The sequence below is a fragment of the Budorcas taxicolor genome, chromosome 15 (genome assembly GCF_023091745.1).
Source record: "Budorcas taxicolor isolate Tak-1 chromosome 15, Takin1.1, whole genome shotgun sequence".
Taxonomy (NCBI): Eukaryota; Metazoa; Chordata; class Mammalia; order Artiodactyla; family Bovidae; genus Budorcas; species Budorcas taxicolor.
Window position 1 is genome coordinate 51,565,024 of NC_068924.1, and position 271,806 is coordinate 51,836,829.

Consider the following 271,806-nt stretch of genomic DNA (forward strand, 5'->3'; position numbering starts at 1 on the left):
GACAGGACTGAAGCGGCTGAACACTCATGAACACACTGACTTTATTGGTAGAAGATGTGACTATTCCTCCGATTTCAAAACGAAGTAATGATCTACATTGATTCAGAATACCAATGAACTATTATCTTTTTATGCCAAGAAAACAAACTGTCAGTCCTAGTTAAAATGGGCAATGAAGTATAACTGTTTTTTGGGGGGTCACACCATTTGACTTGTGGGATCTCAGTTCTGTGACCAGAGATTGAACCTGGGCCTCAGCAGTGAACACCCGGAATTCTAGCCACTAGGCCACCAGGGAACTCCTAAAGCATAACTTTTCACATTGTTCATAATGTCCTTTATAATCTCAGTATACTATGATAATGGTGTTAACCTCAGGCCCTTTACCCTAATACTCAATAAATGGTAAAATGCACAGCCTGAAATCATCTTTACTGTTAAATAGTTCCTCAGAGCACTTGCATTCATCTTTATTGACATGTTGAAGTTATCTTTCTGTATCATAACTGACTGTGGGTATGCAGAGGACAATCAGCTTTGCATATTTCCTCTGTGAAGTTCCCTATCACGTGTTGGCGGGGAGCTGGCTCTGTGAGTGGCTGTGCTTGATGTGCAACTTCCTGTCTAGGAAGGCCCTGGGACAGCTGGTGGGGAGCCTGCTGGAGGCCTGGTGCTTTACAGTTTAGAGTTCCCTGGGCTGCCGCACAGTGAGGGCTCTGGACAGCTCACCATGGCAGGGGACAGTGTCAGGGATGCATCCGAGATCTCAGTTTCTTCATTAAATTATACTTGAAGGAAGTCATCATTCTTGTAAATAATTCTGCAGGTTCACTACTCTCACATGTGACTATTCCTCAAATTTCAATGAAAGCATGGAGAATGCTTTCATTTTGCTTCTCTCCATTTCAAAATCCTTGCCTATGTGACTCTATTTTATTTTCAGGTTTACCATAGCCTTTCCAGAGTGATCCCTCCCACCTGTACCCGTTATTCTATGCTTCTCTGTTTTCTAGGACTTTTCCCCCTATCTTCAGTCTTTGCTTTCTTCTACTGTGTGTGTTTGTGTGTAAAAGATATTCTTAGGACTTTCCTACCCCTTTACAGTGGCTATTTTTTCTCCGCCAAACTTTCTGAACAATTGGCTGTCCTCTGGCTTAGCTTCTGGCACAGCTCTTACATATCTGATGGATGAATAAATGAATGATCTCACATTCATCTCTTCATTCACTGTATGCCAGCCACACAGGCCTTTTTTTCTGTTTGAACATGCCAAGCTCCTTCCTGTAGGGCCTGTGGACTGCTTGTTCCCTTCTCCTGGAACACTTTGCCTCAGATCTTTACCTGGCTAGCACCTCTCATCATCCGTACACACACACAGATACACTCACAGACACATAGACACACACATACACTTTAGAGATCACCAGGGATCCCAAGTTAAGTGCAATTTTAAATAATTTTTTTTGTAGAAGTGTAACATATGTATTAAACAGTGCACAGTCTGGATACACTTTCAGAAAGTGAATGTCTCTATATAATTTGCACACATTAAGGAGCGTTATTAACATTATTTAATATATAATTAACATTATATATACTTAATAATAATTAACATTATTTAATTATATATTATGTCAATTATACTTCAACAAAATTAAAATACTTTAAACAGAAACATTATTAATAGCCCAGAAACAAACTCTTATGTTCTTTCTCAGTCACTATTTACCCAAAGAGTAACTACTATAATAATTTCTAATACCAAATATTTGTTTTGCCTGTTAGTTCAGTTCAGTTCAGTTCACTTGCTCCGTCATGTCTGAGTATTTTCAACCCCATGGACTACAGCATGCCAGGCCTCCCTGTCCATTACCAACTCCCAGAGCTTACTCAGACTCATGTCCGTTGAGTAGGTGATACCATCCAACCATCTCACCCTGTGTCGTCCCCTTCTCCTCCTGCCTTCAATCTTTCCCAGTATCAGGGTCTTTTCCAATGAGTCAGTTCTTCCCATCAGGTGGCCAAAGTATTGGAGTTTCAGCTTCAGCATCAGTCCTCCCAATGAATATTCAGGACTGATTTCATTTAGGATGGACTAGTTGGATCTCTTTGCAGTCCAAGGGACTCACAAGAGTCTTCTCCAATACCACAGTTCAAAAGCATCAATTCTTTGGTGTTCAGTTTTCTTTATAGTCCAACTCTCACATCCATACATGACGACTGGAAAAACCATAGCTTTGACCAGACAGACCTTTGTTGGCAAAGTAATGTCTCTACTTCTTAATATACTGTCTAGGTTGGTCATAACTTCTCTTCCAAGGAGCAAGTGTCTTTTAATTTCATGGCTGCAGTCACCATCTGCAGTGATTTTGGGGCCCCAAAATAAAGTCTCTTACTGTTTCCATTGTTTCCCCACCTATTTGCCATGACATGATGGAACCAAATGCCATGATCTTAGTTTTCTGAATGTTGAGCTTTAAGCCAACTTTTTCACTCTCCTCTTTCACTTTTCACTTTCATGCATTGGAGAAGGAAATGGCAACCCACTCCAGTATTCTTGCCTGGAGAATCCCAGGGACGGGGGAGCCTGGTGGGCTGCTGTCTCTGGGGTTGCACAGAGTCAGACACGGTTAATGCGACTTAGCAGCAGCAGCTTTCACTTTCATTAAGAGGCTCTTTAGTTCTTTGCTTTCTGCCATAAGGATGGTGTCATCTGCATATCTGAGGTTATTGATATTTCTCCTGGCAATCTTGATTTCAGCTTGTGCTTCATCCAGCCCAGCGTTTCTCGTGATGTTCTCTGCATATAAGTTAAATAAGCAGGGTGACAATATGCAGCCTCGACGTACTCCTTTCCCTATTTGGAACCAGTCTGTTGTTCCATGTCCAGTTCTAACTGTTGCTTCCTGACCTGCATACAGGTTTCTCAAGAGGCAGGTCAGGTGGTCTGGTATTCCCATCTCTTTAAGAATTTTCCACAGTTTATTGTGATCCACACAGTCAAAGGCTTTGGCATAGTTAATAAAGCAGAAGTAGATGTTTTTCTGGACTCTCTCGCTTTTTAAAAAAAAACCAACAACAACTCTTAGAAGAAAACAAAGGATAAAAGCTTCACATTACATTTGTCAATAATTTCTTAAATATGATACCAAAGGTGCAGGAAATAAAAGAAAACATAGACAAATTGGGGCTCATGAAAATTAAAAACTTTTGTCAATCAAAGGATACAATCACAGAGTAAAAAGACAACCTACAGAATGGTAGAAAATATCTGCAAATCACATATCTCATGAAAGGTTAATGTCCAGAATATGTAGAGAACTAAAACTCAAAACCCACAAAAATCCAGTTCAAAGATGAGCGAAAAACTTGAATTGACATTTCTCCAAAGAAGATATACAGATAGCAAATAAGCACATGAAAAGATGCTCAATACCACTAATCACAGGGAAATCCAAATCAAATCCGCAATGACATACCACTTCACACTCATTAGGATGGTTATTATTTTTTAAAATGGGAAGTGTTGGTGAGGATGGGACAAATTGGAACACTGTGTACTGTTGGTGGGAATGTAGAATGGTACAGCTGCCATGGAAAGCAGTATGGAAGTCCCTCAAAAATCGAAAAGTAGAACGCTTTAGCAATTGATCCAGAAATTCCACTTCTGGATTTATACCCCAAAGCATGGAAAGCAGGATCTTACTACCCCTTCCAAATGGAATCTTTTATTGATTTTATTACTATTCTGTTCACTTAATTACCACTTCCAGTACTCTTGCTTGGGTTACAACAGTTTCATCTTCCTATGACCAGAGTCCACTCTGCTAATTCATTCTCTGCCCTGCAGTCTGTCATTCCTACCTAAAACACTTTAGTGGTTCCACACTACCCTCAAAATAAACCAGACTTCTTAATGTGGTGTCTTAGCTCAGGCTACCATAACAAAATACCACAGACCTGGTGGCTTCAACAACAGTCGTTTATTTCTCATCGGTCTGGAAGCTGGGAAGTCTAAGATCAAGGTGCCCGTCCTTTAGGCTCCCTGGTTGTGGGGGGGGTCCTTTTCCTGACTTGCAGGCAGTCGGCTTTACATGTCCTCATGTGGCAGAGAGAGAGCAAACTCTGATCTCTCTTTCTCTTCGTATAAGGACCCTAATCCCATCATGGGGGCCCCACCCTCATGACCTCATCTGAACCTAATTATCTTCCAAAGGCCCAAACTCCAAATTCTATCACATTGGGTGTTAGGGCTTCAACATATGAATTTTGGGGGTACAAATATTCAGTCCATAATACGTGGCTTCTCTAGACTTTCAGGGCCCCTGTTTTTCTCTTCACGCTCATCTCCCTCACTGCTTCCTTTTAGTTCTGCAAACTAGCCATACTGGCAGCTGGCAATACTTGATTGCCCCTAGTTCTTGCTTCTTTCTGGGCCTTTGTATGTATGAGTCATTCCCTCTTCCTAGCATGACTTACCCCTCCTTTACTTGGATAACTCCTATTTGTCCTTTAGGTATCTTCTCCAAAGAAGATTCCTGGCTCCTAAACCGGGTTAGGTATTCTTCATGTGTGTTCCTGCTCTTGAGTGCCTTTTGCATTTCTGTACAGAGGCTTTCATCCTGCTGTATCGTTTGTCTCTTCTGCTTGATCATCCACCACCCCAGTGAACTCCCTGAAGGCAGCGCTGGCCTCGTTCACCTCAACACCTAGTCCAATGTGTGGCTAACAGTGTAGGCACGATGAATACTTTCATTGCATAGCACTCTGTAGTTTCCAAAGTGTCCTGACACAGATGAACTCATCTATAGAGGTATAATTATATTTCTGTACTTAACATCCATTCTTCCTGAATACAATATTCCTTTAAAAATATTACTTTTACTGATAAGACTTCTTTCTATGAAGTCAGTAATCCACTATGTCACTAATCTGACTGAGTCAGGGGCCAGACTATCTCATTTTTCCTAATATACTAGAAGAGTTTGTGAGAAAGCAGATTTTTTTTTAACCCAGTGAGACCCCATGGGGCTTTCCTGGGACAGACCTCTCCCCTATACAATCTGCTTTCAATCCTCTCTGAAGTACCTAGATAATATTACCTAGTAATAGTATCTGATGCACATTTCTTGAGTTGTTTTATAGATGTGGAAACCCCCCACCGAATGGAAGGAATATACTTGATGAGCATGCTACCCCCAGGCCTCCTGGTGCCTAAGGATTGATAATGTTAACACCAGAGACACAGCCCTGTTCCTCACCATCAGTCAATCAGAGAATTGCGCACAAGCTGATCACGGACCCTGGGATGCCCCTCCCTCACATTGCCTTTCAAAATGCTCTGCTGAAGTCCATTGGGGAGTTTGAGCTTTTTGAGCACTAGCTGTTTTGGACTCGTTGATGGTACCTGCAAGCAAGTGCTGCGCTTTCCCTCACCACATCCTGATGTCAGTATATCAGCTTTACTGCTCAGGCAAGAGGACCCATTCGGTTCGGTAAACCTTTTTTTAAAAAATTGTTGTTAATGTTGTTTACTTATTTTTGGCTGCTCTAGGTCTTCATTCCTGCATGCCAGCTTTCTCTAGTTATGTTGAGAGGGACTGCTGTCTAGTTGCAGCGCGCGGGCTTCTCATTGCAGTGGTTTTTCTTGTTGCCCGGAGCACGGGCTCTAGGGCGCTTGCAGGATCAGCAGTTGTGGCACATGGCTTAGTTGCCCCGAAGCATGTGGAATCTTCATGGACCAGGGACTGAACCCATGTCCTCTGCATTGGCAAGAGGATTCTTAACCGCTGGGCCACCAGGGAAGTCCAAGTTCGGTAAGCTTTCGAATGACTTGATGGAGGCAGGTGTTTGTGAGTGTGCAGTGAGGGGAATGAGTGTGGGCCTCAGCTGATGATCTGACCTTGTGAGTCTGCATCCATGGCTTCCTGGTGGCAGAGACAGCGGGCAGTGGCTTGGCGGAAGCTGTCTTTTTGTTCTTAAAATCACAGAACTTTATTCTGAGGTCACTTGGTTCCACTTCTGCCTTTAAGAAATGGGGAAAGAAATCTAGTATTTTGCCCAGAAAACCTTAGATGACCTCCTTAGTCTTGTTTTCCCTTTCCCAGAAATCTGAAAGTCACTGGGTTTCTGATCTCAATCAAAACGTTGCTCAGAAGCATTTATCCTGTTTCAGCAGCATCATCTAAATAGTATGCTCTGGTAGATGATGGGTTAATATTGCCAGATAGAAATTCACGGAAGGCATAGTCCTTGGTCTCTAGCAACTTACAAATCAAGAGCAAGTGTTTAGAAATGATTTGTACTTGCTGTCAAGTGAAAAGAAAAAGTTTTAAATGTGGTTTTTATTTGAAAGCCAAACCAGACATTAAATCAAAATAATTTTTACTTTTTTGCTTTTGCTTGGACTTTCCAGTTTGTATATGTAAATGATCTCAAATTATGATATAGATTTAGAAAAGTGCTCAGGGTAAGTGGATGTTCATTTTTCCCCAGGATGCAGAGGAGTCAGAGTGGGGAGGAAGGGTGACATCACTGAGCCCTTCCTGTGAGGTGTAGATTGTCCTTCCCACTTCTCTGTAGGACTCTATGATGCAAGGATTCCCCATGGTTAGGTTGCTAGTAACTGTGTGTGTGGGTGAGTGAGGTTGGAACCCAGTTCTGACATCAGAGCCACATAAGCTGCTAAGAACCAGAAAAAGACTGATCTTCTGGATCCCAATTATCAACATGAAATATATTCAGTTAAGTTTAGGAGAAGGTCATCTGGTTCAAGCCTGCCTTTTATAAATGGAAGAGTCAAACCTTTAAAATGCTGAGCAGCCGGGCTGCAGAAGCGCAGAAGGCAGTGTATGTGTGAGGGGCCAGGCATGGCCCTGCGCTGATGAACAGGATGCCTGAAATGAGAAAGGGAAATTCCATCTAAGAAAGAGAAGGCGGAAAAGTGGCTGTTTTCATTCCCACACTCAAGGTGTGAATTCCTTTATTGAGTCATGATAATTTTCAAAAATTCTGAGTCCTGATACTTTAGCCCAGCTTTTACCTCTTTGTCCCCAGACTCTACACCCTTCAAGGTGCCTCACAGTCCAGTGGGGCAGTGGGGGCTGCCTGGGAGTGGGGCTCCGGCAGCTGTACACCATTCTCTGTCACCCCTGGCCCCCGAGTTCCTGGTTCCTTTGGTTTCACCTCTAGGCAATTGTGTCTTTCAAAAACTTCTTCCCTGGCACTTCCTCACTAATCGACAAAATCTTTTCCGAGGCATTGTCCTTTTATGCACACTTGTCCAGAGCTTTTGCTTTTATAATGTGCTTTTCTGCCCAGCTTCTCACTTGATCCTCATAAACACCCCAAGTGAGATAGGAGGAAAAGGATTATTACTCCCATTTTACAGGAAAGGAAACTGAGGCTGCCCTTTTGATTCTCCAGTGTTGTCAGCGAATATTTACGGGTCTCAGCCTCACACTGGCCCAGCCGTGCTCCTTTGACACAGTTTCTAGGTTTTCTCTTTTTTTCCTCTCTCACATTTCCCACAATCCCAGTGGATTCTACACGCAGACACATAACAAATACAGCTGATCATCTGTGGCTAACCGAAGGCTGCAATCAAAAGTCTTTGCGTTGCTTTGGTGGTGTCTCACTAGATTCCTTAGCTGATTTCCAAGGGAAATGCGGGACACTCTTGTTCCATGCTTGCAGTCATTCCTGTTTATAATTCATCATCTAATTAGATCTTCCAGGGGATATAAGTATGCAAACTTCTGTTTTACCCAAATAGATCTGTTTTGGTTTATTTTTCCTTGCCTAAATGTTAGGCATCCAACCTGATGGATTTCACAAATTAATATAATTTATTTTCCACCTTGTCAGTGCAAAACAAAGGTGTTCTTAAGACAAAGCACTGAAGACCACAGTCCTTCCTATTCTTCTGTCTCTTGAGTCAGCATCAAGTAAACAGTTCTGTAAACAAACATGTACGGGTCTGTGTCCCTGTGGCGTGGACCCACTGCTTTATTCCAACCTGAACTGGTTTTGTCCTAGTTAAATACTAAGTAGCCTTGTCTTAGTCAAAATGGAGAGTCTCGTAGCATCTGGACTTTCATCAAGGCCCGTTTCATCTGCTCGTAGGTGACGAACATCACCACATTCCAGGATCCCAAACGCAGAAAAGAGGGTGTAAATCTGATGAGAGAGACAACCATTGGTCAGGTGGGTGGACTGGAGTCCCGCATAGATCTGTGTGCCCTCCCCACTCGGTGCTGCTGCTGAACTTCCGTTAGTCAAGAGCACTTCTGAGATTGTTCTGTCATTTCCTTCCTACTGAAGGAATTTAGGCAGAAGTCGGAGTCAGGCAAGGAAAGAAAACTAGCACTTTGAGCAGAGTTACTGTGTTAGGCAGTTAATTCTCACCGTTTTGTCAGGTAGCTATGATTGCTGCCAGTTTCTCTTTAGAGACCTGGGTGAGATAGCTCAGTTGAAACCCCTGACTCCGCTCCACCGCTGAGTGTTTCTGGGCTCGTTTACAACCTGAGCAGCCACCCCTGAGGAGGCCCCTGCCCCCAGCTGGAGGCATCGCAAGGCGAAAACAACTTGATGCCAAATTTAGCTAATCTCCCAAGAGCCAGCCTGTCCTGTGACCACCTCACCTCAGCTATGGTTCACCGACTCCGGGAGAACTGGCTCCTGCTCTCCTCTTCAGCCTGTCTCTCCGCTAATCCCCTCCTGGTTCTCTCAGCTCCTGTCAGACCCTTCCTCCCACACCTTTGCCCATGTTGGTCCTTCTGCTTGTTCTTCTCCTTGCTGGGCTGGTTGTTCCTGTCTCTGTGGGACTTGGCTTGCGCACCAGAATCTCACACCAGGGCCTCTCCTGAACCCTCAGCCTGGGCCTCTCACAGGGAAGATGGCACGGGGGCAGCAAATGTGAACTCTGGGCATGGTCCTGAGTTCAAACCCCAGCTTGACCAGCTTCTTAATCTTTCTCAGCCTCAGTTTGCTTACCTGTAACTGGAGGACATTGTCGAGAGGATTCAGTGATAATGGACAGGGTTCGGTATTAGTAAATCCTTAATAAATGTCCCCTGCTTGTTAGCTGCTCTTCAAAAGAAGCACAGCACGGGGCCCAGCACCCATGAAGTGCTCAGGGAATGTTTCCCAGGTGAAAGTACAAACTGAGACAAGTGGGATGAAGAGCCTTCTGATGGTGGCACTTACGGGAAAAGAACTGTCAGCTGAAACTGTTTCATGACATCATCCCGGGGTTGAGGACATGTGTGCTTGTTGGGCCTAATCCAACGGTGGGTGTCAGAAAACCATCCTCAGTGGTGGAGGTACGAGGGCCAAGCAAAGAGCTCAGTGTGGGATGGAGTGGGTGGTGTCTAAAGGTCAGGGTTTGAGCCGTGGCTCTTCCATTTAAACTTTGTGAGCTGGAACAAGTTTAGTGACCTTTCTGACTTTCATTCTCCTTCTCAGTAAATGTGGAGAACTGGCCCAGTTCAGGGGGAGTGTGGAGATAATATATGTGAAGTGTTAACCCAACTCCTCATGCTCAGTGACTTGCTGGTCACGGTGACTGTTCATAACTTGATTATAGAGAGCTGATTTTGTGCTGGGGACTCTGAGAAGTGGAAGATGTATACAGCTGACCCTTGAACAACACAGGTTTGAACTGTGTGGGTCCACTTATAGAGTTTCTTTAATATTAAATACTGATGATCTGAGATTGGTTGAATCTGTGGGTGTGGGACGAGGGATGTGCAGAAACCATGGCAACAGAGGAACCACGTGTATGGAGGGCCGACTATAAGTTGTAACTGCATGGGGTGTGTGTCTGTAACCCTGGCATTTGTTCAAGGGTCAGCTGTATAAGCCACAGTCCTTAGCTGCAAGGAGCTTGCACTCTAGCATGCGGGATCATTTAAACTTACAAATACTATCCTACAAAGTAGGAAGTGGTGGGTACCATAAAAATGGTATCAGGGAAGTATTGCTGAAGTTCACAGAGGGGGAGAATTTGTATCTGTGAGTGTTAGGGAAAAGGTGGTATTTGAACTAGTCTTGAAGGACAGTTAAGGTGTAGGGCACGTGGATGGCACAGGAATGGCTTCCATGCAGAGGGAATGGTAAATGCCAGGAACATGTGAAGCGCATGGGCTGTTGGCAGTGGTGATCCATAGTGATAGCGGTGGGTCAGGGAAAAGCCTCAGGATTACCAAGCACCTTTCCCTCCTCCTCCCCTTCCTGTGTGTTTGGGGGATGCACTTGGATCTATGCCTAGACTCCTTTTTTTTTTTTCTCAGATAGGCCTCCCTGATCTTCAATTCAGATTTGGTCCCCTCTTTTCAAAGAAACATTTCCTTAGGTCTTTATATTGTGATTTTCCTTTGTGGCATTTACATCTGTGCTGTTCAACACTGCGTTTCTAGGTGATCCCATGGCAGACATGCTGTACATGGAGGGGAGGAAGGGAGACGGGGAGGGAGGCCTGGTTCTCTAGGAAGGGGTGCTGGTGGCAGGAGGGGAGCTCACCCCTTGTAGAAGGCTGTGGGGCCCTCCTGGGTCACCATCTTCAGCATACAGTCGAAGGGACTGTGGTACTGGCCTGGGGGCGAGTTCATATACCGTGTCTTCACCACGTCCACTGGGGAGGCCACCAGGGTGGCACAGAAGCCAGCTCCAAAGGCAGAGACAAAGTGGCAGGGGAAGTTGTCTGTCGCAGGGTGGGGAAGAGCAGATATTGGGCTGTGAGATGAAGAGGGCCCTTGTTTTCTGTTTCACGTGTGTTCGTCGTTGGTCCCTAATGAAGCTGAGCTCCTTGAGCATGAGGTTGGCATAGTCTAGTTCCTGTGCTCAGGCATATCTGACTCTCTGCGAGCCCCTGGACAGTAGCCCACCAGCCTCCTCTGCCCATGGGACTTCCCGAGGCAAGAATACTGGAGTGGGTTCCATTTCCTCTTCCAGGGGATGTTCCTGACCCAGGGATAGAACCTGTATCTCCTGCATTGCAGGCAGATTCTTTACCGTCTGAGTCACCAGGGAAGCCCAAGTATGAGGATAGTGTTTTCCAAATCTCTTGCAGTGCCAAGGTGGGGCTCTTGATAAGGACTCACAAAGCTGGGCTGTCCCAGAGTTGGAAGCTAATCCGGCCCAATCACCGCATTAGAGGAAACTGGTCAGAGAAGGTGACCCTTGCTTGAAGGTGCACAGGGAGAAACGGTGCTGGGCTGGAGCCCAGGTCTCTGGCCTCCCGTCTAGGGTTCTTCCTTACTCATCCCAACAATGCTGGGCACCGTGCCCCCCTCCACTCCTTCTAAAGCCCGGTTGCCTGTGGGTGGTACTCTGTGGAGTCCCAGTCCCCTCCAGGCTGGGAGGGCTATCTGCCTGGAGCCCAGGGCCTCACCGGTGAGCAGGCGGTAGTCTAGCAGCTTTTCCTTGATGATGTCATAGGTCACCATCTCACCACAGTTGACAATGGCATTCCTCGTGATGTTGGGCAGAACTCCTGTCAGGAAGGGGGTGGGGCTGATGAGTGAGAGACAGAAGAAGTGGACCCGCTGGCTGCAAGGCCACAGGCCCAGTGCGGGGATATGGTGCCTCGTTCCAGTGGTCTAGAGGAGCCCATCCTAGACGGGCTGATTCCACACTCTCCTTTCTGATGTTAAAAGCTCTCAGATTACCCATGTCCATTTTAGAGACAAAAAGCAGAGAGACCCTCTTGTGTGTGTTTGGGCCACATTTCAGAGGATAAACTGCAATACCCATCAAAATTAAAATATGCCTCCCTGAGACCTGGCTAGACCCAGAAAAGGAAGCCTTTCTTGGGAGAGGAATGGTAGGCTTTTGAAACAGTGACAGGTTGCAGCCATGGCAGGGCCCTTGGAGAGGGTCGAGACCGCCTGCTGGTTTCACAGATGAGGGCTGGGCTCCAGGAAGGCACGCAGCAAGCAAGGCTGTGACTCAGGCGTCCTGCCTTTAACCGTCACTGGGCCATTGTTTTCTTCTGCAAGATTCATGTGAGCCCTGGCCACATGTGGGAGAGACAACATTATTTGTCAAGGTGGTCACCACTTAAACACACAGGGAACCTTAAAGGTTTGTTCCCAAGGAAGCCCCCTCCTCATGACTGCTTCCCTCAGTGGCCACTGTTTCTTCTCCATGCACAGCAGTCACCCCTCATAGGGGAGGCCCTTCCTTCCCTTTAAACACACCAGGAGCTCACTGGAACTTTGAGGCCCAACTTTCACATCGCCTCTGCCCCGCAACCCCCTAAAGCCCTCATGGCCTGCACCTCTGTGTGAACTCAGCACATCCTGCCCTGTGGAATGGCTGCTCCTTGATATGGCCCCCTCCTCTGTGACTGTGAGCCCTGAGGGTATCCTCTGTTCATTTCTATCTCCCTCACAGCCCTGCCCGTGGTGAAGGGTTGGTAAACTGAACTGAATTTGGGGCAGTATGGCTGGTCAGCTGGCACATTGGGATATGTTAGGATATTCCTTTAGAACTGCTGGAATACTCGTGATGGGAGCTCCCTGCTTGCTCAGTTCCCTGTCCCAGCCCTAGGGTGGAGAAGACGCTGCCCAAGCCCCCCAAGCCTGGAGTCCAGACCTACCTTTCCACAGGCCCCGAACCCCTTCCTCCCTGGCGATGGTCCTGTAGGCATCCATTGTCCCACTGTACTTCCTGTTGCTCCCCGGCCCAGTGTGCATGCTGGCCTGAAAGCGGATCTTCACCACGTCCGTGGGCTGGGCACAGGTCACGGCCATGGCCCCCGTGGTGCAGCCCGCCAAAATCCGGGTAACGATGCTGGAGTCTGGAGAGGAGGAGAGCAAGCGGGCCAGCGTTGTACTACCCCGCACCTCTGCGGGCCTGATGCTGGTCTCTGGGGGCTGCCCCTGCCCCAAGCCCACCTCTCCCAGGCCAGGGTTCTGGATCCACGACAGAGGCTCAGTCTCCTCACGAGCCCCTGTTACCAGCTTCCCAAGCCTCAGCTCTGCCTCTGAGTCTGCACTGCCCTGATCTCCTGACCCACAGCCTAGATCCTGCTTTGACCCACCCCTCAGCACTCACGGTCTGATCCCTTGGGGGTGTAGAACTGCTTGACAGAGTCGTAGAGGCCGATGCGGATGGAGGCGAAGCTCATCTGGCGCTGCAGGCCGGCGACCAGCCCGCTGTAGAGGCTGCAGGGGCCCTCAGTGCGCACCATGGTCAGGATGGTGCCCAGCACCCCTCGGTACTGGGCACTCCGGGACGCCTGGGCCACCTGGTTCTCCCCCTGGATCTGAGGGACACCCCGCAGAGCATGAGGACTTGGGTGGGGCTGTGTGCAGGGGTCCCTGCCTGGGGCTGGACCTCGGAACAAGCCTGGTCACAGTGTCACGTCTCAGTAAAAATGACAGTTCTGTGTAGCAGTTGCCAGCTCACAAACTGTTGTACATAGTGTGGTAAAACGGAGGGTGATGATTTTTCTGATTACAAGTTGGCTGTGACTTGCCCAAGCTCACACGGTAATTCCTTACTTCTCACTTTATGGCTTCCAAAGTAGGGCAAGGCCATATAAGGACCCTGGCATGTCCTGCCAAGGAATTAAGATCTTGGGTGATGGTGATGAGAGGATGGTGAGGTAGGGTCATGGATAGTGAGTGACCTGCTCAGGGTTCTCTGTGAGGAAGGGCAGGTGGGCAGACGCTGTAGGTGCCCTGGTGGAGAACTCAGCCCCTCCATTGTTGGGAACAATGACCCTTGGCCAAAGGGCACTTACCTGCAGGCGGACCTTGGCTGTGTCCAGTGGAAAGGTGAGGAGGTCAGCAAAGCAGGCCGCCGTGCCCGCCCCCAGGAACTTCACAGCCGTTGTGGGGGGCCTCTCTGAAGGTTGCAGTCCAACCATGGTCCCAGAGGCCCTGCCCGGTCCCTCCAGGGCCCAGTGGAGGTCCAAGGAGAGAGGCTGCAGCCCAGCCTTGGGCTTCAGTGCATGGAGAAGGCTGCAGGGGACAGGCCAGGGGAGGGGATGGGACATGTGCCCTCCAGACCCATCCCCAGGTTCAGGTTCCCCTCAGCACCAGGATTGGGTTTCTAAGTGAAAGGCCTGAGCAGGGCTGTCTTAGTTGTGTGGATTTGACTTATAAGAACAGGCCGCTTTCCTCCCTAATCTCTTGCCATCCTCACCCTGCCCTTTCCCTTCCCCGTTGGAAGCGGTCTTCATTGCATAAAGGCTCAGGCAGAGACAGACCTGGTTCTGACTCCGCACCACAACCCTCTTCTCCTTCCCCAGCCTCAAGCTGCTTCCTGGGGAACGCCTGCTCCCTGGGGTATGGTTGTTGTCTGGTTGCTCAGTCATGTCCCACTCTTTGTGACCCCATGGACTGCAGCACACCAGGCTTCTCTGTCCTTCACTATCTCCCAGAATTTGTTCAAACTCATGTCCATCAAGTCGGTGATGCCATCCTAACATCTCATCCTCTATCGTCCCCTTCTCCTCCTGCCTTCAATCTTTCCCAGCATCAGGATCTTTTCCAATGAGTCAGCTCTTCACATCGGGTGGCGAAAGTATTGGAGTTTCAGCTTCAGCATCAGTCCTTCCAATGAATATTCAGGGTTGATTTCCTTTAGGATGGACTGGTTTGATCTTGTTGTCCAAGGGACTCTCAAGAGTTGTCTCCAGCACCACAGCTCAAAAACATCAATTCTTCGGAGCTCAGCCTTCTTTATAGTTCAACTCACACATCTGTACATGGCTACTGGAACAACTATAGCTTTGACTATATGGACCTTTGTACTCAAAGTGATGTTTCTATTTTTTTAATATGCTGGTATATGGAGAGCTTACCCAGCCTTATCACTTTAGGTCCTGCCATCCCAAGTCAACATGGTAGGGGTGGGAGGAGAGCCTGGGAAGGTGGGCAAGACTGCAGCAGCTGGAGAAGTGGGAGGGTGCTCCAGGTTGCTCTGTGAGACAGTCCAGGGCAGGTTTAGAGGAGGAGGAGGGAATGGCTGGGGCATGAGGCTCTTGGGGCGGACCTCTACACACTGTCTCACTGAATTCTCACAGCTTGGCTGTGGGGTAGCTTCTCTCTTCTCCCCACTTTGGGCTGATTCAGTGGGGGCTCAGAGATGTTGGCCTACTCAGAGTCACCAGTGTCAGAGCGTGGGTTGCTCTGCTCTGCTAGGCTTGAAACAGTGCTGGAAAGAGGGCAGGATGGCATTTAAATCTATTTTACAGGTGGGAAAAGAGAGGCTTAAGATGGAGAGAGACTTCCTCAAATTCACAGAACTGCAGCTAGGGTCTTGTGGTGGCAATAAGACCCCTTTCGCTGTTCATTCCACTCAGCGGCCCCAATGGATGTGGTAGAATGGATGTCCACCATCTTGCCTTTTTGTTGCGGATATTCAAAGCCCTTTGAATTACATGCAACCCCCCTCTCTGGGGACTTAAGTGATAAGCATGTGCAACAGCAGCTTGGTGAGGAGGTCTGGTGGGCACGGCTGTCCAGGCTGGCAGAGGAAGACAACGCGCCCGGGGAGGCCAAGACCAGCACCTGTCACAGTCAGGGCTTGGGCTCCCCCCGCAGTGCTCGCCCCACAGCCTATCTGCCTGCCTTTCTGCGTTGCTCCCTGAGGGCTGATGTGGAGCTGAGTCTGGTTGAGGGGACAGCATGGCGGGCCAGCCGAGGGAACACCGTCCTCCTTCCCATTCGCCCAACAGAAGCCCAGCAACTTCCAGGAGGCTTGGTCCCTGGTGGGGAGGCTCTGGCTCCTCTTTTGGGGTTGGAATGCATGTGTCTGAGGGAGTGCAGGAGCAGCTCCCAGTGCCCACATCCCGTCAGCCTCTCTTCCCTCGGGCCCTGGCCTTTCCCCTGTCCAGCTCCTCCTCTGACAGGAGCAGGGCTGCCGAGATCCTCAGCTTCAGGAATCTGAGAGCCTGACTCCTAGGGCAGGAGAGGCCCGGGGCGCTGTGTTCTCTAGTGTCTCTTATTGGTTGTACGAGTATCCCTTTTCCAAAATGTTTGGTGGCCACCCAGGCTCTAATAGAAGAACTCTGCCAAGTTAGGTATTTTCACTCCACTCTCAAGAGTTAGGAACTGAGGTGCAGAGGTGGGGCCCCTAGAGCCGTGTGACTGCACGTTCCTTGCCCTTGGCCCCTGGTATGGAGTGTTTGTGATGGGCCAGGCCCGACTGGGTGGCTTTGAGCGCTTCATGAACTGTGCCTTCTGGGCTGGGTCTGTCTCCCTGGGGAGCCTGTGTCCCCAGCCAGGGGGCTGAACCATCAGATATGGCTTACCTTCTGAACCTCCTTTGTCCTTGGCTGCCTCTGTCCCAGACCTTTAGAATTGGCTCACTTTTTTTTCCCCCCTTGGCTGCACAGCATGTGGGATCTTAGTTCCCTGACCAGGGATCGAACCTGTGGCCCCTGCAGTGGAAGCATGGAATCTTAACCACTGGACAGTCAGGGAAGTCCCTAGAATTAGTTCATTAACTGCCGTGATTTTTCCCTAGATGGGGGCCCCAAAGCAAGGACAGGAGCTATTTATCCCGCTTCTCTGTGCAGCCTGGTATCCAGATGGCCCAGGGCCAGAGGGGCCCAGGGAGGACCAGTTGACCAAGGGACCCCATTGGCTGACGTGGGGAAATGGGGAAGAAGCTGAGATAGATGCCCACAGTGTTCTTTGATGGAGGGCCTCAAATGCCCTATCTGTACTTAATCTAGCAAGAATGGGGACTGGCTGGTGTTTTCAAGTTGAGGGATGACACCATCAGACCTGTGTTTAGGTCAGGCTGGTGTAGGCGTCGGGGCTGGACAGGGAGGGAGCCAGTGGAGGCTCTGAGACCAGTGAGGTTGAAGGGATGGTGCACCAGAGGTGTTGGAGCCTGGCCTTGGTCAAGAGCAGCGGCCAGGAGGCAAGCCAGAACTTGTTCCAGAGGCTGTCTTGAGCCCCCCACGGGGGCAGAGTGGATGGGCATGGACTCAGGCGGGGTGGGCTCTAGACTTTCACTGGTCACGTGGGGGCAGGACGGGGGGTGCCACCAGGGTGGGCAGAGGTACGGGTCCTGAGGCTGGTGCTCCCCAACCTCTTCCTTTATTCTAGCCTCCTGAAAGGGTACTTGGGAAGCCCTAGCGGCCAGCAGCCTGGTAGGCTACAGTCCATGGGGTTGCAAAGAGTTGGACATGACTGAGCGATTTCACTTTCACTTTTCACTTTCATGCATTGGAGAAGGAAATGGCAACTGACAGGGGAGCCTAGTGGGCTGCCTTCTATGGGGTTGCACAGAGTCGGACACGACTGAAGTGACTTGGCAGCAGCAACAGCAGCAGCAGCCCGCAGACCTATCCCACTGACATAGGTGAAGGGTAGAGCAGAAGTTTCTCTCTGTGCTCTGCTGGAGCATGAGGAACGAGTCATTCCAGCCTTGCACACCCAGAGTAGTGGTGCCCCGTTAACATCTGCTGAGCACTTTTCGCACCAGACACTGCGCTGAGGGCTTTAGAAGCAGTGACTAATTCAACCCCTTTACAAGGCTACGAGATAGTTGCTGTGACTGTCTGGGTCCAAGGGCCCCGAGGCTTTGAGGGCTTCAGCTAGTCACAAGGCTAGAGGGATGGAGAGGGATTCGAGCCCAGTGTATGGCACCTGCTCCAGGCCCACCTCCCAGTCTCAGACTTCAGAGCAAGCTCAGGGTACCTGGAGCCGCTTATTTACAGACCAGATTCTTGGCCCTCAGCCCGAGATTCAGGTCTGAGCCAGGGCCCTGGAAATCTGCATTAGAAACAAGTTCTCCGTGGTGGCTCTGGAGCAGGGATCAGAGTTCCTGTTCTGAGATGCCCTTGACCCCACCTTCCCGGCAAAGCCTCTCCTGCACGCCTGCTGAGTCAGGGAGGAGGGCCTCCTGGGGAAAAGGCTTTATGCTCTGGAGGAATTGCGGGTACTCTGGGCCAGACTAAGGAGAAAACCACATCTTCTCTTTGGGGATTTGCAAAGTCACAGCAGAGGCCGCCAGCAGAGCAAAAGGGAAGCGAGTCCCTGGTGAGAGACAGGAGTGGGGGTGGAGTCCCGGCGCCAGCAGCGCCCTCCTCAGGGCTGCCTTTCCCTCCTCTTGACTCAGGCTCTACCTGCTGTGTGCTACCAGCTCTGGCTGCCAGCTGCCTTTGGGAGAACATGGAGGAGGAAGATGGGCTGGAGGGTGGGGTCTTACCTGTAGGGGCAGCCAGGGTGGCGGAAGCATGGGGCCTCTTTAAGGCTCTTCAGGGCTCCATCCCAGGAGGCGGCAGCAGGGATCTGATCGCCCCTTTGCCATTTGCTGGTGTCTCCGCAGCCTCTGGCTTGGCACCTGTCTTTATACACTCTGGCTGACCTGAAACCTTACCCTGGAGTAGCTACTTGACAGCCTGGTCACTTGACCAGAGGCGGCTGGTGCAGGGCAGGGATGCGAGGGGGGAGGTCAGAGTTCCAGACCTGCTTCAGTTCCTTTGACTTGGGCTTCTTTAAAACACCCCATTGCATTTGATGAGAGAAGAGCTCCTTTGGGTGATGAGGGTGTATATGGAGTGGTGGGGGTTGGACTTGTCACTCTTGAGAGTCCAAAGGCCAAGGCTGCCACGATGGTCTCGTCAGGGCTCCCCTGGGCCTTCTCTTAATAGTGACAATGGATGCTAACTCATTTCTTGGTGCCTACCACGTGCTAGAAACTTTACATACATTATTTCTTTCACAACTCTGACGAGGTAGGTATGATTAGGAGTCTTTTTTCCCAAAGCTTTATTAAGACATAATTCCCGTGCAATTTACCTGTTTAACTGGTACAGTTCAGTGGTTTTTAGCGTATTCACAGTTACACAGCCATCAGTCATCACAGTTTTAGAACATTTTCGTTACCTCCCTCCCCACACATCTCCGAACACAACAGTGTCATTTCTGTTTTCCCTTCCCTCCAAAGCCACCCAGGCAATCATTAATCTACTTTGTCTCTATAGATTTGCTTATCCTGAACATTTCATACAAATAGAATCACACAATATGTGATGTGACCTTTTGTGACTGGCTTCTTTTACTTACCATAGTGATTTCCAAGTTCATCCTTGTTGGCTCATGTGTCAGCACTTCATGCCTTTTTATGACTGAGGATTCATGCATTTTAATGCTTAGTTTACAGAGGAAAGAACTGATAGGGAGGGACAGGGACGTGCCCAGGTCATAGTTATGTGGCAGGGCCTGACTTCCAGCCTGTAAATGATAATGTACTTTGGACCTATCTGCTGTGAATACTACTCTCTGTGACATGACACTTGGAGGCTTCAGCATGGACACCACTGGAGCTAAGGGGATCTGGGGAGGGTCCCTTGCAGCAGCCAGTGATAGGCACTGAGGGTAAAGGTTGGGCAAGTCTGAACCTGGGAACCTGGTGACCAAGAGGGAGGGGAAGGGGAAGGGGAGGAGAGAGGAAGAGGTGGAGAGGGATGGGAGTTAATTTGGTGGGGCAGAGGCCACTTCTAGACTTGGGCGTAGAGCCGTGGCCACAGAACAAGTAGTTATGGGTCCAGATCAAGTACCAAGGTCCTCCTCCTTGGGCCAGGCCCTGCTCTAATGTCAACAGAACAGGCAGCTGGGTTAGTCCTATAAGGGGAGCTGCTCAGGTCGCCGAGGTGAGGAGGGCTCTGGAAGGGGGTTTTTGGCTCCACCTGAGAATGGCAGTCTGGAAGTGGTGGGGGAATTGCAGCCAGGAGGTGTGGAGGGGTAAATAGGGGCAGTGGGCCCTGGAGAAACCCAGAGTGTGGGCAGCTGAGCTCACGTGGGCCTGGGTGCTCTCTGAGGGCAGGGCCAGCCCTGTCTGCTTTGGCTCCGTTTCCCCAGAATCCAGCCTGTGCTAGAAGTTCCAAAGTTGGCTGCTATGGGTTGAAATCAACCAGCCTCTGGGAGATCAGCAGCACCCATTTGCGGGGCTCTGTGGTGGGGGTGCTGAGGGCAGTGGGGAGACAGCGGCTGGTTCTACTGGCTGTGGCGGGAACAAGCATGCTCCTTCTGGCCTCACCCTGCGCTGCATGCTCGGCAGGGTGCTTCTGAGCTGTTGTTGGGAAAGACAACCACCTTCTGGGGAGAAGATGCTGGTAGAGTATCTGTAGGAGTAGAGGGGGGTTCAGACCCTCAGGGTGCCTGTGTTACTGGAGGCTGCCCTCCGCCTGGGTAGGAGTCCTTATCCTAACTCGACCCAATCGAGTTATTTACAGGAGTTGGAGCAGGATTTATGAATATTCATCACCTGAGGCTAAAGCCCTCAGGCCTGGACTTCTGATGGCCCCTCTGTGGGTTGTGTGTAGCTTCAAGGCAGGTGGAGACCTGGGCCTTGAAATCTCCTGGCAGGCAGGCAGCTGGTGAGCTGAGAGGGAGACGCTGGGGAGGGGGTGAGCTGGCAGCCTGGTTAGGGGCCCAGATGAACAGATGAAGGGGACACGCTGGTCTGACGGCACTTGACCGACGAGGAAGGCAGCCTGTTTCCTCTGGGTCCCCTCTGGGGCCTGTCCTGCCTGTCTCACGGTTAGTGGTGAATTCGCCTGTCTACTGACTTGCTCTGCTCAGTGGGGGAGGAGTGGGTGGGGCTGGCATTTCCTTAGCTTCCGCCAAGGGCCAAGTGCAGGCGAAGCACTTTCACAAATGTCATCATTTAAGCTTAGCAGCAACCCACTGAAGTGGGGCTTGTTATCTTGCTTTACAGATGAGGTGACAGAGGCTCAGACAGAGGCGTAGTCAGGCCTGAAGGCACCTATCAGGAAGCAGCAGAACCAGCCGCTCTCTGCTCTCCCCTCCACAGCAGGTGGCCCCAGATGCCCTGCTGGCTTACCCCCAGACTTCCAGTGAGCCTTCTCTCACTGTTCCAGTCCACATGGTTCCCCCCCCTACAACCTCCCCAAACTCTCTGAATTCACAACACTTAACTGACCGTACCCTGGGCACAGAAGCCTTCTGATGTGTCTGGAGGTGTCTCATGTGGTGACTTACTTCCTAGGTACATGAACAGAGGCAAGTCACTTAACTCTGTTGAGCTTCAGATTAATTATAAGATGCGAACCACAGTATGTGGGTTGTAGAGCTGCTCTGAGGATTGAGATGACCTGTGCTTGGGGTGGAAAGCGCGGCTCTTCATGTTCCCTCCTCTCCCCTCCCCTCTGCCCCCTTCTAATCCTCTCCACACAGGGCCTGTCTGTGGTAGCTGCTCAAATGTGTGGCGTCTGACAGTCTAAGCCAGAACTATGTACTCATCCCAGAGATGGGGGATTCAAGCAGGCCTGTAGCATGCGACCCCTTTACTTGGCTGACAGACTTGAGGAACCAGCAGAGGAAATACTAGGTGTCACTCCAATCTGGACCAACCTAATCTCTGGGGGAGTCAGAAGTCTCATGGTGACCCTAGCCCCCTGGTTCCAGATGAGCTTCTCCAAGGGCCGGTATGGTTGTCAAGCTTTCCCTGTGGCTGTTAGAGCACAAATTCCTAACACTCCAGAGGCCAACCCAGTAAACACTTGTGCACAGAATACAAATACCAATATCATTTTATTCAAACACAGGCAGGAACAATGACCTTCAGAGCTGGGTAAAAACAATAAGTTAAAAGCATGGTTAGAATTTCAGACAAACAGATAAAAAGTTCGAAGGAGGTAATTTCCCCCTCCTTTCCTACTGATTAATTCAACACAGCATAAAAATAATTTTATCTATAAAATACCCTTATTCCCAAGCAAATAAACTGGAAGTGGTCCTTGGATTTCCCTGGCTATGCCCGATGCCCAAACTCTCCACCCACCTTCCCCAACCCTTAAAGGCAAAAGGGCCCATCATATTCAGGGAGAGGGTAGGCTTGTGTCAGCAGCAGGCTCTGTTGAGGACACTGGGAGGAGCTTCCCAGCTGAAGGATGTCTGCTTGGGTCCCCTCGTCAAAAGATGGTGGGCCACTTGGGCATTGGAATCCACTGTGTCCCGCCTTTGCCTCACCATCGGAGGAAGCTTAAGTCCTGGCAGGTGGACACAGCCCCAGTTTGGGATGCTCCTCTAGTCTGGGGTGACTGGTGTCCAGGGACTAGGCTGGTGGTGGTCTTAGGGCTCTCACAGCCCTGAAGAAAGCCGGACAAGGCTGAGGGTGAGTGGGCGGGTCGTCCTTCCCTCAGTCTTTTGGGCTGTATTAGTCCTTCTGGGAGAACTGGGAAGAAAATATCCGTGCAATCCTGCGAGTTTCTTCCTCAGGCAGGGTGGGCGGCAGCGAGCTGGGTCTGGGGCGACAAGGCCTTTGGGACAGGGATCCTCTGGTGGCCTTGCTCTTGTCCTGGAGAGAAAGAGGTCAGCAAGGTTAGCACTGCGCACATGGCACAGCCTAGAGATGACTTTGACTCCTCTCTTCTTTCGCTCCTTCGGCTAATACTGGTATAGAGCTGACTGATTCACAAGGCACCTTACACACCTGAGTGTGTTTAAGCCTCACCTTGACCCTGCAGGCTGGTATGTGGTTCATGGATGGATGAGGAAACGACAGTTCAGGTGAGATAAACTCAGGATATACACACCCTCACAGAGTAGCAGAGCTAAGATGTGAACCGCTGCTCAGACTCCTCCTGTGCCTCTGGAGGAGGGGTGGTCTATCTCTTGCTGCATGAGTCTAGGCAAGTCATTTGTCCTCTGAAATGTGGGTGTCTTGTGTGTGACCTGCCAGGTAATGTGAAGCACATACCCACAGCCCTGCTACCAAACATTTCCCTGTCTCGGGCTGATGGCTATCACTAATCCCCTCACCTCTAATATTTACTTATTTGGCTAAACTGGGTCTTAGTTGCAGCATGTGGGATCTTCAATTTTCTTTGCTGCAGCATGCAGGATCTTTTTTTCTTTTTTTTAGTTGCAGCATGTGGGGTCTAGTTCCCCGACCAGGGATTGAACCTGGGCCCCTGCACTGGAGCACAGTCTTAGCCGCTGGACCACCAGGGAAGTCCCATTAATTCCTCCTTTAAGGTGAGTGCTTTTGGCTTATGGGATTGTGGTCCTTTGGATTCTTTTATGCTTCATCTATTTGTTTAACCAATCCTTTATTTCTGTGCTGGGTTCCTGCCCTGAAGGAGCTTGAAGGATACAGGAAAGCCACCCCAGGCTGGTGGTGGAGACCAAGGCCCTCGGGCGGAGGTGGAGGCCTGGCAGAGGAAGAGGCAGGTGAACTTGGCTGACCTCACAGCATGCAGTCTATCCCGTGGATGGGTATCTCCTCCCTGCCCCCACATGCTGGACGCACACTACCACTCCCTAGGCACCTAGAACCAGCTTGGTGGAGATCCTGGAGGTGGAGACTTTCCCTGCTCCTTAGTAGCTCTGCTGATGGGAAGCTGAGGCCCAGCTCCAGCTGCTTCTGGGATCAGTATACTGAGCGGCCCTTCTTTCCTTCATTTCCCCACCTTGTTGTCTACTGTGAGAGGGAGAGACCAACCGTTCCTGACCTCCACAGCTCAGAGTTGAGCTGGGAAGACAGAGAACTATTTCAAGAATTAAAACAGCAGCTTGGATATGACAGGGGGAATGGCAGTCAGGCAATCCTGAGGGTCTCCACCAATCTGGAATTCTAGATGCCAAGGGAGGGCACACACCCTAACAAGCTCTCAGCACCGAGAGGCCACAGGTAGGTTCTCTGCTGGAGAACTGAGAGCAGAACGGAGTGTGTGGCTGGGCATGCTCAGCAGAGGTGAGAGCAGACTGCTCCCAATCTCCCAGATAGGCCGAGGCTAAAAGGGGAGAAAGGAAACCCACCCTGTGCTGGTGGTACCTGCAACCCCTGATGCCTCAGGCCGGGGAGACCAGCCACCCAGCCACTGCCTGAGGCCCTCTCCCTCCGGACTGAGTGCTCCTGCAGGGCATGGCCGGAGTCTGGTGCTGTCTCCCCCACTGGGACAGGCCTGAGACGGGAGGCTGAGAGCTTCTGGACCGGTGAATGGGCCCAGCCACGGTGGCCAGAGACTTCCGTTACCTGGGGAGGAGACTGCCTCTTGCAGCGAATCTCCTTCATTTGTTCATTCCAGGGCCAGTGATGGCTCAAGCTGGAGGGGAGACAGATGCTGATGCACCCCTCAGCCACAGAGATGAAGCTCAGAGCCTGGGAGCAGAGAGAAATTCATGACAGTGGGAAGGACGGGGCAGCTTCAGACAGAGGTGGTACCTGAGACACACAGGGTTTCAGCCCAGCTGGGGTGGGGGTGAGGTCATGCCATTGGAGGGAGCAGCGTGAGCGGGGCCTGTACCTGCCAGCTGGGCCCACATCTGTGAACCAGCCACAGGCAACCTCCCAGTACCCACACCCGGGCCCAGCAACCTGCAGGGGCCGGGGGGCTTATCTGCAAGGCCCAGACCCAGGGACGGACAGGACGGGGCTTGGCTCTGTGTCCTGGGCAGAGCAGAGCTATGGAAGGTCAGCAGCATTTGGCTTATGTTGATCTCCAAAGGGTCTAAAATCATCCTAACAGTAAAGTTTCCTTATCAGGGCTGCTACCCCAGGACATACAATGTTAGAGGGGCTGGGCAAGCTCCTAGGCTCTGAGCTTCATCTCTGTGGTTGTCGGGTACATCAGCATCTGTCTCCCCTCCAGCTTGAGTCATCATTGGTTCTGGAATGAATGAAAAAATGAATGAGGTATTTGCCGCAAGAGGCAGTCTCCTCTCCAGATAATTGAAGCTGCCTAGAGTAGGACCGGAGAAGGCAATGGCACCCCACTCCAGTACTCTTGCCTGGAAAATCCCATGGACGGAGGAGCCTGGTAGGCTGCAGTCCATGGGGTTGCGAAGAGTCAGACACGACTGAGCGACTTCACTTTCACTTCTCACTTTCATGCGTTGGAGAAGGAACTGGCAACCCACTCCAGTGTTCTTGCCTGGAGAATCCCAGGGACAGGGGAGCCTGGTGGGCTGCTGTCCATGGGATCGCATAGAGTTGGACACGACTGAAGTGACTTAGCAGCAGAGTAGGACACCCCTAACTATTCCTCACTGGAGCTCTGGGGGCACTGGGAAATTGTCACTATGGCTGTGCTTTGAGGAGTCTCAGCCTTCCTGGGGAGGCAGGAGGAGCCCACATGGAAGCAGGATTATCAGACTGAGGATGTCATATGGGGGGTGAAGTCCCTGCAAGGGTCCTTTCCAGAAGAGGGACTTAAAACAACATGAAGGTGGAATCTGAACAAAGCCTGTGAGAAAAGATGTTCCAGGTGGAGGCTCAACTTGAGCAAAGGTGTGGAATGTCTTTGCTGGGAAAACAGTGGGGACGGGCCTGGCTGACTGCAGAAATGGAGGGCAGAAGACAAGCCCAGAGCGGGGGCTACTGAATGTCTGGGGAGCAACTGACCATACTGCCCTTGGACTTCCCAGTGGTCTGTGTGTTAAGCCTGGCACTACATCAGGGGTGTGACTGTCCCACCCAGTCTATGCAGGTCTGCCATTAACTTCTTCCACTTCCAAATATGGAGACCTGCTCTTTTCTGGGCACCTCGACACCCAGGCCATGAACATGGATAGGCCTTTCAGTCTGTTGTTTGAGACCGAAGTCTCAAAGGAGTTTCAGTGTAGGCAGAATTGCACCGGGAGAAAATAAAGCATCAGGGAACAAGTAAGGAACAGTGGTGGCAGGAAAACATGGGGCCTCCTGGGGCTCCTCAAAGTGAGGAGCTGGGGTTCTCCAACCTTGGCCAGGGAGCTGGTTCTAGTCCTGGCTCTACCACTTCTTAGCCAAGTGGCTCTGGGCAAGTCACTTCTCTGGGCCTTGGTTTCCTCATCTGAGAACAGATCAAGATGAGCAGATAATACAAGAGGAGCTGCCCTGTAACCCAGGGACTTCTCTCGGTCCGTGGTTTCCTGTTCGGCCAACTCCCTGTGATGCAATGCCTTCTCAGAATGCTCTAGCCCTCTTCTTTGGTCTGACATGTGATCTGATCGAAGCCCCTGTGGTCTAGGTTCCCTCCATCCAGTCCCCAGATGGATGTCCCTAAATAGGCCACATGTTCCCTGGAGGGTGGTGGGTGCAGGTGCCCCCATTTACCCCTGCTTCAGGGTGTCCCTGGACCTTCTCAGAGGGGAGGTGGTGGGGTGGAGTGGAAGGGGCACTGGACTACAGCCAGTTCAACTGCCTCACTTGCTTGAGGCCAAAATGCTCTCTCTCTGGGTCCTGGTACCTTCATTACCAAGAGAACTCCCCTTCCTTGCCCCACGTCTACTGTGAAGCTGAAATACAATTCAGACATGACCAAGGCTCTGGTCCAATATGCCATCCTCTCAAGGGAAGGGCTAAGTGGCACCAGAGTGGAGAGCAGAACAAAGACTTGCTGCTCTCACTGCACTTAAGGTGCAGTGCGAGTGGCTGCAGCGCCTCCCAAGGCAAGCCCAGCGCTGGCCACGCTCCCCTCCTACCGCCCCCCACCAGTGAGCTCCTGGGCCTGGCAATGGGGCTGAAGTCGCTTTTTACTCCAGAGCAGATCCCTTATATGACATAAACACTGACTCAGGAGCCAGAAGTAAAACTTTCCAAAGAGCTGAAAACTGAAAGTAAACAGCGCTCGGTTCTGGCTTGGATGGCACTGCTGAGAGTTGAGCGAGGCTCAGCACTGCCGCCGCCTGTTCACCTTTCACCCCCTTGGCTGGCTGCCTCTCCTGGGGCGGCACCCAGAGTCCCGTCTGAAGGCTGAGACTAGGACTTCCTTGTGCTGCAGGAAGTAGCAGACTCAGCAGCTGCAACTTGGAGCAGGGGGTAAGTTAGGACAAGATGCGCAGGCCGGGGGCCCAGCCCTGACAAGCAAGTCCTAAGTCTGACCGGGCCTGGCTGCAGCATGGCGGGGCTCCATGCTCCACGGGCCCCCTGTAATCCTGCTATAGAGCTCTGGTTATGTGGCTCTCACTACCTATACACTCCCACCTTTCCTCACGCCCTGATGCCTCCCTCCCCTCCTCCGAGAAGGCTTCCCTGAAAACAGACCTACTCCACAGGCCCTGAGTTACCCCTCAGCCCAGACCTCAGTCTCCTAATCTGCACAACAAGGAAGCTGGGCTACATCAAGACGCCTTAGCCTTCTGAACCCATGCCCTGCCTGGGGAGAGGGCTCAAAAGTCCTGGTTCCTGGGCAGGAAAATGTAAAGTGACACTCCCGGAAGACTCTGGCCGCAGAGCTGCTCAGGCAACTCGAGCCGAGCACCTGTCTGCAGCCCTGCAGGCCCTCCCCCTCTCGGTGCCTGCTGAACGCCTGTGGGCCAGGGCGGCCACCAGCCAACTGTGGCTGTGTCCCCTGACTTCTGTACACCCTTGGCCAGTGAGCTCTTCTCCTCCCTAAAGCTTTGTGCGGCCTTAATCAGAAATGCTTTGACCTTTGGGTCTCCTCCTGGGGCTCTGCAGAGGGCTAGGGACTCGGCAGCTGAAAGAGGGAGGCAATAGGTCAGGCTTCTTGCCCCAAGAGAGGCAGGTCAGCCAGGAACTTCCCTTGGATTCCAACCATCTGGTCTGGTGATCTTGTGATAGGCTGGGTTCCTCCAGCAAGACTGTGTTTCTCTTAAATGGCTCTAGGCTGAGGAAGGAAAACCAAGGGACAGAAAAATTATTTGAGCTCCTGGGAGAAAAGCAGCTGCCTCAGGACTCAGATAAAGGCACTGAAGCACAGAAAAGTTAGGTAGCTTGTGCTGGGTGACACAGCTAGAAAGTGGCAAAGCTGACTGGACTTAGGCTGTCTTTAGGAGGCCATGCACTTAAATGCGATACAGAACTGTGTGGGAGTCTTTGAGGGAGGCACGGCTACAAACTAGGTCCATACTGGCCCCCCCGACTGTGTGTGGGACCTCAGAAGGTCAGCAGCAGAGCCAGGAGCCCTCAGCTCCCCAGCTGGCCTGGAGCACCTCGATCCCTGTGATGTCTGAAACTGCTGGGTGGGAGGGGGCTGGGCAACTGAAGGCTTTCAAGGGGACACTTATGCCTGGCCTTGTCTTCCGCCTCCTACAGGACCCCTCATGATCAACAGCACCTGGCCCCAGGCCTGCGGTACTCCAGAGACTCAGATGACAGCTTGATTCTTGCTCTTCTCTTTTTCTCTCCTGACTGCTTCAACCCAGGCCAGGCCGATCTCGCCCCATCTCTGGCCTCTTCTCTAGCACATACTGTTTGTACCTCCCGGTTACCACCTTCTGTTGATTCTGAGAGGTTACTTTTCTCCATATCCACAGCCTGCAAAGCCTTTCCTTCATCTTTGCTGACTTCTGCTCATGCCGCCCTACATGGCTTTGTCAGCCTTTCCCTGTACTCATTCCCTTTGTTTTGTTCAGTACTAATATAGGCTAAATGGCATTTGAGAAAGTCAGTTGAGTAGTTTGGTGGCCAGTGACCTCCCTGAAGACAGGGTCCATGGCACCAGGTCCACCATTTCTACATCAGATAAATGAACTTGATGGAGCTGGTGGAACTTAACATATACAGATAAGTCCCCTGGGGAACCGTAAGCTTTGGCGGGTGTTGGGGTGTGTGGAAGCGTGGGGGTGAGGAAGGGGCCACAGCTCCTTCTCTACTTGTGTACAGAGTTCAGGACTCTGAAATTTGCTGAAAGATGTACATTTCAAGTTTGAGGCCCTAACTACTTTCCTACTCTCTGGCCTGCCTGTCCCCCGGTCACTTTGGGCTCTCCTAGTCATCAATGGTAAGTTACTGGAGGGTTCTGAGTGGAGAAGTCACATGACTCATCCCATGAGTTACTTAACATCTTAAAAACTTAACAGGATACTGTACGGGGAGTGGGCTGCAAGGGGCAAGGGCAGGAGCAGAAAGGCAAGTTAGGAGGCTCCCAGGTGGGAGATGACGGCAGTTTAGACCAGGTAATGCTGGGAGTGTGAGCAGTGGCTGGGTCTGAATTTAAAGGCAGAGCAGCCAGAATTTCCTGGTGGATTAGAAATCAAGGCATCAGGGAGGATTCCATGGGTTTTGGCAGGAACAACTAAACCAGAAAGAGAGAATAGCTATTAACTGAGATGGAAAAGACTGAAGAACAGATTTGAGGAATACTCTGGAGCTGAGTTTTAGGTATGCTGAACTTCAGATACCTATTAGATATCCAAGTTGAGATGCTACATAGGCAGTCAGACATATGAGCCTAGAGTCAGAGGACAGGTCTGGGCTAAGATGGTCATTATGAGTCTTCAATGTATAAATGGGATTCAAAGCCTTGAGATCAGACAAGGTCATCTAGAAAGTAAGTGTAAATAGAGAAGTTTAAGACCACATCCTGGGTCACCCCTGTATTCACAAGTAGAAGAAATGAGGAAAACCAGCAAAGGTGGCTGAGCAGGAGCTGCCAACAAGGGAGGAGAAGAACCGAAAAGCACTGATGCCTTAGAAACAAGTGAAGAAACTGTTTAAAGGAGAGAGATCAAGTGTATCGTATGCTGCTGAGAGGTCAAATAAACTGGGCACTCGGACTGAGTAACTGGTTTAGGAATACGGAAGTTTTTTTTTTTGGACAACCTTGAAGAATCCTTCCATCCTCTGGAGGTAGAGTGTGGTAAAAGTCAATTACAGCGGGCAAGCCCGGTGGAGACGCAGTATGGGGAGGCACAGTAGTGGGAGGGTGTGGGTATGAGTAGACTAGCTAGAAACAGCTATGGAGGAGAGGACTGGGATGCGATAATGGAATGGTGAGAAGTGAGTGGATTCAACGATACTTAGGGGACAGAATTAACAGGCCTCGGTGACAGACTGGCTGTAGGTGTGGGGGATAAAGAGTAGGAGGAGGGGGGGAGGCCGGGAAGATGACACATATACTCTGGCAGGGTAACTACAGGATGGTGGTCGCATCTACTGAGATAAGGGATGCACGCAGTAGGGGCAGGTGTGCAAAGGAAGATAACAGGCTCAAGTTCTGGATGTGTTGAACTGTTTGTAACATCAACTAAAAGACTTCAGGATGCTGCTGGACCCACATGTGTCTACAGCATGGCAGAGAAGTCTAGGCTGAAAGTAAGGATTCGAGAGTCAAACAGTAATACTAACTGAAATAACTGAAGTGGTTGAGACTTTCCCAAAGAAACATGTGCAAGAGCAGAAGACGTAAGCCTGGGGCAAACAACACATACATTAATGCTGTTGCATCCTCTACCTCCTTTTTAGGGAATTTGATAAAATCAGTTTGCCCCTGGCAACTAAGCAAACATAATCAGATGTAACTATAAATAAAACCCAGGAGCTGTCCTGGTGAAGAGTTACTTTATCATAAAGAAGGAAGAGAAAGCATAAATAGCAGAACCTGACTGACTCATAAGTATCGGGTGGGCGAAAAGGTTTGTTTGGATTTTTTCTGCATGTTATGGAAAAACCCAAACAAACGTTTTTGCCAACCCAATAATTTCTAATGTGCCACTGGAGTGTTCCTGCCAGACCCGCCATCATTCTCCCTCTTTTGCTTCTTGAAGAGGTGAAAACCAGAAGATCAAACAGTCACGAGGAAGGAGGGCTGAGGGCTCCCCTTACCCTCTCTGTGTGACACCTGGTTCTGTTCAGTACAACCAGGCTTTCAGGCCTTATAATCCCATCTGACAGATGACACCGACTCAGATCAGAAGATCTGCCGAAGGTCACACAGAGTCGTATCCACTGTACTGTGGGGGACAGAGGGGAAACGCCAGCCTCACAAACGCTGGAGTGGAGACTGTCTGGGAAGCTCCTGGGTTCAGGTGCTCGGTTTCAGTGTAGAAGGACTAGGCCTTCCCTTAGATCTTGTGAAGCCAGGTGAGCTACTGTACAGCTGTCCCAGGACACTGCTTGAGAAAAGTCCAGCTTCTCAAAGGCTCCTCTTCAGCCTTCAGGGCCTTAGGAAGAGGCAGAATAGATGGAGTCCTCAAGCAGGGGACACATGACAAGGCTCCTGCCCTCCCCTGCCTACCTCTCACTTTGAGCTGTTGACTGGGCCTGAACCCTAACCAAACACAGAAGACAAGAAAACAGAAGCTTTCATCAAACGGGAAACTCTATTACCACATCTAACCCCATCTGCTTTAGTACCCACCTTCTCTGCCTGCATGGATGCTGCAGGGTGAGTTTTCTTTTTTGGCTAACCCACACGTGCTCTGGATCCCATGTGATCTCTACAACCCAGGGCGTAGTTTCTCTATTCTCTTTCCCTCTCCAGCATCTTCCTCTTCTCTCTTTCTCTGCTGGTCACTGTACTCGGCACTCAGGGAAAGCTGTAGCCTTCTGTATGAAAACAAAACCAAACTCCCCACCTCAGACGCTGCTCCACCCGCTGCTCTACACTTCCGACCCACAGTCATGGCCAAATCTATGGGGGCTGGTATCTCCATTTGGCCACTATTCAACCATTCTTAAAATTTAAGTTACATGTGATCTTGTATTTTCACTGTGCAACATACCAGAGAATATGTAACATATGTAAATTATGAAGCATAATAAAAATGAACAGCTATAAATCCGCAACCCAACCTAAGAACTAAAGCATCGTCAATACTGTTGAATAGACTATGCACTCTTCTTCCTCATCCAATCCCCTGCCTCTACAAACTATGAACGGTTGTAGTCAAACTTAAAAACCAGAGATGAAAATATTAAAAGCAGCCAAAGAACAGAGGTCATATAACATTTGAGGGAACAGCAATGAGAATTATAGTTGTTTCTCATCAGAAACATTGGACGTCAGTAGAATGTGGAGGGATAGTTCTAAATGTGGAGGGACAGTTCTAAATGGAATTACCTGGTGATCCCGTGGTTAGGATGCAGAGCTTTCATTGCTGAGGGCCTGGGTTCAATCTCTAGTCAGGGAACTAAGATCCTTCGAGTGGCCAAAAATAAATAAGTAAAATGCTAAAACAAACACAATTCAAGTTTGAATTCTATATCCAGTGGAAAAAAATGTTTGAAGAATGAAGGTAAAATATATTTTCAGCCAACTGAAGCTGAAAGCATCAGTTCCCCATAGGTCTGCACTACATGAAATTCTGAAGGAAGTTCTTCATGCTGAAGGGAAACGGTAATAGGCTGAGACCAGGGTGTAAAGGAGGAATGAAGCCAAGAGCATAGGACGGAGAAAATATACTGCTACCAACACATCAAGTAGTGAGAGGCTCACAACCAGTGAGGATGGCCAACATCCTGATGTTGCCTGGGTCCTGGGGACTTTCAATGCTGAATGAGACAATTCTGGGTGAACTGTGACGACTGGCTATCCTAACTAGGACCCAAGATGAGGTCCTGAGGAGACAGGTGTTCTGAGAGCAGCAAACAATGGAGTTTTGTTGTGGCAAAGAAAGAAAAAAGGCCAACTTCCCTGGTCATCCAGTGGTTAAGAGTCTGCTTGCCAATTCAGGGATCCCTGGTCTGGGAAGATTCCACATGCCTCAGGACAACTTAAGCCTTTGTGCCACGACTACTGAGCCCATGTGCACTAGAGTTTTTCTGCAACAGGAGAAGCCACGGCAATGAGAAACCTGCGCATCACAACCAGAGAAAGACCGCGCAGCAACAGGGACCCAGTGCAACCCAAAATAAATAACAATGAAACAAGGCTGAAAAGCGTGTGAGACTTATCTTTCTCAGAACTAGACGTGCCCTTTAACTGACGTAAACATTCTTATATCTTCCCCTCCCATCCTTTGTATTTATCTTTAATAGATTAAAGACAATGAGTCACCAAGGAGCTGGCACATCATGAAGGCAGAAACACAAAAGCAGGAAGAGCAGTTCTGTTTGGCTTGGACACAGTGATTCGAAGGCTTCCCTTCCTACAGGGCACAACTCACTGACATTTCACCCACTTGGCTGGGAGGGGAAGAGGGAAAGGAAACTAACAGGGTCTGCTTTTTTCTCTAGGCTAATTCTTATCATTCTCTTATTAGGTAAGAATCATATTAGCCTGATGTTACTTCAGAAAAAAAAAAGAGAGAGAGAAAGGCCAAGTCACCTGCCCAAGATCACTAAGCTACATGAGATTATTTCACTTCACAGGTGGTCTTGCTCTAAAGCTTGTGCTTGGTGCTGGACACGGCCCTGCTACGCTGGCGTTTAAGTGCTGATGTGTATACAAAGGACATGCAAGGGGGGATGCAGAGCAGATGATGAACCAGTGACCTGAGCCTGGGTAGAAATAAGGCCCCAGAAGTGCAGAGTTCCTGGTGGGGACTGGCACCTCTCCTCCTCTAGGACAGGAATACATATCTGATAAAAACTGAGACGTGTGGGAACTTAAGACTGATCCATGTGCCAAATAAATGAGGTGTCCTTAAAATGGTGCTGGGGTAGATGAGGGAAAGGAAACCAGTGAAAGAACAGACATCTCTGTAGGACTACACCCCAGGTTTCCAGGATACTTCTGGACTGATTCCATCTGTCATCAAAGTAGGCTCTGGAAGAGCACAAAGAATGTTCAAATGTTAACTGCAACAGAAGACCTACAGAAAGAAGGTAAATTAGGTAGGAAAATATACTGTAAGCCAAACATCATGATTTTAAAATGGTGCAATGGAAAGCACAGTTTGGAGTCATACGTTTTTCTTTACTGGTTAGGAGACCCTGGGCAGGTGAGAACATACTTCACCTTATATGTGTCTCAGTTTCTACAGAATAAAAACTACAATACCTTGTAGGTCTGTATGGGGAGTTCTGTATTAGTCTTAGTTTTCTCATCTATTAAGTGGAGATAACAATAGTACCTCTCTTGTTGGGTTCTTGGGAGAATTAAATTGGCTTATATATGTAAAGTGCTTAGAATAATGTCTAGTGCATAGTAAGCATTAAACAGGAGTTAGCTATTATAATTAACAAATAAGCTAATACATTTTGCTCACAGCATGTATTATTCTCTAAAATGGTTTTCAAAGCTCTACTATCCACCTCCTAGAGTAATGAAAATAAAATATAAACAAATGAGACCTAATTAAGCTTCAAAGATTTTGCACATCAAAGAAAACCATAAACAATGTGAAAAGACAACCCACAGAATGGGAGAAAATATTTGCAGATGAAGCAACTGACAAGGGATTAATCTCCAAAACATACAAAGACCTCAATCAAAAAATGCAGAGGACCTAAACAGACATTTCTCCAGAGGGTACATATAGAAGGCCAAAAAGTACGTGAAAAGATGCTCAACACTTCTAATTACCAGAGAAATGAAAATCAAATCCACAATGAGGTATCTCCTCACAATGGTCAGAATGTCCATCATCAGTTCAGTTCAGTCGCTTAGTCATGTCCAACTCTTTGCAACCCCATGGACTGCAGTACTCCAGGCCTCCCTGTCCACCAGCAACTCCCGGAGTTTACTCAAACTCATGTCCATCGAGTTGGTGATGCCATCCAACCATATCAGACTTTGTTATCCCCTTCTCCTCCTGCCTTCAATCTTTCCCAGCATCAGGGTGTTTTCAAATGAGTCAGTTCTTCGCATCAGGTGGCCAAAGTATTGGAGTTTCAGCTTCAGCATCAGTCCTTCCAATGAATATTCAGGACTGATTTCCTTTAGGATGGACTGATTGGATCTCAAAAAGTCTACAAATAATAAATACTGGTGAGGGTGTGGAGAAAAGGGAATGTAAATTGGTACAACCACTAAGGAGAACAGTATGGAGGTTCCTCAAAAACTAAAAACAGAGCTACCAAATGATCCAGCAATCCCACTCCTGGGCTTATATCAAGGGAAAAACCATAATCCAAAAGGATACATGCACCCCAGTGTTCCCTACAAAATAGACAAGACATGGAAGCAACCTAAATGTCCAATGGCAGAAAAATGGATAAAGAAGATATGGTAGACATATACAATGGAATATTACTCAGCCATAGAAGACAATGAAATAATGCCATTAGCAGCAACATGGGTGTACCTAAAGCTGATCATACTAAGTGAATTAAGTCAGACAAATATCATATGATATCACTTATATGTGGAATCTAAAAAATGATACAAATGAACTTGTTTACCAAACAGAAGTAGATTCACAGACTTCAAACTTATGATTCCCAAAGACAAAGGTGTGTGTGTGGGAGGGGTAAACTGGAAGTATGGGATATTAACATATAGACACCACTGTTAATAAATATAAAACAGATAATCAACAAGGATCTACAGTATAACACAGGGAACTCTACTCAATGTTCTCTAATAACCTATATGGGAAAAGAATCAGAAAAAGAACGTGTGCGTGTGTGTGTGTGTATATATATAACTGAATCAATTTGCTGTATACCTGAAACATTTTAAATCAATTATTCTCCAATATAAAATAAAAATTAAAAACATCTTTACTGGACTATAGGTGAGATGACCTTAACCATTGTGACTGTATAACCAATAGAAATTTACTCCAAAATTTCATCTATAAATTGGGTGCCCAAATAATAAAAAGGGGAATTAAAAATAAAAGCTGCCCGAGGGGGTGGTTTTGTGTCTCCTCAGCAGAGTACAGTAGTTGGAAACACAGAATTTGAAACCAGAATGCCTGGGTTCCGATTCTGTTTCTACCACTTCACTACTTGTGTGAAGCAAGTTATTTTACTTCTTTGTGCCTCGGTTTTCTCCTCTTAAAACAGAGATACAAGGATGTACTTCATAATAAGGTTGCTGAAGTAAAGAGCTAACTAAGTGCTTCAGTGTGGGGAACCTGGCCAGCACTGCCACGCTCATTTTCAGCTCAAACACTGCCTCTTCAGACAGCTGTTCTTTCTCAGAGCATCCAGTACTCGTCACAATTGGTAAATACTTTTTCTTTACGATTTGTACTCCATTAAGACAGGGAATTTGCCTTATTTACTACTGTACACTCAGCACCTGGCACAATGCCTGATACAGCACAGGTACAGTAAATATATGCTGAATGATTTCGAGAAGTAGATATTAGAAAGGTGAGGTGCTGTGCCAAGGCAGAAAAGACAGCTAGGATTTGTGCCAAGGTTCTAAGCACCTAACTTGGCTGCATGATGAATAATCTGTCTTTGCATCTCCTGCTTGAAGCTTCCAAAGCACTCAGTATGCATATCTTAGCTGAGTCCTGTTTTTATGCTTCTGTGCTAATTCTCTTATCTGTCATCTTAGTGAACAATGCCTTGCTCTTTACACATGTGCACTTCCTCACTTTTCCTGAGCTCCTTCACTGTTGTGCCCACGGGATAAGCTCAGCGCAAGAGAGTGACCACCGTGACCACCACACAGGAGTGTGGCCGGGGCCACTCTGCATTCTGTACACTTTCACTGAAGAGATGACTCTACAGGAAACAGGTCGGCTGGGTATCCTCTTACCTGATCTGTTGTGGCGGGTGGTGGCAAAGCTGCGGAAATGGAGAGCATCCGCAGGGAGGCCTCCAACTCCTGGGGAGGTAGAAAGAAGTTGGGGACCACAACGGGCTCTGGGCTGTAAAGGTAGTTAAGGGACACAAATACCTGGAAACCGTCTCCTGACCAGTATCCTTTGACCTCAACCACTCCTTTATTCCCCCAGCCCCACCCAACTTACTCCTGTCCATGAATCCTTTGCTCAAGTGGTTCCCTCTGCTGAGAAGGCCCCGTGAACTCCGTCAGGAGTACAGATACAGATATAGTATAGACATACATCAGTTTACACTTTATAGGTCAGTTCAAATCTCACCTTCTCCAGGAAGCCTTCTCTAAATTATAGCCCACAATGATCCCTCCTTCCTAGTCCAGAGCAGAGTCTGAAACAAAAGCTAATGCTTATTTAATCTCATATGATTCTCCACTTGTTTCCCTCAATATTTACTAAGTTTCTCAAAGGCAGAGGCACTGTACTTCCTTCAGTCACCTCACTAACTCCCTGGAGCCTGCATGAGGCTGACAGGTAGCAAGCACTGGGTCATTCTTGCTGAGGGCCTGCTGGTCAGAACCTGACAGACAGGGTCGGGGTGGGAAGGCAGCTCCAGGGCAGTGCCTGAGGCTGGAAGGTGGTGCCGGGCACTGAAGGAGGGCCTGTCCTACGGGGTGTTCTGTGCTCACATCCAGAAATGGCTCTGATTGGGCACAGCTGACCCACCATCACGACGTGAGCTCTAGAAGGCAGGTACTGCACTTGCACTTCTCTGTATGCTCTGGGGATACCCAGTACTATTGGTTCAAAGTGCTGATTGAGTTTGGGAGGGGACTATTTTGATGGTCTACATTTTTGTTTCTGTTAAGTAAGCTAAGTATGGTTCTGATGCAAGCTGGTCTAATGCTGTTCTAATGCTAGACTTTGAACCTGGGGAGGGCAAATATGAGCTCTTTTTCATACTACATTCCTGTCACCTAGTACAGTACCTGGGACACAATAAATGTTTAATAAATACCTACAGAATGAGTGGGAGTAGAGTTGGAGACCATGAAGAAAAGAACCCTTTAAACTCAGACATCCTCAGAGGCCTCAGTGAGGTAGGGCCTAGCTGTTGTTGCTGCTCTCACTGCTGGGGACTCTGCCTGAGAGTCGGTTGATACTGTGGGGAGAACAGCTCTGCCGTGAGGTGTTCTGAAACACTAAGCTCCCCTTGTCAGCCCGGCAACCACCTGCCTTTCTAAGGGTCCTGCTGCTGCTGCTGCTGAGTCGCTTCAGTCGTGTCCGACTCTGTGTGACCCCATGGATTGCAGCCCACCAGGCTCCCCCGTCCATGGGATTCTCCAGGCAAGAGTACTGGAGTGGGTTGCCATTTCCTTCTTCAGTGCATGAAAGTGACAAGTGAAAGTGAAGTTACTCAGTCGTGTCCGACTCTTAGCAACCCCATGGACTGCAGCCTACCAGGTTCCTCTGTCCATGGGATTCTCCAGGCAAGAGTACTGGAGTGGGGTGCCATTGCCTTCTCCTCTAAGGGTCCTACGCTAGCAGTAATCTGTCTCACATTAGATGGTAACTTCAGGCAAGTTCACATTTTGGGCTTGTTCCTTCACCTATTAGATGGATATACTAATTATACCTTTTAAGGATTAAATGATGTTATACATGCAGAGTGCTTAGAATGGCGCCCGATACAGAGCATGTACTCAATGTCAGCTGTTCCTGTCTCCTCAGTTGAGAGGGAAAAGTTACCACTGGTTCCCTCCCCCACTGAAACCTGCTTTCCATTCCCACCTCTGCACTGTCCTCCTAACACAAAAGCCAGAGAATACACGTCAGCCCACTTTCTGCTGGATCCGCCTTACGCATCCGGGTGCTGACCACCACTCCCTGAAACTGCTGCCCTCATCTCTTGACCAGCCCTCCTCTGCCTCCTCTGTGCTGGTCTCTGCTCCCCCTGCCCTCACGTGCTGGTGATCCTCCGGGCTCTGTCTCACGTGGTTCTCCCTGCCAACCTCGTCTGTTTCTAGAGACACTGACCTTTATAGCAGAGTTCCAAGCTGGCATGTCCTCTTCTCTTGGCAAAATGCAAATATGCAAAATGGAAATCTGCCTCTTCCCTCCAGATTAACTGTGCGCTGTTCCCTACCTGGTAAATGAGCTACTTGTGACAGAAATCTCTAAGTCATATCTTTCTGTTTTTGTCTTTCTCATCCCCTGCCCCTATTTAATCCTATCAAATCCCTCCCCTTCTTCCTCATCATAAAGCAGTTTATGCTTTAGGTCAGACTTTCTTTATTTGTTGTTATTACTCCCAAGTTTCCTACCTGTTCTCTCCTGACCTACTGCACCCTCTACAAGCCACCGGGAGAATTCTCTAATGTGTAAATCTGACCAACCATGCACTTGCTTACCACTAACATTTGCTGAACACTGTTTGCCTATCAGCACTATACTAAGTAGTTTACATTGTTAATTTTCACAAAGCCCCCATAAGGAAAGTACTGTTTTAATCTGCTACTGTCATTACCTGTCTCCTACCTCATATGGGAACTTCTTGAGGGAGGGTTTGATTCAAACCTCTGTCCGTATTATATAGTTCAGTTCAGTTCAGTTGCTCAGTCATGTCTGACTCTTTGCAACCCCATGGACTACAGCACACCAGGCTTTCCTGTCCATCACCAACTCCCAGAGCTTGCTCAAACTCATGTCCATCGAGTCGGTGATGCCATCCAACCATCTCATCCTCTGTCGTCCCCTTCTCCTCCTGTCTTCAATCTTTCCCAGTATCAGGGTCTTTTCCAATGAGTCAGTTCTTCGCATCAGGTGGCCAAAGTATTGGAGTTTCAGCTTCAGCATCAATCCTCTCAATGAATATTCGGGACTGATTCCTTTAGGACTGACTGGTTGGATCTCCTTGCAGTCCAAGGGACTCTCAAGAGTCTTCTCCAACACCACAGTTTAAAAGCATCAATTCTTTGGCGCTCAGCCTTCTTTATAGTCCAACTCTCACATCCATACATAACTACTGGAAAAACCATAGCTTTGACTAGATGGACCTTTGTTGGCCAAGCTTTTCAATATGCTGTCTAGGTTGGTCATAGCTTTTCTTCCAAGAAGCAAGCATCTTTTAATTTCATGGCTGCAGTCACCATCTGCAGTGATTTTGGAGCCCCCCCAAATAAGTCTCTCACTGTTTCCATTGTTTCCCCATCTATTTGCCATGAAGTGATGGGACCAGATGCCATGATCTTCGTTTTCTGAATGTTGAGATTTAAGCCTACTTTTTCCACTCTCTTCTTTCACTTGCGTCAAGAGTCTCTTTAGTTCTTCGCTTTCTGCCATAAGGGTAGTTTATCTGTGTATCTGAGGTTATTGATATTTCTCCCGGCAATCTTGATTCCAACTTTTGCTTCTTCATCCAGTCCAGCATTTCTCATGATGTACTCTGCATAAAGTTAAATAAGCAGGGTGACAATATACAGCCTTGATGTATTCTTCTCCCTATTTGGAACCAGTCTATTGTTCCATGTCCAGTTTTAACTGTTGCTTCCTGACCTGGATATAGGTTTCTCAAGAGGCAGGTCAGGTGGTCTGGTATTCCCATCTCTTTAAGAATTTTCCACAGTCTGTTGTGATCCACACAGTCAAAGGCTTTGGAATAGTCAATAAAGCAGAAAGAGATGTTTTTCTGGAACTCTCTTACTTTTTCTTTGATCCAGTGGATATTGGCAATTTGATCTCTGGTTCCTCTCCCTTTTCTAAATCCAGTTTGAACATCTGGAATTTCATGGTTTATATACTGTTGAAGCCTGGCTTGGGAGAATTTTCAGCATTACTTTGCTAGTGTGTGAGTATAGTTGTGCAGGAGTTTGAGCATTCTTTGGCATTGCCTTTCTTTGGGACTGCAATGAAAACTGACCTTTTCCAGTCCCGTGGCCACTGCTGAGTTTTCCAAATTTGCTGGCATATTGAGTGCAGCACTTTAACAATTGTGCTTTTAGGCCTGCAATTACACAGCACAGGGCCTGGCTATCCTTACTTTTTGGAAGAATGAGTAGTTTGGAAGGCCCTTAGGACCTGGGCACATGTGACTGCTCCTCCACTGATCTCAAATTCTGAGCACACAAAAACTGACTGCAGAGGCAGAAGTGTTAGAAGCCAGGTGAATGAGGCAGGAAAGAACCTCGAGCAGAATTCTCTCAGTGCTCAGCCTCCAGCCATTTCCTGCTTACGTCTCTCCTGAGCCCATATTCCCCAACCCTCAGGTTTCTGTCTTGCATCCAGAATCATATCTGTGTGGTATGTCCAAATGTTCCCACCCATTTGATTTTCTCCAGAATCCTGCAAAACTGGTAGTTCACTTCAGTCTATATCACTGACCTTTTTTGTGTGCAATGTCTAGGGACACAGAGAATGACAAGGCCCTTGACTTCCCTGGAGCATATAGTCTGATAAGGGATTATTACCTCCATCTTATAAGTGAAGAAATTGAGGCTCAGAAGCGTTAAACTATATACCTAAAGTTATAAAAGTAGCAAGAGCTGGGTCTCGAAGGGTCGAAGCCAGGTCCCTGACTTCTAGTAGAGAAATCACTGCAAAGCACCACAAAGGCAGCCTGCTTCCCCACTGGCCACGCGACAACCCGTCTGTCACTGTGACATCATGTGAGCTGATCAATCAGCTGTTTAGGCTATGGATGAGAGGGTTACTGATGGTCCTAAGTGGTTTCCTTTCCCCATAACATGCCCATCTGCATTTCAAAGGAGGAAGAGAGGGAGTGTTAGATACACTTCTCCTGACAAACACTGCCATCCTGGGGGGAGTGGGCAAAGACCATTTCAGAGGTATCCACTTCCCCTCTATCTGGCTACATCCCTTGCCTAAAAAAAAAATTAAACAGTAGACGTCACTATAATTCTTAGTCTGTTTCGTTACATGCAAAACAGAAACGATACTGACTTTAAGGACTTCCCTGTTGGTCCAGTGGCTAAGACTTCAAGCTCCCAATGCATGGGGCCTGGGTTCAATCCCCGGTCAGGGAACTAGATTCCACATGTCACAATTAAAGACCCTTCATGCTGCAACTAAAACCCAGTGCAGCCAAAATAAACAAATATTAAAAACAAACAAACAAAAGAAAAACACGATACCGACTTTAAAGACTTGTGGTAACTGAACTTGGAATGTATGTAAAGCAGCCAGCACATGGTAAATGCTCAATCACTGGTAGGACTCTTCTTCCCCTTTCTCTATACCCTCCCCTGAAACTTCAACTGAGGGATTAGTGGTCTCATACCTCAGATGCAGAGCTATGCCTTCAGGTGTAAAATACCTGAAATTAATCAGATAAATCAGGCTAGGATAGGCTAATGAAGGTGCTGTGCTTAGTCACTCCGACTCTTTGTGACCCTATGGACTGTACAGCCCACTAGGCTCCTCTGTCCACAGGATTCTCCAGCCAAGAATACTGGAGTGGATTGCCATGTTCTCTTCCAGGGGATCGTCCCAACCCAGGAATCAAACCCTATCTCCTGTACTACAGGTGGATTCTTTACCGACTGAGCCATGAGGGAAGCCCAATGACTGTGCTGCCAACAGCTAAACCCAGTGCAAAGCATTACGCTCCAGAGGTCTGATGATAATGGTAGAATCACAGCACCTGGTCATTGCAGGTGAGTTGGAAGGGGATATTCCTATGCCTCTGAGTGCATTTGATTGCGATGGGGGGCACTGGTCACTCAAGTGGCTGGTCTAAATACCAGTATCCAAAATGCCTAAAGATGGCTTAAGGGGCTACTTGGGGGAAACACCAAAGGATACAGGAGGAGGCTCTGCCTCGTGGACACCTCTGACCCAGAGGTTGTCTGCTTCTGCCTGATGTCAGGGCAGGTGACGGGTGGTTCCTTATGGTTTTCCCTTCTGCTTTGGGATGCTGGCTGCAGAGCGAGTTTCTCGGAGCTATCAGCACAGTCACTTAGCTCATCGGAGGCCACTTCCTTCTTAGCCTGGGACTGTGGCTTGGGGCCCTGGTCCTGGTTTGCCTTTGGTGAGTGCCACCCAACACAAGTGTCACTCTGCTGGCCTCCTAAGAGGGTCATGTGGGAGGTGAACTGTGGGTCTGCTGAGGCAGGTTCTCCAACCCTGGCCTTAGACACCACACCCTCACAAGACACAGTACTTTGGCTCGGAGAACCTTGCCTATGGAAGTGGGCATCGACATTCCTTTCCGGGCTGGACAGAAAGCTACTTCTGACCCTGAGCTCCTCTCTGGGGAAAGACTCTGAAGGACAAGAGAAGCCTTCCCTCTGGGCCTCATCAGGCTGAGGGCTCCTGCCCTCACTTGCATCTGACATGAAACTGGACCACGGGCTAGTTTTGTCTGTCGCAGTGGTGATCTCATTGAGGGTCCTGGGCTCAATGATGTCTTCCTCATAGTCCTCGTCACTGAAGGCCAGGCCTGCCTCGGTGTCCTCAGTGCTCTGTATTTTTGTGATGGGTATCCTGTGTTCCAGGGCCTCATGAAGCTTTCCTCTTCCACTTGAAGTCTCTTTAAGAGCAGAGGGAGGTGGGGAGTTCCTGCTCTCATCTGGAGCTCTTGCCAATGGCAGGTCTGGGCTTGTGCTTCGTTCTTGCATGGTCCCTCTGTCCAGAGCATCTGGGAGGGCGGTGACTTCTCTGCTTCTACTCCTGGCTTGGTGAGAACTCACAGATCCTTGAGAATTTCTGGTGAGAGTCTGCAGATCTGAACAGTAACAGATATCACTCTTACTACAAGGTATGGCCACAGACCACTTAACTCTCCCATACCAGCTTCCAGTTTCAGATGGAGTCTTGCAATCAGACTTCGAACAAACCTCAAAGATAATAATTCACTCCCAAGAATCAGTGAAACTATATTCAAGGCAATACAATTTCTAGCACTTTATTCTAATACCGGAGGACCAAAATCTAATCTATTTATAGCTGTGGTTACATCTGTGGAAACGCTTTCAGAGACTATCTGCTCATGCTCAGGAATTCTTGGGAGCTGGGAGTCCTGGTGGGCATGTTCAAGCTTCCATTTACTTCAGTAATTACCTATATCAAAAACCAAAATGAGAATCCACTTATTTACCTATTTGATGACAATTACTAGAACTATTTACCTGGAAAATAAAAGCAAGGAAATACCCATCACCCAAATGGTAAGGCAAGGGAGATACACAGAGAGAATGGAGGCAGCGTGAAAGGAGCACAGGCTTTGGAGCCAATCTTGGGTTCAAATCTCTACTGTCACTTGTCAACTTTGTGGTTACGAGCAAATTATCATGAGTCTGCTTATCTTTACAACGTGATAAAACACCACCTTTTTCACAGGGTTATGGTGAAAAAATACATGAGATGAATGAACATAAATGAGCCCATACATAGACAGTCTGTAGCTCCTTTCAACATTCATTTTCTCCTTGTGAAAATCAGTTTTCCTTCATCATTCCTTGCTTTAGAACTTCCCATTTTCTTCCAGAATAAAGATTAAACCCCCAAGCTTGTCTTTAAGGCCCTTTGGATTTAAGCCTTTGATTCTCCTTGCTCTCTTTACCTCTAACCTTTAAAGGGATTCCCCTAATCCACCCTCACCTCCACCTCAAACAAGCCTCCCTCTGTTGTGTTCTTATGCTTTCTTTCTGGGGACTATAGAATGTATGCTTGATGAAAGCACAGGCAATGCCTGTCGTCCACCACTGTATACTGCTGAAACTAGGAAACACAATAATGTCTGGCATAGTTGGTGATCAATAAAGAGCTGACTGATTATTTCCAAGCAAGTGGAAGCCAAATACAGAGTACACTTCTGTGGTCCTGGCTACCAACAGGTTGTATCTGGGAGAAGATTAGATTTGTGTCTAATAGCAACCATGGTGGCTTTTTCCCTCCTTTTAAAGGGAAAAAACTGGACTTACTCATCCCTCTGTAGAATCCACACATGTTGCTTGAGCAAAAGTGATACCAAGTGAGGGCTAAAGATGCTGATCTAGTTAATTTCTCAGTATTCACTCGAGTGCGCTTCGTACAGTTTTCCAGACCTTAACAACCCTAGATTCTGATTCAGAGGAGCAGAGCAGGACCCGGGAATTCCTATTTCAAAACAAGTGTCCCAGGTGATTCTTATGCTCAGGCAAGTTGGAAATACTCATTCTAGAGCAGTGTCTGTCTGGGCTGCACAAAAGAATTACCCAGAGAGTTTTGAAAAATCCTGATGCCCGGGCCCCACCCTCAGAGATTCTGCTACACTTGACCTGTAGTGCAGCCTGGGATCTGGAGTTTTTAAAGTTCTCTCAATAATTTAAATGCAGTTAAGCAAGAATTACCATTTTAAGGGGTTTTTGAAAGGATGGACTGTGGACCACCAATATCCAGAATCATCTGGGATGCTTGCTAAAAATGCAGTCTTCTGGCCTTTGAGAATTAAAATTTTTAATATTTGTAGTTGAGTTTTTCAGAAAATACAGTGGCATGTATTCAGAAACTGCCACTGCAGAAATCATCTAACCCACTCCCCAGCAACCCTTTTTCTGGTTGGGGAAACTGAAGCTTAAGAAGGGAAAGTATATACTCAGAGTCAAATAGTATGTCCATGCCAGAAACCCATCAAGGACTCAACTTGGGTCTCATGCCTCTTAGTCCAATGCTCTTTCCATTGCACACATTTTCTCTTTCCAAAAGGAAGATGACAAGTAAGTAAGATGGTGACAGTTGTTGGTCTGTATCTGTCATAAGGGCTTGTCTGCACACATTTAAATGCTTTCTGAATAAGCACCCAGTGACAGTAACTCAACAAGAGCCATACCCGTGATTAAGGAGCTGACTTGCAACACAAGGTTATTGGATTTCTCCAGGATGCACTGGCTCTCGGGGTCTAGGCTGCTGGCTGCTGGCCGAAGACGGTCCGTCTGACTCTCCTGGCACTGCAAGATGGCAGTGTGCATCTGAGGGCTGAGGGGAAGCAAAGGCTTGGTGAGCTTCTGATTGAAGTACCGCTGCATTTGATCTAGCTCACTCAGATTCCTCCTGCAAAAGAAGAGAGGGAGAAGACAAAAGGGTCATTTACTAGGACTATGAGCATCTTTTATGTTCCCTTGACATTCTATTGCTTGAGCTAGGAACTTACTCTCACTTGATCTATTAACAGCAGGGCCCCTCTCTCTCCAATCCACCAATTCATCCTTCACTGACTACAATCCCACTGCCAAGGACATTTTTTCCCTTCTGTCTGGCTAATGTAATTCCTCTTCTCATGTCTAGCAAATAGTCTACCTCCTTACAGGGAACCATTCTTATCGTTCCAGTCCTCACTTTCCCTAACTCTGGGCTAGAACTGATCCGTACTATCTTAAAACCATTTCTGGCATTCTTCAGTCCATAGGGTTGAAAAGAGCTGGACACACCTTAGCGACTGAACAACAACCACCACCAGCATTCTTGACCCTTCAAGCAAGTGACCTCTTAGCCTTCCCTGACCCTCTAAGTTGGTTTAAGGGCCATTCCTCTGTGCTCTACAGTTCTTTCTGTACTCTTCAACCACATGATTCGTTTCACATCAATTTCCCCTAATGTGAACTGTGCTGACTCCTTGGTATCTACTGCATCTAGGACATGCTTGGCACAAAAAATGAATGCTGAATGGATAAACAGACATGAATAAATGACTTAAATCTTTATTCAAAAGTCTTTAATGGGGCCCCATTCATTCTTACTATTCCAATGAGAAATCACACCAACCACGATCACCTTCACTTGCATAGGACTTTATGTTTTATGCTTTCAAATACATTATCTTGTTTAATACTCATCCAACCAGATGAGGCCAGCAATTACTGTTTTACAAATAAGGAATGTGAGGTTCAGAGAATTTAAATGATTTGACACACAGTAGCACACAGTTACTCATGCTTTTTCCATTACAGTAAAGGCTCTGTTCCAACTTGGTTCATTTCTGCCTCTTACCTCTGCATGCCAGAACGTGAGTTCAAGCTGCTCTCATCTCTGTCCCTATCCTATTCACTTTTTTAAGGTATAGGTCATATCTCTCCCTTTCAGAGTCCACTGCCCCAAATCAGTGGACCACCTCTCCCTTCAATTCCTTCACTCTTGGCATCTAACCTTCTGCCTTAAAATTTCCCTTAGTTTTTTCATTATGTGTTAGTTTAGCTTCCCTAATTAGGCCATGAGCATCTGCTAACAGAAGACAGTATATCAAACTTTTTTATTTCTCTAGGTTTCTCAATGTGCCTGGCACAACTGGCACAACACAGACATTAAACTCCTGTTAAGTAAACAGAAAGTCTTTCTATCCTTTTGTTAAGAACAGTCTGCATATCTTAGAGTCGAATCTAAATTAAATGAGAGGACAAAGCTGATCCTTCTATCACTAGAAGCCACAACTCTATCAAATCACAGTGGATTTACTTAGGTGTTTACATCTGGGTTTATGCCACACAGATTAAATACCTGCAGTAGGAGCATGCAGCCACATGTAAACGTGGTGAAGCTTTAGAAAAGATGCCAACCCAACTGCCCTTGTTTGAGGTTCTGGGTACGGAACCTATTGACACCAAGCTGCAATTTTCTTATCTGCGAAAAAAGTTTGGTAATACTCACCCTGCAGGCCTCACAGGATTGCTGTGACTCAAATGAAACACTTGTTTTAGGGCTTCGTGAACCCAAAGAAGTAATGCAAAATTGACAGTATCTTGTTTCATCTCTATTTTGTAGAGAATTTGTCTACGGCAGTGGTTCTCAAAACCTGGCTATAGGACTAGCGGCAGCGTCACCTGAGTGATGCAAATTCTCAGGCCCCATCCTAGACTTACTGAATTAGGAACTTATGGGTGGGTTCCAGCAATCATTGTTTTAACAAGCCCTTCATATGATTCTGATACACACTAAATTTTGAGAACCACTCCTCTAGGGCAGTGGCTTATAGCCTGATGGTTGTAGTCCAAAGGGGACATCTGGAGACATTTTTGGTTGTCACAAATGGGGGAGGAGTGCTACTAGTATTTGGTGGACAGAGACCAGGGATGCCGCTAAATATCCTACAATGCGCAGGACAGGCCCCCACAGACAAAATACATGCTCAGATGTCAAAGGTGCTGAGGCTGAGAGAAACTGCTCTAGGGCAAAGCAGAGTTCCTTTTTTTCTTTCTTCACTGGGTTCCAGCGTGTCATGTGAATGATCTAATAACATGCAGCCAAATTGTTGATGGTTTTACTTGGCCTGCAGTCTCCAGCACCTTACTAACCTGAGAAACTGAACATATTGCTTCCTTATAAGTTTGAGCAGTTCCCCAGTCTATAGCGCAACTGCTCAGTCCATTCTAACCCATGTCCCACCAAAAAAGATTCTGCTAATCTTTTATTTTGTTTTATGAAATCAAACAATAGGTTATTAATTTTTTCAAAAAAAAATCCTTTTTTATATTTGTTTTGTCAAATTTCACACATTCTCTTCCTCCCAGCCCCATACCTTTCCATTTGAGAATCAAGTCCAAACTCAGCCTGACGCTCAATGCCCTTCAAGATCTGCCTCCCACAGAACTTGCCCTGCTCCTTACATCTTATGCTCAGCTTCACTCTAACTTCACTGCTTTCCCAAACTGGGCTTATTGTTTCATGCTCCTTACAACAGTTTTTTCCTGAACAGAATGCCCTTCTCATTTGTTTACTTGTTCCTTTAAAGACCAGTTCAAATGTGACTTCTTTATATCTTTCCATGACCAACCTAGAATGTTACACATTCCTCCATGTACTCTTGGCCAGGAAATCTGGAACTCTTATCATATATACATGATTATAACTATAATGGCAACATGGCTGTCTCCTCTGGGAATGGCAGAGCCATGATTGGAAATCAAGTCTATCTGACTCTGAAGCCAAATCATTCCCCCTGCACAACTGTTCTTACTAGGTAATCCAGGGGCTGGTCCAGATGATCTATAAAGATCCTTTCAACTCTCACAGTGCTTTTCTGGCTCAGATGCTGACTGAGCTAAGAAAGAGACAGGGAAGCATTAACAGAGCAGATGCTGGTCTGGAAGAACCCAGTGGTTGAGGATAAAGACAGTAGGCAGGACGAGGCTTTGTAAATTGTAGAGTAGATGTGAGGGTGGTTATTTGGTGACTCATCTAAAGTTTCTGTATTTATAGGTTGGCCAGTACTATAGCCCCCTGAAGGAATGGAAGGACCCAAGCTGAGACAGATTCATCTGTGAAGAATCCTGCGCGGTTCCAGGTCCACCTTGACACTAACATACAACGAAAGCCCCTGCAAAACATCCCAGAGCAGCGGCAGCTGATGGAAAACACACCGCAGGCTGCCTCTGCCCATCCACCTGGTGCTCCACCATGGTTCTCTGCGTCCCGTCTCAGTGGAGAGTCTCACCTGAGAGAAGTCAGAATGGAGGTGCGCGAGGACAAGGGCGATGCGGCCAGTCTGTCGGCATCTGGCAAGACTGCCTCTGCCTGCTGCAGGGATTCATGGAATCGGCGGATGTTCTGCACATGCTCTTCATGGCGCGATGCCTGGCTTCTTGTGGAACCGCTTCTGCTGAGAATAAGTGGGGGCAAAATATATGCCCAACCGATGAGAAAACAATAACTTCGTGTCAACAAACAACTCACCCTCCTGCCATGGCACTGCCGATGCATCCCCACCACCACAGTCCTGGCTTCCCTGGCTCAAGTGCTTGCATTACAATTACCTCCTGAGTAATTCTGCCTACAGTTTTATTCATTCTCCTTTGATAAATTCTCTACCTTATAGCCTCAGTGATTTTTAAAATACACAGATCTGAAATAACAGTAACCACAATATTTATAGAGGACTAGCTTGCCCATTTCCATAAGGAATCCAGCAAGGACTTGTGATATAGGGAGTATGTTGAATCTGTAGATCAATTTGGGAAATACTGTCATTTTTACAATATTAAGTCTTCCAATCCATGAACACAGATATCTTTCCATTTATTTAGAACTTTAATTTCTTTCAACAATGGTTTATAGTTTTCAGAGAATACGTTCTGCACTTTTCTGGTTAAATTTATTCTTAAGTATTTTATTCTTTTTGATGGTATTGTAAATGTACTCATTTTTTCAATTTCATTTTGGATCATTCATGGCTGATGTATAGAAACACAACTGATTTTATATATTATGTTTTAAAAGTTTCTCAATTTGGGGTAGTGCTGGAAGGATAAATTAGAAGGTTGAGATTAGCATACTAATATATATAAAACTTCTATATATATATACATATATAACTAGCATACTAATATATATACGCACTACTATATATAAAATAGATAACTGGGAATTCGCTGGTGGTCCAGCAGTTAGGACTCTGCACTTCCAATGCAGAGGGGAACAGGTTTGATCCCTTGCTGGGAAACTAAGATCCCATGTGCTACATGTTAATGTTAATAAATGTTAATGTTAATAAAAACAAACAAAAAAAAAAGATAGGGCCTCCCTGGTGATCCAGTGGTTAAGAATCCACCTTGCAATGTAAGACACCAGTTCAATCCCTAGTAGCCAGGAGGATCCCACATGCTGAGGAGCAGCTGAGCCCATGCACCACAACCACTGGAGCCAGGGCACTTGCAGCCTGTGCTCCGCAACAAGAGCAGCCACCTCGACGGGCAGCCCACACACCGCAGCAAAGAGCAGGCCCCGCTTACGGCTTCCCCGGGGGCTCAGAGGTTAAGGCGCCTGCCTGCAGTGCGGGAGACCTGGGTTCGATCCCTGGGTCGGGAGGATCCCCTGGAGGAGGAAATGGCAACCCACTCCAGTGTTCTGGCCTGGAGAATCCCATGGACGGGGCAGCCTGGTGGGCTACAGTCCACGGGGTTGCAAAGAGTTGGACACGACTGAGCGACTTCACTTCACTTTACTTCATGGCAACTACAGAAAGCCCATGTGCAGCAATGAAGACTTATCACAGCCAATAAATAAAAAAAAAAGTGAGAATCTACTGTAGAGCACAGGGAACTGTACTCAACGGTTTGTGATAATTTGTAGAGAAAAGAATCTGCAAAGGAATAACTGAATCACTGTGCCGTACACCTGAAACTGACATGGTATTTTAAATCAACTATATTTCAATAAAATTGTATACTGTAAATCAATTATATTTCAATAAAAATTAAAAGAATTGTAAGACATTAAAGTTTCTCAGTTTAAATTTATAATACAGTAAAAACTGATAGTTAAAACCTACAGAAACAAACCTCTCTGAGGTCACCAGTAATTTTTAGGAGTATAAAAGGATTTTGAAGTGGAAATGTCTGAGAACCACTGCTAGGGCCTGAGGAGAGTGGGGTGGAAAGAAGCAATCTTAAATCTTAGATTCTATCCTTTGACAGGATGGAATGTACTCTAGCCCTAATATCCATAAGCATATACCGTTAGTTTGGTGAAATGAGAATGCCAGGTGCTTTTTACAAAATAACCTGGCACGTAGGTTTGGGAGGGGAAAGGTCATGATATGTTTTTCACATAGCTGATGATTGACTTTAGGCATGAAGGTTCAAGGCCTCTGAGGAGAAACGAGTCCCTTGCACTGAAGCTACCTTTTTAATAGCAGTAAAACTTCTAGTACATAATTTTATAAAAATTGTTTTCATATGATCTTGGGATTCCCTGGGCTTATAAAAGAAGGTCACTAGTCTTTGCCTGTTTCTCATTTCTCCCTCTAATAAAGGAGAGAGAAATGACAAGCTAGTTTGCACACTTTCGTTCCGGACTCCATCTCTTCCTGTCATTAAGAAATCACTCACGTCCCAGGAGAGGAGAAATCAGCCTCCTTTGATGAGGGGTGAGCAGGCAGTTCTGGAGTCTGTCCCACAGTGCGGCCAGGGAATGCAGCATACACAGCAGAGGCAGGGAAGGAGAAGGCCCTGTACACTGGGATCTGCAGAAGCAATGAGGAAAACGGCACACTTGTTGTCACAAATCCTTTTGGAATAAAGCAGTATAAATAAATTTGTAAAATTTATTGTATATGTAGAACTTACTATTTTCTGTTGAACACTGTACCAAGCAATTTATATGTATTTTCTCATTTAAATATCACACTTTTGTAAGGGAGGTACTATCATCATCCCCATTTTACAAACTACAATGTCAGACTGCTTTTTAAAAGTTGCTTTATTTTTATTTATGCTCTTGTTTCCTCCATCTAGTTTGTGAACCCCTGGTTGGACATCTTACATTTTCTTTACATGTGAGGATAATCTGGCTGTGATAGTTCTTATCTCATGATTACTCAGGTTGATGTAAAGAAAAGGCCCTCCTACAAAGGGGATTATTTAAACTATCATTTTCTCATCCATGCATTTATTCACTCAGTAACTCATCTGATATTTACTGAATCCCACTCTGCCAAACCCTGGATCAGGCATGCGTGACACAGTCTTCCCTTGACAGAGCTCCCCTATCTGGGACAGTCTGGAAAATTCTCTTTTCCTTTACAGTAAAACTCCCTCAAAGAGTTGTCTATACTTACTGTCATCAATTTCCCCCTTCCCATTTTCTCTTAATTTTTTTTAAGAGACCAAAGATGTTAATGTAACTTTTTATTTTTAAAGTTTATTTAATGTGGTTTCAGATTCCACACTGTATCTAACCTTATTTTATTTAAAAAATTGAGATTTAATTCATGTGTTATAAAATTCACCCTTTGAAAGTAAGTGTTCAATTCAGTGGTTTTTCAATAGCATCCCTCACCACCATATAATTTCAGAACATTTTACACTCCAAAAGGTCATGAAGTCAATATAAAACAGAAATGCATTCTGTACAATGGAAAGTACCAAACACATGTAAATTATCTTTTCATAGGTTTTGCTCAGTAGAACCTTACTGGCTAAGGATGTGAATAAAGATACATACCAGTGATCCTGGGTTCTCCACCTCACGTCTTGCTTGCCTTTCTTCTTTGAAATGCATCAAACTCTCCAAAGGGGAGATAGCAACTTTTATCTGCCCTTGGCACTCTCCACTGAAGTCTGTAATGTTGTACCAGCCACAAACAAACTGGAAGCCAGAGAGAAGTGGGGAGAGGTCCACAGAAGCAAAGCCAATCACCCTCTCCTCATCTGTGGGAGAGAAAGAAGAGCTGGGCAGTGTGGCCAGGCACGTCTTGCCAATGGGCTTCGAGGTGGCACACAGAGGTGATTCAGGGGGTGGGAGGGTTCAGTGATTCCACAATCAACAGAGAATACCGATAATGAGGATAAGAGACTGGCAACCACAGCCTGTTTTCGAGCTACTGTATATTTTTTTGTATGGTAGGGAAAAGCTGGCAGGGTTGAGCTCTGTCCTCTTGATACAGGCAATTGGAAAACATCCCTTAAACATAAGAGACACTTGTTCTTCTCCCTAGGGCACCAGGTCTCACTGATTTTCCTTAGGGAAGTGGGTCTTGAAAAAAATCACTTGAAAGACCATCACTCTTAGAATTATGAATGATTTGCATTTTCTTACTTATAGTTGTCTGTATTTTTCAAATTTTCTAAAACATACACATGTATTATATTTAATTAAGAACACATACACACACACGACAAACAACCCCCTAAAAAACCAGTACAGGGTACAAAATAAGTTTGGGCTCAGGCTGCTCTTAATGACAGAGAAGACCCCTTCTTGGTTGGACGAGCTACCATGCAATGACCTTTATTTTCAGATTCACTGCTTCGCACTTCTGACATGAAAGTAGCTGAGGACAAACAGACCCCTGTCCTTTTACATGCTCCTGTTTTGTATAGGCTCCACTCCCTACAATGAATCAAGGACTGATTCTTCCCAACACGGACACAATTCTCAGTTTTCAATTTGCTGAATAAATCAAGGAACGCGAATTTTCAAGAAGAGTGGTCATGAGTTTTCCGATTTCTTTGACACTGGACTCATCACACACTGTCTAACATTTGTTTACCCAGTTTGCTCTTCTCTAGACTGGGACCTACCTAAAAGCTGAGACCAAGTATAACTCACTTTACGTTCCCTGAACTTTCCATACCTGGCATAATATCTTCCTACCCTACAGGAACTTGATAAGACATCCACTGAGTGCATGCGTGAGCCAGCCACTGTAGAGTGAGACTAAGAAGCAGTGCACTACAACAGCAAATCCAAATGTGGCTTTGACTTGAAAACACATTATTCTAATTTCCTGGGCCTCAAGTTTCATACATAGGAGAAGTGCTGAACCAGATTTAAGATTCTCTTTAACTTGGACAGTCTTAGATTATAGGAACACTTGAAGTCGTGTTTCCCAGAGTAGGGGTCATGTAATTCTTACCCACTGGGTGTGAAGAATGATGGAGAGCCATTGATTTGTTCTCCAAAGATATTCTTGTTTTTCAAAGAAAGCTAATCTTGCTCTCTTTGGTTATCAAAGATGGAACCTGTTCTTGTTATATAATAACTTTGGGCAATCCCACTTGAAGGTGCTGCCTAACATGAAAGCACTTCATCCTAAACATAGTGGAGGAGAAATCTGGCTAAACTGATCATCAAGAAAAAAAATCAGGAGTTCCCTGGTTGCTTAAGGACTAGGATTTTGGGCTTTCACTGCTGTGGCCCAGGTTCAATCCCTCGTCAGTGAACTGAAACACCACAAGCTTCAACTTAAATTTATTTATTATTAAAAAATTTTTTATTTGGCTGTGCCACAAAGCACGTGGTTATCCTAGGTTAAATCCACACCCTCTGCAGTATAAGTGCAAAGTCTTAAACACTGGATAGCCAGGGAAGTCCCCTGTAAGTTAAATTTAATATCAGATTTAGCAGTCAACCCCCCATTCTCCCTTTGCAGTTTTATGTTCCAGTGATCCTGAACTTCCCTTGTATTCTTTCTTTACTCTAGGCTTTTGTATTTGCTATCCCTTCTAACCATACAATGTCAAGTCCCTTCATTTCTCATCAGAGGTATGCCCCTCAAAGCCTTTTCTAACATCCTAAGTCTGGGTTAGATGTCTGCTACCAGAGCACCCTGTATGTCTTGTTTTACTTTTGTATCCCCATCACTTAGCACAGTTCCTGGCATAGAGTAGGAACTCAAATATTTATTGAACACAGCTTGGTCTGGTCTGAGTACCTTTTACAATAGGTTCCTTCAATCTGTGTGGAAAGGATGGAGTTAAGAAAAGGATGGAGTTAAGTCTACACTGAGAGACAGAGCTGGATGAGCTCTGTCCCCCACACCGGGGTTCTACACGATTGTCTAGGGGTCCTGAAAGGCAGGGAATGTATTTTCTTCATCTCCATACCTAACAGCCCTAGCACTGTACTTTACACACAGTAGGCATAATAAAAATAGCTCCATTTATTAAGTGCCAATTTGTCCCAAATACTTTATATAATTATCTTTAACCCTTACAAAAACTGTTGTCATTATTGTTCAGTTGCTAAATCATGTCCAACTCTTAGCAACCCCATGGACTGTAGCCTGCCAAGCTCCTCTGTTCATTGAGTTTTCAGGCAATAATACTGGAGTGGGTTGCTATTTCCTTCTCCATCAAAAACCCTGCATTGCAGGTTCTATTAATCTTAATTTTATAAATAAGGAAACAAAGAATCAAACAGGTAAAACAATTTTCTCAGGTCACACAGTCTGTAAATAGCAGAGCCAAGATTTGAATACAGATCTGCATAAGACTGAAGTTTATTCTTTTTTCCTGCTGAAGTAACTGTTGAATTGAGGCCAAGTCTGGTCTGCTTGATAACTTCTGGAATACTTTAGACAGAAGACAGGAATAGAACACTAGAGAGGAGTGTTGTGCTGAGCTGAATATAGCAGGAATTCCTTGTAATGATTCAGAGAAGACTGAATTACGGTCAGTTCCTGACCCACTAATGAGGCTGGGCGGCGTTGGGAATCCTTGGCAGCAGCATGGAACCAATCATCAAAACCAGATCCGAGGCATCACTCCCAAAGAGGAGCACAAGAAGGGAGCCTGGTGAGTCGATCTCCTTTACCCGCAGACTACCCTCAGGTCTTTACTAGATTTTACGGTTACCCATTATGGGCAAGCAAACACTATGATGCTATAGATAACTCAAAATCACTGAAGGTCTGGAAAGCAAGATCCAGCAGGAATTTTAAAGGAGCTAGGTTTGTAAGGAGGGATTCAGTGAGACAAAATTTTCTAAAAGCTGTGAGATAGTTGAATGTCCTAATCACCTTATTTTTCTGAATTATTCAATCTTACTAGTCTGGTGAAGTACAAACGGTAAAGGCTAAACAGCTAGTCAGAACTGGGTTTGAGGAGAATGCCCTATTTGTCCAGTGGTTAGGACTTGGCACTTTTCCTGCCAGGACCTGGGTTAATCCCTGATTGGGGAACTAAGATTCTGCAAACCTTGTGTGCGGCCAAAAAAAAAAAAAAAAGTGAGTTTGAATCCTAGCTCCATCAGTTAATAGATATATGACCTTAGTCAAGCCACTAAACTTTCTTGGGCCTCAGTTTTTATATATATAAAACCTAACTAGCTGTATTTTTACCTTACAAGATTAGAGATATTTCTGAAGGTATAAAAGTATACTGCCATTCACTAATAAAAACAAAGCAAGCAGTCAAACAAAATGATATGGTTTCTAAGGATTTAAATTCCACCAGAGAATGACATGCCATTCTATGAGATCACCTCTAACACACTCATGTGTTCCCAGCACCATGTCATGGTTTTACTTGGTTAAAAAAAGAAAAAGATTGGTAAATTAATATGATGTGGACTTATTTTATAACCAAAGAAACAGTTCATACCTCCTTTATGCCAAACTTTGAAGACCAGAGTTTGTTGTGGGTCCAAAAGAAGCTCTTTCGAAAGCCTAGTAAGTAAAACAAGCACCATAAATTAACTGTGTAGGAAGCTTCTCTAGTATGAAACCCAGACTTGAAGGGTATCTTAAAGTTTGCAAATCACTTTCCCTTCATGCTCATGACCATCTTCTAGGATATATTTTTATCCTCTAAAAGCAGGGGATGGAAGTTCAGAGAGGTGATGTAATGAGTAACTTGTCAAGAACTGAAAACATGCAACCCGGATGTGGTATTCTTTCCCCTAACACTCGTGGCCCCCATTTTATTGGAACAGGTAAGGATTGTTTTCATGTCTCGTGGTGGTAGGAGGAGGCAGTGAGAAGAGAGGAAAAGAATGTTTATTGAGCACCTACGCTGGGCTTAGCCCTCTGATTGCCTACCTTTGGAGGCAAATTTGGTATTTTAGATAAAGTACTGGCCACTATGGCCAGAATTTCTGTAATTTCCAGTAGTTCACCACAGACAGTACTGAACTGTCACTGCAGTTATAGCTCCTGACTCAGGTCAACCTCTCAAATTTCAAAAACACTGAACATGTGAGCAACTGCTGAGACTCAACTAGGTACATAAAACACTGTGAGAAAATAGCAGATCAGATACCATGTGTGTGGCTAGTGTTGGTGGACAAGAATTAAATTTTACAAAAAGTGATGCAGTGTAAAGATAATCTTAACAATAATTAGTAACAGAACTCACACTTTTAATAATGATGAAACAGGTAACAGCAGAAAAGGGAGGAGAGCCCTGTGCAGCAGGCCTCTGTGCCAGCCCCCAACCTCTGAGCTGCAGGCCACATGGTTGACAGGACTCCTCCACCTCCTCTGTTTTTGAGCTTTCAAATCAGATCTGACATTTGTTATGTACCTACCATGTACCATGAGGTAATATTCCTAAATTTCATGTAATTTGGACCTCACAATAACTCTGTAAAAATTACCTCAACTTTACACATGATGAATCTGAGGCTCAGAAATGTTATGTAACTTGTTCACATAGTTAGTGAATGACAGAGATGGGGTTGGAGGCCACGTCTCTCTAGTTTCAAAGCCCAGGCTCTTCCTACTGCACCAGAAATCTTTCCCAAAGATGCATAATCCACAGCCTTTCCGGAGATCTCCACCTTCTTCACTTAGATAACTTGTATACATTCTTTCACACTTAGCTGAGGTGTCTACAGGGACTGTCTTAATCCACTGTCTTTAATTCCCACTGCCCAAGAACATAGCAGAGCAAATAAGAGGACTCCATTGAATAATTTTTGAGTTGTACTGAATAGAGTTAAAAAATACCACAACAAAACCTTTAAACCACCACTAGCTGTGAATTCATAAGCACTAGGATTAAATAATTGTTAAGGAAAGCATTCTCCAAGTCTGCTCAGTATTGTAGTGTGTTACATTCCTCGGTTTGAGTCTGTCTCTTGGAATAGAAAGCAGATTCTGGAAGGCTGATGGTACATCATAAAATACAAACCTTGATTGCTGTTGAAAATTCCAGATGGGGGAATCTGTGTTTTCAACCACTTGGGTGTAGACAGGAGATGGCTCATCAGCTGTTACAAAGGATACACAACAGCTGGGTACTGATACTTTCCGCTGTGTCAAGGGGCTCCCTGAAACAGGAAACAGTGAAGTGACTAAACTTTAGGCGACCAAAAAAGAATGTGCTGGAAGCCTCTCATTATACAGGTACAAGAAGAACCATTCCTATCTTCTACCTTTGGGTCTTTGTTTGAGCTATTCCCTGTGTCTGAAATGTTTCTGCTATTGAAACTGTTCTTTCAAGGCTCAGTTCATAAATACCACCCAGCAAGAAACAACTTCTCCCATCTCCTTGTACTCTGTGGGATGATGGAAAACACTGGATTAAGAGGAAAAAGATAGAACTGAAAAGAACCTGGACTTAAAAGTCTAATGATCAGTGACAGCTCTGCCACACACATTCTGTGTGACTTTGGCAATGTGTGACCTCAGGCAAGGCCTATCTTGGCCACTCCCTCTTCAAATGATGTGTATGATATTTACATCTCCTTGGATGTTGTAAAGATTAAAAATAAATAACAGGGCTTCCCTGGTGGCTCAGTGGTGAAGAATCTGCCTGCCAATGAAGGAGACATGGGTTCAATCCCTGGTCTGGAAAGATCCCTCATGCTGTGGAGCAAGTAAGCCCATGTGCCGTAACTACTGAGCCCAGGAGCCGCAGTTACTGAAGTCTGTGTGCTCTAAAGCCTACACTCTGCAACAAGAGAAGCCACTGCAATGAGAAGCCTGCGCACTGCAGCTAGAGGAGGCCCTGCTCACCGCAACTACAGGAAAGCCCATGAAGCAACGAGGCTTAGCCAAAAATAGATAAAAACAAAATGATAAAAAAATTATCACATAGATGGAGTCACATAGTATATAACCTTAAAAATAATAATAGTAGATAACATATATCACTTGCTGTGTGCCAGCATTTTTCTAAGAACTATACATGTATTAACTCATTTAATCCTTTCAACAAACCTATGAGGAAGATATTATTCTCATTATATAGATGAAAAAAACTGGGGTACAGACAGACTGGCTACAACCTGGTAAAACCAGTTTACAAGCATATTTTTGAAAGAGCAGGAAAAAAATTGATTCTAATAAAATGGCAGTAATCAAATAATAGCTAATAGAAATTAAAAAAAACAGCTCTCATCATTAGTAATGTGAACTGTACAGAATAACACTAATATTACCTTATCTACTGAGCTATCGTCTTAAAAGTGAATTTTAGTGAAACTTAACAGTATTACACGGACTGACTTGCTCAGCATCCACCCTCACTTACTTTTACTGTTTTGTATTCCTTTACTGTAGAGACTGAAAGGGTCACCACTCTGCTGTGCTACAGTATGGATGGATACATACTGGTCTCTATATATTAGATGCCATTACAACAGATTTGGAAGGCAGACGGGAGGCAGAGGACATGTTCCTTTTCCATTTGCTACTAGCATGGATGACACTGAGTTTCCTGCTCAGGGGTTGTGTCTCTGGGTCCCCAGAGGCCCAATGGTAATAGAGATGATTTCCTGATCCCTGGACTGCACTGTTGGCACTGTTATTTCTAACTTAAAAGATCTACTGGTTCTTTCCTAAAAGCTTAGCCTAGAGCCAACTCCCTGAGCCCTTCCAGTAACTTGAATACCTTAACATTCTACATTAAACTTCTCTCTGTTTAAAACAGCTGGGGTGAGTTGTTTCCGGCAACTAGACTCTCCCTGACGTAGCTTCCATTTCTCTCTTTCTCAGTCTCAGCCCCCCTCTCTCTGTCTCCCATTTTTTTTAGTAGGTCTCAAGTTTCTCAACTGATTTCTTCCAATAAAATGTCACAAATCCTCACAGCAAGGGAGATTCTACAATAATCTGTGTCTATGTTTCCCTCACTAAACTAAGAGTCTCTTAAATGCACAGAGGAGGCCCACAGCTCTTATGAATGGTTTGCAGACTCCCTGCTGCCCTTGGTCTGAGAGGCTTGCCAGGGTTGAAGGAGAGAGAGCTACTAAGAATGGGAGACACAGAGAGAGGAGGAGAGAGAGAAGCTGCCTCGTGTGTGTGCAGCATGTCCCTGCGGAGAGCAGCATCTGCTCAGGTCAGTACTGAGAGGCCAGCAGAGAGACACCTGGGGTTCTGGGAGACAGGACTCCTCGGTTCCGGTGTACTCTGCACTGATTTAGCATGATATATTGGGTGCTTCACTCTGACCCTCTGGGTCAAGTTTCTTCATGAGAAACATATACTCTCAAATTACTTCAATAATTACCTATGATAAATTCTATGATGCTAGATACCTACTAATACTGCCCAGATCTCTCTCATACCTCAACCCTCTCTTTTTAGGTTACTATTTTTGAGGCTGCTATTTGCTAGAGGCCGTGAAACAGAAGTACTATTTCTACTTTGGAAAAAATTGTTCCTTATTCAGTCTTGAACAGAAACACTCCTTTCAGCCAAACAGGCGGGTGATAGAGAAATCAGCTTGGGAGAGCAAGTCTCCCCTTGCAGTTGGAAATCCGGCTGGGCCTGTTTCCCTTCCTGAAAAAGGTCAAGTTCTGAAATACTCTGGGAGGCAGCCAAGATGAAAACCGCTATACCTCCTACTGAATTGGGACACACACTGAGAGCAGTTAAGAGGACTTGAGATGAGCCACCTTTATCATTTATGAGTTTTCACTGAATTTTCTGTGTTTCACCTAAGTGTGGAAAGTAGTTTCATGCATCAAAAATGGCATAATTTCTCCAATGAGATTAAAACAATAACTCCTTATTTTTTTAATTTTTAAAATCTTTTGGCTGTACCACACAGCATGTGGGATCTAGTTCCCTGACTAGGGATCATACCAGTGCCTCCTGCATTGGCAGCTCAGAATCTTAACCACCAGGGAAGTCCCATAACTCCTTATTTTAGTGTTGATAAGTTTTCTTATAAACACTAAATTTGTGCTGATAACATCCCTGATAATCACATAAGATGGTGTCTCTATCTCTAGTTTACAAACAAGGCAACCAAGGAACGGAGAGGTAAAGTGGCTTGCTCGTCACATATCTGGTCAACTGGAAGGTTTCCTAACTCCTAGTCCAGGGATATTCCATTGCAATAGTTCTAATTGGTTCTACCTGGTTGAAAGAAAAGCTCTCCTTCTGGCCTGGAGTAAGTAGATGGAAACTTTCCCTCAAGCAATGCCCAGATTTGTACAGTAGTAAAAACTTGGCTCAGTTTTGCTAAGCTCTCATTAACTGACCCCTGCTCTGTGGCTTACATGCACGGATGAGTCAGGTCTGATTCTTGACCTGGAGGCAGACACACACAGATCGTTATAATGCAGTACGATAAAGACTACACCAGAAACACAGGGGGCTGTGGGAACGTGAAAGGACCCCTAACCCTGCCTGGGTAGTTGAAAGAGAGCCTCTAAAGGCTGATGATACTGGAGACGGTTTTGGTTTTCACTGGGTATAATTTAGATGACCTCAAATCACGTTCCCTCTCTGTTCCTTGATGGCTTCATCTGTAAGACAGGGCTAGAGATACTGGTCACGTCTAGTGTACGTACACAAATCTTATGACACAAATCTTATGAGTACTGAAGCCGATTCTTGAAGGTTCCTCAGAGTTTTTTCTAACAAAAGTATCCAAGAAACTCTTGTATTTCAGAACCAGGACCACAGTGGGGACTACACTGTCTCAGGTGTAAGGCATAATTCAGGGCTGTTTATGAAGACTCTGCATTCAGCTTTGCACTAAAGAGTCATTTGTTTCCTTCATCAATGAAGATGCTTCTAAGGCATGAGAGGGACGGACACACTGAGAACACTGCTGAAGGCAGGACGGTCAATTTGGATATTAAAGAAGCATCTACCCAGAACTTTCATAAGAACTTGGCAATTTATAGCTGACTCACAGCGCGGGATATGCTGCCCTCAGCACCATATGCTTAGAGATGATCTTATAAGACTATTACGTTTTACAGTCAAAGAAAAGAGAAATGGGTTGCCCAAAGTCATTATACAAGTTAATGGCTTAGCTAGGGCCAGAAGCCAGTCTTCTGAATCCCATTCCAGAAGTCTTCCTATTACATCATCATTTGGAAGCACATTTCATAGAGATGATGTGCAGGTCTGTACACTAAGGGCCCAGCACAGGGCCTGAGTGAACCATCAATATTTGCGGGGGAAGGACTATATGGGCCTATCACTGTGAGCGTAGGACTTGGGAGACAAGAGACCTCTGAAAGTGTCCACTCTGATGCTTAATCTGCCCTGGCTAAACAGAAAGAGGCAAAAGAACAAGTGATTTACAGAGTTGTAACTCATGCCAGAAATACAAGAGGCAGTGAGTATCATATTCACAAACAAAAGGACATTATGGCTGCTTAGCTGCATCATGAAGACACAGGTATTGAGACACAGAAATAAACACACAGTCCCTGTCCCCAATGAACAGGCAGCCTAAGGAGAGACATGTTAAGAAACATTTTCAGTACAGAATAATAAGTGATATGAAGGAGGGAACCTGTGTAGGGATGGTGGTGGAATAAGAAAGTTTTGGGAACAGAGAGGAAAGTATTCTACTAATAGAGGTGGTCAGTAGGCTGCAAAGTGTTAGTATCATCCAGTTTACTCTTGAAGGATGAGAAGCAAGTTCACTGAATAAGAGAGAAGCCATACCAGGTAGATGAAAGACCATGATCCAGGGTAACATGATAGAGGATGGGGCACTGGCAAAAAGCAAATTGCCTAATATAAGAAACAGTGAGAGATGAGGCTGGAAAGACTAATTAGGCCACACGGCAGTACTCTGTGTGCTAGGCCACTGTGACTGCAGTGACATGAAGTCAACAAAGTATTTTAAGTGGAGAGATAAGGTCACATTTGTTGACCAGACATAAGATAATCTCAGTAGTAGAATGAAGATACTGAAAGAGAATACTGTTCACACCAATCATTGAGAGGGCAATCCCATTAATCTAAATTCCTGAAGCCTGAACATGCAAGGAAGCAGTGAGGATAGAGAAAAGGTGATATAAAACTTTCTGGGTAAGAGTATACCCTGTACCGGATACAGCAGGCACTTAATACCTATTTGTTGAATGAATCTACTAATCCCTACTATCCTCTGTTAAATTCCACATAAGCAACCTTCCTGCAGAAGCAAAGTAGAAAATCAGAGAACATATTAAAAGGAGAGAAAGGGCATTTGAACAAGGTCTCTGCTTCCTCATTTAATATTTTCTGCTTATATTATGTGTTAGACACAGTTTGAGGTGTTGAGGATTTGGCAGTCAATAAATCAAAAAACTGCTGTCTCTGTAGGACTTAATCTTTTTCTAGAAAGACGGAAGATAAACAAAATACACTATTTAAAGGCCTTTATGTTTAGACAAACATAAAGCAGGAAAAAGGGATAGGTATTGTTGGGGGAAGCTGTAAGTTTAGACGGGTGACCAAGGAAGGTCTGGCTGAGCTAGTGATTTCAGTAAAGCCAGGCCAAAAGTGAAGAATGTTCCAGGCATACAGTGAACATCAGATTCAAAAGGCTCAAAGCAGGAGTCTGCCTATACATTCAGGAAAAAAGCAAAGAGACCAGCATGGCTGGAACAAGGTGACAGAGAGAAAGAGCAGGATGCTGGGGAAAATTTGGTAACTGGTACCTGGGGAAGGGAGAAAGGAATCTAGGCTAAGAAAGGTGCATGAGCCAGGGACTGGCTTGCTATATATTATGACTAGAAGGGAAACTAAGTCAGCATGGTGCCAACACTGTGTCCACGGCCCCTCTAAAATCACGTCAATTCATCATATCCCCTTATCTGGGTTATCAGCTCTTAGGGGACAGAAACTGTGTGCCATTTGCTCTGCACTTTCTGTACCTGGCACTGGCCTAGCATTTACTACTTGCTGAACTGAACTACCATTCTTGCAACATAAGCACAGGACTGGACACACAGTACATAATTACCGTGGTAATACAGAGTGTAAGCAGGACTACATGATAAACACAGATAAACTGATAAATACATCCTGAGAGGCAAGGTAAAGACTCTGTGTACTAGACCAAAGAGCACAGGCTTTAGGTGAAATTCTTTTAGGTCAGGCTTTAGGATTAAAATTCCAGCTCTATAGAGCTTATCAACTGTGTAACTCAAGTCATTTCAGTTTTGTGAGCTTCACTTTCCTCATTTATAAAATGGTTATATACCGTAATCTGCTCATAAAATAATCCTCTGTGGTAAGGATTAAAGTGAAAGTCACTCAGTCTTGTCCGACTTTGTGACCCCATGGACTATATAGTCCATGGAATTCTCTAGGCCAGACTACTGGAGTGGGTGAAAGTGAAGTTGCTCAGTCGTGTCCGACTCTTTGTGATCTCATGGACTGTAGCCTACCACACTTCTCCATCCATGGGATTTTCCAGGCGAGAGTACTGGAGTGGGTTGCCATTTCCTTTCCCAAAGGATCTTCCCAACCCAGGGATCGAACCTGGGTCTCCTGCATTGTAGGCGGACGCTTTACCATCTGAGCCACCAGGGAAATCAGGGTATCTTCCCAACCCAGGGATTGAACCCAGGTCTCCTGCACTGCAGGCAAATTCTTTACCAGCTGAGCCACAAGGGAAGCCCAAGAGTACTGGATAGTGGTAAGGAATAAGTGAGATAATTAATGTTCAACAGTGAGAATAGAACTTGGTACAAAGAGATGTTCAATAAATTACTGCTAATTGTCAAGCCATATTTAAATATACAATCTGCTGTCTAACTGAGAAGTTATAAGCATATTTTGCTCTTTGCAACATGGAGGCAACCCCTAAAATGGAACATAAGCATGTTTTTGCAAATTAAGTTTTATTTTCAACGCAAAAACAAAAAACCAAAACAATTTTTGCAAAAATCAAAGCTTTTTTGTGCTTTCCTTAAATTCATTCCTTATCAGACTTGTCACAGATGGGCTGCATTGGTAGGGCAGCCAAAAAGTGAAAACTGTTTCCTAATTTTGTGACTCATGCAGCACCTCAGTACCTCTAATACAGCACAGCAAGGCTGTATGTGGAGAAGACTCTGTCCTGAGACAGAACGCTTCAAGGTCTCTGACACACAAAGGTGATGAGAAGGTTGAGAACCTCAGGGTCTTTGTAGAAGCTTATAATTCTGGATGTAACATTTGTTGGTAGTATGTATATGGAGAAATAGAAATAAAAGACAGACAACAGTTACTGTGAACATGAATTTTGTTTCTGTTCCAAAGTAATAAGGATACACAGCAAAAACTGAGAGGCAACACAGAATCTGTAGGAGCCAAGTAGGAAGGCCAAATCAAAAGATATATTTTGAAATCTTCTGGACTTACAAAGCTATGGATTTTTAGTTCTCAGAATAATCACACATCTCAGAACTGATAATCAAAGCCATTTACAGATGAGAAATTCAAGACAAAGAGAGACAATAACTGCTCAAAGTCACAAACATACATGACTTATTGCCTGGAAATACAGGGTTGAATATATTCCTACTAGAATGTAAGCTTCATAAGGGCACTATTATTGTCATTTTGTTCACTGCTTTATCCCCAGCACCATGGACAGTGCTCAAACAGCAAACAGGATATGTTTTGTTGCTGAATGAATGAAATGAATGAGATAAGGTCTCTGGTCTTAAAACAGCTCCTACCTAGCAGAGAAGAAAATCATGCAAATGTTAGCATTAATGTATGCAATATATGCTATGATAAAAAGGGCAAATAGGTGGTGGCCCACATCAAGGAAACTCTGGTAAATGGTGATTGTGCTGAGTCTTGAGAGAGGAATTGGAATTAAGTAGGCAAAAGAGTAAGGTGATGGCAAAAGGGAAAATTTTAGGAGAGATTACAAGGCTGAATACAAGTAGGGCAAGGGCGAAAAAAATGTAGGGCAGGGGTTCTTTGTGCCATCGATTACTTTGGCCATCTGGGGAAGTCTATGGGCCTCTTCTAGTAGTAGTTTTTTTTTTTTTTTTTTTAATGAATAATGCAAATACATAAGATAACAAAGAAATCAAAGTTAACAAAACATTAAAAAACTGTGACACAGCAATATATGTGTTTTATTAATATATAACAAGATTAAGTTTTAGGTTTAATAATTACTTTGGTTTTGGACACTACTGAGCAACTGAACTGAACTGAACTGAATAACTACTGAAATCTTGAAGTAATGACAGGAATAAACGGCATGCCAAGATATCTGCAGTAACTAAAATGGGATATGAAAATACCTGTGATTTCTATAGTTGACAGCTTCATGCTGCTGCTGCTAAGTCACTTCAGTCATGTCCAACTCTGTGTGACCCCACAGACGGCAGCCCACTAGGCTCCCGTCCCTGGGATTCTCCAGGCAAGAACACTGGAGTGGGTTGCCATTTCCTTCTCCAATGCATGAAAGTGGAAAGTGAAAGTGAAGTTGCTCAGTCATGTCTGACTCTTCGCGACTGACCCCATGGACTGCAGCCCACCATGCTCCTCCGTCCACGGGACTTTCCAGGCAAGAGTACTGGAGTGGGGCGCCATTGCTTTCTCCTACTAGGCTCTATTGCCTACACTCACAATTGGAAGAAATGTTCAATTTTAGTTGCTGCTGTGCTACTGTTTAGTTGCTGAGTCATGTCCAACTCTGCGACCCCATGGACTGTGGCCCGCCAGACTCCTCTGTCCATGGGATTTCCCAGGCAAGAATACTGGAGTGGGTTTCTATTTCCTCCTCCAGGGGATCTTCCTGATCCAGGAATTAAACCCGTGTCTCCTGCTTGGCAGGCAGATTCTTTACCACTGTGCTACCTGGAAAGCCTCAATTTTAGTTAGAGGTTAATAAAAATACAGATGTAATTATTTTCCTATCCAAGATCACCTACCCTGACTTTAGTCCTTGGATTCCCGAGGGCTTATGGATCCAGTGCTAAGAATCCTTGGCCCTAGGTGTATGATGAAGAGGGATAAAGTTGGTATGAATAGAGACCAAGGTAGGGATCTAACAGAAATTTCGGAGACACAGTAATTTAATGAATGGTGAAAAAGGAAAAGAGGTGCATCTAAATTGATACTCTGGTTTCTGGACTGAGGAATTTATGATATACAAAATCAAGATAACTGACAAGGCCCACTTAAGTTCAGAAAGGCTTTCACACTGCTTAAACCTTTAGGCTTGAAAAATATAATTATTATTGATTAAGATGATTAGCAATTCCTCCAGACTCAGTCATGATTAGAAAGATTTATGAAGACAGGACTCTAGCCTGCAAAGTCAGATACCTGTTTATAGATAAGTGAGAAGAACATACCTTTCAAGCTTAAGTGCATTGCTCTCTCTACCAGAATGCTGACTGTGAAAGTTCCATCTGACTCAGGAGGTCCCTCCTGGGCTGCGCAGACTTCAGCTGTGGTGTTGTTGCAGGGGACCTGGGTGGAGGCTGAAGACTTCCGGTGGCCATGTGGTGGAGAGAGCTGGATCTCATCAATTCCTCTGGGGACCTGCTCAGACTCACTGTGGCTGCTGCAGTCCATGGAGTCCAGCTCATGAGTGGGCCCAGGGTGTGGAGAAAGAGAGGAAAGAACCACATGAACTCTCAAGGCAGCTCCCGAGAGGTTGGAAGCGTTTCGTCCAAATAGGGGATAAATACCTGCAAGAGGATGGAGGAGAATAAACTGAGGCAAGCAGGGACACTTTCTAAGCCTGGAGATGTTCACTGAGGGTGCTCGTGGTCTACTCTTGTTTGGTAGGGCCACAGGCCCTAACATACTAATTTGCAAAAGAAACTGTTAGGTTAATATACACTGTGAGAGACTTTACTGTCTCCCCCGCAACCCCCCAACTCTATCTGAAATAATGGAAAGCAATGAGAGGCTGGATTTTCAGCCAAAGCTGAATGACTACCAGGCACAGCTGCTATAGAAGGAATCCATGAGCTGAGGGGGTAGCTAGACTTAAATGACTTCTGGAGTCTCTTAAAAGTTTTAACATTTGATGAAATCAAGAGTAGCCTGTCTTTTCTTCCATAAGTCCTACTGGTTCCTCTTCTTAGGCCTCTTATTAGGAATCTGACTTGATGCTCAATTTAGCCTGTTTCACCAAATAAATAGGTTTTAGCAGTAGCCCTGAAGATCATTTGGAAGGGAAAGAAGAGGCGGTGGCAGGAGGCAAAAAGAAAAGAGAGTATCTGTTGAGTATTTTTTATGTCCTAGAATCTCAGAGCAGTTAAGTAACCTGGCGAGATGACTTTTCCAGTAAGTGGCAGATTTAAACCCCGGGATATAACTGTTCTGGTTTGCTGGGTATTAACATAAGATTTTATTTATAGAGCAGAGGGCACTAATAGTTTCTTCAGAATCTCAAAGTTTGCTTCGTAAGACTCATTCCAATTAACAGGGCAGCAGAGGATGAGATGGTTAGATAGCATCAGACTCAGTGGACATGAATCTGAGCAAACTGCAGGAAACAGTGAAAGACAGGGAAGCCTGATGTACTACTGCAGTCCATGGGGTCACAAAGAGCTAGAAATGGTTTAGCAACTGAACAACAACAAACAATTCAGGAAAATGGACTTTACTGATTCAGACTGCAATAAGAGGGAGTTTTTCCTGTCTTTTTCTGTTTTTAGGCAACCTGGTTTTTTTCCCATGCAATGTGTAGATTATTATGATTATCACAGGCACAAAATAAGGGCAAGTCATAGAAAGTAAGATACCAAAAGCAACACTGTTACATCCTTATCCTCAAGAAATTTAATAGTACTTGGAAAGACGGTTGGATGGATGATTAGATGAACTGATTGCAACCCATTCAATAAACATAAAATGCTACACTTTGTATAAGGCCCTTTTACAAGTGGATAAAAAGCTGACAGGAGTGAGGGGGGGAGAAGAGTTATTTATGTTCAAGTTCTGATCCTTAAATCTATATTCAGTTTTCCAAACCTACCTGCTTCAGCAGAGTAAAGTTATAAATAAGCCTATTTTTATGAACTTTAGTTCCAGTGAGCTCTGCATACCTCAAGGATTCTTTCTGTAGTCTCTCTGAAGTGACTCTAGGCCAGCCCAGACAGAACAGGACACACAGCATTTGATGAGGTGCTCACCAGAGTCAGAATTATACCTGCTGGGTCCAGAGAGAATCAGAGAATCTAGGATGATCACCCTGATACTCAGTCCTCCTTTAGCTTGGGCTACCTGCTCAGTAACAGGGTAGGGGCACAAGGCTAACAGAGCTACGATAGCGTTGTGACTCAGTTTCTTCAACTGTGTAGTGAGGAAAATTACCTTATAGGAATGTTACGGTACATAAATATGACATTTGTAAAGAGTATAAGGTCCGTCTAGTCAAGGCTATGTTTTTTCCAGTGGTCATGTATGGATGTGAGAGTTGGACTATAAAGAAAGCTGAGCGCCGAAGAATTGATGCTTTTGAACTGTGGTGTTGGAGAAGACTCTTGAGAATCCCTTGGACTGCAATGAAATCCAACCAGTCCATCCTAAAGGAGATCAGTCCTGGGTGTTCATTGGAAGGACTGATGTTGAAGTGGAAACTCCAATACTTTGGCCACCTGATGCAAAGAGCTGACTCATTGGAAAAGACCCTGATGCTGAGAAAGATTGAGGGCAGGAGGAGAAGGGGACAACAGAGGATGAGATGGTTGCATGGCATCACCGACTCAATGGACATGGGTTTAGGTAAGCGGGAGTTGGTGATGGACAAGGAGGCTTGGCGTGTTGCAGTCCAGGGGGTCGCAAAGAGGCAGACACGACTGAGAGAGTGAACTGAACTGACCTGGAAGAGTCTAGTCTGGTCATCTTCAATTCATTCTGTAGCATAGCTGCCAGACTTATTGTTCTAGAAAGTAAAGCTATGTCACTCTTCTATTCAGAACTCATTAAAATAGCTTTCCATAGCTCTCAGAAAAAAGCCTAAACTCTCCTGCTTAGAAGAGGCTTCCCACACAATCCTCCTGCTCACCTCTCTAGCTTCATTCTCCACCATTTCCCAACCTGTATATCCGGTGATCCAACAGCACCAAATTACTTACAACACCTAAAATGTATCAGGCTGCTTCCTGACTCTATGCCTTCACCCATGCTATTCCCATTTAGAAAACCGTTTCCCCCTCCTTTTCTTGACTTATTTCTAAATCCTTTGAAACTCACGTGAAGCATCACTTCCACTGACGTGTCATCCTTGGACCAAAGACCTGTTGTGTCCCTGTGCTCCCACAGCGCCACTGAGAATACCTTTTCATAGTTCTTACACTTTACTGTATGTGTTTACTACTCCACCCCCCCATTAAACAACAAACCCATTAACTATTTTTGACTCATCTTTTGAATTCCCAGGGTCATGTACATAGAGCGAATACTGAACAAACGCTTGAAAGAAAAGCACTCATAATGCCACTTGCAAAATACTACCTTTTCTCCTTTCTGTCTTGTGAACCAGTTAATTATCATGTAGATTTTCTGATTCCAAGATGTGTTGACCAGAGAGAAAGGACATCCTAATCTCATTAGCAGGTACACTTCTCAGTGTACTTAAAAACTAACATTTTAGATTATCATATAGGCTCTTACACATGGGATTAAAGGCAGACCCTAAATTCACTCATTCTTATTTTACATGTATTAACTGAGGACTTACAGTGTTCTAGGCACTGTGTTAGGTGCAACAGTCTGATGAATTTGGATGTACTTTAAGGCTACAAAGTTCAGAGCCAGTTCTTAGATCTTAGACCGTATACCTTAGATTCCACTAAGGTATACTGTCACTAGATAATGCCCTTCTTAAAGCAGCCAGCAGACCTCTTTCGGAAATCTCTTTACTTTCAAGAAGCATTACTAAATTATTATTAATCTTTCAACATGCAATAATGGCCAGAATACTTACTAATATGTGACCCTGGGCAGTTACCCAACCTACCTGAGACTCCATTTTCATGACTGAAAAGTGAGTTTGATATCTATCTTATAGATTTCTGGGAGGACCAAATAAAATAATGTCAGAGAGGGTATCTCACATGGTGCTTGTCACAGGGCAGAGGTGCTCAAACCACAAGAGCTAAGGCTGTTCATCACTTACCACTGACAGTGAGTGTCCTTGCTGACCTCTCCCCAAGTCTGGTCAAGTCCACATAGGCTGAGCCAATCCAGCTGTCTGTCTGGTGGGGCCTCTCCACACTCTCATTGCCGTAAGCCCGCCACACCTGGATCTCTAACCTCTCCTCTCTGAAGTACCAAAGCAGTGATGGGCTCCTGGTGACTTCTGCTCTTTTGGATGCCTTGAAAGTAACCAAGACCTGCTTTTTGTTTGTAGATTCCTTAGGCTTCTTGAGAGGGGTCCAAAAGCCTTCGTGATCATATAGCTTGTAGCGGAGGTAGCAATATGTACTCTTGTGAATGTGGTTGTGGCCGGCAAGCAGCACACAATGGATGGGCAGCCAGAGCCTCGGGGTGGAGATGGTAACAGTGGCTGGCTCCTCTTCATCCATCTTGACAAAATCCTTCAGATTATTCTCAAAGCTCCAGCCCAATAGCTTAGCAGCTTCCAATACCCGCTCTCTGTCTCCAGGATGGGTGAAGGAGACTGAAAGCTCCAGACCACCAACAATCTTCTGCATGAGTTCCAAGCCATGAGGCAGGACCCCCTCTTCTGGGAAAACGATAGGATACCATCCTGTGATCCCTTATGAGAGAAAAGAAAGTTTTTCAATTATTGTTTTATAAGTAAAAAGACTTTCTGCCATCACCCTGGTCCAATATAGAAAAGAAAACATAAACCCACAGTGCGCTGAAGTTTGTTTCATCTGACCGCTGAAAGACAATGAAATCAGGTGGAAGAACAAAGGTTAGGAGCCGGAAGATCTCAATTTTCTCCTTGGCTCAGCTCAAAATTAGTGGTTCAGTCTGGGTAAGCCATTAATTTCTTTTAGCCTTATTTCATTACCTGACAAATGGGAAAAACAGTGCCAATCTTGTTTATCAGACAAAGTTATTATGATTGTCAAATGAAATAATGGTTCTGGAAGAGCTTTGAAAGAGAATTAAAAATGTGAAATATTATTATGATACGATGAGTACAATGGAGAAGGCATGGGACAGGATTAGGAGATCTGAGAGATGTCTAGCCATGGGTCTTTTACCAAGGGAACTGCCACTTACTGAACACATAGGAAGGACCAGGCACTAGACTTCAAAATAAAAATTTTAAATATTAGCTACTTGTTACTGGGTATCTACTATATGTCAGAAATTCTCTTCTGCTTTATACATATTGCGTTCTAAATTGCTTCAGTTGTGTCCAACTCTTTGTGACCCTAAACTGTAGCCCGCCAGGCTCCACTGTCCATGGGATTTTCCAGGTAAGACTACTTCAGGGGTTGCCATGCCACTCTCCAGGGGATCTTCCTGACATCAAACTCATGTCTCATATTTCCTGCACTGGCAGACGGGATCTTTATTACTAGCGCCACCTGGGAAGCCCTTATACATATTACATCATTTAATTTTCTTGGTAACCCTGTCATGTTCTGAGGATTAAACAGGACAATAATCCATATTTTACAGATGAGCAAATGAAAGCTCAGAGACCTTCCCAAGTTGTTACAGCTACCAGGCAGTAAAGCTAGGATTTGAATCCAGGTATAGCTGGCTTTAAAGTCTACAGTCCACCTATTATAAGTTCATAATATCTTATCTAGAATCTTCAGGATCAGATTTGTTTACACTTTTAAAAATGTTCAGATCTTAGAAAGGTAATATGGTACATAAATTGAATACTATGTACTAGTCAGTAGTCACGGAGGTCAGGGGTTGGTAAACTTATTCTGTAAAAGGGTAGATGGTAAGTATTTTTGGCTTTTCAGCCATATAGTCTCTGTTGCAGCTATTCAATTGTATTGTAGAGAGAAAGCAGACATAGACAATATGTCAATGAATGGGCACAATGTGCTCCAATAAAACTTTATATAATCAGGAAGTGGCCCAAGTCAGAAATGAAGCCTAAACAGTCTCATGTCAGTTGGCGTCAGGTTTGGCTGCTTATCTAATTTAAAAAAACTTGTAATTTTCTGAGTTTTTTGGATTTCATAATTATGTCAAGCAGTTTTAGACTGGTATAATATTCACAGCAATTATCTGAGATTTTATAAATTAAAATTATAGATTAGAAGATTCAGACTTATTTTGCCAAAGGTCACTTACGGTGTTATGATTTAACGCATTTAATTTTGGGGGGCCTTCCAAGTTTTCCTTTATAAAATGAGGATGCTGAAATGAGAATGTAGATCTCCAAGACTCCTTTTAACTTTAGTCTAAAAACCTACAGCTTTGGTTTAGTAATTTCTCATCACTGGGTATTAATTTCCTCACAACAAAGTGGTTCTTAACATTATTTGGTCACAGATCCCTTTGGCGGTAATGAAAGTTGGCCCAGAAAAATGCTCAAATATAAATCCACAAAGCATTTCACACCATTTTAGCACTTAAGAACTGCTGCATAGGATTGTTCCTCTGGCTCTGTGATTCTATAATTGAGATTACTGGCAGGAGGAAACAAAACACAATGTTCACTTTAGAATAACTGACTATAAAGACAAATGCTGCATTCCAAATTGTCAAAAGGTTTATTTCCAAGTGGTTAAATTTAATTTGTGAAGCTGGGATTTCTCAGATGGTGCTTATTTGCTGACAAACTCTGTAGTAAGTTTCAGAAGGAAAGAAACCATGTGGCCCACCCTGTGCAGAGATCTTTTTATATGTATAACTTCATCGACTGCTTCACTAATCCTGCAAGATCCTATTACTTCCATTTTCAGAGATTCCATTTAGAGAGCTGGGAGATGAAGTGACTTGTCCTAGATTACAAAAAGTGACAGACAGAAGTGAGATTTGAATGCTTTATCAAGCTTTAGAGATTCTTTCTGGCAGGCACATAGTATCTGCTTATTGAGTATTGCTCAAATTTCAATTCACAGTTAAAACTGGGAGATGTGTGCTAAATTTTGGAAAACAGATCATATAATCCTAGGGAGGAAGATGGGCAAAAGAAGGAAACGATGTTTACTGAGTGCCTACTAAGTGTCAGGTACTTTACACATCCTATCTCACTGAGTCCTACCTCACAGACTTGTTACCATTAACAGTCTCCATCTATAAGCTAAGTGGGACTCAGAGAGGTCAAGGTCACTGAGCTAGTAAAAAGCAGGATGGGACCAGTATTTCCAGACTGCTGTCTTGGTGGTTGTACTTTCTTTCTGGTCTCTATCTCACAGCCTCATTCCTTCTTCAGTGAGACAGAAGAGTATAGTGAAAAAGAATGGGCAAAGCTGAATTTGATTTCCAGGACTCTACTATGTGGCTGTGTTGTTCTGACTAATCACTTAAACTCTGTGAGCCTAAATTTTCTCATCTGTCAAATGAAGATTATCTTAGTATCCCTGACAGTAAGAGTTACCCTGAGGTTCAAATGAGATCTGAGAAAATATTTTACAGAGTGCTATATTATGCAATAGGTATTGCCATATTTATTATAAGTAGTATCATCATCATTCTCTTTCCTGGAGGAAGATGACAGTACACTGTTTTGAGCTTCTCTGCTTTATTAGAAGACTTCTGAAATAACTAGCAAAGGACTTAACAATATTTTTGAGAAAACTTCTGAGGTATTTGGCAGAATTGAGAAGTATGTGCTAAGGTGTCTCCCCCCTTCCCCTCTGCCCACCCAATATCTTGCAAGTGAGCCAAACAAGATGATCTCAAGCAGGGAGGTGAACAGGAAAGGACAGGATCAGAAACTGATAATCCAGGATCCCTACCAGATCTCTTCATCAGCAGATCTTTTGTTGGAATCTTTACTACTCCAAGCAGGTAATCTCTGAATGAGTGGATACTGGTTATATCACTGGCTGTTAAACAAAAAAAAGGGAAATTAGTTGCTGGTCTACTGACTAAAGGGCTTGTGTTACAATATAGCCATATCAGAATCCATTTATACTCAGTGAATTTCAGTGTTGGAAGGTGCATTAGAGATCATCTTGCTCCAGTCAAATCTTGAATGCCTTCTAAATCATTTAAATTAAATCATTAAGTATGTGTATACCCACACTTAAGTAATTTTACTTTGAAAAATTCAGACATACAGAAAAGTTACAAGAATATTTATGAACTCCTATATATCCTTCACCTAGATTCACTTGCTAACAACTTGACACATTTGCCTTACTTCTCTACATTCTCTTAAACACACTCAATACATATTCTACATATTTTTGCTATACCCTTTAGAAGTAAGTTGGAAGCACTATACCATTCAAAACAGAACTCTTTTTAATTGTGACTGTGAGCCATTTGTCCTCACCTGACTTGGTATCTTCATGATAAACAGCAAAAGTAACTTCTGCAAACTCTAACAGCTCTGCCAGGAAACAGGCTTCTCCACTGCAGTGCTGAGTTACCAAGTTACATGAGAACTCACTGTGATGGGAGAACTCGGGGCAGAAGGAACAGGCCACAGGGCGGGTTTGGCGCTGTTCTCCCTTGGGCAGGAAGGACAGATGAGTGGTGACAAAGGCATTGACCCCGACTGTGGCACTAAACTGCAGAGCAGGTTCCTGCTCAGCCAAAGCCCTGTAGGGGAGAAGGGTAGGAATATCAGAAATGAGAAGGATTCAGTATCAGAAATCAGTAGACTGCCTAAGGAACATCACCATTCCCATGAGGCCACCAAGAACACTCACAGACCATGTGTTTCTTATCTAGGCTTTGGCAGGGCCACAGCGTTTTTTCTTAGTAATAGAGATGTCATAGCATACGTGTGTATGAAGAAGACAATATTCATCTGCCTACTAGAGTGATACTACAAGGACATTCCACTGCCCTGGTCTGGCTTCTTGCCCTTTTTGCTTGAAAGTACAACACAGACCAGATGCAGGACTTAAAAAAAGCTGCCTGCCATCTAATCTGACTTTCCCCATGAGTTCCCAGAGAAACTACTGAATTTCTTACCTATTACTCAGTCTCTCTGAGATCTGAGTACTGAAATTCTGAGTCCTTTTCTGTCAGTTCAGTTCAGTTCAGTCACTCAGTCGTGTCTGCCTCTTTGCAACCCCACGGACTGCAGCACACCAGGCTCTCCTGTCCATCACCAACTCCCACTTACTCAAACTCATGTCCATTGAGTCGGTGACACCATCCAACCCTCTTATCCTCTGTTGTCCCCTTCTCCTCCCACCTTCAATCTTTCCCAGCATCAGGGTCTTTTCAAATGAGTCAGCTCTTCACATCACGTGGCCAAAGTATTGGAGTTTCCGCTTCAACATCAGTCCTTCTAATGAACACCCAGGACTGATCTCCTTTAGGATGGGACTGGTTGGATTTCATTGCAGTCCAAGGGACTCTCACGAGTCTTCTCCAACACCACAGTTCAAAAGCATCAATTTTTCGGCACTCAACTTTGTTTATAGCCCAACTCTCACATCCATATATGACTACTGGAAAAACCATAGCTTTGACAAGACTGACCTTTGTTGGCAAAGTAATGTTTCTGCTTTTTAATATGTCGGTTACATAGTAACCAATTTATTTAACACTATGTTTATGATTGTGACATGGGCTGGGTCTTACCCAGAATGGGTACTCCATTATATATAAGTTTCATGCCTCCACAGCTTTTGCACATGTTCTTCTCTTTGACTGGAATAATTTTCAGCTTTCTTGGGCATTTTGATTAACTCTTACTCTTCTTTCAAGACTCAGATTATTTTGAAGGGTTCTGAATGCCATGTTGAACAAGCAGGTTGGACCTTATCCTGTGGACTACCACCCTAGAACGCAGTGAGTACCATCTAGGGGGTTCAGAGGGTAAACTATTTGGGCATAGGAAAAAAAATATTAAAATTTCTAGAGTTGTTATTTCATATATTAAAGTTTTACTACTCTTAACAATATATGTATTAGTACAGTAGTACATGAAGATGACTCATACATGAATAAGTATCCATATATTTAGAGAGTATGCTAATTTTTTTAAAATGATAGGAATGTAGAATTAAAATTAGGAGATCACTGTTACTGACTATGAGAAACCATTAGAAGTTTGACTATATGGTAGAACATGATTAAAAAACCTCCGTGGTATCTCACTAAGATGTTCTTGAGTGGTTACTGGAAAAGTCTATTTGGAGAATTCAGTAAGGAAAAGTATTATTTAGACTGAACATATTATCAGCTACTTTCACGTAAGATCTCACATGGCAGTAATCCCAATAGTTATTTTGTGACCATGAAGTTAAAGGTAAATATTCTGACTCTTAAGTTGTAACAGGGACCAAATTAAGCAGCATTTGCCTCTTTCTTGAATTCATGTCCAAAGTGAGCTAGCTTGTTTCAGGATCATGATCTAGTTATCCTTTTTTTAAAAAAATATATTTATATTTATTTATTTGGCATGAAAAACTATGGACAGAGGTTCGTGACATTGTACAGGAGGCAGGGATCAAGACATCTCCAAGAAAAAGAAATGAAAAAGGCAAAATGATTGTCTGAGGAGGCCTTACATATAGCTGTGAAAAGAAGAGAAGTGAAAGGCAAAGGAGAAAAGGAAAGATATACCCATTTGAATGCAGAGTTCCAAAGCATAGCAAGCAAAGATAAGAAAGCCTTCCTCAGTGATGAGTGCAAAGAGATAGAGGAAAACAATAGACTGGGAAAGACTAGAGATCTCTTCAAGAAAATTAGAGATACCAAGGAAACATTTCATGCAAAGATGGGCTCAATAAAGGACAGAAATGGTATGGATCTAACAGAAGTAGAAGATATGAAGAAGAGGTGGCAATAATATACAGAAGAACAATACAAAAAGATCTTCGTGACCCAGATAATCATGGAGTGATCACTCATCTAGAGCCAGACATTCTGGAATGTGAAGTTAAGTGGGCCTTAGGAATTATCACTACAAACAAAGCTAGTGGAGGTGATGGAATTCCAGTTGAGCTATTTCAAATCCTAAAAGATGATGCTGTGAAAGTGCTACACTCAATACGCCAGCAAATTTGGAAAACTTAGCAGTGACCACAGGACTGGAAAGGTTGTTTTCATTCCAGTCGCAAAGAAAGGCAATGCCAAAGAATGTTCAGTCTACCACACAACTGCACTCATCTCACACGCTAGCAAAATAATACTCAAAATTCTCCAAGCCAGGCTTCAATAGTACGTGAACCATGAAATTCCAGATGTTCAAGCTGGATTTAGAAAAGGGAGAGGAACCAGAGATCAAATTGCCAACATCCATTGGATCATGGAAAAGGCAAGAGAGGTCCAGAAAAACATCTTTCTGCTTTATTGACTATGCCAAAGCCTTTGACTGTGTGGATCACAACAAACTGTGGAAAATTCTGAAAGAAATGGGAATACCAGACTACCTGACCTGCCTCTTGAGAAATCTGTATGCAGGTCAGGAAGCAACAGCTAGAACTGGACATGGAACAACAGACTGGTTCCAAATCAGGAAAGGAGTACATCAAGGCTGAATACTGTCAATCTGCTAATTTAACTTCAATGCAGAGTACATCATGAGAAACACTGGGCTGGAGGAAGCATAAGCTGGAATCAAGATTGCTGGAAGAAATATCAATAACCTGAGATATGCAGATGACACCACCCTATGGCATAAAGCAAAGAACTAAAAAGCCTCTTGATGCAAGTGAAAGAGGAGAGTGAAAAAGCTGGCTTAAAGCTCAACATTCAGAAAATGAAGATCATGGCATCTGGTCCCATCGCTTCATGGCAAATAGATGGGGAAACAATGGAAACAGTGGCAGACTTTATTTTTTTTGGGTTCCAAAATCACTGCAGATGGTGATTGAAGCCATGAAATTAAAAGATGCTTACTCCTTGGAAGGAAAGTTATGACCAACCTAGATAGTATATTCAAAAGCAGAGACATTCCTTTGCCAACAAAGGTCCATCTAGTCAAAGTTGTGGTTTTTCCTGTGGTCATGTTTGGATGTGAGAGTTGGACTATTAAGAAAGTTGAGCATCAAAGAATTGATGCTTTTAAACTGTGGCGTTGGTGAAGACTCTTGAGAGTCCCTTGGACTGCAAGGAGATCCAACCAGTCCTTCCTAAAGGAAATCAATCCTGAATATTCACTGGAAGGACTGATGCTGAAGCTGAAACTCCAATACTTTGGCTACCTGATATGAAGAATTGACTCACTGGAAAAGACCCCGATGCTGGGAAAGATTGAAGGTGGGAGGAGAAGGGTATGACAGGGGATGAGATGGTTGGATGGCATCACTGACTCAATGTCCATGAGTTTGAGTAAACTCCAGAAGTTGGTGATGGAACGGGAGGCCTGGAATGCTGTAGTCCATGGGGTCACAGAGTCGGACACCACTGAGTGTCTACACTGAACTGATTTATTTGGCTCTACTGGGTCTTAGTCACGGCATATGGGCCCTTTAGTTGCAGCATATGAACTCTTACTTGTGGTATACAGGATCCAGATCCCTGACCAGGGACTGAACCTGGGCCCCCTGGATCAGAAGCATGGAGTCTTAGCCACTGGACCACCAGGGAAGTCCCAAATTCTCCTTCTTAGCTGAGCACTTGTTATGTGCTGGAACAATGCTCTGTGGTGGGGGTACAGAGAAGAGTTCAGGCAGTGTGTGCATGCAGAGGAATTCACAGCCTACTGGAGGAAAACTCATGTCTGCAAGTAATGGAAACAGACTGCTATGTGCTGCAACATGGAGCTAGCAGACAAAGGACAAAGCACCACTTCTATCAACATGTAGGGAGAGATGGAGGAAGGCTGCAAAGCCTTGATGAAAACAGAAGTTTGTTTAGAGGACAAAATAAGGAAGAACATCCAAAGTAGAGAGAGGAATGAGCAATGGAGGCAAGCGAAGCCATGCTGTTTATACAAACAGTATTTCAGGCAGAGAAAACAGCAAGGCAAAGGCCCTGAGGGGAAGAAGAGCATGTGTGCAGAAGCAATAAAAAAGCCAGTGGCTGGAGTGGAGTGAGCAGAGCAGCAACTTCCAGGAGAGGAGGTCATAAAGATAATGGAGTCAGATCATGTGGGGCCTTACAACCATTTAAAAGGCTCTGGTTTTTACTTTAAATGAGATGGAAAGGCATTGGTGGGTTTTAAGTAGATGTGTGTCAAGATCTATTTAAGTTTTCATAAGCTCACTGGCTTCTGTACTGACAACAGACTAAAGGGGAATGAGACAGAAAAACAGAAGGTGGTACTCAGACTGAACATGATACTATAAGAGGATCTGTAATAGTGATTGGTCTTGGCATGGTGGAGGGCATAGGGTCTGACCTTGGGTTAAGGGGTGAGTAGGGTAGAGGGCTTCCCTAGTGGCTCACATGGTAATCTGCCTACCACGGGGGAGGTCTAGGTTCAGTCCCCGGGTCGGGAGGATCTCCTGCAGAAGGGAACGGCAACCCACTCCAGTATTCTTGCCTGGAGAATCCCATGGACAGAGGAGCCTGGTGGGCTACAGTCTTTGGGGTTGTAAAGAGCCGGGCATGACTTATGAGACTCAACATTAGCAGCAACAGGGTAGAGAATAAACTGCTAGACAAGGTCAAGGAACTAAGTTGCTAATAACAGTTAAAACAGCAACATTTGCAAGTGATTTATTCACTTATATTCCTATGTGCTTTCTTAAGAGAAAAAGAAAAGAGCAGAATTGTGGTTAATAAACTGAAGATTGTACCCAAGGAAGTTTTATGTTATCTGAGCATCACAAATTATGTGGACTGCAGTGGAGAAAGGTTTGGTTTGAGAATTGCTTTTCTAAGGTGAACTTACTTGGCTGCTGCTTGTAAACCACAGGCTCTGATAATCTGGACTGAGATGGAGACAGTTCGGGCAGCGAGAACTCCCTCTGCTGTCCTTGGAGTACGCCTGTACCTTAGGCCCACATCCAGTAAACCTGAAGAATGAGGGTGAAAGGAAAAATCAAATGGTTGGCTGAAATAATCTTCTGTTCTACCAAATCCTAAATCCTAGTCAGGAAGGAAGGAAGAGGTTAAACACTATAATCCTAATGAACAGTAAGGGGCCTCAGCAGTGAAACAATCTGTCTATGGTCAGAATCACATTATATTTTTGTACTTTAGGATTAATAAAGCAGAACAGAAGTCACAATTTTCACTTTATATCTATGAAAACTATGGCTCAGAGATTCAACTGCTTGTAAAAATCACATAACTAACAGAGGCAGAACGTAATCCCAGTTATTTTTATAGAATCGAGATGGACTCTAACCTTTGTTTTTTACAATCTTGAAAAGGTTTTCACACGCACACATTTCTATCACTCTCCTACTACCACCACCTGAAACACCTTCACATGCCATCTTTTAATAAGAATTCTCCTGGACTTCCCCGGTATTCCAGTGGTTGGGAATCTGCTTGTCAATGCAGGGGACATGAGTTTGATCCCTGGTCCAGGAAGATTTCATGTGCTGCAGGGCAACTAAGCCCAAGTACTATAACCACTGAGCCCATGTGCCCTAGAGCCTATGCTCTGCAACAAGAGGGCCCACACACCTTAACAAAGAGTAGCCCCCACTTGCTGAAACTAGAGAAAAAGTCCACATAGTAATGAAGACCCAGTGCAGCCAAAAATAAAAATAAACATTGTTTTAAAATTACTTATTTTTGATTGCACTGGTCTCAGCTGCTGCATGTGGACTTTCTCTAGTGGTAGAGAGTGCGGGCTCCTCTTAGTTATCTTAGTTATGGTGTGCACGCTTCTCATTGCAGAGGCTTCCCTTGTTGCGGAGCACAGGCTCTAGGTTCACGGGCTTCAGTAGTTGCAGCAGGTGGGCTCAGCAGTCCCGGCTCTTGGGCTCTACTTGCTCTACAGCATGTGGAATCTTCCTGGACTAGGGATCAAACCCATATCCCCTGCACTGGCAGGTGGATTCTTATCTCTTGTGCCACCAGAGAAGTCCCCAGGGAAAGCTTTAAGGAACAGAACAAGCTGATCAGTGAGGGTAAGGAGGAACAACTCAATCTAACAAGATAAAGCCTTTGTCTGGGCAGATACTCTCCAGTAAGAGGGAAGAGTAACTTGATTTATGAGGCTCTTTCTAGTTATTCATGATGTACTAGAAGGATAGGTCATCTTGCTGGAACCATTAGGATAGAATCCAAAACTCCAATTCTAATTAATCCCTTCTAACTTTAAATCCTGACTCTCTCCTCCCTCACAGTGAATTTCCACTTCATGCTATTTTCTTCCAATCCTACATCATGTTGCCTTAGAATAATAATTTTCTGAGTATACCTACATAATACTTCGGATTTGTGTCTTGAGGGCTTGTCAAATGCTACTGAAGTTAAAGGTGAGATAAGACAAGCAACATTTATGTACACAATCTACATAACTATGAATTTTCTAAAATTATATTCAAAATTTGCAGTATGTATTCTATTCACTTTCTAAGAGAAGGTACCTCAGTTTTAATCAAATTCTGAAAAGGTAAGTACCACAAAATGTGAAGAATCACTAATTTAGAGGGAAAAGGGATATTCACATATAATACCTTTGAAAGCGAAAGGTAAACATCTTCAATTACCTGATGACTGGTTCCTCAGTTCTTTCCTATTCTCAAGCCTGGGGGTTAAAGGGAGATTAAAGGTCTGTATGCCCCCATCCTCACGGTGCTGCATGGTTACCAAGGCACAGATCCTCGATAATGGCAAGGTTCCTTTGGCGACCATCTGGTCTCTCACATTAGGATAATAGTATCTGTAAGCCACAAAAGCACAAGCTGTCAGCTCAAAGAATTAGGTGGACGAATGATTCAGTCTGTTCCAGGGATAAGCTTTCAGTATCTAGTTTTCTTTGGAGGCTGACTGTTCTGTATTTGTGGTATGCAGCTGTGGTTGTGTCTGGCTGGATTTACTGCCCATAACCTGCAGGAAGAACCCCATAAATTATACTGTGTTCAAGACAAAGCCCAGCTTCTCACAGGTTTTCGGTTGAGGACTCAGCATCTGGCTTTGCCCTTTGGGAGTAGCCGCTCCTGACAACATCCATCCTGCAGAACAAGTGGTTCTGTGCCATGAGTGGGATTATTATTTCACAAAGGTTAGTCTTCTGGTGGTGGGAAGAACAGATTACAAGAAATGAGTCTAGAAGTGAAGAGACCAGTTAGGAGAGTATTAGAGTAATTGAGGCATGATATAGCAAGGGCCTGAACAACGTAAGGCAAAAAGAGAAGCAGAAGAAAGGTGACTAATACATGTTAAGTGACAGTAGGAGATAAAAATGAAAACTTCTCTTCCAAATGTAAGTAGTGGTTAGAAGCAAGAGATACAAAGTGCTCCCAAAAGCCTAATAATTTAACAGATTATGGTAAAAGCTGGATAAGAGTCACTACCAAACTCCTAAATAATATTAAACAGGGCAGAAGGGGTCACTTTGCTTACAGTTCAACCAGGGCTAATTAAGGGAAGGATGCTCTATGACTGTGCACTTATTTCCCAGGCACAGGAATGGATTATCCATACTGTACCTGCACCAGATTTCAAACTGGACTCCACCTCCAGGGACAAGCCCATGTGCAGAGAAGGCGCTAAGCAGGAGCCTTTGCACTGGAACCTCAGCTGGCAACAGGAGAGAGTGATGGTGTCCACTGTTAAAGACGGGGTCTGGAACACAGAGCGTGGCTGCAGATCTAAAAGGCTTCAGGGTGATTCCTTTGGAAAAGAAAAGAAGTTCAGAATAATTCAACATATCATTTAGTGCCTTAAATGTAATAAGAGAGAATGTTAATATCCAGTATTATTCAATTGTATCCTCATAATAGACTGTAGCCCCCCAGGCTTCTTTGTCCACGGAATTCTCCAGCCAAGAATACTGGAGTGGGTAGCCATTCCCTTCTCCAGGGGAAAAGAAAGCAGGTATTTCTCCTGCTACACAGATGAGGATATGGCTACCTTGAAGTTACACAGTCAATCCAAAGGTCTTAGAGCTAGTACGTCACAGACTTGGAACCAGAATCTGTACCTTCTGACTGCATTACTCCTACCAAGGTCCACTTCCTTAGTAGCTGTGGTCGCCTAAGGTGCCATGATAATACAGAAGAGATTCCTTTGCTGCTGGACAGTGTGTGAGAGCTCCAGCACTTTATTTTCTTTACTTTCTTACCAGCACTTATTAATCTATTTTAAAAAAATATATATAGCCATCTCAGCGAGTATGAAGTGGTACCTTGAGATTGTTTTGATCTTTATCTCCCAAGTGACTAATCATTTTAACCATCTTTTCATGTGCTTATTAGCCATTTCTATATAGAGGAGTGTCTATTCAGATCCTTTGCCCATTTTTAAATTGGGTTGTGTTTTTATCACTGATTTGTTAAGAGTGCTTTATATATCCTGGGTACAAGACCATTATTTGAACCTCAAAACCAATCCTGGCAGCACTTTCACAGTTACTTAAGGACATGCTTAGAATGACAGAAAATTTGAGTCACCCAACTTGCTCATTCCCAGCTGCAATCAAACAAGGGAACACTTTGTCCTCTTGTTCGAGCTTTCAGAGATGACCCGAGGATAGAGATAGTAAGGGACAGTACAATGTAGTGCAGGAACTCGACATTAAGGCCAGTTGGACAGGGTTTAAAGGCCAACCTTGGGACTTGTTAGTGGGGTGGCTGCAGTCACTAACACTCTGAACTTTGCTTTCTCTTCTGTAAAATAAAGACACTAGAATCTACCAGGGTAAGTTGCTTTAGGATTTAAGATTATGATCTACGTGAGATATATATGTATGTATTTCCCCTAGTAACAATGGTTCAGTATTCTCTTAATTTAGCGCTCTTGATGACCCTACAGAATATAATTATGATGGATAATAAGAATCAACTGTATGTTAATAGATAAGAGTGAATAGGCTTGTAAATGATGTTAAATGAGACAAAATGTAAATGATTGATGGATTTAGGTAAAGGGTATACAGGAATACTTAGTACTATTTTTGCAACTTTTTCATAAATTTGAAATCAAATCAAAATAAAATGTTACGAAAAACAATTTAAGAAAAGCAAAAACTCAGGGTATCTCCTGCATTGCTCAGGTTAAGACTAGAAATACTGAGGAACACAAGACTCACTCAGGAAGAAAAATCTCTTAAGTATATTCAATAAAAGAGCCACAGAAGACTAAGAAGGCCTAATCTCCCAAACCTACCATTTTCAAGGAACTCAGGTCCTTTCAGCACACTGGACTGTGAGTCTTGAACTGGAAAGTAGTACTGGACATAACAATCTGCTTCTCCCCAGACTGTGGCCTGAAGAGGGGCGAGCCCTTTAACCTTGTCTACAAGGAGTTCAAAGTGGTGCTCCATCAATCCATTTCCATGGTCCCCTGCCTATGAAACAAAACAGAGATGCTGGTGAGCTTTAAAGAATAATTTGTATAGAGTGTTCATGCTTATTATCTGTATAGTCTGAGAAGAGATGAAGAAATAAGCAGATAGTTAATATTCATTGTGTATAAATCTCACAACTGCTCACTGTAATCAGATCAGGGAGCATTTACTCTAGACTGTGAGACTTGGGTCAACATTAGCAAATCCATAAATGTAATCCAATGCACTAATAGAGGAAGGAAAAAAGTGACTACCTCAATAAAGGCTGAAAAGGTATCTGATAAAATTTAATCAGATGTTTCTGATTCTTTGTATGCTAAGAATAGAAGGCTACTTCCTTAACAAGATAAAGAACACATATTTGAAGCAGCTAAGTATCCGGTCCCATCACTTCATGGGAAATAGATGGGGAAACAGTGGAAACAGTGTCAGACTTTATTTTTTGGGGCTCCAAAATCACTGCAGATGGTGACTGCAGCCATGAAATTAAAAGACGCTTACTCCTTGGAAGAAAAGTTATGATCAACCTAGACAGCATATTCAAAAGCAGAGACATTACTTTGCCGACTAAGGTCCGTCTAGTCAAGGCTATGGTTTTTCCAGTAGTCATATGTGGATGTGAGAGTTGGACTGTGAAGAAGGCTGAGTGCTGAAGAATTGATGCTTTTGAACTGTGGTGGTGGAGAAGACTCTTGAGAGTCCCTTGGACTGCAAGGAGATCCAACCAGTCCATTCTGAAGATCAGCCCTGGGATTTTTTTGGAAGGAATGACGCTAAAGCTGAAACTCCAGTACTTTGGCCACCTCATGCGAAGAGTCGACTCATTGGAAAAGACTCTGATGCTGGGAGGGATTGGGGGCAGGAGGAGAAGGGGACGACAGAGGATGAGATGGCTGGATGGCATCACTGACTCGATGGACGTTGAGTCTGAGTGAACTCCAGGAGTTGGTGATGGACAGGGAGGCCTGGTGTGCTGCGATTCATGGGGTTGCAAAGAGTCGGACATGACTGAGCAACTGAACTGAACTGAACTGAATAGATATTTTCCTAACAGTTCTTTCACTGCTAGAGGCAATCAATTTGTCATTTAGATTCAGATTTAAAAATATAACGTACAGTGGAGACTAAGATTTGACTATTCTAGTAAAGACATCAAATGTAAGATACAGGAGGACATGATATAGTGGACTTAAGAGTCAGAAGATCTGCATCTGAACAGCACTTCTCCCATTCTCAGCTACGTGACCCTGGATGAGTAACATAAACTCTAATTATATTTCATTACTTAAAAAAGAGAATGACAATGACCTACCTCATGTATAAGGGAATAAACACAATGAAGTATGTCAATGCTCTTTCTTAACTGAACAACTGTACAAAACAAATTACTTTTAAGTTATGAGTAGAAAAGTTAAGAATGTCACTTGAAAACTTTGCAACATGGATTTGGTCAAGAAACAGAATATTTTGCTGGTTTACATTTAGGATCACTCTTCACCCCATCCCCATTTTCTCCCCCAGATTACCTTTTCTTTTTTTCACTGAGACTATTTTTTTTTTTTTAGGGCAGATTTAGGTTCACTCCAATTATCAAAGCATCACCTTATAATCCTTAAAATAAGATTATGTTTTTTGTAAACAATCAAGTGTTTGGTCACTACCATAGCAACAGATGCTATAGACGGCTGGTCCAGGAAATGGGCTGGCCTGGGGTTGAAGGGAGTAAGTGTTCCTTCTTCATTCTTTAATCTTTGTAGTGCTATTATCTGATCTGAAGAGCCCATAGCTAAAAAGACCCGAAGACTCCCATTTTGGTGGCCTGAGAACACGTCAATCACAGGCATGTAGCTGTCGACAGCAACAACTGGATACCGAGCATCAAGCAGCAGGCGAGAAACCTTGGGATCTCTAAAGAGAGAGAAATTGTGCATGAGCAAACAACAATCATCAATCATGTCATAGAGTTGCTCCATTTCTTATTTGTTTTCTCACTTTGTTAAAAACAGACCTACAAACAGAAAAGTAATGGTGGTTTGAAAAAAATAGGATTCTACCTGTAATCCATCAAGTAAAAATGACAGGCAGATAAGTTCCAAATGCAGCAATCTGAGGGGGAAGGGATGTGTCTAACTTATCTCTGTATCATCATGGCCCCAAGGGTTGCTGAAGAGCATATTTTAGAGATAGGCAGTGTGGCCAAGTAGAAAAAGCATATAAATTTTGGAGTCCAGCAGATAAGTTTTGAGTCATATTACAAATAATATCTGTTAATTACTGAGTACTTACTATGTCATAAGCACTTTAGTTTCTTTAATCTTTCTAACATGGCAAAGGTTGCTATTCTTCACTATTCACAGATGAGAAAAAAGTCTAAATGCTCTTCATTACCATGCTGAATCTTACATCTGCATCTTACTTACTGTATGATTAAATAATCAGTATAACTTTTGAAAGTGTTTCCACCTCTGTAAACTGTAGGTAAGAAAACCTGCATCAAAGGGCTGTTGTTAGGACTAAACTGAGATAACCGATATAAAATGCCAACATGATAGGTGCTTAGTAATTGATAGCTATTACTGTTCTACACACTCAGCAATGAAATGAAAGGGGTCTAAGGAAATGAAAAACAAAGGGGAATATCAGACCAGTCTAACACCACAACAAAAAAGGGGAAAAAGCCAAACGCCTACAGCTGACAACGACATCCATGATTCCAGCAGAACTCCTTAGCCTGACCAGGCTTCCCACTGTTACCATCATGTAAGTACTAAACTGTTCACTAGAGGCTTATTCCTTTATTTTCTCACTGGATCCTCACAATTGCTCCAAGAAGGAGGTAGGATATCTCTAATCACCCTCATTTTACAGATGATAAAAAGAAAGCCAGAGAGGCTGATGAGCTTCTCTGGTGGCTTAGATGGTAAAGCGTCTGCCTACAATGCGGGACACCTGGGTTCAATCCCTGGGTCAGGAAGATCTCCTGGAGAAGGAAATGGCAACCCACTCCAGTATTCTTGCCTGGAAAATCCCATGGATGGAGGAACCTGGTAGGCTACAGTCCATGGGGTCACAAAGAGTTGGACACGACTGAGCGACTTCACACACACACAGAGGCTGACATCTCCAAGTTAAATGATAAGCTTCCTCATTTGTAAAATGGGGATAATGATAACATTTCCTGGAGTTATAGAAAGGCTCCTGTCAGACACTGCCCACAATAGTGCTCTTTGCAAAGTGCAAGGTGCAGCATTTAAAACACAGAACCATGAAAAGGTGGTTAGGAAAGAGTTCAGTTCTAGAATAATTAAAAATCAGTACCTTGAAACAAAAACTGAACAGTTTGTACTGAGGATGGAAATGATTTTCAGATAAATCAATATCCCCTCTAACTTTGAACAGTGATAAATGAGGTACAGCAATCAAATCTGAAGGTCTAAAAGACAATGCTCAGTATAGAAATCTTACAAATGGTTGATGTGAACAATACTAACTAAAGTTTGTGACAGAGATAAACCACCAGTTCTGTGAGGTGATAAACTTTGGCAACTGAGCTTCTTGGTGAGGGGAGTGGACTAGAGAGCCAGATTCTTTGGGTTCTAATCCTGGTTCCACTACTTTAATACATATTACAAATTAATATTTAACTTTCCTGTGCCTGTTACCTCATTTGTAAACAGGGGAAATAAAATTTACCTGCCTCAGAGGATTGTTGTGAGGATTAAAGGACTTGATGTATGTAAGGTTCTTAGCATAGGGCCTGAAACATGGAAAGCAGTATCTGTATGACTGCTATAACCTAGGAGAAAGAGCAGCAAATGTAGTGAAATTGAGAAAAGTCCTCCAAGGAATTATTGGGCTGGATATGTTTGCAAACTGCAAATACTCCTATTCAAGTTCATACAAAGTTAAAAATGTAAAAAAAGAATACTTCAAAAGGTCCTATTTACTTGAATGACATGTAAAACTGATGGAGGGGGAGTTTCACCAGCCCGAGAAGCTTGTCCTGTCCTGGGCTCCGCACCTTGTTCCAAGTTTCAATTATCATCACATTGTTCTTAAGCCTTTCCAGACATTTGGAAGACAGAGAGACAGGAATCACCTGGGGAGAGGGACAACCAAAAAACAAAACCAAACCCCACATCTGAGACAAAGTATTAACTTATACTTTTATTTAACAAGCATTTACTAAAAGCCTATTTGCTATGCACAGTGGTAGGAGCTGAAGACATCAAAATAAAACCCACTCTGTATCCTCAGTCTCAAGCCATAGCCTTGTTTAGAGACAAACACATAAAGGCCAAGTTCATAAAGGCATGAATTCTCTGATGACAAAGCTCATCTAGACAGGGCTTCTGGGGCACAGGTGGGAAAAGAGGATGTTTAGAAAACTGCAAGCAGTTGAGCACAGCTGGACTATCTAGCGTGCAGAGAAGAGGACACTGGAGAAGCACAGGCAGGGTCTTATAGTCCAAATTAGGATCCGAATTCTAGCCTGAAGGCTACGGGGAATCACTGAAATGTTTTAAGTAGGGGAGTAAAATATTCAGGTTAGTGTTTTAGAAAGACCATTGCCGTTGGTACACAGAAGAAGGAAGGGGCAGCGAGAGACAAACAGGTAGGACAGTCGGCGAGCCATCTGGAACAGGAATGGGGGCCTGGATGAAAGCAGTGGCAATGGAGTAGAGATAAGACCATTTATTCCAGAGATAATTAAGTTTGTAGCATCTACTGGATTTGGTAAGTTATTACGTAAAGAAAGACTCAAAGTCAACTTCTAGGTTCTGCTTGGGTTTCTCAGTGAATTATAATATGAATTAGGGCAGATTGGAGGAAGAGGAACAGATTTGGAAGGAATAATAAATTCAGATTTGAATACATCTTAATTAATTTTCCATTTACACAACTTTATTGAATACCTGCAATTTGCCAGGGGACATGTTAGGTGCCAAGAGGAAAGGGCTCTTGAGAGATTTAGGTGGTGACGACCAGAAGGCAGCTAGACACAGAGATCTGGAACCAGAAGGAAATGCCTGGCCTACAAAGAGTGTGGATCTGGAAGTCATCTTCACACATATGAAGCTATGGGAGTAGATGACGTGACTATGGGGAAAAGAGGGTTAGTCTGGAGAATGCTACGCATAAAGTAATGAACAGGGATACTAACAATTAGAAGTAGGAGACACAGAGAAGTGCTGGGGTCACAGTCCTTTTCCTAGGGTTCCTACTAGCTCAACGACTGGAGAAGAACAGCTGTTGAGTCAGAAGGAAAATGAGAGGAGAGAACCACAAAAATCGAGGGAGGAAACAATTTAAGCAATAGCAACAAAATCTATTGAGAAATCAAGTAAGATGAGTATTTAAATCAGCGGAGGAATAAATGAGTCTAAGGAAAAATAAATGAGAGACTGGAAACAGAAAAGAAAAAAGTTTAACTGATCTAAGTCCTAGAGGAAACAGAAAGAAATAGAACTCAGAATTCAGGCAAAAGAAATAGCAGGAAACCACATAAACAGAACAGAAAGAAAGACACAAAATGTTTCAAAATGTTGGCAATGTCTTTTCTTCCTCCTATCCAATAGTGGGACTGGATCTGCACACCAGATAATGATAAAAGTGCCGCGCCCCCCCCCCCCCCCCCCAAGTCTGAACATTCTCTGTTTCCTTTACAGTGTAATTGTGATCTGGGAAACATAACTTCTCTTCCTCCCCAACTCCCACCTTCATCCTTAGTGCATATGGAACATTAAGACATGTACAAAGTTACCTGAGAAAAGTTAAAGACTGGTTTTGTTGTGCCCCATGCAATGACAGATCTGGTGACTTCTTCTGTGCTGAAGAGTTTGCAATTTAAATAAACATTGCTTGATGGTTGTTTCTCAGATTCTCCACTAACGAAATCTTTTCCATCTGGCACCATCAATAGCACATGCAATAGCAAAGCACTCTCTTCTGTTGACCCATTCATCTCATTTACCAAATCATGAGAGGCTGGCGCTGCCATGACGGTTGAAGAATTTGGTATAAAATGGCTAGGTGACTTTGGGGTGGGGAGCATCAAATTCTGCATTTTCTTTACAGTTTCTTCATAAGTTTGATTTAGGGTCTGTGGATTTTTGGTACAAGTAACATCTTGAACAGTTTCTGGCAGTGTCTTATCTGGATTTGCAAAAGCACTAAGTGGGGTGTGTTGGGTGTTGCTACTCAACTCTGTATTGACACCAGTGAAATCCTTGTTATCTAAAACAAGCTCCACAGTTACCTAGAAAACATAAAAGGAAGAAAGTTAATAGGGGTATCTTCTAGAATCGGAATCAGAATTTTGGAGCTAGAAGCAGCATCAGATTGTTAGGATATAAATTAATTCATACTCAAATATCACAACAGTAGGAACACTAATAGACTGCCTTACCCTACCAGGATTAAGAAAATCAGATAATTCATCAATAACACAAGATGAGCCTACAACATCATCTTGTGCCAGAAAATAAGGGAAATGCTCAGAAAAGAATGGAGACATACTGTAAGGACAGAATTCAGTTGAAGGGGCTCCCATTGGACAAAAATATGGGACAATTTGAGTTTCAAAATGAATAATAATAGTAGTGGGTTATAAGCTTTTGAATAATGTCAGAATCCATGAGTCCATATGACTATCAACAAATAAGGGAGAAGGGACAACTCTTCTGTATAGAATGCCAATTAATACATGCACAGGGGGGGTGGAGTTAATGGTGAAGTTAGAAAATCACATCCTTTCAGTTATCACAGTATTAAGTCATTCAGATAAACCCCAAATGGAGGACACTGTACAAAGTAACTGGCTTTACTTTTTTTTTAACACAATTCAGATTTATACAATTTTCACATAACAGTAGGATACAAATTCTTTTCAAGTTCCCATAGACTATAAATTAGGAGACACTGGAACATATCCAGGGACATAAAACAAGGTACAAGAATGTCATGGTTTAAAGGTACTGAAATCAAACAGAGTCTGTTCTCTTAGCACTGTGGAATTATATTAGAAATCAATATTAAAAGATATCTGAGAATAATCCACATATTTTCAAGTGTAATGTGACATTTACCAAGAGAGATCTTTTGACTTAGGCATCAAAAGTCTCATCAAAGGTAATAAAGTATCTTTATTATTGGGAAAAAAAAAACCCAAAAACTTTTCAGAGAGTGATTGCAGAAAAGAAAGCATTTAAATGAGAAATTAATAATAAAATGATAAATTATTATTAACAATACTTTAAACAAAAGCCCATGTATTTGGAAATGAAATGTCCACTTTTAAATGCTGGGTGTTTCTAACAAGCCATAACAAGGAAAATGAGATGGCCTTGCTTTCAGAAACAGTACAGTACTGAAAGACAAAGAAGGGCAGCACAACTGTTCCAGACGAAAGGAGATGAGACAGATACAACATTTAAATGCAACAGAGTTTTGGTTCTTGAGTCTGAAATACAAACCCAAGTAGTATTTCTAACACAGTTTCACTTATTAATGACTGTTAATGGCCTATAATCAAACCCTCCCTATTTGCTATGCAAATAAGACCATTATGTAAATTGAGGTTAATTAACTGTTTCAAGGTTCTTCCCTTTTTCAGAATCAGCTACCCTATTATCTTATGTTACATGTAAGACATGCAAGCTCTCTTACTTATCATATGAATAAAGGTAATAAGCAAAATTTAATTCATTATAAATAAATAAATGTAACAGATGATCCTGGACTGGAAAAAAATGCTACAAAGGGAAGTATTGGTACAGTTGGTGAAATCGCAGTATGACCTATAGATAGAATATAGTATTGCTGTTAAATTGATCTTCATCACTGTACAGTATTATGTATGATGCTGCCATTGTTATTAGGAAGTGAAGTGAAGGTCGCTCAGTTGTGTCTGACTCCTTACAACTCCACGCACTATATATACAGTCCATAGAATTCTCTAGCCCAGAATACCGGAGTGGGTAGCCATTCCCTTCTCTAAGGGATCTTCCCAACCCAGGGGATCTCACTGCAGGAGGATTCTTTACCAGCTGAACCACCAGGGAAACCCAAGAATAACAATTTTCCTAATTGTTATGAGGAAAAACAACACAGAATTCAAGGAGAAAGGTTTAATGTCTGTAACATAGTCTCAAACAGTTCAGAAAGAAATTGTGTATGTGTACCGAAACAGAGACTGGGGAAGGAGACAAAAAAAGAGAGAGAAGAGGTGGATAATTATAAAGCAAATATGAAGAATAATTGCTGAGTTCAGGTAATAAGGGTATATGAATTCCCTGTACTATTTTTTGCAATTTTTGTCTAAGTTTGAAGTTATTTTTCAAAGTTTAAAAATGTTAAAAAGTAAAAAAGGATGTGGGATAAATGCTGAATGAAAATGGTCACTATTTTATGAGACTGAATTACTAGAGATAATGGGGACTTGTACCTTTTATTTGAAATCCACAGCAAAATTCTTTTGCTCTATTGAATATAGACTGCAATCTATCTAGAACAGTACTTCTCTCAACAAACAGAAACAATTTCTAGTCCATCAACTCTATTTATTACTCCTTTCTGATTACAAACCTTAGAGTCCAGAATGGACTAGGAAAGCAAAAAAAATAAGACTTTGGTAGGGGAAGAATAAAGTGATATTCATTTTTTCCAATAATAAGTGAAACAAGTCTCTAAACGGTATTTATTACTAAGAAGGCCAGAAAGAGGTCAGAGAGGGCTTCCAAGAAGCAGCAGCACGAAAATCAAGAACAAAAGCATGAATGCATAAACCAGCATGAACACCTTGGCAATTCTTTACATAGTTTGACATGGCTATTAGTAGGGAAGCTGCAAGAGAGATAGCTGCAGTGGTCTGGGGTCATACGATGGGCCCTTTTATCCTTTGGGTGATAAGGAGTCATGGAAATGTTTTAAGCATGGCTGTGATGATTTCAAAAGCCCACCAGGACAATAGGACAGAGCTATACTGAAGCCACATGTTCAAATTCTTCCACCTAATGGGAATGTAAATTGGTGTAGCCACTGTGGAAAACTGTATGAAGGTGTCTCAAAAAACTAAAAATAGAACTATCATATGATCCAGCAATTTCCCTCATGGATACACAGATGAAAGAAACAAAAACACTAATTTGAAAAAATACACCCACCTCAGTGATACAAGCATTATTTACAATTACCAAGATACGAATGAAGCCTAAGTATCCAACACAGATGAATGAATAATGAAGATGTTGTATATACAATGGAATACTACTCAATCATAAAAAAGAACAAAAATCTTGCCATTTGCAAAAACATGGGTGGTCCTGGAGGGTATTATGCTAAGGGAAATAAGTCAGACAGAGAAAGAGAAATACTGTATCACTTATATGTGGACTCTAAAAATGCAACAAACTTGTGAATATAACAAAAAAAAAAACCAAACTCACAGATGCAGAGAACAAATTAATGGTGGGGAAAGAGATGGGGCAAGAACAAAACAGAGGCAGCAGATTAAGAGGCACAAACTATTATGTACAATGTAAAATAAGCAACAAGGATATATTGTGCAGTTCAGGGAATATAGTCAATATTTTACAGTCACTATAAATGGAATATAACTTTTAAAAAGCATGAATCACTATACTGTACACCCATAACTTATATTGCACATCAACTATATTTCAATTAAAGAAATGATTAGGGTAAGCTCTAAAAAAATTTCTTTCACCTAAGAAACTGATGCTTCTGAATAAAAGGAAAGAACTTTCGCTCTAATGAATTACATTCAGCATCCAGGCACAAACTCAGTCACTTCTCTCCTTGTTCACTGCCACTTCTCTAATCCTAACCATCAATCATTTCTTCTCTGGATGCAATCGATTCACTATTTTCTGCTCCTGTACCCTACAATATTCTCCACAGGGCCATCTTTTAAAATGTAAATCAGGTATTACTTTCATGTTTGTTTCAATGTTCTTCTTGGCTCTTAGGATAAAATTAAGACCTTTACTCTTACTACAAAGCTCTGAACAATATGACTCCTGCCTGTCTAGCCAATCTCCCATTTGGATCACTGTCCTGTGGCAACATTCTGTCTCCTGATGAAGTCAGCCCATTCTCACTTTAGGGTCTTCGCATGTGCCATTCTTTTCTCTGGAATGATCTTCCTCATGCGTTTAACTTGGTGGTCTCTTCCTCTCATTCTTCAATTACCACCTAAATGTCACCTCCTTGGAGACATCTTTCCATCTCCTATTTCCTCCCAGGTACTTACAATCATATGTGTGTGCATGCTAAGTTGCTTCAGTTGTGTTCGACTCTGCAACCCCATGGATTGTGGTCTGCCAGGCTCCTCTGTCCATGAGATTCTCCAGGCAAGAATACTGGAGGGGGCTGCCATGCCCTCCTCCAAGGTATCACACAGCACACCCTTTAGCTTCTTCACAGAACTTGTGTTATCCTATTTTAACATAAGCTGCAAAAGTTAAGATGCTGATCTTCTCGTTCACTGCTACATTCTCAGGCCAGGCCAGTAACACATGCTCCATAAATGCCTGACTACCTGAATGTGTATCAACCTACCTTGATGGGGCCAAGAGGAGTCTGACCATTCTCCTGTTGTACTGGAAGCTGGTCACTGAAAGAAAGCAGCTCAGACTGAATGACAGTTCGTAAAGGAAGTGATGCAGAACCAATGACTTCTGGCTGAGAAAAGAGGGAAAGAAAAAGTTTAGGTTAAATTAAAGAGGAGCCACAGGGACTAAAAAAGACAACATATGATGACTTATAGAGGAATCCATCCGTTATGAAGTCAATCAGTTCAGTTCAGTTCAGTCACTCAGTCGTGTCCGACTCTTTGTGACCCCATGAACCGCAGCACGCCAGGCCTCCCTGTCCATCACCAACTCCCGGAGTTCATTCAAACTCAAGTCCATTGAGTTGGTGATGCCATCCAACCATCTCATTCTGTATCGTCCCCTTCTCCCTCTGCCCTCAATCTTTCCCAGCATCAGGGTCTTTTCAAATGAGTCAGCTCTTCGCATCAGGTAGCCAAAGTGTTGGGAGTTTCAGCTTCGACATCAGTCCTTCCAATGAACATCCAGGACTGATCTCCTTTAGGATGGACTGGTTGGATCCCCTTGTTGTCCAAGGGACTCTCAAGAGTCTTCTCCAACACCACAGTTCAAAAGCATCAATTCTTCAGCACTCAGCTTTCTTTATGGTCCAACTCTCACATCCATACATGACCAGTGAAACCATAGCCTTGACTAGACAGACCTTTATTGACAAAGTAATGTCTCTGCTTTTCAATATGCTGTCTAGGTTGGTCATAACTTTACTTCCAAGGAGTAAGTGTCTTTTAATTTCATGGCTGCAATCACCATCTGCAGTGATTTTGGAGCCCCCCAAAATAAAGTCTGACACTGTTTTCATTGTTTCCCCACCTATTTGTGATGAAGTGATGGGACCAGATCCATGATCTTCGTTTTCTGAATGTTGAGCTTTTAAGTCAACTTTTTCACTCTCCTCTTTCACTTTCATCAAAAGGTTCTTTAGTTTCTCTTCACTTTCTGCCATAAGGGTGGTGTCATCTGCCTATCTGAGGTGATTGATATTTCTCCCGGCAATCTTGATTCCAGCTTGTGTTTCTTCCAACCCAGTGTTTCTCATGATCTACTCTGCATGTAAGTTAAATAAGCAGGGTGACAACAGACAGCCTTGACATACTCCTTTCCCTATTTGGAACCAGTCTGTTGTTCCATGTCCAGTTCTAACTGTTGCTTCCTGATCTGCATATAGGTTTCTCAAGAGGCAGATCAGGTGGTCTGGTATTTCCATCCCTTGAAGAATTTTCCAGTTTATTGTGGTCCACACAGTCAAGGCTTTGGCATAGTCAATAAAGCAGAAGTAGACGTTTTTCTGGAACTCTCTTGCTTTTTCAATGATCCAGCAGATGTTGGCAATTTGATCTCTGGTTCCTCTGCCTTTTCTAAAACCAGCTTGAACATCTGGAAGTTCACGGTTCATGTACTGCTGAAGCCTGGCTTGGAGAATTATAAGCATTACTAGCATGTGAGATGAGTGCAACTGAGCGGTAGTTTGAGCATTCCTTGGCATTGCCTTTCTTTGGGATTGGAATGAAAACTGACCTTTTCCAGTCCTGTGGCCACTGCTGATTTCCAAATCTGCTGGCATATTGAGTGCAGCACTTTCACATCATCATCTTTCAGGATTTGAAATAGCTCAACCGGAATAGCATCACCTCCACTAGCTTTTGTAGTGATGCTTCCTAAGGCCCACTTGACTTCACATTCCAGGATGTCCGGCTCTAGGTGAGTGATCACACCATCATGATTATCTGGGTTGTGAAGTTCTTTTTTGTGCAGTTCTTCTGTGTATTTTTGCCACCCCTTCTTAATATCTTCTGCTTCTGTTAGGTCCCTACCATTTCTGTTCTTTATTGAGCCCATCTTTGCATGAAATGTTCCCTTAGTATCTCTAATTTTCTTGAAGAGATCTCTTAAGTCTTTCCCATTCTATCGTCTTCCTCTATTTCTTTGCATTGATTGCGGAGGCAGGCTTTCTTATCTTTCCTTGCTATGGTTTGGAATTCTGCATTCAAATGGGTATATCTTTCCTTTTCTCCTTTGCTTTGCACGTCCCTCCTTTTCACAGCTATTTGTAAGGCCTCTTCGGACAGCCATTTTGCTTTTTTGCATTTCTTTTTCTTGGGGATGGTCTTGATCCCTGTCTCCTGTACAATGTCACGAACTTCCATCCATAGTTCATCAGGCACTCTATCAGATCTAGTCCCTTAAATCTATTTCTCACTTCCACTGTAGAGTCATAAGACATTTGATTTAGGTCATACCTGAATGGTCTAGTGGTTTTCTCCACTTTCTTCAATTTCAGTCTGAATTTGGCAATGAGGAGTTCATGGTCTGAGCCATAGTCAGCTCCCGGTCTTGTTTTTGCTGACTGTATAGAGCTTCTCCATCTTTGGCTGCAAAGAATATAATCAATCTGATTTCGGTGTCGACCATCTGGTGATGTCCATGTGTAGTCTTCTCTTGTGTTGTTGGAATAGGGTGTTTGTTATGAACAGTGCGTTCTCTTGGCAGAACTCTATTAGCCTTTGCCCTGCTTCATTCTGTACTCCAAGGCCATATTTGCCTATTACTCCAAGTGTTTCTTGACTTCCTACTTTTGCATTCCAGTCCTCAATAGCTTAATTATTTGACTGAAGCAGCTCTTAAGTGGGAGCCCATATTCTGCCATTGTGGTCTCCCTTTCGGGTTTCACCACTTCTCCGTGAAAGATTAGAGAGCATTTCAGGAGTCAGAAAGAAGTTAGATTTTTTTTTTCTGTTTTTAAGAGTTAGTTCTTACAAAAAATGTTTAACTTCAGTCTTAAAAATAAAAAGTGCAATTAAGATGATACAAATGTTTGCCATTAAAACTAGGAAAACTATTAAAAATATACCCAATACTGTCAAGGTTATGGAGAAACAGAGGCTGTCATCTGTCTGAAGTTGGGAATATAAACTGGCAGCATTACTTCTGAAAGGAAATTTAGCAAAAAATTTAAAAAGCTTTTAATATTCATATTCTTTGGCCCAGTTACTTCACTTCTGGAAATTTATACTGAAGAAATAACAATACTTGGTAATTTTATATGCAATGTATATTTTAAAAGTTACAATGAGAAATGATTAAATGTTCAATAATCAGGAATTATTCATTATACCACATTCCTAGAATGGAATACATAGCTGTTAAATGATTTTTACTAAAATTTGAAATAATATGAACAATTTTTGTTATGTTTAAGAGAAATAGGGTATTAAGTTATATACATATAGTAAAACCTCCACATATTTATAAAATTATGTGGAAGAGTAAATATGTATTTTTGAAAAAAATGAATAAAAATGCTTAAGACAATGTTAAATTAAAAAAAGGATAAAAGTTACATATAAAATTATCCTAATACTGTCAAAGATTTATACATATATTGTATTCATTTGAAGAAGATAAAAATGACATACATAAACATTAACAACAGCTATTTCTTGGTGATGAAATTATAGGTGATTTTTGTGTTTTAAAAATATTTTTCTATTAAAAACATAATTCTTTATAATTAGAAAAAGCTATTAACTACTGATTCAATGCAAATATACTGAAATGCTTATAGAGGCTGTCTTGAGGTTAAATTACGTTTTTCCCTCTCCTCCTATTTTGGTGTATTTTCCAAAATGAACCTATATTATTTAAATCCCCTGAAAATACAAACAAAAAGAAAATAAGGTGCATTCTTCATGCTAACCATACCAAAGAGGTCAAATGTTATAAAAACTACTCTTTTAATTGAAGGAAGTAAAAACTGCTCATAATTATTGATTTTTGTTGTACCAGCTGCAAGTGGATTTTATAGAGCTGGAATTAGCTGATAAAACTGCTACCCACAATATATTATTTTGGATGTGGGGTGGATATCTTATATATTCTGTCTGAAAAAAGAAAGCAGAGCCTCAGATTAAGGCTACTATTCTGTATCAATCCAAATAGTCAACTCTCCACAGCAGGGAGCACAGCAAAGAGCTTAAGAACTTAGGATCTATAAAGACTTGGAATAGAGTCCTGGCTTTGTCTTTTATTAGCTTTATTATTCGGGTGATCTTAGACCTAAGTTATTTCACTAAAGATGATGATGAAAGTTGCTCAGTTGTGTCCGACTCTTTGCGACCCCATGGACTATAGCTATATAGTCCGTGGAATTCTCCAGGCCAGAATATTGGAGTGGGTAGCCTTTCTCTTCTCTAGGGGATATTCCCAAGCCAGGGATCGAACCCAGGTCTCCTACATTGTAGGCGGATTCTTTACCAGCTGAGCCACAAGGGAAGCCCAAATTGAAGATAACAGGTACCTAATTCAGACTTGTTTTAATGATTAAATTTGATAGTATCCATGCAGAGTCTTTAGCATAATATCTAGCTTATTTAAACAAATTTAAAATTATAATAGACAATAATTCATAAGTATTACTATTGTTTGAGCCTGGAAGAATTTCTAGTTTAAGATACGAGCGCAATTTTAAGTATGCTCCAAATCCTGGTGTGACTAAATGGTAAGGCAAAAGTCATAATCACTTGAAGTACCTTTTTCTGTGGGGCTTTCTTTGTGTAAATTTGGAAAGTAAGATTGGAATTCCACCAGTGTTTGATCATTGGGCCACCAAACTGTACTGGAAACACAGATCTCTGCTGGAATTTCACCACTGTAAGAAGAACCAGACACATAAGCACATGTCATACCATCCAACTAGAGCCATTTCATCAATTCATGCCTTGATACCACCCACCTCTCTTTCAAATCTAACTAAAATCTCTTTTAGGAATCCAGTCAGTGTAATTTCCCTGAAGTGTTAGGGTTATAGGACTTTGTTCCTCCCACTGTGATGAGTCACTTCAAGCAGTCAGCCGAGAGGCTGAGTAGAGGGAGCCGTGGAAGCCCTGGCAGCAGTGCTGGCCCACGTTTCAGGGCCCTATTGGTAGACCAGTGCTCCTTAATTGAGATGCGGGCTTTGTGACCATGATCTTGCGGTGCTCAACGGAAATGCCAAACATTAGTTATGCTTGGAAAGGACTTAAAGAGCAACTGGGTGAAGATATTGATTCCAAAGTGAAGGGAAAGGTCTTTCTCAAAGGAAAGCAGGGTGTTTGGTTTGATATCCCTACTGCATCAGGAACAGAAGTACAGGAAAAGTGGCATGATTCACGGTGCTGGCAGCTTTCTGTGGCCATGGAGCAACCAGAGCTGGAAGGACCATGGGAAGGATATTACAACTTCTGAGGACAGAGGGAAGGCAATTGAGGCTTCAGGGGACAGCATGAGGCTAACCAGGGTGTCAGGGAACAGGGGAAAAGAAGTAGAAGCTTCAGAGGACAGCGAGCAGGAGGTGGCTACACAAGTAACAGATTCCAAAACAAAGCCGGAAGCAGAGTTTTAATAAAGCATTCAGACAGTACTTGGAAGTAGAGGATTTATTTGGCAAAAACAGAACAATGTTCAGAAACATGGAACTGAACATTATTTTTCATACAAAGTTAAAAGCAATTGTATTTCCTTCCTGACCACTTTCCCAGTCCCCATCTCTTCAAGAGAGATAAGCTTCATCTAAATTATTTCATATGATTGATGACAGCCATTTGTAACTTTATTGCTATTTCTATCTCGGGTATTACTTTGGAAAAGGGGTAGAGACTCATTACATATTCTAATGTATTGTCTACAGATTATAAAGTCAAGTCAAGGATATATTGGAAAAGGAAATGGCAACCCACTCCAGTACTCTTGCCTTGAAAATCCCATGGATGGAGGAGCCTGGTAGGCTATAGTCCATGAGGTCACTAAGAGTCAAGACACGACTCAGCAGCTTCACTTTCACTTTTCACTTTCATGCACTGGAGAAGGAAATGGCAACCCACTCCAGTATTCTTTCCTGGAGAATCCCAGGGACGGAGAAGCCTGATGGGCTGCCGTCCATGGGGTCGCACAGAGTTGGACAAGACTGACGTGACTTAGCAGCAGCAGCATCAATGCTCTATCTGCTGATACTTAGACAAAAATTTTTTATTGAAGGTAATTGTTTTACAGAATTTTGTTGTTTTCTATCAAATCTCAATGTGAATCAGCCATTTTAAGTTGACCTGTCTTTATACTTAGAAATGTCTCTTAATAGTAGACTTCCCTGGTGCCTCAGATGGTAAAGAAACCTGCCTGCAATGCAGTAGATCCATGTTTGATCCCCGGATTGGGAATATTCCCTGGAGAAGGAAATGGCAACCCACTCCAGTATTCTTGCCTGGAGAATTCCATGGATAGAGGAGCCTGGCGGGCTAAGTCCATGGGGTCACAAAGACTTGGACACAACAGAGCGACTATCCCTATAAGACTGAAATAACAAAGACAAAGAGAAAACCCTGGGTACAGTACAGAGAGGATAAGGAGGGCTACGCTGTTCTGCTTTGCTATGAGAAATAATCAGTGTCATGCATATGAGCACTGGATGTGTAAAGAGACATACCATACACTTCACTGGGTGTAAGGTATGGCTTAGTGTTTTAAAAGACAGGTTGATAGGTAGTATAATGAAAGAAGGGAGATGGCTGGACAATGAGGGATAAATGAAGAGAAGAACTGAATCAAAAGCTATGATAATGAAAATGAGTTTATTTTCTGACTGAAGCCTAGGGGACTCCTCTTGTCACAATTGGACAAGTGTGATGTTCATTTGCAGTGTTGGGCAGAATGGAGTCTGTTTTTTACACAGAAAGGAAAAGGTTTCTGCTGTAATAGCAAGTGTGAATGGGATAAATGATGGTAGTATCTGAGTCTGTGCTCCCTGCTATGGGGCTTTAATAGGTTTTTAAAAACAGGAATGTGGGGTAGAATCATTTGATATATGACTAAGTTCTGTTATTTACTAAAGAACCGCTTCAGCCACAATTTATCACCTGTAAAATGATCTTCCAGTTCATTCACTTCTAGACCCTTAAAATGGATCTGAAGAACCCACACAAAAATGCCCAGATACAGGGAATCCACTATCTCTAATATTCATTCAAACAGCCCACTTGATCTACTGATCTCATCCTTGCCATTTTAATTCTTGACTCTATTTATTTCTCTTGGTACTCATGGACAGAATCTGGGCCTTGTTATTTGGATCCATCCACAGGAACTGTTAACAAAAGGTCTGGTCCCAGCAAGCCCACACTCACTAGAGCAGTTTCCCTGCTTCTCCCACCATGGAAAGAGAAGTAAGACAACACCGAAACCTCACTGGTGTGCTGAGATCAACTGAGGTAACAGATAAAAGAGCACTTTAAAACTTTAAAACACTATGAAACATTTAAAACACTATAAAATCTCTTTTACAAAAACAACTCTATATCAACCTGGTGCTACTTGGATTTCTCCTTACTACTTAAGTATGTCTTGGCACTGTTATTTTATTTCTTATATAATTCTGTTTCATAAGCTCATTATTTTTTTAAACTAAAAGTGACTTAAGGCAATAATGGAAGAAGAAATTCATATAAACAAATTGCTAGCAATATCCCTAAAAGACTTTTTTTTAAAAGAGCTGAAGCAGATACTGAAAATATCTTGTCCATTGCATGTCATTATTGAGAGGGGCCCACAGATGGAAAGGCCATTGTGTTCAGGGCCACAGAATTAAGTGTCTGGTATAACCAGAGCTAGAACTCTTCCAATTCTTGACTTGATGCTTATTCCATATGTCCCATATTATCCTTCTCAGAATGACAAAAGGAAAACTCAGTCTCTGTGGCCAACAATAACAATGCATGAGAAACAATACAGATTAAGTGAACACAATTTGGAATCAAAAAAGTTCTAGGTGCAAATTCTAGTTCAACCATAAATCAGCTGTATTATCTTAGCCAAGTTATTTAATTGATTTATGTCTTAGCTTCCTTTTTCCTCATCTATCTTTATGTGTTTTAAAGGATCACATGATGAACGTACGTATAACACTGATAATATATCGCCCCCCAAATGTAAACTACTATTCAGTTCAGTCGCTCAGTCGTGTCCGACTCTTTGCGACCCCACGAATCACAGCATGCCAGGCCTCCCTGTCCATCACCAACTCCCAGAGTTCACTCAGACTCACGTCCATCGAGTCGGTGATACCATCCAGCCATCTCTTCCTCTGTCATCCCCTTCTCCTCCTGCTCCCAACCCCTCCCAGCATCAGGGTCTTGTGAATGAGTCTACTCTTTGCATAAGGTAGAAAAATATTGGTGTTTCAGCTTCAGCATCAGTCCTTCCAACAAACACCCAGGAGTGATCTCCTTTAGGATGGACTGGTTGGATCTCCTTGCAGTCCAAGGGACTCTCAAGAGTCTTCTCCAACACCACAGTTCAAAGCATCAACTCTTTGGTGCTCAGCTTTCTTCACAGTCCAACTCTCACATCCATACATGACTACTGGAAAAACCATAGCCTTGACTAGATGGACCTTTGTGGGCAAAGTAATGTCTCTGCTTTTCAACATGCTATCTAGGTTGGTCATAACTTTCCTTCCAAGGAGTAAGCGTCTTTTAATTTCATGGCTGCAATCACCACCTGCAGTGATTTTGGAGGCCCCCAAAATAGTCTAACACTGTTTCCACCATTTCCCCATCTATTTCCCATGAAGTGATGGGACCAGATGCCATGATCTTCGTTTTCTGAATGTTGAGCTTTAAGCCAACTTTTTTACTCTCCTCTTTCACTTGCATCAAGAGGCTTTTTAGTTCTTTGCTTTCTGCCATAGGGTGGTGTCATCTGCATATCTCAGGTTATTGATATTTCTTCCAGCAATCTTGATTCCAGCTTGTGCTTCTTCCAGCCCAACATTTCTCATGATGTACTCTGCATATAAGTTAAATAAGCAGGGTGACAATATACAGCCTTGACATACTCCTTTTCCTATTTGGAACCAGTCTGTTGTTCCATATCCAATTCTAACTGTTGCGTCCTGACCTGCATATAGGTTTCTCAGGAGGCAGGTCAGGTGGTCTGGTATTCCCATCTCTTGAAGAATTTTCCACAGTTTATTGTGGTCCATGCAGTCAAAGGCTTTGGCATAGTCAATAAAGCAGAAATAGATGTTTTTCTGGACCTCTCTTGCCTTTTCCATGATCCAGCGGATGCTGGCAACTTGATCTCTGGTTCCTCTGCCTTTTCTAAAACCAGCTTGAACATCAGGAAGTTCACGGTTCACGTATTGCTGAAGCCTGGCTTGGGAGAATTTTGAGCATTACTTTACTAGCATGTGAGATGAGTGCAATTGTGTGGTAGTTTGAGCATTCTTTGGCATTGCCTTTCTTTGAGATTGGAACGAAAACTGACCTTTTCCAGTCCTGTGGTCACTGCTAAGTTTTCCAAATTTGCTGGCATATTGAGTGCAGCACTTTCACAGCATCATCTTTCAGGATTTGACATAGCTCAACTGGAATTCCATCACCTCCACTAGCTTTGTTCATTGTGATGCTTTCTCAGGCCCACTTGACTTCGCATTCCAGGATGTTTGCCTCTAGGTGAGTGCTCACACCATCGTGATTATCTGGGTCATGAAGCTCTTTTTTGTACAGTTCTTCTGTGTATTCTTGCCACCTCTTCTTAATATCTTCTACTTCTGTTAGGTCCAGACCATTTCTCTCCTTTATCGAGCCCATCTTTGCATGAAATGTTCCCTTGGTATCTCTAATTTTCTTGAAGAGATCTCTAGTCTTTCCCATTCTGTTCTTTTCCTCTATTTCTTTGCATTGATCTCTGAAGAAGGCTTTCTTATCTCTCCTTGCCATTTTTTGGAACTCTGCATTCAGATGCTTATATCTTTCCTTTTCTCCTTTGCTTTTTCGCTCCTCTTCTTTTCATAGCTATTTGTAAGGCCTCCTCAGACAGCCATTTTGCTTTTTTGCATTTCTTTTCCATGGGGATGGTCTTCATCCCTGTTTCCTGTAGAATGTCACGAACCTCTGTCCATAGTTCATCAGGCACTCTGTCTATCAGATCTAGTCCCTTAAATCTATTTCTCACTTCCACTGTATAATCATAAGAGATTTGATTTAGGTCATACCTGAATGGTCTAGTGGGAAAACTACTATTAGTTATATGCTATTTTAGAGTTTAATGCTTTTATATTCATTATCCTATCTGACTGTACATTAAGCTCTTGTGTAGTACAGGCAGTGCTTGCTTTGGAGATGCTATGTTAACTGAAACTCGTGCATATCAGAACCATGTCCTTGCTGTATTTCAATTTTATAGATGGGGAACGTGAGGCTCAGAGAAGTTTTAAGGAGCTCATCAAATATCATATGGACAGGAGGTAGAAGAGGGAAGACCTGAGAAAAGAATCCAACATTTTTGTTTGCATTGGGGTTTGATAAAAACAGATTAATTGTGTTAAAGCTTCTCAAACATACTTCAGCCAGCAGAATCAATTATACACTCTCAAATGCTTTGAACAAACCTATACAGTATCTTTTGTTGCTATCAGTAACTTGCTGCTGCTGCTAAGTCGCTTCAGTCGTGTTCGACTCTGTGCAACCCCAGAGACAGCAGCCCACCAGGCTCCCCCATCCCTGGGATTCTCCAGGCAAGAACACTGGAGTGGGTTGCCATTTCCTTCTCCAATGCGTGAAAGTGAAAAGTGAAAGTGACGTCGCTCAGTTGTGTCCGACTCTTAGCGACCCCATGGACTGCAGCCTACTAGACTCCTCCGTCCATGGGATTTTCCAGGCAAGAGTACTAGAGTGGGCTGCCATTGCACCCCACTCCAGTGGGGTAATTTACAGAGTATTTTAGTAAGTAATTAAAAGAGTAATTATTAAGTAATTTAAAGAGTATTTTAAATTACTTTAGGTGCTGTTTTTAAGGGCAAATAAGGATTTATTTAAGGGTATTTATTTTTAATATTTGGGCTGGAAATATATCAAATAAGAAATGATGTATGTGCAATACTATTCACTGAAGCACTGTTTTTAATAGCAATGTATAGAAAGCAACTTAAATACTGAAAGTTGAAGTATTATTGCAAGTCAAAAAAACCAGTCAGTAAAATCACATATTGTATGATTCCACTTAAATCAAATGTCCAGGATGGGAAAATTGAGACAAAGTAGGACAGGAGTTGCTTAGTGAAAGAGGGTTAAGAGGGAACTGAAGAATGAATGCCAGTAAGTATGGGATTTCTTTTAGTTGAGATAAAAATGCTCTAAAATTAAGATTGTGGTAATGGTTATACAACTTGTGAATATATTAAAAATCACTGTGTTGTATACTTCAAACGGGTGAATGACATGGTATGTGAATTGTTATCTTGATAAAGATATTTTAAAAAGGGAAGCAGAGAAAAACCGTAATAGCTATAAGAACGTGATTTAAGAGTCAAGTTCTGAGTTACAGTATCAGCTATGTCACTGCCCTGTATGAGGCCAGCCGGAGGACAGGATAAACCTCTGGGCCAGTTTCCTCACTTGAAAAGGAGTAAGATAAAGTCACCTCAAAATTCTTTCTACCTTTAAGATTCTAAGATAATACACGAATATATGAGTAATTACAGATTCACAAATCCTCCCAAAGTCAAAATGTCTAAGGAGCAGAAATCATATTCTCTCTTACCTCCATCTATAATTTTACTGGATGCAAGTCGAACCACCTCAGTGATCAAAGTGGTCTTTGTCAATCCATTTTTGGAAAAGCCCACAGGAAAGTGATATTCCACAAAGAAGGTGCTAAAAAAATCAAAACAATTAAAAAACCAAACAACAAACTTATTTTCTGAAAAAGCCTACATATCTTTCAAGGCCTTGTTTTTAGAACCCCAGGTCCTCAGAGGACTTCCTCTTTTCAAAGCCTTCACCAATCTTGTGTTCCTACAAGCACTTTTCATATAAAACATCTCTTTTGGCCCCTAAAGCCCTATTACAGCAGCCATTCAAATGTTTCTCTCTCCTGCTGACTGTAAGGCATGGAAGAACAGAGCCTGGCTCCTAAGTTTCTTTATTCTCAAGAGTTTTAGTGCTTGGGACATAGTGGGAGATTTAGTACATTTCATTGATTGATGAAGCATATGAAAACACTAAGTACAATATAATTATTTCTTCTCATCACAAATACTTTCCAGAAATGTCACATTTAGTTCTCCCATGTGAGAGACATACCGCTTTTTTGATGTCAGCTTAGGTGGTCTCCCAGGAAAAGTTTTTTTGCCAGAGGTATCCTGAGGACCATCTGGAGGAACTCCCATTGTTTCAATGATGATTCTGGCTGAATGTGTTCTACCCAGAAGGGCCAGTTTATCCACACTTAATGTCATCACTTGGGCATCTTCTGGAGTTTTTGATAGCATCTGCTGTTCAACAAGATTTCTGAAAGGAGTTCATACAGGTAGTGAGGCAGACTGTCAGAAGCCAAATATGAAATGATCTAGTTTGTACAGGCAACAGGAGGAAAGAAGGGCAGCAGGCATCTTAATGCACAAGTTATCAAGGACTGAGAAACGGCTTTAGTCCTAATTTACAGTGAAAAAAATCTCAAAAACTATAAAAACATTCTTGTAATCCAAAGGCTTATCTATCTCCACACAAGTATAGAAACTGATATTATAGAATCAGGTTTCCAACAAGACTTTACTTGAGTTACTACTTTAATATAAACTACTATCATCATTTTCGTGTACTCCTTTTCATTTGCTTTCTTTATGTATACTTTCTACATTAAGTGTAACAGAGTACAAATACAACCCAGAATTCTGCTTTCTCTCTTAATCATTTTACTAAATCCATCTTTTCGTGTTATTACATGTTTAAGGATTGCAATACTTAATGCATTACTGTAATTCACTTAACCAGTCTGACAGCGTTGGCAAACACAGGTCATTTCACATGAGGAGATCTTATGAAAATAATCTTTCCTTGTTTTTGCCTCTAAACAAGCATTCATAAAGAGGCTTACCTATTTTTCTTACCCATCTCCTTCTTCGACTTATGATCATTTGACTCTAGAACCTTAGGAGATCTGGCAAGAGCTTTTGACTGGCTCATTGTTTTAGAAGGGACATCATCATCTTCACTGAAGATATCACTGACGCTGGTATCAGATTTCTATTGAGGGAGAGAAAAGAGAAGAGAGGCACTAAAAGATAACTGCTTTGGGAACAGAGGTAATGAAAACATTTCTCTGAAAGTAGCAATCAAGAACAAACTGATACTAGGGAGACAATCCCATGTTTCTCTTGGCTACACAAAAATAGCCAGAAGTTCATAAAAATAACCTACAAGTTCAGTTCAAAGAAAATAAACAAAATTAGATTCTTCTTTCAAATACTCTATAACAATAACAATGACTATTTACTGATTGCCTGCTATGTATCTGGTACTATGTTAAATGCTGCATGTGTATTTTTAGTACTTATTACATTCCTATAAGGCATCCTCATCTTAATTTTTACAAATGAGAAAATGAATGCTGAGAGAAGTTAGGAGCCTTTAAGACTCACAGCTGCTGCCACTGCTGCTAAGTCATGTCAGTCGGGTTCGACTCTGTGCGACCCCATAGACGGCAGCCCACCAGGCTCCTCTGTCCCTGGGATTCTCCAGGCAAGAATAATGGAGTGGGTTGCCATTTCCTTCTCCAATGCATGCATGCATGCTAAGTCACTTCAGTCATGCCCGACTCTGTGCGACGCCATAGACGGCAGCCCACCAGGCTCTGCTGTCCACAGGATTCTCTAGGCAAGAATCCTGGACCGGGTAGCCATTTCTTTCTCCAAGGTTTACAGCTGTCAGTAGTAGAGGTAGATCTTGCTCTCCGTGGGTTCCAAAGCCTCTATTTTTACCACAGTTTGGGGCAAAATGATTGTACAGTATCACCTAACTATATGGGAGTAAAGACTTAATTTTTTTCACCACTCTAATGCAGTGCTCAAGGCTTAGGAGGTAATATGTTCTAGGGGGAAAAACATGGGCTTTTTGCCAGACTATGGTAAGAATTCTAGTTCTGCCACCTATAAATAATTACTAGCAATTAACGTCTCTTAAGTCTTTATTTCATGACATGTAAAAGAGATGACATTATCTCATGGGGCTAGCAAAAGAATTAAGTGAAACAATCCATTTAAAACATTTTGGACAGCTCTTAATAACAGGTAACATAAATTCTCTGACACACAGAAAATGTGTAATCAATGTAAGTTCTCATAGCTAGTATGAAGTTGCTGTAAAACACAGGAAGCTCTGTCTGGTGCTATGTGACAATCTAGAGGGGTGGGACAGGGTGGGTTGGAGGGAGCCTCAAGAGAGAGGAGATACATTTATATTTAGGGCTGATTCATGTTGTTGTATAGCAGAAACCAACACAACGTTATAAAGCAATTATCCTCCAATTGAAGAACAAAGTAAGCTCCCTTTCTCTTCTCCTACGGTAACAGTATCAGTGATGACTTTTATTGTAGAAAGTCTTGAAATCCTAACAATTCACAATGTCTTTTAAATCCATCTCCTCTTTTCCAACCCCACTGGTAGCTACCACTCTCATTCTGGCTCTTTCTGACTCTGTCTTTCACTCTGTCTCATGCTTCCAATACCAAAAATGGCTTTCTATCTGCTCCTGTTATTCTCCTCTCAGCCGGCCTCCTACATAATTGCTAGGTTAACATTGCTAGAACACTATTTAGGTCATGTCGTTTCCCCCTCACATAATATTCAAATACTTTCACAGACTGGTTGCAGTGTGCTAGCTCACCTTGTTGATATCCCCTCCACATGAACTCTTACCTAATCAAACTAGATGCCTGGTAGTACATAAACTGCTTCTCTAAACAGGTCATTCTTTCTATTCCTATTTCACATCCTTTATTGCTCTGAAACTATTTTTCAAGTCTCAGTTAAAATCCCTTATCCCTCATGATGCTCCTTCCTGACAATCTCATGTAAAAGTTCTCCCTGCTTCTTCTGTACCCCGCTAGCTCTCAGTCTTTCCACTGAGCTGATATAAACTACGTTGTATTTCAGGTATCTGTGCTGACCTGGAGAAACAGAAAATGGGGAATATGATAGCGATCTTCACAAATATAAAGTATTATTTGTGGAACAGTAAATGAACTTATTTTGTATATACTCTGTGCGGCTCAGTCGTGTCCAACTCTTTGTGACTCCATGGACTGTAGCCCGCCAGGCTCCTCCATCCATGGAATTTTCCAGGCAAGAATACTGGAGCAGGTGGCCATTTCCTAGTTCAAGGGATCCTCCCAATCCAGGGATCAAACCCTAGTCTCTTGCATCTCTTGTACAGGCAGGCGGATTCTTTACCACTGTGACACCTGGGAAGCCCCATATACTCTACAAGATGCTAAACCAAGCAATGGAACATATAGCTTGATATAAGAAAGAACTTGGAAAATGCTAAAACTGCCTGAAAAGAGAATGTTCTTTCTTAAGGATCAGTAGGGATATTCGTTTCCCATAAGTAAAGGTACTTCTGGAACATCTGTATCTGAAAAGATACCAGTCAAGGGTGGTTGTGAGAGTATACTTACATTAGCTCTTCCTTCAAAGATCTCTAAGGAAGCCATACAATATATTAAGACCATAGGCTTTGGACTCAGGCAAACCTGAATTTGAATCTTGGTTCTAATACTTATTTGTATGTGTACTTGGATAAAATAATTAATCTTACTAGTCTTATCTCCTCATCTGTAGAATGAAGGTAACACCCTCCTTTTCAGACTGTTGTTATAATTAAAGTATGTAAAATGAATAGCTTTCTGTCTGGCAAGTGGTAATGTGCCTATACCCTTAATATTATTAATAACTCTATGATTAACACAAGAGAAGTAATTATTTAATTTCTCCAATTCCTAAGCTTTCAGATTCAGTAACTTACAGGTGCTGTATAAAATAAGTTCTCCAGGAGACTCTGGTCATACTGAGGGTCGCTGGGCTCACTGCTGCAATACACATCACTCCCAGGAGATGGGGAATCTGGAGGAGAGCCTAGGCCATCCCAATAGCGACCTTGGGACAATTCAGCACTGCAGAAATAAGAAAAATAAAACAGAGCTTTAAAAGAAGTTTCATCTTAGTTATTCTTTTTTTGGGGGGTAAAAACACATGAAACAGAAGACTTACATTATATAGAAGACTATCTAATACTTTTATATCATATTCCTCCTCTTCTGGGATGTCAACAACTAGCACTCAAAAAATAGATTACAGACACTGATTGTGATCTCATTCATTTACTGAACAAACATTTTACTGGGCACCTATTATGTGCCAGGCATGATGTTAAGTCCTGAATGGTACAGAGATGGCTAAGCTAACTTGTTCTACTCTTGTGCTGCTCATGGTCTAGTAGGGAGGGGAAAAAAAGTAAAGAACTGACTATAATTCAATGGAGTTAAATGTTATATAGTTTTTATGAAGAATGACTAATTCATAAACATGTCTTCTTCTATTTAGCAAAAATATATGTATTTAGGTTATTTATGGAAAGATCAGCTCTACGTGGAATAGAGAAATAAGTAAAATAGATACTTATAAAGAGTTGGTAAACTAATAAGAAAGAGAATCATACAAATGCATGTATATTTAATTTTAGTTTCTCTTATAGTAATTAGCATTTAATAAATACTCTATAAATGAACTTATTGATTCTTAATGAACATGTTAATTACTGAATATGTGCCAAACACTGCGCTAAGCATTGCAATTAATTCTTTCAACTCTGCTTCCCTTTCAAGGCAGCTGCTATACTTTTTTCCCCCTTCTTTCTCAAGAAAATAATACACAATCACTATCTTCAGATTATAAGCATCTGCTTACAATTTGGGAGACCTGGGTTCGATCCCTGGGTCAGGAAGATCCCCTGGAGAAGGAAATGGCAACCCACTCCAATACTCTTGCCTGGAAAATTCCATGGACTGAGGAGCCTGGTGGGCTACAGTCCACAGGGTTGCAAAGAGTAGGACACGACTGAGCAACTTCACTTTTCAACATCATATCAGAGCCAAGTATAATTTACTACACTTTCTTTACAACATCTAGCTTTTCTTGTTTTAATAACTGCCTTAATTTTTGTTTAAAGTAGCTTTCTATGTGACAATTATTATTTCATTATTGAACTCTCCAAGAGAATAGAACATTTCCTCTCGATCTGGTCAAACACGGGAGAAATGTGTTTCCACCTATCCTTTCCTCTCCTAGGAAGTATCACTACAGAAGCCCTGTCCTGCTTCCACAAGCAGTGTCTGCTCTCTATATATGGACACAGACCATAAAGCTCCTTTTCTCTTTTTTCTCTATTACATCCCCTGCTTCTTGGACTCCAAGCCTTGCTCTTTATTCCTAGATTCTCTTTGTGGCAGAGAGTAGCCTGTGGTTTCCTGAGAACTAGTGCAAGAGAGGCAGTGTTTTGAGTCCTTGGATGTATGAAAATATTTTTACCCTGCCTTCACAAGATTGATAGTTTGACTGGAAATGGAATTTGAGATTGATAATTAAGAGTTTTCAGAATCCTGAAAGTAACACTCCACTGCCTTCCATGGAGCTGGTAGAAAAGTCTTTTTAAAAAATATATATCAACATTTATTTATTTTTGGCTCCACTGGGTCTTAGTTGTGGCACTCAGGTTGCAGCATGTGGGATCTTTAATTGCAGCATGCAAACTCTTAGCTGTGGCATGTGGGATCTATTTCCCCAAGTAAGGATCAAACTCTGGCTTCCTGCATTGGGAGTGTGGATTCCTAGCCACTGGACCATCAGGGAAGTCCCTGTGCTGGATTCTTGATCTTTATGTCCTCTTTTGTGATTGGCTTCTTTCATTTAGCATGATTTTTCAAGGTTCACCCATGCTGCAGCATGTTACCAGTATTTTTTCCCTTTTTCTGGCCAAATAATACTCCATTAAAAAAATCTACTAATCAGTTGATGAACGTTTTTTACTGTTATGACTATTGAAATTCATGTACATGTTTTTGTGTGGACTTCTGTTTTCATTTTCCTTGGATATATACTTAGTGAGTTGAACTGCTGGGTCACACGATAACTTGATGTGCAACAATCTGAGGAACTGACAGATTATCTTCCAAAGTGGCTGCATCATTTTACACTGCTACCAGCCATCTATGAAGATTTCAAATTTTCCACAGCCTCACCAACACTTAATCTGATTTTTTGATTCTAACCATCCCTGGTGGCTCAGAGGTTAAAGCGTCTGCCTCTGACGCAGGAGACCTGGGTTCGATCCCTGGGTCGGGAAGATCCCCTGGAGAAGGAAATGGTAACCCACTCCAGTATTCTTGCCTAGAGAATCCCATGGACAGAGAAGCCTGGTAGGCTACAGTCCACGGGGTCGCAAAGAGTCGGACACGACTGAGAGACTTCACTTTCACTTTCACCCATCCTAGTGGGAAACCAGCCCTGAATATTCATTGGAAGGACTGATGCTGAAGCTGAAACTCTAATACTTTGGCCACCTTGATACGAAGAACTGACTCATTGGAAAAGACCCTGATGCTGGAAAAGACAGAAGGCGGGAGGAGAAGGGGATGACAGAGGATGAGATGGTTGGATGGCATCACCAACTTGATGGACATGAGTTTGAGCAAGCTCCGGGAGTTGGTGATGGATAGGGAAGCCTGGTGTGCTGCAGTCCACAGGGTTGCAGAGTTAGACACTGAGCGACTGAACTGAACTGATCCTAGTGGGTATGAAGTAGTATCTTGTTTACAGTTTTGATTTGCATTTCCCTGATAACTAACGGTGCTGACAACTTTTATATGCATATTAGCCACCTAACTATCTTCTTTGGAGAAATCTCTATGTAGAAACTTTGCCTATCTTTTAAATTGTATTATTTATGCCTTAGTTATTAAGTTGTTGAGTTCCTTACATATTCTAATATGTCTTTTATCAGATGTAAGATTTATAAATATTTTCTTCCATTCTGTGATTATCTTTTCACTTAATAGTATCTTTTGAAGCCCAAACATTTTTAATTTTCTTAAGTTTAACTTATCTATTTTTTGTTGTTGTTGGTTGTACTTCCGATGCATATCTAAGGATCCTTTTCCAAATTCAAGATTACATAGACTTACTCTGTTTTAAGAGTTTTACAGTTTTAGCTCTTCTATTTAGCTATCTAATTCATAGTGAATTAATTTTTTTAATATGGTTTGAGGGTCCAACTTCATTTTTTGCATGTGGCTAGCCAGCAGTCCCAGTACCATTTATTGAAAAGGCGATTCTTTCTTCCACTTAATGGTCTTGACACCATTGTTGAATATTAGTTGATATGGCTTTATTTGTAGACTACCAATTCTATTCCATTTATTTACATGTCTATCCTTATGCCAGTACCAAACTGACTTGCTTACTCTGGCTTTGTAGTAAGTTTTAAAATAGCAAATGTAAATTCTTCTATGTTTTTCTTTTTTAAGATTCTTTTGGTTATTTTGGGTACCCTGTAATTTCACAGTAATTATAATCAGCTTGTCAATATCTATGAAGAAGTCAGCTATGAATTTGACAGGGATTTGTATTGAATCATGAACATGAGATTTTCCCCATTTATTTAGGTCTCCTTTAATTTCTTTCAACAATTTGCAGTTATGTTTTAAACTTCTTCAGTTAAATTTATTTGTATTTTATTCTTGTCAATGCTATTATAAATGAATTGTTTCTTAATTTTATTTATTTACTGCATGGCTTGTAGGATCTTAGTTCCCTGACCAGGGATCAAACCCTAGCCCTGGCAGTGAAAGCCCTGAGTCCTAACTGATGGATCGCCAGGGAATTCCCTTAATTTTATTTTTTGATTGGTCACTGCAAGTAAATAGAAGTATAACTGACTTATCATGTTATCCTACAATCTGTCTCACAGTGGATTCTTTAGGATTTTTTACATAACAGATCATGTCATTTGTGAATACAGTCTTACTTCTTCCTTCCCAATTTGGAACCCTTTTATTTTTTTTCCTGCCTAATTGTACAGGCCATATAGGTAATAAGAGATCCCAAATTGCAACTGTGTCTATTTAAAATCCATGTTCTTTTCATTATACACTGCTGACACTGGAGTTAAGTCAACAGGTAAGAAATAAGAATGGAAAGGTAGACTGGAGCCCATTCTATAAGTGAGGCTAAGAATAAAAGGCTAAAGATTGGATTTTTATTTAGTAGATAATGAATAATGATTTAATATATAATGAATAACAAGGGAATGACTTAGTTATTCAAAAGAAGTGTTGTTGCTTTAGGAGGATAAATCTGTTAACAATATACACAATAAATTGGAGGAAAATTTTAAAGAAAAGAGAGTTAAGAGCTCTCACCTGCCCAACAGCAGCTGTATGGCTCTGGTATCAGCCTTTGTGTCATGTTTCTCAGTTGGAGGGAGGAGGTGATCTTCAATGTGGTCTTTATCTTGATTCCTAGATAAGGCTTTGATTCTAAGGAAGGAAAAAAATGTTTTCAGTGGCTAACATATGGGAAAATCTAAATCAGAATTTAATGAGCTGAGAAGTACACATGGAGACAGTTCAACATGGAAGACTTGAAATGTTTTAGACTTTACCTTAAATATATATAAAACTTCACAATTTACAAAGCCTTTTCCTACATTAGAATCTCATTTCATTTATGTAAGAGAGGGAGGAAAAAATATACCCATTTTATATATAAGCATGCTGGTTGAGAAAGATCAAGAATTTAGCTATTTACATATTTAGCAAGTGTCAGTCCTAGGTCTAGATTTTGAGTATCTTAACTCCTAGTTTAGGCTTCTTTCCCACCACATTAAAAAATTACTTGCTGAACATTTCCAAGACTATTTAGTCCATATCTTGACAAAAAAGACACATTAACAACTATTAAGAAATGAACTATTGGAATTCATGTTTATCCCATAACTTACTGTGATGATGCTCTAAGAAAATCTTCCTTTATAGAAGGATGAACTTCTTCCAACAACATGCTAGTATCTGGACTTGATTTCATTGCAGAAATCACCATGGCATTACGCAGTTTATTGCCTTGTTCTAACAGAGCTGAAGAGGGCAAAAGCAGAACACAAGAAATCTAAATCCAGCAGAAATATTTGCAATATTTAGCCCCCATTCTTCTATCACACAACTTACTATAGTGTACTATAATTGCTAATTTGTGCCCCACTAGGTTGAGAATCCCTTGAGGACATTCACTTTACAACAAATTTTTACTGAGCTTCTATTATGTGAACTGTTTTAGATGTTGGCTTTACAGCAGTGAATGGAGTCTCTCTATTCCACAGAGACTGACCTCCTTATTGCAGTTGTTATATACATACATTGACTCTTCCAACTGGTAGTTGTACATAATAAATTTAGTAAAATAATTTTCCCATCCTTAAGTAACAACAATTATAGTGGATAACATTTACTGAACCCTTACCACTTCCTGGGCACTTCTCTATGTATGTTATATACAAGAATTGATTTAACCCTCCCAACAATCCTCTGAAATGGGTACTATTATTTCCTTCATTTTCCAGATGAAAAAGTTGAGGCACAGAGAATGTGTAACTTGCCCAATATATCATGCAGTATAACCAGGATGACTCTACATCACTATACATATATGACCCCACCTTTTCTTAGACTTTTTAAAAGCTTAGGACCACTGGCATTATTTCAAGGAATACTGAGAAGAATTATTATTTTCTTGAGGTTCCCCAGTTGTTTAGGAGGTAAAGTAAGTCTAGATACCAAGTGCTTGTCTATCTTGATCTAGAGGTTTTATAGCTTCTAAAAATAAAAAAGATACGGTAGTCAGGCCAAAAAAACCCCAAACAGATCCATAAACATTCAACATTTTTTAGTATAAAGAATTCAACATATAGCTTAAAAACTCAAAACTCAAACCCCCCAAAACCTTGAAATGTCATATGTTCAATGTGTTATGCGAAAATGTAAGTAAAAGAAAAAGAAAGGTTTCCAATTATGGTATGCAGAATTCTTCACTTGATCTTAGCCAAAAGGCTGAGAAATGATGTACGCAGAATTCTAAAACAGTTCCTCTCAGATTTCCAGCCACTGGTAATACAAATGCCTTTTCCTAGTGATTTACTCATCTAGACAATGTTGTAAAGGGATTTTATGGAAGTAATTATGGCTCCAAATCAATCTATCTTAAGATTGGGAGATTATCTTGGTCGTCCCAAACCATTATAAAGCAGAGTTTTCTCTGGCTGTTTGCAGGATATGAAGTCAGAGATTTAAAGCATGAGAGGGATGCAATGTATCGCTGCTGTCTTAAAGATGGAGATGGCCACATGGCAGGAAATGCACATGGCCTTTAGGAGCTTAGAGTGGACCCCAGCTGACCACCAGCAAGGATATGGGAACTTAGTCCTATTATAACAAGGAACTGGATTCTGTCAACAAGAATGAACTTGGAAGTGAATTCCCCCCGCAGAGCTTTCAGGTGAGAATTTAGCTGGGCTGACAACTTGATTTTAGCCTTTGTTGGACTTCAGATCCACAGGACTGTGACTAATAAATGGGTATTATTTTTAAGACATTAAGTTTGTGGTAACTTGTTATATAGCAATAGAAAATTAATATTCCCATTAACGGCACTACCTATGAATACTGATTTACATTTTGATATATTCTGTAGTTTTTAATCTATGCATACATATTCCTGTACAGGTATGTGTATGTGTGTGTGTGTGTATATATATTATATATATATATATATATATATAAACTTTTTCTTTTGCAAAAATGGCATATTATGTATACTGTTTTATAATTGCCTTTTCACTTAACAATATGCATTAACTTTTTTTCTATATAAATAATGGCTCTATAATATTCCATTCAGAAATCACTGTATGCATTTTTATTTTTTAAAAAAACCTCTTTGGGATTCAGCCAGAAAATGGTTATCTTGTTTATTCAATGAGAAAGGATGAGGAAAACATGGTCTGCTAGCACTGAAAATCTGGTTAAAGAAGTTTGCTATACAAAGACAGAAATATAGATCAATGGAACAAAACAGAAAGCCCAGAGATGAATCGATGCACCTATGGACACCTTACCTTTGACAAAGGAGGCAAAAAGATACAATGGAGAAAAGACAATCTCTTTAACAAGTGGTGCTGGGAAAACTGGTCAACCACTTGTAAAAGAATGAAACTAGAACACTTTCTAATACCATACACAAAAATAAACTCAAAATGGGTTAAAGATCTAAATGTAAGACCAGAAACTATAAAACTCCTAGAGGAAAACATAGGCAGAATACTCTCTGACATAAATCACAGCAGGATCCTCTATGACCCACCTCCCAGAGTAATGGAAATAAAAGCAAAAATAAACAAATGGGACTTAATTAAACTTAAAAGCTTTTGCACAATGAAGGAAAGTATAAGCAAGGTGAAAAGACAGCTTTCAGAATGGGAGAAAATAATAGCAAATGAAACAACTGACAAAGAATATATCTTCAAAATATACAAGCAGCTCAATACCAGAAAAACAAATGACCCAATCAAAAAATGGGCCAAAGAATTAAACAGACATTTCTCCAAAGACATACAGATGGCTAACAAACACATGAAAAGTTGCTCAACATCACTCATTATCAGAGAAATGCAAATCAAAACCACAATGAAATGCCATTTCACGTTGGTCAGAATGGCTGCATCAAAAAGTCTACAAACAATAATAAATGCTGGAGAGGTGTGGAAAAAAGGTAACTCTCTTACACTGTTGGTGGGAATGCAAACTATTACAGGCGCTACGGAGAACAGTGTGGAGGTTCCTTCAGTGCAGTTCAGTTCAGTCGCTCAGTCGTGTCCGAGTCTTCGCGACCCCATGAATCACAGCACGCCAGGCCTCCCTGTCTATCATCAACTCCCAGAGTTCACTCAGACTCAGGTCCATCGAGTCAGTGATGCCATCCAGCCATCTCATCCTCTGTCATCCCCTTCTCCTCCTGCCCCCAATCCCTCCCAGCATTAGTCTTTTCCAATGAGTCAACTCTTCACGTGAGGTGGCCAAAGTACTGGAGTTTCAGCTTCAGCATCATTCCCTCCAAAGAAATCGTCCTTAAAAAACTGGAAATCGAACTGCCATATGACCTAGCAATCCCACCGCTGGGCAAAAACACTGAGGAAATCAGAACTGAAAGAGACATGTGTACCCCAGTGTTCACTGCAGCACTGTTTACAATAGCCAGGACATGGAAGCAACCTAGATGTCCACTGGCAGATGAATGGATAAGAAAGTTGTGGTACATATACACAATGGAGTATTAGTCAGCTATTAAAAAGAACACATTTAAGTCAGTTCTAAAGAGGTGAATGAAACCAGAGCCTATTATACAGAGTGAAGTCAGTCAGAAAGAAAAACACCAATACAGTATACTAACACATATACATGGAATTTAGAAAGATGGTAACAATGACCTTATATGCAAGAGAACAAAAGAGGCAGAACAGACTTTTGGACTCTGGGAGAAGGCGAGGGTGGGATGATTCGAGAGAACAGCACTGAAACATGTATATTACCATATGTGAAACAGATGACCAGTCCAAGTTTGATGCATGAAACAAGGCACTCCAAGCCAGTACACTGGGATGACCCAGAGGGATGGGATGGGGAGGGAAGAAGGAGGGGGGGTTCGGGGTAGGGTGGGGGGGACACATGTACATCTGTGGCTTATTCATGTCAATGTATGGCAAAAACCACCACAATATTGTGAAGTAATTAGTCTCCAATTAAAATAAATTAATTAGAAAAAAAGAAAAAGAAGCTTGCTATATGACATGAAGTCCTCCTTGTTTTTAGTTTCCAGTTAATACTTGGCTTAATTTGATATGGTTTAAAGATCTTTAATGAGGTAGGCACACTCAATAAATGCTTTATGAATAAAGTTGTTAATGAAAAGCAGTGTCAATAAAAAACTTCATTTGACTTTAGGGCCATGTAGAAAAATAGTTTTTCTACTGACATGGAAAACTGACATGGACTATTGTCCAGAGACAAAGAGTCTTGGTACTTTATGATCTACTCATACACAACTATTTTTAATTCCTTAAACACAATACTTCCTTTGTACTCTCAAAGTTCTAGGTATTCCATTCCATCAAAGAATTATCATGCAATATTAAAATTGTTTATCTCACCCAATCAACTTTGAGGTGATGGACTGGCTTTTGTGAGTCTCTGTATCCTTGTTGCCTGGTACGTATCAGGAATTTGATTAAAAATTTTTCTTTTTTTTGGCTTCCCTTGTGGCTCAGCTAGTAAAGAAACCGCCCGCAATGCAGGAGACCTGGGTTCGATCACTGGGTTGGGAAAGGCTACCCACTCCAGTATTCTGGCCTAGAGAATTCCATGGACTGTATAGTACATGGGGTCACAAAGAGTTGGACATGACTGAGTGACTTTCACTTCATTCATTTTTTAATTGAAGGATAACTTCAATTTTGTTGAAGTTATCCTTTACAGAATTTTGTTGTTTTCTGTTAAACCTCAACATGAATCTGTCATAGGTATACATATGTCCCCTCCCTCTTGAACCTTCTTTCCATTTCCCTCCCTGATTAAATGTTTTAATAAATACTTCCACTGTTGTAATATATCACACATGATTATATGTGCTCATTAAATGTTTTAATAAATACTTTCACTGTTGTATATATCATATATAATTATACCGTATCTGCTTTAGAGTCTATTTCTCTTACTAGAATGAATTCATTAAGGTCAGGGACTCATTTCTCACTGTAACCCCAATACTCAAAACAATGGCTGACACAAAATAGGCACTCAAAAGCTTTCTGTTGAATTGCATTTTTTTGCTAAATAAAAATTTCCCTGGAATGGTAATATTTTAAGAGTGATTTAATTAGTTATTAACATCTGAAAAAGAACAGGCACTGAAGATTCTTTCCAATAGCATATTTTAAAAAAGAAACACTGATGGCAACAAGTCAACAAATCCGAGCAAGGATGGTTCATTGATTGGCTTTCACTGATTGGTTTCTTCCTTGAAACAAGCACTCTTCGAAAAGTTTCTCTAAAGTCTAAGGCATGGCAACAAAAACACCTTATCTCCTCTTCATAAGAGGAAGCTGGTTTCCACACTAAGAAAGCTGTCATAGGATCTTCCTGCACCTCAACTCAATAATCATTTTCTGAACACAAAGGAAAGGCACTTGTGAGTTTAGGACTAATGTTTCCCTTGTTTATTTCTTACATGTCAGGGGCACAGCCCTTGCTCAACAGGGAGGTATAAAGCTTCTGGTTTTTGCTCCTACTCCTTGCTATCTATTCTAAATCCCAACTCTTGTAAGTAGGATGTATAGTTGGAAAGTGAAAGTGAAGTCGCTCAGTCGTCTCCGACTTCTTGCGACCCCATAGACTGGGGCCTACCAGGCTCCTCTGTCCATGGGATTTTCCAGGTAATAGTACTGGATTGGATTGCCATTTCCTTCTCCAGGGGATCTTCCCAACCCAGCGCTCAAACCCTGGTCTTCTGCATTGTAGACAGACACTTTACCGTCTGAGCCACCAGGGAAGTATAGTTAGTGTTTTATAAATACTAGCTTGATGACTAATTTAGCTCTGTATCCCCTTTTATGAGGTCATTTTAATAAAGACCAGGAAGGTGGTTAGGTTTATGTATTATAATCCTCCATGACCTTAGCTCTAGACCTTCTTACTAAAGTGGTCCACTTATATCTTCATTCTCCACAGTCTTGTGGTTGGAAGGGATCTTAAAGATAGACGTCTACTTGGTGATTTAATCCCATCTGTAAGAGTCCCATCACAAAGTTATCCAGCCCACACTTGACCATTATCAGCGATAAAGAATTCACTGTCTCTTGAAGCTATCCTTTCCCATTTTTGCACAGGTAGAATACTGGACTATTAACTTAGACTTAGTCACAATCTGTCATGTTTTCTGTTTAAACCCAATGATCCCAGTAACCCTTATGGAAGAGATTTGCACACTGGCAGCCCATGGGTTGCACCTGGCACACTGTGTTTGGCTTGAACAGTTGGCCAGCAGAGTTCTTGATTTTTTTTTTTTTTAAAGCAGGTCTAAGAAAACAATGAACGTACAACAGGACTGAAGCAAAGGACTTTGCCTTACAGTCTAAGATAACAATGAACTGGAGCCAAGAAGCAGCTGTCCCCCTTGATAGAACAGAAACTCCCTGTGAGCCCACGTCTTCATTTTAAAATAGGGATAACAATCCCATTAAAAGGGATAACAATCCGATTAGAGGACGCTTACTCCTTGAAAGAAAAGTTATGACCAACCTAGACAGCATATTAAAAAGCAGAGACATTACTTTGCCAACAAAGGTCTGTCTAGTCAAGGCTATTGTTTTTCCAGTAGTCATGTATGGATGTGAGAGTTGGACTATAAAGGAAGCTGAGTGCTGAGGAATTGATGCTTTTGAACTGTGGTGTTGGAGAAGATTCTTGAGAGTCCCTTGGACTGCGAGGAGATCCAACCAGTCCACCCTAAAGGAGATCAGTCCTGAATATTCATTGGAAGGACTGATGTTGAAGCTGAAACTCCAATACTTTGGCCACCTGATTTGAAGAGCTGACTCATCTGAAAAGACCCTGATGCTGGGAAAGACTGAAGGTGGGAACAAAAGGGAACGACAGAGAATGAGATGGTTGGATGGCATCATCGACTCAACAGACATGAGTCTGAGTGAACTCCGGGAGTTGGTGACGGACAGGGAGGCCTGGCGTGCTGCAGTCCATGGGGTTGAAAGGAGTCAGACACAACTGAGTGACTGAACAGAACAATCCCAATCTCACTTGGTTTTTGTTAAGTGTATATGTATAAGGCACCTGGCATAGTAGCTAGCAATAATGGATACTCAATAAATGGTAGCTGTTTAGCTGTTTTCTTAATGCTAAATATCTTGTGGTGGTTCCTTCCCTAGTCTAGGTTGTTGTTCATTCAGTCATGTCCAACTCTTTGGGACCCTATGGACTGCTGCACACCAGGCTCCTTGTCCTTCACTATCTTCTGGAGTCTGCTCAAACTCATGTCCATTGTGTTAGTGATGCCATCCAACTACCTCATCCTCTGTTGCCCCCTCCTCCTCCTGCCCTCAATCTTTCCCAGTATCAGGGTCTTCTCCAATGAATCAGCTCTTTGCATCAAGTAGCCAAACTATTGGAGCTTCAGCTTCAGTATCAGTCCTTCCAGTGAATATTCCAGACTGATTTCCTTTAGGATTGACTGGTTTGATCTCTCTGTTACCCAAGGGACTCTCAAGAGTCTTCTCCAGCACCACAGTTTGAAAGCATCCATTCTTCAGTGCTCAGCCTTCTTTACGGTCCAACTCTTACAACTGTACATGACAACTGGAAAAACAATAGCTTTGACTAGACAGACCTTTGTTGGCAAAGTAATGCCTCTGCTAATTAATACTCTCTATAGGTTTATTATAGCTTTTGTTCCAAGGATCAAGTGTCTTTTAATATCATGGCTGCAGTCACCGTCCACAGTGATTTTGGAGCACAAGAAAATAAAGTCTCTCACTGTCCATTTTTTTCCCATCTATTTGCCATGAAGTGACAGGACCAGAAGCCATGATCTTAGTTTTTTGAATGTTGAGTTTTAAGGCAGCTTTTCACTCTCCTCTTTGACTTTCATCAAGAGGCTCTTAGGTTCCTCTTTGCATTCTGCCATTAGGATGGTTTCATGTGCATATCTAAGGTTATTGACATTTCCCCTGGCGATCTTGATTCCAGCTTGTGCTTCTTCCAGCCCAACATTTCTCATGATGTACTCTGCATAGAAGTTAAATAAGCAGGGTGACAAGATACAGCCTTGACACACTCCTATCCTAATATGGAACCAGTCTGTTGTTCCATGTCCAGTTCTAACTGTTGCTTCTTGACCTGCACACAGATTTCTCAGGAGGCAGGTAAGGTGGTCTGGTATTCCCATCTCTTTAAGAATTTTCTACGGTTTGTTGTGATCCACACAGTCAAAGGCTTTGGCATAGTCAATGAAGCAGTAGTAGATGTTTTTCTGGAACTCTCTCGCTTTTTCAATGATCCAACGGATGTTGGCCATTTGATCTCTGGCTCCTCTGCCTTTTCTAAATTCAGGTTGTACATCTGGAAGTTCTTAGTTCATGTACTGCTAAAGCCTAGCTTGAAGGATTTTGAGCCTTACCTTGCTAGCATGTGAAATTAGTACTCTAGTCTAGATACTCTCCTTAGAAGGAACTCATCTTCTATAGATCTTTAATATTAACTTCTTAAAGGGGCCTTCCTTTGCCAAGATGCATAAAACAGCATTCCCTCTTTTTCCCTGCTTCATTTTTCACAATTGCCATTATCACCATCTAACACTACATACACCTAGTGTATCATCTGTTTCCATCTAGAAGAGAAGATCCATAGGGTAAGATTTGGGGGCCTTAAAAAAAAAATAAATTGCTGTATTCCTCACACCTAGAAGAGTGTCAGACATTTGATAAGTGCTGAAGAAGTAACTGCTTAATGAAAGCCTGGTTCTCAAAGTCTGGTTTCCAGGTCTATACAAAATATTCCAGGTGTGAGATGACAAGTGCTGAGTATAGTGGGACAATTTTCGTTAGTGCAGCCTAGGGTTACATTAAAGTATAAAATATTATAATCAGGATATATTTTTTAAAATGGGAGATCACAGACACTTTAGTTGAAAAATTATGAACACAATGTTTTTCTTCATTAAAAAAATCCTTATTAATGAAAATTATGTACCCAAGCAGTTTTAATTTAAAAGATTTTTCTACTACTGTCATAGATATTCTACTTTGGAAATTTTACTTGTGAGGATGGCAACAAATTCATGTCATGCTGTTGATGTCACAGAGATATATGGCTGACCATTGCAGTGCAACACAAGGTACCAAAACTGCTTTTAGAATACCACTCTCCAACATGAAGTGATCTGATTCAGTTGCTATTTTCTTTTAAAATTTCAGTCTAAGTTCTTACACAGGTAAACCTACTCCTTTCTGTTCGGCTGTCAGTCATATTTAACTCCCAGGCTTAAGATTAGCAGTTTTTGTGCAATGAATGTTCCCAATGTAACCAACAATTTTCAGAATATGAAACAGATTTAGTACTAGCCTCTGCACAATGGTATAAGTAAATTCTGATGAGAAGACAAAATTCTTATTCCCTTTGAATTATCTGGGAAAAAACAAGGACTAATATTTTTCTGTGATAAAGACTTTTCTTGCATACTCAGGTTCACTTTAAATGGCCTTCTCTAAACTTAAAATTATAAGCACCCAATAATTATTTATAAGTAATTCAGTGGTTTAATAGAGCTGCCATGCAATGGTTAGAGATTCTGGACTCTAGTAAGATTACTCACTTTTATTTGCCTATTTAGTTCAAACAGAAGTCTTGCTTCTCTTTGTACGTTGCTTAATGAGCAGAGTCCCAGTAAACATAGCTTAGTCTCAGTTCACAGATACATTCATACCTGAAAGAAGGTCCTTGGTAGGGGGGTTGTTTGAAGAAAGAACGCATGAGTCACTGTGACTCTTGGCAACTGTGCTAATTTGAGGCTGGAATTCAGAACTGTTGAGAAGGGACATCTGCTTCCATGGGGCTTTGCCTTTCAGAGTCACAGACTCTAAACTCTGTCCTGAATTAAGATGGTGCTGGAGTCCACAGAAAGAGTCCTTTATTGTATCAGAGTTCTCTGCAAAGTACAAGTGGTCTTTCCCCCTGTTTTAAAATAAAGGAGAACTTCAGCAGTATATTAACCATTATGGTAACATTATGCTTCATCAGAGACAGAAAGGGGATCACTGGCGTATAGCAGTGTAGCTCAGACTTTGTAAATCTGTTTTCATCTCCCAAATGAAATAAATAATAGAGATGTTTTACCTACTGTATGGTTGTGGCTAAAGTGAGACAATGAAACAAAGAGCTCAGTGCTGAGCGTGACACAAAGCAAATGCCTGATAATTATTTAAAATCAAAATCTATCTTTCTTCCTTCATTCCCTTTCATAAAACACTGCCTTTTCCCTCTTTCCCTCATTACACATCTATCATAGCATCTCTATATGACTTAGACATACTTATTTATCTGTGTATTGGCCTCCTCACTAGATTATGAGCCATCTTCAAAACAGGAACTGCCTCTTATTAATTTCTATGCCCAGCACCAGGAAACAGTGAGTACTTAATACTTATTTGGTGAAATGACTACCTTTAGTCTTTTAAGCAACCTCAAATGAAAGACAAAAATTATGCATTCAGTGGGAGTTAACTGACAGACTGATTGGTATTAGGTGTGGTAATTACCTTGGCGGGGTTGACCTACTGCTATTAGCTGCTAAATCTTTTCCATCAATTTTGGTAGTAGGGATCCTTGATGGAACCAGAAATTGAGTATTGCTTGCTTCAGAATATTCTCTGAATCCCTGCTCAGATAAAAGCACGTTTTCTGTGGTAGGAAGAGGATTATAGCTGTCATAAGTTTCTGACAAAGGCTCCAGGGCAAGTGAGACCTGAAAGAGACATGCAATGTATTAATATTTTTTAGCATTGATTAATTTTTAAACTGTTTAATATTAATTAATGACCCCCATTTCTTATAGGATCAAGTTCAAATTCCTGCCTACATCAGAAGTCTCATCTCTCACTGTGCTCTCCTCCCCATCTCTCTCTCCTAGATTTACTAATTACTTGAGTTTTCTAAATTTACCTTATATTTCATTCCTTTATGCCTCTATATGCAGATTTCCTCCAGTATTACTTCCTCTATGAAAACTTTTTTGTGTCTAGGCAGAGACCTTATGGCCATTCCATTTTCTGTTTTTCTACTTACTCTGTATCTATCCATTCATATAACCTCCATTTATTGAATACTATAAGAGGCCAGAAACTGTGCTACATTCCTCACATAGAGAAGCAGATGCGATGATATAATTCTGTCAGGAAAGTATATTATCCTAATTTGAAGATTTAAAAGAAAGCAGATGCTTAAAGGAGGTATTTGTACTTTCAGTTTATTTGTTATCCTAATTAGATTATGAATTACTCGAAGGCATGGACTGTCTTATTCATGTTTCTGTAGACTAATCAGAATAAGCACACACTTAGAGCACACAATGACTAATGGTCTGACAAATAAAAAAACAACTTGTTGCATCCTTATTGCTGGTCATTTGAGAAAAATAAGGCCCTAGTTCTATGCTGGGGAGGAGGCAGGGTGAAGAGGAAGAACAGTAAGATGTAAACTTTTAGTTTTCTTGAAGTTTTCTTTATCATCTCACTCCACTGAATTCAGGCCCTCTACTGAAAAACTCTCCAGTTCTCCGAAAAGCTAAACAAAGTCTAATGGGGGAGTAAAAAGTAAAACAGCCTAAAGCAAAACTTCAGAGAAGAAACTGAATAATGTACTCCCCCAAAGAAAAGAAGAACAGTGTTGAAAGTTAGGCTACAATGACATAGAAAGCAGAAGGAATTGTTAAAGGAGCCGAAGAGAGTTACATAATGATAAATGGCCTAAGGCCAAAATGAAAGACTGCAGTTAAACATTTTAAGAAGTCAATGGAGTAATTTGTGTGGAGAAATTGTCAAGGCAGAGACTCAATAAACACACTTGGGTCTTGATGAGAACTTTGTTCATGAACCAGGTAGCACAAAGTCCTTTAAATCTATTCATCAAGATTTTCTACAAATGACCAGAATGCAGTGGGATAAATACTTCATGCAGTCATTGCTCTAAGAGGATCACATAAAATCCTGGCTGCCCAAATGTGTCAGAAAATTGTCCCCTACCATTCATCACTTGCCAGAAGATTGCCACTGTATTCTAAAAACAAAGGAGACACTGAGAATAAAGATAGAGTCCCTGGCATTAACAATGACCTACTGGCTGGTCATAGTTTTGCTTTTTCCTTAAAAAATTTGAACTAGTTACAAAACAACTCAAAGGTCTCCATTACCAGTGAGGGGGGGAAAAAAGCAAGTCCAGGTACCTGCCACACCTACTTTACAATGAAAATACAGGTGCTGGTCTAACTCCTTTGTTCAATTAACAAGTATTTTTTGAGATCAGTTCAGTGCCAAGTTCTGTGCTACTTGCCTGGGGCAAAGAGATAATAAAACATGGAATCTGACCCACAGGATCAGAGTATCTTGTGAAAGTGAAAGGGTTAGCTGCTCAGTAGTGTCCGACACTTTGCAACCCCATGGACTACAGCCCACCAGGCTCCTCTGTCCATGGAATTCTCCAGGCAAGGATACTGGAGTGGGCTGCCATTACCTTCTCCAGGGGATCTTTCCAACTCAGGGATTGAACCTGGGTCTCCTGCATTGGAAGCAGATTCTTTACCATCTGAGCCACCAGGGAAGCCATCTTGTAGGGAAATTTAACAAGAAGTAATTTTAATATAAAATGATGAGTTTTAAGAATAAGTATGTGTACTGGGTGCTGCAGGAACACGAAAGAGGGGTCTGGGCTTGGGGAAGAAGTGAGGAAGAAGGGCTAGAGATGGCTTCCAGGACTGAAAAATAAATACTCGAGTTCAGAACCTTAAATATGAATGAGCAGGGACTGAGGTAAAACATTCCAGGCAGAGAAAAAAGCATGAGTCAAGTTTTGCAGGTGTAAAACAGAATACTGTTCCAGCAATTCCTACCAGTCCAAGCAATCTCCACTCCTAACCCCTCTGTTTCCATACAGTGTACCCAATACACTCCTGTGTTCATCTTGGCAGATCCTCATTTCAGTCCACAGCAGTTATGCTCTTCCCCAATCAAAGTTCATCCTGATGCTCCTCTGACAACCCCTTCACTGAGCCCTGCAGATTTTCTATTGGATACATACTACCTTATCACTTTACACTTTAACTGAACATCTCTTTCTTAAAGTATCCTCATTTCCGCCAAAGTTTCTCCAAAGGAAACTACTTCTTCTACTAGCTAGGATAAGGGAGGTTGACTTACTCCTTTTTGGTGCCATTGCCAGACCATCATTCTACTGCCCAAACATATCACAGCTTTTCTAAATTCCATGCCATCCACAAATACCTTGAATATACCACATGATTCACACATGTGTAATAAAATATCCTTAAGAACACAATTCAGTGTTCTCTCAATGACTCAATGCTCTCTTTAGCACTAAGCTGCCCACAGTCATCTTCTACATTTACAACATATCAGTATTAGAGAGAGAAAACTAGTATATCTATTTTTCAGACTTATGCTGGTCAATATAGCATTTGTGAAGATTTAAAAATTATTTAACGGTGATTTAAAAAACAGATTTTAGGTAAAAATTTGCATTTCTGGCCTCTCTCGAAAAATCAGAAGTTCCAACAATCCTGGGTCCCCATTGCAATGTGGCAAAAATTAGCTGGAGTAGATTTCCCAGGCAAGAATACTGGAGTGGGTTGCCATTTCCTCCTCCAGGGGATCTTCCTGACCCAGGGATAGAAACAGTGTCTCCTGCATGGGCAGGTGGATTCTTTACTGCTGAGCCAACAAGAAAGGCCAAAACTATGCTTAGATGCAAGCGACCACCACCATATTTAAGATATGGAACACCTGCATCACCCCTAAAATACTCCCTTTGTAGTCATATCTTCTCACCTTTAACCTCTAGCAACAACTGAGTTTGATAAAATACAATACTCATTTATGATCAAATTATCAGAAAACTTGGACTCTCTCAATGATAAAGGGCATCTATGAAAAACCTGCATCTAACATATTTAACAGTGAAAAGACCAAATGCTTTCCTCCCATGAACAAGAACAAGGCAAAGATATCTCCCTTGTTTTATCTAAGGCAAATGGATAAAAACTGTGTAGTATCCATACAATGGAACACAACTCTATAAAAGAGAAGTACTGATACATAAATAATATGGATGACTATCAAACCTGACTTATTCCAGTTAATATCTCTTTTTCCCCCATTAACATTTTAAGAAATGTTAATCCCTCCTGGTTGAGGAGCCAAAGAATATTCAGTTTTTAATATCTTATTTATCTAAGATATTATTTTGCAAATTCATTTTTGTATTTCAGTCAGTTCAGTTCAGTCGCATTCAACTCTTTGTGACCCCATGACTGCAGCACGCCAGACTTCCCTGTCCATCACCAACTCCTGGAGCTTGTTCAAACTCATGTCTGTTGAGTCGGTGATGCCATCCAACCATCTCATCCACTGTCGTCCTTTCTCCTCCTGCCCTCAATTCTTTGCAGCATGAGAGTCTTTTCCAATGAGTCAGCTCTTCACATCAGGTGGCCAAAGTATTGAAGCTTCAGCATCAGCATCAGTCTTTCCAATGAACATTCAGGGCTGAATTCCTTTAGGATTTGACTAGTTTGATCTCCATGATGTCCAGGGGACTCTCAAGAGTCTTTTCCAACACCACAGTTCAAAGTATCCATTCTTTGGTGCTCAGCCTTATTTATTGTCCAGCTCTCACAGCTATACATGACTACTGGAAAAACTAGCTTTGACTATATGGACCTTTGTAGGCAAAGTAATGTCTCTGCTTTTCAATATGATGTCTAGATTTGTCATTGCTTTTCTTCCAAGGAGTGAGCTACATGGCTACAATCACCATCTGCAGTAAATCTGGAGCCCAAGAAAATAAAGTCTGCCACTGTTTCTATTGTTTCCCCACCTATTTACCATGAAGTGATGGAACTGTATGCCATGATCTTAGTTTTTTCAATGTTGAGTTTTAAGTCAGCCTTTTCACTCTCTTCTTTCACCTTCATCAAGAGGCTCTTTAATTCCTCTTCACTTTCTGCCGTTAGGGTGGTGTTATCTGCATATCTAAGGTTATTGGTATTTCTCCCAGCAATCTTGATTCCAGCTTGCGCTTCATCCAGCCCAGCATTTTGCATGATGTACTCTACATATAAGTTACATAAGCAGGGTGATACTATACAGCCTTGATGTACTCCTTTCCCAATTTGGAACCAGTACATTGTTCCATGTCCGGTTCTAACTGTTGCTTCTTGACTGGCATACAGGTTTTACAGGAGGCAGGTAAGGTGGTCTGGTATTCCCACCTCTTTCAGAATTTTCCACAGTTTGTTGTGATCTACACAGTCAAAGGCTTTACAGTATTCAATGAAGCAGATGTTTTTCTGGAATTTTCTAGTTTTGTGATCCAATGGATGTTGGCAATTTGACCTCTGGTTCCTCTGCCTTCTCTAAATCCAGCTTGTATATCTGGAAGTTCTAAGTTCACATACTATTGAAGCGTAGCTTGAAGGATTTTGAGCATTACTTTGCTAGTGTGTGAAATGAGTGCAACTGTATATTTGAACATTCTCTGAAATTGCCTTTGGGACTGGAATGAAAACTGACCTTTTCCAGATAATTAACCTTGCTCAATTATCCTCCTTTATTTTCTGTATCTTTCTTCACTTGCTTTTCTCTTGGTCTACAAATCAGGTCTCTTACTCTCTACAAGGGGTCAGCAAACTCATTCTGTAAAGGGGCAGAGGGTAAATATTTTCAGCTGTATTGAACAATTTTTTTTTTAAATGACCCTTTAAAAATATAAAAAAACTTTCAGTTAGAAAGCCAGATTCAGACCACTAGGCAAAGTGTGCCAATTCCTCTTCTAAAGTATCAACAAATTTCTCAATTCTACCACCATCAATCTTTTCCTCTACAATTCAAGTAAATTTTATATGTGCCTCTCATATGCCTGAGCACCATGTTAAGTACTTCCATATTTTTGTTCATATCACTTAATCCCTGCAACAAGGCTGTAAGGTAAATGTTATGATCTTCATTTTATAAAATAGGATACTGAAACTCAGAGAGTACAAATGAACACCAACCAATTTTTCCATGTCCAAGTCTGGTGCTATATCCATTAGGTTACACTATCTCTCTCTGGAAAATGTAAGTCTCTGTTATTTCTACTTCTTCACTGTAATTACTATGCATGTACTTATTCCATAATCTTTCAAAATCTGACCTCAATCTCCAAGACTCTATAAAAACAATTCTCCAACAAATCCAATGATATTTAAATAAAAAACATAGTATTATTTTATCAGCTGACATTCAAATAAGGGGAAAAAAATGATCCAACACCTTAGAAAACAGTTAGGAAACAGGCCAGCAGTTCCTCAAAGTTTAAATAGCTACCACATGATCACAATTCTACACCAAGGTATATACAAAGGAACTGAAAGCATCTGTTCACAAAAAACCTGTATGCAAATGTTCATAGCAGCATTATTCATAAAAGCCAGAAAGTTGAAACAAGCCAAATGTCCATCAACTGAAGAATGGATAAACAACATGTGATATATCCATACAATAGAATATTATTTAGCTACAATAAGGAATAAAGTTCTGCTTCATGCTACAACATGGATGAACCTTTAAAACATTATAATAAGTCAAAGAAGCCAGATACAAAGAGCCACATATTACATCATTTACACGAAATACTCAGAATAGGTAATTTATGGAGACAAAAAGTAGATCAGTGATTGCCAGGGGATGGAGAAAGTAAAAAGGGGAATGACTACTAATGGGTATACTGTTTCTTTTTGCGGTGATAAAAATGTTCTGGAATTAGATAATCATGATGGTTGCACATTCTTATGAACATACTAAAAATTACAGAGTTGTATACTTTAAAAGGGTGAATTTTATGGCATGTGAATTGTATCTAGTTTTTTTTAAATAGGAAAAGAGGACTTCCCTGGTGGTCCAGTGGTTGTGAGTCTACCTGCCAATGCAGGAAACACAGGTTCAATCTCTGGTCTGGGAAGATTCTACATGCCACAGGGCAATTGGATCTGTGCACAACTACCAAGCCAGTGGTCTCGAGCCCCTGACACACAACTACTGAGCTCAGCTGCTGCAACTACTGAAGTCCGTGTGCCAAAAGCCCACTCCAACAAGAGAGCTTCTCTTCAACAAGAGAAGCCACCACATCATAAGAAGCATGTGCACCACTAGAGAGTAGCCCCACTCGCTGCAACTAGAGAAAGCCTGTGTGCAGCAATGAAGACCCAGCACACTCAAAAATAAATGCATAGATCTTTTAAAAAATAGGGAAAGAACCCATCTAGAATTCTATATTTCAACTGTTTTTATTTTCCCTTGTTTTCTTCCCCCTAGTCACTGATCATACACACACGAGTACACTTTCAATTCTCTTTGCTATCAATCTAAAATAATTTTTCAATGTTGCTACACAGTCATAACTACATAATTTTATCTTTTATGGAAACAAAATATTCCACTAATAGACTCTGGTTGTAATACTGTCTAATGAAGTTGTTTGAATTTTTTCAATATTAGACGTGCATTTCCATAACCAGTCCTAAGTGTATTACTTTCCTCTATTTTTATGGTTCGGTTCAGTTACATTCAGTTCAGTTCAGTCGCTCAGTTGTGTCCGACTCTTTGCAACCCCATGAATCGCAGCACGCCAGGCCTCCCCGTCCATCACCATCTCCCGGAGTTCACTCAGACTCACATTCATCGAGTCCGTGATGCCATCCAGCCATCTCATCCTCGGTTGTCCCCTTCTCCTCCTGCCCCCAATCCCTCCCAGCATCAGAGTCTTTTCCAATGAGTCAACTCTTCACATGAGGTGGCCAAAGTACTGGAGTTTCAGCTTTAGCGTCATTCCTTCCAAAGAAATCCCAAGGCTGATCTCCTTCAGAATGGACTGGATGGATCTCCTTGCAGTCCAAGGGACTCTCAAGAGTCTTCTCCAACACCACAGTTCAAAAGCATCAATTCTTCGGCGCTCAGTTTTCTTCACAGCCCAACTCTCACATCCATACATGACCACTGGAAAAACCACAGCCTTGACTAGACGGACCGTAGTCGGCAAAGTAATGTCTCTACTTTTGAATATACTACCTAGGTTGGTCATTACTTTTCTTCCAAGGAGTAAGCGTCTTTTAATTTCATGGCTGCAGTCACCATCTGCAGTGATTTTGGAGCCCCCCAAAATAAAGTCTGACACTGTTTCCCCATCTATTTGCCATGAAGTGATGGGGCCGGATGCCATGATCTTCGTTTTCTGAATGTTGAGCTTTAAGCCAACTTTTTCACTCTCCTCTTTCACTTTCATCAAGAGGCTTTTTAGCTCCTCTTCACTTTCTGCCATAAGGGTGGTGTCATCTGCATATCTGAGGTGATTGATATTTCTCCTGGCAATCTTGATTCCAGCTTGTGTTTCTTCCAGTCCAGCGTTTCTCATGATGTACTCTGCATATAAGTTAAATAAGCAGGGTGACAATATACAGCCTTGACGTACTCCTTTTGCTATTTGGAACCAGTCTGTTGTTCCATGTCCAGTTCTAAGTGCTGCTTCCTGACCTGCATACAGATTTCTCAAGAGGCAGGTCAGGTGGTCTGGTATTCCCATCTCTTGAAGAATTTTCCACAGTTTATTGTGATCCACACAAAGGCTTTGGCATAGTCAATAAAGCAGAAGTAGATGTTTTTTTGGAACTCTCTTGCTTTTTCCATGATCCAGCGGATGTTGGCAATTTGATCTCTGGTTCCTCTGCCTTTTCTAAAACCAGCTTGAACATCAGGGAGTTCACGGTTCACATATTGCTGAAGCCTGGCTTGGAGAATTTTGAGCGTTACTTTACTAGCATGTGAGATGAGTGCAATTGTGCGGTAGTTTGAGCATTCTTTGGCATTGCCTTTCTTTGGAATTGGAATGAAAACTGACCTTTTCCAGTCCTGTGGCCACTGCTGAGTTTTCCAAATTTGCTGGCATATTGAGTGCAGCACTTTCACAGCATCATCTTTCAGGATTTGAAACAGCTCAACTGGAATTCCATCACCTCCACTAGTTTTGTTCGTAGTGATGCTTTCTAAGGCCCACTTGACTTCACATTCCAAGATGTCTGGCTCTAGATTAGTGATCACATCATCATGATTATCTGGGTCGTGAAGATCTTTTTTGTACAGTTCTTATGGTATTTCCTTAATATAAGTCCCTAGCAGTAGAATTATTCAGGTAAATGATATATGATCATTTTTATGGCTCTTGAAACACAATGCCAAACTGTTTTTGCTGGTCTGATGCAATTTTGTACCATATGAGAAAAGCAGGAGTAATCCAGTCTCATTTTACCACAAAGTTACCACTATAAGGTGTCACTATCTTTCAATAATACTATAAATAAAAATATGATAAAGAGTATAGAAAATGCTAAGTTCTTTCACTTGCATGCATGCCAAATCAGTTTCTTCAGTTGTGTCTAACTCTTTGCGATCCTACAAACTGTAGCCCGCCAGGCTTCTCTGTCCGTGGGATTCTCCAGGCTAGAATACTAGAGTGGCCTGCCATGCTCTCCCTCCAGGGGAATCTTCCTGACCCCGGGATTGAACCTGAGTCTTCTGAGGCTCCTTCATTGTAGGCGGATTCTTTACCACTGAGCCACCAGGGAAGCCCAAGTTCTTTTACGTAGTTAAATCTATTTCTGGACTTTATTCTCTCCCTTTGACACAATTATGTGCTTGTGGTTTTGTAACAAGTTCTTAAATCTGGTAATGTTATATGTTCTTTTTCGAACTGCTTTCTAAATATCTTCTTAAATTTCTATATATATTTTAGAATATATTTGACAAAGTATTAAACTCACCAAATTTCTCAAGGATTTGAATATTCAGAGTTCTCCAGGAAGAACTCCCAGTCTCCCTCAGAAAGGGACCCTTCTATGTTCTTTCCCACTATCCAGTACATGTATCTACTATGTATGTATCACACTGTGTTCTATTTGTTACTATCTTCTATTTCATCCTACCTGACTTTGGAAAACTAATTGAAAGGACTATCTCTTATCTCCGTATCCTAAGTTAATGGCACATAATAAACTATCAAAAAAATGTAGGCTGAATCAATGAATGAACATCAAAGATACCACTTAAATGAGTCAAACAAGCTACTACTGCTGGTCACTACCTTAGGAGGTGCGGGAAAAACAAAGAAAGTAGAAAATACTGTCCTGTCTCTCAAGGAATCTATAAACTAAAAGGGAAGGAAATTAAAAGGAAACTACAGATACATGATTTTGGAAACTATGTAAGATTATAACTGAACAATGATTATGTAATTCATGTTATAAAATTAATAGAGAGCACAGAGAAGAATGAGTACAGTAGGAGCTGTGAAGGATTCTTGGAACTTGAGATGGGCAGCAAAGAACTAAGAGGATATGGATAAGTGGGAAATAAGTACAAAACAGTCACTGGGTAAGAACAAAGGCATGGAGTGGGTATTTGCATGGCATTTGGGAGTCACGTACCTTCCCATTCTACAAACAGACTCAAATATTTGTGCCCCTAAAGTTTTACTCTATGTAGCAGAGAATTATGATATTTTTACCTGGAGTTCTCCAAGTTTCTTAGATGTTGGTGAAACAATGGTAAAAAATCCATCGATGTGATGGGTTGGAGAAAGCTGGGCTAGTCCACTGATCTGAACTCTACCAACTGGAAGATGTTCAAGTTTGGTGATTACTTCCAGCACCAGCACAGCCATATCTAACCAGAAACAGTTACAACAACATCAGCAGACATTTTTCATTTTTTTTTTTTTTTTTTGGAAATGGGCAGAGGAGTATACATTACCAAATGTTTTTACTTAAAAAAAAAAATCACTTTATTTTCAAATAAACTATGTATTACCATATCATTCAGGGGGTGGGAAAGAGTGAACCCAAGATCAAAAAACAAAGTTTTAAAGAAAAGCAATGACAAATATCTCAAATGGAGGGAAAAAAATCACACAGAAATAGTTAGCGTATCAACTATTTGATAAGGAAAATACCTTTAAGAGAGTTTTTTTTTTTTTTTTTTACATATTTGGCAAGGATTCAGGTTTTAGTTTTGAAATAAAAAAGTAACAATTCTCAGTTTTTAAATTCTCACCATATCTAGTTTTGAACTGGACAAAGGGCTTCTCTTATATAGATGCAGCAGCTGGTCCCTGCTTCTCAGGAGTATTTTTATTACTTATTCCTCAATAATATCTGGAGGACTGAAATGCTGAGAGCACTTAGAACCAAAAGGAATGGAAATAAACTCCTTAACTGGATTCTTCAATTGGTTGCTTTGACTTAACACCTTCATGGTCCCAATTTATAGCAGGAGAAATACAATGCATGCATATGCAATTTGGGATTATTTCAGAACAGTGTAACTTCTGAATATTTTCTTACCAAAGTTGAGAAAATGATTTTTTTTTCACCATCTGTTGAATGTTGTAGTGAAAAGAGCACTGGATTACAATTACAAGATCTGTGATTGTGTTGTGGCTCTGATATTCACAGTCTATTTCTGTGAAAGCCACAGCTGTCTATAAAATAAGCATCACAATACCTGTATCATGGCTGTGAGGAATCGTAGTATTGTAAATAAAACACATAGCACAGAATCCTTTTATATGGCAGTTGCTTAATGCCTGTTTTATGACTTTAGGCAAATTACTTAACATATCACAGTCCCTGACTTATCTAATCATGTAAGTTACCTGGAAATTCTATGAATAAGTATAAAAGTGCTCTGTAGAATATAAAATAATGTGCATGTATAGAATATGAGAAATCTATCAATATTTGTTGCTTATTTATTAACAGCCAGGCTCACCTATGTCTCATTAATTTTCTTAATCAGATATCTATGGGTATCTTTTAAAAGCTCTTATCACTTTCTACCTAACATCATAACTAAACTTCTCTGTGAATTTAGTTAGAAGTCAATACCATTTGGATTAAATCTTTTGATTCATTTTTGTAATCTCCACAGCACCTAAGCACAATGTCTGATGCACGCTAAGTATTCCATACATATTTTTTGAATAACTGAATTTTCTTTATATTTTGATGTCTTCAATAATTTCTTCTGGAAATAATGTAAACTTAAGCACAAGTTAATCTTTAATTCACTTCTGGCTCTCTTGTATTCTTAGCCCAACAATATTTGCATGATAAATGCTTTTCACTGACTTTGAATTGATTTGGTAAGTCTACCATCTAAAATGTTTATATGAAAGTTTAACTTGAATAGAGAAATAACACAGTATATTCAGAATGCCTTCCTTGAATAGAAATGAAATTTTGGCTCTTGGTTCCCAGTAGAGGGATTCTCCCTTCTCTGAAAACCTGTACTACTAACTCACTAAAACACTCAATTGGTATTTAGCATGTATTATCTTGTATTATTACTAAATTTTCTATTAGTAAATTTTATATCCTTATTATTAGTAATTTTTTTCCTTGAGTATAATGGAAGTTCCAGAGTAGAGATTATAGTTATTACTTAAAGAAGTACAACATAGTGACAAGTGAATGAGTCTTGGTGTCAGAGAGAAGTGGGTTCAAATTCTAGTTTTGCCATTTATCAACTATAGAACCTTATATAGAGTATTCATTTCATCCCTCTGAACTTTGGTCTCATTGTCTATAAAACAGAGAAGATATCTATCTTTCAGGGTTATTAAAGATTAGAAATAATATGGATCAACTGGTAGCACATAGTATACTCAAAATAATGGTGGCAATTATAACATCTCTGAATCCTCAATAACTAACAGTGTCACAGCTGCTAGGAACATAATAATACCTACTGTTAACGACATAGCTACATGCTTCTTATTAGGCCTGCAGATGAACTGACAAGACAAAAACATACCTGTTAGGTAAGAGGTAAACTGCTTTGGACCACAGCGAATAGCATAACGTGTAGTTGTTCTCACAGCTTTTGGTTCAGTCTGCAATGCATCTCTGGGACAAAAGAGGGTTCCTTCCGATGTTTCTCCCCACCATCTCACCCGGACAAGTACACAAGCAGGAGGCTTTGCAATCTTCCATATGACTTTGTTAACAGAAAGTTTCAGAAAGCAGCGTAGCTGGCCTTCAACCAAGGGTGGCAAGCTTGTAGATGGAGAAATGTCACTTAAACCTGTGGAGGAATCCAAGAATACAAAGTCAAAATTTAGTCTAAACACAGAAAACATATAGTCTGCTTTTTGAATGAAAAACACATAAAAACATTTTAATCTCTACAGAGAGAAGGCTAATTCTATTTATCCTAATATACAAGAAGAAGTAACTGGCAAACCAAACCACAAAATAACCTATCTGGTCACTTAAGCCACCCTGAAAACTAGTTAGTATTCAGGACTGGATTCAGGTTACTGTGACGAAAGAACACACCAACTTAAGACATACGCTTCTTTAACTGAAAGATACTAAATGAAAACTACAACGATACAGTATATAGATTTTAAAAAACCTCTGAAGTAGTTGAAATTTTTCCTCCAAGTACTGCTATTCTGATTATGGCGATGTCCAGTTTTAAAAGACGCTATTTTTACATAATTCTCATACTTTAAAACTGTCACTAAATATAAACAGCATCAACTCCTGTCAACTCACAAATGACATGTACACCATACAACTCAGTGCTTCCATAAAGACCTCACCTTAAACTGTGTCTTTTCTTCCTGCCAATATCATATAATCAATGAGGACAGAAAGTATCACCTTTAGATTCCGCCACTATTCTTTAGCATAGTGCTATGTAACTCTGGCAGTGAGAGAAGGTCAATTCTCCCCAGCTAATTCAGGTCACTTTGTGAATAGCATGTCACTTCCTGGAAATATATTGGTTGGCCCAAAAGTTTGTTGGGGTTTTTCCATGAAATGTTACAAAAAACCCAAATGAACTTTGGGGCCAACCCTATAGTAAGTATGAAGGAAATGGCACCCCACTCCAGTATTCTTGCCTGGAGAATCCTGTGGACGGAGGAGCCTGATGGGCTGCTGTCCATGGGGTCACACAGAGTCGGACGTGACTGAAGCGACTTAGCATGCATGTTCATAATATTTACGGCTTTTAGACAGATAATAACATGTAAATAAGGCAATTAACCCTGACTTTCTATACAGCTTTCCTTTAATGACCCTGATTGTCTTCCCCTTCACAGTATCTTTTAACCATGACTTATAGGAAGTTTAAGAACTCATTCCAATATTATACACACCTTTCTATTCTTCTCACTTTTCCTTTGGAGAGTGGTCATGCCTCAAGAAGAAAATACACTGAAGTCTACCAGATCAGAAATTTATATAACTAATTCTTTGGATTTCTAAGAGAACACCCCCTCTGCTTTCTTGAGTGATGACCCACCATAATATTTATGAATAACTAGTTTTAATATAAAAATTATACACAGGCGTGTGCATGACTATTACTGTACATGCAGATGGTATAGTGAGAAGGACATTAGTATGTTATTTCAATTTTGATTTTCCTCTTATCAACCAAATCTACTTTGGTTTGATGTAGGTAGCACAGCACTGAACACTTTCACACTTCTGTTTCATATCTTGCATAATTCCTGGAAGGAAACACATTGCCTCAAAACTGCCTTAGTTATCTTTAAACAGCAGATAAGATTAATTTCTAGACTGCAGCTTTAGTCCTCAACCCAGTGGCCTAAGGCACTATCACTATTCCAAATACCTCTTTGCCTATAATGTAAAAAGGCAGAGTCACCCAGTTTTTGTTTTGAGGCAGCTCTGCAGAGATTTAATTTTGTTTCCTGATCTGCCCTGGGTTCCCAGGGTGACTGTTCTTGCTGAAGCTAACATTCCCCTGGTCTCCTTAAGTGGACTAACCTGATAAAGTCCTCCTGTTAAACACTTTCACCATCTCAAATCCTTCAGAGATCTTCATACCCTCACCTCCTATCACACTGTCAATCCCCAGTCTTTCTTTCTCTCTCCTCTGTAACTGGCTTTTCCCTACTCCCATCTGTAGCCCTTCATGATTCATGATTGCCTCACGCCTCAGTCATTCAACTAACATTTATCGAGTTCTGTTGTGTGCTAGTTTTGGGGGATTCGCTAAGGCCTAAAACGTGATTCTTGCCTATTAGGATTACCGACACACTCTCCAACTTGTTTTCCTTCCAGTCCCATAGGGACCTGCAAAGCTCTACCTCCCCTTTTCCTGCCCCCACACGCTTATCAAAAACATTCCTAAGTCACGGGGATTTAAGGTACACTTGGTGACGATAATGATAGTGTACCGTGTATTTGAAGGTTGCTAAAGAGTAGATCTTAAACGTTCTCTGCAAAAGAAAAAAAAAATTCTAACTATGTATGGTGACGGATGCTAACGAGACAACTGGCAATCATTTCGAAATATATACTAATATCCACTCCAAACGTACACCTAAAACTAACATAATGTTATATGTTACTTATACCTCAATTTTTAAAAAGTAAAAACCAAAACAAAACCTACAATTTTTTTTTGTTCTCGTCCTTTGGAAGCATTTCCTTTTAGCCCTCCCCTCATTCCATTTATTCACCCACTTTGTCCCCTAGTCAAGACCCTATACCGTTTCCATTCTAGGGAGGGTCAAATGCTCTCTTTTAACTTTCCAATGCCCTGGTTTATTCCCCCTCCGCAATCCTCTTCCCCCCTTTTTTAACAGGCGGCTGTGGGAGGTCTTCCTAGAATGCCTAGCGCCCCGCTCCCCCGAACTCCGCCCAATCGCCCAACTAAGCTTTCTTCCACCTTTGGTCGTCCAGATTACCTCTCTTCTTGCGGCTACGGCCGCCCCCAGGTTCCTGAGCTTTCCGTTGCTTCATGACGACCCCGAGCTCTTCACCAACTCAACTACGGCTCCAGCTCCTAAGCTGTAGCCTCCCGCCATCCCTTCCCAGGGCGCTGGCGTTCCCCAGCAACCGGCGCCGCTGGGCAGCCTGGGAGGCAGGAAGAAGTGGTTCTTTCTTTAACAGTCTCTGGGAAGCGACGAGAAAGGAAGGCGCCAAGACGCTTTCCTACCAGTAGACTACAACACCCAGGATGCTTTGCTACGCTACCTCTGCAGGGTTGAACGCCGTCGCCTCCAACTGCGCAAGCGCAGAATGCGCTCTTTGAGGACTCCATTGCCCAGGGTACATAAGAGCGCTTCTCTTTCCGGCGAAGGTCGTGGAGTTCTCCGGTAGGGGTCTGAAGGGTCAGAGACTCCGTTACCCAGCACCCTTTGTGGAGTGTTGCTGCGCACTTCCGGTGGAAGTGCTGGGGCGAGGGGGTGGAGTTTACAGAGCCGGTGGGCGGTGCTGCCGGTAGCTGGGTGCTGTCTAAAGGCTACAGGGCGTCGCTAGGGGAGTGAGCTGTGACCGGTTGGGCCGCACTTAGCTTGGGACGAAGCTTCGGCTACTGTTCGACTACCTGCGGCCTCCCCTTCATGTCGGCCCTCGAGAAGAGTATGCATCTTGGGCGCCTGCCCTCTCGCCCTCCACTACCCGGCAGCGGGGGCAGTCAGAGCGGAGCCAAGATGCGAATGGGGTACGTGACCCGTACCCCTTCTCCCTAGAGGCCAGGCCCCGACCGTTGGAGAATGGTGGCTCTCGGCGTTTAGAGTGGCATGGCAAGGGAGGCTAAGGATTGAGAGAACGTTGGCGGCGGCCTGGAGACGTTTACACGAAGTAGAAGGCAGATCTGGGGACTAGGGGAGGCGCCAAGTCACTGGAAATTAGAGGACAAATAGTATTGGAGGGAGAAGGGAATGAAGCAGAGATTGAGGAAGCTGAGAAGATAGTTTAAGAGATGTAGGAGGCACCTCAGAAGAACGGGTGGAGGCTTGAGAAAAGGAAAAAGAGTTGTGACAAAGGTGGAGGGGAAATCTTCCAGGGACAGTTGAGGGAAATGAGAAATGACTGAGTGAAAAGTTGAGGGAAATTAGGAGGAGAACTAGGGAAAGGTTTGGGAGGAGTAAATCCTTATCTAGTTTCTGTGAGAAACTGTGAGAAAGAAGCTGGGGGAAACGGGACACCTGAGGCAGGGTTGGAGAAGGAAAGAGAACTAGGGAGCAGAAGGTTCTGGAGAGAGTTTCTAAAGGTGAAGAGGCATATTCAGGGAGTGAGCAAGTGACTTAGAGATTAGGTCTCTTAAGGGGTGCTGAGAAAGTGTGGGTAATAGACCTAAGGAAAGATGGAGAACATAGCCAGGAAGACTGTTAGGGGTAGGGGTGATAGGAATGTGCTAAGAAGTGAGGGTAGGGAATAAGGGGAGGAGTGATAAGAGAGAGCATGCAGGGATTTAGAGAGTGAGTGTGGGCTCCAGAGATTGAGAAATGAGTAGAAAACGGGTTTAACTAATGGCTTACTGCAGACAGAAGGTCTGAAAAGGTTAAAGACGAAGATTTGGGCAATTGATTTTTGCAGGGCAGGTAGGTCTGGTGGAAGTTATGTATTGGTCTGATAAAACTCAATGAAGTATTGAGAGTAGCAGCTTAAAATGTTTTGAGGGAAACCACCGTTTGCTGGAATGGGAGGAGCTGTGTTGGCATTTGGAATTTTAGGTTGTTGAATGAACTGGGCCGGGTTGGGGGATCTAAGATGTAGGAGAGAGAGTGTAATGAGTTGCACCTGGGAGAGGTAATTGCTAGAAAATAGGTAATTGATCAGGTAGTCGGTTTTGAGGTGTGTTTGTAGAATCAGACAGGATTCTGGAGACTAGTGACTGTAAGGGATAGAAAAAATACTTAGGTATGTGGTAATCGAGAGTGTGTGTTTGGAATTCTAGAGATGGATTGATAGATATTCTTGGAATAAGGACTAGAGAAAAAAAATCTTAGGTTCTGAAGAAGTAACATGTACAAAAGCTTACCAAAAAGGACACGAAGATAGGAGATACAGTGCTGTGAAAACAGGTCCTAGGAATGGAGAGAAAGGAGAATCCTATAGATTAAAACGGTAGGGTAGAGGGGTAGTGAGAATGGTTGGAAAAACCGGAGAAGGAAACAAAAACTTGAAGTGGAGACCTGACCATGGGTCAGAGTAGAAAAATGAGAAAACCTTGACAGATGAAGGTAAAAGGTAGGTCAGTGAACGCACACAGTACGAAGAGGTGGCAGAAGGCTGCATGTAAGGTAAAATGAAGATTGTTTTGACTTTGGAAGACTAAGGTAGGGCTGTAACATGATCATGGAGGATCTGCAAGCTGATCTGTAGTAGATTATTTGGGGAAGATTAACCTGGACTATAAAATTAATGTAGCATTTACTGTTAATATGTATCTTAGTGCCTTTCTTAATCTAAACTTTGGTTTTTCAGTATTCCAGTGCTCTTCTGTGAAAATACATAAAAATACTAGCCTTTTAATAACCATAGTGCTTCAGATAAGTTTAGAGCTTAGCTTCTCATTTTGGCAAAACAAGTTCTCTGAAGATGAAGAACTGAAGAAAAATGCTAAGAGAAAGTAAAATCTGATTAGCGCCCACTTTGGCAGCACATGTACTAAAATCTACTGATTAGCTTAATGGTTAGTAACTTAACCTCTTTAACGGAGAAGGCAATGGCACCCCACTCCAGTACTCTTCCCTGGAAAATCCCATGAATGGAGGAGCCTGGTGGGCTGTAGTCCATGGGGTCGCTAAGAGTCGGACACGACTGAGCGACTTCACTTTCACTTTTCACTTTCATGCATTGGAGAAGGAAATGGCAACCCACTCCAGTGTTCTTGCCGGGAGAATCCCAGGGACGGGAAGCCTGGTGGGCTGCTGTCTGTGGGGTCGCTAAGAGTCGGACACGACTGAGCGACTTCACTTTCATGCATTGGAGAAGGAAATGGCAACCCACTCCACTGTTCTTGCCTGGAGAATCCCAGGAATGGGGGAGCCTGGTGGGCTGCTGTCTCTGGGGTCACAGAGTCGGACACAACTGAAGCGACTTAGCAGCAGCAGCAGTAACCTCTTTAAGGGCTTCCCTTGTGGTTCAGCTGATAAAGAATCCTCCTGCAATGTGGGAGACCTGGGTTTGATCCCTGGGTTGGGAAGATCCCCTGGAGAACGGAAAGGCTACCCACCCTAGTATTCTGGCCTAGGGATTACATGGACCAGTCCATGGGGTTGCAAAGAGTTGAACATGAGTGAGTGACTTTCACTTTAACCTCTTTAAATAGATGGTTTGATCCTCTTAATTTAGGTTAACTACTTATTCTGGAAAATAAAGTTTTTAGAAAGATGCTGCTTTATAGTACTGTGGAAAGAAGAGCATATATTGGTGAATTTTATGTGTTCCTCAAGGGGCTTATTTTCCTGAATTTTTACTTCCTTATTGGAACATAGGTATGCCTCATGTAAACTTAATGTTAGTGATAATATAGACTCTCCTTCCCTAGAGTCATCAAACTGGAAGAGAGCTTTGAAATGGTCTTACTGCTTCACCATATAGTTGAGGAAACTGAGCCTTGGAGACTTCTGTTAGGTAAACTAGGAAGCAGGGAGTAGTATATTCTCTTAATAAATGAGAAAACTGAAATGCAGATCTTCCTCATACTTACGCCTCCTAGAAGCTTGGCAATAGGGCCGCTGAGGACTTGGATCTCTGGACTCTGAGACCCATTGTGTTTTTTGGGTTCATAATTATTATTGTTGGCAATAGTTAATTTGAGTTATGTGTCTTATTCCTTTGCAAATACCCTGGGATTCAGTCTTCCTTTTTTTTTAGTCAGTCCTAGTTTATAAAGTGTCACTTCCGCCAGTTTCGAATCATCCTTTATTTCTAACTTCTTCTCAGTTGCTTTTTTTTAATCTTCCCATCTTTTCCACTCCCCAGCCTTTCTCTTACTCTCAGGTTAGACCTGTTCCTTTGACAGTATCTTATATGACTTACTCTTTCAACTATTTTTCATAATCTCTTGCCTTTAGTTTCAGTAAACCTTGTTTAGCTGTGTTTGCATATTCAGGGTGGTTTTGAGATTTTGATTTTTCTTGAGTTTCCATAATTTATTTTTTTCCAATTGGATTTGGTAACTCCAAAGTATTACTAGATAAAGCTATAATAGCAATTACTTTTTTGTTTTTGTTAGTATTGTGTGCCAGGCATTGTGGCAGTAGCTTTATGTATGTTATTTCTCGGGTAAGGCCTAAAAGCCTGGTTTTATTGTTCTCTGATAGATGCCAGTAGATGATGCTCAGAACAGTGGTTTTGAACTTTTTAAAAGTTTTTGGAACTACTCTGACTTTAGAGCCCTGCTTGCAACTGGTATTAGTCTGTTAGGGTTACCATAAAAAAAATACCATATTTTTTTTCTCAGAATTCTGAAGACTGAGAAATCCAAGATCAAGGCACCAGCAGATACTGTGTGTGGTGAGGACTGCTTCTTGGTTCATAGACGGCAGTCTTCCCACTGTGTCCTTACCTGTGGGAAGGGGAAAGGAAGCTCTGTAGGGTCTCTTTTATAAGGTAACTAATCACTTTTATGAGAGCTACACCTTCATGACCTTATCACCTCCCAAAGGCTCCACCTTCAAAAGTAACATTGGAAGTTAGGAGTTAACATGAATTTTGGCAGCACAAACATTTAGTCTATATCATGTGGTGTGCTTAAGGGTGTTTTGAAAGTCACTATTTTAGTACATTCCATTACGATTAGAGAGACTGTAAGTCATTTTTCAGTATAGTTTCGGTTCATCAATAGTAAGAACTTTGTTTCTACAATTATCTCTTACAGTTTTATAGTGCTTTAAATGATATATATATTAGTCCCTTTTTTATATTATTCCATGTGGTAAGTTGGGGCAAAGGTTAATATTTTATTGAGAAAACTCAAAAGTCATATGTTCATTGACTTGCCTAATATCACAGAATCCTTAAGTGGCAGAAACAAGACTTCAGAAACCCAGATTTATATTGGGTTTTTGTTACTATTGTTGTTCTTACTTGTTGTTCAGTCACTAAGTTGTGTCTGACTCTTTGTGATCCCATGGACTGCAGCGCCCCAGGCTCCTCTGTCCTTCACTTTCTCCCGGAGTTTGCTCAAACTTATGTCCATTGAGTCAGTGATGCCATCTAACTATGTCATCCTCTGCAACCCGCTTCTCCTGCCTTCAATATTTTCCTAGCAGCAGGGTCTTTTCCAGTGAGTTGGCTCTTCACATCAGGTAGCCAAAGCACTGGAGCTTTAGCATCAGTCGTTCCAATGAATACTCAGGGTTGATTTCCTTTAGGATTGACTAGTTTGATCTCCTTGCTGTCCAAGGGATTCTCAAGAGTCTTCTTCAGCACTACAGTTCAAAAGCATCCATTCTTTGGAGCTCAGCCTTTTTTATGGTTCAACTCTCACATCCATACATGACTACTGGAAAAACCAGTTTTGACTATACAGACCTTTGTAGGCAAAGTGATGTCTCTCCTTTTTAATACACTGTTTAGGTTTGTCATTGCTTTCCAAGGAGCAGTTGTTTTTGAATTTCATGGCTGCAGTGAAATCACCATCCACAGTGATTCTGGAGCCCAGTTCTTGTTATACCTTGGTGCAAAAGAGATGGTTGTTTGAAGTGATAATGATCTGAGTTTGAAGGCTAGCTTGAATTTACTTTAGTTAAGTCATTTAACCTCTCATGGTCTGTTTCTTAACTCTAAAACTGGGATATTTCTGCTTACCTTAGAGCGGTGAGAACGAGATAATATATGAAAAGCAGTTATGCTTCCTGACACACAGGCTCTTAGGGAATAGTAACTAGTAGATTATGTTAAGAACAATGAGAAAAGCTCATTCTTTAAGAAATAGAAGCACTTCTTTCAGTATCTTATGTCAGCTTTTTCCCCTTCAAGCTGTGTATTTATTCATATCTGATCAGACAGTTTTTCATTCAACTTCTTAAATGTGTTGCAAATATCAGGGCCTCTTAGGAAGGCTTTAAGGGACTGTTTACCACAGATAGAGAAATAAAGGGCAAAGTGGAGTGATTTGCTCAAGGTTGCATATTAAGTTACTAAAAGAGTTAAATCTTAAGTTACTAAAAGAGTAATCTGTTTATGCTAATAATCAAACAGTTAATTTATAATTCACATACTGTAGAATTCGCCCTTTTAGAGTATGCAGTTCAGTGATTTTTAGTATGTTCAAGGTTGTGCAGTCATCACTAATTCCAGGACATTTTCATCATTCCATAAAGAAACTACTTACCTGTTCACGTCACATCCCCTTCCCCTAGCCCCTGGCAACCATTAATCTATTTTCAGTGTCCATGAAGTTGCCTGTTCTGGAGATATATAAATAAAACCATACAATATGTGACCTTTTGTGACTGGGTTCTTTCACTTAGCGTAGTATTTTCATGTTGTAGCATTTATTAGTACTTCATTCTTTTTTTTTTCCTGCTGAATGATATTCCGTTGTATAGATATATCACAATTTATGTAGTTATTTTTCAGTTGCTGGACTTGGGTTTCCAGTGTTTTGCTCTTATGAATGATGATCCTGTGAACATTCATATGCAAATCTCTGTGTGGAAATAATGTTTGTATTTCTTTGGATATAACCTAAGAATGGAATTGCTTCAAAGCCTTTTATATATTAGGAGTTTTTTTTTCCTTATAAGTGTTAAAAAATATTTTTCCAAGTTGCCCTTTTACTTTGCTTATAATAATTTTTGCCGTGTAAAAAGTTCTGTTTTAAAATTTTAATATACTCAAACCTCTGTAGAAAAACCCATTGCTTCTGGATTTTGGATTGCAGAAAGATATTTCCTTCTTCCAGGTTATAAAGTAATTCATATGTTTTTCTCCCTGAGACCTGTATGCTTTCTTTTTTACATCCATCTGAAGTTTATCTTGATATGCAAAATGAACAGATCTATCTTTTTTATCTTTAGCGTGCTTGTATGCTGAGTTGCTTCTCTTTGCAGTCCTATGGGCTGTAGCCCTCGAGGTGCCTCTGTCCATGGCATTTTCCAGGCAGGAATACTGGAGTGGGTTGCCTTTTCCTCCTTCAGAGGATCTTCCCAACCCAGGGATCAAACCCATGTCTCTTGCATTTCCTTCATTGGTAGGCGAGTTCTTTACCACTAGAGCCACCTAGGAAGCCATTTTAATCTTTATCCATAGGCTGTCCAGTTGTGTAACACAATTTTTTAAAAGTCTTTATCCTTACCCCGTTACATGAATTTCACCTCAGTAAAAATTAGTCCTTTCCCCTGCTAATTAAAATTACATCTTTATCATACACCAAATTTCTATGTAGATTTGGGTCTGTTTACAAATTTTCTTTCCTTTTCCATCAGTCTGTTTATGTGCTACTGCTATGCTTTAAATCAGAGAGGCATTTTTAATATGTTTAGTAAATGGTAGGGATAGCTTCCCCTTCATTCTCTTTCAGGATTTTCCTGGCTCCTCTTACTTTTTTTACATGTAAACTTTCTAATCAACTAGACTATTGCCTAATAGTATTTTTATTGGCATTATATTAAATATGTAAGTTAACTTAGAATCAACATTTTGATGACGTTGAGTCTTCCATGAAGTATGTTCTGCAATTTGTATAAATCCCTTTTGAATGAAAAATATTTCCGATGGAAAGTATTGATATGTTGCATTTAATATTTTATATTACATAATGTAGACTTGTTTAATATTGTATTTAATATTACTTAAATATGTACAAATTAAAACAAGGGATAAATTCCTATGTATAAGAGTAATATAATTAGAAAACTATTTAAATATATTTACTACTTAAACACAGCCTACAAAATTCCTCAAATTCAGATTAACAATATTACATTAATGTGAAATAATTAATTTTTTGTTAACAACTTGTGATTTAAGCAGAAATACTATTGAAGTAATACTTTTTATAAATAGGAAGTTCAGAGTTGATTCAGTTATTCAGCTGTATCAATCAGGACCCAGACTTTTTGCATCCTTTCCTTTGACATCCTTAGAAATGTTGGCTTTTCCTTCTCTTACTGGTCACCTTATGGTTGCAGGATGGCTGCTCTGCTGCAACTCCACTTGCGCCTTACCGTTATTCTGTCTTTCCAAATAAAAAGGAAGAAACAAAGACCTTTTCCTGACTTAGCTTGTCCCTGTTTTTTTTTTTTTTCCCCTAGAATGGAAAACTCCCCAGCAGGTTTTTCCCTTAAGTCTCTGTCTAGAACTGGTTCACACGTACATCCTAAAACTAATCACTGGCAGTAGGGAATGGGATTCTGGAGAAGGCGATGGCACCCCACTCCAGTACTCTTGCCTGGAGAGTCCCATGGACGGAGGAGCCTGGTGGGCTGCAGTCCATGGGGTCGCGAAGAGTCGGACACGATTGAGCGACTCCACTTTCACTTTTCACTTCCATGCATTGGAGAAGGAAATGGCAACCCACTCCAGTGTTCTTGCCTGGAGAATCCCAGGGACGGGGGAGCCTGGTGGGCTGCCGTCTATGTGGTTGCACAGAGTCAGACAGGACTGAAGTGACTTAGCAGCAGGGAATGGGATTACTGTGACTGATTTAGACCACTTCTGATTCCTTCTTTTGGGGTGGAGGAGAGAGAACAAAGATCTTTATTAGCTACTGTTTATTTGGAATTCTTTTAGGGAATAGAGAGTGGTGGGAAGTGGAAAAGGGATGTCTGGAGTAGAGAGTAAACAGCAACTGCTTTAAGTCTTGATATTAACAAGAGGAACAGGCTAATCTAACTTCAGATTCCCTACTGTTTTCTTTACAGCACAGGTTTAGGAAGTGGTTTCTCTCTTTCCTTCCCTCCCCCATTTTCTCCCTTTCCCCTATATGCCACTTTTGAGCCCCTTGACCTGAGCACTTCTGAGTGAATGTCGATTTTCCCATTTTTGCTAGACTTATTGCCAGCAAATCTATTTCTCCATAATTGGGTAATTGGGATTTTTTTAACCTGAGGAGACTTTCTTGTTATGTTACTTGATGTCAGATTTGAGGAAACACCTTTGATTGGTTATGAAAAACTTTTTCCTTTGTACTGTGAAATAGTTACTTTTAGAGAAGAAACTTTTAAGTAATAAATAGCTCTTTTAAAAGCATCATCCACTTATATACCACACTTAGATGTCCTTCAAATTCAGTATTGACAACCAGTCCCAAGCACATACTACCTATATAGTTGACCCTTGAACAGCAATGGTTTAACTGAACAAGTCCTGTTATACGTGGGGTTTTTTTTTTTTTTGAGAGTGAATGCCATAGACCCTTGAACAACAGGGAGTTGGGGTGCCGACCCTCCCCACAGTGAAAAATCCAGGTATAACTTACAGTTGGCCCTCCATAATCCATGGTTTAGTGTCTGCAGCTTCTACCAACTTCCACTTACGTTTTATTTACCATTACATTTGTGTAATATTTGCTTTTGAAAACAAATCCTTGTGTAAGTGGACCCATGCAGTTCACACTGTGTTGTGGAAGGGTCAGGTGTACTACACTTAATACAATTGATGATTGGTTGAAATTGCCTCTGTGGAATCTCAAATATGGAGGGTCCACAGGTATGCAGGATCAACTGTAAGTTATACATAAATTGTCAGTTGCGTGAAGGGTTACACACACACACCCTCAAACCCAGCCCCTCTTCTTATGTTGTTCAAGGGTCAACTCTGTATTTTGAAGATTAAATAAGAGATTATGTTGAAAATTCTAGTCATTCAAAATCATGGCAGAAGGCTGAAGTTGTTTACTATCAGTCTTTTTCCACTGTATCTCTGTGTATGTCCTTGCCATGGACTTTTTCCAGGTGTAAATGGGAATCCTATCTCTGCCACTAATAAGCCATGTGACTTGGTCAAGTCTTCCTCTTTCTGGGCCTCAGAAGGAACTCTGAGGTGTACTGTAAAGACTTCGGTGGCACCAGACATGCTTGAGTTTAAGCTCCAGTGCTATAGAGAGTGGCTCTGGGAAATTTATGTCTTTGAGTCTTTTACATGTTTTAAAGGGAATATTTTTCTTGCTGAATTCAAAATCCAGCTTGTTACATAATAGACAGCTAATTATTCCTTCCCATAAAGTAAGATTTGAGTTAGATGATCTCTTAACAGCCTGATTCAGTACACAATTTTTAGAATCTTAAGTCATCTGCTTTAATAAGATGCCCTTATCAATAGTAGTGAACTCTCATGATCCCAGACAGCCATTTGGTTGCCTTCCTTTCCATTCTTTCCATTCTCTTCAGTATTGCTAATGAGAACTTTTCTTTTTTATATGTAAGAGCAGTGGTGCCTTGCTTTAAATAGCTGGCTGCAATTAAACTTCAGTATTTTGTCCCCACCAGATGTCTCTTAAGCTGGAGAATTTGTGACAGCAGTGACTAGGACTGCTACTGTGCAGCTCATGACTCATTACTCGCCCTCCTAACAGACAAGCAGCCTAGTAGATGTTGAAATATTATATCTATTTGGATTTGAGGCATTCACCTAAAAACATACAACTTTTATTTCTTATTCCTTGTCTCTAGGCAGGGAATAATTTTTCCTCTCCTTTCCTCCTCTCCCTCATTTCCTTAACAGTTGATGCATAGTGGTCATACAGTTTCGTTGGTTTTGGTTATTATCTCCTAGTAGGCATTATCACATAGTAGTCAAGGAGCACATCTTCTATGTCCCCATAGTCTTCTGTAAATACAACACTTAGCCCTCTGACTCCTGTAATTATTGATCTGCTGTCTACTCAGGTCTGTGAGCTTCTTAAGGGTAGGAATCACGTCTTAATTTCCTGGGTGTCTAACATGCTGGCTGCTTAAGTGCTGACTGAATGAGAAACTGAAATCCTAGACCTGTTTAGCTTCATTCTATAAAGAAACCTTATATCCTCACCAGTTCCATTAAGATGGGGTAACTTAAGTGATACTCCATTGAAAATCGTTTCAGTTCATAAATAGAATCAATACTTTATTTCAACACCAAGCATTTAGGCTGAGTGTGTTGTGTTTACAAATACATTGACTAATTTAAATACATTGACTAATACATTGAGATTTAAAATGCTCATATGGTTGAAACTCGTGCTTGGAGTTTGTCTCTTGTATATAAAGATTCATGCCTGTTGCTTAGTTTTCCTTTAACAAAACTTGACACTTTTTCTCTTTCTCTCTCATTCTCCAAAACTGAAGTGAGTCCTTACTATAAGAGTAGTTAGTTGTTTAGTTGCTAAGTCGTATCCAACTCTGTGCCTCCATGCACTATAGCCCACCACGCTCCTCTGTCCATGAGATTTCCCAGACAAGAATACTGGAGTGAGTTCCCATTTCCTTCTCCAGGAGATCGATCTTCTGGACCCAGGAATTAAACCCAGGTCTCCTGCTTGGCAGGTGATTCTTTACCATTGAGCCACCTATGAATCCCAGGAAGATTGTGTAGGCCATAGAGCAGCTACATCCTTGCACCACAACTCCTGAGCCTGCACTCTAGAACCTGTACTCTGCCCCAAGAGAAGCCAGCCACTGTGATGAGAGGTCTGTGCACTGCAACTGCAGAGTGGCCCCCACTCGCCACAACAGAGAAAACCCACACCTAGCAGTACAGCCCCAGAGTAGCCAAAAATAGCTAACTAAAGATATGAAGTTACAAAAAGAAATGTAAAATGAATTCTGCATGATAAAGTATTGTGTCATACTTTAGTTAGTAGCTCTTTTTATTTTTTTGGCCACACTGCATGTCTTGTGGGATTTTTAGTTTCCTGACCAGGGCTTGAACTTGCTCCCTTGGCAGTGAAAGTGCAGAGTTCTAACCACTGGACCACCAGGGAATTCCCTGGTAGCTCTCTTCTTAGTGTTACAAAAATCATGGTTTATCATAAGTCAGTGGTGCCTTGTACATACAGTATTTCATCTAACAACTTGATTGTGATCTATTTTGCTTAGTCTTCACTAATTTAACAGTAATCTCCTTTTGTGTAGTAGCCCCAAAATGGTTAGCACACAGGAGGTCAATGAACATTTGATCAATGAATGAATGATGCTCAGATACAGTGGATATATGACATTTTTTCCATCAGCTTAGAATTGTGCACCCTCAATTTAGTAGGGAAGTAAATGGGAGGGAAGAGCCAGATTTGTTGAGCATAGAAGTGAAATTTTAAAACTGTGGTTATTAACAGTATATAAATATGAACTTGTACCCTATTACATCCCTCTATGATTCCATATTTATATCCCTCTATGTTTATCCTGTTAAGAAAATGCAACCCAGGTTGTTGTGGGGATTAAATTTAGATAATGCTTGTCAAGTGCCGAGCACAAATGCACATGTGTCTGGTTTGTTTCATTTAATCCTTCTCATCCATTTAATTAAACCAGCTTTTCCTTAAGCATAGGAACCATGGTTCAGGATATATTAATATCAATTTAAATTCTGTTTTCTATGTGAACCACCTAAACTACATGATTGTTATTAACTGAATTTCATCACAAATAGCATTGTAACATATTATGGCTAAATAGACTTGGGGGTGGAGCTTCTCAGAGAATCTATGAATATTTTATAATACTGTTAATCAGAGGAAATGTACTTCAGTTTTTCCAACAACTTACTTTACAAACCTTTGGAATATAAGCCCATTTTTAAGTTGGAGAATACACTAACATTTTTTTCCACTGAATATTGGGCAATTACTTTTATATCAACAGTTAGGTTTGTACTTTTGCCTATTCAGTATCCAAGTCATTGTTTAATAAAAATAGTACTTCCAATTTTTATAGCATTTGATTTAACAAAATTTTCCCACCAGATGTAATCTTTGTGAATCCTTCTCTGACCTGGTTCCATCCCCATAAGTGTCCTGAACAAGCTTGAATGTTCCATGTGTGAGCTCTCTTATTTCTGTCATAGCTATAGTATACAGTGACTGTTTCCTTGCTTATCTCCCTCTAAGCATTAGCTCTTTGAGGTCAAGAACCAAGTTTTCATTGATGAAAATTTCAGGCCTGCTGATTTCCCTCATGCCCAGAAAGTGTATCAGGGCCTGCCATACAAGGCATACCCAAAGGTCTCTTTAATTGAAATTAAGTTAGCTGCTTATATAAATAAGTTGTGACTGGAAAAAAATCCCTTGAATAATTGCCCTAAAGATATTTGCTGTTTGTCTTTTATCCTGGATCATCATGGCATTTAGATGAGTCTAGGGTAGGGGTTATAGAACCATTGGTTTTGAAATATTAGGGTTTTCTATAAGGATTTTATTGGCTTTAAGCTCTGACCTCAAAACTGTTTCTTCCTATTGTGATATGTCTAAGCAGAATAGCAGCTTACATGTGTTCTGATGACTGAGAATGGCCACGCATCAGTGATGAGAGTGAACAACTCCAGTTGATCTTTGTAGAATATCATAAAGTGTTCTATTGTCTGCTTTTTTGCTTTCATTACTGATGTCTCAGTGGTTGTGTTTTTGTTTGAGGCCAGATCACTTTATATCTTTTTTTCTGTTTACTTTAGTGTTTTCGAAAACGATGTTACTACTTATGCCGTTCTTATATTGGGTGAGTGGTAGAAATAAAATTTAGAAAAATTTCTAACTTGGGTAAAGCACAGTTCTTTATTATCAGAAGTATAAGATTAGAGTTGTTCTTGTGCTGCAGCAGTTGTCTTTATCCATCCATTTAAAACAAAGCAGAGAGATGTTATGGGGAGGGAGGTGGGAGGGGGGTTCATGTTTGGGAACACATGTAAGAATTAAAGATTTTAAAATTAAAAAAATATATATAAATAAATAAATTTAAAAAAAACCAAGTGAATAGGTAAAAAATAAATAAATAAATATTTTATAACCACTAAAAAAAATAAAAATAAAAAATAAAACAAAGCAGGTTTTTGTGTGATCTGACTCAGCAGGTTGGAAGTTCCCATAGACTAAGTATCTTATCTGAAAGTGGTTTTAAGTAAGGTAAGGTTTCATTCATACAACCATGTCGTATATTGGGCCATAAATATCCTTTCTTGTCTAATACAGGATGTTGTGTAAAATCCTACTATTTCCATTTTTGGATTCTATGATGCCCGGTTAATAAGGAACATTTTCATCAGTGGCCAACGCAGAGAAGTATTAGGAGTGGGAGGTAGAATTTTCAAGCACCTGGTAAATCAGTGTTTTGTAAGTTGGAACTCTTTTAAAAGGTTTCCTCTGTTCTTTCTTTGTGAATGACTTCAGAGAGACTTGAGAATTGTCTTTGATTCTTCCTTTTCACCCCACCCTTCTGCTCTCTCCCATGATGATAATTATAGTAGTAAACCTTGACTTTCTTCTTAGTCTCTATGGTACTCAGGCTTGCTTTAATAAGAGTCCTCTACCAATCATTATCCCTATGGCAGGAACCAATCCTCTTCCACTTCTTCCTGGGGATTTCTGGGTGCTTATTGTTAGCTTTGATGGTTTTAAGAGTGCAGAGAGAACCTAATATTATTTTGAGGGTAGTATTAAAAACTAATAACGAAGTGACCCTAGCTGAGCTACTTTCTGTGGTTTGGGATGAGTTATTTAACCTCTCTTGGGTTTAGCTTTCTCATTTGCAAAAGAGGAATTATAGCAGCTACCCTAGAGAGTTGTTGAAATTAATTCATTAATTCATCTCCATTTTCTCCTCAAGTCCCTTGAAATTATAGTAAAGTAACTTGGAAAAAGGAATAATCAAAGGACAAAGAAGAGGAGGGAAGGTAAGATACCAGCAGGATTTAGGAAGATGGCAAGTTGAAGACTGTTAATTCTCTGACAGGGAAGAGCAAACTGTCTGTAGAAAGAGAATGAAAGTTGAAGTTAATCCATATAACCCCATAAAGATTCAGGAATTGTAAACGCTAGGTACCTCTGAAAGGGGGCTAAAAATAGGATTGATTGACTCTTTTAGACTCTCAGATCTTTTCCTTTCCTTCTATTTATTGAAAATATATTTCTTAATAATGGGAGACAGGTTAACTTCTGGAAAAATTGAACCAGAGTGGCTCTGGACTTAGAGCTTATAGGGATATGAGGGCAAAGATAAAGCAGCTGGATGAAACAGGTATTAAGTGAAAGTACATAATTTTGTCTTCTAAATATGTTTGTTTTCTTCTTTACTTTCCTCAGGTCTTTGCTTAAAGAAGCCTTCCCTGATCACCTGATTTAAAATTCATTCCTTCTCATTCTGATATTCATTGTCCTCCTTCCTGACTTTTTATGGCCCTTATTGCCACCTTGCAGATTTTTGCTCCTGTCTCCTGTTAAGTGTAAACACAAGAGTAGGGGTTTTGTCTTTTGTTCACTGCAGTATTCCCAGTGCCTAAAATAATATCTCATAGGTGCTTATTAATGCCTATTTGTTGAGTGAACAAATGAGACTCTTTAGATCCTTTTCAGAAGGCTCCTTTTCGGAAGGCTCACAGCTAGTTTTATGTCCCCAAGCAGAAGATTGGAGGATTTATCTCTGGAGAAATGACTGGCCTAAGAGAAAAGACATACAAATATTGATATTTAAGGGGAAGAGTCCATCATTTAAAAGTCTGGGTCTCTACTTGATAACTGTACAATGATACTCAATAGTCAGCAAGCCCTCCTTTTTCATAGAATCACCAGCAATCCAGGGAAAGCCTCCAGTGCAAAAGACAGAAACCAAAACAAAATGAAAAAAGGAAACAGTAGTGCATAGAACAAAATAAAATACTAAATAAGCGAGCATCTCGAATTTTCTGGTGGTCCGGTGGTTAGGACTTGGCACTTTCACTGCTATGGCCCAGGTTCAATCCCTGGTTGGAGAACAAAGATCTTGCAAGCCAAGCCTTGGGGTACAGCCAAAAAAACCCCACAAAAAACCAAACACATCCCCCGCCCCCCAACATCTCTTGTTAGAGACGAGACAGTATGGCATCTGTGAAACAAGAGAATGCTCTTTTATTTAAAAAAAAAAAAGAGGAACCTGGTTTCAGAGAACAAAATGTAAATGTTGGGAATAAAAACATGTATAGTAGATATAATTCAGTAGAAGAGAAAGTTTAAGGGATCTCCTAAGAAGAGGCTTGTTCTACTTTAAGATTAAAGTTTAGAAATGTGGGGGATAAAAAAATTCTTTAAAACTCAACTGCAGTATAAAATAAAATTTAAAAAGTATATAATGGTAAGAAATGACAGAAAATCTATGAATTGAAAAAACAGCAATAGCTTAATTAGAAGTTGATAGAAAAATGCCCTAAAGTTTGATAGAGAATAATATAAAATTAATGTAAGTTAAAATGTAAATTAAAATTGTTTTGTCTAATATTTGCCTACTATGTTTTTGTCCATCTTCTTTTATTTTGGAATTTTTTGTCTTTTTTTGAAAAGTATATAGTTGGAAATTAAAAAAAACTCATCTTAAGATATTTAAAACCTAGAGTAATTAGTTAATTTTTGATACATTTGGATTTATTTCTGCCATCATATTTTGTCTCATCTGACCTGTGTTTTTCTCATTTCATTTTTTTCTCTATTAGGGTAGTAATGATATAATCTATTGTTTAAATGTTTCCCTTCTCATGTTTTTGGTAACAACTTTATTGAGATAGAGTTCACATACCATGCAACTGACTCATTTAGAGTGTACAGTCAATTTTTTAAGCATATGCCCGAAGTTCTGCAACCATTACCACAGTCAATTTAGAACATGTTTAGCATCCCCAAAGAAACTTTATACCCATGAGCAATATGTCTTGCTTTTCAGTTCTCACGTTCCCTTAAACCTCCAAGCCCTAGGCAGCCATTGTTTTCTTTCTCAATAGATGTACCTAAAAAAAAAAAAAAGATGTACCTAATCTGGACATTTATAATAAATGGAGTTAATATATGTGATCTTTTGTGAGTGACCTCTTTGCTTGCCATAATATTTTAAGTTCATCTTTATTGTAGCATGTTGAATTATTCTATTCCTTTTTTGTTGCCAAATAATATTCCATTGTGTGGATTTATACCAAATTTTGTTTATCTGCTCAACAGTTAATAAAGACTTGAATTGTTCCTACTTTTTAACTATTATGAACAATGCCCCTGTGAACACTGTTATAGAAGTTTTCATGTAAACATGATGTTTTCATTTTCCTTGGGTAATTTCCTAGGAGTGGAATTGCTAGATCATATGATATCTTTGTTTAACCTTTTGAGGAAATGACAAACTGTTCTTCAAAGCAGCTGTACCATTTTATATTCCCATCAGCAACATATGTGGGTTCTAACTCTCTCCATTCTTGCCAACACTTGTCATTGGCAGTCTTTCTGTCAAAAGCTGTCTCAGTGATGTGAAGTGGTTCTTTGTTGTGGTTTTGATTTGCATTTCTCTGATAACTAAATGATGCTGAATATCTTTTCATGTCCTTATTGACCACTTGTATATCTTCTCTGGAAGAATGTCTATTCAGATCCTTTGTTCATTAAGAAATTGGGTTTTCGTTGTATTATGAGTTCTTTATGTAGTCTACATACAAGTTCCTTACCAGATCTGTGATTTTTCATATTTTCAGTGGTGTCCTTTGTTTTTTGTTTTTGTGTTTTTTCCGACCACACCACATAGCTTGCAGGATCTTAGTTCCCCAGCCAATAATTGAACCCAGGCTACCACAGTGAAAGTGCCAACTCCTAAACACTGTACCACCAGGGAATTCCCTGTATATGTTTTAAAATATAATTATATAAATGTGATCTTATATATATTATTTTTTATATATTCACATATTTTTATACAAGTGTATGTATAATTTTAGCGAACGCTTCCAAAGTTGAATCTATCAAAGTACTTCCTCCCACAGTACGGAAATGGTCTGTAACATAAAAATTCAATATCAAAGAAAGCTGTCAGTCAGGTGTAAAAATGGGTAACAGCATTTTGCCATGCAAAGTTTCAAAATTGATTCCCCTTTCTTGGGAAGCTAATGGAGGATGTGTTCCATCAAATAAAATGGAGTGTTTTTGGATTTCCTTCCCACGTAGGTCACCACAGAGCACTGAGTAGAGTTCCCTGTGCTGTAGAGTAGGGTTCTTACTAGATACCTACTTTATACATGATAGTGTATATGTCAGTCCTGTTCTCCCAGTTCACCACCCTCTCCTGCAGCCTCACTGGTATCCATACATCCAAGGAATAAACTAATTTTGAAAATGATTGGCTCCATGACAAATATAGTAAGTGTTAGTTGCTGACTGACTCACAACAGTTGTGTCTGACTCTTTGTGAACCCATGGGCTTTAGCCCACTGGGCTCATCTTCATCTGTCCATGGAATTCTCCAGGCAGGAATACTGGAGGGGGTTGCCATGGAAAAGATTCCCTTCTCCAGGGAATCTTTCTGACCCAGGCATCAAACCCAGGTCTCCTGCATTGTAGGCAGATTCTTTGCCATTTGAGCCACCAGAGAATAGAAGAGGATAATTTGAGAGTAACCAAAGGACTACTTTAATCCTCACAACAAAGCATATAAAACTGATGCTACAAACCTATCTGACATGAAGAAACTCAGGCCTTGAGAAGTTAAGTGACTTGCCCAAGGTCACACAATTAATAATGGGAGAACAACGCTTTAGTCTCTAGCAAATGGAAAATTAATTTAGATTTTAAAAGTTTTAAGAGTGCAGTAGCCCCTCATTCTTTTCAGCTTCTTAAAAATTTTTCCACTTTCTGCTGGAAATAGACTGTTAAGGTCAACATATAGGCCAAGGGATTTTTTATTTAAACTATAATTGATTTACAATGTTGAATTAATTTCTGCTGTACAGCAGAGTCACTAAGTTATAAATATATATTCTTTTCTATTGTTTATCATGGAATATATAGGACCTTGTTTATCTGTCCTATATATTCTGGTTTGCATCTGCTAATCCCCAACTTGAAATCCTTTCTCTCCCCACCCCAATCACAAGCTGGCAACCACAAGTCTGTTCTCCATATCTGTGAGTCTGTTTCTATTTCATAGGTATGTTCATTTGTGTCGTATTTTTAAATTCTGCATATAAGTGAGATGGTGTTTTTGTCTTTTTCTTTCTGATTTACTTCACTTAGTATGATACTCTCTAGGTCCATCCTTGTTGTTGCAAGTGGCATTATTTCATTCCTTCTTATGGCTGAGTAATACTCCATTGAATATGTGTACCATATTTTCTTTATCCGTTCCTCTGTTGATAGACGTTTAGGTTGCTCCCATGTCCTGGCCGTTGTAAATAGTGCTGCTATGAATATTAGGGTACATGTATTTTTTAGAACTAGTTTTCATACAAGGCCCTTCCTATTTTACTTCTTGTCTAAATTACCAAATGTCGTCAAGTCTTGGAGTATATAAACAATTATGTGTTGAAATGCAGATATTAGGAGTATATCCGAAAAATCTCTGTGGTAGTAGGAATAGCATTTTGAGGTGTAGATTATTGCCTTTTAAACTAAATGGGAATGACTCATACGTTGGTAAAGTTGGGTAGTCCCTGAAACTTTTTTTAAAGGAAGATTAGACAGAAGTAGAGGCTGTTCTCCTGTCAATAATTTTTGATTATAGAAAGTACTTTTTCTTTAACTTGTGCCTGGCCAACTCAGAAAGTTTCTGTGGCCTTGGCAAAGTTAATCATATTTAGATTCTGAACAGGAAACCTTTGATAATATGCTCTAAATAAAGCCTTATTACTTTTCAGAAGTATAAATGAGAGAGTGAGAAAGAAAAAAAAAGTCTGAGGGGACTTCCGTGGTGTTCTATGATTAAGAAACTGCCTTGCAATGCAGGGGATGCAGGTCTGATCCCTGGTCAGGGAACTGGTATCTCACATGCCACAGAGCAACTGAGCCCTTGCACCACAGCTAGAGAGTCCACGTGCTGCAGTGAAAGATTCTGCATGATGCAACAGAGGTCCTGTATACCACAAGTAAGACCTGATGCAACCAAATAGATTTTTTTAAAAATCTGAGAATTAGTGCAGCATTGGAATAAAGGAGAGAGACTACCTGTTACTGCCACTTGGTAGTTGTATAACCTTGGGCAAGTTGCTTTGTGTATCTAATCTGTTTTCTCATCTGTGAAATGGGAATAAAAATAACTTTCAAAGTTTTGTAAGAATTAAATAGAATCATGCCTGGAAATTGGAACAGTGACTCACTGTTGTGTACAGTAAATGTTAGGTACTACTGCTACCATATCCCTAGGTCTAGACATTAAAATTTCATTCAAGATCCTTAGAATCTATTATAATAAGTTTGGCATGCCGTGTTATTGTTGTATTATATATACCCAAATTAATATATGCATAGATGAGTTTGTGAGTATAAGTAAAATTAAAGACTTCTGCTCTTAGTTTTCCAGTAGGAATTCAAGTGTAACCAGCAAACCAGAAAAATAGGTCTAGACTAAAGTTATAGTTTACTTCCACAGAAGTTTTTCTATCAGAAGGTAGGTTTACACATTTCCTGAGCAACTACCAGATTTATTTGATTCTTTTAAAAGATACCTTATTTTACTTAGTCACTATAATTTAAGGCAGAAAGAGTTTAGATCAATTGAATTTGCCCAAGTTCATACTGTGTTAGGAATTACAGGAAAATGGTAGGAACTATGAGGAGTTTGAACTCCTCTGTCCTTCCAATCCATATACTCCTTTGTATTTCTAGCACCTCTCTCTCAACTTGGGAAACTTTAAAAATTATCAGTACCTAGGCCACATCCCAGATAGTTTAAATCAATTTCTAGAGTTAGACCTAAGCATCAGTATTTTTATAAACTTCTCAGGTAATTTTATTACATGGATTGAGACCCACTAATCTGTTTCAGTGCCTAGTAGAAAACAATATTCAATAAATACTTGACTGTTGAGCAAATACATCCTTGATTGCCCAGCTGCCCTACTGTAATTCATTCCGTATTATAGCCAACCTAGAGTACTTCTGTATTCACTTAAATTTTTAAGAGGGACTTCATATTATACTTTATACATACCTGCGGTTTGGTCCCATAGCATGTATGAGAAGATCTCAGGCAGTAGTTAATGTTTTGCTAATAGAATTCTGAATTTCCTTCATTACTGGAAAGAAGAGTAGATATGGAAATAGAGGAAGACTCAGGATTTCTTTCTTATATTCCATCCAAAGTTGAAGACATAGGTTGTAAGTAGATATTTATTGATTAGCTTTGTTTTTAAATGATTTAATATTTTTAAATTATACATGGTTCAAAAATAGATAGAAAGGGATGTGCGTTGAAAATTGTTCCTCTTCACCTCCTAGTCATAGTTCCTCTCCCAGGTTACCATCAATGTTATATCAGTATACTTCCAGAGATAGTCTGAACATACATAAGGAACTGCATTTATATGTATTTCCCATTTTTACCCATGTGGTAGTATGTGCATCATGTTTGTTTACTTCACAGTGTATCATATCTATAAATAAGGAATTTTATCAATGTATAATTGCTCTTTGTAACTATTGTTTCTCTGTATACCAAAATTTATTTTAATCAGTTACCTGCTGATATTTAGGTTATTTTCAGTTTTTCTCTATTACAGACAATGGTGCATTGACTAGATAAGTCATTTCAGTTCTGTGTAAGCTTACCTTCAGATAAATACCCTGAAATTCAAGGTATTGCTACGGCCAGTTTGCCATTTGGTTGGGAAATGAAATAGAAGCATGAAAAAATATGGAAGATTAAAGGTACAATGAAGCAATAGTGACCAAAAATTACTGTAGTAGGAACAATATTAAACTGGATTGAAAGGATAGGAATGAGCCTATAGCCAAGAATAAGGTGAGAGAAGTTGTGTATATACATGTAATATATTTGTGATTAAAATATACTAATAAAATTTCCTAAAATCTAAAGTTTTTGTACATGTATGCGCTTTTTAAAACACAGCTGTATAAAAACTCTTCATATCTTTATGAGAAAATATCTTGCTGTTTTCATTTCAGGTTTAATATTTTGATCAAGATTTTATCTTTTCATGCATGACTATGTTTTATTTGTAATCTCTCTCTTTTTCTTGCCCTTAGCCCTGGAAGAAAGCGGGACTTTTCTCCTGTTCCTTGGAGTCAGTACTTTGAGTCCATGGAAGATGTAGAAGTAGAGAATGAAACTGGCAAGGATATATCCTTTGCAAACTGGCTTATTCCTTAATAAATTTATAGTGTCTACAAAGATTCGTGTAGTTCCTAAAATGTTCTTTATTTTTGCTGTTTATTTCATTTTTATTCTGTCTGTTCCTTGCATGACATAGGATGTTACTTGTAAGACTATTAATACCTTATTTGGCTATAATTGTCTAACACATGGCAGGGGATTAAGAATTAAATTCCTGGAACTGATATATCTTTTGAGGGGATGGTTTCATGAGTCAAGTGAGTTGAACCAGTTTAGTGTCTAGATACCAGGAATTATGTCCTCATTAGGGCAAAGGGAATAGTTAGGTGTTTTTTTTTTCCGTTGAAAAAGTGGTCACACAGCTCCCATGCCTCAAAAACAGGTCTGATGTCTCAGAAACTTCTCCATAAGTGCCTCTTAAGCTTGGAAGGCTGTAGCTTTGCTTATAATTTGGTCCTGTCTGAATTTTCTGATTGGTATCATCATAACTAAGTAATCAAAAATTTCAGTGAGCAAAAGCTTAAATATGTTATCTTTAACTATTCATACACTTTTCGAGTTTACAAGAGTGGTTCAGAGGGTCCAGTCCTACTCCTTCTGCATGGAGGAGGCCATTCTGCCCTTTCCTGGGCTGTGTTCACGGTAAGTAAGTAGTTGATAGTGGAAGTTAATGTTAGTGAAACTATCAGCTGTGCCGTGTAGGACCACCCAAGGTGGACAGGTTATGGTGGAGAGTTCTGACAAAACATGGTCCACTGGAGAAGGGAATAGCAAACCACTTCAGTATTCTTGCCTTGAGAACCCCATGAACAGTATGAAAAAGGCAAAAAGAAAGAACACTGAAAGATGAACTCCCCAGGTTGGTAGGTGCCCAGTATGCTACTGGAGATCAGTGGAGAAATAACTTCAGAAAGAATGAAGAGACAAAGCAAAAGCAAAAGCAACACCCAGTTGTGAATGTGACTGGCGATAGAAGCAAAGTCTGATGCTGTAAAGAGCAATATTGCATAGGAACCTGGAATGTTAGGTCCATGAATCAAATTGGAAATCAATCAAATCTAAGGCAAATTGGAAGAGGTCAGGCAGGAGATGGCAAGAGTGAATGTCAACATTTTAGGAATCACTGAACTAAAATGGACTGGAATGGGTGAATTTAACTCAGATGACCATTATATCTGCTACTGTGGGCAAGAATCCCTTAGAAGAAATGGAGTAGCCATCATAGTCAACAAAAGAGTCCAAAATGCAGTACTTGGATGCAGTCTCAAAATGATGGTCTCTGTTCATTTCCAAGGCAGACCATTCAGTATCACAGTAATCTAAGTCTATGCCCTGACCAGTAGTGCTGAAGAAGCTGAAGTTGAATGGTTCTGTGAAGACCTACAAGACCTTCTAGAACTAACATACAAAAAAGATATCTTTTTCGTTATAGGGGACTGGAATGCAAAAGTAGGAAGTCAAGAAACACCTGGAGTAACAGGCAAATTTGGCCTTGAAGTACAGAATGAGGCAGGGCAAAGGCTAACAGAGTTTAGCCAAGAGAATGCACTGTTCACAGCAAACACCCTCTTCGAACAGCACAAGAGAAGACTCCATACATGAACATGACCAGATGGTCAATACTGAAATCAGATTGATTATATTCTTTGCAGCCAAGAAGCTCTATACAGTCAGCAAAAATAAGACTGGGAGCTGACTGTAGCTCAGATCATGGACTCCTTATTGTCAAATTCAGACTTCAGTTGAGGAAAGTAGGGAAAACTACTAGACCATTCAGGTAGGATCTAAATCCCTTACGATTATACAGTGGAAGTGAGAAATAGATTAAAGGGATTAGATCTGATAGTGCCTGATGAACTATGGATGGAGGTTTATGACATTGTACAGAAGACAGAGATCAAGAACATCCCCAAGAAAAAGAAATGCAAAAAAGCAAAATGGCTGTCTGGGGAGGACTTACAAATAGCTGTGAAGTGAGGAGAAGTGAAAGGCAAAGGAGGAAAGGAAAGATATATCCATTTGAATGCAGAGTTCCAAAGAATATCAAGGAGAGATAAGAAAGCTTTCCTCAGTGATCAGTGCAAAGAAATAGAGGAAAACAATAGAATGGGAAAGACTATAGATCTCTTCAAGAAAATTAGAGATACCAAGGGAACATTTCATGCAAAAATGGGCTCAATAAAGGACAGAAATGGTATGGACCTAACAGAAGCAGAAGATATTAAGAAGAGGTGGCAAGAATACACAGAAGAACTATACAAACGAGATCTTCACGACCCAGATAATCATGATGGTATGATCACTCACCTAGAGCCAGACATCCTGGAATGCGAAGTCAAATGGGCCTTAGGAAACATCACTGAACAAAGCTAGTGGAAGTGATGGAATTCCAGTTGAGCTATTTTAAATCCTGAAAGCTGATGCTGTGAAAGTGCTGCACTCAATATACCAGCAAATCTGGAAAACTCAGCAGTGGCCACAGGACTGAAAATCTCAGTTTTCATTCCAGTGCCAAAGAATGCTCAAACTACCGCACGATTGCACTCATCTCACACGCTAGTAAAGTAATGCTCAAAATTCTCTAAGCAAGGCTTCAACAGTACATGAACCAAAGCATATTCTAAAACTCTTATCAGTAGTATGGTATTGGCAGAAAGAATCCAGAAATAAGCCATGTATAAAAATAAGTTACTATAAAAAAATCCAAATGGATTAACTAATGAATTTGAAAAGATGATGAGAACGTTAATATATGGTGTGGTGCAGCCACATGAAGTGGAAGCCATAAAAAAAAGGTTGATAGGTTCAACTTTACTGAAACCAAAAATTCCAAGGACTCCAAGCAGGCTCCATGGGGAAAAGATAATCTCTAAAATAAATGATGTTGGGGAAACTGAATAGCTCCATGCAAAACATGTATCTTTTTCACACACACAGGAATATTCAGCCATGAAAAATAAAGGAATCTTTTCTTTTGCAACCACATGGAGGACCTTGAGTGCGTTGTGTTAGATGAAATAAGTCAGATAAAGACAAATAATATATGTTCTCAGCTATATGTAGAATCTAAAAAAGCTGACTTCATAGAAATAGAGATTAGAATGATGATTGTCAAGAGCTAGGAGGTGGGGGAAGTGGGGAGATGTTGGCCAAAGGGTACCAACTCCCAGCTGTAAGATGAATTAGTTCTGGGAATCTGTTAAATGTACAGCATGGTGACTGTAATTAATTGTATGGTATTCATACTTGAAAGTTGTTAAGAGAATAGATATTAAATGTTATCCACACACACAAGTGATGATTATGTGAGAGGTTGGAGGTTATTGTGATAACCATTTTGCATATACACATGTATCAAATGATCACATCCAGTGCCTTAATATTATATGTCAATAATATTCCAGCAGAGTTGGGGGAAAAGATCATAGGAAACATCCAAAGGGATGACATTTAGATGGCGAATCATATGAGCTTTTTTCTCCTCTCTTTCTTACTAATTTTCCATATTTTTATAATGTGAATATATTAAAAATGTTAATTAAAAATAAAATGAGAAAATGTGATTTAAGAGCTTTGATTTGTTTTATGTTATACATTGACTGTTATGTTAGTAGCTTACCTTGGTTCTCATTTTTACTGCTAGTTGTATGATCCTGAGAAAACAATTTCCTTTCTCTTGACTTCCGTTTCCTCATTCATGAAGTGTAGGAGTTAGCCTAGATAGTTGTCCTGTTTTTTTTTAAAAGTTAAAAAAGCGTTGATGACGTTTACTAACACTAATTGTGATGTATTACTCTCAAAGAGTCTAGTTCATTTGAGGAAGAAAATCCTCAATTTCAGCTTTGTTTAAACCAATAAAATTGTACTGGCTCATGATATTATGATTTCTTTTTCAATATATTTTTAATTGGCACAAACTTACGTGTACTGCTGCTCTATCTTAAGTGAATCTTTAGTATATTTTATGACTTATGCTGCTTTCAAGGTTATTTCATTATCTGAGTGTCATATTTGTGTGATATGCTGAACCAAGATAGAGACTGACTCACGGTTCTTACCTAGAGAATTTCCCTTCTAGAATAGGGAAAAGATAACCACTGAGTGTGGATGAAAATCATACGTGATAGCAGAGTTCAGAGGGGCTTTGCTTAGAGGTGCTTATTCTGTTTCATGGAAAGCTAGGAAGAGTTAAATTTTAAAGAGGGATTTCACATTTTGAAGTTGGGATAGAGCCAGAATGTGTATCAAGAAAACAGAGTCATTAGTTTTAAATTTTTTCTTTAAAGGGGAATTCCTTTAATTCTCTTGGGATCCTTTATTTCTGATAGCAGTTCACCCAACAAAGTTATCATTAGTTATGGGGAAAGATTTGCTAACCTTGATGTATCTTAATACTTTTCCTTTTCCTCCTAGGCAGCAATCATTAGTAGAGTTCAGTGTAGGATTGTGGCTTTGGATCTTCGAGGTCATGGTGAGTGAAGTTCTTAATTACTCACTGACTCAATGACACATTTGCCAACCCTTTTGAATAGTGTAAAGTATTAAAAAAGTTCACTGGGTCTGGTCATTTCCATTTGGGCATTTTGAGGAAAATCCTAGCTTTTAGTTTTCACAAATATTTTATAAATTCACACACATATATATCTTGTTGATAAAATGTCTGCTAATGTAACCAAATTCCAATGCTGGTGGTGTATAAGGAATGTGGAAAAATCTGCTACTGTAATTATCCTCCTTTGCTACTGTAATTATCCTTCATAAAGATATGTCTGTAACAGAAAATCCTTGCTGTGCCTATCATGTACAATTATAAAGTCCCCATTTCATTATCCTAAAGTGAGATTTTTGGAAGACAGTACTCTTGATTTTATCATTTATCTCCTTGGGAATTTTATTTTTAAAATATTTTCTTTTTAGGTGAAACAAAAGTCAGGAATTCTGAAGACCTGTCTGCAGAAACAATGGCAAAGTAAGTAATACTGTTTATACAATCACCTGGCTCACATTGCTACCATAAATAATAATATATCTTAATGGCTTTCCTGGTGAGATTGTTGAATAATAAATAACAGAGAACATTTTGCTTCTTTTTTTCCCCTCTATATCTGGTGTTTCTTTACTATTTAATATTGAAAGAAACCCCCAGTTTCTTGATATAGTCAATATGATAGTCATCATTTAAAATGGTGCCCTGAAAATTTTTCAGGGAACAGTTTAGTCTGTGTTAGCTTTTGAAAAGTTTCCTTCTGTTCACAGACGTGAATAGAACCTGAATATCTACTGGGGACCCAAGCTTGAAAAATAGTTGTTTACAAAAGGCCCTCTAAGATGTTCTTAAGATATCCTGCCCACATACTTTTTCCAGCTTTATAGTAAGATGGGAACAAGGTATTAAAGAATAACTGATTATACCCTGGACTGCAAAGTAAAAGATGAGTATAGCACCTATAGTGGCTCTCAAACCTGGCCGTTCATCAGGATTATCTGAGAAATGATTTAAAGTACAGATCATTCAGCCCTGCCTCACAGCTCTTGAATTCATGCTTCTACCAATGGGTCTGGGCATTTATATTTTGATAAATTTCTATAGAGGAATCTGATGCAGCCAGTCCCATGACTGGTATTTGGGAACCACTATTCTGTATTGTATGGGCTTCCCTGGTAGCTCAGTAGTAAAGTATCTGCCTGCCAGTGCAGGATACACAAGTTTGATCCCTGGGTTGGAAAGTAGGAAATGGCAACCCACTCCAGTATTCTTGCCTGGAACATTCTATGGACAGAGGAGCCTGGTGGGCTGCAGTCCATGGGGTCACAAAGAGTTGGACACGACTGAGTACATACACATACAATGTTCTATTTTGTAAACAGGCTTTTTCAAGGTACCTTGCTTTTAATACGTGTTCTCTTCATGTGTTTAATGCATGCTCTCTCAAGTATTTTTTTGGCACCAAAAATACCTTGTCCCTTCTTACTTTAGCAGCTTGAATCTGGATATAAGTAAAGTTGAATCTGGATATAAGTTCTGTTTTTCCTTCAGAACCCAAATTCATGTGGCCAAAATTGTATTGTTATAGTAGATGTTATTTATGTGATTTCCATCTTCCAGGCTTTATTAAGTGTAAATTAAACATACATTTAGAATAAGTTATTTGTTTTAATCCATAGTGTAAATATTGTCAGCTTTTTATCAATGAGGAAATTGGCACAGTAACTAACCGTGTGAGGTCACACAGTTAGTGGACCTGAACTGTGATCATTCAACCATAGTGCTTGGCAAAGAGAGAGAAATACCAATGTGTGAGAACCATTCCACTCAATAATCGTGTGCCTGAGAAACCATGAAAGGAGAGCCAAGAATCTGCTCCCTCATTTTTCCCTTTGTAATGTGAGAACAGTAATGCCTGAAATAATCAAGCATGTGATACCCGTAGAAAGATTTGCAGATGATTTTTAAAGGGTGCAAAAAAGTGAAATATATCATCTAAGTGGCCAGGCAGCCAGATAAGGATGTGATAGCTTGACTGACATTCAAGAGGAAATTAAAGAATTGATGATGACCTTAAGGAAATATTGCCTAATCATGTATGAATCTGGGACAATCAGGAGAGAGAAATCAGATAGTAATAAACAAGGAAAGCTTAATATAAAGATTTATTAATTATAACAGGGGACTGGAGTAATGAGGAATTGGCTAGTAAAAAGTAAGAGTTCTAAAGAATATAGGGTTAATTAAGTTGATTATGGGAATCCATGTCACAGTGTATACATGTTAAATCATGACGTTGTACACTTTTTAAATATAATTTTATCTATCAGTTACATCTCTGTAAAACTGGGAACAGGTTTGAAAAAGAGAAGGAAAGACTAGAAATAGCAGATGTAAGAAGCAGCCACTTCCTATTTCCCCTCAGTCCGAGACAGCACCTGAATGGAAGAGATTGAGATCCCCTTGTTGGAGAGGGCACTAACGATGGCTTACTGAAGGTATAGAAGTCACTCTGATGCTTTGTTGGCAGAACTTGCCAGAAATCTGCCCTTTCGGGTTCAGGGGAAGCTGTTCACATAGAGTTGTCTCACCAGAGGCACTCTGCAGCAAAATTACCGGGGATGGTTCCAGAGATCTGCAGTACAACATAATGCCTATAGTTAATGATGCTGTGCACTTAGAAGTTTGTTAGGAGGGTAGCTCTCATGTAAAGTCTTTTTACCATGCATATGTGTGCACGCACACACACGAACAGCACAAGGAATCTTGAAGGTGATGGATGTGTTTATTCCCTTGATCATGGTGATGATAACAGGAGTTGATCATGGTGATGATAACAGGAGTGTATACTTACCAAATGGTATACATTAATTTATGTACCATTTTTATATACCAATTATACTTCAAAAATCTAGGGAGAATAAAAGAACATTATGGGGAGATGGAGTGTTTGGAGAAACCTTGTGTGTTGCAAGAGCTGGTCACTGGAAAAGCTGTGTGTGCTGCAGGTCTTGGATGCTAGACAAGCTACAGGAGCTTGTGGAGTCAGTGTACGTCAGGAACAAAACCCTCTCTTTCTGCACTATCTCTCCTTTGCCCTCTACTGGCATAGCTTGACGTCTTGCCAGCTAGCAAAGGAAAAATATTTAAAGGCCTCATCCAGTCATTGTGGAACATGTAAAAGGTGAATAAGAGCTAAGAGATAATAAGTTGATAACTCACACAAAAAGTTCAAAAGAAAATAAATGATTAAAACCTTCTGTAAGAGCTGAAGATAATTACCAAGAATCAGAAGAGTCAACAAGTTGGATTCTTGCTGAAATAGGTGAAGCAATAAAACATTTACATTGTTTCTGAATTCAATCACTCTGTGAAACAAAAATCTTTAAGTGGGCATTTTAATGGGCAGTTGGTGGGTTTTCAGGTAGCCCTGACAGCATGGGTTTTGCCTTTCACATCAACTTAGAACCTGAACTCTATGTAAAATGAAACTCCGCTGAAAGTAGAAGAGCCAAGATTCGAGCTCAGCTTACTCTGATACTCCATTTTCTGTTATGTCTGTGATACGCTATACTGCTTTTCAGGAAATGAACTAGTATTAATAAATATGACAGGATCCCCCTAGATAGCATCTACCAAAATTATATATTCAGTTACTAACTAGATAATCTTTCATAGCATCCTTTTATTTTACTCATTATACCTGACAAACCAAAACTTTTAGCCTTAAATTTAACTCTGTGGGAATATTAAAAATTATTTGTTTTTGCTTATAAAATTGAGTGGTCTGCTTATTTTTCATTCACATTGTCTGTAGACATTGCAACTATCCTATTCATATCTATAATTGTTGTATGAGATTTTTAAGATTAATTCCTTCAGAAATAATAACATTTATTTTTGCCATTCTGAATACTGTGGAGAACCATATTTGAAAGACTGTGTCCCTGCATTCACAGCTGCTATATGGCTGACAGTGTGTGAGTGCCTGAGGTATGCAGTGACATTCAACAAGACAAAACTGCTTGAAGTTGCCTGACTGACTCACTCCCAGAAGACAGGGCCAGTGGTCTCTAGAGACACACCTTGCTTACTCTTCCTATAGCAAAGAAGGCCCATACACGAATGAAAAACAAAGTTCTGCTTTACTTCTCCTTTTCAAAGCTTTGGGGTTTGACTTTGTTAAATTGGTTCACTCATAATTAAAGACTGGAACAGAAGCCAGTAAAAATTAGCTCTGAACATTTTTCTGGTTTCTCAGAACACTAAATTTGCGTTCATACTTCAAGCAAGTTTACATGCCAAATTGTAAATAATAATTAATATTTGTATAACACCTTACTCTTTTCAGAGTAAAGTGATGAAAGTACTCTTTTCACCACTGAGTGTCTCAGTAATCCTCAGAGCAATCCAGAATAGTAATTGATATTCTTATCTTCATTTTATAGATGTTGAAACTGTAAGAGATTAAGTAGCTAATCCAAGTTCACACAGTAAAAAATAAACTAGGTCCACAGTTCATCTTGCAGTTGGTGTCGAACCGCTACATTATAATGCTTAAAAAAATTGTTTTCCTGTTTCATGGATAGGAAACTGAGGCATAGAGCCGTTGAATGATTTGTTCAGAGTTTCAGGCTTATTTTCAGTTTAAAATAAAGATAGATATTTATGTAATTGAACTAAACGTGTAGGACAGTGAAAGTGTGATGTAAAGGGAAATCAAAGTTTTGGTTCTTAGCTCTTGTATAGGTACTGGGGACTGTGTTAGGTTTACTTAGGTGCATTTGCAAGATGGTCTATTAGACCTTTACAGTCCTAGGATTATTAGTTACAGACCAAAGGAGATAATTAGTAAAGAAAACTATTTTTACAGTGTTGTTAGTAATATTCCATGCTTTACTTCCTTCTCTTCTCTGCAGAGATGTTGGCAATGTGGTTGAAGCCATGTATGGGGACCTCCCTCCTCCAATTATGCTCATTGGACATAGCATGGGTGGTGCTATTGCAGTCCACACAGCGTCGTCCAACCTGGTACCAAGCCTCTTGGGTCTGTGCATGATTGATGTTGTGGAAGGTAAGTTTTCTTAGTGCTGACTAAATCAAAATCTTTGATATATTAAAGATATCCATGGTAGATTATTGTTATCTTATCTTTATTTATTGTTGACTTTCATCTTGAAGTATGTCCCTCTGTCTTTTGTATCTTTTATTTTTAATGTTGTAGCAAAGGCATTCCAAGTATTTTTTTATTTGGATATAATTGACATTTAACTTTTCAAATGTACATCATCATGGCTTGATATATTTGTATATTGTGAAATTATCACCACAGTATATCTAGTTAACATATGTCATCACACAAAGTTACAGAATTGTGTGTGTGTGTGTGAGATGAGAACTTATAAGATCTTAGCAACTTTCACATAACAATATGGTATTGTTAACTATAATCACCATGCTATACATTACATACCTAGGACTTCCTTATTTTATTAGTGGAAGTTTGTACTTTTCACACCTTCACTCATTTTGTCCACACCTCACATGATATAATCATTTTACATGCCATCAGAAACTCGACATAAACATCGTTTATGGCTGCATAATATTTCAATTGTATGTACATCCCATAGTTTTATTTACTATTTAAAAAGAAACTGCCATGTTTTTTCTGATCCAGCCTCAGAAGTCACACTATTGCTTGTGTAAGTTAGCTCTAGTCAATGTGGAGGGACTACTGAATACCAGGAGGCAAAAATCATTGGAGGACATCTTAGAAGGAGGCAATCACATTAGCCTTCTGAATTTTTTTAAACTGATTTTTCCCTCCATGGTCACTTAATTCTGTCATTGAGGGGAGATACATAGTATATAGTTGACTCTTGATGTTGACTCAGAATATGTTAAGTACTGTGGTTAAAGTTTTTTGTTTAACATCTAGGTACAGCCATGGATGCACTTAACAGCATGCAGAATTTCTTACGTGGTCGTCCTAAAACCTTCAAGTCTCTGGAGAATGCCATTGAATGGAGGTAACCCACAAATTTACATTATCTATATTTCAAATGTTAGGTTTTAGCTTTTTCATCAGCTCAAGCACCAAGTTGAAGGGAATGGTTCAGTTTCCAAGCCTTAGCTTTGTTGTAATATCATGTATGGAAACATTTATATAAAGAGCAGTTTGAAAAAATAAACGTGTTGGACTTGGCTCAGTTGTATAAAACCCATCCTTTTTCTAATATACTATAGTACCTCCTAGAATCTTAACAATTATGGATTACCTGCTGTCTAGCTCTTCCATCTCTAAGGGAGATTTTGGACTAAATGTGACTGTAAGGCCTTTTCCACCTCTGATGTGCCATGATTCTAGATTCACTTTCTCTGTTTCAGAGAAGGTGGAGAAACAGATGGGTGTAGGTTCCCTTCTCGGCTTTTATTTGCGTTTGGCCTAAATAAAAACCCTTTGCTAAATAGTTTTCATAGAAATTACTGAAAGAATTGGCTATGGTTTCCACTTAAGTAAAGGCTGTTCAGTCATTAATTTATTCACTAATTCAATAAATTATTTGACCATTTATTAAGCACATATTTATTGAACACTTTGTGCTAAAGGGTAATGATGCAAAGGTGAGTAAAACACTGTCCCTCCCCTACAGAGATCAGTTTTGGGATAAAATGTCTTCGGTATCCTTTTTTCCTACCTATTCCTCAAAATCCATTTCTACTCCCCTCTCCAGAATACTTCCTATAACTCCTCCAAACCACCCCGGTCATTCCCTCAGCAAAATTGCTAAAAAGCTTCAAGTCTATATTACATCATACTGTTTACCCCTAAGTCTTCTAATCCTTCTTTAAGGGACATGCTTATATTGTTAATTTTTATTTCTATCTTAATGCTCTTCCTGCATCATAAGATCAGAAGCTATTCTCTATTTCTTTTGTACTTTCATATAACATATACCATACTGCAGGGGGCGTTAGCAGGCAGAATGTATCTATTTACTGAGTCAGAGATATCGAGTGAGAATTAAGAACCTGGCAAATGTATCTTAGGGATTCCTCCTAGGACAGAGGATCTCATGCCAAATATGGCTTGCCAGAATGATGTTTGTCTTTGATATGGTTGCTTTTGCCCCCCTGTTTACTACCATGATGTAAGATGCTCCCTTGGAAGTACCAAAGATCGCTTAAGCAGCCACACTGAGAATGCAACTGCTCCTAGCTCAACATGTACCTTGGGCATCCTGCCTGCCTCCCCAGTAACAACCAGTGGAAAAATTACCACAGATAACTTTTAAAATTTATTCAGTTAACACTTTTTTTTCAGGTACCTAAGATGTATCAGTACTTGATCTAAGAACTGGGTATTCTTAGGAACTAAGGAATTCCTGGAACTAAGGAATTGGGCTTAGTTCCTTTCATCAAAAACTGGAGTACATACAAGTAATTATATAAATACAACACAATGAAGGAGGTACAGAAGACAAGTACCCAAACCAGTCTGAGGGTCATGGTGCACCTTCTCTTAAGGGGAGACAGTCTTGATTCTAGTGTCAGATGTGGGATAGAATAAGCATTCTATTTGTTGAATGTTAAAATGTTCTGGGTTCTATGACAGCCACTGATTTTTGGATATCTTTTGAGCATAAGAATCAGAAAGAATACTACCAGCTTTTTGGTCATTTTATTTTGTGTCTGAGGGGTATCTGAATAGTTTATGACTCATGGCCATTTTGGTTATTCCAGATTCGAGGTGGGGACAAGATGTTGAAATACAAGACCAATCTATTTAATCCAGTAAAGATTTAAAGCACAGTGAATTTCTGCTTTTGTTCTCTTGGTCATGCAAATAAGAGGCAGTAGGGTGTAGTCATTAAAAGCCTGGGCTTTGAAGTCAGGAATGGATTTGGATCTTGGTTCTACCACCTAGATGCTCTGAGGAAAGCAGAATAGGAGAAGCAGCTGAGGAGGAAAGGTGATAACAAAAGTGAGAAATTGGTTAGGAAACAATTGTAGAAGAGAGTAATGCTGGTCAGCATAGACTGTGGTGGCAACAGAGCAAGTTATATGGTCATATTTGGAATGTATTTTAAAGGTAGACTGACAGCATTCCTTATGGATTGTGTGTTGGGAGAGCAGGTGAGGGGAGATGTGGCATTCAAGGATGACTGCTAGGTTTTTAACCCAACAATTGATGAATGACAAAGAGCAGCAGATTTGAGGGCAGGCAAGGGGCAGGAATCAGGCCTTTTATTCACATGGTCAAATAAAAATATTCTCTTTGAATATGCAAAAAGAAAGGATTGAATGCAGTCATTTAGTTGATAGAAAAATGATCCAAGTACTGAGCTTTGGGGTACACTACAGTATTTAGACCTTGGAAAGGAAAGCAGTATCCATCAAAATAAACTGAAAAGGCACAGTTGGTGAGATAGAAGGAAAGCAAGAGTGTGTTAGCACTCTCTTGGAAGAAGAAAAAATCTTTGTCAAATGCTGCTGAGAGATCGAGTGAGTCAAGACTAAAATGACCATTAGAATTGGCCTGATGAAGGTGACCTTGACAAAGGAAATCTCCGAAAGTAAGTAGGAGATTAAAAGCTGATGTATGTTGGGGATGTTGGTTGAGAAAAGGATGTGAGGTGACAAAGTGGAGAAAGCAAGTAAGACAACTCTTTTGAGATAGAAGAGCAGAGAAGTAAGGTAGTATCTAGAAGTGAATGTGGGGTTGAAGATGTTTTTAAAGGATGTTTTATAATATCCACTAGATGTTTTATGTAGTATCTACTAGAGGAAAAAAATGACACAAATAAGAGACAGGATAAGTAAAAGAACAAGATCTTCATGAACAAAAGAGGATTCAACCAGTGCCCAGCGTTGGGCTTGAATAGGAACAGAGATAACTTCATATATTCGTACTCTTCAAGGTAGAGTATATGATTATAATATGGGTGGATTTGTAGATTCAGTTGGTGGTAGAAAAATGAAATAGTAATTCTGATTGCTTTTTATCATTAAAAAAGAAACAAAGTCATTATCTAAAGGGGGTTGCAGTATAAAATTTTATGTGATTTTTTTTTTTTAAGCTAAAAAATGAGATTTAAAGAAATGTGTTCTTATGGCTTGCTTCAGGCAGTGTTTTCAGGTCCCCTGGGACAGGCAGTCATTTTCTTGGCCCTTAGTCAACTCCAGGAATACAGTTCTATTTATAGAGTTTGAGCTCCTAAGCCTCTATATCATGGCATGTAAGACCCTCCAGGAGCTAACCCCTGCCTGTCCTGTTCTGTCACACTCTCCTGTTACTCTCCTCTGTTCCTCCTTGCTCTCTTCCCTCTAAGATCATCATCCTACTGATTTTTTCACATCACAGTACCTTCATTCACAGTGTGCCTTCTGCCTGTTTTGCTCTGACCACCCTCTTTTATCTTCCACTTATCCTTAGTCCTCAGTTTAGGCAAAACTTTGGGAAGTTTTCTCTGCCTTCATTCAGAATAAATGAGGTTCATTTGAACCTTACTCTATTAAAATTATTTGTTTCATTTCTTTCTCCCCACTAAATTATGTGCTTCTTGAGCTCAGGCATGGGATATGGTATCTACCTCTTGGTAAGTATTGCCAGGACTTAAGTGATTTCAGTGCCTTAATTTTTACTGCTTGGCTTATCACCATAATAACGAAATGGGAAGTAGTGGTAATCTCCATAGTAAGTTACATGGATAACTACACCGTTTTAGTAGCTCCCACAGAATCGCAAAATTGTTGATTTGACCCTGCTGATATGATAAGATAAAGATGAATAACCTTCTCTTTCCTGTCTCACTTTTCTAGTGTGAAGAGTGGCCAGATTCGAAATCTGGAGTCTGCCCGTGTCTCAATGGTTGGCCAAGTCAAACAGTAGGTTTTATTTTTAACCCCTTAGACTGGTTAGAGGCTGAAACATAATGAGGAATTATAGGTTGCTTTTTTGGTCATACATCTATTCTACCATGTTGATGAATGCCTTCATTATTTTAGATTATTTTTATAAGAGAACTCAGTTTGGCCAGTTGTATAGATTTTCTCTTCTTTTTCTTTTTTTTGCAGAAATCCCAAAGCCAAATAATGTCTTCTATATCAGTGGTCTCCAACCTTTTTGGCACCAAGGACTGGTTTCATGGAAGACAATTTTTCCATGGACTGGGGGGCGAGGGGGTATGGTTTGGGAATTATTCAAGCACATTACACTTATTGTGTACTTTATTTCTATTATTATTATATCAGCTCCACCTCAGATCATCAGGCATTAGATCTTGGAGGCTGGGGACCCCTGTTCTGTATAATAATGGATTACCTTATTAGCACAACTATAGGTGTTGAAAGATGAAGAATACCAGAGAAAGGACATTAAGCTTCACTCTGGTGCTGGCAGCCATGGTTTCATTCTGGTAACAGTCTCCTTCTAAGGCACACCTGGTTGTGAGGAAATCACATTATAAAAAGCTTTGGCACAGCCTGAGTGAAAGTCAGATTTTAAGGGTGAGCTAAGATTATTTATTATTTAACTTCCCTGGTGCCTCAGATGGTAAAGAATCTGACTGCAATGTGGGAGACCTGGGTTTGATCCCTGGGTTGGGGAGATCCCCTGGAGAAGGAATTGACAACCCACTCTAGTATTCTTGCCTGGAGAATTCCATGGACAGAGAAGAGCTGGGTGGGCTATAGGCCATGGGATCACAAAGAGTTGGGCATGACTGAGCAACTAACACTTGACTTCAAAAGATTATTTAGCCCAGTTGATCCTCCTAGACAGGGTTACATGAGTCCTGGGTATTGCTGTGTAGTCACAAAATAAACTTCAGGTGAATTGGGAAAAGGTTGCCCACCAGGATAGACAGGGAGTACAAGAGTGGATGAAAATGATAATGGCATTATTAAATGCCTGCTCTTTGCCAGGCATTGTGCAAGGCGTTTTATATACACTGTGTAATTTTAAAACCTTGTATAATGGAAAATTCTCAAACATACACAAATAGAATGATCCCAATGTACCCATTACCCATCTTCAACAGTTATGAACTCATGTTTCATCTGTGCCCCTTTTCATTTCCCCTAAGGACAAAATATTTTGAAAAAAATTTCAGATATAATTTCCTTTGCAAAATTTTAGTATGCTCTAAAAGGTAAGGACACTTTAAGCACAGTCATAAGAACAATATCACACCTAAAATAATTAACAATTCCTTAATATCATCAAATGTCTTTAGTATCTACTTATCTGATTGTCTTAATTTTTTTTTAGTTCAAACCAGAACTGTAATAGGAATTTATACCAGAACTGTAATAGGAATTTATACATAGCAGTTGATTAATAAATCTCATAAGTATCTTAATCTATAGGCTACCCTTCTGTCTCTCTTTTCTCCCCCCGGCAATTTATTTGTTGAGGAAACCTGGTTGTTTGCTCTGTAGAAGCTCCCACAATCTGGATTTGCTGATTGATTCCTCAAGATGTAATTTAACATGTTCCTTTATTCCTTGTATTTTCTGGAAATTGTTAGGTCAGAGGTTTGATCAAATTCAGGTTTGTTTGTTGTTATTTTGGTTTTTTATTTGTTCACAAAGAATCCGCCTGCAATGCAGGAGATGTGTACCAGAGGCTTGGGTTCAATCCCTGGGTTGGGAACATCCCCTGGAGAAGGAAATGGCAACCCGCTCCAGTATTCTTGCCTGGGAAATACCATGGACAGAGGAGCCTGGTGGGCTACAGTCCATGGGGTCACAATAGAGTCAGATAAAACTAAGCAACTAAACAGCAACAGCAATAGGTGATCTTGTGTACTGCTATCAGGAAGCACATAATGTCTGGTTGTCTTTTTTTTTTTTTTTTTTAATATTAGCAGCCATTGATGATAACTACCTGGATTCATTCATTCATTTCATTCATTCATTCATTTGCACTACCTCATTTAATCCTTAGAATACCTCTTCAAGGTGACTGTTTTATATGGGAGGAAATGGAATTTCAGAAAGGTAAAGTGACTTTCCCAGGATCACATAGCTAATGAATGATAGAACTCATATTCTTAGAACTCAAACTCCTATGTATTTGACTTTAAGGCCTACATAATGGATTTTATATCCAAAAGAGCAATTTGAGTAGTAATATCTGGCAGGCACAATGCAGAGACTTTAAATAAGTTGTGAGAATGCTCATTTTTCAACGTTTGAATATTTTGAGATCTGATTTGTTTAAGCAGTGAAGAGTTACATGGTTTGTATTCAGGTAGTTCAGTTATCTTTACATTTTTACTTCAAGTGATGGTTTCTCTAAATATGTAAAACTATATATGTAAGAATCTGTGTTTTGTCACTTAGATGCCCACTGGAACCTCCCTGCCCTTCTTGATCTAGGTATAATTCCCCTGAACCTCCCAAATTACTGCTGTGGAAGCCCAAAGCACATATTGTTTCATTAATACTTTGACCTAATTGTGAAACTTGACACCTCAAGTTCCTAAGAAAACCCCCACTTAACGAAACACTTGTCAACATACATATCACTAAAGGTTTGGTAGAGAAGACAGAAGTTACCATTCTTAAAAAATCTACAACTGAAGTTTGACTGACCCTTCAATTAGTCCCAGTCTCTCTTTATCTTGCTGTTCTCTCTCCTCGTCTCCCTTCTCTCTCCTTTTTCAAACGCAAAATGAGAAATTATCATGAACAACAGACCTTGGCCCTAGCTGCCAGCTAGGCTCTTGAAGTTTTACTTTTAGCATCTGCCAATGTATTTTTGTTCAACGAGTTCTCTTTAAAAGAAATTATGGTACCAGCTGTTCCTGTAATAATTTTTCTACCTAATTATATAAAATAAAGAGATACTATTTTTAGATGCAAAACAACAATAATTGGTTGGATCAGATGCACTAATCTCTAAGGTTTATCTGGCCCTGGTTATTGTAATTGCCAGTTTCTGTCAGCTAATTAAAAGTGGGGGCCTTTTACCAATCTGTTTCAGCCTTGTTGTACTATAAACAGGGTACAGTAGAAAAGCACTAGCCTCATCCACTCATGAGCTAAATGATCCTGGACAATTTTTTAACTCTTCAGAGCTATTTTAAGGGATTGCTATGAGGATTATATAAGATAATGCCAATAAAACTCTTGTCACCATGCCTCAGGAAATGGTTACTACCTTCTGTGGGTCAGTAGTAGCTCAGACGGTAAAGCATCTGCCTGCAATGCAGGAGACCTGGGTTCAGTCGCTGGGTGGCGAAGATCCCCTGGGGAAGGAAATGGCAACGCACTCCTGTGTTGTTGCTTGGAGAAACCTGTAGACCATGGACTGTGGATCATGGATTGGCAGGTCACAGTCCTTGGTCACAAAGAGCTGGACACAACTGAGTAACAAAACATTCATCGGTTCAAGAATCAGAAACCAGCCCTTGGAGTATAGTGAAATGTTGGCCATGACCTTCTATAGCCCTGGTCTACTTTTGTACACTTTTAAATGCACATTTTTCACACCCTTCTCCTGGAGCATTGTTAAATTTTAACTTGTATTTGATTATAAAAAGCTATAAATATCAGGTTCTCTAAGGTAATTTGTGTGTAGAAGAGAGGTGTGTGATAGCACTTTTTTTTTTTTTAAATACCTAGATGTGAAGGAATTACAAGTCCAGAAGGCTCAAAGTCTATAGTGGAAGGAATCATAGAGGAAGAAGAAGAAGACGAAGAAGGAAGTGAGTCAGTAAACAAGAGGAAAAAGGAAGATGACATGGAGGTGAGTGAAAGTCAGTATTCTTCGAAGGATGGGATAGTGTGTAAGGTGGGGAAAGGAAGGTGACATTGTTCTTTTTGTCCATCATTGGATATTTTAAGGGACAAAGATACTATCATAATAGATACTTAGATTGACTATAAGATATAAAGCACTTCTTTTTTCTTTTTACAATCCAGGTCTTTATTTTTACACCCAAAATGCCATGAATTCATAGGGAATGGGCTCCAGAAGTTCACGCTCCTTTCCATTGGTCCTCATGAAGTGTGCTTCTCTGGGTGGAGCAGGCTGGTGCTTCAGCTGAACCCAAGTCCCTTTCTCTTTGACTTCCTTCTTTTTCTGATCATTTCCTTCACACATTTCAGGAAGCTGTCAGCTCTTAGAGTACCTAATTGCTCCATACGCATATTAATTCTCTTGGCAAGAATCTTGCCCTTGTTTGTTTACAGTGATGCCAACAGCATGCTGGATAACGCTGTAAACTCCCAGTTTTGCTCTGGTAACATTTGTGGGGCATTCCTTTTTGAACAATACCCATTCCCTTGATATCTACAGTATCACCCTTCTTGTAGATTTGCGTGTATGTGGCCAAAGGAGCAACTCCGTATTTTCTAAAAGGCCTAGAGAACCTGTAGCAGTTGCCCCTCCTCTTTCTCTTTGTGTTGGTCATTTTAGCGAATTACTGGAAGATGGTGGTTCTGGCTGAAAGCAGAGAGTACTGCCCGGGTCCAGCCCCGGTAGATCCAGGGTAATTCGAAGCGGGGACAGAGTTGGCGTCTTAGGAAAGAATTATTTAATTAGAAATATAAAGAGAGATTAGGAAAAACTAGTGTAGTAGGAAAATTAGTGGAGGAAAGAGGCTGATATTCTTTGGTTTACACGGAAAGCTAATAAAGTTTCAAGACAAGAAACTTGCACCGTCTACGTTAGGCCACAGGCGCCTGCTTGAATAGCGGAGGGTGCCCCACCTTGGGCTCCCTCTCGCGTGGGTCTTAGAAGCCCGGGCAAATAAGTAGACATGGGGAGCCTCCGCGTTCCAAGGGATCAGCCTGAAGAAGAGAGGGAGGGAGAGGGAGAAAGAGAGTCGACACGGGGGAGGCCAAGCTTGTGCAAAAACCCCCAACTTTATTTTTAAAAGGTGTTTATATACCCTAAGTTTTACATAATGGAAGATACAGAGTCATGCAGGGGCAGTAGTCCTCACCCTTTCTGTATATCTTTTTGTATACAAAAGGTCTCAGGTGATTTACATTATCTTCTGGCCAAGAGGCCCGTTATGGCTCTCTTCCTTAATGAATGTTAATCTCATTTCCCCTGAAGTGTTTTTCTTTAATCTGCATCACCCTCAAAGCACTAAAGTTACATCCCTATAGAACAAAGGTGCAGTGGGTTATAACAAAGAAGGTACTTAACTCAAAGATCTATGTTGTTACTTGTTTTTTTTTTTCTATATACCAACTATATCAACAAATAAAAGATATGAAAATTTGGCAGCAGGTGTTGGCTCAACAAATGAAACCCTCAATCAGTCCTATTCTAATGATTTTGACTCCTCGGAAGCCCCTACATTCCTAGGATGTTTTGAGCTTCCTGTGCTGCAAACAATCACATGTGCAGCTGTAGGAATCCTATAGGCAGGCTAGAAAGCCACCAGAGGGGTTTTTGGATTGAAACACTCTTATTATGCCCAGGAGACTTACTATCTAAAAGCTCTAAATTACCTTTTTCCAGAAAAAGGTGGTGGGGGGACAGCCCCTGTTAATGTCGGAAGCGTAAGTGAAAAGCATAATGCAGTACGGCAAGCAGACTCTGGTTTTGGGGGTAGATGCTCGGGAAAATCCAGCAAGGCTCCCTTAAGCCGGACTTACCTTTGCCTGTCGGACCCCTTAACCTCGTGACCTTTGCCACGGGAGGGACTCCTCGTGCTGGCTCCTGGCAAAGTACTTCTTGATAACTCTGACAAATTGGAACATAAAACTCACAGTATTACCCTACCCTCAGAGAGAACTGCTCTCTCACCAGGCCTTTTCTCACCTCTACTTCTGTTCCTGTGGTTTATCTCATGAGAAAATCCCATTTCCTACCACCAGTCTACCCAAAACTGATCAGATCCTACCCGTCTTTCAGGGTGTATCTCCTTGGGAAGCTTTCTGACCTCAGTTTATATTAGTCCCTCTGTAGTATAGCACTGAGAGTCTGTAGGACACAACTTAGCACTTTCTTTTCTGAAGTTGTGACTGAGTCATATAACTGATTTTCTTAAGCCACACTCATAATATATGGTTTTCTAATAGTCATCCCTATAATACAGGTTCAGTGTCCTCTAATAACAAGCATTGCCTCCCCCAAAAAATAACCTATGTGTTTGGAGGAGAGGAACTGATGTTATGTGTGAATTTCTCTCAACATAGAGCTTAAGGCTGTGTGCATAGTAAGTGTTCTGTGACAACTTGCTGAGCAACTGGTTTGAGGATGGTAGTGGGAAGGGGTGCTTTTTCTGAGAAATGATTAGTGAGTATGAGCCACAGACTTTCAGGGATGGATTATGACTATCTTACTTATGCCAGGGAATGGACTCAGTGTACACCACATATTCCTTTGCATTTGGAGATGCTAGTGTCAGCAAGGAGAGTACATTTTTTAAAACAGTATTTTTAATTTAGTGAGGATCTTCTTGTCATCCTTCAGATAATACTTTGTACCTTTTTGGAGTTCACAAAATTATGAATAATGCGTGATCAGTTTGCTCTCCCACAGTCTGTGAGGTGAGGAGAGATCTTTTCTCACACGTTAACAGTGTAGAAACTGAGACTCAAGAGATGAAGACTTGTCCAAGGTAATCAAATAGTGTTTAGTAGATTTGAAACTCTGACACAAATTGTCAGTTACTTTTTCTGTCTTGTGTGCTAGGATCTATACTGAATGATTCACATTAACCTCTCTAGTTCTCATTTTGGCTCTGCATTGTAAATATTAAGTTTTGCGACTCAGATGCAGGTACTTTCCTATGGTCACATGTAAATGTTAGTGCTAACACACATCCAGATCCTCTGGTTTTTAATTCCAACTCATTTTTTTCTTATCATTTTTATAGGCCCTAATATATGGGGTTTTATGAACTCCAGCAGTTCTGTTAGGACGACAAACTGAGGCACATCAATCAGTGAGGAACTTAGCTAGACAGTCTCCACCTGAGGAAGGACACAGAAACCCCAATAGTCACAACTTCTTGCAGCTAGTGGATGAGTACTGGAAATCTAATGCACAGTAGTAATCATAGGCAACAGTACTGTATTATAAACTTCAGAGTTGCTAAGTGATTCGATCTTAATTATTGGAGAAGGAAATGGCAACCCACTCCAGTGTTCTTGCCTGGAGAATCCCAAGGACGGGGGAGCCTCGTGGGCTGCCGTCTATGGGGTCGCACAGAGTCGGACACGAGCGAAGCGACTTAGCAGCAGATCTTAATTGTTCCCACTACAGATAAAGGATAACTACGTGACATGATAGAGGTGGTCACCACGCTATGGTGGTGATCACTGCAGTGTATACATGTGTCAAATCAACGTGTTGTACACCTGCAGCAATGTTGTATGTCAGTGATGTCACAATAAAGGAAGAGTAAAATGATGGAGATAATATTAGTAATGCCAATTAAATGTAGCAACAACAACACAAAAAACCAGGCACAGCTTCTTAGGGGCATCTCTCTTTAGCACAGTATAAAAAGTTGTGTTTGAAATTGCCCTGAGACATACATAAGAGGTCAGTTGCATCCATTCTGTTCTATAAAAGAAAACAATCTATACATTTTTATTGGGGATGAGGGGACTCTAATATATAATGGTTAAAATACAGGGAAAAAAAGGGAAAACATTATTTTGGTTCTTGAATAACCTTCAGTTGTCCAAGAGATATTTCTTTATGCATAAATCTCTTTTTTTAAACTGCTTTATTAAAAAGTTTACAAGAACCTACAACTTTATTTTATAGTTGTAGGTTCTTATTATATTTAGGTTTTAATCCATTTGAGTTCATTTTTATATATTCTCCAACTTCATTCTTTTGCATGTGGGTAGTCAGTTTCCCCAGCACTGTTTTTTTGAAAAAACTGTCATTTCCCCATTGAATGGTCTCAGCATCCTTCTCAAAGATCACTTGACCATATATGTGAGGTTTATTTCTGGGTTCTTGAGCTTATTCCATTGCTCTGTTTGTCTATCTTTACACCAGTACTGTGCTGTTTTGATTATTGTAACTTTGTAATATATTTTGAAATAGAGTATGAGTCCTCCAGTTTTGTTCATCTTTATTAAAATTGTTTTGGTGTTTGGGATCCCTTAATATCCATATGAATTTTATGCCTAAATTAATAAATATTAATCCCTTAATATTCCATATGAATTTTTGCAAAGAATGCCATTGGGATTTTGAAAGTGATTGTGTTAAATCTACAGATCACTTTGGGTAACATGAACACCTTAACCATCTGGTGATCTTTAATACAATATATGCTGTCTCATGTTCACTTCTAGATTTTCATATTGTGGTTGATGTGGTATTCCAGTTACTTATTTCATTTATAATATTTCAAAATTTTCATGATGCAGATTTGTTCAGCTTGTATTTGATGAGCACATACTCTGTGCCATCTACTTTATATTGAGGTTTAACAGATTTTGTTGTATTTGGTCATTTCCTTCTTAAAATTACTATTTAAATTATATATAAATTTCTGTTTATATAAACATACATATGGAGAAGGAAACGGCAACCCACTCTAGTATTCTTGCCTGGAGAATTCCATGGAGAGAGAAGCCTGGTGGGCTGCAGTCCATGAGGTTGCAAAGAGTCAGACATGACTGAGCATGCTCACACACTAACATACATGTTTACATCATATCTTTGTCACATATAAAAATATAAGAAAAAATATTTTATCAACATTATTTTCAGTTTTCCCTTCTAGTTCTTTCTCAAAGCATACCATATTTTTCCAGTAGTAATCCTAACTTAGATGATATGTTGTACTCTGCTTCTTTCACTTAATGTTACGTCATAAGCATTTTTCCATACTGCAGTGTTTTTTGTAGTTATTCTTTGGATAATGTGTTTTTTTGCCAGTTGAGTATAAGAAGCTCAATCTTGGCTGTACCAGTTTACTGGCTTTGTGATCTTATGAAAGTTTCCTAGGTTCACTGAAACTAATAAAAAGTAAAAAGTATGCTTCTAATCATCTAAACATGCAAGTCCAACAGTAACTTATGTCACAAGGCTGTTATAAAGATTACATGTATATTAAAAATGTCTGGGACATGGTAAGCCCTTAATATGTGCTAATTCCTTTCCCTTTCCTTCTCCCAAAGCCCTAGTTTTTATCCTGTTCCTCCTGGGGTTGCCCTCAGAGACTCAAAACTTGCTCTTACTCCTCTAGACCAAGAAAGACCATCCATACACTTGGAGAATTGAACTGGCAAAAACAGAAAAATACTGGGATGGCTGGTTCCGAGGCTTATCCAATCTCTTTCTTAGTTGTCCTATTCCTAAATTGCTGCTCTTGGCTGGTAAGTGTGCATGTGTTATGTATTAGTCAGCCTGGGATGCCATAACAAGATACTGGGTGGCTTAAACAGTTCTGGAAGCTGTAAGTCTGAAATAAGGGCTCCAGCCTGTCAAGTTCTGCTGAGAGCTTTCTTACTGGCTTGCAAACAACCACCTTCTCACTGTGTTCTTACATGGCAGAGCGCGCGAGAGCACCAGGCTTATCTTACGAGGGCCCTACCTTTGTGACCACATTTAACCTTCATTACTTCCTCATTTAACCTTAATTACCTTCATATCTCCAAATGTGTTCCCATTGTGAATTAGGATTTCATCATATACATTTTGGGGCGGGGGGACACAATTCAGTCTCTGGCAGTGTATGTATGTTGTCATCTCAGTTATGTCTTTGTTAAAAGCGTTTACCATATGGGTAGCGACTTCCAAAGTGAAATACCATGCTTACTCATTTGTGCCCTTTCTCCTTCCTTTGACAAATCCATAACTAACTAAGCATGAGCATCCACCAGGGATGACCTAATTCTGGCCTGGACTCTGTACCTGGTCAAACCCAAGTCCTTTTCCTTGAGTGGTATAAGGATATTCTGAGTAAAAAGGAAATTTAAAAAGTAAAGCCTGTTTTCAGAAAGCAGCTTAAACAAGCAAAGTGATTATAGGGAACATCAGCCTCGAAAGCTTCATGTGGTGAGACTATATACTCAGGAAGTTAGGATTGGCATTAACATGAATTGAGAATGTCATCCTGTTTACCACTTTGTAACAATTTTTACTTCATAACAGCAAAACCTATTTCATACAGCCTTTTCAAGTAAGCTACTTGTGGATTCTCTTATTTTATTCTAGGTGTTGATAGATTGGATAAAGATCTGACTATTGGCCAAATGCAAGGTAAGTTATGAAGAAATTACATTCCTAGGTCCCCTCAGGGCAGAGAAATGGGCAAAGTCATGTGGAAATTTTCTATCTAAAAATGGGAATTATATTACCACATAGACCTCAGAGTTGTAAGAATTAAAGTGATGCAGTGTCTTTGAAAGGGGCATTATAAAGTACTGTGTGCAGATATATTATGAAAGGAGATATTCTGAATACTAGACAGTATTTTTATTATTGTTAGAATTCTTAGGAAAGGGAAAGGTCCAAGATAACCCAAATACAAAAAGATACAAGTTCTGTTTAGAAGACAACATGATGAGGTGGTAAAAGCAAGGACTCTGAGGTTGGGAGAACTGTGTTTGAGTACTACTTCTTTCCTACTAATTTTTTTTCACCCTGGGCAGGTTACTTGACCTGCCTTAGCTTTAATTTTCTCAATTTGTAGAATGAGAAAATTGATGGCAGCCTGACAGGGATTGTGAGGTGTAATGAGTAGGAAAGTGACATGTGCTCAGGTTCAGATGTGTTGGCCAGATGACTGTGGAGGCAGTGGAACCAATTTCATGGAAGCTCTTGGCTTTAGAGCAGATGAAAGGCTTGGTGAAGGTGAAGTCAGTAGGCACTGGCAACTTTGGGTTATATGAAAAAAGGTGCCAACTCCAGAGCCAAGGTTTCAGGCTTAAGCAGATTCTGTTCTTGACTTTCCTTCTTTTCTACTTACTCTCCCTGGGCAATCTCATGGTTCCCATTTACACCCTGATAACTCACAAAGCGATGTCTCACGGCCTTGATGACCGGGGATGGGTTCCATATTCTTTGGTCTCCTTAGAGATCTTGCTTTATCAGTCATCTCTGTCCACTCTTAATAAAATGATCACATTTGTTTGAGCTTACAGTGTTATACAGGACAGTGTGAAAAAGTGTTTAGTACTGTCTGGAACATAGTTAAGTAACTTCTTATTGTAATAATAAATCTCAAAATCTTTAATTTACAAATCCCTTAATGATAAGGCCCCTGCTTACATCTCCAGCCTCATTGTTAACTCTCATGAGCACCATGCCAAAGTTTTTCTTCTTAGGAGCAAATACCATTTCATCCTCCATTTCTTTGTGTAAGTTACTTTTTCTGTGTAGGAAGCCTTCCTGGATCCGTGTTTTATTGCAAAGACCCAATTCCTGTTTTTTTCCAGTTCCATGTGCTTAGTATTAGCCTAGGAACTACATGCTGCATTAAAATCTGAGTTTTATGTTTTGCTCTCCCACTAGACTGTAGTGTAAACAGGAACTGTTTCTATGTGTCTGGCCCAAAGTAAACGCATATTAAGTAGGTGAAGAAGGAAGAAGTGAAGGGAAATGATTTGCTCAAGGTTACAATGTCAGGTATTACCATCTTCCTCACAGGCTTGTTAATTGGGTCCAGACTGTTGGGGTGGGGTGATGGGGAGGTCCTGGCCTGCTAACGTGACCTGTGAGGCTGCAAAGATGGTAAGGAGAGGACCATTTTAGTCCTTGAGGTGGCTTTGGTTTATATCTTCCCCAGGGAAGTTCCAGATGCAGGTCCTGCCCCAGTGTGGCCACGCAGTCCATGAGGATGCTCCAGACAAGGTGAGTCTGGTGCTGGATGCCTGTAAGAGGGCACTGAGAGAGTAACTGTGAATCTCCTGGAAGACAGCATAAGCCTCTGAGTCAGCCTGTGTTGCTTGCAGCAGCTGCTGTGGGGCCTACACACATGCAGTCCCACCAGCCCCCCAGACCTCTCCCTGGCAGCTGCTTTTGGTCTTGCCCTTCTGTGTATGGGCTGAGGAGCTACTGGCACCCTGCTGTTTTACCCAGGGCCCTGTGGTTAAAATGGAGAAAGGAATAGCAACCCAATCCAGTATCTTGCTTGGAGAATCCCATGGACAGAGAGGAGCCTCTTCCATGGGGTTGTAAAGAGTCGGACATGATTGAGCGACTAATGCACTGTGGTTAAGATTGTAAGCTCTACTTCTCTATTATCCCCAAAAGCCAGATGGAAGAAGAAATAACTGTGGTAAACACTGTTCCCTAAAACACACACAGTTAGGAATTAATATGTGCTCTTCCTGTAGGAAAAAAGTGCTTTGTAACTCTACAGGGATAACTAAGCCTTCACATCATTCCTCTTGGCATTTCTGGAGCCATCCCTGCAGGACCCAGGTCCTTTTCAGGCTCCCCAGAACTGCAGGACCATGACACTATAATGCCTTAACTTCCAACAGAAGCCCATAGGACCTCCAAGGCTGAACCCCGTAGCTACCCTTAACATGGCCTGGAATATCTCTCCCTTTTCCAGGTAGCTGAAGCTGTTGCCACTTTCCTGATTCGGCACAGGTTTGCAGAGCCTATCGGTGGATTCCAGTGGTAAGGAAGTACAAAGATTTAAAGAGCCCAGCAGTACCCCAACAAAGAGATATTTGCAAGGTTGTAAATATCTCTGCCTTACCCCTGCCTGGGTTAGGTCACCATGCCTTTCTTCTTCCTCCTCAACACAGAGCCCAGCGTGTGTATTTCTGCAAAGCCGTGGTTGGTTCTTTCCGTGTGCTCTGGTCCAGTGAGTTGTTGCTAAACTGACATTAAACAGTGCCTAGTCCCCTACCCCCTTTGTGATGTGTACTTTTTCTTGAGATGCCCCTTCCTGTGGAGGCTGGGATGGGAAGTGTCCATTTCCGGGCTCTTAGAAAAATTCTATATGCCTTCTCCCGCCCTGCTGTCGAGGAAGGTGAGGCAGACCTTGAGGCTATGTAGAGATCTGGAGCAGGGTTTCCAGCCTCAGCACTGTTAACGTTTGAGGCAGGCAATCCTTTGTGGTGGTGGGGCTATTCTGTGCACTGTAGCATGATGATCAATATCCCTGGACTTTACATATTAGGAACCAGTAGCACCCTCTCAACACACAGAGTTGTGTCAAGCAAAAACATTCCTAGATTTTACCTAATGTCTTAAGGGAGGCAGAGTCATTCCCATTTGGGAACCACTGGTCTAGAGGAAAAAGGATGCCTCTCATCTTGGGAAACTCTATGTCGGATTGGGAGACACAATAGATTTCTTTGTGGAGGAGGAGGAGGAAGAGGGGCATGGTGACCCAAACCACATGGTCCTGGTCCCACCTCAAGGAACTCCCAGTCTTTGCTGCAGAAGGCCCCATCCTCACAGAGCTCCGCAGGCCATGTGAAGAGTCAGGCCGGTCGGAAAGTCTCTTTTCTGATTCTGATGATGGTCCAAGGGAACTTGTTCCCCACCCTCAGAAAGTTTGAAGAAAAAATGTTGAAGAAATGTAAACAGTTTCTACATAAGGGAGTTCGAAATGCCAGGGCCTAAGCGGTTTGGATGACAAAGCAAGGTGGGCATTGAAAATGCCAGGAGCCTGGTATAGTGAGCCACAGTGATTCCCTGATGTCAGACCACCCCTCAAGCAGCTGACCATTGATGGATCCCAGGAGTCAACAATAAAGACTTAGTTTCTCTCAGTAAGCAGTGTCTGGGGGCCCTGGCCCATTTGGAGCTGTGGTCTGATCAGCTGTACACTGAGAGCACACCCTGTATCTAGCCCTGGATGGGGCTGAGAAGAGGTGGAGAGATCTGCAAAGGCCTTGGTGATCATTAGGAAGGGCTTCCTGGATGAGACAGGGTAAGCGGGGTAAGCCAGTGAGAGTCACATTTGTTTTCCATTCTCTTTCCACTCTTCACAGTGTGTTTCCTGGCTGTTAGTGACCTGCTCTCCTTCCCTCCCTCAACATTGAGCTCTGTTGTAAATACATCGCACCAGAGGCCACTGTGATGCCGCTGTCTCCTCACCATCCCGCCCGACCATGTGACACCGGCTCCCTGTAGATGGGCATCCCCAGATATACAAACCCTTTCGTGTATTCCTGCCCAAAGCATTATTTTCCAGGGCCTTCGATCAACATTGATCTCCCCAGTCTAAGGCTCCCCAGCTCCTCTCCCTTCCCCGTTCAGGGATAGCTCTTGCCTGTCCTCCCTGCCTTGCCTTGGGTGAAGCCTCCATCAGAACTGCCACCCTTGGCCCCTGTTCCTGGCATTAGGTAATGTACCTGGGTCCCCATGTTTCCCCAGGTACAGGAACCTCCGTTGCTTGAGATTGTTCTTGCCATGGTCCTGCCTTGCCTCGGGCTGGACCATGTGCAAGATGGTCTCTATTTTTCCCTGTTAGATAAAACACCAGTCAAATACCTTTTTATCCCCATCTTATTCTTCTAGGCTTGGAAGACACAGAGAGGTCAGGATCTCATCCTTAGGTAGAGGGAGGGGTGGTGGATAGCATCACAAGAAACTAGCCTGAAAATCAGGCTCAGCCAGTCCAAGCACATGGCCTCCCATCTGGGGAGGGCCCACGTTCCACTCCCACATCTCTGGGCACCTGCCCTGGGCTGAGGCCAGGCTGCTCCAGGGGCCTCTTGAGCCCTCACCTGCCATAAAGCAACCCAGGTTCACTACAGCCCATGCACAAAGCCACAGGCTAAGGCCCGTGGAGTTGTTTTTAAGAAGCAGATTTAACCATTTTCATAGTTGGTCCCTGGAGGTATGCAGAGTGCCCGCTTGCCTTTTCTAGACCCACAGCTTATCTTAGTTGTTTGTGGTTTCCATGTCACCCTTCATAGAAACAGTACAGTCCAGCATCCTCAACATTTGCCCTCTTCCAGCTGCCTCATCACAGCACTTCAGCCTCCCTGCTGCCCAGGCACGCCATTTCCAAGGGTAGGGAGGGGCAGTCTCCTGCAGCCCATCTTCTCTGTGACTGTCTTAGGTGATGCGTAGCCCCCTCCACCTTTTGACCCCACAACTTCCTATCCCTGTCCTGCTTCAGGGTCTGAAGTCTGGGACCTTCTTTGTTTCTTTGTTATTTATGACCTTGTTTAAAGAAAATAAATATCTCCCAACCTTTATCTGGTCTTTCTCTATGGAGTTGTCCTTATTTCTGTTGATCTAGGGGTTGGGGACAGTTCATTGGATTTAGACACCATAGAGCTCCAGAAAAGCCTGTTGGTTGCCTGCAGCCCATCAACGTCTTATGCTCTGCCTGCTCCCCAGAATCAGAATGCCCATTAGAATGGACAGAGCCAGCCTCCACTGCAGCCAGGGAGACCAGATTCCAATCCTCTCTTCTAGTTATGTACTGTGTTGACTTTGGCCTAGAACAGGACAGTCTGGGCACTGTCCACATGACCTCAAGCTCTGAGTTTCTCATTTGCTAATGCCCAAAGTTCGTTTACAAGTTCAAGCACCTCCTCAACTCTAGACACTTAGGTCTGTCTACTTGTCCAGATGACCAAAAGCCACTCACATTGACCATTCCTAAGTTGAACTTACCTTCCCCCTAAAACTTGTTCTCCCATATTCCTAGCTCAGTAGTGATAGGTTCCACCATCTCTCCACTGGTCTAAACAAGGCAGCCAAAGTGTCCTTGATGGCTTCCTCTCTCACATTCACAACTGCCGTCCACTCTGTGTTCTATGTCTCCTCCTCTCCTTGCCGCAGCCCCTCCCCTGGCTACTCTCTACACATTGCTGGAGTCTTCTTAGCAGGTGTTGGAAAATTAGAACCTAAGGCCCATCCCTTGCTGGATGTATCAGATAGCTAAGTACTTTCCTCTCTTTGTGCTTTGGTTTCCTCATCTGAAAAATAAGAGGTCAACAGTATTTACCCCATAGGGTCTTGAGGACTACACAAGTTAATATGGGTTTACTCTCTCAGTAACTGACGTAGGGTAAGCACCTAATAAATAGTTCCTATCCTGTCACTCCCAAGACCTTTACTCGGAGTGGCCTGTGGTCAGCAGCATTAAGTATCATCTGGAAGCTTGTTCAAGATTGTGTCCTTATTGAGTCAGTACGGATCTACACTCCAAGAAGCACATTATTCTGAGAAATTCTGGTTTGGATGTTCACTAAATATATCTGAGTAAAGCATGAGCTCCCTGGCAGAGAAGAAAAGTCCCTGTGTTCTGTGCGCTTCCACCAAGCCCTTCTGGGGGAGGGAGGGGCCTACCAAGGTCTCTTTGCTGGGCTGTTTGCACTCTGTCCACAGGGAGGCAGCATGGTCAAATGTGTGTTTTTCAGGGACACAGCCAATTGTGTTCACCAGATTAAGTCATAATAGTCATCAAAGTTGAGCAGCTATTTGACTTTACACACAACTATTTAATCCTCATGACAACCCTATGAGGTAGGTGATGTCATCTGACATGCAGGCATTAGGTCCAAATTCATATAGCTCAGAAGAAGTGTCAGAATTTAAACTTAGGGTTTTTTCCTCTTTACACTGCCTCCTGGACAATATAGGGGACCCTGGGCAGAGGTCATTTTGGTACAGATACCTGGCAAGAGGATGATGACCAGGCTTGATGGATGGAAAGTAAGAAACATTCACTTAACTTTATATTAGATACTCTGCTGCTGCTACTGCTAAGTCACTTCAGTTGTGTCCGACTGTTCAACCCCATGGACTGCAGCCTACCAGGCTCCTCCGTCCATGGGATTTTCCAGGCAAGAGTACTGGAGTGGGATGCCATTGCCTTCTCCTAGTTACATCTTAATCTTCTGAATCCTTGTGAAGTATGGGCATTATTGTTCTCAATTTATCTTTTTTTTTAAAGTTCACATAAATTATCATTTTTTTAAGTATATTATTTTTTTAATTTAAGTTGATTTACAATGTGTTAGTTTCAGGTGTAGAACAAAGTGGTTTAGTTATATATGTGTGTTCTTTTTTCAGATTCTTTTCCATTACAGGTTATTATAAGATATTGAATATAGTTCCCTGTGGTATGAAATAAGTCATTGTTGTTTACTTTATTTGTATATATTTTGTGTACACATTAATCCCAAACTCCTAATTTACCCCTCTCCCAACCTTTCCCTTTTGGAAACCATAAATTTGTTTTTGAAGTCTGTGAGTCTCTGTTTTTTAAATAAACTCATTTGTATCATTTTTTTAGATTCCATATAGAAGTGTTATCATATGATATTTGTCTTTTTCTGTCTCAATATTATCTCTAGGTCCATTCATGTTGCTGGAGATGGCATTATTTCATTCTTTTTATGGCTAAGTAGTATTCCATTGTGTATACATACACACACACACCAAAGCTTTATCCATTGATCTGTTGATGGACATTTAGGTTGCTTCCATTTCTCGGCTACAGTAAATAGTGCTGCGGTGAACACTGGGGTGCCTGTGTCTCTCAAATTAAGAGTTCTCATCTCCAGATACATGCTCAGGAGTGGAATCACTGGATCATATGACAACTCTGTTTTTAGTTTTTTAAGGAACTTCCAGACTGTCTTCCATAGCAGCTGCACCAATTTACATTCCTACCAGCAGTGTAGGAGGGCTCCCTTTTCCAGCATTTCACACCCTTTCCAGCATTTATTATTTGTAGACTTTTTGATGATGGCCATTCTGACTGGTGTGAAGTGATGCTTCACTGTAGTTTTGATCTGTATTTCTTGACTAGTTAGTAATGCTGAACATTTTTTCATGTGCCTATTGGCCCATCTACATGTCTCTTTGGAGAACTATTTAGGTTTTCTGCCCATTTTTGGATTGGGTTATTTTGATACTGAGCTATATGAGTTGTCTGTATATTTTGGAAATTAATTCCTTGTCGTTCACATCATTTGCAAATATTTTCTCCCATTCTGTAGGTTTTCCTTTCATTTTGTTTATACTGTACTTTGCTGTGCAAAAGCTTTTAAGTTTAATTAGGTCCCATTTGTTTATTTTTGCTTTTATTTCCATCACTTTAGGCAACAGATCCAAAACAAATCACTGTGATTATATGTCAAAGAGTGTTCTGTGTTTTCCTTCAGAGATTTTTATAGTATCTAGTCTTTTTTTTTAATGATTTTGTTATTTTTGTGCTGAATCTTCATTGCTTCTAGTTGTGGAGAGCAGGGACTACTCTCGAGTTGCAATGCATGGGCTTCTCATTACAGTAGCGTCTCCTGTTGTGGAGCACAGGCTCAGTAGTTGTGGTACATGGGCTTAGTTGCTCCACAGTATGTGGGATCTTCCCAGACCAGGGATTGAACTTGAATCTCCTGTGTTGGCAGGTGGATTCTTTACCACTGAGCCACCAGGGAAGTCCAGTATCTGGTCTTATATTTAGGTCTTTAATCCATTCTGAGTTTATTTTTTTAGGTCTTTAATCCATTTTAAGGTGTTAGAGAATGTTCTAATTTCAGTCTTTTACATGTAGCTATCCAGTTTTTCCCCAATTTAAAGGCAAAGAAACTGAATTTCAGAGATGTAAAATGACTTGCCCACAGACATGGCTAGGAGGTGGCAGGATCTTTGAGCATTGCACTATCTCCTAGTAGAGAAGAGACCATTCATATGTTCAGATAACATATTTTTTTTTAATTGAAGGGTAATTGCTTTACAGTATTGTGTTGGTTTCCACATAATATCCTCTTTAAGGAGCACCTACTATGTGCTGGATATAGCATCCTTGTGAAGCCTACAGATCAGCACTCCAAACTCAGGAAGAGAATAAAGGAGACCCTTGGACCCTTTGAATGAAGTATTTCCACAAAGCCAGAAGGAACATATTTGCGTCAAACCAGAGGACAATCTGTCAGACACATACACTAAAGAATGTCCAAGGAGAACTTCCTGAAAGAAGAAGGTGGGGAAATGGGGCAGACACAGATCTAATGTTGGGGGCCAGAATCTTGTGATTGAGAAGACTCAAAGGGCTGAGGAGAATTGGGCACGACTTCTTGTTGTTATCCTCTTCTAAAGCTGCTATTACAAACATTTATTTGCTGACTAAGCAAACCTGAGCAGTTGCTCTGTGCCAAGCTTCCGGTTGACTCTGGAGACAGAGATAAATAATGAGGGCTTTCAAATGAGCTCATAGTCTAGAAAGACCATTATCGAAACAGTGACCACACTGTACAAAGGGAAGGGGACAACTAAATCTCTTTGGAAACAGGCAAGGGATAGTTTCACAAAGTAGGCAGCATTTGAGTTGAGCTTTGAAGCATCATTACAAGGTGGAGGTGGAGAAGGGAAATACACTGCAGGGGGAGCAGGCAGCATGCACAAGCCCACGCAGGTCAGTCTGACACAGCTGGTAGATGAGTATGATCAGTGTGGCTGGAGTAAAAGCTGTGACAGGAGACGCTGGAGGAGGCAGGATATAAAGGCCTACAGTGGCAAGATGGCGAGTTGCCAGCCACTAAGGAGAGTCACTCTGGTACCTGCGGAACTGGACTGCAGGCACTGGACTCGGTAGCAGTAAAGAGGCAGTGGCAGTCTAGGTAGAAGGCAAAGGTATTCTGAACTAGGTAAGTGCTGCAGGGATGAGGGGAGGAGAAAGGCTCGGTATTTTAGAGGGGGAATGGATAAAACAAACAGATTTGGACAGTGAGGTGCCAAGGACCCTTAAGTTGGATTCAAGGGCCTGTGTCATCAAAACTGGAGCTTGGGAATTAGAGGGTCATGACTTTTAACAAGAGGAAAGTAAGAAGAGAATCTACAACAGGAGTTGACAAAGCAAACAGCAGTCATACCCTTTACTGCAGGGACAGTGTTTTGTTTGTAGTCTTCAAGCCAACTCTTCTGCCCCAGCTGGCTGCCCCATCAGTGGCCAGAGTCAACACATTCTCAGTCTGGGTCCAGGGCTCAGAAAGTTATGTAAACTCAAGAGGCTCCCATATTCCTAGAGCTGGCTTCCTCTCCCAGCAGTTTGCTAGAAACCCAGCCTGTGGCCAGGCGAAACCTCGGAACCTGAGACTAGCCAACTGGCTGGCCATATAGGTGGATGGAGGAGACAGTTAACTGGGTAGTTAACTGAGCAATACGAGGAGAGAGATTTTTTTTCCCCCTGATAATCAATGTTTCAGTTTTTCACCACTGAGTATGATGTTAGATGTGGGTTTGTCATATATGGCCTTTACTATGTTGAGGTAGGTTCCTTCTTTGCCCACTTTCTGGAGAGTTTTTATCATAAATGGATGTTGAATTATATCAAAAGCTTTTTCTGCGTCTGTTGAGATGATCATATAATTTTTATTCAATTTGTTAATGTGGTATATCACACTGATGTGTGGATGTTGAAGAATCCTTGCATCCCTGAGATAAATCCGACTGGATCATACTGTATGATCCTTTTTACTGGAGTCGGTCTGCTAGCATTTCAGTGAGGACTTCTGCATCTACATCAGTGATACTGGCTTGTAATTTTCTCTCTGTTTTGTGATATCTTTGTCTGGTTTTGGTATCATAGTGACGGTGGCCTCATAGAATGAGCTTGGACGTGTTCCTTCCTCTGCAGTTTTTTTGGAATTGTTTCAGAAGGATAAGTGTTAACTCTTTAAATGTTTGGTAGAATTTGCCTGTGATGGCATCTGGTGCTGGACTTGTTTGTTGCTGCGTGTGTACTGCGTGTGTGCTAAGTCACTTCAGTCCTGTCTGACCCTAGGGACTGTAGCCCACCAGGCTCCTCTGTCCCCATGGGATTCTCCAGGCAACAATACTGGAGTGGGTTGCTGTGCTCTTCTTCAGGGGATCTTCCTGACCTGGGGATCAAACCCATGTCTCTTAATGTTTCCTGCACTGGCAGGCGGGCTCTTTCCCACTGGTGCCACCTGGGAGTTCTGTTGGGAGTTTTACACTGATTAGTTTCAGTTCAGTTGCTCAGTCGTGTCTGACTCTGCGACCCCAGGAACTGCAGCACGCCAGGCTTCCCTGTCCATCACCAACTCCCAGAGTTCACCCAAACTCATGTCTGAGTCGGTGATGCCATCCAGCCATCTCATCCTCTGTTGTCCCCTTCTCCTGCCCCCAATCCCTCCCAGCATGAGTCTTTTTCCAATGAGTCAACTCTTCGCGTTAGGTGGCCAAAGTATTGGAGTTTCAGTTTTAGCATCAGTCCTTCCAAAGAACACCCAGGACTGATTTCCTTTAGAATGAACTGGTTGGATCTCCTTGCAGTCCAAGGGACTCTCAAGAGTCTTCTCCAACACCACAGTTCAAAAGCATCAGCGCTCAGCTTTCTTCATAGTCCAACTCTCACATCCATACATGACCAATTACGGAAAAACCGTAATTGACTAGACGGACCTTTGTTGGCAAAGTAACGTCTCTGCTTTTGAATATGCTATCTAGATTGGTCATAACTTTCCTTCCAAGGAGTAAGCATCTTTTAATTTCATGGCTGCAGTCACCATCTGCAGTGATTTTGGAGCCCCCCAAAATAAAGTCTGACACTGTTTCTACTGTTTCCCCATCTATTTCCCATGAAGTGATGGGACCAGATGCCATGATCTTCGTTTTCTGAATGTTGAGTTTTAAGCCAACTTTTTCACTTTCATCAGAGGCTTTTGAGTTCCTCTTCACTTTCTGCCTTAAGGGTGGTGTCATCTGCATATCTGAGGTGATTGATATTTCTCCCACAATCTTGATTCCAGCTTGTGCTTCTTCCAGCCCAGCATTTCTCATGATGTACTCTGCATATAAGTTAAATAAGCAGGGTGACAATATACAGCCTTGACATACTCCTTTTCCTATTTGGAACCAGTCTGTTCCATGTCCAGTTCTAACTGTTGCTTCCTGACCTGCATACAGGTTTCTCAACAGGCAGGTCAGATGGTCTGGTATTCCCATCTCTTTCAGAATTTTCCACAGTTTCTTGTGATCCACACAGTCAAAGGCTTTGGCATAGTCAGTAAAGCAGAAATAGATGTTTTTCTGGAACTCTTTTCCTTTTTCCATGATCCAGTGGATGTTGGCAATTTGATCTCTGGTTCCTCTGCCTTTCCTAAAACCAACTTGAACATCTGGAAGTTCACGGTTCACGTACTGCTGAAGCCTGGCTTGGAGAATTTTGTTTAAGTGCTGGTGAATAGGAATTGGTAATTCATATTTTCTATTTCTTTCTAGTCCATAGATGCACTTAAAGATTATCATACTAAGTAAAGTAACCTAGGCAAAGAAAGACAAATATCTCATGATACTGCTTATATGCGGAACCTAAAAAAATGATACAAAAGAACTTATTTACAAACCAGAAACAGACTCACAGACATAGAAAAGAAGCTTATTTACCAGAGGGGAAAAGGGTGGGGGGTAAATTAGGAGTCTGCGGCTAACATATACACACTACTATAGATAAAATAGATCACCAACACGGACCTACCGTGCAGCACAGGGAGCTATAGTTAATATCCTGTAATAATCTATAAGGGAAAAGAATCTGAATCACTGACACATATGTCACTGAATCACTTCACTGTATACCTGAAACTATACTTCAATGAAAAATTTTTTTCATTGCTATAAAAATTTATTGGAATATAGTTGCTTTACAGTGTTGTGTGAATTTTTAAAAGAAATTTTGAAAAAGAGATCTTTGGGGAGACACCTGTATTTTGACTACTGCCTCTGCCACTTTATAGCTATGTAACCTCAGGCAAGTTATATATTCTCTGCCTCAGTTTCCCTCATCTATAAAGGGGAGATAATAGTACCTGTTCATTGTGAGGCTTGAAGGAGGCAAGTACACCTACCTCAGTTCTTAGCACAGTGCCTGGCCAAGAGTACGTGGTTAGTATGTTACTACTGACAATGTTAACAGTCATTAACGTAAATAATCTTCCCTGGAGCAAGTCTTGTGAGGATACAATTGCAACACCAGGAGCCCAGTTTGGAGAGAAAGCTGTTAGAAAAATGGCCGAAGAACAGTGCAAGAAAGAAAAGCAAAATTATAAACAAGCTATGCACCAAGCCACGGTCAGTCCTATTTAGAAATAGCTACCTACATACTAAGCATTGTTGGGACCCCACAGCTGCACCCTTTTCTCTAAACTCCCCTCACCAGCCTGAAGGCAGATGCTCCAAAAGGAACTCAGTTGTCTGAAATTCCCTCGAGAGTTTTACCAACCAAGGAAAACTGCACAGGAGACGAGACCACAAGTGGACACCACGCCCAGACAATCACTATCGTATCTCCCATCTGTGGGCCCTTTCTAAGGACTATTCATTGTTCCTAAAAATCTAAGCGGCTTACCTCCCCTCTTTCCTTTCTCTCTTAAGACAGTATTTCATCCTGAGTTCTAAGCCACCTCAGGAAATTACTCATTTTCCCTTGGGTATCTCCCATGTATACATGATATATACATGTTAATAAACTTCTTTATGTTCCTCCTGTTAATGTCTTTTACTATAGAGGTTTCAGAACCTCTATAAGAACTCAGAGCTCCTAAGAACTCAGAAGGGGAGGGGGAAAGTGTTTTTGCTCACTTATGTGGCAGTAATTTAGTAAGACGGCTTCCAGAGTCCTGATGCACTCAGCGGAACTATTGGTGACAGGTGCTCACAGAGGCTCTGCTGGACCCCGGATATCAGCACACCAGGACCTTTCCCTCGGGGCCCACGGAGCTCTGGGAGGCAGAAATCCTGGCGTGTGTGGTACAGGGAGGGGGCAGAGGCAGCACAGCCTCTAAGCATCTAGCCTTTTACCTGTGTGGCTTCTCTGTGAGCACAACACACACCCCCATCTCCTGTTGAGGAAACAGCCACGTTGCCTAGAATGTTCATTTTGCACAAGTGCTCAAATATCAGTCACTCATCACTGCAGCCTTAGCTCACGCCAGTCCTGCTGGGAAGTGCTGCTCCTCATTAGACTCTGCCTATAAGAATCCTACCCATCCTCCAAAGCATAGCTCAAAGGAGGCCTTCTTACTCATTTATCCAAAAATATTTGCTGAATGCCTACTTATTTGAAACAGACCTTTTTCCGGGGGTATACCAAGAGGTATAAGGAGTGCAAGCAGCCAGGCAAATAAACAAATACTGAAAAATTGAGTGAGGCATTTACAAAGCAGAGAGGGGTCTTAAAGCACTCACCATGCAGGGCAGGCAACTGACCACAATTAAATGAATAAAGTAACTTTGAGAAAAGTGTTAGGAAGAAAATAAAGTTGACCTATGTGAACAAAATGGCTAGAAGAATGGGTGTCAGAGAAGTTCTCTCTGAAGTGACACTGATTCAAGAGTGGAATGATGAGGAGGGCTCAGCCCCGGTGGCAGCAGTGAGTGCAAAGACCTGAAGAGTGGGACCAATGTCGGTTTTAAGAAATAGAATGCGTCTGGAATGCACTGAGCGGGGAGTGGTGGGAGATGAACCAAGATGAGATTATACATAAATAAAACATTCTGCTCTGCTGTTTTCACATAACGTTACACCATAAGAATGTTCATGGTTGTGAAAAATGATCTGTAAACAGTTTTTATGACTATTAAAACATTTTAATGGCTATATTTAAAAATCATATTTTTTAAAAAAGTTACTGTCTGCTTTAAAAAAGTCATCACATGAGGTACACTCCTGATACAGAGACACCCCCTGCTTAGCCTTCAGCAGGAGTCAGTGGGCAGAAGGGCACGTGGGAGTCAGGCGTCGGCTGCAGGGGCCTCACTGCCACTCCGGGCCCCTGTGGTCAAGGCTCAAGTGGCGAAGGCCCCACCGACCAAACCCTGGAGACTGTTGATAGGCCCTGTTTCCAAAAGAGAGTCTGAGCTCCAGAAACTTCTCTCTCCAGCCTTCGGGCCCCCTCCTTTGTCTTGTTCATTCTGCTATGAGTCATAGCTTGAGGAGAAACAATGTCCCTGCTAGAGACTACTTCCTTGTCTCCCATTTGCAAGGAACAGACAGTGCTGACAAGGGCCTCCTCCAGAAGCTTGCTCCCCTTTCTGCTCTCTTACCCTAGCTTTTTACTTCTGGCTTCTTTGGAAAGCCGAAGGCCTCCTCCAGCTTCTCTCTGCCAACACTTTAGTCTTCAGGTCTCGAGCTGCAGGGTCTGCGGAATTCCTGTCCGTACTCGTGTATCCACTTGTTGGCCACTGAGGGAGAACGGGGAGGCAGAGGAGCAGGCTCAGCAGATCAGACAGAGGCAATACTCACAGGGTCATGAAATTCCATACCCCTGGGGACTCGCTTGCCTTACCTTGGTCCCAGGCCTGTCACAGACTACAAGATGTTGCTTCCAGTAGCAGTAACGAGCAAGAAGGGCAGTGGTCCCTGGAAAAAGTCCCCACAGGTCCTATCTACTAGAGACTTAATTTTCAAACCCATGGGTACTGTGGTCATTTCCCCTTCATGTAGCTCCTGAAAGCCCCTCCTCCCACAGGGTACCATTTCAGGGTAGTGAGAGAAAAGGCATGGACCCCCCTGGTCAGGTCCACCTCAGCACAAGAGTCCCTCTTCTACTTTTTCTGTCTTAAGAGCTAAGTTCTCGTGGACACATGTATGACGTGAGTGTGTCCCTTACTTATCTCTTCTTTCTTTGACCTCTCCTTACGGGAAAGCACCTGATGGTTTTCTCCTTGGAACAGAGGAGTGGGACTTTGCACTGATTCTTCTTTAGCTGTCCTGAGGAATCAGGGCCTGTCTGGTCAGGCCAGTCAACTTTTACTGACACTTGCTATAGGACAGAAGCCTCCCCTTTATGGGTTCCTAAGGTACTGGTGGCCACTAGCCCAGAATCTGATCACCTCAGTATAATGTGGCATTGCTATGAAGCTTTTTTCCCCCTAATTTTGCTATTTTCTGTTTAATTTTTTTAAAGTTAATTTGTTGTATTTTCATTTTTATTCAGTTCAAGAAATTTTCTTCTTTATTTCTTTTTGCCACACAGTATGTGGGATCTTAGTTCCCAGACCAGGGATCAAATCCAGGGCCCCTGCAATGGAAGCTCAGAGTTTTAACCACTGGGCCACCAGGGAAGTCCCTGTTACGAAGCTTTTGGAATGACAGGCTATGTTATGTTCTATCCAACCCCTATTTCACTTTCCCCTGAACCCCTCATCCCTTTCCCATGCCCAGAAAGGCAGGCCTTACCCCATTTATCTCCTACCAGGACAGGGCAGGCAGCATGAAGTGTGTCACCATCCCCTTCACCACTCCTGTGCAGGTTCCACCAAAATAGAGCTGCATTCTGAAAGCAAGCAGACCCCGCCCCAGGCAAGATCAGCCCAGAGTCTCAGTGCTAGGGAAGCACCTGACTGAGGACAAATGTATGCATGTCATTAACCAAGAAACCCGTCCATGCAGATGGAGGCAAGGAATACATAAAATGGCACAAAATGGTAGACAAGCTGCCATTGACTCATTCACTGATGCCTTACTGACTGAGGGCCCTGCCCTTCTCCAGACCCTGTGGATGCAGAGACAAATCATGATCAATTCTGCTCTCAGGGAGCTCATAGTCTCTTGGGAGAGAGACATAAAAACAAACCAGGAGGAGACTGACAGGTGCCAGGGGAAAGGGGAGCACAGGGTGTCACGGGATCACTGAGGCCAGGCACTCAACAAAAAGCACAAGGGGGGGCAAAATATTCCTCACACAACTAAGAACTTCATTCTGATGCTTAGCCTTTCTTAGGCACTTCCTAATAACACCCCCAGGAAGCAGGCATCATTGTCATTTCCACCTTAGCAGAAAGGAAGTTGAGGCTTAGGGGCTTTAAATAATGTAACTAAGGAGGATCAATGTCAGAACTCAAACCCAAGTGTTCTGACTCCAAATCTATATTCTTTCTACCTCTTATACTCAGATTTCTCTCCTACACACTTACTTTATCCCTGGCCAAACCGCTGAATTTTGCTAAACACCCGGCATTTACTTATTGAATGCTTAGGATGTGCTGGGCACTGTGCTAAGTGCTAGAAGGCATGATCTCAATTATTTGTCTTCATTTCATTCCTGAAGTAATTAAGGGCTGTCATCCCTGATTGATTGATTGATTGCTCTGAAATTTGGGGGAGATACTCATTCATTAAACCTCTTACCACATTGGCCCTCCTCTAATGCCTTGCTTGACTTTTTAGCTCTTCTTGCAGTATATTCCATTACTGCCTGTTAACCTCTCCGTGAGCTCCTGGAGGCAAGGACTATGACCTTTCCTCTGTACTCTGAGTGCCTCTAGCCCCCAGTATTTACTGAAAGAATGATTGAAGGGACCAGTTGCTGCTGAGATTCTGAAGAGGAATAAAAGATTTCTCACCTTTGAGGAGTTCTACTGTAATAGGAAGGCATCTACTTGTAATACATCATCTGTTTGTAATACAAGTGTAAATAAGATTAAAAAAAAATAGAGATACAAGTAAATGCAGTAGTCAAGAAAACTGAGGAACTATCTTTGATTCTGGAAATCAAGAAAGACCTCTTTTTTGCCCCCCTCCCAGGACAGGCATGCAAGCACAGACAGCATGAAAGTTGAGATGTTAGTTTGAACAATCCTAAAAATCACCCGTTGGCATCAGACCCACACTCACCTTGACCACAGGAACACTGAAGTTGCCGTAGATGAAGGCTGTGGCTCCTCCGGCTTCCACCGAGCTCAACTACAAGGCCAGAGGGAAAGCCAGAGCTGAAGTAGCCCGACTGCCTTACTCTGCTCCCTGTGACATCTGATGTCATTTCTGCATAAATTTCCCTCCTGTGTGCCCCTCTTTCGACTCTAGGAGCAATACTTATGGAAAGACAATCACCCAATTTAGGAATGAAGACAGCCTACTCAGTGGCATCAGTGTTTGCCTGCATGGCCACGAGAGGACAACATTTAGAAATCCCCCCTTTCTTTACCCTTCCAGCTAACATCCTTATCCTTCCAGCTAACATCCTTATTGAGGGTTACCATGAGTAGGTCCAAACTTTGAGACCCTCAGGAAGAAATTTAGTTTATATCACAGCCCAAGACACACAGACATGTCCCTAAGTTTCATAGAACATTCTTACTACGTGAGATACTGTCTGTTATTTTCAATTTTATTTTATTCTCTTCTAGTTCAGATTTCTTAAATGCTGACCAGATCCACTAAATTGATTTCACAGCCTAGTAATGCATCATGACCAATGGCTTACAGAACACTTGCTGTTTTGAAAGCTGGGCTTCATAGAACTACTGATTGCCCCTTTGGTGTCTTACCCAGATCACTCAGACCCTCTCCAGGTAACCTCAGCTAAAGAGCTTCACCACTGGTATATCCTAGAATTATAGATATGTTTACTTAATTTGAAGAGTTTTTTACTGATTTTCAAAGAATACACAACCTAAACACTTTGAAAAATACTGGAAAATACTTTAAAATACTTTATATTATTCATCATCTTACCATTCAGGAAAAAAAAAAACACTTTTATAGTTTAACTATAATAGTTGACATTTATTGAGCGATGACCGTACGTTAGGCATCATACTAAGTCCTTATTCCTCACAACAAATATATCATCCTTAGATAGGATTGTTGTTATTCACAGTCTAGGGATAAGGAAGCCAAGTCTCAGAGACTGAGTGGTTTACAAAAGGTCACATAACTCCAAGCCAGGACTAGAGCTGAGGCAATGCTATCTGACTACAAAGACACTGCTGGTAACCACTATATGGCACTCTTGCACACTACCTGTGGTGTCATAGCACAGTGGGGTGGAAGGACTCAAACAACAGATTGAAGAGAATTGGATCAGTGTGCAGAGAGGCTCCAGAGCAGGGCATGGATTGTGAGCTTGGTGGAGGGCAGGGAAATCTTCCCTCTGTAAACCTTCCACTGCTTTGTACTGGGACTGATCTTATATCCAGTCTGAGCAGAAAATCACTAACCTGATTTCAACTCAATCCTCTACTTCTTAAAGATTATTTTCCCCCTATAATATTATTCTTAATATTCTCCACAAACCTTATCTCTTGTCTTCAGAAATGTTTATGATGGTCTTAACCCTAATCTGAAAATGAAAGAACTGGGAATAAGCTATCATTTCCTAGGTCCCACAGTCCCTTTCATGGAATCCTATACTTGCTTTCTAGGATAGAACGATAAAAACATACTGTATGAAACTTCACAGAGAGATATCCCCTCACCTGACTTCATCAGGTCCTCCTGACAGCCCTGTGAGGAGGTGCAGAGCAAGAAAACAAGCTCAGAGAATTGTGAGTTGTGCTGAGGCCATATGTTAAGTGGCAGAACCTGAATCTGGCCAACTGACTCCAAATCCAAACATATGCCATTCCACTATGTATCAGAGGCTTAAAATCCAAACACAGACACACTTGCATTTGCCATTTAAAACTGCTGGACTCCTGCATCTGTGCTATCCTTACCATGGTAACCAGGCCTCTGTAGTCAGGGAGTCAGCTGCAGAAGACACTAGGGGGATAAAGAACAGAGAGATTGTGGCCCCTGGACGTCCTGTTCTTTGGTTGATGTCCAAAGACATCAACTGTCTATGACTTCACAGATTGTGACCTCCCATGCCAGCTTGAGTCATCAACCAGAGATGCACTAGCTGCTGATCCAAGCCATGTGCCCTGCCCGGAGAGCTGACGTCAGCCATCCCTCCTCCTGATCAGAATGTTCAGAATGACCACAAGAGGCCAGACACCACTGGCAGTGGCAGCTTTCCAGTTTTGCAGAAAGTGAAAACCGAGCCATGTGAAAAAAGCCACGTTGGGATTGCCAGCAATAAGACTATAGAGTGCTGGCGTCTGTCCTTTCTTGGCTGCACCGTGGAGACCAGATACAGGGCTAAGGAAAGGGGGGGTGCTAGGCTGGGGTGTCTGCTACTCTAACGAGCCTGAAACCAGGCCCTCATCCTAGGCCGCGATGTAGAGCATTTATATTTAACATTATAATACACCTCTTATGCTTTAAATGACAGATGACTGATATTATGACTTGTCCAAAGAGAAGGAGGCAAAACCACATGATCTGACAGGAAGAGGATCGGTGAGATAATAAAGACCGGGTCCAAATTCTATAGGGTCAGGTCAGAAACTAGGAGAAGAGGCCAATTTACTGTTTTAAGGGGGAGTAATGTAGAGTTAACTGAAGACTTTATAAGGAGATAAGAAAATTATCATTACATATGAGAGAGCCACACTTATTGAATTTCTCTGTAGGCATCTCTGTTCTTCCTTCTCATAATCTCAGCTGCTTCATTTCTCTCCTCTCTTACCCTCACAGCTCCACGACCTCATCATGGACCTTTAAAAGCTCCATGCTTTTAAACAGCAAGTAGTCTATGGGACCTCAAAGAAAGAGAACCACATCCCCTTCCTGTGTTGTTCCTAATCACAGCCAACGACAAGGTCACAGTTAGGTCTACATAACGTCAGTTCTTTGAGGGCAGGAGCTGACATGTATTTTTTTATTCCTCCTATGGTGCCTAATGAGAGTGCTATATGAAATTTACAAACATCCTGGAGATTTTTTTCTGCTGTGAATATCACATAAAATCAGTATCTTATATTGCTTTGAAAACCATAAAATAAGAGAGAGAGGAATAATCATTAAGAAACCCCAGTCCCTCCAGAGGAAGACTCACATAGATCATAAATGTTGCGACCCGGTTCCCCGAGTTCATTCTGTACAGTGGGCTGCTTGGTGACTGAGACAAAAATAGAACACATCATTATTTTATGCAGAAGGCACCAGAGCAACAACCAGAAGGTACCAAGTATTCCACCACAATACAGGGAGGAGAAAAATGGGGGAGTCCCAGACGGGGGAGAGCTTGAGCTATACCTGGTCACGTATGTGCCTGTCTTGGCTGGCAGTTACTCAGTATACTTTTTTTCCTTTTACCAATTTATTAGATACACATATAAGTGAATTGTATACTAATCAAACTAAATTGCTTGTTAGTAGGGAAAGGCTTCCCTGATAGTTCAGCTGGTAAAGAATCCGCCTGCAATGCAGGAGACCCAAGTTCAATTCCTAGGTCAGGAAGAGCAGCTGGAGAAGGGATAGGCTACCCACTCCAGTATTTTTGGGCTTCCCTTGTGGCTCAGCTGGTAAAGAATCACCTGCAATGTGGGAGACCTGGGTTTGATCCCTGTGTTGGGAAGATCCCCTGGAGAAGGGAAAGGCTACTGACTCCAGCCTTCTGACCTATACAGTCCATGGGGTAGCAAAGAGTCAGACACAACTAAGTGACTTTCACTTTCACTTTTCAGTGAAAGGACTGGTGGTTCATTGTATCTTCAGGTTTTTAGTGAAATAATATATAAAATGTTACAGATAATTATTCTGTAAACATGCCAAGTAATAAGACTGGAATTCCTAATTATTTGCCAAAGAGACATATTATTTTGTTACAGAAGAGCTTAACTGATATAATTTACATGTCATAAAATCCAGTCATTGTAGGAGTGTTTTTCAATGAGTTTTAGTAAAAAGATGAGTCAGCAGCTATCAGCTTGAAACTAAGACTTTCAGATCTACCTAGAACATGAACCTTTGTTCTAAGATTTCAATGTTCCCTGGGGGCCCTATTAGAGCTCTGCCTCAGAGAAATAAATAATACCCTCTTTCCCTACCCCCAGGAGATGGTCACTGACCCCATAGTTACCGTAGCATGATCAAAGTGAGGCTCATAGTGCCCTCCAATTCCATAGTTCACCACCTGGAGATACTCTGCATAGGGGGGCTGGACATCAAGGCCCGTGAGGGCAGCAATGCGATGGTCAAGGGTCACCAGCACTGGGTCAACAGTGTCCTTCAGCCAGGCACTAAAACACACCACAAGTTGAAGCATTAGTGATCTGATGCCAGAAATGACTAACTGTGAATGAATGAATGATGTCAACTGCCAGAAGGAAGGCAGGCAGGGAGGACAGGAAATGCATTCATCCATCAAACGGGGGTGATAATATCTATTACAGAGACTTATGAAGATCATGACAGACGATGCTTATGAAAATGCTTTGTAGGCTGTAAGCTGGTGATTGCTGTAAAATGCAGAAAAATCTCTGTTCTTCTGCTCTACTCCAAGACAAACCATGATAGGTCAAAGGCCAAACAGCAAAGTTCAGTCTTTTTTCCTGAATGTCTTATTGAGGTTCTGATAAAGTGGAGGATTTGGGATCAGAATGTAGGTCCCTGGGAAGTAAGGAAGCAAACCAGTGAGTCTCCTAGGGAGATGGTGAGGGCTCTTAAGGGAAGTATCCCGGCACATCCGGGTCTATAAATGATGGATTAATTTGTTTATTCCTTTGTATAGAGTGCAGGCATAGTGCTATGCTGTGGGAGCTAAGGTTTACAAAGGTACTCAAGACAAAGCTTCTGTGTTCAAAGAGCTCATTTGAAGAGACACACAAATATACACAAATACAATGAGTATAAATCGAAGTAGAAAAATGAGAACCAGCCTCTAAAGTCCTGAGGAGCACAGAGGAAGGAGATGTTAATTTTGACTGGCATGGCAGTAAGATGGATATATAGGCCAAATTTTGAAGGGTCCATAAAATTTCAATAGATACAAAAAACATAGGGGTATTTCAGGCTGAACAAATAGTGTAGGTGCAGATGCGGCGGGGTGACATATATCAACATGAAAGCATCTGGTCTATGAGAGAAGTAACGGGAAATCAGGCTAGAAGAGCAGGCTCAGGGCACGTTGCGTAAGCTGAGGACCCTGGGTTCAGGAATCTGGTCTTAGTGGATAACGAAGAGTCAGTGGAGGTTTCTGTGCAGGAAAACAATTTAGTGATTAGGAATTCACTGGTGACCTTTGAGGGAGAAGTTCTAGTGAAGCTGTGAGGACAGAAAGTGAAAGGTTAGTCACTCAGTCGTATCTGACTCTGCAACCCCATGGACTGTAGCCCGCCAGGCTCCCCTGTCCATGGGATTTCCCAGGCAAGAACACTGGAGTGGGTAGCCATTTCCTCCTCCACGGGACCTTTCCCACCCAGGAACTGAAGCCTGGTCTCCCACATTGTAGGCAGATTCTTTACCATCTGAGCCACTGGGAAGCCCTGTGAGGGCAGAACCCCAATTCAAATGAGTGCAATGTAGTGGCTGGGGGTGGGGGTGGTGACTGAGGGGCTCTGTCTCTTTACCTGGAAAGTAAGGAGAATACCACCTCCTTCCCCTGAAAGCAGAACAGAAAGTGGAATTTTCCCCTTGACACCTCAATGTCAGAAAGATTAGCAAAGCAATGAAGCTGAAGTTATATGGATCTTTCAAAACTTAGAAAATAACTTCCTAATGTAAAAGGTCCCAAACTTAGAAAATAACTTCCTAATGTAAACCAGACCAAGTAAGTTAAGCCAAAGGATTCTGAATCAAAGCTTTCATCACTCACTTCACTTCCCAGACTACAAAACCATCCACCCAGCCTGAGGTCTGGCCTCTCCCCAAGGACGTCCTCGCTGTCTCCCACGGCTCCGGTGGGGACCCTCCCCTTACAGTATCATCCATACTGTCCTTAGAGCGCAAACCAAGGGTTGCAGTGGGGCTGGTGAGGGATGGAGGGGAGGGAATGCGGCTGGATCTTCCCCTCTAGAGAAGCCACCAGATCCAGAGATTCTGGCCTTCCCTCTTGCCTGAGTGGTGGCAAGTCACGTTTTGAATATGAATCAGGAGGTGGAACTAGAATTCTGTAAAGTCAAATTTTGAATAGAGACTTTCTGGAAAAGCAATCCTGCTTAGGAGAACAACTACATACTTAATTTTTGGTCTAGGGCTTAGAAGCTTTTTCAGCTCTTCCCCTAATGGTCTCCTAGTTAAGTCCTCAGACCATGTAACAGCCTGTGAAAGGCCCTTGGGTGAGGGGAGTGGATATTGCTCCCTCTCAGCAAGAATGCACAGATATAAACCTGAACTATATAGGTTCTCCAGTGGAATCTCCGATGGCACCTGAATGACTGCTGCTGACCTTTAGTCATCTGTGCCAGGGCGGCCAGCAGGTGTGACCAGAGTCCCTGCCAAGGAAGGACCCCTCTTACCTCTTGCTGATGCGGTACTCCACTGGTAACTGCTTCTCACCTGACGCCACCACGGATCTCTGTAACTGGTGTGAAGGATGTAAGAGAAAGTCCAAGTGGTTACCACGCAAAGGGAAGGACTCTAATTTGCATAGACATTCCCCTCTCTTAGCATAAACCTAACAATCACCAGTTTCTCCTTAATTAAAGGATATTTTACACTCACTACTAATTTAGTGATAGCTATTGATCTTGAAAATAAAAAAATAATAAGTGACATAAAAACTCAGAGTTGACAGTAAACTTGAGCTTCATATCTGGTAAATACTAAATGTTCAAAAAAGTCTGTTGGAACTAAAATAAAAGTGATTTTTAATCCCTTTTGCATCTACAAGACTGTAAGTTCTGTAAAAACAAGGCTGTTTCTTTTTTTTTTAATATTTATTTATTTGACTGTGTCGGGTCTTAGTTGCGGCATGTGGGATCTTTCATTGCAGCACGCAGATTCTCTAGTTGTGGCACATGGGTTTATTGCTTCATGGCATGTGGGATCATCTCAGTTCCCCAGCCAGAGATGGAACCCATGTCCCCTGCATTGCAGGGAGGATTCTTAACCACTGGACCATCCGGGAAGTCCCTAAGGGTTATTTCTTATTCATCTTTATATCCCAGTGTCTGGGTCAGCTAAGCTTTGACTTTAGTGTTTGTCAAATTAAATGACAATGACAGGACACGCTACCCTCAGAGACAGCCTGCTCCTTCTGAACAATTCAGATAAAATCCCTTCCTTACAGAGAACCAAAATCTGTTTTGCTTGCAGCTGCCTTTGTTATGGGGAAAAAACAACCAAACAGGTCCGAAGTCACTAATTCAACTGAATGTCTCCATTTTGTTCTGAATGTTTGGATAGAAATTTTAAATTACTTTTAAATAAAGTAGCCTCTAATTGCAAAAATACTGTACCAAGGACAGAAAGAGAAGTATCTACATGAGGATGTCTGCTCCTGCATCTGACACCAGAATGTCAGCTCCATGAGGGCAAGCGCTTGGCCCTTTCTCAGTGCTGTATCTCGAGGGTGCAGAATAGGCCAGGCAGGGAGTAGGTGCTAAATATTGGTGAAATGCATCCAGGAGTGAATGAACCAGAGTCTTGAGCCTAACGACACAGTCCTGGTGCTTCACGTGCAGTCAGAGTAGAGCATGGAGCAACAAAGGGCACCCTTTCCTTTCTCAGAGGCTTCAACAATATTACCGTTCCTGCTGCTAAACCAGGTAGAGAACCTTGGAAAAGGCTCCTCCCCTTCCCTAGACCCGTTTCCTCAGCTATAAAATGCAGCATGTGAACAACACACTCCTGGAGGCCTTCTCAGCTTCTCTCTCTACAATGCTAGGATGCAGAGAATTGGTAAGTGACTGATACTGTCTCTGTGTGGTCCTCTGTCTAGCTCCTCTCCCGAGCCTTCATAGTGAGGAGAGAGTCCCTGCTGCTCTTCTGGGACAATATCAATGGTTGAAAAACAAATCCTACAGAATCTCCACTCCACTCTGCCAGCGCTCCCTTCCAGAGCCACACTGCATTTACACAATTATTTGTGTAAATTATCTGTATACTGCATTATACACTCTGCATAACAATTATTTACCGTGCATCCACAAGTCATTCATTTGTGGGGACAAATACTCACCGGTTGTTCTCTAAGCACTGTGCTAGACATTGTAAACACAATATAGGATAACCATAAGTCATTCAGTGGGCCCTACTGGAAAAGTACAGGGTTACGGAAGGAACAACCAGCCATTCTTATGAAGGACAGGAAGGCTTCCCAGGATGCCCAAAAGACAACTGGAATCACACAGGTGAAAAGAGGCCGAGGGAAGAGTGCTTCTGGCGGAGAGAGGAGTGTGCGGGGAGGCCAGTGAGAGCACTGCCTGTTCATGGAGACACACTCGTTTAGTGCTTCTGGGGTGTCAGTGTAAGGGAGCATCTGCAGAAAGGGTGGCGGTAGCCAGGCCAAGGGGCTTTGTTATCATTTGAGAGCAAAGGGACCCATTAAAGAGTTTAAGCAAGGGCTTGCCTCAGCTGCAAGTGACCGGCTGCAGACTGCTCTAGCTGCAACAGGCATAATACAGGGCCAGGCATTCAAGGACAACATATGACCCCTGCTAGTTTACAGTCTGGCTGAGGGCGATGAGGGACTAACTCGCAAAACTGTTAGCAACTCCAGACAACACGTAAATGGCAGGATAAATGAAAGTACCAAGCAACTGGAGACAAAAACTCTTGAGCTGAGACGAGGAAGGTTATTGGAGGTGGCCCCAAAAAGTGCTCTGGAAAAAATGCTCCTACTGAAAGCATCTGTGAAAGTGGGCCAAGTGGTAAGGGCTAGGAAGCGAAAAGAGGTGTCCAGTTTCAACTGAGTTCAAGAATGGGCAGAATGCAGATGGGGGAGGAATGATGAGAGAGCAGAGAAATTCTTTTTTGAGAAACAGACAGTGAACAGGAGCAGAGAAATTCAACACAAGCCACTGAGGTGGCTTGGTTCCCGTGGGGCAGCCACTACCACACACACCCAGGACTTGTTCCTGGGCAAGCCAAAGGCGAGACAGGGCCCAGCAACCCTGGCAAGACACTTCTGGGGGAAGGGAGTGTGGCAAGGTCTGTGGATGCCAGACAGATGACCTGGCCATGGGGAATTAAATGAACATCTCCAAGTGTGCCGCCTGTCCTGTAACCACAGCAACAGAGTTGTCCTGAGGAAAAGGGAGCTTCAGGCCAAACGCTGCCGCTGGCTCACTGAGAAGCCAAAGATATTGAATACACATCGTTCCAATTCACGGGGAGCTTAATGGCTTCGAAAACTTTCTGTACAAAGATTCCAGACTCGTCTGAAGGGCTTTTAGATGGAATTATTTTGCTATTCTTCTCCTCCAATTCATGTCTGCTGCCAAAGTCTCCCTCAAAATCTGCAGGCCTGATCAGGGCGCTCTCCAATTTCAAATTGTCCCACTGCTTCCCCTGGCTTTGGGATAAGATCCAAACTCCCCAGCATGGTACTTCTGGAGCTTCTAATTGTGTCTCACCCTGCATCTCGCATTACCTCCCACACCCACCCCTGCCCACTTCAGCCCCTGGCTTCCCCCTACTCTCTCAACACCACACAGCAGGCCTGCGCACGGACTGCCCGTCTTCCTGGACTATCCTTTGTCACCTTTCACTCGGATGAATCTCACATCCACGGGGAAGCCTCTGTTTTTCCTGCCCTCCCTGCCCCTATCTGCTCTTCACCTGACTGCCTTTCCCTTGGAGGAAGGTTCTCATTTTTATGCTGCTGTAGCACAACACCAATACCTATTACAGGATGTATCACAGTGCATTGTAAATATCTCTTTCCCCTTCTTCAGGAAGCTCTGAAATCAGAAGGAGCAATACTTAACCGTGTAACAGCCCAGAACCCAGTACAGCATCTAGCACACAGCACGCTCTGTTCTAGTGATGAATGACTGTCTGGCTGCCAGGGCAAACAGCACACCATGAAGGGCATGATGTCTGCTTTGACACAGGAATTCTGAAACTGTCTTATGTGCCATTTGTAAAGAGGCAATATACTTATAGCAGTGAGGTCAACGGCATGACCTTTCTAAATATTTGCCACACTTCCTGGATTTTAAATAACTTACTGGAATTCTGTCACCTCCACTAGCATTGTTCATAGTGATGCTTCCTAAGGCCCACTTGACTTCGCACTCCACGATGACTGGTTCTAGGTGAGTGATCACACCATCGTGGTTATCCAGGTCATTGAAATCTTTCTGTACAGTTCTTCTGTGTATTTGTGCCACCTCTTCATAATATCTTCTACTTCTGTAAGGTCCACACTGTTTCTGTCCTTTATTGTGCCCACCTTTGCACGAAATGTTCCCTTGGTATCTCTAATTTTCTTGAAGAGATCTCTAGTCTTTCCCATTCTATTGTTTTCCTCTATTTCCTTGCATTGTTCACTTAAGAAGGCTTTCTTATCTCTCCTTGCTATTCTTTGAAACTCTGCATTCAGATGGATATATCTTTCCCTTTCTCCTTTGCCTTTCTCTTCTCTTTTCTCAGCTATTTGTAAGGCCTCCTTAGACAACCATTTTGCCTTTTTGCATTTCTTGGGGATGGTTCTGGTCACCACCTTCTGTACAATGTCATGAATCTCTGTCCATAGTGTTTCAGGCACTCTGTCAGATCTGATCCCTTGAATCTTTTTGTCACTTCACTATATAATCATAGGAGATTTCATTTAGGTCATATCTGAATGGCTTAGTGGTTTTCCCTACTTTTTTCAATTCAAGTCTGAATTACACAATAAGGAACTGATGATCTGAGTCATAGTCAGCTCCAGGTCTTGTTTTTGCTGACTGTGTAGAGCTTCTCCATCTTTGGCTACAAAGAATATAATCAATCTGATTTTCAGTATTGACCATTTGGTGATGTCTGTGTGTACAGTCATTTCTTGTATTGTTGGAAGAGTGTGTTTGCTGTGACCAGTGTGTTCTCTTGGCAAAACTGTTAGCCTTTGTCCTGCTTCATTTTGTACCCCATGGCCAAACTTGCCTATTACTCCAGGTATCTCTTGACTTCCTACTTTTGCATTCCAGCACCATATGAGGAAAAGAATATCTTTTTTGGTGTTAGTTCTAGAAAGTCTTACTGGGTCTTCATAGAACTGTTCAACTTCAGCTTCTTTGGCATTAATGGTTGGGGCACAGACTTGGATTCCTGTGATGCTGAATGGTTTGCCTTGGAAATGAACTGAGATCATTCTGTCATTTTTGAGACTACACCCAAGTACTGCATTTCGAACTCTTTTGTTGACTATGAGGGTTATTCCATTTCTTCTAAGGGATTCTTGACCACAGTCATAGATATAATGGTCATCTGAATTAAATTCACCCATTCCTGTCCATTTTAGTTCCCTGATTCCAAAAATGTTGATGTTCACTCTTGCCATCTCCTGTTTGACCACTTCCAGTTTACCTTGATTCATGGATCTAACATCCCAGTTTCCTATGCAATACTGTTGGTTATAGCATCAGATTTTACTTTCACCATCACACACATCCACAACTGGGTATCATTTTTTGCTTTGGCTCAGGCTCTTTATTCTTTCTGGAGTTATTTCTCCACTCTTCTCCAGTAGCATATTGGGCACCTACCGACCTGGGGGGTTCATCTTTCAGTGTTATACCTTTTTGTCTTTTCATATGTTCATGGGTTCTCAAGGCAAGAATGCTGAAATGGTTTGCCATTCCCTTCTCCAATGGACAACATCTTATCAGAACTCTCCTCTATGACCCATCCATCTTGGGTGGCCCTGCACAGCATGGCTCATAGTTTCACTGAGTGCTGCACTTAATATGCCAGCAAATTTGGAAAACTCAGCAGTGCCCACAGGACTGGAAAATGTCAGTTTTCATTCCAATCCTAAAGAAGGGCAATGCCAAAGAATGTTCAAACTACCACACAATTGGGCAAAACCTTCAAACTAGGCTTCAACAGTATGTGAACCAAGAACTTCCAGATATACAAGTCTGGATTTAGAAACGGCAGAGGAACCACAGATCAAATTGCACACATTTGTTGGATCATAGAAAAGGCAAGAGAATTCCAGAAATACATCTATTTCTGCTTCATTGACTATGCTAAAGCCTTTGACTGTGTGGCTCACAAAAAACTATGGAAAATTCTTAAAGAGATAAGAGTACCAGACCACCTTACCTGCATCCTGAGAAACCTGTATGCAGGTCAAGAAGCAACAGTTAAAACTGGACATGGAACAACAGACTGGTTCCAAATAGGGAAAGGAGTACGTCAAAGCTATATATTGTCACCTTGCTTATTTAAATTATATATGGAATATATCACGTGAAATGTTGGGCCACATGAATCACAAGCTGGAATCAAGATTGCTGGAAGAAATAACAATAACCTCAGATATGCAGATGATACCATCCTAATGGCAGAAAGCAAAGAGAAACTAAAAAGCCTCTTGATGAAGGTGAAAGAGGAGAGTGAAAAAAATGCCTTAAAACTCAGCATTCAAAATACTAAGATCATGGCAAATAGATGGGAAAACAATGGAAACAGTGACAGACTCTATTTTTTGGGCTCCAAAATCACTGCAGATGGTCACTGCAACCATGAAATTAAAAGATGCTTGCTCCTTGGAAGTAAAGCTATGACAAACCTAGACATCATATTAAAAAGCAGAGACATTACTTTGCCGACAAAGGTCCATCTAGTCAAAGCTATGATTTTTCCAGTAGTCATGTATGGATGTGAGAGTTGATCATAAAGAAGGCTGGAAAGTGAAAGTGAAAGTCACTCAGTCGTGTCCAACTCTTTGCGACCCCATGGACTATACAGTCCATGGAATTCTCCAGGCCAGAATACTGGAGTGGGTAAGCGCCGAAGAATTGATGCTTTTGAACTGTGGTGTTGGAGAAGACTCTTGGGAGTCCCCTGGACTGCAAGGAGATCAAACCAGTCCATTCTAAAGGAAATCAGTCCTGAACATTCATTGGAAGGCCTGATGCTGAAGCTGAAGCTCTAATACTTGGCCACCTGATGCAAAGAGCCAACCCACTGGCAAAGACTCTGATGCTGGGAATGATTGAGGGCAGGAGGAGAAAGAGATGACAGAGGATGAGATGGCTGGATGGTATCACCAACTCAATGGACATGAATTTGAGCAAACTCCAGGAATTTGTGAAGGACAGGGAAGCCTGGTGTGCTGCAGTCCGTGGGATCTCAAAGAGTTGGACACAACTGAGGGACTGAATAACAACAACGCTTTCTGGAGGACTAACTCCCCTCCCCATCAACATAAAGCCTGGCACAGTGGCTGCAGAGCCTTCTCCATGGAAGAAGGAGATATACCCGCCAAGCTGACTGCAGTGTTCACTACAAGCCTTGCTTTAAGCAGGGAAATGTGGATGGAAGTAATGCCTGGTGCTTCCAAGCAGAAGCTTTACAAGCCAGCTAGTAGCTTGCCATCTTTGCCTTTTTCCTCTCCCATGAGATGGCAATGTTCCAGACAGAGGCTGCTCTGTTGGGCTGGGTCCGAGAGTAAAGACAGCATGGGGCAGAGCAGCAACCAGCACAAGACAGACACATAACATGAGGACCAAGCCAGCCTCTACTGCTGTTGTCCTCCCTGAGATTTGGGGGTTGCTTGTTACTGTTAGAGGAAACCCTAACTGTAACTGCCTATTCTGTAGGCACCATCTGTGTGAGTTATTTTATAATAGGAGGTTCTGATAAGGAACACAAAACTAGTAAGACAGCACCAACCGGAAGAATTTGGGAAAATTCATCTCACATGGAGATACCACATGTCCTACCACCTCCCAGAATCCTCCTTGCTGGAATCCATCTTGGCTGAGCAATGTGTGCACCACCAGGAAGGACCCTGAGTCAGAATGATTGCCCAGAGGCAACCTGGAAACTAATCCCATTACCAAAATAAACAAGACTGCAAGCCACATGGCAGAGCAGTCCTCCTGGGTTCCCTTACCTTCCTGCTCTCTGCTCAAGCACCTTTTCCCAATAAAGCTTCTTGCTTTGTCAGCACGTGTATCTCCTTGGACAATTCATTACCGAGTGTTAGGCAAGAGCCCACTTTCAGGCCCTGAAGGGGGTCCCCCCACTTCCTGCAACATTACCAAATAAATGTAACAGCCTAAGTTAACTGATACATAAAGGCTGAACAGCAGAGCAGCAATCAGTGTACTTCTGGGTTCCAATTCTGGGCCAAGCCATATATGTGACCCAAGGTCTCTTTCCCTCTCCGGGCCTCAGATTTCTTTTTAACAAAATAATGAAGTTTAACTAAATAATCTTCATGCTTTTTTTCTGTGCTAGGAAATCTCTCCTTTCCCCTGTCATTTGACCCCTTTTCTTCCTTTCTCTTTTTGTTTTTGGCCACACCAAACAGCTTGTGGGATCTTAGTTCCCCATCTAGGAGTCAAACTCAGGCCCCAGGCAGGCATTAAAAGCGCTGAGTCTTAACCACTGAAACACCACAGAATTCTCCCACCTTTTTTTTCCTTCTATCACTTATATGGAATGATTGATACTGGGGATGGGGGGCTTCCTTTAATTTTTTTAGATTAAATTTACATACAGTGATATACATAGATCTCAAGAGTACCATTTGCTGAGTTTTCACAAACATACAACCATGTACTCCACATCCCTAACAATATATTGAAAGCACATTGTGAACACCCCAGAAAATCCCCTTGTACCTTTCTCAGCCAGAAGCAACCACGACTGTGAGTTTTTTCACCGCTGATTAGTTTTATGGAATGACTGGTATTTTGCACTCCTGAACACATGAACTATCTAGTTGTTCAGGCTGCCTATTCTCACACTTCTGAACATCAGTCATGCAAAGAAACAAAGGGAGGTTCTCGGCAGGCCTTGGGGACACTCACCCATGGTTCTGCAAGCCCTCTGATCTTCTGAGCCTCAGCATCACTGACAAAGTCATGGTAGAGAACAACATAGGGCTCCAGGTGGATAACCTCCTTCCGCACCGGCTGGAGCAACAGGTAGGGACTGGAACTGGTCTCATAGGAGCAGTAGAGGCTGGGGATCTGGTAGTGAGTAGGCTGAAAGGAAAGACTAGAATCAGCTTAGAAGAAGAAGGGTCTAGAAGTGGAAACCAATTTATGGGAACTCCAGCATAAAAAACCTGAAATTCAGGAGATTCAGAATTCAGCCACTGATGCTGTCCAAGTGAGCTTTATTATTATTTTTTTAATGCACCAGTTTTTCTCTTCAAATTGTGCCAATTCTACCTTTTCTCCCATCCCCCAAGCTGGTTCCCCCTTTTTCTTCCCATGAGCAGTGGTACCTGGGAACCCAGGGTCTGACATAACCCCTCGTAGGTGTCCCTGGTCTGCAGGTGGGGCACATTGGGTCTCTGCATGACAGTCTCTGCTACAGCCTGGTTAGGGCTCTCCGCCAAGAGCTTTTCATACTTCAAGACATTTCTGGCCACCCTCTTATTATCTGGGCCTGGAAGAAATCAGCAGGGAAAAATACGAATTAACAGATTAACAAACAGTGGTCCCAGGGAGTGCTGCCAAGGTTTCCTGCAGCTTCACTGTTACACACCACCAGCACCTGGACAACTTCCTATGTCCATGCACAGGAGGATGTAAGGCCCTCACCCCTAGAGTAGGATTAAGCAGGGCCTGGTAGAGCTGAAGGAACACTCTTAGACCAAGGGATCATGAGCATGGGGCTGCAGGATTGTGTGATGGTCAGTTTTATGTATAGGGAAGAAGCTTCAATCATTCATTCACCCGTCCACTCAGTAACTCTCCAGTGAACATGTACCAGACACTGTGCTAGAGGCTAAACTCTCAGAGTTTAGAATCTATCAGAGAAAAGACACATTAACTACATACAACACAACACAAGAAAGTGCTATGAAAGAGAAGTCCAGAGAGCCAAAGCCTACGGCAGAGAGACTCGCTCTATTCTTCCCTAGAGAACTGGAAGGGAAATTATTCCCAGCTCGACTAGATTCCTCAGAATCCCTGCCTGGCCTAGACACAACAGGGCAGTATGGGAAGAAGGTGTTCTAGACTTCGGTTCTAGCCAAGGTCCCGACAGGGATCTTGTGTCTTGTCTGTGCCCACTTTAGGTGCAGATCCGCCATGAGTTGGCAGCTACCCATGGCCAGTAGCCTCTGCATTATCTCAGTGCGTCTTGGAAGGAGGTGCTCCACTGCCGTAAGGGTCACAAAGCATCTTTCTCTGAGGAGCTCAATGTGCTTCTAACCACTTCCACCATTACCATCATTCTGGCAAACAAGGGGACAGAAATTATCATCCTTTTTTTAACCAAAGGAGAAATAAAGTTTGGAGGAATAGAAACAGTGGGCCCAAAATACCAATGAAAATACTGTGAGACCATTTATGGAACAAGGAATTTCAATTTGCTGTGTCTACTTATTCACCTTTAATAGTGCACAATTTACATTCTCTGGGATATGCAGAGATTTTAATAGTTCAAGCACAAAAAATAGAGGGGCTGGGTTATCACTTTGTCTGTACCACTAACTGTCCACATGTTTCCAGACCACACAGCTACTGCCTTATCCTACTGTTTGCCAAACTATCAAAAAGAAATAACGTTACTAAATGTATTCATTAAAAAGTGATACATATTTTTGTGAAGTCCTACAGGAAACACATCATAAATACTGAGTTGGCCAAAAAGTTTGGGGTTTTAACAACCTTTTTGGCCAACCTAATTTTGTGAATGGTTATTACGTATCTTAACATACCTGATACATATACTTATCTGTATATACACATATCTGTAACACGTACCTATTTTTTAGTATTCATCTTATTAAAAGAAAACCTGGGAAGCCATCTATCTCCAAAATTTTAAGCAAAAATATCTAAGCAGAGTTAAGCTAGCAAATCTCTCTCCCAGTGTAACTCTGGTGAAATGCTGCCTGAGAGGGTTGAAGCTGAACTCTGTGGCCAGCTGGGCAGGAGGCTTGCATTGCAAAGTGAGCTCCAGTATAAAGAGAAGAATTGCTATCTTTCTGTGAGCAGCCAAAGTGAACAACCCTGCTGAGTCGCTCTCCTTGTTGCACACACAGCTCTCATTGACTGCACTCGTTCCCAGGTCTATTCCCAAATCCTGGATCTTCAAATGTCCCTGAAGAAATTGGCTCCCAACCTAGGACTTGTCCCCCACTGAAGCAACACTAATACGTATGACTCAATAGGGGTGGAGGAGGAAGGCACATGCTGGTATCTTTTTCTTAGCACTTCCAATGAACTTAAAAACTACCCCTGCTGCACTGAACAGTATGTTAAGATTTAATCAAAAATTAGAAATGTGCCTTGGATTATGAAATTCAAAAAATAAAAATAGACAGCTATACTTCATCTGCAGGGATGAAAGGCCAAGAGCAAGAGGGATTTCCCACAGGTCTGACCTGTGGTTATCTTTTATCATTACGTACTGTACAGAAGAAACTCCCGGGAAAGGTTGAGGGCACACAAAACATTTCCTGCCTGTAAAAAAAGAAAGAAAAGGAAAAGAGTGAGTTAACGGCGCTGAGGATATCTCCCCTAACGAACCATTAAATGGATTAAAAAAAAACTCTAAAATAAGCTTACCAATAGTAGATAGTAAGACTCACTGAAATGAGCTGCAGACTAAAATGTAGAGGTTCTCTGTCCTAATTCAGGATTTGCAGCCCTGATGCAAATCAGGTCTCCTCAGTTTCCTCATTTACAAATGACTTATTACCACCCTTACCAGGGAAGGGAGAAAAATAAATAAAAATAAACTTTCTTAAAATTCCCTCAAATCTTTCAAAGCATGCAAAACCATGTAATTGTAGAGTGTTGTTATTTTGGTATATTTTATTAGTAAACGTTAATATGGAACTGCAACAATCCTACTAAGAATATGATGTGTTCTCCAGGTTCAGAACTTCTGAGAATCCATAAAGTTAGTGAGAGGAAGAAAAAGGAAGAGCTAAACCTGAACCATTCCCACTGCATAGCAATGACTCTCCCTGCAGCCATTCAACCTTGGGCTACACACCGTTAAAAGTAAACACGGGCTTTCCAGACAAGTCTGGGGAACAGAACTCGGGGCGGGTGGGCTGTCATCCTGCTCTGGGTGCTGTGAAATGATGATAAGTCACTAGACCTGTATTTCCTTTTGATCATTTTGCTTTTGCATGTTAAAAAAATGCATTTTTAATGATAAAAGCAAGAAGAAGGACACTATAAAACATATGAGAAATGGGGGTAAAGGTTTCACTGAAACCCAGACAGTTCAAAAACTTTGGAACAATACATACTGTGTACACAGTTACAGTCATATTTATTACACATTTTCATATCCTGATTGTTTCCCTCTACAGTGTAATCAGGAGTACTTTCTATATTTTTACATAGCCCTCAGAAACAGCATTTTTTAATTAGTACTTTTCACTGTGGTAAACATAAATTTACCATCTTAATCATTTCCAAGTGTACAGGTCAGTAGTACTAAATATATTCACACTGTTGTACAAAGGACCTCCAGAGTTTTCTCATCTTGCAAGACTGAAACTCTACTTATTAACAACAACTCCCAATTATCTCCTCCCCACCTGCCCCTGGTAACCATCACTCTACATTCTGTCTCTATAAATTTGACTCTTCTAGAAATCTCATATAAATGGAATCAAACTATACTTGTCTTTTTGTGACTGGTTTCACTTAGCATAATGTCCTCAAGTTTCACTTACGTGGTAGCATGTGTTAGAATTTCCTTCTTTTTAAAGACTGGAGGTATTCCACTGTACATAGACACTACATTTTTCTTGTCCATTCACCCACTGATGGATACTTGGAAAGCTTCCCACCTACTGGCGGTTGTGAACAGTGCTGCTACGAACATGTGTGTACAAGAGAGATAGCATTTTTAATGGCTGCATATCACTCCATCCAGAAGCTCCGTCACAATCTCACCATTCCACCACTGTTAGGCATATAGACTGTTTCTAATTAATTAATATCATGAATTATTCTGTTGTGTACTTAACAGACGGGTAGTTAATCTACTAATATCTAATAATGTCAGATATTAACTCAGGGTTATAGATTTTCAAACCCTTTGAGATGAAGAAAGCTAAAATATTAATTTTCTATATTTTTAAAACTCAAGGGCTTTATCAGGAGATAAAATTATGTTTTATCAAGAACAGTTAGAGCTACTTTTGATATCCCAGTTAAATTTCTCTGGAAATGTGTATAGTAAATAATGTTCAATGAAAAAGCAGAACACACACTTGTGTATATTGTAAAGATAGCTTACATTTATTGAGAACATATGTGCTATGAATGGGTTAAGGGCTTTATGTGTATTAGCTCATTTAATCCTCATGCCGACCCTTTGAGGTGAGCGCTGAATGTGCCAACTACAAGCTGGCACTTGCCATGGGCACTTCCATCTACATCCACAAGGATTAAATCACGAGCTGCAGCAGCTACTGGCTTTGAACACCCCCCTGAAAATAGTTCAGGGTGGAGAGCAGAAATGAGGCACTCTGCGCACTAAGAAAAACCGGAAGAAAAGGTCTTCATATAGTTAGATATTTTCAGAAGCTGATTTTATAAGCCCAATTCTTGTATTTCTTCATATCTAGAAAAGCACTAAAAATTTTCATGGTGACAACTGCTCCTCAAGACTAACAGAAACTTTCTGCAAAAAAACAAAAAAAATATGTGTTTGATTGCATGCACTCCCCTTTCACTAAAGTCACATATATACTGACCTTCCCCCTAACCTCTTTGGAACAGTTTCTCAGAGCTATCTGAGGTGCTGTCTCCTGGGCTACAGTCCTCATTTTGCCCCAAATAAAACTTGATGCACAACTCTCACACTGTGCATTTTTTTAAGTCAACAAAGGGTAGCAGAATATGCCATCCCCAAATATGCTTCTTTGGCATAAGGATTATTTTGAGCTAATTATTTTGAGAAACATCAGAGATACAGAAGAAGTTTTTTAAACCACAGTAGAAACTATGCTTTCATAAGGGAAATTTATATTTACAATGGAAATCTCCTTTTGTGAGGGTTATCTCCCCCGTGTACCTGAAAGAGAAGGATGACTCTGCATCACAAGAAAACCTTACCAGTGAAGAAGGCACCCTAAATCTATTGGTACCTAACAGCCTTACTCTTGCTTGCTTGGTCTGGTCACCTCCCAGAACCGGCTCCTCCATACCTTTCCTTCTTTTGTCTTTAGCTGGATACATCATATTTAAGATGAAGGTTTAGATCCTCTCAGAGAGTTACTTATCCCTTGCCCCCCAGTATCTCCCATGTCTACAGCAGGTATACATGTTAGTTAACTTACGTTTATTGTTCCTCTTATTAATCTGTCTTATATTACAGGGAGGGCTCAGCCAAAAACTCAGAAGGTTATGGGGAAAATTATTTCCACACTCCCACGTTATCATTATTATCCTCCTTTAAAGATAAGAAAATTAGGGACTTCCCTGGTGGTCCAGTGGTTAAGAATCTGCCTTCCAATGCAGGGGACACAAGTTCGATCCCTGGTCGGGGATCTAAGATCCCACATGCTGCAGAGCAACTAAGCCCAAGGGCCGCAACTGCTGAGCCTGTGCACCAAAGATCCCAAGTCCAGCAATTAAAACCCAATGCAAAAAAAAAAAAAAAAACCCAATGCAGCCAAATAAACACATAAATAAAAGTAAATAAGTATTTTTTTAAAAAAGAAGAAAGAAGAAAAGTCTGATCACAGAGGAAAACTGAAGCTTTAAAACAAAAAGAAAGAAAATTAAGGTCTAGGGAGGTTAAGTAAGTTACCCAAGTTTTCACAGAACTTGAACCTAGGTCTGCCTGACTTCAGAGCCTATAGTTTAGTTACTACACACTGTTTCTCATTATTTGTAGTTACTGAAATGATTTTTTACTAAAACATATCCTGAAAATGTATTAAATGATAGTACTACATATAATATGATATATTATACTTTTTGTGGTGTATATAGATACACAATTTTATATGATAATGAAAGATCCATGAGGAACATTCATCCCTAATTTACTAGTGGTAAAAAGGGGACCAGAAATTGCCTATAAGACAATACCAATGTGTTTTACTATTGTGACATAAACACACACACACACACACACTATAACAGCACAAAGAAGGAGAGTCTGAGGGGTCTAAAGAGAATTAAAGGCGGCTTCACAAAATAGGAGACATTTGAGCTACACCTGCTAAGATGAATAACAGTTACCAGACAAAGCACAACTGTAGAATGGGAGAGTTTACAAGTGAAAAGAAGAGAAATCTAAGTTATCATAGGGGAAAAAAAACAAAACTATTAGACATTGTATCTGAAACTCTATCTTTCAGAATGGGCTGCTTTAGTTTATCTTCTCTGAGTCTCCATATCAATTCTCCATTTTCTTCTGTTAAAACTCAATTACTTCTCACCCTTTATTGCATCACAGTGACTCTATTTCAGCTTTAATAGCAATTAAGCAGGAGAGATAGGAAGAGCACCTTGGAAAGTTTTACAACAAAGAGCCAGGAACTTCTATGAGAAGAAAAGGACCATTTGCAGCACTGAGAATAAATCTGTTTTGGCAGCAAAACACAGGTTTGGACCACCCACATCCTCCTCCCTTTCTCAGGAAAAGGGGGAAAGGAAAAGGAATGTGTGGAGCAGAAATGGTTTATTAGTTCTGGAAACTCTAGGGAACTGACTCTGTAGTGATTTTTCCAGCCTATTCTTAAAGACAGTACAACTCTGGGGGACGTGGAGTTAGGATGGCAGCTCCCACAAGAAGAGATATGAGCTTCCATGAGGGACACAACAGATCACAGGTCAATGGTGCCAATGAAAATCAACACCTACAGGAGGCAATGAGCTGATGCTCTGGACCAATGACACCAGCTCTGTATCTGGACACGATTCATGTCACAGTTGGACTTGACAGTAGATGGGAGAAGATAACAATCAAACTTCTTCCTTGACATTAGCAATATCATGGCGAGAGTTATGAATTGTTGAGAGTGCCAAAGAGTGACCTGCATTGACTATGAAGCCACTAAACATTTGTAAATGCAGCTGCTGCTGATACAGGTGAGAAAACACCTCCTAATTAGAGATGATGATTTTAAAGTAGTCAGCGCATTAGAAAGAGTACTGAGGAAGAAACAGACTCAGGCTCTAATCTGACCTCTGTGAACTTTGTAACAATTTAGGAATTCTTTGGAGATTCAGTTTACTCACATGACAAATATGGACATAATAATTAAAAAAAAAAACTGCCCTGCCTGACACATTCAGTCCTGTTGGGAAGATGAAATAAATTAAGAGACATGAAAATGCTGAAAAAGTGGTAAAGCAGATATAAAGCATTATGGTTACTGTGATGAAAGGAGTGGGTCTCTTGCTTACTCCCCTACCTGGAAATAAGCGAAGGCCAGGTGATCCAAGGCATCCTCAAGACTTGCCTCATCCTCTGTCTTCCATTCTCCATAAGAGCCTCGGAAGAGACTGACGGCCTCCTCCAGCCATGGAATGGCATGGTAGTAATCCCCCATGTCATAGGCCACCTGCAGGGAACATAAGTACCATCACTAAAGTTGAGTCCACAGGTAGAGAAAGGAAATAACAATGAAAAAATGTGAGGGGCCTTTGAAACCCAAGAAGGCAAGTTTTCTTTCCAACTCATTTAAGTTAAATATGCTAAGCATCTATTATATACAAGACAATGTAACTAGGTGTGGAGAATACTGAAGTGTTCTCACATTTAAAAAATTTATATTGTACTTCCTTCATAGTCCAGTGGTTAACCAGCCTGCCAATGCAAGGGACACGGCCCTGTCCCTGGTCTGGGAGGACTCTACATGTTGAGAAGCAGCTGAGCCAATGAGCCACAACTGCCAAGCCCATGCTCTGGAGCCCATGCTCTGGAGCCCATAAGCTGCAACTACTGAAGCCCACATGCTCTAGAGCCCATGCTTTGCAACAAGGGCACGTGTGTGCTCAGTCATGTCAGATTCTTTGTGACCCCATGCGCTGTAGCCCACCAGTCTCCTCTGCCCATGGAATCTTCCAGGCAAGAATACCAGGGTGGGTTGCCATTTCCTACTCCAGGGGATCTTCCTGACCCAGGGATTGAACCTGCGTCTCTTACATCTCCTGTATTGGCAGGCACATTCTTTACCACTGCACTACCTGGGAGGCCACTGCAATGAGGGGTCTGCACGCCACAACTAGAGAGTAGCCCCCACTCGTCACAACTAGAGAGAGCCCAGGTGCAACAACAAAGACTCAGCACAGCCAAAAATGGGAGGTGAGAAATACGAACTGAACTAACTAGAATACTGAGCAGAATGGCACAATTACTTGAAAGAAATATGTATGACGTGCTGTGGAGGCATAAAGAAAGGAGGAGACTTGAGAATCTCAGCAAGCTTCATGGAAGAAGTGCCACCTGAAAAATGGATATATGTATGTATAACTGATTCATTTGCTGTACAGAAGAAAATAGCACAACACTGTAAATCAACTATAATAAAGTGAAGTCGCTCAGTTGTGATACTCTAATAAAGTGAAGTCGCTCAGTTGTGTCGGACTCTTTGCAACCCCATGGACTGTAGCCTACCACAATCCTCCATCCATGGGATTTTCCAGGCAAGAGTACTGGAGTGGGTTGCCATTTCCTTCTCCAGAGGATCTTCCCAACCCAGGGACTGAACCTGGGTCTCCCACATTGTAGGCAGATGCTTTACCATCTGAGCTACCATGGAAGTTATACTCCAATAAAAAATATAGAACTTAAGAAAAAAATGCCATCTGAGTCTTCCTTAAACAAGGAAAAGAATTTCAATGAGCAGAGATGGGGATGAAGGGCATTTTATGATGAGGGAATGGTAGAAACAGAAGCCAAAATCAAGAATGTGTTCAAGTAGTATATTGTGACTATAGTCTAAGGCAAAGCGAAGCAGGGAATAAACATAAAAAGGCTATATGGGCTTCACTAATTAGAGTTGTGACTGTCATGTTTTTAGGAAGATATTGCTGGGATCAATGTGACTAATGAATTAAATGCATTTATTTATTTATTGTGTTTATAATGTACCTGGAGATGCCTGCCCTTAAAGAGCTTGCCATCAACCAAGGGGCATGTGAGTAAACCAGTAGTTGCGATCTAATGCGTTAGACCCCTTAATGAAGGTGGACACTGGAATGCTGTGAGAGCCACAGCTTGTTAACTGTGAGAGCTACGGCAGCATGCACTAGACATAGCTCCTGTCTCCTAAGAGCTCACAGCTAACTAGAATACCAGACCTGCAGGTGGGACCTCCTGGGAACTGATGGCAGAAACAGCATGGAATTATACAGTCACAGATTTGGAAGGCCTCTTGCAAACTGATCTAATTTAGGCGTAATTCGCCACAGGCAGAAAAACAGCAGAACCTGGAGATACTGCAATTCTGCTGCCCAAACAGCAAATCCATTCCTATCCCCATCTGCCATTAGCCTGCTGTGTTATCTTTCTAATCCTTAAGTTTCCTATTTGAAAAACATTAATTTGAAGAATAACCAAAAATTGAATGAACTTTTCCTGCTAAGTTAACAATTTATTTAAGTCTTAGCAACATGGCAGACAGGTAACTGGAATCCATCCTTAATCACCAAGACTTAAGAAATTTCGAATAAAATAAAAAAAGTATTTAATCATATATTTTCTAGAAAGATTGGGAAATATCCAAGTACCAGAAATAAAAGAGAAGCTGAAAATCCAAGTAACAAGCTGATGAGCAAATGCTGAAGCTGCCTGGGATGGGGTGGGTGTTAGTCCTAGTAACCTCTGTACTTGGTAGTCTGAGGTTATAATGCCCACAGGAGGACAGTACATGAGCCTTTTGTAGACCTCAAAAAACTAAAAACTGGATTTAAGACATACTCATAAAACTGAAACCCATGAAAAACTACACTTCAAGGGAAAGAACTGACCAGAAAAATAATCTATCCACTGCCACAAGGAGACAAGAAAGTTGGTTTGTTTCTGTCTGGTTTCAATTCAGAGAAATAGATAATGGAAACAACCTAAGTGTCCATCAATAGATGAATGAATGAATAAGATGATACACACACACACACACACACACATATAATTCAACCATTAAAAAGAATGAAATCTTGCCATTTGTGACAACATGGATGTACCTTGAAGCATTATGCTAAATGAAATAAGACAGAGAAAGACAAATACCATATGACTTCACTTACTCATATAAAATCTCAAACAAAAAAAGCAGAAACAAAAACCCCCAAGCCCGTAAATATAGGAACCAGATTGCTTACCAGAGGCCAGGGTAGGGGGCTGGTAAAATGAATGATGGGGGTCAAAGGGTATTAACTTCCAGTTATAAAATAAATAAGTCATGGGAATGTAATGTAGAGGGGGAAAAAGAAAGGACTCTAAGGCTAGTGATACCACAGAGTACCTGAAAGAAGAAAACCCAAAACTCTATGAAGGGATATTCCCACAATTCTGGGCAGAAAGACTCTATTTGGGGGGTGGGGGAGGAATCCTGCTAAAAATAAGCTCACAATCAAACATGATAAACTATGTCAGGAAATAACAGACCATAAGCAAGAGTCAACTGACACAACAGTGGAACAGAAGAACTAGACGATTAAGCATTTCAGAAGAAAAGACTGATCTGCTTTAAAATAATCAATAGAGGAGGGAATTGAGGGCATGTAGATAAAACAGACTTGTCTACATGTTAATAATTATCCACGTTTATTCTTCAACCCAGGTATTTAACCGAGAGAAATGAACCCAAATGTCCACAGAAAGACACATCAATAAAGCAGCAGCGTTATTCCAGCTGATGCTGGGAACAAATCTAATCATCCATCAACATGAGACTGATAAACAGTTTGTGGTATAGGCAAACAACAGAATACTATTCAGCAATAGAAAGGAATGAACTGCTGATAAATGCTGCAGTCCATGGCGTTGCAGAGTCGGACACGACTGAGCGACTGAACTGAACTGATAAATGCAGCAACATGGATAAAATGTCACAGATCCAAGGTGCTAAGTGACTCAAGAGCACTTACTATTTGGTTTGGGACAGTGGTCGCTTGGTACCTGGGCAAGGGGAGAATAGAAAGGGTTGGGGTGGTGAGAAGGAAAAGGAGTGGGTGTTTGGCTATCTTTACATTCTTTTTTAAAAATCTGGAAAAAAAATCTGAAACAAATACAGCAAAATTTGAACATGTTCATTTCAATTATAGATAAAATTGCTTATTTATGTGTATTTTTCTTCTATTTGAAATGTTTTATCTTTCAAAATAAGTAAATACAGAAATGATGATTGTCAGTGAGACTTTCAGGAAATGACTTAACTGAATTTTCAACATATGGTTTTAGTCTCAGAAAAGCCTCACTAAGGAAGCATATATTGGTACCATATATGGAACTGTTTTAACTGACTTCATTTTAAATTAGCCATGAACATGATGATTGAGCTTGATTCTATTAGGATCTCAGAAAATGAAAAGTTATACATGGAGAGGCTTAGGGCAACCCACTCTGTGCTAATTTGGAGGATGTAGTCTCAAAACTTGGATTTAGGACACATGAGGCCCACTCTCAGACTGGCAAACAAATACTGCAGGGGCTGGGGAAATTCACCTTCCTGCAGCATGCATCTTCAAAATTAAAAAGGATTTACTCCATTACATCCTGGGCAAAGGCTAACACAGAGTATATTGTAAGATAACCTCAAGGGTACTCAAAACTTATGAACAAAGATCAGTTAACTATCTCATATGGAAGGTTCCTAAAGTCTATTTTCTCAAACAATTTTATAGCAGTGTGGGGTTAGTTCTGTCTGCATCACTTGGCTTGTGGGATCTTAGTTCCCTGACCAGGGATTGAACTCATGCCCTTTGCAGTGGAAGCATGGAGTCCTAACCACTGGATCACCAGAGAATTCCCAAATGGTTTGTTTTTTGACACTACTTTAATTTAGTATCTCTAAGTGGCTAGGAAATGTTGCAAGGGATTTCATAAAGCCCCAGCAGGCTGAGTTTCTGTGATCTTACCTTCACATCACCATCTCCTTTCCTTTCCCGCATCCTTTGACCTTGCTTCTCCTTTCCACTTGGCTGTCCATCTACTGGTGGAGTGCTATGGTTATGGTGACCAAAGGGCCATTTTGCCCAAGACAGTCCCATTTTATGTCTGTCAGCCTGGCTAATGACACTTCCTTCACTCTCAAGAGTGTCTTAAGTATGTGATTACCCTAGCTATTATGGAGCCAACATGGGATTCAGAGTTAAAAGACATAGGTTCAAAATTTAGTTCTACTTAAACTTGTGTAACCTTAGGCAAGTCATTTACCCTCTCTGAACCTCAGTTTCTTCATCTCATCTGAAAATAGAGATAATGCCCACTTTCCAATTTTGCTGGCAGGATTAGAAATATGTATTAATAACAGCAATCAGAGTAGAGTGATTTATCCCCTAGAAAGAAAGAGAGCTGAGCAATCTGTCCTCTCTCTGAATACCATTACCTTGCCAACTTGGAAGCAGTCATCCCCGGTGAGGGAGAAAAGTCGCCTGGGACTATACAAGTCAGTGACAGCAGAGCCTGTGACTCTCTGGAAGACTCCTCGGGCAAGTCCCTTCACGTTGAGCATGTACACGTCCTGCAGCCGCATCAGGGCCCTTGCTGCTCCCTCGAGGTCCTCAAAGGCTGGAAGGTCCTGCTCCACCCTCTCATAACCATCCTTGAGAGCTGTAGAGGTCACGAAAGCGTCAATCCATCACTCAAAAAACAGGCGGTGAGCATTTGATACAGCGAGGCATCATCACCTTAATTACTATAATCACTAAGCTTGTAATATTTTCATGAGCAAAGATAATGTTTTATCTGATTTTGTTCCCAGGGTAATAAAATCTTCTGAATGAGGAATAAACATTTCAGAGTAAAAACTAAGCATCTTTATCATGTTGTTCCATTCTGTCTCCAGGAGTCTTGCCTTTTGAGGGGAAAACTTTTCTTCTTCTTAACTTCCCCAAAGTCAACAAACTTCTTCAATTATGAAAATGAAAGTCGCTCAGTCGTGTTCGACTCTTCGAGACCCCATGGACTATACAGTCCATGGAATTCTCCAGGCCAGAATACTGGAGTGGGTTAGCCTTTCCCTTCTACAGTGGGTCTTCCCAACCCAGGGACTGAACCCAGGTCTCTGGCATTGCAGGCAGATTCTTTACTAGCTGAGCCCCAGGGGAAGCCTTTCAAGTACAAAGTAGAATAAATTAGGAAAGTGATCTTACTACAGATAACACTGTAGTGGCAACTTAATAAAATAGAAATTAATAGACAACATCACTTTTACACATATGTAAATGGGATGATATAACCTATAGTTCTTCACAGGATTGGAGTGAAGATCAAATGAGATAATGGAGGCACTTCCCTAGCAGTCTAGCGGTTAGGACTCCATGCTTCCACTTCAGGGGACATGGGTTCACTCCCTAGTCAGGGAACTAAGATCCCACATGCCATGCAGTTTAGCCAAAAAACTATTTTTTAAAATGAGATAATGGATACCAAATTGCTTTATAATTATAATTGCATAAACATATTAACAGAAGAACCTAGTTCTTTGCAACAGAGCTAAGGAGATCAAGTAATACCTACCCACTTCATTATCCTTCATCACATCCCATCAGAATCTCTCTCCTTTCCACTGAGTCAGGAGATAGAATCTTCTCTTACCCTCCAGCCCTCCTCCTCATTACCTCGGATGTTCTCACTGGCCTCCAGACTATGTACCACATTCTTCCAGTCAGACTGTAGGCGTTTGATGAGAGTAAATGCAAGCAGAGGGTTAGACACAGGGGTTGCTGAATCTTCATGTAAAGATAGCACCTTGTGATAGAATCTGAAAGAGAGGAGTAGAATGACCTCACCCACTGATACAAGCGCTCTACCAAGTGAAGGCACAGTTAGAGCAGCTAAAAATGAAATGCTGAACCCCTTGAGACTCACGCAATATTCTAAGCAACATGAACAAAGAGGATGAAAACTATCAACACAACAAAAGCAGGTCCACTCACTTGTTCATTCAAGTCAGTCTCCGTTGGTCAATCACTATATGTCAGGCATCATGCTAGATGCTCGAGACCCAAAGGCAAGAGAGGGTGGAGCTCTCTAGGAGGTTACAAATAAGAAAATCTTTTTTTCTCTCATTATTCTATAATCAAAACTTAGAACCTGATAGAAGCTTAAAAAACATTGTTGAATTAATAACGATAACTGTGGTATGTGCTATGAGAGAAGAGAGCATATAATGCTATGAAATGCTCTGGCAATCTGTAAGAAGGGCACCTGACCCAGGTGGGAGTTAGAAGGTGTAAGGGAGGACTTTACAGAGGATACGGCACCTAATCGGAGTTTGGAAGGACTGGTTAAAATATTGATCAGTTCAGTTCAGTTCAGTCGCTCAGTCGTGTCCGACTCTTTGCGTAGCTACTACTTACTAAGCCCTTACCATTACCAGGCATCCTGTTAAGTGTTTTAAACATATTGTCTCATTTAATTCCCCCTGCCCCAAATGCTCAGAATAGATATTATCATGCACATTTTACAGAAGAGGAAACTGAGGACAAGGCTATGCTGCTGGAAAACAACAAAGCCAGGAATGAACTGAAGCCTGGCTGACTCTAAAGCTGGGGTTCTTGACTGATTTTGCCATACTGTTTCCCATGGAGTCAGAACAAAGAAGGGAGGAGAGTGGGTTTTTTGAGCCAACAGGGACCAATGTATCCAAAGGCGCAGAGGCTTGACATATATTTAATTATTCAGTAAGTCACTTGCTAGAAGTCAAACTCCATGCTGGAAGCTGAGGATAAAAAGGCAAGACAGGGTCCAATGATCAAGAATTTCACGAACAAGAAAATAGCTGATTTCTCATCACTTTTTTTGGCCACATTGTGCAGTGTGTGGGATCTTAGTTCCCAAACCAGAAACTGAACCTGGGCCACATCAGTGAAAGTACTACCGAGTCTTAACCATTGGACCACCAGGGAATTTCCTCTTATCACCCTTTTCCTAAGTTCAATATATATTTCTATGAAACAATGAATGAAATATATTCTTCTATGAGCTAGATACAAAATTTTGAATAAGACAAAAAGCTTGATCTCAAAACATTTGAGATTACAGATAATTACATTACAGATGCAACCCCAGATTTAAGAACAAAGCTTGGAGGAAAGTACACAGATCTGCCAGAGAAGATCACAGTAGGTATCACAGAGGAGATAATAAACTGAGACCTGATGGGTAAAAGCAAATAATGAGGGAGGGAGAAGGAGGTCTCCTTCCAGGAAGGCAGAGACAGTTCAACATGTGTAAAAGTACAGAGAGAAGCAGTAGGGAAATTACAAACTGTTGAGTATTACTGGAGCACACAGTGTATTAGAAGGATGGGGAGACTAGACTGGAGAAGCAAGGAGTAACTCACAGACCTTGCTGAGAAATCTGGGTTCTTCCCTGAGTGCAATTAGGAGTAGCAAAAAGTTTTAAGTGAGAGTGGGATGGACTATGCTATGTTACATATATAAATCTGTGAGAGGGCGAGGAGAAGGGATTAGAAGTGGCAGGGTTACTACCAGAGCAGAAAGACCAGTTAGGAGGCCATTTCAAAGCTGTAAGCAAGAGATAGGACAGTCTGAATCAAAACAGTGACAGTGGCGGCAGAGAATGGAATGGTTTCAAGAGAGAGATTTAGGAAGCAGATCATACAGAAACTGGTGAAGACTGTAATGGGGAATGAACAGGTGGGTTATTCAGCACGCTTCCAACCTTTCTGGTTTACCAACATTTGCAGTAAAGGGGCAGAAATGTAAGGGCCAGAAGTGATCATCTTTTTCATCAATTTCTCTCCTCCTCAATGTCCTTTAAGTGTGTTCATACAATTAAGAGATAACTGTTTACTTTCCTGGCATACTATGGTTATCCCATTTCTAATTCCCTACTAGGATTTATATTATTGAAACTTATTAGTTACAGTAAAGCAGACTTAAGAGTTCTAGTTCTGCCCTCCAAGACTTTTTCCCTTTGTTTTAAACATTATTTTCAAAAACAATACAATAACAACAATAGAAATAAAAGAAAAGGTGTCTGTGGTGCAAAGTGAATGTATGAAGAGCATGTGAGAATAGAAGAATTCTCTGGCCAGAGTGGAGGACTTCAGCGAGTGGGAAAGGACGGAAGTGAGGAATAGAGGGAGCGGTGGGGTCGGGGGAAGGTGCAGGACTTCAATCCCTTGAAACAGTCTGAGTTAAGGATTTCTCAAGGGTGAGGCCTCAACTATAAACACAGCCTGAAACAGAATAGTTGCTTTGGGTAGAGATGCTTCTAGTGAGCCAAATATTCAATTCAAGCATAAACTAAGAAAAATAGTCTGCTCCTGGGTGCCCCAGGGAGGAAACAGGAAACCTGTTAAGTCCCAGGATATCTCTGATCCCAAGACAGGGGGGTTTTAAAATTAAACCTACTCAAGGGTTTTAAAACTAAACCAGCCTCCAGGGTGTGGGACTTTTTTTAATACCCATTATTTTCTGCTTCAGCTCCATATGGAACTACTTAGTGAAAGATATTCCACTGCTAGACGAAAATACAAGCAGAGACTCAGGCTTGAGTTCAGACTGAACGGTAAGTGTCCAGGGACCACTGAGGCTGAGTGGCAGGGATTTTACAAGACAGTTGCATGGAGAGGAGCTGGGAGGAGACGTAAGAGGTATCCTGACCCAGCCTCTAGCTATCCCTCAGTTTCCTCTCCTACAAAACGGTAAACCTGGTCTAGTCTAGAAGATCTCTAAGGATGCTTTCAGCCAACCATTCTGTTCTTTCCTTCCATCACCTTTTCCACAACTGAATAAACATACTCCTCATCTGGTGCTTGAGACCTAATATATCGGGTTGGCCAAAAAATAACATCTTGACTGAAAAACCTAAACGAACTTGTTGGCCAACCCAATATAACAAGCCTCAGAGGAAACTGAGGGGCAAAGGAAGCATGACAGAGGGGTGAAAATCAAAGGTACCATCTCCTTGTTCTCTTCACATCCCACTTTGTGTTACGGTGTCAATTTATTTAGGACAGAGGTTTGATCTCTACTGAAGAACATAATTCAATTCAAAGTTCATGTACGTCATCTTTCTGTCACACAAAGAAAAAAGAAAAAACCTATCAATCGATATCTGAGGCTGGTCTGGAATCCAAACGTTGGCCCTGTGCCCAGCCTCTAAGCCAATAGCTGGTTTTTAGAGACCAAGTTACTGAACGCTAAATTCAAACTTCAGGGTTTCCTAAACAGCTTTTTTGCTTTAACAAATGCTGCTGAGAGTGGAAAATCGGATCCTTTCCTTCAAGAATTTGCACATAAAAGCTGCAACCCAATCCCTGCATTAAACATAGCCTGGGACAGGTTACCCAACCACAATACATGGGCTGTTTTAATTCACTATGTTTTTCCTTTGGAATTCAGAAATGGCTTTGTCTCAGTTTTTCTGAGACATTCTGAATGCTTAATTCCTAGCACAGAAGTCATCGCTGATGATACTACTTTCTAAATCTTGGTACTTTTTAAAAACTGCAACAACAAAAGAAGCTAGGGGTTAACTATCTAAATATTATATGATGAGTATACACAATATTATATTAGTACATAGCTATATATATTGTAACTAGTATAATTTTTATTCATCAATTTGGGGTAGGGAGTATAGTTTCAATATCAAAAAATATTTAATTTCTAACTAGAAATTCAAAGAATATCAACTTAGGCCTCTTAGAAATAACATCTCAAGTTACATTAGATCACCAGATTGCAAGTATAGGAAAATGAGCAGGAACTGCCAGAATTCTTGTTTTAAAAAGCAAATATTTCACCAGGTTTTAGAGTAGTGACTAGAGAACAGACAGTCTCTAAGTTATCAAACTAAGCTTTCTGGAATTAAATGTTCATAAGTCATATGGAAAGAGACTCTAGAATTTTTCTGATTCTTTTTTATTATCTGGGCTCTCACAATCCTAGCTACTGTGTAGAGCCAAAAGTTGTGTCTAGCTTCACCAGCAAGTCTTAAACAACAATCATAAAGAATTAACATTTGTAGAGCAATTACTACTTTCCTTTATATGGTAGTTAATGCTTCCAACAAACCATGTTGGTAGGTACTATGTTTATCATCATTTTACAGATTAGGAGACTAATTCTTAAAGAGGTAAAGGAACTTGCCCAAGGTCAGAGCCAAGCATTCTAACAAACGTTACAATCCTGAATCCAGACTCTTAACCACCATGTACTCCTGCTGCCCATTTAACCTCAACAGCTATGGGGCTTGGTCAGCATCCTGGCATATCATACAAAGCAAGCAGCAGGGACATTATAGCGTGATAGAAAGAAACAATCAAAGGAACTACGTCCTAGTCCTAGCTTTGCTACTTATTTTTTGCTGTTTAGTCACTAAGTCATGTCTGACTCTTTGTGACCATATGGACTGGAGCCTGCCAGGTTCCTCTGACCATGAGATTTCCCAGGCAAGAATACTGGAGTGGGTTACCACTTCCTGCTCCAGGGGATCTTCCCAACCCAGGGATCGAACCGGTGTCTCCAGCATTGCAGGTGGATTCTTCACCACTGAGCCACCAGGGAAGTCCTTGCTACTTACTAGATTTTATAATCTTGGATTATGGTACTTAAACTGTAGTTTTCACACTTTTCAATGATTTCTCATTTGCTTAAAAGAGTAATACAAACCTATTTCAAAACACTGTGTGAGAGAGAATCAAATGAGATAAGGCTTGTGCAAGACCTCCCACCGTGACAAATTTGTGACAATGACAATAGTGAGAAGATGGTAAAGGAGACCAGCACGTACGTTGGAGGGGGGAATTCTAGCCAGCCACTCTGATCAACATCTCGAGCTCGCTCTTCTGACTCTATTCTCTATTAAGCCTACCATCAGGATTCTGACCCCCATCTCAATCTGAGCCACCCAAATAAAGAGATTAGTAGAATGAGAACAAGCACACGGGTAGCAGGGAGCATGATGGTACCTCAAATCAAAGGAAAAAGTCTCCTCTATTTCCACCAATGAACTTGGACTCCAATGAATACAGATTAAGAACAAAATGAATTTTTTTTTTTTTGGTCACACCATGTGGCTTGTGGGATTTTAGTTCTCCCTATCAGGGATTGAATCCTGGCTCCCACCAGCGGAAGTATAGAGTCCTAACCACTGGAGCATCAAGGATTCCCCAAATTAAATTATTTTACTCTGTAAATATGGGTCCACAGAATACTAGGCAACAATGCTACTCCAAAGAATGACACGAATTATTAAAATTATCATTTATTGTTATAATTGGGCTTCTGAGGTGTTGCTAGTGGTAAAGAATCCGCCTGCTAATTTGGGAGACGCGCAGGAGACTTGAGTTCGATCCCTGAATCAGGAAGATCCCCTGGAGTAGGAAATGGCACCACACTCCAGTATTCTTGCCTGGAAAATTCCATAGGTAGAGCAGCCTGGCGGGCTATAGTCCATGGGCTGCAAAAAGTCAGACACGACTAACCAACTGAGCACAGCAGATTATTATAATTAATACACACTTATATACACTATATAGTGTGTGTGTATGTGTGTGTGTTATCATGCTATTTTTGGCCACACCATGCACCTTGTGGGATCTTAGCTTGTGAGATCAAACTAACAGTAAATTTAAACAGGCATACAACTGCTTATATACAAGCTACATACTTAATAGCATGTACCAAATTATATCATCATTCAGTTACCACTGAGTAACAAACAAGATCTCTCACACATACTTCCTCACAATCACTGACTCTCTTCTACATGGGCTCTCCCACATAGCCATCGTGGCCCTCACACCTTCTTCCCATATGCCCTGGAAGCAGTATTACCACATACACTCACTCATAGTTTTATAAGCAGCAAACTGTGAGATAACCCTCTGTTGTCCCAGCTCAGCTGAGGGTCACAGGATATAAATAAAACATTAAATATTCAAGTAACTATATGGTTACACCCATCACTTTGTGAGTTTCTCAGTTGCCCAAGAGAAGGTGCACAGCACATATTCATACCATGGTGTTATATCCACTCATTTATCTTTCATTGTTTGAGAGAGTCAATACATGATTACAGCGCCTCAGTGTTCCAAGTCTTACAGTAGAGTTTGTTGATTGTATTTTCAGTTTCAGTTCAGCCGCTCAGTCATGTTCAACTCTTTTCGACCCCATGGACTGCAGCACGCCAGGCCTCCCTGTTTATCACCAATTCCTCGAGCCTACTCAAACTCACGTCCATTGAGTCGGTGATGCCATCCAACCATCTCATCCTCTGTCATCCCCTTCTCCTCCTGCCTTCAATCTTTCCCAGCATCAGGGTCTTTTCAAATGAGTCAGTTCTTTGCATCAGGTGGACAAAGGATTGGAGTTTCAGCTTCAGCATCAGTCCTTCCAATGAATATTCAGGACTGATTTCCTTTAGGATGGACTGGTTGGATCTCCTTGGAGTCCAAGGGACTCTCAAGAGTCTTCTCCAACACCGCAGTTCAAAAGCATCAATTCTTCAGCGCTCAACTTTCTTTATAGTCCAACTCTCACATCCACACATGACTACTGGAAAAACCATAGCTTTGACTAGACGGACCTTTGTTGGGAAAGGAATGTTTCTGCTTTTTAATATGCTGTCTAGGCTGGTCATAACTTTTCTTCCAAGGAGCAAGCATCTTATAATATCATGGCTGCAATCACCATCTGCAGTGATTTTGGAGCCCAGAAAAATAAAGTCTCTTACTGTTTCCAGTGAAACGTTTCCCAATCTATTTGCCATGAAGTGATAGGACCGGATGCCATGATCTTAGTTTTTGAATGCTGAGTTTTAAGTCAACTTTTTCATTCTCCTCTTTCACTTTCATCAAGAGGCTTGTTCTTCGTCGCTTTCTGCTGTAAGTGTGGTGTCATCTGCATATTGATATTTCTCCCAGCAATCTTGATTTCAGCTTTTGCTTCATCCAGTCCAGCATTTCTCATGATGTACTCTGCATATAAGTTAAACAAGCAGGGTGACAATATACAGCCTTGGCGTACTCCTTTCCTGATTTGCAACCAGTCTGTTGTTTCATGTCCAGTTCTAACTGTTGCTTCTTGACCTGCATACAGATTTCTCAGGAGGCAGGTTACGTGGTCTGGTATTCCTATCTCTTTAAGAATTTTCCACAGTTTGTTGTGATCCACAGAGTCAAAGGCTTTGGCATAGTCAATAAAGCAGAAGTAGATGTTTTCCTGGTTGATTGTGTAGCAAAACAACATTGGCTGAGCATCTATTAGTGTGTGCTACACTCAGCATCTCCAAGCATCAAGTATGGTTTTGCCCAGTGGTTTTGTTTTCCTGCTGTCAAATACTTTCATACACATATACATCTCAGTGATAGTATTTAGAGTTCTTATGTGTGTGTAGAGAAAAGACATCTCAGATTAACAATCATGATATTACAGACTCCAAGCTCTTAGACGGCAGGGTAGGTTCTTGTTCACCATTCTCTCCCCAGTGCCTGGAACAGTGCTTGGTTCATAGTAGACACTCAAACATATACCTTGAATGAACTGATACACCTGAAGCATTATTCCTATAGAGACCCGGACAATTACTTGGCATGAGATCCATAGGGTCGTGCCCCCCGGTCACCATGACATGTAAATCTCATACATAGTCACAGAATGTCCCCCCATACTAAACATCAGTTCCCTGGGTCACATGGCCAACACACGTGTGGCTACAGTGTCACCGTATTCTCTCCGTTTCACTCTCTCAGGGTCGCTGGGTCTCCGTAACAGAGAACCTGGGGGCCCACACTGCTTGACCTTATGAAGCCCTACTCCGCCCCACAGTCGCTCCACCGCACGTCCCCACAGCGGACCAACTTGGCGGTGTGAGGCTGGATGCGGTGCCACTGCGTGTGTGCGAGGCACGGAGTCTGAGGTCCTACGCAGTGTGACACGGTGTCTCGGGGTGCCCCTCAGGATGACGATGGCTCTGGGGAGTCACACTGGGCCACGGTACCTTGGTCTCCGGGTTGGACACCGCGTCCGAAGTCCCAGCAGGGTGACCACGAACCTGAGTTACCCCCCACTCGGCGGCACAAAGTCTGGGCCTCGTCCGTCCTCCGAGACTCAGTCTCTCCGGCTCACACCCCGCCCCCCGTGCCCTCACCTGGTCAGGTCCCGCAGCCGCGCCTCCTCCCCGCGCAGGTAGCGCCGCAGCAGTCCCAGCAGCCGGCGCTCGGGCGCCAGGGCGCGCGCCACACTGGTCAGCGCCGAGAACGTGTCCCCGCGAGCCGCGACCTCGGCCGGGTCCCCTGCCCGGAGCGCCAGCACCGCCAACAGCGCCGCCAGCCGCGCCGCGGGGCCCATCGCCGGCGCTCGCGCGCGTCCTCTCCGAACGTCGCGCCGGGCCCGGTTCTCGCCGCTCCGCCCCCGCCCGCCCCCGGGCCCCGCCCCCGACTCCTCGCTAACCCCTCCTCTCGCTCTCCACCCCTCACCTTCCTGCCCCTCGGACTGCGTGTGGGCTGCCTGCAACCTCAGTGTCTCCCGCTCTCCCCCAATCACTTCCCTGGGGAAGCATTTCCACTGCGCCTATTTCGCACTTGGGGAAATTAAGGCAACGGGTGTGGTGAGGAATTAATTCATCAGTCTATGGCTGTACAACGTCATTCAAAAATATTCACTCCCTGGATCAAGGGGTGGAAATACAGAAACATCCCTGGATTCTGATGGACAAATCAGGAGAGTAAACGTTGTGGAATGGTAACAGCGATGTGAATAAAGAGCTGTGACAGACCAGGGAGGAGGAGAACACTTCACACAGGACCTGACGTCTGAATTATCTCCAAGGATGAGTAGAAGAACATTGACCGGAGGTAAAGAGGGTGAAGGCCATTAGGGTCAGTGCGTGACAAATCTAGGACCTATACAACCAGAACTTCTGGGGTCCTGGGTCATTGCTGTGCACTACATACCCATGGTCATTTAAGCAAACAAAAGTACTGTTAATCCTACTACTTACCCTTTCCCCCTCTTTCCCAGGGAATGTTGATTCACTCATTCATTCATTTAACAATATTTAGCACCTGTTCTACTGCACGGGAGGGATGGTCTTTCCTGGAGAAGGTACTTACCTATACCAAGGTCTGAGGATGGAAAATAGTTTGAGTTGCAGAAATGATGAGAAATTCCTTGGGGCTGGGACTGTCAGATTGTGAAGGGGTTTTGCATGTCATGCTAAGAAATTTGGGCTGTTTGCTATGAAAATCCAGTGGAAACCTTTTCTTTCTTTTTTTTTTTAACCTCCCTCTCACCTCCCTCTGCATCCCACCAGTGAAACTTTTTAAGGGCATTAATAGTCGTCCAGTGACTGAGCAAGGTGAGGGAATAAAAGCCCAGTTATTTAGGCCAACATGAGACAGCTCTGACAGGCTCTAGTCCTCCTGCCACATAGACCGAAGCTTTGTCAAGCTTCTTTGACCTCTTCCTCTGCCCTTTCCTGCTTTTTCTGTGCTTTCACAGACCCTGATCCCTAGCAATATCAAGCATCATCTCAGCATCTGCTTCTGGAGAACCCAACCTGTGACAGCAACACAATCAACATACACAGCTGATAAGTGTAGAGCAGTAACCTGAACCAGGTGGTCTGGGTCTGGGTACCATTTTCTTAATTGCTACCAGAGGCAGATTTACCGTGAAGCTTTTGAAGCTTAAGCTTCAAGGCCCCTAACTTGCACAAATCCTTTCCAACACCCTCAGGATTGAGGGGTGGCAGAACCCAACATTATTTTCTTATTGTTATATGTATTTGTAAAATTTGCAAAATAAAGGTATTTTAACCACAATTGTTTAAGTTTTCTGTTTCCACTCTGACTTCCTCTTTATCACATGTCCCCTTATGGTGGCAATGTTGGAATGGCTAAGGGTCTGTATTTGCAACTGAGTAGTCATCTTAGCCTGCTTTCTGCTCATAGAAGGTTGAGCATTATAGTAGGAAGAATAATACCCCCTCCCCAAGATGCTAATGTCCTATTTCCTAAAGCCTGTGACTATGGTGCCTCACATAGCAATAGGAAATTTGCAGGTGTGATTAATTTAAGGATCTTTAGATGCCCCAGTTACATATTCACTTATTTGACATCAGTATGGGCTCGTGAATTTCATTGAATGAATTATAATTCATTACTTGCTTATTTTGAAACTCAAATTGCCCTAGAGTTAGCCAGTGGTAGGCCCTTCAATCTGGCTCCTGTGTCCTTTTGATATGTTCCCTTTATTCCTTGAGGACTTCCATACTTTATTACTTCCAAGATATTCCAACTTGTCTGTACTTTCCCTTCTCCTGTCCTGGAATCAAGCATTCCCCCCATGAGCCCTGGTTCCTTGTATTCAGAAACCAAGATTTGGGTGCTAGGTATGCTCATTGCAACTGGAATGTCTCTGCTCCCAGGTCCTTTAGGCACACAGAACTAGATAATTATATATAACTTTGTTAAACTTTTCCTAAGTGTTTTTTTCTTTTAAAAATTGAGATATATATATAAAAAATTGAGATATAATTTACATATGATAAAAATCCACATTTTTAAATTATACAATCCATTCATTTTTACCATAGCCACAAGGTTGTACAACCACTGCAGGGGTCCAGCCCGGGTGGATCCAGGGTAATTCGAAGGTGGGGACGGAATCGGCGCCCTGGAAAAAACTTATTTAATTACAGATATAGAGAGAGATTAGAAACGGATAGTGTAGTAGGAAAATTAGTGGAGAAAAAGAGGCTGAATAACTGGTTTACATGGAATACCAATCACCAGCTACGTAGGCCATAGGCGTCTTTCCATTCTCCCGAAGGAGAGGAGGCACTGAGGCCTCCCCAGTCCGATCTCAGAAGCCCAGGCAGAATTAGCAGGCTTGGTGAGTACCCACATTTCAGATGGGAATTCAGCCAGGAAAGCGGGGAGCAAGAAAGAAACAACACCGGGGAATCAGTCTTACCAGAAACTGATCCGATTTCTTTATTTTTCAGGTTTGTTTATATACCTTTTTGTTATACATAGGGATGAATGCAGAGTCACGCGGGGTTCAGCAGACCTGACCCTTGTCACAATCAGGTGCTTTATATAAAATTATACAAAGGTCTTATGGGTTTTTACATCATCTTCTAACCATGAGATCTGCTGACATTTTATGGCCCTTTCTGATACCGGCCAGTTAACCAGAAAACTTATTTTTTTTTTAAATCAGGCGCCACCCTCCAAATAAAGTTGCATTCCTATAGGGTGAGGGTGTAGTGAGTTACGATCAAGAACGGAATTTACCTAACCTAAGGTTTAACATGATTAATCTTAAAGGTTAATACTTATTTCTCCTATATGCTAGTTATATTCATTATAAGGGCAAGGAATATGGGGACTTAGCAGCAAATATTGACTCAACAAATGTAAACCCTTGACCAATGTTCCCCTTAAGATCTATTTAGTCTTAAGATAGTGATAAAGTTACATTTTTACATAGCAAGGACACAGTGATTTATAACAAAGTACAGTGATCTATAACAAAAGAGAAAATTCATTAACTCAAGAAGTCTAGTATTGCCAACATCAAAAACTACTATATTTCCTTTTCTATATTCCAAATACATTGATTAATATATTCCCAGGTGCCTAAGGATATGGAGGTCTGGCGGCAATCATTGACTCATCAATGAAAAAAAGCCCTATGCTAATACTCCAAACTCTCTGTGCTGTTTATGGTTGAGAGGTTGTCACACAAGCTAGTCTGTTAGCAGAGAGGTTTGACCTGAGACACCCTTGGTCACACCCAGGGCAGGGAATTAGCCGTAATTATTGGCACGACAAATGAAAAAACCCTTCACCAATATAATTTCTAATCAACCCACTATACTATACTAATAATTTTCTAACTTCTCAAATGAGTCTGTATTTAGAAAGTTTTAAAACATCCCGTGCCTCTCACAGTTGGGAGGCTGTAAACAATCACATGCGGCAGGACGAACCTGATCAGGCAGGCCAGAGAAGCTTCAGAGTTCGTAAGTTGAAACAGTCTTGTCACGCCGAGGAATTTTTATTAACTTGGAGCTGCAAGTTAACTCCTTCTCCGAGAGAAATGGTTATGGGGGAGAGCCCCCCGTAAAGTACTCTGGTTTTGGGGGTAGATGCTCGGGAACAGGGGGTTTCCTGAGGCTTGATCACGCCTTTGCGTATGCCAAGCCTCCTTCCTCATGACCTTTGCCATGGGCGGAGTTCCTCACGCTGGCTCCCGGCAAACCACCACCGCTATTTAACTCTAGAACATTTTCTTCACCTTCCCCCCGCCAAAAATACTCATTAGCTATCACTCTATCCCCCTCCCATGTGACAAACACCAATCTACCTCTGTCTATATGGATTTACCTACTATAGATGCTTCATATAAATAGTTTCCCTTTGATATTATTGAACAGTAAAGGAAATTGTTTTCTTAATTTCATTTTTTTAGATTGTTCAGTGTTAGCAAATAGAAATACAATTGATTTTTGTATATTGATCTTGTATCCTGTGACTCTACTGAAATTGCTTATTATGTCTAGTCATGTTTTTGTGTGTAATCCTTATGATTATATACATGAAAGATCAAAACATTGGAAAATGAAGTTTATTTCCTCCATGTGAATCTAGATGCTATGTCTTTTTAACTAATTTATCAACACTTTGCTAGGACTTCCAGCGTAATGTTGAGTAGAAGTGACAAAAGAAGATACCCTTGTCTTGTTTCAGATCCTGGATGGATAGGTTTCAGTCTTTCACCATCAAGTATGAAGTTAGCTGTGGGTTTTTTGTCAATGCTTTAACTAGGTTGAGGAAGATCTTTTCTGTTCCTGATTTTTTTAATGTTTCTGTCAAATATGTTTTCTGCATCTATTAAGATGATCATGTGGTTTTTATTTTTTGTATTAATATTTTGTATTATAATGATTGATTTTTGTTTGTTAAACCAACATTGCATTCTGGGATAAACCTTGTTCTTTGTTTCTGGATTCAGCTTGCTGTTTGTGCTTCACTGAACTTCTCACTTTATCTTTTGTCAAATCTGGGAAATATCCGTATATTATTTCTTCAAATATTTCTTTTTCAAAATCTTCTGGAATTATGATGACATAAATTAGGTACTGCATCACAGGTCATTAAGGCTCTGTTCATTTTAAAAAAATCTTTTTCTGTTTTTCAGATTAGATGATTTTAATGGATTTATCTTCAAGTTCAGTGAGTTGTTCCCTTATCAGGTGTATTCTGCTGTTGAATAAATTGTGAATTTTTTAGTTTGGTTTTTGTATTTTCATGAGGCTATTGTTTATATCTCTTCTTTCTTGACATTGTCTACCTTTCCATTCACTTCAAGAGCATTCACCTTTACTTCTTGGAGCATTTTATAGTAATCTTCAATCATTTAAACATTTGTGTTTAACATTTGTGTTTCCTTGACATTTGTTGATTGTCTTTTCTCATACTAATGGAGATTTTCCTGGTTCTTTATATGCTGAATAACATTGGATTAAACACTAGACATGTTGAATGTATGCATGGATGCTAAGTTGCTTCAGTCATGTCTGACTCTTTGCAACCCTATGGACTATAGCCCTCCAGGCTCCTCTGTCCATTGGGATTCTCCAGGCAAGAATACTGGAATGGGTAGTCATGCTCTCCTCCAGGGAATCTTCCTGACTCAGGGATTGAATCCATACCTGTCTTATGCATTAGTAGGCATGTTCTTACCACTCCTGGGTTTCCCCAGTGGCTCAGATGCTACAGAATCTGACTGTAATGCAGGAGACCTAGGTTCAGTCCCTGGGTTGGGAAGATTGCCTGGAGAAGGAATGGCAACCCACTCCAGTATTCTTGGCTGGAGAATTCCATGGACAGAGGAGCCTGGTACTCTACAGTCCATGGGGTTGCAATGAGTCAGACATGACTGAGGAGTTAACACTTTAACTTTCATACCTCTAGTTACCACTAGTGCCACCTAGGAAGCCCCAGACATTTTGAATATTATGTTATAAATGTCTAGATTTCATTTAAATCTAATGGATAATAGTATTTATTTATTTATTTGGCTGTTTGTTTTAGCATGTAGCTCACCCAGTTTGATTCAGAAGTACTGACCTGCTTCTGTGGTTCCAAAATGTCATCCAGTTTTCAAAGTTTCTGCCATGTTATTCAGATTTGTCCCGGGTGTATGCCACCCAGTTATCAGTTTCAGATCTGGACAGTGGTCTATTCCATACTCAGTACCCAAGTACGTAGTATGCTATTTAGAATCAGACTGATGCTTGCACAGTTCAGGGGTGAGGTCAGAAACTATGGGCTGTTCTCCTGAGCTCCTCCCTCTCTCTCTGGCCAAAAAACTTGGAGGTTCAGTTCCTCTTCTCTCCTGTGTATTTTTCATGTATCTGGGCCCAAGTCACAGGAGGATAGAGGGAGGAAAAAATTTAACAGGGGTTTACCCCACCCTACTGGGACTGTTAAAAGAAAAAAATTATTGCATTATTTTATATGGTTTTAATGTGCACGAATAGAATACATAAGATAACTTGAATAGGCACTCACTACACCACTTCCACTGTGGCTCATCACTGCAGGATTGCCTGAGGGGAGGGGTGCAGGAGGATGGAGAACAGAAGATAAAAAACAATGGATGTTACCCTCCCACCCCGCCCCTCCACATCAATGTGAGGGTCCTCTTTCCCTGTTCTTGAGCCAGAGCTAGAGGGCTTCCCCTGTAGCTTTCCCAGTCTTCAACCTGGGGTCCACTTACAGGTTTAAGGCAACTGAGGATCAAAAAGAGGAAACTCACTGCCAGTTCAGCGGTGCTTCAAATTCTGGCATTTTCCCCCGAATCTGACTATAGAGTCCTCAAATGCTTGCTCTATTCTGTCTAGATTTTATAGCTGCATTCAGTGGGCAAGACATCTTCCAACAAACAGAATTTCCTACATTATAACATTTTATTTTAATTCTGCATCAGAGAGGACTTTAAGTCACTCTAAATTACAACAGGGTTCCAAGTTTGACTAAAGCCAAACTGAATTTTAACTAGATTATATTACAAAGACAAATAGTTATGTGACAATAGAATTGATCTTTTCCAAGGGAGCTAAGTTTGTGAGGTTCAATTTTTGTTCCTGTTTGGTATTCAGCAAGGTGTTTTTGTTTGTTTTTTGACCTGTATTATTACACAATTTCTATTTTGGAATGTTAAAAACTAAAAAATGATGTTAGCTTTAAAGAAATGTTACTATTATTGTTTTTTAAGTGCAAAAATAGAAAGTTAAGAAATAAAGGGGCCGTCTTTGGTAGCCGCGCTGGCCTGGTCTCCCCGCTGAGGGCTGGCTGAGCTCTCAGTCCGGCACCATGGGGAAGCGGGACAATAGAGTGGACTAGAAACTCCGAGAGATAAGGGAAGACAGAGGAGCTTGGCATGCTGCAGTCCTTGGGTTTTCAGAGAGTCGACAACAATGACAAGCCTATATGAACCCAATAGCAATGGCCAGATCAAGGGGTCCAATCCAGTCTTCAGGTCCAACGATCCAAGATTATTTGAATTGACCAAGGCCTACCTGGGAAGAACTGAAAGAACAACTAGAAAAGAAAAAGAAAGGCTCCAAGGCACTGGCTGAATTTGAAGAAAAAATGAATGAGAACTGGAAGAAAGAACTAGAAAAACACAGGGAGAAATTGTTAAGTGGAAGTGAGAGCTCATCCAAAAAAAGACAGAGAAAGAAAAAAGAAAAGAAGAAATCTGGTAGGTATTCATCTTCTTCTTCATCAAGCTCTGATTCTTCCAGCAGCTCTTCAGATTCGGAAGATGAGGATAAGAGACAAGGAAAAAGGAAAAAGAAAAAGAAGAGTCGTTCTCATAAATCTTCTGAAAGTTCCATGTCAGAAACTGAATCAGACAATAAGGATAGTTTAAAAAAGAAAAAGAAGTCAAAAGATGCAACTGAGAAAGAAAAGGACATTAAAGGGCTCAGCAAAAAAAGAAAGATGTATCCAGAAGATAAACCATTATCATCTGAGTCAGAGTCAGAATCAGAGTATACTGAGGAGGTACGAGCAAAAAAGAAGAAAAGCAGTGAAGAACGAGAAAAAACAACAGAAAAAACAAAAAAGAAAAAGAAGCATAAGAAACACAGTAAGAAGAAGAGAAAGAAGGCTGCTAGTTCAAGTCCTGACTCACCATAACATTCAGAAGAATCAGGATTTGCTTACAAAGAAAGTGCAATGTCTAAGGAAATTTCAACTGTGAAAGTTATGGCATATTTACTAAAATGCATGAATTTTCTTGTTTTTAAATTATTCCTGGACTATCAGTAGCCACTCAGATGCCACTGTGTGAGGGGCCATAATTGTTGCCTGCTGCTTGAACATCTATTTTTTTCCCTCTTCCAGTAACTCTGGGAGGTAATACACTTCAGTCATACTAGTGGTTTAAGATATTTGGGAATAAAGTTAATATTTTGACTAGAAGTGTCTAATGATAAATCAGCAAAAACTGAATCTGTATACATCATTAAGATGTAATCAGAGATGACCAGATGACTCTAGTTAACCTTTTTTGAAGTAGGGATTACGTTGATATTTCAAAATCCTTACTCTTGTAGATAAGTGTATTTAAAATTTTTCCCCTTTTTATTTACTGGGGGAAGGAGCTTTTAGGGGTGGGGGGTGGTTTGCTATCACTTTAGCTAGCAGAATAGCGTGCCTTTATCCTCACACATCTTATTTTTGTGGACACAGTAGCCATGCTTCATGGGGAGGTCAGAGCCAGGTATGGCAGTCTTGCCCTTTACTGAGCTTAGTCACATCCTCGGACTCTGTCCCATGCTACTTTGAGTGAACCAGAGAAATAGCCTTTTGCAGCGTGAGAATGCCCCAAAAGCTCTGGGATTTACCTCCACTTCGATAATACTGAATGTTTTTTAGCATTAGAATGTGTTATAACATTTGAACTAATTTTGATTACACTTTGGCTTTGAAAAGGAATCATTTCAGATAGACACTGGTACTTTTTGAACTTGATAGCTAGATTCTAAAATGCATGTTTTATATTGTTAAGTTTTAACCAGTCAGGAAAATTTTATGTAACCAGTGATAGTTCTTTTATTTTTTGTATGAGTTTTGTTTAGGCTGTAATGTTTAGCTTTTTATTAACTTCTTATTCTTGCTATCTTAAATTCCTTAACTGTGTTTAACAGCATACTTGCCAAGCTATTTAGCATGTAAAAAGCAGGTTTTTGATTTTTTTTTTTCTTTTAACAGCTTCATATTGAAGCTGAGACTTACCATAAAAAAGTTGAGTGGCAGGCCTGGTATGCTGTGTCTTGTTACATAAAACTATTGCCAGAATCTTAGTAAATATAACGTTTTAAAAGTTAGTCTTTGTATATTCACAGCAGATTATGACAAGTTAAATTTAAGTGAGAATTACATTATTGCTTTTCCTGTGTCACATTTTACTAAGATTTTGTGCCTCATATCTCCTGCTGAACTGTTTACTAGTAATGTTAAAGAGAATTGATAAATCATTTTCACTTTACATTTTTATATAATCAGGTAACATGAAATATAATTTGATGTACAATTTTGCCTGTTACAGAGGGTGTGCTAATTATAGTGGCATATGCGCGAAACATTTTGGCATGACGAGAAGCTGAATAAATAGCTATTTCACCTGAAAAAAAAAAAGAAAAGGATCGAGGAAAAGATCATGACTTTCAAAATAAATATCACGGCAGAGAAGACAAAGGCTTTCCCAGAAATCAGCAGCAGCTTCATGCCATGCCACTCTCCCCTGCTCACTCCACACCAGCCACGTTGGCCTTTGGCCTTTTCATTTCCTGCTCCTGCCAACCTCTTTCCTGATTCATGTGTAATTTCTGACTAACTCCTACTCATCCTTTGACTCATTTCCTCAAGAATCTTTCATTTGCTTGCAGATTAGGGTCAAATCCCCATAATATTCAAAACACCCCCTATATTTTCCCTTGGTAGCACTTATTACAATTATAATTTCTTTTTTCTATAATTCATGTCTATCTATTCCACCAGAGCATAAGTTTTATGTAGGCAGGACTGTGCTTAGCAGAGTACCTGGCAATAGTGGGTACTCATTTATAAAGAATGAATAGAGCAAATAGAGCATTCAGAATAATCCTACTACTCAATCTGTTTATTGAGGGTCCTCTATGTGACAGTCCTTTGCCAGGTCTTTTCTAATATTCATCTCCTTTATCCTCACAATAAGCCTACGAGATATGTATTGTTCCTTTGCATTTTATGGTTGGGAAAACCATAGTTCATTGAGATTAGTGATTCAGCAGCAAGATGGTAAAGCCTGAAATTGAACCCAGGGTCTCCAGTTCTCAGCTGAGTACCCTTTCCACTACATCATTACTTCAGGTGCTCATTACCAGCTCCTGGCTCAGTCTCCCTTCAAGAAGCGTTTCTGGGATACTCATGTCTCATTCTCTTCTCCTTTGTGTTATGAAAGGCTTAAACCAACAGACTGATGTTCCTACAAGCGTGGTCCACAGTACATCTGCTCCAGAATTATAGTGGGGGGAAGTGGATGTGCTTAGGAGACACAGTGCTGTCAGACTCATCGAATCAAAATGTAGGAGAAGGGGAGGCGAAGGCCAGGACTCATTTTTAACAGGCTCATGGGGTGATTCTTGTGCACGTTTAAGCTGAGAACGCTTCCTTAGATGATTTCCAAAGTTTCCTCCAGCTCTGACAGTCTTTTCTTCTAAGACATTGAATTTGGAGGCCAGGCTTCTATAGCCCTATCATCTTTTCCAGAGCTGTGAACTCAATACATACTATTTTTGGTAAATGAATACATTTGAATTTGGAAGACAGATTCAAGTCCCTGCTTGGGTATTTACCAGCTGTGATTCCTTGGGAAAATTACTTCACCTCTTGAGCCTTAGAGTTATCATCTTTTAAGATGGAAATAATAACAACAACCCCTATTTTGGCTTCTAGTAATTGGTGTGGGAGATAAATTAAATCATGTATTTCAAACCTCTTGTGATTCCAAATTGAAGAACCACTACAGGTATAAAATGGACACCAAGAGAGGTTACTTCAGTCCTTCAAATTTGCAGATGGCTCAGTTATAGCTCTTTCAAATGGACAGAATAGGGAGTTTATTCTAACACAAAACCACCACTACCATCTCTGAAAATAGTATTTCCTTGAAAAGACCCTACTTGCTCTTTTATAGCAGAGAAGGCAATGGCACCACACTCCAGTACTCTTGCCTGGAAAACCCCATGGACGGAGGAGCCTGGTGGGCTGCAGTCGATGGGGTCGCGAAGAGTCGGGCATGACTGAGCGACTTCACTTTCACTTTTCACTTTCCTGCATTGGAGAAGGAAATGGCAACCCACTCCAGTGTTCTTGCCTGGAGAATCCCAGGGACTGAAGCGACTTAGCAGCCCCAGCAGCAGCTCTTTTATAGAAACCTGATTTTTTTTTTAAGAAACCTGAGGCATTCCTATAGCGCCCCCTGGTGAAATTTAGAAGCCAACTCAAAACCATAATCCTTGTCAAACACTTGCTGTTTGCTTAGAAACAAGATTAATTTCTCAATATAAGTATCTGCTGCTGCTGCTAAGTCGCTTCAGTCGTGTCCGACTCTGTGCGACCCCATAGACGGCTAGGAGCTTTTTAAAAAATATTTATTTATTTATGGCTATGCTGGGTCTTCGCTGCTTTGCACGGGCTTTCTCTAGTTGTTGTGAGTGGGGTCTACTCTTTGTTGCTGTGTAAGGGCTTCTCACTGCAGTGGCTTCTCTTGTTGGTGAGCACAGGCTCTCGGCGCGCGGGCCTTGGTAGTTGCAGCATGCGGGGCCTAGGGTGTGCAGGCTCAGTAGTTGCGGCTCACAGGCTTAGTTGCTCCATGGCAGGTGGAATCTTCTTGGACCAGGGACTGAACCCACGTCCCCTGCAATGGCAGGTGGATTCTTATCCACTGTGCCACCAGGGAAGCCCTTAGGCTAGGGACTAGCTTTTTGTGGAATGTCTCTTTGTCCCCAGAGCGTACCACCCATCCATTCATTCATTTAACCATTACTGAGCATCCGTTGTGCCAGGTGCTGTTCCTGGTAACCAGCAATACAGCAGAGGAGCCAGATGACTTCCCTGTCCTCGGAGTCCTTATAGCAAGTATGAGAGACGGGCAAGTAAACAGTCAAGAACAATGGTGATATATGCCTCGTAGGGGGAGGTGCAAGGAACTATGGTAGCCGTTTGGCTAAAAACCAATGAACAGTTTTGAGAAAAAACACAGCACATGGAGGGATGCATAGCAAAAATGAGGCATGAAGTAAAAGCTGGAGCCAAATGTTGAAGGGTCACTCTAAGTTTGAAAGTGAAAGTGAAGTCGCTCAGTCGTATCCGACTCTTTGCGATCCCATGGACTGTAGCCAATCAAGCTCCTCTGTCCATGGAATTTTCCAGGCAAGAGTACTGGAGTCGGGTGCCATTGCCTTCTCCAGGGGATCTTCCCGACCCAGGGATCGAACCCAGGTCCCCCACATTGCAGGCAGATGCTTTACCTTCTGAGCCACCAGGGAAGCCCCTGGCTCTAAGTTTACTGTTACACTAAGGTCAATGGGAAGCAACTGAACAGTTTTAAGTAGAGGAGTGATGCAATTAGATTTTTGCTTTTTAAAGATCATTCTGACTATAGTGGGTAGAACTGATTGGAGGAGGCAAGGTCACAGGTAGAAAGACCTGTTAGAAAGCTGCTGCATAATCCAGGTGAGAAATGAATGTTTAGTTAGGAGGTAGGTGTACATGGGAAGCTTTAAATGTGTGGGTAAAATTCCATTTCTTTCTCTGAGTGGTAGGTACAAAAGTATTATATTCTTTATATTTTATACTTAGGTTACATAAATTCTTTAGTATATATGAAGCTATTCATTTAAAGTCAAAGAAGGGGATGACAGAGGATGAGATGGTTGGATGGCATCACCGACTCAATGGACATGAGTTTGAGTAAACTCTGGGAGTTGGTGATGGACAGGGAGGCCTGGCGTGCTACAGTCCATGGAGTCGCAAAGAGTCGGACACATCTGAGCAACTGAACTGAACTGAAAACTGACAAAATAATACCATGTGTGTGCATGTATATATGTACACATACATAAATTTTAAAATTTGGAAGGGAAGGACACAAAAAATTCAAGAGGAGGTGGCCTCTGAGGAGGCAAAGTAGACTATAAAGACAGCCATGATCTTACTCCTCCCTGTATCCACACCCTTTGTGGTGTGAGCTTGCATCTCCCTCCAACAAGGAGTCAATTTCCCCTTATTATTTTCTTTAGCCAATGAAATACAACAAAAGGGACAATGTGCCAGTTTTGAGCCCAGGCCTCAAGATGCCTGGCATGCTTCAGTCCTGTCTTTTGGAACTCCATGCAGGCACCCATGTGAACAAGTCTGGGCTCACCTGCTGGAGCATGGCAGAGCTTGGCCAACCCAGCTGAGACCATCGTGAGCTAAGCAGCACCCAGGCGACTTGACTTGGCAGCTGACCTCCATCTGATAAGTGAACCCAACTAAGACCAGAAGAACCAGCCTGCTGATCCCAGTCCAAACTTCAGAACTGTGAGATATATAAATAATTGTTTTAAGTCGCTAAAGTTGTGGGTAGTTTGTTTTGTGGCAAAAGTTGACTGTTACAGAAATGTGTGTCTGAAACGTTGCTTTTAAGAAAAGTCCCAAAATTCATGGCATTGGTTTTGGGATCAGGGATGGGTGGAGATTGGAAAACTGGCAAGTAAACAGTGAAATCTGGGAAAATGATGAGGAAATTGTGACTGGCTAGAAAAATGGTAATCTGCGTTTTATAGTGGCAAAACAATTGACAAAACTGTTGCCTGTGGTAACTAGGGGAAGATGGGGGAAAATACTAAAATTCTGATTCAACTAAGGAAATTTCTAGGGAGAATGTTGTGTCAGTTGGGTGCTCCCAATTGGATGTGATAACCTTATAACAGGAAGAGAGGTATGAGTTAAAGAAAGAACTGGCCTGCTTGAAACATGAATTTAGAGAGAAGAGAGAGGGCCAGGACTTACCACGTTAAAAAATAAAACTTCATCTTGAGGCTGTCTAGCCAGCGAAGAATTCTTATGGGGAAATAGAGCCTGGAGGTGTGAATCACACCAAAGGTGTGGCTGTAACACACTTTGTAAAGACCTATGAGAGAATTAAAGTGATGTCTAGTAGACTCCTAGACTTCTTGAAATCTTAAGAGCAATATCCATAGAAACCTAACACCAAAATAGCAGTGATAAAGTTGAGAGATGTCTCAAAAATGATTGGGTGGCATTTAGAGTATGGAGTAGACTACAATCAGATACATAAAAGACCCACAAAAATTTTAAATTGGTTGCACATGTGAGAGTATCACCAACCTGGACTAAAAGGGACTTAAATAATTCGAATTGCCACTCAGCTGCCAATATGAGCCACTTCTTCAGAAGTAGCCAAGGAAGGTGATGGACAAAGCATAGTCCAGAGGGCAGAGCAAGAAGCACAGAGATCAATAGACTAGGGAACTGCTCCCGGGGAGCAGAATTTAGGCCTCAGCAAGGAATACTCCCTCTCCCAGGAGAGGGGACCTGACAAACTTTGCCAACGTGGAGTCCAGAACTGCCTCTGTTTAAGGATGATTATGTATCTCTCATGCTTTTCCTTCTTGAATAGAAATGTCAGCTGTCTTTTAAATACATAGGTATCAAGATCAGAAAGAACAACATTCATCAAGGCACCTACAAACCTGATGTAGATGATAAGATCCTAGACTTCCAGCCTGATGACGTAACAGCAAGAGACTTTTAGGGGTTCTGAAATGGAGGTAAGCATACTTTGCCTGTGGAAGGAATATGAACAATTACAGTCACGGAGTACGTACTGTGGTGGATTAAAAAATGGTCACAATCTTTCAATCCTCCTTGAATCCATACTCTTTGAGTTGTGACCCTGCCGTTCCTCCCATCAAAAGTTGGAGACAGTTTCTCCATTCCTTAAATCTGAAGTGGCCTTGTGACATTCTTGGCCTATGGAATGAAGCAGTGGCACTATTAAGCCTCAAGATGCCTCAAGAGCATGTTTCAGTTCTTCTTCTTGAAATCCTGTGTGGCTCTGAAGCTTAGAAAGGTCTGGCCTAAACACATAGACTTGTATGTAGGTCACCAGCTTCAGAGTGATAGTTGGAACTTCGGACATTTCACCCAGAAAAAGTGTGTAAAATCTATGCCATTGGCTGAGATCAGAAACCTATTTTCCAGTCTCTGCAGGATGCTTCTTCCTGCTTTCTCTTTGTTGTCTCCTGTGTCTACAAGGTCTTTCCTCTTTTCTCTACCTCCAGCTATTCTTTCAAGGCTCCCAGCAATTGTTTAGAGCCATTCCTGGATCCAGCAAAGATAACCCTCTATTCCTGCAGCATTCTATACTTACTTTTACTACTGCAATTCTATTGCGTTGTAATTGTTTTTGTCCTTTTAAATATGTGGGTTACATCTTACCAACTTTTTCTTCAGGGTCCTGCTCCTGGTAGGTTGAAAGTGTTAGTCACTCAGCTGTGTCCAACTCTTCGCAATCCCGTGGACTGTAGTCCACCAGGCTTCTTGTCCATGGAATTCTCTAGGCAAGAATACTGGAGTGGGTAGCCATTCCCTTCTCCAGGGGATCTTCCTGATCCAGGGAGCAAACCTGGGTCTCCTGCATTGCAGGCAGATTCTTTACTACCTGAGCCACCTGGGAAGCTCTGATTACTAAATATTTATACAGAAGGAGAAAGGGACTGCTATTTGGGAGACCTGAGTATTAGTCCCAGATTTGCCCCTGAACTGCTTTGTAAATCAAAGGATCACTGCTCTCTGGACCTTAGTTTTTTTCTGAATACAAGTAGAGAGGACTCCTGGCTGAAGACTAAGATTCACTGAATGAATATTAACCAGGCACCCTCAGGTCATGGAGAAAAGAGCAAGGGGAAGAAGATGACTTGGGTTCTGCAGCAATCCACTCTGTGGACTCAAGTTGATCCCCAACCCAACGCTCAGACTTTCCTAACTGTAAAGAGAGATGCTTGCATTGAATTTGGGTTCTGATCCCTGTCCACTAGGGGGAAGCATGCAGATGTGGGAATAGCAAACAACTGAAAAAAAAGAAACCTCGAATCCAGTTACTATTTTTTTCTGCCCTTGCTCCCTGCCCACTCTCCTACTCTTTCCCTACTCCAACTTTCCTAATTTAGCCTCAGGTTGGTTTCTACCCACCCTTCCAACTTCAGCTCATGACTTTGCTGCAGCCAGTCTGGCAGGAAGGCCTCCAGCAAGTCTCAAGTCTCCCTGTTTCCCAGTTGTCACCCATAGATTTTCTTTGCTTTGAGTTGAATTTATTCATATACCAAGTACGCCTCATCCCCTTTGCTTATTCACAGCCTACTTGCCCTTGTAATGCAGCTCAAATTCCAATTCAGTTCACTTCAGCTGAACATTTTTTTCCCCCTTGAGGGCTCATTATCCTCTTGGCTTGGTTCTGGGCTCTGGGGAACTGCACTGAGTCAGCCAATTCCAGCCCTTGGGGAGCTCACAATCCACTGGGAGAGTCGGACACATTCAGAAACCATTTCCTTGTGGCGTGGGAAGTGCTGTAACAAAGGGAGTTCTGGCAGGCAGGAAAGGCCTTTTTTTTTTCTTTTAAAGATTTTTTGGTGTGGACCATTTTTAAAGTCTTTATTGAATTTGTTACAATACTGCTTCTGTTTTATGTCTTGGTTTTTTGGCTGAGAGGCATGTTAGCTCTCTGACCAGGGATCAAACCCACACCCTCTGCATTGGAAGGCACAGTCCCAACTGCTGGATCACCAGGGAAGTTCTCAGGAAAGGCTTTTTGGAAAAGATGATGCTTGAGTTGAGGATTAAGGGAGCAGTTGTTCATAAAGCAAAAGATGTCAAAGTGTTAGGGGAAACACACTGACTGAAACCGCCCAACCTGGCCAGGCACCATAGTAACTATTTCCCTGAGTTATGTTATGACAGAAGGTCCTAGTAAGGAACATGGAACTAATAAGCCACCACCAACTGAAGGAGTTCAGGAAAGGTCGAAAGGAGATGCCACATGTCCTAGCACCTCCCAGAATCCTTCTTGCTGCCACCCATCTTGGCTGAGCAATGCATGTGCCACCAGGACGGACCCTGAGTCAGAATAATTGGCCAGATACAACCCAGAAACTAAGCCCATCACCATAAAACCCAGGGCAGCGAGTCACATGGCAGAGCAGACCTCCCAGTTTCCCTTAACCTCCTGCTCTCAGTCCAGGTGCCTCTTCCCAATAAAGGTTTTTGCTTTGTCAGCTTCTGTGTCTCATCAGACAACTCATTTCCAGCTGTTAGACAAAAGCCCACTCGCAGGCCCTAGAAGAGGTCTCCCTTCCTGCAACAAAAGAGTGTGCGGTAGGCCAGAGCCCTCTTCCCTGACGCCTGCTGTGCTGCTCCCATATCACTTAGAAATCTCACCTTTTTCTACTCTGGGCTGGCATATACATTAATCTTATTTATATATTAAATTTTATACATTAAATTTATATAATATATATTTATCATAAATTTATATTTTTATAAAAATTTATATAAACAATATAAAACAAAATTTATATTAAAATTCAGACTTAAATTGAAGAAAGTAGGGAAAACCAGTGGTTCCAAATAGGAAAAGGAGTACATCAAGGCTGTATATTGTCACCCTGCTTATTTAACTTATATGCAGGGTACATCATGAGAAACGCTGGGCTGGAAGAAACACAGTCTGGAAGATTGTGGGAGAATCAAGATTGCCAGGAGAAATATCAATAACCTCAGATATGCAGATGACACCACCTTTATGGCAGAAAGTGAAGAGGAGCTAAAAAGGCTCCTGATGAAAGTGAAAGAGGAGAGCAAAAAAGTTGGCTTAAAGCTCAACATTCAGAAAACGAAGATCATGGCATCTGGTCCCATCACTTCATGGGAAATAGATGGGGAAACAGTAGAAACAGTGTCAGACTTTATTTTTTTGGGCTCCAAAATCACTGCAGATGGTGACTGCAGCCATGAAATTAAAAGACGCTTACTCTGGCAGGAAAGTTATGACCAACCTAGATAGCATACTCAAAGCAGAGACATTACTTTGCCAACAAAGGTCTGTCTAGTCAAGGCTATGGTTTCTCCTGTGGTCATGCATGGATGTGCGAGTTGGACTGTGAAGAAAGCTGAGCACTGAAGAATTGATGCTTTTGAACTGTGGTGTTGGAGAAGACTCTTGAGAGTCCCTTGGACTGCAAGGAGATCCAACCAGTCCATTCTAAAGGAGATCGGTCCTGGGTGTTCATTGGAAGGACTGATGCTAAAGCTGAAAACCCAGTACTTTGGCCACCTGATGCGAAGAGTTGACTCACTGGAAGACTCTGATGCTGGGAGGGATTGGGGGCTAGGAGGAGAAGGGGACGACAGAGGATGAGATGGCTGGATGGCATCACCGATTCGATGGTCATGAGTTTGAGTAAACTCCGGGAGTTGGAGGCCTGGCGTGCTGCGATTCATGGGGTCACAAAGAATTGGACATGACTGAGCGACTGAACTGAACTGATATTTTATATTTATAAATTATATATATTAAATTTATATAATATATATATACACACACACACACATATATATATATATAGTATTATGGGGGCTTCCCTGATGGCTCAGATGGTAAATAATCTGTCTGCATAGGTGACCCAGGTTTGACCCCTCAGTCTGGAAGATCCCCTGGACAAGGGAATGGTACCCACTCAAGTATTCTTGCCTGGAGAATTCCATGGACAGAGGAGCCTGGCAGTCTAGAGTCCTTATGGTATTATATTTATGTTGGTCCCAGCTCTTTGGAAATTGTCTATGGGGTGATTAGGAAGGTGAAGGGGATCTAAAAATCAGGTCACACATGGAACAGTTACTGAATTACACATATTCAGACTGAGGGGAAAAGCCTTCAAGTGACAAGGAAACAGATTTTTGGATAACATTGAGTTTTCAAGTGGAACCAAAGAATAGAAGCTGCAGGAGGCAGATTTCAGCTGAACATAATAAAAACTCTCTACTAGTCTTTCTTTCAAAGAGAATAACTTGTCTTGGCAAGTTGTCACTGGAGTTCAAATCTTTATCCCATTTGGTAGTGAAATGGTAGAAAATGATGAGATTGGATAAGATGAACTTCAAGGTTCTTTCCAGTGGTGGATTCTCTCATACTTTCCCTGCCCCCACCACCATCTCTCGGAGACTTTCTGCTTAAACCCTCCCACGATTCTCATTATCTACTGACTGAAGTCTAAGTTCTGCAGCACAGCACACAGGGCCCTCTCCCCAGTCTCTGCTCACATCCCTGCTCCCAGCATGGCAGTACTGAACTGCTCATGGTTCTCTGCATGTGTGTGCTGTGTCTGTGCTTAAGATGCCCCCCTCTTCCTGTGCCCGAGCTTTTACTTCTTCTCCAGTACTCTGGCACTGCAGTGAACTGTCACCTTCTGTTTGCACCAGAGTTTTCAACTGATGAGTTCACTTCCTGTCACTGTGTCTTGATGGAAGGGTAACTGCAGCTGTCATTCAGAAGGAAGCTGAGGGGTCAGATCCTTCCATTACCAGGATCTAGTTTCAGCCAGGAGGCAGGCATGCAACAAGAGTCCAGGCCACTGAGGCCTTCTCTTCAGGTGCTTTGACTCCAAAAACATCAAGAAGAAACACAGGTGATCTGGTGGTGTAGGGCCATGGCAACAGTGTTCTGATCCTGCTGTTCCAGCAGTAACATGGTTGCTGTGTCTTTTTTCCTACTTAGCCTTCTGCAGTGCCCTTGGTTCCTACATATTTCTGGGTCAACAAATATTTATAAAATGAATGAATGAAGCAGAGGTCAAAGACATAATCTAAAGCAAATCACATGTAAGACTGGTCTATTTAATGATTAGAACTAGAGGTAAAGAGAGGGAAATAAAGACATACAGGAGAACGGTCACATCACTAACAAGAATGAAGAAGTGCTAGTTTGGGGAAGACAAGAGAGGAAAGACAGAGAATAAACAAACATTTTTATTATAGTGAAAGTCACTCAGTTGTGTCTCTTGGTGACCCCATGGACTGTAGTCCATGGAATTCTCCAGGCCAGAATACTGGAATGGGTAGCCTTTCCCTTCTCCAGCAGATCTTCCCAACCCAGGAATCCAACCAGGGTCTCCTGCATTGCAGGCGGATTCTTTACCAGCTGAGCCACAAGGGAAGCCTTTTTATTATAATCCCTCCTCTAATACATCTCAATCTAAATACACATGAATTCTCCCTTGGGGATGGTAACAGTCCCATTGCTATTTTAGGCTGAGTTAGCTTCTTGGTCCCTGTTTTAGGTGGGTCTCAGGCCAATGGACTTGTCCTTACCTTCAGAGGCTGTTAAAGAACTTGTCAAACACAGGTGGCCAATAGGCACAAGAAAATATGCTCACCATTGCTAATTATTAGAGAAATACAAATCAAAACTACAATGAACTATTACCTCACACTGGTCAAAAAAAAGTCTACAAATAATAAATGCTGGAGAGGGTGTGGAGAAAAAGGAACCTCCTACACTGCTGATGAGAATGTAAACTGGTGCAATCATTATGGAAAACAGTCTGGAGGTTTCTCAAAAAACTTAAAATAGGGTTGCCATATGACCCAGCAATCCTACTTCTGGGCATATATCTGGAGAAAACTAATTCAAAAAGATACATGCACCCTAATGTTCACAGCACCATGGTTTACAATGGCCAAGACATGGAAACAACCTACACGTCCACGGATGGAGGAATGAATGAAGAAGACGTGGTGTGCATATAAAAAGGAGTATTACTCAGCCATTAAAAAGGATGAAACAATGTGATCTGGAGCAACGTAGATGGACCTAGGGATTATCACACTAAGTCAAAGGCAAGTATCATATGATATCACTTCTATGTGGAATCTAAAAAATGATGCAAATGAACTTACTTATAAAAACGGAAACTGGTTCACAGATATAGAGAACAAACTAATTGGTTACCAAAGGGGAAGAGGGGTGAGGGAGGGATAAATTAGGAGTTTATGATTAGCAGATACAATGTATAAAATAGATGAACAACGAGTTCCTACTGTACAGCGCAGGGCACTGTATTCAACATCTTGTAACAAACCATAGTGGAAAATAGTATGAAACAGAAAATACACACACACATAAATACAAATACACACACACATCTGAATCACTTCACTGTACACCAGAAACTAACAACATTGCAAATCAACTAATATAGTACTCCAAGTAAAACAAATTAATTTGTCAATTAGTACATATCCTGTGGCATGATAAGTAAAAGATGACTTGGAGGTTTCAAGCCAGGAAAATATGGAACCAGGAAAGTGGGAAGAAAATGCTTAGCTTGGGATTTCAGCAGGACGTGGGCAGAGACGACCCAGAGGTAGTGAGAAATAGGTGTTGCCTGAATGAGATATTGATTAATGGGCTTGTAAATCTCTAAAGGGGGTGGAATCACTGCTGCATATTTCTCATCACGTGCAACCCTGTGCTTGTGTGGAATCAAAGCAGAATTCAGGGCTTTTCTTCTGCATGCAGAAATGTGAGATGGATTAATTCAACCAGTAAATATTACTGGATACCTTCTATGTGCCACGCACTGTTGTAGGCAATAGTAATGTAGTGAAAAGGCTATGCTTGTGCAGACTACAGAGATAGGTAATACTACTACTTAAATTTGCTGTATTGTTTACGTGCTTAAACAACAATAAAATAGAGGAAAAGGTAAGGCTGGGGTTAGCATGGTTTTCAGAATATACAAGGAAGGTGATAAAATGATCTTGTAGAATGTTATTCTCATTCATGTTACCTTTGAACCTGATCAGAGGAAGCAGGCAGTGGAGACCAGGACCACAGAGTCCTAACAATCCTGGAAACTAATTGCATGATCACCACTCTATCACAGATACATAGTTACTTCTTTGAGGGATTTCCAAATCTTTAACTTTTTATTATGTTGCTGCTGCTGCTAAGTCGTGTCGGACTCTGTGCGACCCCATAGACGGCAGCCCACCAGGCTCCCCTGTCCCTGGGATTCTCCAGGCAAGAACACTGGTGTGGGTTGCCATTTCCTTCTCCAATGCATGAAAGAGAATAGTGAAAGTGAAGTCGTTCAGTTGTGTCCGACTCTTGGCAACCCCATGGACTGTAGCCCACCAGGCTCCTCCATCCATGGGATTTTGCAGGCAAGAGTACTGGAGTCGGGTGCCATTGCCTTCTCCTTTAGTTGATGCTAACATGGGCAGACAAATTAGGTCAATTAAAGAAGAGAAGGAGAAAAATAATGTGGAAAAATATTTAGTATTAGTTCTTTCTTCTGGGATTTTAGGCTAAAGTGAAAGTGAAAGTGAAGTTGCTCAGTTGTGTCTGACTCTGCGACCCCATGGACTGTAGCCCACCAGGCTCCTCCCTCCATGGGATTCTCCAAGCAAGAGTACTGGAGTGGGTTGCCATTTCCTTCTCCAGGGGATCTTCCCGACTCAGGGATCAAATCCAGGTCTCCCGCATTCCAGGCAGATGCTTTAACCTCTGAGCCACCAGGGAAGCTTTTGGTTAACCAATCAAGAAATATTTACTGAGTAATGAGCTACACTACTTATTTATGGTCAAAGTAGTTTCTAGGGAATATCATGTACATATTTCAAGAACATGTTCAGTTTGGATAGCAAACTTTATAAACTACGTAATATCTAAGATAATAAAAATTACACAGAAACTTATGCCTATGAAGAGACCTGTTTATTACTGATAACACTTCATTTGGCTAAAACCACGCACACAAATACTTAAAGTGCAAATTCTCATAGGGAGTATTTATGATACACCCTGGTAGTCTGTAAGGAAAAATGAGAAGATATTGACAGAAACTATTAAAACAAGGGTACAATTTTGGACTACTGGTATACAGAAAAATAATTAACTCAACTGCATATATTTTATCTGGCATATTCAATGACATACAAAGAGTTTGTTTCAGCCTATAACACAAGGCCTCATCACATACAGGTGCAAATCTTGTTTGGGTGGCTCTCTTCAGACATATGATGAATCATACACTGGACAAAAATTTATCAAACAGTATCCAATTAGTTGTGACTCCCTTGGAAGGCAGCATTAGTAGGCTTATAACAGCACTAATACTAGTGATACCAAGTCTACACAGATATTTTCTTAACCTTCTTGGCCAGCATCTTGCTTTGAGTGTAAAATAGTAGGCATTACATACAATTTCAAAATAGGAATATGCTCTCCTCTTGCCAAAGAAACAGAGTATTTAAGAGTGTGCATGCTTGATAAACATTACTTAGTGTACATATCAGTACTGAAAACTTAAGCTGAATCAGTAAAGTCATGTTTTCGATTGCCTAAACTATTTGTTTCTTTAGAATAAAATTCCATAATTCCTATTTTCACCAACCAAGTACTCTATAACAGGTGGTGGGTGGTGTGGATATGAAAAATAATAAACCATGATCCCCGCTTTCAGGGAGCTGAGAGTCAGGTGCTCCTTCCTAGCCAAGGGATGCTAATAATTAATGTGAACAAACTGGTAAATGCCTTGGATTATATTATAAGGTTCAGTGGTACTAAAACTATTTCAGGTCACTTCAACTTGGCATTAATATCTTCAAAGGTCACCTTCTAAAGTGAATATCTTATGTACAATCTACGTATATTTGTCACACTAGAGTCAGCGTGTGTCCCCTCAGGGGTATATAGCAACTGAGGCAGGGGACGGGGGAGAAAACTGAGAGCCCACATGATAAACATGGTGCCTCTTTCTGGTGGCATCAGTTTCCACGAAGACTGAAGGCATCATTTTTCACTGAAACAGTTTTATTACGGAGAATGCAAAAATCACATTTTCAAGACAGAACACGAAATTTCAAGTGCAGGCTGCTTCTGATTTTGCTCTCAGGCCCCTTCCCCCAAACATTCATGTTCCTTTGCTTTAGGATTATGCTGGTGGAAAAATTCGAGAGGCAAACTTCAAAGATATGCCACTTTGCCCTTATCTTGGTCACTTTAGTCATTCTTCTATGTTTAAGTATTGAATTAACAAAGGAAGATATGTCTTAATGAATATAATAGTATGGTGAATATTTTAAAGTCACCAACAGAAAACACTAACTTTGTTTCCAACCAGGAGTAAACTTAGGCTGTGTAAAGAGTCCAACAATGAGATATTCCCTCCTTTCCACTTAGACTCATGATTTATGGTAAGATGGTTTGAGGGACAAATGTAAAAAAAAATTATTTCCTCAGATCTTGTGCTTTGGATGCTCAAAGTACAAGGAAACCTGAAATAAAATGCCAGATTAATTGACCATTCATTTTGGTTAGTAGGAGTCTCTCTTCATCAGTTTCTAGAGCAATCTCAGAAAACAAATGAATTGTAAAAGGCTATAATAAATTAATATACAGCAGTATCCAAGCAGATCAAAAAAGATTATGCAATAGATTTAAAATTACTTCTTACAATGTCTTAAATATTCTCACAGTAATAACAAAATAACCAAAAGTCCATAAACAAAAACAGCTTAGGAATAAGTTTAAAGCAGTCTGAATGAATACAGTTAAGATTTCTTATAAGTGAGGTAACAGGGCAACAGTGTTTCACAGTAACAGAATATGGAAGGGCACCTAGGGAAGGAGGGAGGTAGAGAGAAAAAGGCATAAAACAAATTTATCCAAGCAGAATTTGGATTTCTCAAGCATCACAAACATCAATGGAAAACATCTGAGAGAAACACCAATAGCAGCAGTTTGTAGAACAATTTCTCCATTAAACTTCAGCTAGTATCTTTGTTGCATCAATTCCAGAAGCAACTTGCTTAAGAAATAGGAGGTCTATTCCTTATATAGATATTCCAAAGCATCCACTCTCTTAGAACCTTTCTGTCTGCTGAAGTTACAACATCCAAGTAATAATAATTTATATTTAAAACAAACTCCTCAAATATCCTATACATTCCTCAAGATGAACGGAATTATGTTCAAGTTGCACTTAATTTACAGTTTTAATTAGGCAGTTCTTTAGACAGTGAATAAAGACTGCACTCATGCATCTACTACTCAACATATACTAAAACTATCTTGTGAGCTAAATTCTTCCAGATATGGAGTGAAACTCAAATGTTACTTTCAATGCTCTTTATGATATCATCTTTGTTCCAACCTGAGATTTCAATGAAGGAACTTTAAAAAAGTGCTAAACAGCTTTTTAGCATATGCCATAATTCTGAAATGTTTAATTGTATTAAAAAAAATCCTTATTCCCTCTTATACTGTCCCTGCTGAAGATGGAGAACAGTCTGTCATATTACCTCTTATTTTGAGTTCTTCAATAAAAGATTTAAATAATAACTCAAGATTTACTAAACTATCTCAACAACTTCCTCCTCTCCGAGTTAAATGATCTTAATCAGTTGTGCTTTTTCTTATAGGTCTTATTTTTCAATCTATATTTCATTCCTTTTTATTTCTGCTATATTCACCCCTCTCCAGTTCCCGTATGATCCGAAAACATAACATCCTAACAGGAACTGAATCCTATGAGGGGTACTTTTTCTCACCACCTCAAAGGCCTCCCTGGCTGCTTCTTAGCAGTCACTAAATAAAGGAGACAAAAGCATCACTATCTACTCATCATAACAACAAGTAAACAACTTGCCCACAGCCAGTTCATTTCCCACTTTTCAGGTGGTAAGTTTGCTCTTCACATGAAGCGTTTTCTCTGCCACTTTACTGACTTTTCTCTTGTTTATTTCTACTGTTTATTTCTAGTGCTTTAAGCTTGCCTGATTAATTCTTTTCTTTTCCTCAAAGCTCTAGAAAAATATCAGTTTTGATCTACACACTTAATGAGAAGGCATTCATTTCCATGATACTGTTCATAAAGAAAAAGATAATGTAGATCCTAAGGCTGAGCCCTACTGGCCAGTACTTCTATTTTTCTTGGTTGTCTTGGGCTACTGAATTTATTTTGTTGACAAGTGTACACCCACTATGGGCTCTTGTTAAATATCATGCTCAAGAGCTTGGCTAGAATCAAATAACTCCCTCAATCTATACTCTGAGAACATTTGTAAAATTTTAACTTTGGATATTTAAATTTTTGACATAAGAATCCAAGCCTTAATGACTTTTCACCTTGGTTAAGATGACTCCTGTTGCATTATATTGTTGCATTCAAAACTGTTCTCTTTATAATAGAATGACAAGCATGGCTTTAGTGATTATGAATGAGCTGTTGTATCATTTTAGCTCCACTTTGTTCTTCAGTCACTGAAACACAGATACTAAAACAGAATATACATTATTTTTCATATATATATATAGCATTGTTCATACCACTTTGTAGAATATAGGCCATTTCCTAAACGACAACCTACATTCCTAAAAGCAAATAAAGCAAAACATTCTACACATTTCTTCTTTAGTGCAAAGCCTTTGGAAACAAACTCATTCAGGAATAATATTCTACATTTAGCTCTATTATCTACAGTCACACAAGATTCAGCTATAAGAAAGTAAGGAAGGAACAAATGAACAATAGTGGCAATACAGTAATTTGAAAATCACATTTGGATTATCTGGAGTCAGCCAAATGTTAGCTGATAACTGCAATAAATCAAACCATGATTTAACAAATATTCTAGTCTGTTTTAATTTTATATTATTTTTCAAGGAAATAAATTCTCTCATACCAGTTATCTCCCACAGGCAATTTGTTTAGTATAATTACGTACATCCAAGGCCTCATGATGGTTAACTCTTAACTATACCATGTGTGCTAAGTACCTTGTGAGCAATATAGGACAGAATACACTTTGAGAAGATTAAACAACACTTCTCTATTAACTCTTTTTTAGAGATGGAGAATCAACCAAAATGACATTCCCCTCCCAAAAAATTTTCCCCCACTAAAAGAGATAAATATTACTCATGATAAAAAAACTCTACAGAAGTCAGCAAGATGTTAGGATAAACTGGACTTTAGTTTTAAAACATATAGCTTGTTTTGTAAGATCTAAAATCTGGATGTTTTATTTCTTAGTAAAATGAGCACTACTTCATGTGATAAAGAAACAAATATTCTTATTAGCCTCCAATTAAAATAAATAAATTTAAATTTTACAAAAATGAAGGGCTGTAAAAAAAAATGTAATTTAAAGGTCAGACTTTTAAATTAAAAATTCATAGCTCCTTTCTTAGTTCCAGTATTTTTCTTTACTTAGAGGCTGTGCTGACACAATTCTAACATGAAGATCCTTAGCTAGTTATACTGAGCCTGTTTTTATTAAGATTTTTACTTACATTCATAAGATTTTTAAATCAACAATCTATCTTAAATAGAGGAGAAGTACCTATATAGTTTGGAAGACTTTCTTTAACTGTCTGCAAATTAAGTGATTAAATTATACTCAATGGAAGAACACTATTTCAATTCAAACCATGCCTTGAAAAGGCACTGAGAAAGAACCAAGCCACTAGGAGTGTTGCCACTATTGTTTTATGTTCGATAAATGTTAGAATTTTAAATAAATACAATAAATTTACACTGCACCAAGAGCACCTGAAACAGAGGTGCTGAAACCACAAATTGTAACACCTGTTCTAACCTAGAAATGCTAAATATCCTATTTCAAATACTCTAATTTGTAAGTTAATACCTGCAATGTAACAATGACACTTTTCCACAGTATTCTGGGAGCAGTGCCACTTTCTTGCCAATCTTATGGATTCATTTCCTTAACTAACTCTACAATTATACAACATTTATCTTCCTTTAAGAAAAACTGTGCTATACACAATCACAAGAATATATAACTAAGCTTAATCACACTTGAATAAGAACACTCACATTTGTATTTTGTTTCTGTTGAAGGAAGAATGACGTGT

The 271,806-nt window shown here is 41.6% G+C and overlaps 5 protein-coding genes and 2 non-coding genes across 10 annotated transcripts; 3 read left to right on the forward strand and 4 right to left on the reverse strand.

Annotated features, from left to right (window-relative positions):
- Positions 1–6,316: 6,316 nt before the first annotated feature.
- Positions 6,317–18,311, reverse strand: UCP3 (uncoupling protein 3). Its single transcript, XM_052652575.1, has 7 exons — positions 18,178–18,311; positions 13,751–13,970; positions 13,060–13,270; positions 12,602–12,802; positions 11,393–11,494; positions 10,522–10,702; positions 6,317–8,178 (listed from the first exon to the last, which is right to left on the reverse strand). The coding sequence occupies exons 2-7, from the start codon at positions 13,874–13,876 to the stop codon at positions 8,064–8,066; spliced, it is 936 nt and encodes a 311-aa protein (XP_052508535.1). The 5' UTR covers positions 13,877–13,970; positions 18,178–18,311; the 3' UTR covers positions 6,317–8,063.
- A 3,442-nt stretch (positions 18,312–21,753) lies between these two features.
- On the reverse strand, positions 21,754–142,398 carry C2CD3 (C2 domain containing 3 centriole elongation regulator). Of its 2 annotated transcripts, XM_052652422.1 has the most exons (33): positions 142,292–142,398; positions 139,375–139,644; positions 137,069–137,226; positions 127,006–127,211; positions 126,174–126,421; positions 116,578–116,710; positions 115,997–116,113; positions 111,547–111,694; positions 108,619–108,767; positions 107,826–108,032; positions 107,284–107,396; positions 100,242–100,360; positions 95,663–95,785; positions 90,846–91,340; positions 89,029–89,180; positions 86,743–86,989; positions 84,901–85,081; positions 83,223–83,406; positions 82,281–82,453; positions 80,504–80,627; positions 75,035–75,303; positions 74,493–74,582; positions 70,760–71,362; positions 66,978–67,316; positions 57,620–57,758; positions 56,090–56,154; positions 52,209–52,414; positions 51,095–51,228; positions 48,703–48,864; positions 45,109–45,329; positions 42,102–43,023; positions 36,260–36,371; positions 21,754–22,293 (listed from the first exon to the last, which is right to left on the reverse strand). In XM_052652422.1, exons 1-33 carry the CDS (start codon positions 142,344–142,346, stop codon positions 22,153–22,155), a joined length of 7,005 nt encoding a protein of 2,334 aa, XP_052508382.1. In that variant the 5' UTR covers positions 142,347–142,398; the 3' UTR covers positions 21,754–22,152. The 2 variants fall into 2 exon arrangements, with proteins under 2 accessions (XP_052508382.1, XP_052508383.1); XM_052652423.1 differs by lacking the exons at positions 127,006–127,211; positions 137,069–137,226; positions 139,375–139,644; positions 142,292–142,398 and having other exon boundaries at positions 48,703–48,867; positions 126,174–126,296.
- On the reverse strand, positions 64,132–64,203 carry TRNAC-ACA (transfer RNA cysteine (anticodon ACA)). Its single transcript has one exon. It is a non-coding gene; the product is annotated as a tRNA-Cys (tRNA).
- A 401-nt stretch (positions 142,399–142,799) lies between the features above and the next one.
- On the forward strand, positions 142,800–194,133 carry PPME1 (protein phosphatase methylesterase 1). Of its 2 annotated transcripts, none has more exons than XM_052652472.1 (14): positions 142,800–143,049; positions 164,455–164,548; positions 165,092–165,184; positions 168,956–169,013; positions 169,460–169,511; positions 173,948–174,102; positions 174,970–175,060; positions 178,854–178,919; positions 182,664–182,787; positions 188,219–188,348; positions 189,190–189,234; positions 190,763–190,827; positions 191,537–191,604; positions 191,736–191,837. In XM_052652472.1, coding segments are annotated over exons 1-14 (1,143 nt in total). In that variant the 5' UTR covers positions 142,800–142,948; the 3' UTR covers positions 191,737–191,837. The 2 variants fall into 2 exon arrangements, with proteins under 2 accessions (XP_052508432.1, XP_052508431.1); XM_052652471.1 differs by lacking the exon at positions 191,736–191,837 and adding an exon at positions 192,933–194,133 and having other exon boundaries at positions 142,801–143,049.
- On the forward strand, positions 158,154–158,225 carry TRNAE-UUC (transfer RNA glutamic acid (anticodon UUC)). Its single transcript has one exon. It is a non-coding gene; the product is annotated as a tRNA-Glu (tRNA).
- Positions 194,134–203,506: 9,373 nt separating the features above from the next.
- P4HA3 (prolyl 4-hydroxylase subunit alpha 3) lies at positions 203,507–244,080 on the reverse strand. Of its 2 annotated transcripts, none has more exons than XM_052652726.1 (13): positions 243,881–244,080; positions 235,372–235,514; positions 234,138–234,361; positions 228,999–229,148; positions 224,013–224,064; positions 221,874–222,037; positions 221,452–221,628; positions 212,995–213,059; positions 210,618–210,777; positions 209,592–209,654; positions 206,546–206,614; positions 205,109–205,205; positions 203,507–204,111 (listed from the first exon to the last, which is right to left on the reverse strand). In XM_052652726.1, exons 1-13 carry the CDS (start codon positions 244,078–244,080, stop codon positions 204,041–204,043), a joined length of 1,635 nt encoding a protein of 544 aa, XP_052508686.1. In that variant the 3' UTR covers positions 203,507–204,040. The 2 variants fall into 2 exon arrangements, with proteins under 2 accessions (XP_052508686.1, XP_052508687.1); XM_052652727.1 differs by lacking the exon at positions 243,881–244,080 and adding an exon at positions 243,731–243,761 and having other exon boundaries at positions 235,271–235,514.
- A 7,040-nt stretch (positions 244,081–251,120) lies between these two features.
- On the forward strand, positions 251,121–251,983 carry LOC128060820 (protein FAM133B-like). The gene is given in 2 exon segments (XM_052653189.1): positions 251,121–251,143; positions 251,231–251,983. Coding segments are annotated over 2 exon segments (744 nt in total). The 3' UTR covers positions 251,952–251,983.
- The last annotated feature ends 19,823 nt before the right edge of the window (positions 251,984–271,806 follow it).

Excerpts from the sequence above, each read along its gene's own strand:
- UCP3 (XM_052652575.1), bottom strand. The coding sequence starts at position 13,876 with ATGGTTGGACTGCAACCTTCAGAGAGGCCCCCCACAACGGCTGTGAAG. Across the intron at positions 13,271-13,750 it reads CAGCCAAGGTCCGCCTGCAG|ATCCAGGGGGAGAACCAGGT; the intron begins GTAAGTGCCCTT and ends GGTGTCCCTCAG. Across the intron at positions 10,703-11,392 it reads AGACTACCGCCTGCTCACCG|ACAACTTCCCCTGCCACTTT; the intron begins GTGAGGCCCTGG and ends ACCCTGCGACAG.
- C2CD3 (XM_052652422.1), bottom strand. The coding sequence starts at position 142,346 with ATGAAGCAACGGAAAGCTCAGGAACCTGGGGGCGGCCGTAGCCGCAAG. Across the intron at positions 56,155-57,619 it reads AATTTTCAACAGCAATCAAG|GCTTTCGAAAGAGCTTCTTT; the intron begins GTTTGTATTTTA and ends TTTACTTACTAG. Across the intron at positions 36,372-42,101 it reads ACGAGGCAGAGCCTCCTCCT|CCCAGAGCCCGTTGTGGTCC; the intron begins GTATCCTTTGGT and ends CTACCTTTACAG.
- PPME1 (XM_052652471.1), top strand. The coding sequence starts at position 142,949 with ATGTCGGCCCTCGAGAAGAGTATGCATCTTGGGCGCCTGCCCTCTCGC. Across the intron at positions 164,549-165,091 it reads AGAATGAAACTGGCAAGGAT|ACTTTTCGAGTTTACAAGAG; the intron begins ATATCCTTTGCA and ends AACTATTCATAC. Across the intron at positions 169,512-173,947 it reads TCTGCAGAAACAATGGCAAA|AGATGTTGGCAATGTGGTTG; the intron begins GTAAGTAATACT and ends TCTTCTCTGCAG.
- P4HA3 (XM_052652726.1), bottom strand. The coding sequence starts at position 244,080 with ATGGGCCCCGCGGCGCGGCTGGCGGCGCTGTTGGCGGTGCTGGCGCTC. Across the intron at positions 221,629-221,873 it reads GTCAGACCCTGGGTTCCCAG|CCTACTCACTACCAGATCCC; the intron begins GTACCACTGCTC and ends CTTTCCTTTCAG. Across the intron at positions 205,206-206,545 it reads TCAGTGTTCCTGTGGTCAAG|AATGCAGCTCTATTTTGGTG; the intron begins GTGAGTGTGGGT and ends GCTTGCTTTCAG.